The sequence below is a fragment of the Pseudorasbora parva genome, chromosome 5 (assembly GCF_024679245.1).
Source record: "Pseudorasbora parva isolate DD20220531a chromosome 5, ASM2467924v1, whole genome shotgun sequence".
NCBI lineage: Eukaryota > Metazoa > Chordata > Actinopteri > Cypriniformes > Gobionidae > Pseudorasbora > Pseudorasbora parva.
The window spans coordinates 26575920-26864277 of NC_090176.1; the positions used below are offsets into that span (position 1 = coordinate 26575920).

Genomic DNA, 288358 nt, shown 5'->3' on the forward strand with positions numbered 1-288358 from the left:
TATATTCATGGCAAAAATTAAATTACAAAAATCACACAAATACAATAAAACCAAGCAACCACACAGCAGATCATATTATTTATAAGGTATACAGTATATTATTAAGATTTTTCAAATTAGCATATATGATAATAAACTTTTCCGTCATAATCCTTCTAAATAATTCCTTGAGTGGACTAACTTCATAAAAGAGCATTCTACTTTTATGAAACACAGGACAATCCAATAAATATATATATATGTTTGATAGGGGAGTCTTGCAAAACATGGGTCTTCCAAAATTGTGATATATAAACTCAAAATTGCAAGAAAGTCAGAATTTAGATATAAAGTCAGAATTGCAAATTTCAGAATTATGTTAGAATTGCAAGAAAGCCAGAATTGCGATATACTCTTGCAAGAACTAAAGTCAGAATTATGTGATATAAATTCAGAATTGTAATAAAGTCAGAATTGTAAATTATAAACTCAAGTTTGCAACAAATAGGTCCAAACTGAGGCATAATCTTGCAAATGCGAGAGGGAAATTTTTTTATTTTTTTCGATTCCATAGCAAAAATATGTCCAAATGTTTCTGCCATGGAATTTTTTATTTATTTTTTTAATGTAAAAGGTAGATAAAAACATGACTAAAATAATATATATATATATATATATATATATATATATATATATATATATATATATATATATAGGTTGCCTTGTGCAGCTAAACTATAGTTGATAAGAGAGTGTGAAAGCTACTATTCTGAGCTGTCAATTTGACTGCAAGAGAGGCATGCAGAGACATTCTCACTCACATACTGTCTGCACATTTTCTTTCTACTCAATTCACTCATAGCCAACTGCCACTAAAAGCAATAGGGATGATTGAAATAACCCAGAACAAACCAATATACACATTTAATATTGAAAAAATATTAATTATGTATTTGCACATGCTGTCCCTATGCTGGGATTGAATTAATTAAACATCAAAAAGACCAAGATTTATATAAATATAATCAGGAAGAATAGTGAAATAAGCCAAATAAGCAATCCTGTGTTTATGTCAGTGACTAACTATGCTCATGGAATCTTTAAGAGAAAATGCTAATTATGAATTGCATTTGCTGGGTTCACACCAGGTGTACATGCAGAATAAAAGCACTTCTGCGGGTAGACCTCAGATTAGAGTGTGCTGGGAGCAGCAGCTCTATTTTAGGCCTGCGTGCATAGTTAAGTGCAGCTGTCACCAGCCAAACGCTGGTACAGGGAATTCAAAGGCCAACCGAGTAGGAAGCTTAAAGGAATAGTCCGCTTGCGTGAAACTGCTTGGCCTGGTGTCGAGCAGCAGACGATACTTCATCATCAATAATTTAATGTGATAAAATAAGCAAAACAAGCATGCAATACATATCAATTAGACTGAATCATTTAAAACGAGCATGAAACAGAAAGCGTCAGCCCTGTTATAAGAATGTCTGCATATTTTATACAAAAAAAAGGTCAAGATACAAAAAAGGAGAATGGCTTAACATCTTGCATAGAATCTTTATTGACCATAAGCGTATGTAAATCACATATGAAAGAAAGAGAAAGAAAAGACAGACAACATTTCCCTCAGAGGAACAAATTTGCCCCGTATAATCTTCCCTCCAGAGTAAAAATATAAATAAAAGTGCACACCAGGTCCCATTTCACACAGGCTGTCACACACTACAGAGGGAAAGAAAAGACCATTAGGAAACATATCGTAAATCATTCTTTAAATAAACACAAATGTCCTGAAGAACACAAGACAGAAATTAAGATATTGTTTTATATTTAAAGGGGTACTTCAGCGCTGGAAAGATGAATCTGTATTTAAACTGAGTCATTAATGTAGTAGAAATGTGAAATTATTTTTGAATTTGGTGCTTTCTATATTTAGAAAAGACAGAAAATGTATTTTTGTCTCATGGGGATGAAAGACAACAATTCCCAGAATGCTTCGCTGCCCCACGAGACCATTCCCAAAGCCCAAAGAGAACCATGGGCTGTCAAGTTCCAAAAGGCACCATAAAACTATTAAAAATATTATAATAATAATAATAATTAATTAATTTCTTTACGACTTTTGCACTAAATCCAGGGGCTTCTGAAGCCATATAATAGCTTTATATATTTCCTTAGTCTTGCTTGACAGCTGTGGTGACCATTCTTTTTTATTGAATGGAAGAGAGCAGCTTTGACAATATGCTATAAATAATTCCACTAAAGAAAGTCATGTAGAAGACACAAGGGAGCCAAAAAGATAATTTGGGGGTGAACTATCCTGTTCAATTCAACTTGCAGTGCATAGAGATATCTGAAAATTGCATTAACAAGATAGTTTGTGGTGGCAAAAATGAGGAAAATATCTTTCAAGAATTATCACTTCTTTGTAAGAGACTGGTCATTGTCTTTAAAGAGTGAAAAGAAACTTACCATTCACTCAGTAGGAACATGTTGGTGGTATTATATCTTAAAACCAAGTGCCCTCATGCACTCCTTGTGTGCTTCAATGAGCTCTGTGCAGCTTTCTTCTCCCTTTTCAATTATGCTGCAATGAAGACAATATGTCATAGTTGTACAGCATCATGCTAAAATGTACAGGATTAGTTTGCCTAAAATAAAAATTCTGTCAGTAGTATTTCCTCACCCTCATGTTGCACCAAACCGGTTTGATAGGCATACACAAGGAGAAATTCGAAAAATTGCATCTGCCACAATAGAACTCAAGTAGTAGTTGAAGTAGTACTTGAAGTAGTGTGCAAGTAATATTGACTAAATTTATGCAGTTTGCATCCTTTTTTAATTTTAAAATTCTCAGCCCCTATTTTCAGTAATTTATTACAGAGCAGTGCAGTCCTGTTTCTCTCCGTTTGTGCTTCACAAAGTCATGCAGGTTTGGGACAACATGATGGAGCATTTAATTTGTATTGTACAATATCCCTTTAAAGCGGAAGTTTCCTCACCAGGCATCTCGTACTTTCTTGGTCTCAGGACACGCACAGCACGGTTTCAGAGGTTTCTTTTGCTCTGTGCCCTCTATTGCTGGTGAAGCCTCCACACTGGCAGCTGACAGGCTCGACATTTCCACTAGTCTGAGAACAACAAAATAGCAGGGGACACAATGATTTAATCCAGCTCTAAATTTCAGTTTCAACAATTAATATTTTGAACAACCAGCAGCGGGCAGCAAACTAGCCACCATATTACTCGTTACATCATGTCCTCTGCTGTTAACGACCAAAAATACTCAATAACAGCTGATTTACCTCGGTGCTAGAGATGCTGCATCTAATCTGAGATAACAGATATTCAGATCTGTCAGGTAAGATCAAATAAAATGCATTTAACTGAAAAACGTTCACTCACTTATGATGTAGAAGACTGATGTTCTCACGTGCGTCCTTTCTTACACAACCTGCCGCTGTCAAAATAACAGTACAACCCCGTGAACGCGGAAGTGTTCCGTTGCTTCCGGGTTACGGTCTTTAATTAAAAAAAAGAAAAGAAAGAAAGACGGAAAATATAAATAAATGTAACAACTAAGCTACAGCCATGTATAGCCTAAACATAACACACATTAATGTCTAGAGGTAAAAAGAAACGAAACGCGATTTAAAAGCAGAGCATAACAACGCCGAACAATAACGTACTGTACAAAATAAAAGCAATTAAACGTATTAGTTTATTAAAATTATTTATACTATCATAATACAGTTTCACCATTACCTAATATTTCAATTTAATACTTTTATAAAAATAAATAAAATATGTAACTTTAATGTTTTAATTATAAGTAATGGTTTAATTATATCATCTTATATTTATGTCAGATGGTATAGGCTATAATACTTAACCTTTTTAACAACAGGTTAACAGCAATTCAATATTTGCAGGCAAATTCACATAATTCTGTTTAAAATTCTTACAACTTAAACTTATACAGCTTCACGGGTGGCTTCTGATAAAAATTCTGATGATTCTGTCAGATTTGTTGTAATGCAAGGGTGTCAAAAAATCAGTCCTGGAGTGTCCTGCAGTGTTTAGCTCCAACTTGACTCAACACACAAGTCTGAAAGTTCCTAATATGCCTATAAGACCTTATTAACTGGTTATGGTGTGTTTATTTGGTTGGAGATAAACTCCACAGGACAGCCACCCTCCAGGAGCAGGATTGGACACCACTGATGTAGGCCTAAGAGATGAGGCGAGGACCCAAATGCATGGAATGATGGGCTTTATTTATATTGCAAAAACAAGCAAAAAAATATATGAATAAATACTATCCCATAAGGGCTTAACAGGTCATAAGTCAGGTACTCTACAAAAACATGATACCTGACAAGATCGCACAGTGAGGAAATCAACACTAAACCCATGTGCACACCAAAAGACAAAACCTGGAGCATGAATGTCTAGACCCCGACATAGAGCCAAAACCGAATTAGACGGGACACCAAGCTTCGAAAAAACAATGCAGATGAGAGAGTGCACGGCCAAGTACTGTTGAAGCTGCACAATCACAAAAGGACAGGAAAAAAATGGTGTCAGACTTCTATCACCAAATTAAGAATAAGACCAACCAGGGTGACAGCATCCTGAAAGACACGGTGTCAAGGTGCTACTGTGAAAGTGCAAGAGCCATTTTTTTCTCAACTTCATGTCTATTCAGCACAACTGCGTTATATTGACCTATAGGCCTACTGTTTTCAAGAACTGCTCAAAAGTGATTTGACCCTAGAACTGTTTCGGCACATATTTGGCACACAAGCGGAACTACGAGAAAGTCCAACGTGCACATACGGCTTGTTTCTAATGTGTAACAGAGATACATCTCTATAAAGAAAGTAAAGTGATTTCAGGTTCACTACACTGAGTTTTTTTTATCACCTTATTATATATATTTTTTTAAAGTTTATCTGTAATGACAAACTTATTGTCATGAAATCTAATTCACATGAATTGTACCTGCAACGGAACCTAAACTCCAAAGTGTAGCTAAAAACAACATCTGCAACTTCTGTACATCTGTAAGTCTGACAGATACTTTTAAGATGTGTGGTGGGTAACAGCTTATATAGCAAAATATTGTGTTTATAAAACAAAATAAAATGTTTGTATTGCATTTTCTCTGCATTTTCTGCTACGTTCAGCGTGATACGAGAAGCAAAAATAGAACATTTCAATCATGACGTAAATTTGTAGGCCAACAGAGAATGCCAACTCAGCATGGGTTCCCTTAGGAATTTCTGCTGGGTGTTTAGTATATTTTTGTATGTTTGTATGTCATGCTCAATTTATGAGTAAAAAAAGGTGACTTTCCTAGTTTTTTCTACAACATAAATTGAAAAGCCATACTGTACCTCAAACATGACATTTGAAAGTGTTGTACCCGATTTATTACACATCATTTGTCAAGCTTAAAGGTGTATAATTAATACTCAGACAGCATTGCAGTGCTTATGTAGTGAATTACAATTTTAAACAACTTAACAGTTTCAAAACCATAACTATGCATAATTTATATAGTTAAAGGATACATTGTAGTTTCTTTTCAGACATGTTTCCATTATATTCCTTTTTTTTATTATATATTATTATTTAATATATATTAAAGTAATGTGGAATAAGGTTATTAATGATGGTAATATTATATTAAAAGTTACTGTACATATAGTTTTATCATTAATGTAATTGTCTTGTTTTAAATGTTTCACAGATAAAATTGTTAAATGGGTACATGATTTGTTATCTTAAATAGAAAAGGTAATGAAACCAGTGACTGATTTAATGATTTTAGTGATCCACTGGAGAACTGAATGCAATGTGATAGCCTAGAGTACAATAAATTAATGTTAGGTGTTTGTTGCCTTCCCAGAATGTAAGATCAGTTACCAGTTACATTACTTGAATACCAGTTTGAAATTCAACACTGTATTGTGACTCTCATAAACATAGCCGGCCAGTGCAATACAATACTGTATTCAGTTTAATGGAGTGAGCTCCACTATTGCTATGTGGAAAGCTGCATGTGTACGCTATACACATCCACAACAAAAACACAGGCCAGTTGTATCTGAGTTAAATTCTGATCAAATGTAAAAAGGATAAGCATGTGTTCTGTCTCTTTTTGTAATAGCAAAATTATCTGTGCGTCCGTATGTGCTCCTAATTAGAAAGAATGTCTTTGTGATATCAGTAAAGTAATTTACACACAATGAGAGTGTAAGTAATTCTATCACCTCCCATTGTGAGCCTTGGGTCCGGTTCTATCAGAACCATCTGTCTAGTTCAGATGACAATAGTTGTGATATTCAAAACCACCTTGTGTCAAAGAACCGCCCCACAGTCCAGATGAGCCGAGCTGATTGTGAGAGCGAGGCAGAGATACTGAATAGTTGATGAGACAATAGTTAGTTTGACAGGAGGGAAAGAATGGAAAGTCTGGAACTTATCTCCTTCTACATTCTGGATCGAGCCAGAGAACTGTGATGGAAAATTACTCTATGACTGTGCATGTGCGTGTGTGAGAGAGAGGGAAAAGGGGAGCTAGCGTGAAGGCGAAGAAGAAAAGTGGAAATGGTCAGCATAAAAGAAAGTCCAGAAATAAAGTTGTCACAGAGGCTCGGTGAGAGATGTTAGAGGAGCTTCGGTGATCACAGTGCTTAGTCAGGGTATGAAAATGCGGCGTTTCGCACCTGAGAATTACAGACGCTTCCGTTGGAACGGGTGGAAAAACCTACTGCTACCGCAATTGAACAGACGGTCGCTGCATGTCTACGGCAGTGAGGTGGCTGTGGAGAAGGAGTGCATTAGACAGAAAGAGGGAGGCGTAATTGTCATCCATCCCTTCAGTCGTTTAAGGTAATACTCTTACCATTTTTGTTTCCCCAGAGAACACTTCATAAAGGAACTATTTTTTTTTCTTGAAGAACATTTAAATAACCTTTGTCCACTATAAAAACCTTTTGTGGCATGAAAATGTTACATGTATATTTATGCTTCTTCATTTAACCATACAGTGTATAGTGTTTAATGGGCTAATATGTGTTAAAACATAAATAAATAAAATAAATACTAATGCCTTTTGAAAAGGTAAAACCCCATGAAATGACATTCAATTTTTCTTTACAATATGTATCTAAATCTTTTATCTTTATACAGGAGTTACTACATCATGTGTATGGTGGCCATAACATTTCTGAATCTGATTGGGATCCCAATGGAGATAGCTTTTTTAGATGGGAACAGTGGAGTAGGTTGGGAGGGTTTTAACGTGTTCTCAGACACTCTATTCCTGATTGACGTTGGGCTTAACTTTCGCATGGGAATCATTACTGAAGACAGCGAGGTAAGGATTAGCCCTAGACTTTAGAAAATATCACATTACTTAAACATATCCAATGAATGTTTCTGTATGTTACGCAGGGAGCCATAATGGATTTGAAAAGCATTCGACAGCAATATTTAAAGAGCTGGTTTATACCTGATATGGTGGCAGCATTCCCAGTTGGTTATATCCTACTTATTGCGGTAATGTGTCTTTTTCTACAATCCTTTGGCTGTATTGAAATTTCATCTCTTCAAATGAAAAATTTGTGTCTTGTGACCTTTTCATGACAGGACCTACATTATCACAGTGACTCTCCCTCTTCCAGAGCCAGCAAAATGATGCGCATCTTGATGTTTGTGAGAATCCTCAGTCTTGTCCGCCTGCTGCGTGTGTCAAGGCTCGTTAGGTTTTTCAATGAGGTGGAGAGAGTAAGTAATAAATAGCTTGAATATGTGAAAATGATCTCATCTGAGCATCTGAGTGTTTTAATTTCTTTAAATAACTCCTTTGCTTTTTGTATTAAATCTCTGCCCCATAGGTTTCAAATGCCAACTTGGAGGTGATGAGGATATTCCTAAGAATCTTGTCATTATTTATGATGATTTTCCTGTTGTGCCACTGGAATGGCTGTATTCAGTACTTCGTGCCTATGCTTGAGGAATTTCCTTCAGACTGCTGGGTTAGAAGAGAGAATCTAATGGTATGTGATCTGATACAGCATTCACATTAAACATTGTTGAAAATATTGAATTTGAAAATTGTGCTTACAAGGTTTGCAAGTCATGAAATGTTTGTTTAGCTTTGGAGAAATCTCTGACATTTTTTTAAACATGATTGGTAATTGGTATATTATCCTGCATTTTAGATGGCTACTTGCCAAATGCATGTTGATATGAAATATGGATTTGTGTTTAAATTATTTTGGTAACACTTTATAATATACAGTTATAATTTATTTACAAATCAGATGCAAACTGTTAGTTTATAGTTAATTAATAGTTTATAAACTGTAGTTAAAACATTAAAGGTGCACTATGCAACTTTTCCATCCACTAGAGGGTGTTCAAAACAAAGGCGTAGTTTGATGACGCCAAGTTTGAGCGCAGAATCTTGGGACATGTGGTCTTCACCTCACAGCCGGTGAAATATAGCACTCATGTTCATGGATGCGATTATTAATGTTACTGTAGTATGAAGCAGAGCAGGACCGAGTGTTGAGGGAGCTGAGCAAGGCAGTTGGAGCGATTGTGAAGCCCCGTTCACACCGGCATCGACACGCAGCGACAAAGCGGCACGATCCCATTAATTTCAATGGAGCACTGTCGACTTCCAGCGACACAAGCGACAGTGACCGTTGGCAACAGAATGCGGGCGTGTCAAGCGACGTGAGACTCGTGACAAAAGTGCAGAAATTTTTACTTTATGCAAATGAGAAGTGATTTTTGCAAGCGACAACCAAAAAGAGTGAAGTCAGTGGAGTGCACGTAATCTGTCTGCTGTACTGCTACTGTGGTGTCGTGTCAAGATGGAAAAGCTGATTTTAGTTTTAAGCAATTTCCCTGTTCTTTACCAAATGTCTCTGTGTACATTTGAAAAAAAAAAGTTTTTAAATGCATGGAAAAACGTGTCTTGGATTCTGGGGATATCAAGGAAGTTGACTAAACTGCATGCAATATGGTCTACCTATTACAGTACAATGTGTATGTCAGTGTTCTTGGTCTAGCTTTCTCTTGGTTTTGTGACAGAGCCCTGACACTCCTGTATTGTTTGTCTTGTGTGAGCATGCGGCTTTGAGCATGCTCGAGCTGCGTGCTCTTCTGTCCTTGTAGTTTTCTGTGTGGGGGTGGTGTTCGGATCCCAGCACTTTGGTCAAGTTGGGTTTCGGTTTTGTGTTGGGATTTGGACATTCATGCTCCTCGTGTTTGGTCTTCTGTTGTGAGTGCACAGAATGAGCATTCGCTCGTTCTTGTGTGCTTTGTCTTGTCATATGAGTGTGCGCTCTTCTGTCCGTGTGTTTGTCTTGTGTTGTGTAGCATGCAGCTGGTGTTTCACTAGCTCCGTTCTTTCATGTTGTCATGTTTTGTGTGAACATGCAGTTTATGAGTTTTCATTAGCTCCATGTTCATGTCACGTTTGGTGTGAGCACATGTTTCTGTGTTTCTTTGTCCCGAGTGCTCTCATGTTGATTGTCTAACCCCACCCACCTTGTTTTCTGATTATTGGTTAATTTGCCCCACCTGTCTTCCCTCGGTACCCTCTTTTGTTTGTTCCCTATTTAGTCTCCAGTCCTGTGTTTGCAGTCCTGTGCTGGATCATTGTTGAACTTACCTCATGTTTCCCTGTCTGTCTGCATTGTCAAGTCAATAGTCAAGTCTTGGTTTTCCCCCATGGGGTAGTTTTTGTTTACCTTGTTTTATTTTATTTAATAAAGCCCATTCTTCCTGCAAATTGAGTCCTCGCTCCTTTCCCTTCAAGAAACCCTGACAGTGTATGTATTCTAATAACTTGCAGTGTTCTCCTAAATACCAGTAATAAAAACGGTATTATTTAATGACGTTTTTATGCAACTCGTAGTGGGAATGCTCACTAGCGACATAAATCTTTGGCGACATGCAGTGACAAAATGGCTGGCGTTGTGAACGGGATTTTACACAAACACACGCCTCGTGAGCAGCGGGACTTTTATTATGACGGGATGGGACACAGTTGCTGGGCGCTATTTCCCCTGCGCTATTTCCGCTCCTCCGGTCATGAGTATGAGGTAACGCAGCTCTGTTTATCATATTAGATACATTTAAGTGTGTTTAAAATGATGTTATGACGTTACTCTGTGCGCTCGCTCAGCGGCTGCTATGACACTTGCTCACACTGCTAAAGGCTGATTTATACTTCTGCGTTGGACCTACGCCGTATCCTCTACGCTGCAAGTTACACGTTGGTTTTCATTTATACTTTTGCGTTGTTTTCCGTGTCAATGTGCAATTACACATGCAGACCGCTAGTGGCCAGTGTCCACAGGCATGTTGATGGTAACCCCCAGTCTCAAGGCAAACGCTTAAGAAGTGACTTGTACATTGCAAGCATTGGAGACGCACTTGAGTGATGGCGGCAGATAGCGGCTTTTCTTGCACCTTGAGTTGTTGTTTGTAATACAAATGAAGCATCTCTAGTTGATTGGTAGATTAACATAAGGCGGTCTGGCACTGAATGCCTTTATGTGAAATCATGCAGAGTGCTCGTGGCCGCTGTTTTCACCGGCTTATGCACTGACTAGTTTAATTTCATTTAATTGAAATCACTAAATAAAATGCACCCATTGTGATGTGTCCCTGTTCTTGATATACAATCACTAATTAACGTCTTTGGTTTTAATGAGAAAATAAATAAACTATACACAGCGGATCTATGTATTTATAAAGAACATAAAGAATCTCTGCACTACAAAATATTGTGTTATATAGCAGATATAGGATGAAACTATAATTTCTGGACACACGCACTCCTATGGCAGATTTATTTATTTAGACCTGAGGGAGAGGTTCCGGCAGACCAATCACGGCACTTGAAGTTGCGCGTCAGGGTACGGCGAAGGGTAGCGCGTCTATGCGTATGGTACGCCTACATGTTGCGTGCACTTGTCGCAAAAGTATAAATTGGGCTTAAGTGTAAAGCGCTTCTGCAAAATTAAACCAGAAGCCGAGGGTAACGCAGATATGACGCAATTGACAGGTGACTACCTCAGAAACCATGCTCACCCTGCGTCCCAATTCGCATACTATCCATGCTAAATAGTACTCGAAAATAGAATTAGTATGTCCCAAATCATAGTATGTTGAAAAGTGTATTGCAGAGATACCCGGATGGTTTACTATTTCGGGTCCAATTTCGAAGTGCGGATCGATGCGCACTCTAAAGGCTGATATTACCTACAACCCATTGCGAGTTTGACAAAGATTCGATTAGACTTACAAACGCAGATAAAAAGCGTTAAAAACTACAAACATGGCGGATGTGTGCATGTGTGTGATCAACGAGCGACTACATTTCTCTCTGATAAGGTAGGAAATTAAACTGAATATGGAGGATTTGAACTGTGACGATGATTGACAGGGCAGTTTAAACAGTGACGGGATGCACGTAACTAAGCAACAGAGTCCGTTGTAGATGACAAGGTAGTATGTCCCGAAGCTTGCATACTTTTCTGCTACACACTCAAAAATATGTACTTTTTCTTTACAAACAGAGTACATACTTTTAGGACGTACGATAGTATAAGTAGGCGAATTGGGACGCAACATCAGAGTCAGACGTCCCTGGTCCTTGGTTAAAATAGCAATAGCATTTCTCACAATGTACAAATAGTTGGAAACATTTGGGATATTGTAAGTACTCAACTGAACAAAATATGTAACACTGGCCTAGTGTTTTTTTTGATAGTTTACTGCAAAAATACCACATAGTGCACCTTTAATAGACTTTATACAAACACTATTTATTGCCAGTAGGGGGTGCTCACCCTGTGGTCTGTGTTGGTCATAACACCCCAGTATAGTGATGGGGACACTATACTGTCAAAGAGCACCGTCCGTTGGATGAGACGTTAAACCGAGGTCCTGACTCTCTGTGGATTAAAAATCCCAGGATGTCCTTCAGAAAAAGATTAGGGGTGTAATTCCTGTCATCCTAGCCAAATTTGTTCAATGGCCTCTGTCCATCATGGCCTCCTACTATGTTCCATATCTGATTGGCTTCATCACTCTGTCTCCTTTGGTTGTTCTGGCACAATATGGCTGCTGTTGCATCAGGTCACATCATCTATAGTTTATAAACTGTTAATTAACTATAGTTTACAAATTATTTATAAGTGCTTTGCTACTCTAAACATATTATAAAGTGTTAATATTACCTCTTTCAAGCTGAATGTTGCAACAATATTAGAGTAATATTAACTGAGGGAATCTGTGCTTTAATACACTCTTAAAAATAAAGGTTTTCAAAGGAGGGTTTTCACAGCGATGCCATAGAAGAACAATTTTTGGTTCCCTTATTAACCTTTTGATGAACAGTTCTTAAAATAACCTTTTTTTGTATAATGTTAAGAACATGTAAAGAACCCTACCAATTTAAAGACCCTTTTGTGGAATGGAAGGTTTCATGAATTGTAAAGGTTTGTCATTTAACCTAAAGCATATTGACCAATGAGAATTAGGTATTAAATAAAGTCATATTATTTTTTTAATTATTATTTAGAGCTTTTTTGTGGTTTTAGTGGATAGAATGCATTAATGTCAACTTTTTGTTTTGTGTCATTTGTCAGAATGCCACAGTGGGAGAGAAGTACTCCTTTGGTGTCTTTCGGGCCCTCTCTCATATGACTGCAATATCATATGGTTCTTCTGAAACACCCACAAGCAAGGAGTATACTTTTGATCAGCCAATTTAGTTTTATCATTCAACAAGCACAATGCAAAATTGACACTTCTTTTAGTGCCTAATGTTTTGTTTTGTTTTTTAGATGAGGTTGAGCTGTGGATTGTCATGACTAGCATTGTGTCTGGAGCCCTCATGTACACAGTGATGGTTGCCAACACTGCTGCAATGATGGCTGATGTGGACATAACAGCGAGAGCGTACAAGAACAAGGTACAAATACAAATACATTGATAAAGCAACATATTAGATGGTTATTGTGTATGCCATGTTCTTTTTTCTGCTTTCTTTTTTCTTATTTGCTTGTTTTACATAGATAAATCATCTGGAAGATTATATGACTTTCATGAAGCTTCCCAAAGCCCTCCGTATGCGCATCAACAACTACTATCAGGCTCGTTATGGAGGGAAATGGTATGATGAGAAGGATGTCCTGAAGTGGGTGTCCTCATCTCTCAGAGAGGTACTGCTCACTGTTGGAACTGTTAGATAGTCAAGGAAGTGATCACTTTTATTACTATATAAAACAGTGTCTTTATAGTTTAATGACCATTTCAATGGTTTTATTAGGAAATTCTGCTGACCATGTGCTCGGCCCATGTGAGAAAAGTTCCCATTTTTCGGAACCGTGACATAAACTTCATCAATGCCATTCTTCTGGAGCTGCAGTATGAGGTCTTCCAGGCGGGTGACGTCATTATCCAGCAGAACGCTCCTGGCGACCGCATGTTCTTCATCGAGCACGGGCAGGTCCTTGTGGAGAATGAGTTTTTCCAGAAGGAACTGTGTGATGGAGACTACTTTGGAGGTTTGACTCAATATACAATACAATACAAGAAAAATAGCTCTAAACATTACCAAATTGGGGTTCTTGGGCTTGTAACAATAGCAGAACCCTTTTTGGTGCTAAATAGAACCCTTTTTATAAAGCTCCATAAAGAACCGTCCTTTGAAAGTATAATATAGGACCTTAATGGTGTTATAAATAACCTTTTTATTAATAGTTTATTTTTTATTAATTTTAGTGTAAGTATCTTCTTATAATTAATGTTAGTATTATTAATATTATTTTATATATCATTTATTAATAATGTTTTGTTTTTTTAGTCCTCTATCTGCCTGGTCTTATAATATTTTGTTGTCTATATTTGTGTTTTACATAATATAACAGCATGTTGTGTCAATTAGGTACTTTTATTTTTTATTGACATGGCAAATTGTAGGAAAAAGCGCTCTAAAGCTAACAGTTGTTAGCTGAATACATTAATAACTAACAAATGACATTGAACATGATATAACAATCCTCTATTATGTCTTTATGACATCCTTCATCATGTGTGTATTCTGAGAGGCAGTTTCTCTCTGCAGATGATGAGGTTATTGACAGCATTACAGATATACAATTGAGTTTAGACTTTAGAGTTGTTACATTTGAATATATAAACACAATTATGCTTATGAAGGCCAAAATGAGCAAAAATGAACAGTATGTAAGCCCTTACTGTGTTAAAAGGAAAGATTGATTTAAAGTCATGTTGTTTAGGCATAATGTAATAAATAATTTAAAAAAATCTAAAAATATTGATCATACATTCAATATCTCTGTTATTTTGTGGAGAAGAGAAGATTAGTATTCTTAACTGAATAGAGCTGCGCACACTTACATGTTTTGTTAAACTAAAAAGAGAAAAAACACATGATTAGGAAACCAGTTACAATGTTTTAGGTTATAACATTTACAGACATTTTAAGAAAGAAATCATTTATCTGTCAAGAGTGTGTTTACAGTCTGTGCAGATGTATAGCTGAGCTCCAGAAAATCAGTAATAAGGTGGCTTTGACAGTAACAGATTTGAAAAACAAAACGGTGGGAAGAAAGAACCCTAAACTCTAACGCAAAAAAACATTTCAGTATATAGTGTTTTCCAGGACAATTTTTTTTTTTAAATAGAACTGTTACTATCTGTGAAACCATCTTTGCTTTGTCAATGCAATGTTTAGATTACAATGTTACAATTACAATGTCTTGAAACAAACTAAATACTAAGATATGTTAAATAATTTCAATTCTTGCCTTTTCCAGACTCATGTCTCCTAACAAGAGGGAAGCGTTTGGCCACAGTACAAGCTCTGACTATCTGTCAGCTCTTTTCCTTGTCAGTGGACACCTTTTATTGTGTTCTGGAGGACTATCCAGACATCAAGAAAGACATGGAGTCGTCTCAACAGGATAAAGACATTTTGTTATGTTGAGAAAGTAAGTTAGTTAGTTTCAGTGCTACATACTTTAGAGCACAAGTAACTTTTAGCTGATTTAACAGATGATGGTAACATGGGGTAAGATGACCAACCCACCATAATCCTTTCTCCTGACCATAAATGACACAAAATCTCATCTCAGGATTTTTAATGAATGGCTATGCTATTTTTAATTTTGTCATTTCATCTGAATATCCACATTTGTGACATTTAGTCAGCTGAGTTTTGATGTTCATTGATCTAATTGTGTGTCTCTAAAAATAGTGGTCTATGACATTGTATTATGTTGAATATCAAAGTTTTTTTTGTCTATTTGTTATTGAGGGGTTTGTGGACACGTCAATCAATTTGTGGAGAAAAGTTATAGATTTTTATTTTGAAGTAAAACTATAAAATTAGACCCTTGGAATTTAAATTGCCACAGAAGGCATCAAAAGTTGTTACTAGTGTTATTATTCTTACATTTAATAATTATTGTAATTAATGTGTTTATTATTTTATATTTCCATTAATTAGATGTAAATTTTAGACATATTTGCTTTCCTTAAAACCAATTATTATCAACTAATTTGTCAAAATTTAATTTTAAATAGAGTAGTTGATTTAGTATTTTACATTAATGACACTTTATTAAAAATATATAATTATTAATAAGAATTATATCAAAAGTTATATCAGAGCTATACAAATGAATATCAATTAAACTAAAAAGTAGTTTATACATTCTATAAATTTTGACCATCTATATTTTACATTTTGTGCTATAACAACTAAATTAGCTAATATTTCCTATAACAACACATTGACTGATGCATCATGCTAAACATATATCTAAATATGATGCAGTTTAAAAGTTAGTCCATATTGTAAGGGGGAATATTATATATGCATATACTAAGTTTGAGGTCAGGAAGATTTGTTAACATTTATGTAATATTCCACTCTTCAGTGTTAAATGATACTTGATACATGATACCTGCAGCTTCCTCAGCATAGAATGAGCTTTACTTTACTTGGATCCTCTCTCTGTATCAGAATACATTTCTGGATATATTTGTAAATATTCTATTCCAGTTGGAGGATGTGGGGTCAAGAAAGAAAGGTCAAGCTTAAGAAGCAAATAAGGTGTAACTCAGCATCTCGAAACCACACTGAAATGCAATTCCTTTTAGAATACTGATATGATAATAGACTGGTTGTAGGCCTCCTTCTCCAGCTCCTCCCCTCACTCCTGGCTTCTGCTGCCATATTACTTTCCAAGTGTCCACAGGAGGATGCACCAGCATAGCCAGTCACAGTGTCGCTCTAATGTTTCCAGGATCCTTGCCACTTGCTCTTCTAGTAGATTTTTGCCTCTAGGATCTTCCTCTTTATGTCTTCCTCACCCTGTTCTCTGAAGTTGAAGTATCCTGAACAGCGCGCACCGATGACCTTCATTTTCAGTCAGATTAGCTTTCAGCTACACCCAGCTAATTTAAATGTCCCATGATTTCCCCCAAACATCAGTGTAGATAATGCACAACTTTGGGGGGCCAAGAAATAATCCACCATATTTTACACACACACACACACACACACACACACACACACACACACACACACACACACACACACACACACACACACACACACACACACACACACACACACACACACACACACACCTAAAGGATTATTAGGAACACCATACTAATACTGTGTTTGACCCACCTTTCACCTTCAGAACTGCCTTAATTCTACGTGGCATTGATTCAACAAGGTGCTGAAAGCATTCTTTAGAAATGTTGGCCCATATTGATAGGATAGCATCTTGCCGTTGATGGAGATTTGTGGGATCCAAATCCAGGGCCAAAGCTCCCGTTCAACCACATCCCAAAGATGCTCTATTGGGTTGAGATTGGTGACTGTGGGGGCCATTTTAGTAAAGTGAACTCATTGTCATCTTCAAGAAACCAATTTGAAATGATTGGAGCTTTGTGACATGGTGCATTATCCTGCTGGAAGTAGCCATCAGAGGATGGGTACATGGTGGTCATAAAGAGATGGACATGGTCAGAAACAATGCTCAGGTAGGCTGTGACATTTAAAAGATGCCAAATTGGCACTAAGGGGCCTAAAGTGTGCCAAGAAAACATCCCCCACACCATTACACCTCCACCACCAGCCTGCAGAGTGATAACAAGGCATGATGGATCCATGTTCTCATTCTGTTTACGCCAAGTTCTGACTACCATCTGAATGTCTCAACAGAAATCGAGACTCATCAGACCAGGCAATATTTTTCCAGTCTTCAACTGTCCAATTTTGGCGAGCTTGTGCAAATTGTAGCCTCTTTTTCCTATTTGTAGCTGAGATGAGTGGTACCTGGGGGGATCTTCTGCTGTTGTAGCCCATCTGCCTCAAGGTTGTGCATGTCATAAATGTTTTGCTGCATACCTCGGTTGTAACGAGTAGTTATTTCAGTCTATCAGCTTGAATCAGTCGGCCCATTCTCCTCTGACCTCTAGCATTAACAAGGCATTTACGCCCACAGGACTGCCGCATAGGGCCTACTGGATGTTTTTTTTTCTTTTCACTTTTCTCAAAATTCTTTGTAAACCCTAGAAATGGTTGTGCGTGAAAATTCCAGTAATTGAGCAGATTGTGAAATACTCAGACCGGCCCGTCTGGCACCAACAATGCCACGCTCCAAATTGCTTAAATCACCTTTCTTTCCCATTCTGACATTCAGTTTGGAGTTCAGGAGATTGTCTTGACCAGGACTGCACCCCTAAATGCATTGAAGCAACTGCCATGTGATTGGTTGATTAGATAATTGCATTAATGAGAAATTGAACAGTTGTTCCTAATAATCCTTTAGGTGAGTATATATACATATATATATATATATATATATATATATATATATATATATATATATATATATATATATATATATAATTTATATATATTAAAGAGGGAAAGGTGAAAGTTTCATAACATTTTCCAAAAAATTGAAAAATATATCTGTGGTTTCTTTTTTTTAAAGGTCAGATGTTAATAAAGATCATATTTTAAAAAAATGTAAACAGGGATCTCTGTCATTGCATGTTTTTTTTCTTGTCCCCCCCCCCCCCCCCCCTGAATTTGTTTGTGAAGAGCCCATTATATTTCTTACTTCTCTCAATAAAAAAATGCACTGTTCTTTATTTTCAAGGTAGTATGTTACCATGTTTAAATTATGCCTATAAATCAACAGGGATAGCTGTTTGATGTTTCCCTTTAGCCATGAGTTGCAGAAATCTCTGTGGGCCTTCAAAAAGAAAGTTTCATTGGTCACATATGCATTAAATTTACTCACAGAGATTTAGAGTAACAAGTAGACCTATTAAAGTTTAGAAGTCTAGAAAAGCATATAAAACATGAATTATTAATTACAATAAAGACTTTTAAAAACATGATAGTTGTCCCTGAGATTTTTTCTACATCAAAGTGATCAGTCAATACATTTTACATAGGCCTAGTGTGTAGATTTAATTTGATATCTATCTATTAGTGCTTTTTAAATAAATGGAAAGACTCAGTTAATTTATTAAATATAATCTACGGAACAGTAGATGTAATTTAAAAGAAATTTCCATCACAGAAGAATGAGGTGTCCAGAAATTAATCCAAGCATACAGAACACTGAGGAGATATCCTGTCATGACTATTGTGTTAATGTAGAGGGGAATAAAGGTGGCAATAGCCTGTCTGAGGCACATTAAAAGGATTAATTGAAATGGTTTCTGTGTCCAATATTAACCCAGGATCATTGGTCACACAATAAATTCGAAATAATAAATCTGCAGTAAAAAAAAAAAAAAAAAACAGTTATTGTAATTACGCAATTAAAAAATAAACAATGAATGAATTTGTTTGTAGCTATTTGGGAACTTTGTCAGGTTAGGCTATGGTAACATGTGGATAAACATTACGCAGTTAATCATAGGCCTACTGGCAAAAATAAATATGCTGATGAAACCATTTATCCCTTCGCGACCCTATTGGCCATAAATATTAAACTGCCTCGATTTTCACCGTAATTTCTTTCAAGGGCTGGAACCTGGAACCCCTTTGAGGATGAAATCAGCATACGCATGACTCGCAAACCATCACTGGGTGGCAGTAATGAGTCTCATTGTGTTTGGATGTGCGTCAAGTCGAGTCTAACGAGCCAGAGCCAGTAAAAAAAGAACCCGGATGTGCCGGGAAATTTGAAACGGACGTTCAGAGGTATTTTTATATTTATAATATTGCTTTTATTGCTTTCTGAATCTAGTTCATGAAAGTTAATGCTTCTGTTGAAGTATTGTTCCCATGTGTTTCGCAATTGGATATGCTGAATACCTTGCGTGCTTATGCTTTGTTATTGTGATCGCTTGTTATTGTATACTTTCCATATTAGCCGTACAATCCAACACAGTTACAGTTTATGCCGATAGAAAAGGACTACCAGTATTATTATGTTAACATTTTAAGTTACCACTTGTCATTTCAGTTTGCATTCTGTAAACACCGGAGAAATATTGAGCATGAATCCTTCAGAGCGTTTCTTTGCAAAGCTTCGGAAACTGACTATTTATCTGGAGACTGAAAGCAACAATCTCCTGCATACTAGTCAGAACCTCAAAGACGACGATGGTAAATAATTTATAGTTAGTAATAAAATGATCAGTTCATAATTTTACATCTATTGACTGGTGTATGTGGTTGTTCAGAGGATGAAGAAAATGGGGCTCAAGCACTGTACCAGCTGCACTCTGAAGTCAGAGCACTGAAGGTATGAGTATGCTTAGTTATGGTCCATGGTCCAGTTTATTTTTTAAGTATGGGCTACATTTTTGACACAAAATCATATGCAGCGGCAAGTTCAGGATCAGGTTGCTACACATGATGCAACAAGTACTGAGCTGAGGAGCTTCATCAGAAGATGCTTGGTGCTGAAGCAGAGGACCACAGAAGACATAGACAGGCTGAAGAAACACTACGAGAAGTATGGCTACATGCCACGAATAGCAAGACAGGGGTATACAGGTAAATGTTTTTCACATCTGAGAGAATGTTAATGGGGTGTTTCTGTGTTTTTTTTCTTCTTAGTCTGGTTGTGTTTATGGGGTGCAGTATAACATGTCTAATACTTCTTCTTTTTTTACACGTATTCTTCTTATATTTTACCTTTATTCCACACCGCCGTCCCCACTGTCCTTTAAATGGCTCATTTGCTTCCTGCTTCTATGAAGCCAATTCCTCCGAAAATAGCAATGGTCTTAGATTGTTTAGATGGCCAAATGTAGTTTCATGTATTTTTATTGGACTTTCAGTGCTGTAACTTTGCAGATACTGTTTATGCTCAAGCAGCAACATTACACATGCAACCAGGAAATTGCATGCAACCACCCCTTTTTAACATCCCAGTGCTACCTCTACTTGGATTTTATAGCAATTCATTATCTTGATTTGATGATTAAAACAAGTTTGTTTGTTTTAAGTTTAATCTTTGCTACAATTCAAGTATATGTCAATAGATATGTTGTTCAATTTGCTCACTATTCTAGAGATGAACGGTACAAAAGGGACAGAGGAGCAAGCAGAAAAGTCAGATGCAGCACAGGAAGATAGACTGAGACAAGGGGTTTGTGAAGAGGCTCAGCAGTCAGAGACACCTGAAAAGATGCCACAACCCATTGAACAGCTGTTGACACCAAAGCTCTCCGATTTTGGTCTGTCTGCACTTCAGTTTCAAAGAGTGCTTGGTGAAGCAGAGCAGCCTCTCAGTGCTGCTCCTGTTCCAGCTGAGGCTCTGTCTCCACCACCATTTGTCATGAACATCCATCCACCGCAGCCAAAGACACCCAAGTGCTCTCTGCGTATGGAGGAGGATGCTCCGACCCCAAGACTAGAGGACTTTGGCATCTCTGAATATACCATGTGCTGGAACAATGATTTTACAATGGATTTGTTCAACAAGAAACCACCAAAGACCTGCAGGTAGGCTGCTTACTATGTGTGGTTGTGCATGTAAAAACACAAGCATTAAAATCTGCTTTAAATTTCAAAAGTCACAAAATTCAGCCTCATGGGTAGATTTAAAATATGCTGTCTAAGCCTGGGGTTTTCAAACCTGTCCTGGAGGACCACCAGCTCTGCACATTTTGTGTATTTACCTCATCTAACACACCTGATTCAATTCATCAGCTCATTATTAGAGACTGCAAGCCCTGAAGTGGGTGTGTCAAATATGGGAGACATGCAAAATGTGCAAGGCTGGGGGTCCTCCAGGACAGGTTTGAAAACCCCTGGTCTAAGCAACAGCATTGTTAAATTTACATGATTAGGAGTGACAGTTTCTAATATCTTTACAGCTTTACATTTTGCATTTCTCTCAGCACTCATTACAGTGTAACAGATATCTGATTTTGTATTTCTGTGACTGCTGTTATACATAAATTGTATACATATACACAATTTCTTTTTTCTATTTTGAAAGAAGCCTCTGTAACTATTTTAATGTGTCCCTGTTACTGTAATTATATATTTAAGTAGTGAGTAATAAACTACGTGTACTTACTATAAGTAGGGCTGTTTCGAATGCCATTTTTTGAGCTTCGAAGCTTAGGTGGCAATCAATATCGAATATTCGAAGCTTCGGTGGGTGGGGCTAAATATATAATAATAGTGTCGGTTTGCATTTGTATCATCTTTCACGACTTCACGTTTCACTCTTCGGCATCGTAAATGTGTTGCGGCAGACCCAGTGGAGTGCAGTGTTGCATTTGGTGCAATATGATCAGGTGGCACACATTCTTTAAATATTAATAAACATTTAATAATCTTTTAAATAGAACAGTTTCCGGTACGCATTACACGGGCAGGTTTATGCTCCGAAAACGGACAGTGCACAAGTGATACAAAACACAAAGTCAGTTGAGAGCAAGAACTTTAATAAGGTATTAATAACGAACCTTTCTTTAAAACAAATGAATCCCAAAACAGAAAATAAATTAGTAACACACAGTGATTTCAATGAACTGTAATAAATAAAGAACACGGTAGCATGCTTATAAACAGTTGAATAAGAATAAATGAATTGTTTTTAAAATGACACAAAATGTAATATCTATTACAATTAGTTTTATTCTATATAAGGGATTTATTTTGTCTTATTCTGACTTTTTGTTAATTTAAATCTTTAAAATGCGCGATGCTTTTATTGAAAGCATGTTGCGGTGATTTTTAAATGTATTATTATTATTTCAAGCATGAGTGAGAATGAGTCCGCGACGGAAGTCATGTGTTGAAAAAAAAAAAAAACGAATATTCGAATCTCAAAACTGAAAATCGAATGCCACCTCACCGAACGAATATTCGATTATTCTAGTACAGCCCTAACTATAAGGTTAAGTTAGAACTAGGGTATGGTCTAGGGTTAGTTGTGTGTAACTATGGATAATTTACAGTTATAAAAGGGGTAAAAAATAACGGTTACTGAATGCTAAGCTAACCGAGAGAGAGAGAGAGAGAGAGAGAGAGAGAGAGAGAGAGAGAGAGAGAGAGAGAGAGAGAGAGAGAGAGAGAGAGAGAGAAATCCATTTCATTATATTTGAAAATGCAATGTATTCGTGTGATTGCAAAACTGAATGTTCAGCATCATTACTTTTTAGAAAGCATTCTAATATGCTGATTTTGTGCTCAAGAAACATTTATTATTATCAAAAAATAAATTTGCAAATTTGTTGTGTTGCATGCTTAATATTTTTGTGAATTATTTTATGGTTTTTTTTTATGATGATTTAGAAAGTTAAAAAGTACAGCAGTTATTTGAAATATAAATATTTTGTAACATTATAAATATATTTACTGCCTTTTGGTTAATTAAATGTGTTGAAATAAAGTTAGAATTTTTATTTATTTTTAGAATCTTACTGCTGCCCAATTTTGAAATGTAGTGTATATGTAGTACAGTAATATGTGTTGTCTTTCACAGTGAAAAAAAAGAGAATGGTCAGAAACCCCCTCATGTTTTCTCCACTCTGTCCTCTGTGCCTAACAAAAGTGCTGCCAATGGTAATTTAGACTTTAAAAAAATATAGTTAACCTATATTTTGTTTAGTTTTAATAATTGATTCTTAAACTATTAACAATTTATTACAAAATATGGTGGCTCTTTACATTTGTTCTAAAGTTTCTGCTTTTTTTTAATTGTTTGTTTGCTTAAATATTTCAGAGAATCTGGAATCCCCAGAGCCTCCTGTGTTTTGCACCCCAGGATTTAAGATTAAGAAGCACTGCATCCCGTCCTCTCCACTGAAAGAAAAGAATGATCTCGATTCTCCCCCTCGTCCTAATAACTGTCCTTCAACCCCAGAGCTCCCTGCATTTGAGACACCTTTTGTCAGCAAGCTAATAAAAAAGGTGTGATGTACCCATTCACTTAATACTTTTGTCAATTATGTATATCTGCCTCAAGAGACTTTTGTTACACTAAACCATGATCACATACAATACCTGTCAAAATGTGTAATGTTTTCACTCATTCACTGCAATTACCGTTTCACAGGACGATAGGCAGGAAGAAAGCGAGAGGCACAGGGGATCACAGGAGGGCAACTTTCGCCTACCAGATCTCTCAAACTCTAACAGAGCTCCTTCGCTTGATGCTCCAGAGATGCCAAAAGTGCTACGCTATGAGGATGAGGCAATGCCTGAGATGCCAAGCCTGCAGTCCTTTTTTGGGAGTTCTCTTGCTTTTGTAAGCAATCATGTTTTGAATATATTATAATCATGAAATGTTTTTATTATGCCCTAGATTTCATGCTAATAATAATTTATTGAGAATGTTTTCCCTTCCATCAACTCTGAATAGAAAAATGGATCTGGTGAATGTCTTTCTGGGATGAAGACGGAGGCAGGTAATGGGTTAGAGGTGAAGCAGACCTCTGTCTCAATGCCTGAAGGTGGCTTCAGTCAGGATTGGTGCCTTGCAACTCCGAAAGTCAGAGTGAAGTTCCCTACAGAGTCATGCACACCAGAGATGCCAGATATAAGTTCAGTCACTCAGGATATCTTAAAAGTGAGTCACTACAACCATGTAATGCTGAAAATGCTATATTGCAAATTAGACTATTGTCAAAGAAAACATTTCAAATATGGTTGTTAATTTATGTTTAAATATCTCTCCCCTCTAGCTTGTGGCTCAGTACAAATCTTAAGTGCTCACTTCTGGATCTTTGCTGCAGATCTCAAAGCCTGGCTTTCAGAAAGTGGCACCAAGAAGAGCTAACACCATGACTCTATTGACTTGAGTGCAAAACATTTTTTCAAAAATAATAAAGCTTAATAAAGAGATTTAAAGAAAAATGATGGCATTGATGGTTATTCAAATCACAATTATCAGTAAAACTTTAGAATAGGGTTCTGTAATACACTAATATTCTAGTAACGGCTATTAACTAACAAGAAACTGATTAATTAATAAGTAGTTGTGTTTGGTTGAAGATGGTAGTTCACAGTTAAACAACTGCTACTTTTATCACTCCTTCCAGAGGATTACTAAGAACTACCTATCTATATATACACATAGATTCATAAATGTGAACAATGCATAATGTATAATTAATTCTTAAGTAAAGGTCATAGTAACCCACTATTAATGTCTTAAATATTACCTAATTAATTATATATTATGCATTATTCATGTAAATTATGAATCTGTATTCTAAAGTGTTACCCAATTATCCAGGTCCACTAATGCCAGCCTTTCTGGTGAATATGCAGAGTAATGTAGTAAGCAGCTCTTTCAGGAGATAATCTGGTGAAACGGCTATTGCACAAAGCCAAACATTTTGTTCCATAATTAAAGAAAATAATGTAGGTAATTTGTTGAACAGATTAATTCTGAATATGAAACCAAAGTATTTTGTTCACAGTTAGTTTCTATTCATTTAAAAAAAAAACAGTTCAAATGTTTAGACTAGAGACAAGTTACTGGAAAAAAAAAAGTTTATTCAACATTTTATGGGACTCATGGTGACAGGGATAAAACTTAAAAGGTAGACCTGGTATAAAACCCCATGATGAACTTAAAATATGAAAAAGATTTTCTATATAACTATAAACCCCAGTATCTGCCCAATCCTGCTGCTGGAGATGGACCTTCCTACAGAGTTTAGTTTTGACTTCACAAATACTTCAACCATCAAAGTTGAACTAAACTCTACAGGAAGGCAAATTTCCCAAAACTCTCCCTCTGTTTAAATGCAAGCAAGTCTTGTTTCAGAAGGATCAGTAGGGTCTCATGCGTCCCTGGAGAGGTGGTGCGCGGTTAGGCGGAGTAATTGCGATGTCAAGGTAATCTCCAATCTGAAAGCGTTGAGACTGAAGAGTCATGGAGTCATCTGCACCCTTGCGTCCTGAAACCGTATTGCCAATCTCTTTAACCCTACAATGAAAGCCAGACAGGTTACTCTAAATTCAAAATAACAAATTTAAACTGACCAAGCTACACAGTGCCGCCGCTCCACCATGCGCTTTAGGGCACCAAGTGCTGAAGGGGGCACCACGAGAATTCTCTCAGCACCCCCGGTCAACAAATACGTGATCGCGACACCCGCGGTCACCATAAAATAATGATGCATAGGGCATCAAGACTGCCAGCGGCGGTACTGGCTACACATCATACACATCTATACATTACCTGTAGATTTGTCGTTTAGGGTCTGGGTAAACAATGGCAAACCCAAAATGTGTGCCTTTCTTTCTAGCTTCTGGATAGACTTCCTTCACCAGGCTTGTCAGTTCCTTCAAAGTAGCATCCATCCTGTAACCAATGCAGATAAAATTCAGGATCATACGGTTTATTTACATTTGTAAAAGTAGTGTTATATTAAGTGTTATATTAAGGCTTACCAGGTGTAAATCTGAAGCTCACTAGATGGTACATTCCCCCGGGCAAACTCGTCCATGCGATGGTGCCTTCCATTATTGGTGGTGAACACTCTCAGCAGAAGTGGGCATGTCTGTGGGGCAACGGACACATGCAGAATTCAATAACAGTCTACTCCCGAAACACTTAACAGAGTATGTGCTTATTCAATATTGATTAAAACACTTTTGTAATTCAGTGATTGTAGTACAGATGCGTCTGTTGTATATTTGTTGTGTATATATAAAAATATTTATCATATGCTATACACATTATTAAGGTACGATTTGTAGTATAACATGTTGCAACTAGACGTTTTATTATCATAGAATTTAGTATATGCCATATACTTTAGGTTTTACTAGTAAATGTACAAATTAGCTTAGCATGCAAGACGCGTTTTTTGCACACGAATTTTTGCGCATCTTACGAACAGAAGCAATGACTAACAAACCTTTTCTCTGTCCACTGGTTTTTCTGGCTCTTTTTTTATTTCCTCTTGTGTAACCCTCGACTCTACAGCCATTTTTAACCAATTTCTTTGGGAAAAAAACACCGATGAATCGCTGTTCACAACGCCTGTTAGTAATGAGCGATCGCGGCGCGGTGAGATGATATCACCACAGTAGTGACTGGGAACACCAATCACAGCCAACCGATCATACCGATGACGACCACTGAAATGACGACACACTCGCTACCCCCGCCGCCATTTTGGGAGTCAGATTGTAAATATTACTAGTGAAGAAAAGCAAAAACGTCCGCAAATTCGGTGGCCTTATTATGGTTCACACGTGCGTAGTGGCCGGGTGTCGGAACAGGAGGACTCCTGGGACCACATTATCCTTCTACAGATTTCCACGGGACCCAGAGCGAAAGCAGCGCTGGATCGCTGCTGTGAATCGTGAAGGGTGGGTGCCAAACGAGGGCAGTAGACTCTGCAGCACTCACTTCATTTCAGGTATGAAATGTGGTATAGGATATGATGGATTTTGTTTTGTTTTTGTTTTTTGCAGGGATAGTACTTGTTATTTCTGGTAATGGGGGAATATGTGTTTATGTTTCCAACGCCCATGCCTGATGTAGATAACGGAGCATTATGTTATCCTTACCATTTTGATACAATTTGGGTTAAACGTAAATTTCCACTCTTTATTAACCTGTCACTATTTATTTAACCCTCTGACATTCCTCACTTAAGAATCAGAACATAAATGCTCTATTCAATATTTAATGCACTATACTAGGTTTGCATTATGATAAAAATATATTATATAAATGTTGTGTTGTTCCATTGGCAGGAAAGCAAGTGAAAAATCCTCGATCCCCAGACTATGTTCCTTCAGTTTTCACTTCAGCGCCACTGTCGCCAAATATGAAAGAAGCAAGTTCCTGTGAAATGTATGATAAACAAGAGGCACAAGTGGAGGCAGCAAATGCTTTGCTCTTCCTGCAAGGACAAGGGCGTTTCTTGGAGGATCATGGCGACATCAGAAGTCAAGAAGAGCCAGAGAGTTTTTCCTCTTCACTAAGTAGTTGCGATGAAGAGGATGATAAGATTGAAGATGGCATAGAAGAAGACATCTCACTGACAAGTGTAAACCAAAGAGGAAGAGCAGTGCAACGCATTTCCTCTGAATATGAGTCCAGTCTTGAGGCTCTTAAGAAAGAGAATACAGAGCTGAGGGAATCAATAGAAAAGATGTCTCTCACCGAGGCGTCCTTCAAAAATGATCCAGAAAAGGTTCGGTTCTATACAGGATTGCCAAACTATTTTGTGTTTGAGACAGTGATGTTGCTTCTCGTGCCACACATGAAAGGGGACAAAAATGCGAAACTCTCAAAATTCCAGCAACTGCTTTTGACTCTAATGCGACTAAGGCTTGATCTTAGAAACCAAGACTTAGCCTACCGTTTTGGGGTAAAGGTTGCCACAGTGACAAGGACTGTCCATCGGATTATTAATATAATGTTCACCACCCTCGTGCCAACTGCTGTTTTTTGGCCGTCTAGAGTGGAGCTCAGAAAAAACCTACCTGCAGCTTTGCGTTGCACATATCCAGACTGTGCAGTGATTGTTGACTGCTTTAGGGTGTCTCTGGAAAAAGCTTTCAGTGTGGATGTAAATCAAGAGGTTACATCTACATCATTGACTTCACCAGCTCAGTCCACAGTGAATGAGCTTAAATATGTGATAGGTGTTGCTCCTCAGGGTGTGGTCACGTTTGTCTCGAGGGGATCACCAGGTCACGTCAGCGACAAGAATTTAGTTGAGAGCTCTGGTCTACTTTGTAAGCTCCTGCCTGGTGATGTTGTTCTGGCCGAGCATGACTTTGACATTGGGGGCTTGGTGGGGGCTTGCAAAGCCGACCTCAAAATCACTAGTAGCAGTTACACTGAAAATAGTCAGAGTGGAGAAGATATTTCAATGGTTGGTCTCTCAGATCAACTAAATGTTCATAGGCATGTTGGGAAGGTAATAGACATGGTCAAAAGAAGATATTGTATGTTGACTGGACCTGTGGAGAGTCCCTTTACAGTCATAGAACGCACTTCCAGTGTGAGCACTTTTGATAAGATTGTGCAGGTCGCTTGTGCCTTGAATAATCTGTGCATTTCTGCCGCACCCCTGGAATAAATGCTCATATTAGCCAGACTTTTGCAAAAGTGACAGTTACCTGTACAACGGCTGAATGCGCCTTTATTGTTTCCCCATTTTACAGAAGAGAATACGTTTTCTGTTGTTAAAAGAGTGATATGAGCATTTCTAAGAACATTTATGCAACCTAAGGACCAGTTTATACCAAACATATTCATCAGGCACAGGTCTCTGTACAAATATCTTTCTAGTGTTTTTTTTTACATGAGGAACTTCCTTATTCTTTGAGTTGACTTTGTTGATGCTTTGGTTTGATAGAGACATTCCATCCATAATTTGCTATTGTCAAGAGTGAAGCTTGTATGCTGAGAATGTAAAATATTCAAGGCACAGATGAAGGCGTCTCAGTCGGAGACAGTTATAGTTGTGTATTGTGACATCAGCTGCCCTTAGTTCCAGTGCCTTTGTCCATGTGATGCCTATACCATTTTTTGCTTCTGTATAGATATGCACTATATTTTTGCCTTAATCCAGTAGTACTTTGTTCTTTCCTTCTGATGATGCCTTGTCAGTCTACCATGCAATGTGATTGTGTAAGTACCACAAAATTACAGTTTAGCTGTTATATGATCATTATTGTTTTAAATCAACTCTAATAACATTTAGACTTGTATATTCACTATCAAATTCAACCATACAGTACTATACCCTGGCTTTCACTTAACTGTGTCTGTGTGTTACATTTATCTCTGTTATGGTTTGTGAAAACAATTATGCGCAGCGTATGTTGAATTTTTCATTTTACTCGTACGTTCTATGTGTAAAGTTTACCAACACAACTGAATTATTAATTATCAAATGAAGCATCTTGTTGTATAACATGAAAATGTCTTCATGAAATGTTGAGTACTTGTAATTGGCACTGACCCTTTATTCTTAAAGGGATTCAGTTCCCCCAAAAACAAAACAAAAAAGAAGAAAAAAAGATATTTTGAAGAATGTCGGTAACCAAACAGTTGATGGGCCACATTGACTTGCATAGTATTTTTTGCCATAGTTTTTTTTGGGTTAACTATCCCTTTCCTTTTCTTTATTCCCATGAATTTGTACTTTATATAACTCAGAAACAACATGACACAGACCCCCACCCCCATAATTTTGCAGTAGTTTTAAGGTAGTTGACATGAAATAGTCCTGCGTTGTGACATTCCGTACTCAACAGCATTTTGCTTATTTGATCATAATCCATAGATACTTGTTAATTATTTAAATATATATATTTTTGAGAGAATGCATGGCATAATTATACTTTTAATTTATGTCAGCACACAGTATACTTTAAAATAAACAAAGGGGTATGAAAGAAATATTTGCATGTAATAGCACATCAAATATATGTTTTATATTCATTTACATTTTAGCTGAAAATCTTGATATAAAAAAAATGATATGCCGTAATGTGTCAACTATACAGTCCCTGTTTCACAATCATTCATCAGAGCATGTCAAAACTTATAAGCAGAGTGTTTTGTCTGTCTTTTTGTTTGTTGTGCTTGGTTTAATTATGTGTGATTTCCTTTAGGATTTGAGACTAAACTAACTGAAGGACGCCATGCAACAACCTGATCAATGAGGAGCCAGTAAAGAAAGTATGCCTATAGATTATTTTTTATAATAACATCATTAATGATTACCATTATGAGTTCATCCCTGGTACCATATATCAGCCAATAATTTCCCATTCCAATAATTGTATCTGCTAGTGTAACATCAGATCAGAATCTCAGCGTTGTAAATGTAGGAAGCCCCGCCCAGGGTATGTGCAGTGCTGACGTGCATGGCCGCCTCACGTGACTCCTTTGGAATGTTAACAATGCAGTAAGTGTCCAACTTTGTACTGCATTCTAATTCTGCCGTGAGTGGCGAGAAAATGGAGGACAATCCCATGATTTTCACAGTGTGCTTTTTATGAGAGAACATCGAAATACGATCCTTGGGCAACAAAACACCAGACCGATAGTGTACAACTTTTCTGAAGTTTAAATCAGTTCCCTGGAATAAGGTACCAATTATCACATGGTGAGTCGCTTAAAACTTTCTTAATATTTCAAAACGTTGGGCATTGGAAGTTTTTAGGAGTTTCTATATTCGATTAGCGGTCGCAAATCCTTTGTGAGTTAAGGAAGTTGTATTGCTCATTTAAAGTGAGATAGGAGTGTACAGCACATTCTCCCTGTGCTGGAATGCGGACTTGCTCCAGCGGATCTGCGTTCCTCTCGCTCCAGTCTCAGAGCGCTGAAACCTCTAACTTAGGCCCCGTAACTCTATTCCTAGTTAAAACTTACTTTGTGTATATGAACGCATTTTTAAATAATAGTCGCTGTTTGTTAATCTAATGAGAAAATGCGAGATTATGTAGCCTACGTTAAAGCATTTTTACAGCAGGCAGGGATGGGACATTATAAAACCGAATCTTTGTCTAAACTAAACGTAACAATATCTTGGCTTTTACTGATAAAACTCGCTAAATTATAGTTATGTTAAAATCTCATGAAATTCAGTGGTGATAAAAAAGACGCTGCCACGAGCTGCGGGTAATGTTGTATTTTTACTCGTGCGTAACAAACTATCCTCATGCTTTTTTTCCCATTCGTCGCGCGCAGTCAGATGTTTACCCAAAGGTTTTAGCTGTACCAAGATTATGTACTACAGCGGTCCGATTGCGTTACACATTGATTGTTTTGAAATGGTATAATTCACTCCAGCCCCCACCCCCACCCCCAATTATTAATTTTTTCCCCGCATAAACTGTGCTATAATGACGTGATGAGATGTCTTCATATTACACTTCTTGTTTTTGTCTGCTTTGTGTTGTTAGAATATTTTGCTTGTGATTGATACAAATATCAAATTAAACAAAAACAGTGGCAAATGTAAGGCAATTTTTTTTTTTTTTTTTTTTTTGGAAAGAGGACCACTGAGGGGGGCAAAATAAGAGAGGAGCCTGTATCATCAGTATGATTCATACATGAGACTTTATACTTTATAATGTGACGTAACATTAAAAGTTATTTAATTTATTTTATTATTTAATATATTATTTAAAATGTTTAGTTTTTTCATTGACTATTGCTGAAGTGTCCTTAGATTAGTATTTGAATGCAGTAAGTGGTACACATTTTGCTGTTGTAACATGTGGAATGGAGGGCATAAAAATGTTGGATGCTTTGACAATAATGAGAATTAGACTATATAGACTGGGCAATGCATTTCAGTATTGAGCACCAGCATTCCAGAAATACGTTTGTCCTAAAAATCCTTTCTTTTTGTGGTCATAGCCCCCTTTCACCAGAAAACAAGAAATCAGATTTAATGCTGTAAAACGTTTGGAATTTGAACACCCATAATATATCATGACATGATCCATTTTCTCTGCTGTCTATGATCTATTTCCTATAGAAACAGGAAGTTTGAATGGATATTGAAGAGCTTGTTTTATGGTCGCCGTTACAAACCATGATCAGTAGTTTTTTTTTTGTCTGTTTCCCCAAAACAGAACACTGTATTTTTGCAGAAAAATAAATAAGTCTGTCAAATCACATCTAACATAATAGTTTGTATGTATGTTTATATTATTCACAACAGACTTTTATGTTAGATGTGATCAATTGATTTGACAGCTATCAAATCTAGTACTTGCATCTAATATAAAATAAAAATAGCCATTTTATTCCTGTGAGGGCAAAGCTGATTTTCTTTAAAATCATTACTCCAGTCTTCAGTGTTGATCCTTAAATCATTCTAATTTGATGATTTGCTGCTTAATAATTTTTTTTTTATTGTATATTCAATGTTGAAAATGGTTGCTTAATATTTTTGTGGAAACATTCTTTTTAAGGATACTTTGATGAATAGAAAGTTCAAAAGAACAACATTTATTTGAAATGGAAATCTTTTGTAATATTATAAATGTCTTTACTGTCATTTTAATGCATCCTGAATAAAAAAAGTATGCATTTCTTACAAAACAAATCTGACATTTCTTACTCAAACCTTTCAACGGTAGTGTATGTTTCACAAAATATGTTGTAGAAGTTATTTTATTGTTGCGTTGTTTAGTAATTATTTGGTTGTCTCTTTCTAAAGTAAGGTTTTGCCCTTATGACTTGACACATAATTCTGCATACATTGCTTTCCATGTGAATTAAGGAACATGCTGCTCTTCCTCTGGCTGCATATTCTGCTTCAAAAGAGTAAAAGCACAGTTATACCAAGTTAATCTGCATGCACTTAGCGACGTGTTTAAACCTATGTAAGATGTGCTAATGCCCGATCAGACTCAGGTATTTGACATGGAGTAGTGATACAGGGCCTTGGACTTGCCTGGACTGCACCCTGACCCTTCTGTCTAACACTGTCTCCACAGGCAAAGATGCATACCAGACTGGGATGGAACAAGTGCGCAGACGGAATAACCCCTCACATGTCTTGGGAGGAGGGGGAGTGTGAGCCCTGAAAGGGGTGCTGGGATGTGAGTAGGCCTGCATCCAGCACGAGCCAGAGCCAAAGAGGCAGCAGCAACAAAGACGAGCGACAACAGGAATCCTAATCTTAACTTGCATCTTTCCCACTGCAGCCTGTTATCTATTCAGGTCACACTGAGCCTGGGTGTGTACAGTTGTGTGTCTTTTTGTAGGATTGTACTACTGTTTTGTGTTTTCCTGAGAGAGAGTAACTGACTGAATATTTTTGTCTTATCCAAGTGTGAAGAGTTTGTGTGAGAGTACAGGCCACATTCACTCATGAGGCCTAAGACCTTCCCTGCCGCCCCATATGTGGGCAACACGCGCCAGCGGCTGCAGGAGATCAAGGAGGGACTGAAACAACCAGCAAAGCTGGTCAGCCAGGCGCTTCATGGAGGGAGCACTCGAGGGGAGGGGGGCAGAGGTGGCGACTCTAAGGGCAAAGACCAAGCTGGTAGGCAACAACAGCTTCGGCAGCCCCAGAAGTTCAACAACTACCAAAATGCCCTGCGAGAGATCCGCAAGTCTCTGATGCCCTTTGCCAATGAATCGGGTCCAGGATCCAGCTCAGGCCACCCCGGTGAAGTCAACAGACAGATGCTACAGGATCTTGTCAACGCTGGTTGTGATCAGGTAAGGAATGTCTATGTTGGATATACGTGCATGTGGGGTTTAATAATATAAATATAAATAAAAATTCTAATACTAAAATGTAAATATTTGTTTTATATTAATATTAGTTTATATAGTCTGTATTCTTCTGAATAAATAAATATACACCACCCTTCAAATGTTTGAAATGTTTGGGGTTGCTAATAATTTTTGAATATTATAATGTACTTTTTTATGGAGATTTATATATAAATCTCGAGGTATAAACATAGGTTTATATTTATGTATCTTACTTTGTATTGTATCTTGGTCAGCAAATCTTGTTTTTCATGTAATGTTGGTGATGGTGAACAGGGGTTAAAAATGTGAATAATTTACTGAACATAAACTTTATGCATTCAGAAATGATTCTGAAAATAATTTTAGCTTGAGCAATTAACATTGTTGGGGCTTAGCAGATATAGGGCTTTGAACATTGTACAGTGGATATTCAGTGCAGCCTATCCAGTCTTTGCCAAAAAATGAAATTTTTATAATATTGAGTGAAATGTTGGAATGGCAGTTTATTTGGTATTTTAGTTCTTTTTCTTCTTAAAGAGCTTAGTGGAACATCTCTGCCCCAAAGGAAGTGGCAGAATACAAGTCAGCTATTTCTCACCTTTAACATTCAAAAATACAAATATTTATACATGCATAGTTTTCCATTTATGTATTAGCCAATATCATTGTTAGTTGATCATGGTCCAGTTAATGCATAACTACTATACTAGAATATACTACTGTAGTATTTTAAATGGGTTGTTTTATTGTATGTGTGTTGCTGTGCAATAGTGGTTGTTGTGCAATCACTACTAAGTTAAATGTGTTACATGTGTTCTGGTCCCTGTATTCAAATTTAGTGGCTGAATATTAAAAGGATAATTCTTCCTAGAATGTGTATAATAGTTCACACTAAAGAATGTATTTTGAAGAATGTTGACCAAGCAAACAAAAACGAGATATTTAATATTCTTTTATGTTCCACAAAACATTTTTATTTTTATTAAAAAATATTTTAAAGCTAAAATTAAATAAAGCTAAAACTTAAACATAAAATGAAATGTCCACTAACTAAAAATGTCTAAAACTGAAATAAAAATACATTAAAGCTATATAGAAAAGCTGATAAAAATGTCAAAACCACAAAGCAAAATTACTAAACCTTTAACAAAAATTAAAATGAAAACTGAGAATATAAAAGCCCATTCAAAATATGAAAAAATATGACATTTTTTGTATATATATATATATATATATATATATATATATATATATATATATATATATATATATATATATATATATATATATATATATATATATATATATATATATATATATATATATATATATATATATATATAAAATAATATTCCATTGTTGCACTTTGAGATTCTTCGGAATGAAAAGTGTGTTAAAAATCATTATTATATGTAAAATGTTTAGTGTGCTTTGATTTCAGGCTGTCTAATACAGACCCCTTGTCAGATCATTAATGAATATGTGTTGGGGCTTTGCTACTAATATTCAGACACAGCTCTGAGAGCAGCCCTGTGATTGCATTAGGCATGTGAGGAATGCTGTGCTCAAGCCCATGCACAACACCACCGAGAAATCCACCACGGCCCAGTGGAATTACGAGGCCTAGCTGAAGGGAGGCGAGCTGCCTTTATGACATGGCTAAATAGAGACTGGAATGGGGCTTTTTTAGGTTCCTGGAAGCTGAAACATGCTATCAGATGAAGTATAGTATGGAGTCAGACTTGATTTGGATCATGTTGTCTGGATACATTCTTAACGGTTTTATCTTTTGCTGTCGGTCCTGATGATTTGATTTTTATTTTTTTTTGCACATTCAAATACATATAGATATATATGGATGGATCTCATCAGTTCTAGACACTTGGGTTATATATCCTCCTGTAAACAAATTTGGTCTCTTAAAAGATATACTATTTCACAAGCTTTTGTGCTTTTTTTCACAATCAGTAGGTTGATTGTCTTTTCCTTGCATTTATTGAACAGGGCGTACAACATTACAGAGGAAGTGCTCAGTTCAGTTGTAGATGTGTTGTGGTCCAGTTTCCCCTGCAGAAATGAGAGGCAGTAGGCTGGGATGGCACAGAGATTCTGACCATGTCCATTGCATGTTTTTGTCTTTACGTGTGGTTTAGCTTTCTTTTTTAGTGTATACAAAAACATGAAATTTGTGTTTTGTGGTTCAGTGTGTCTGACTTTGTGTCTCCCCTGTATTCAGATTTAGCATAGCTAAGAGTTTGAATCTTGTTCCTGAGACGTACACCACATGCACCTAGACCTCCCATAAGATCTAGACATACATTTCATGTTTTTTTTATTAATAGTAATAGTCATTATTGTGAAATGACTCAGCTGTGGTGTGTGACTTGGTATTTTTAGTCCTCCTCTGACTGGGGCCTGTGTTCCTCTTCTAACCCTCCGTACATTCCAGGAAGGTAAATGGCCGCCGCTGGTCCTTCCTTGGGTTTCTTTAGTTTGATTATTATCATTGGTTTTCGCCTCACAAATTACACAGCAATGCGGCTAACGGTTACATAACCAACTTTGAAGGAGGAATTGTTTTGGTTGGGAAATAAAAGGGGGTGGGAGGGTATAGGAAGAAGATGAGTATGATGTGTGTTGTGGATTTGTGGTTTCGAGCTTAGGATATAAAAAGCTGCCTGCATACATCATGCATGTGATGTTTATGTTTATGAACTTGTGGAATATTCACAACATGATAAAAATGTAGTGCTCTGTTGGCATATAGTGTTTGCACATGATCTAAATGTTTATATTACCCTTCCCTCGCAACCCAGTATTTCCAGGGTCTCAAACGAACCACAACTGGTCAGTGCTGTGCAGCATAGCATTTTTGCATTAAAGTCAGCCTGAAACTCCTTTGGACATACGTTATGTTAAATTTGGAACAGGCTATTTAAAAAGGGCAGAGCTTTATTTTTACTTTTTAGTAATTTATTGGATCATAAAAGCGTTATCATCAAAAATGACCCAAGTGGTTGGAAAGTAATGAAAATTACTTGACAGAAAATGACAGATTGTCATTTATCTGGCTATCACCAGACCAAGCTCAATTTAAGATTGAACATTGGTCTGGGGAGTCTGCTCTGTATTTTCTACTGCACCAGAGGCATGATAAATGAGCATTATTCAAATGACTCTGTACGCAATTAGATAGTCCTTCAACCAATCAGACCACAAGAGGTGTGATCAACGTGCAACAACCCATTGTTTCTCTATCTGTCATCGCGTTAAACCCGCCAATAGTATGCCAGATGGATAAGGCAGTCTGTGATTGGCTCCCGCAAAAGTGTAACAGAAGCAGTAGAAATTAATTTACAGGTTTCCAGACTGAGTTCCCACGCGAAAATCAAAAGCACCGGCAGATCAGGCTGGCTTTACCCAGTCTAGAATGTCATGCCAACCAAAAAGAAGCAAATTGTTGCATTTTTTATAAATCTTTTCTGAAGGATATTTTTTTTTTTTATCAAGTAAGTGCAGACATGAGCATTTCTTTCAATAACAATAAAATATTTTAAATCCCAAACTTTTGAGTATTACTGTATTTTATCAATTTATGCATACCCTAGGAATTGAACTCATGATCTCAGTGTTGCAAGCGCCATGCTTTTCTGTTTTAGCTTCTGTTTGAGCTATTTTATTACAGTATGGATAATATTCCACCTCTCCATCCGCTGATGATGTCCTTCCGGTCCTATATCTCAGAGTTTTCCATATGGCTTTCATTTTCATGTTCATTGGTGGAATGTGTTTCAGAATATGGGTCAAAGTGGAAATCCCTAAAAGGAACAGTGAACAGCATTGGAATATCGCTATGTCACTTTAGTTGAGAAGAATCTATATTGTTTACTTTTTAAAGTTAGAGTTTAGGGTGGGAGGGTTGGGGGGAGAGAAAAAAGTGTGGTATTTCCCAACACCACAGTCAGAAATTGAATGTCTAGCATAGCATTGAGGCTTGTGGTCATGACAGGGGTGTAAATATATTTTGGATCTAACCAAATGAATGCCAAAGGCACATTGGAACCGAATGATCTCAAATAAGGAGTGAAGGAGAAGGGACATTTTAAAGAAACACTGAAGCATAGATTTACACACATCTTGGAATTCTTGCTTCCTGGCTCATGGAATGTCCTGAACATCTGTCGCCATGACAGTGGAGGTCAGGGCTGAAACTCTGACCTGGGGCCAAACCAGACCCAGCCCTTGCTGAAACCAGCCTGAAGTCCATGTTGGATTGTTGTGTTTGCGTGTGTCTTTTAAAAAGAGAGAGTGGCGCCTCTAAATCACTAAGGGGGACAAGACGGCACACCCTTGGAGTGGACAGTGATGGAATGCAACAGAAAGCCCTGGCACTTTTGAGAGCAGCGATCACTCACAGACAGACAGCGCGTGTGTTAGGAGTATTTCCTGTGTTTTGTACAATACTGACCATAGTGCCAGACAATTGTGAATGAGCATTTAGACAATCGGATGGCAATACACAGATTAAATGGATAAACTACTTTGAGGAATGTGTGCAGATGTCGCACTTTGCATAATGAGTGTCCACAATTTGTACGGTTGCTGCTTTATGCCTGTTCCATATTTTTTTATTACTCTTTCTTCTGTCAGTGCCATCTAACTAAAACTCCACAGAATCGATGGAATGATTTGTATTACGCTGACTTTGTCATAGTTAAATTTAATATTTACCTACTTGCTGTTCTTTGAATGCATAGTGGACAAAAAGCACAAGTATGTGCTGAATTAAGCACTTATTCCTTTTTTTCTTTCTCTTTTTTCCATGGCATGTTTCGTGCAGTACCATGTTTAAACACCAGATGCAGTATAACACAGCTTGCTGTGCTGCTGTAGAATTGGTTTGGGCAGAATGTCTTCTGAATGAGGTCATATGCCATTCAAGGGGATTTCCTCATATAGGTGTGGGTCTCTGCTCACAGAAGACTACATGTCTGATTTGTTTAATTTTGGATTGCTGCGGCTTTGCAAAATGTGACAAAGAAAGCGTAAAATTAATTTAAAAAAATTAAAAATAAAATAATGTATTATCATGTATTACCATGAAATACGTGAACCATTGAAAATTTCTTGCAGCACAAATGTTTGGTCAAATGTGCCAATTACCAGTCATAGTGCATATGTGGCCTGGCATAGGAAGGAACTTGTGCATGTTTTGCAGAGGAAGCAGCTGCAGGGAATGCTATTTTAAGCGTTATTTGCTATGCGTGTATGCATGGGTTGGTTTATATTTACATGCATGTTCATCTGTACATATGTACACGTGCTTATCTAAATAATCAAGGTGCATGTATTAGACAGCCTGAAATCAAATCGCACTAAACATTATATAATAATAATAATAATTTTCCATAACTGTATACTGATAGAATGCTAATGTGACTCCCCAAGAATGTAAGCTAAATTAAACATTGCCTTAACATGATGGAAGTCTGACTTTTGACTGAATTAGTAATTGTTTACAAATACTAATACAAAATCAGTCTCTCTAGTCACAAATTTCTCTAGTTTACACTGGTGCATGAAGCAAACAAATATTAAAGTAACAGATGTTAAAGAACATCATATCTGCTCTACATCTGACTGGGGAATATTTGGCTCAAAAAATGTCAGAATTTAGTGGCGGTCATAGCCTTAGCACCTTTTGACTTCTCTTAAAGATAATATTTTATTTTGCTGGTTTATGCTCTTATTCACAAAATTGATCCAAATGAAGTTCTTTGGGAACAACAAAGAGTGCAATGTATATAGGTAGTTGTAATCTCATTTTTAAAAGTTCCAAGTAGTATTGGATCATCTCAAGTATCTATTTAAAATCCTTACATGTACTGTATGTAGAGGTACCTCACTGTTTCATAATGAGAGGAATTGCATTGTGAAAAAAAATGCACGTGTTGCCTATGTTTTGATAGTTCTCTGCTTGAATTTGTAAAACAGGAAATGGCCGTACGTGCCCTGAAACAGACTGGCAGCCGTAACATTGAGGCAGCGTTGGAATACATTAGTAAAATGGGTTACCTGGACCCCCATAATGAACAGATTGTACGTGTCATCAAACAGACTTCCCCAGGTATGTGCACGATTTATATATATGTATATATGTATGTATATATATGTATATGTGTGTGTATATGTGTATGAATATATTTATATTATGAATTATCTTCTGCCTTTAAGTGCAAAGTGAAACATTTCTAATTCGCTACAGGAAAGAGTGGCATGCCAAATATGATGGACCACAGGACAGCAATAGAAGGCACTGGGGATGGTCCAATGCCCCCTTATCACCAAATGGGAGCACCACTGTATGAGGGCGCTAGTTATGGGGCTGAGGGTGAGATGGCTCGTGTGTACATGGGTGGACCACCTGTCATGAACTACATGGCACCACCTGCCAACACTTCACAGGGTCCTACCATGGGAAACCCAATGGGTCGGCCTGCAAGTATGGGTGCCTACTCTACAAGCATGGCTCCTCAAACTAACACAGGGAACCCTATGTACACCCCTGGTCCAGCCCAGCAAAAAGGATACCCTGGTGCAATAGACCAGGCCATGATGGGCTACAGTGTGCCTGGACCACCCATGCAAATCCAACCTCAGCCCTCAGGAGGCCCTGGTCCTCATTATGACTACAGGCCTCATATGATGGAGGCCTCCAGCTATGGGGTCAAACGAAGTGCTTCCTTCCAGAATAAGATGCCCCAACTAACACCTGAGAACTATGTTAATATGCCAAGCAAAGGAGCAATGGGCCAAAACGCTGGTGGCTACGCTCCCAACTTATATCTGCCACCACATCCACATCCACTCCAAGCCAGCCCCAGCTCACACCAGGTTCATTTGATGCAACGCCCCCCTGGTGTTGCCCCTGGAGCTATGGGAGGTGAGTTCTCTGATGTCCCTCAAGGCCTTCTGACCCCTTCCAGGGCCAGTCTGAACCTTGACCTGTATGAGCATCACTGGCCAGGAGCCCAAGGTCCTGAGGGGACTCCTCCAGCCAGGCAGCCACAGGGGCCTTTTAGAGGAGAGGTACGTGTCCCAAGTAGGGCCAATTCTTTTAACAACCACCAAAAGGTGACTGTGAGGCAGGCATTGCCTCCTACAACTAGTGTTCCTGGCAAGCCGGAGTCATCATTGGGTCCACCTAACACAATAACTGCAGTGACCTCTCCACCAATCCAGCCACCTGTTAAGAGTATACGGGTCATGAGGCCTGAGCCGAAGACAGCAGTGGGACCATGCCATCCAGGCTGGCTGAGTGCACAAGCACAGGAAGCACCAGAGTCTCATGGATACATGACAGATGAGACTTTTACCCTGGAGCCCAATCAAGAACATCGCTGCCCACCTCCACCTTACCCCAAAACACTGCTCCTGTCTGGATCAGGAGCTGAGCCTGCATCCCTGGAGACTGGAGCCATGGGGGGACTTCAAGATATCAGTGCAACAAGTAGGACTGTCCAGAGTGCCTCCGTTGGAAAGCAGGAGGAACCTGTCTCCAAAGACAAAGTGAAGACAAGCAAAGGAGAGAAGGCTGTGAAGGATAAGAAGCAGATCCAAACCTCACCTGTGCCTGTGCGAAAGAATGCCCGTGATGAAGAGAAGAGAGAGTCTCGCATTAAGAGTTATTCTCCCTTTGCCTTCAAGTTCTATATGGAGCAGCATGTGGAGAACGTGATGAAGACTTACCAGCAAAAACTCAACCGCAGGATGCAGCTGGAGCAAGAGATGTCCAAGGTAAGCAGTACTGGAACTTCATTAACCACAATAACCACTGTTTGATGATTTCGCACTTCAGCCAATTGTGTTGTTAATTCTGAGTGTTCACTGTTGAGTGTAAATGTTATTGTTGTCAAATAAAAAACATCCTATTCTATATCTTACTATTTTACAGGCTGGCCTTTCAGAGGCAGAGCAGGAACAGATGAGAAAGATGCTTTACCAGAAAGAATCCAATTACAACCGACTACGACGTGCCAAGATGGACAAATCAATGTTTGTCAAAATCAAGACACTTGGCATTGGAGCCTTTGGTGAGGTGTGTCTTACACGTAAAGTGGACACGGGGGCACTGTATGCCATGAAGACTCTAAGAAAGAAAGATGTTCTGAACCGAAACCAAGTAGCCCATGTGAAAGCAGAAAGGGATATCTTGGCAGAGGCTGACAATGAGTGGGTAGTCAGGTTGTACTACTCATTTCAGGACAGAGACAGCTTGTACTTTGTCATGGATTACATTCCTGGAGGAGATATGATGAGCTTGCTGATTCGCATGGGGGTTTTTCCAGAGCCCTTGGCCAGGTTTTATGTGGCAGAACTGACACTGGCCATCGAAAGTGTGCATAAGATGGGCTTCATCCACAGAGATATCAAGCCAGACAACATCCTCATTGACCTGGATGGACACATCAAACTGACTGATTTTGGTCTGTGTACTGGGTTCCGTTGGACACACAACTCAAAGTATTACCAAAAAGGTAAGGGAGATGAAGACAACCTGATGATCATAGCCCTAAATACAGTTGCAGTTTTTAACAAATCATATGAATTGTTTGTCTTCTCTCTCTGTACTGCTTGAATAGGGAACCATATCCGGCAGGATAGTATGGAGCCAAGTGACTTTTGGGATGATGTGTCTAACTGCCGTTGTGGTGACCGGCTGATGACTTTGGAACAGCGGGACACTCGACAACACCAGCGTTGTCTAGCACATTCTCTGGTTGGCACTCCTAACTACATCGCCCCTGAGGTGCTTCTGCGCAAAGGTAATAGCTTGCACATGATCACCCGAAAGTACAAGCACATTAACAGGAAGTGCTTGTGTTGATAGACATCTTCTCTTGTTGTAATATGTTTCAATCCACAGGATACACACAGCTGTGTGACTGGTGGAGTGTGGGAGTAATCCTGTTTGAGATGCTGGTTGGCCAGCCACCCTTCCTTGCTCCAACCCCAACGGAGACACAACTTAAGGTGAGAGCTCTATATGCACCTTCTTAGGTTCCTTTGCTTATATGGTTGATGTAAACCATAGGTTTCCTCCCAATCTTTCTCCTAGAAAACATAATTTTCTGTAGGGTTTATTTCCTACCTGCCCCCAACACACTTGGCAGACATTTCTAGTAAACCTGAAGATTTTAATTAGAGAAGAAGTGTTGCTAATGTTTATGTCATCACTTTCACAGGTGATAAACTGGGAGAACACTTTGCAGGTGCCCCCACAAGTAAAGCTGAGCCCAGAGGCAGTTGACATCATTGGTCGGCTCTGCTGCTCTGCTGAAGAGCGCCTAGGAGGCAATGGAGCTGGTGAGATAAAGGCTCACCCATTCTTTTCAGAGATGGATTTCTCCAGCAATCTTCGCACACAACCTGCTCCATATCGACCGAAGATTGCCCACCCGATGGATACATCCAACTTTGATCCTGTGGAAGAGGAGGGGGGTCCAGGGGCCTGGAGTGACAGCGGAGACAGCACCCGCACATGGGACACTCTCTGTTCTCCTCACGGCAAACACCCTGAGCATGCCTTCTACGAGTTTACTTTTCGCAGGTTTTTTGATGATAATGGTTGTCCATTCCGTTATCCCAAGCCCCCAGAGGCAACACAAGAACTGTCCAACAGTAGTGTGACTGGTAGCCTGATGTTAGAGGAAGAAGAGGTTAATGAAGAGGAAGAGCAAGGGGAAGGGTGTGAGCCGGTTTATGTGTGAGAATGTCGGTTCGGGTGTTCATGCTGCTCCGCCTTTACCCGTAGAGGACCTTGCCAGTTAACACGCTGCATCTCCTACTCTTCCTTTCAACCCTAATTTTTCTTCAGGGTGTTTGTGTACTTGTTAAGTGCAAGGAAGAACATCAGAAATGGAGTGCAGACATTTCCATCTGAAATGTTTATTCCTCTCAAACCATTATGCAGTATCCATTGCCTGTTACAAATGACTGAAACTCTAACCAGGGACCAAGGAAATACACAAGCTATGCAGCTTAATTCATGGGGACGTTGGTGTGACTGATCAATTTGGCTACTCTCCTATGAGAGTACAAAAACAGAGATGTGTAGCTGCTGCTTTGTGGTTTGTCAGTCAAACCACTCTACTCTTATGGTTAGTGTGTTTTGTCTCAACTGTGCCCCATTCCTTTATTCCACTGGGGGAAAATATCCCAGTCTTACATCATGTTAACACTTCCTTCACCTCTCTCAGCCTGGTGATGCTAACATAGCCATTCCGAACACCAGAGAGGTCTTGGGATGGTGGCTCTGTGGTAAGGCTGCGATCAGGAGTTTAGACAGAAATATCACAATTGACCTCTTAGCGCAATCCCACAAAAATATAAATGCAACATGCACATGCTCTGTCACAACTTACTTTTATTTACTCAAAACCAAACTGACTTCAAATTCAGAAATATTTTCTCAAGTATGGAAGCCAGATTTTCAGATGCAGGATCTTGTGATCCCAGTCATTTTCACATAATTTAGAAGATTTTGTGGCGCCACCAAGTGGTTCAAAGTGAGACTAAACAGTCATGCTTAAGATCTAAGTCCTATATTATAGACTGACAGTATTAGGTCACGTCTTCATGCAAAGTCTGTCCAAAAGATCATGCAGTATTTTGCAGTTAATACACTAATTACAGCTTTTTTTTGTAAATATTATACAGTTATCCTTTTTTATGTTTCATGCCTGATCAGGTGAAATGGTGCTCTCAGACGTGACACAATATTGAAACAAAATGTTATGTACAGCCAGCACTTCAAGGACATGCGATCTTAAAAATCCCATTTTTGTAAAAAAGTTTATAGAAACATCTTTTAAATGTTTAAACCTATTTAGAGCTGAATCCTAATGTCATACATAGTGTATGGTAACAATTGCAATATAGAAAATGAAGAGTTAATTTAAATTAACTATTGACTATTAAATTAAGAATGAAAATTAAATCCTAAAGCCTGCTTTTTTGTTTGCTTGCTAGTAATACGCATGGTAACATTCATTCTTTCAAAATAAATGCCGCACAAAACGATGCGGTACTCCCAAATTTTAATTTTGCTTAAGCGTGTTAGTTTAGTTGCCAAAGTATTGTTCTATTTAATTGATATTCAAATTCAACAAACATTTATCTTGCTTGGCTTGATTTTAATTAGCTTGAAAGCTTTCTTACCCTGTTCCAAATAGCTGCTTTACATTCATCTGCTCATATGTATCTAACACATGCGTCACATTGTTCTTAGAGGTGTGTTTTCTCAGCAGCTCACTATCCAGAACAAATTCGTATAACTTAAAAGAACAAAAAAATACAAGTGCTGGGACTCCAGAGGTTACCTTTTCTTGTTATGCAGATGACTTTATATGCTTTTTATCATATAACTATCTGCTTGATCATCTTATTGTTTCCAAGAACATCTTAATTGCATTTAGTTTCATAAGAAGATCTTAAAAGTCAGACGGGTGGTTTTTGTTGTGTTTGTTCATGCTCATCCAGATCCACTGGAAATGATCTTGTCTGTCACCATCAGTGAACTTTTTAACAAATTTAATAGAAAAAGTGTGAAAATGTTTTGTCATCGAGGCTGCTGCACCATTTCAGCGTGATCACACAGCACAGTATTATAACAAGACAGTTTCTGACTGAAATGTATAGAATACTTTGAGGCAGAAACCTTTTAGAAAATGGTGAGGAAGTGGCAAAAGAAAAATGTATCTAGTGGTATGACTATGTGCAATACAGAAAATACATTATATAGTTTTCTAAATACAACAAATAGCCTTTATAACTTTAAAACTGAATTATGCTATCTAAAAGTATATATATTATATTGATTTATATATTTTCAATATAGTTTCATGACCCAATGCTGCTTATTGTTATTATTACACTATAAAGTACATTATCATCATACTTTCATTTATACTTTCTCTTTGTGTATAGAGTGTGGTTTTGATTGTCAGTACGATTGATTTGGTGTAAGACGAACTGTGTGCTTTCTATTGAATGTGTGGGTGTGGGTGTGTGTGCCATGTGCTGATCAGTATTTCAGGAGATGATGGAAATGTCGTCACTTCTTGCTCTCAGGCAGGTCCTGACTGTAAGAAAGGCGGTGTTTTTAGTGGGATAGCTTGAGGAAGACAAAAACGAAAGCAGGAATGAATGATTGTCTTTTTTGAAGGTCAAAAAAGAAGCCTGAATGAATGATTGTCATTGATTGTGATTGAGACTGAAGGAGATGTATATGGATGTCATGGCAGGATGGATATGGAAACGCATTGTATGCATTTGGTCAACAATATGGATCGTTTTGAATTTCTATGATAAGTCCATTTAATTGTCTTTTTGTGCTCTAATTTGTAGTGATGATGGGTCACCGGCACCACAAGAAAAGTTATTTGTAATAATTATCTCTCAAGCAGACTGACAATCATCTGGTTACGTGCTTGCAGTCAATATTGTAAACTACCCCGTATGACCACTGACTGGAAGAGCTATAAAATAAGCTGACGATAAACCATTCATATTTGCTTTATATATTGTGTCAGTACGATCACTCCTTTAAGTTAAGTGAAAAATGTAAATGTATATACCAGTTCAAATTAGTATATACCAGTTCAAATTAGTATCATGCCTTTGGTCCAATCAAACAAGTTGATTGAGCTCAATGGAGTGTGACAAAGTATTTTCCTACCCCATATTCGTGAGAATGGACCACTCAGTGAAAAAGCACGAGCTTTCTACAAATCTCTCACAGAGTCAAGTTTAGGGTTTGAATGTAATTAGTGTGTTGTGCTTAGAATGGATTCCTTTTGAAAATGTTGACTGACAATCTTTGACTGTATTTAGAACAGTGTGATGATGGGACTTTTTCCTCTAATGTATGTTTTTTGTATTTTAATGGATGAATGGGTTGGGACTTTTTGACATTTGTAATCTTTTAACTGTATTATACAATTCTGTTACTATTGAACATATATTTATACAGATATACATATTTTTTGTATCCTCTTATTCTTTATTTTTCTCTTTTTTGAGCTAACTTTTGAACCCCCATGTCTACAGTATTACAGACAGTATGCATTTGGATTTATATCTTCTTTTTTTTTACATGTATGAATTGAGAATGTATAAGAAATGCTTTCGCTGTCCTCATGTGTAAATGTATATGTCTAAATTAAATTAAACAAATCGTCCTCTTGCTTTGGGTATTGTCGGTGTGTGTGTGTGTCTGGGCCAAGATGTTCAGCTCATGTAAAACATCAGAGTGTGAAACTCTTTGTTAACTTGGTGCATATAATATTTAAATAGTCTATTATTAAGGTTCAAGATTTATATGAGAGAGAGAGACCAATGGTTACATAAATCTGAATAGATCTGGTTACATTTCCGATTATGTATGAAAATTCCCCTTTTTCATTTTATATCAAGTTATGGTTACATTAAATAAAAGTACTCATACGTGTATACATAAAACTAAACTTTTTAAAATCTTTTCTAGAAGCCATGTAGTGGTTTCATTGAGCTATCCAAATAGCCTAATAGAAATACACATGTTCACTTAATTGGGATTTATATATATAATGTTATATGTTCACTCAATATGTTAAAGCAGTATTTTTTTTTTTTACATGCGTTGCCTAGGAAGACAAAAACAAAAATGTTCTTTCAGAAATTGATAGTGCTTTCCAGAGGTTCAAGTGTGTCCAGAAAAAATGAAAATCCCTTAAAATGGAAACAACAAACAAACCGTGAATTAATAATACAAAAGTCTTATATTACTTTAGTTACAACAGAATGAAGCGAAAGGTATAACATCCAGTGTCATATAATGTATTACATAACGTTTAAGGGGGCATCAGAACGGTATGCCAAAAAGTGCCCGTAAACTCACTGGCCCGAAGTGCTGCTTAATCCCACAATGCAGTGCATGGCGCGTCACTGAAGAACGACCATGATGGCGGCGGTCGGTGCACCAGAAGTGATTTCACAGCTGGAAAGCGCTGCCAAAGTTTTAATGGTGAGCATTTCGCCGCTGTTTTCACATCTCTGTCAGTGTGCTGTTAGCTCTGTGTGGGGGTTCACTCTGAGGGGGTCTTGCTGTTCGTCAGTTAGCGGGGAAAGTCTCGATAAACGCGGAGCGGTGCGTGGCGCAGTGCTCGACTCACTCCATCCCGCAGAAGCCCAGCGCAGCCACCATCACCTTCATCATCATCTTCATCATTACGATTATAGCACCATTCTGGTGACACAGTCAATGTATATAACGATCGCTGTGAGCTCAGGTGCTGAGTCTCAGAGGCCTAGTTTGGTCCTCCTGCCTTGTAAAAGCGCGCTGAATGAGTCGAAGTGTGTGCTGGAGTTTCTCCATCAGCTGCTGTAGTTACACACGCTGTTGATTCAGCCGCATGTTTGGTCAAGCACATGTTTAGCAAAGCTTCAGGAGACCATAGACAAACTAGAGAAACTTTTAGCTTATTGTGTGTCTCATAACAATACAATATCCTTCAATTTCTGCCGTTAAAAGAGTTGACTATTTACACAGTGAGCTAGCTGAAAGTTGAGAGCAGGACATGTGTAGCTAGATGATGGCCTGTGTAATTCATTAGCAGTGTCTAAAACCTGGTTACCTGTCTAGATGGCATTTCTGGGCATAATAGGGACAGAATAACACCAATTGAGCAGTGTTTGTGGTTGTGTTACCGCGTTGTTAAAATCTCATGGCAGTCTCATTCATAAGTAAAGTACTTGTGAAAATGTGTTTTTTGTTGGATCAGTTTGGTTGTAATAGTCTGTGCAGCTTTTAGTCCATTGTTTTGATCTCAATTTCACATAAAACATTTACACATATAAAAACAATTAATATAAAGAGAGTGCATTATCAATGGACAAGCTTGTGGGTGAATTTTGGAAATGAACACCAGGAACAGCTTTCACTTCTGTTTAAATTAGATAGTTAGCGAGCGAGAATCTCAAACTTCTGTCCTCTTGAATAGTTTTCATACTGTTTTAGTGGCAATGTAAATACTCTGAGGTCTCTGTAGAAAAAAAAAATATTTAAACTTGTTCAAAAGTTTGGGGTGGCAAAACATTTTATTTTATTTTTTTATTTGATCAAAATATAGTAACATTTTTAATATCGTGTATTGTGACATAAATGTATTGTAATTTGGCCCTGTGAAGGTAAATCATTACACCAGTCTTCAATGTTTATGATTTTTCAGAAATCAGTCTAATGCTAATTTGCTGGTAATTTCATATTATTGTCAATGTTTAAACCGTTTTTGTTTAATATTTTTGTGGAAAATATTTACGAATTTCACATCAGTTTTTTATGTGAAATAGGAACAAGAAAAATGGAAACTTTACTGTCAATTATGATCAATTAAATGCATAATTTTTGTATAAAAATATGAATTTATTTAAAAAAAAAATCATACTGACTCCCAACTTTTGAACTGAAAAAAAAAAAATATATATAATATATATATATATTTTTTTTCCTCAAAATCACTAAAATACTTAAAACACATTTTTTTTTACTGCCATCAACTTTAATCTTTAATAAGGGCTGTTATTCAGATCTTTATAGTAGGAATTCCCTAATATCTTAAGTATTATTCATAGTTTAAAAAAAAAAAAGTTTTATAAATCTTTTGATAATTCTCTCCATTCATCTAGCCTGAAGCCTGACCATGTCTACCACTGAACTGAGTTAGATTAGTAGTTTTGAAGCCAGGGTTTGTCATGGTTAGTTTTCATATAGCAGAAAGGTCAGACTGTAACAGTGGACATCAGGTATTGATTTGTTGCTGTAGAGCCCTGATCATCAGTCGGACTCACTGATGTCACTGCAGTCATGCTTATGCAGACTAAAGTGAGCTAGATAGTAGTAGGTATATCAAAGTGTATCACTACACTTTCATCACAGTATTAAATCAATACATTGATGAATTGATTTCAATGCTAATGTGTGAGGATAACTGAGACTGTCAGCAGATCAAATTCAAGATGGCTAGAATTAATTAAAAGTCTTGGGTAAAAACATTCATATAAACATGCTATTTGCAAATCCCTCAGATAAAAATGCTGATTACATCCTGATATAATTAGCTAATGCTATATTTCTTTTGAATTTAGCAGTTGCTTGTTTCATACGTTCATACCAGCCTGCTCAAATAACAAATGCCAACCTGTCGCAGTGTTGAATAATTTTCCATATTCATGACAGGATCCTTTTGCTGCCTGTTTTCTTAAAGGGTTTCATCATTAGATCTTTGTGATCATACTGAACATCACTATGTGATTAAATGACATTGGGATGTGGATGATGTTAAATAAGAGGCTTTGGAATGAGCCACACATGCCTGTCAGAAGTTTTAGGAATGAATGGGCTCATTGGGCTGTTGGTTTTTGTCTACCAGGGTTCAAACAACCTTTAAAAACTCCCTTCAGTATCTGCATGAAGTTGAATGTGTTAAAACCTTAAATGAAATGCAGATGAATGATAATTTTAATAAAATAAAAAACACACACTGACCCATCTTAGCAGCATCTGACTGTGACTTGTGCGTCAGCTTGGTTAAAAGTGAATGTCATTCTGAGAGAGCAAATTAAATAAGTAGATTAGCTTGTTATAGCCTTAATTTGTTGCACAACTTGGTATTTACAGTTAATAAATATGCTGAAAACCTGAAATACACAGTAGGCAGATAGGCTGGTGACCAGAAACATTAAATAAAACAAAAATATAAGGAAAGGAACAGGAACTGCTATGTCTGCCATGTTGAACTAATTTAAAAGGACAATGGACCATGACTTTTTTTACATATGCTTTTTTTTCAAATATGCGAGTTTTTCATGATGGGTTTGGGGTTTCAGTGTTTTTCAGTCCGCACAGATTGGTGGATATTGTGTCAAATTTAGTGTTACATTTTATTCTTACCTTTAATAACATGAGCATAGTACCATGAAATAAATGTAACTATTAAAAACATTTTGGTGACGTTGTGGAAATTTAGCTGATCCTCGATGCGATTGTGTGAGGTTTATTATGCATTAGGGATGCAACAATACAGCTAGTCCACGGTTCAATACATACCTCAGGTTTTTAACCATGGTTTTTCGGTTTGGTTCGTTTTTTTTGCTATTCTATTCTTAGGCAACAGAAAGGTTAAGAAGAAAATGTTTATATTGTAATACTCTATCTTTATTTTACTTAAAGACTTGAAAAAAACTTACTTAAACTTAACTTTAAAAAAAAACCTGTACACATTCCTGTTGTATAATATAAAATAAATATATATATATATGATTTACAGTGGCAGCTCAGAGATGTACAGTAGGCCTAGCATTTAAATAGGCCTATGAAATTGAATTAATAAATGTAGGCTGAAATTAAAACTACACAGTCTTCAATATGCAATATACATTGATTGACAGCTACTGTACATACTCTATTCAAGAGCAGTGAGTGATTTTTCTCTTTTTGTTTAGCTGTTTTATCTACATAATTTTAGAGGTGAGCTCTCCCTTTAAGGACCAGTGTTCGCAATCACCCAAATACAAACGCGCAATTTTACTTTCTCTTTATAACCGACTGTGTTTGTATATGTTAACCTTTTGTGTATTTGACAGTATTAGCGCAGTAAGAGTACTAAATCCAGTTAGCACATGTGTTTGACAGGTGCGGGCGATCAGCGCATGTAAAATGCGAATTAAATGTTTAACCGGCAAGGACTGTCTATGTTTAAAACGTGGCTAATCACCCACTAATTTAGTGCATATGACTGGATATTTGCTCATATCAGCGCGTAGACTCACAGGCACACTCAAAAAGAGGCCAAATAGCCTTTTACCCCATGTATGAGGTGGCAAGGTGGGCCTTTCACCCCACACATTTTATATAATTTTTAAACAAACAAAGTTATTTTATGATTTATTTTCACACAAACTCTGTTGCCCTATCTATGTTCAATAAAACTTATATTTATGCAAATATACAAATATTAATGCATTTATAACCATTATGATGCTTACCTTGAAAATCCAGTAAATAAAAACAAATAAATAAATACATTTTTAATGTAGGAGAGACATTGACACATTTAGTAACATAGTTAAATTTATTTGTTTAATTTTAGGGCTGTGCAATATATCGAAATTATCAAAATATCGCAAATGTACATATCTCAATATGCATATCGCAACGGTATGGAATATCTGAATGATTTTAATAGGCTACTTCAACATTGTGAAAATGTGACTTTCTTGACGTTAAAAATAGTTATTAAACGCAATCATTTGCGAAAAACAATAACTTGCAGTTTTGTGCTGTCTGGCACACACACTGAAACGTGAATTGTGACATAAATGGCTAATTTTTTGAGATAGGAATTTTGGGTTTTCATGAGCTGTATGCCAAAATCATCAGTATTAAAACAATAAAAGACCTGAAATATTTCAGTTGGTGTGCAGTGAATCTAAAATATATGAAAGTTTAATTTGTATCATTACATTATGGAAAATTATTAACTTTTATCTCATATGCTAATTTTTTGAGAAGGACCTGTATAGCAATAGTGTATCGCATATCAAATATCGCATTATTTAACAAGGTATTGCATATCGCATTTTTGTTCAATATCGCGCACCCCTATTTAATTTACATTTGAATTGTTTTTGTTATCAAACAATAGCAAGTGTACTGCAGTACAGCTATAGGCCACCTGTTGTGGACCACTGTTCATGTTAATGTTTCCATGGCATCAGACCGGATTGAGACCGTGGAGCAAATGAAGCCTGCAGGATTCACAAGAGTTGATTGGGTGTAATCACTGTTGTTCTTGTAGCTTAGGCTGATAGTCTTCAACTGGCTGATAGTCATCAAATGGGATTTGATATTTGTGTGTTAGCCATGTGGCTTAGGAAAGTGGCACATTTTTCCAATGCCTTCTGGTTGTACTCAAGACTAGAGGTTTGCATTAGTTGTTGATTCTGACATAATGTCCTGTTGCTCTCTCATGCTGTAAAGGGTTGATCTGTGCATGGAAAATGTTTCTGTTCTGCAGCTTGTTCATTTTATGTGCCTGATGAAGCGCATCAGGGGATCTCTGTGTGCGCATGAATTAAATTATGTCCTCTTCTCTCTAGTCTGGTTACTATGAGGTGGATGACTGCTGTGCTGTAATTAGGAATGGAATGTGATGTTTAATGTTATGACTCAAGTGAGTGATGTGTTCACAGCCCAGACTGGGTGTGTTCATGTGTTTTGTGTGTTGCTTCTTTAATCATCACTGGCAACAGGCTGCTTGTGTTCTGTCATCAATGTTGGAGGCTTTTTTGACCATCTTATCAGTGACCTGTTACGATCGTAATGAAATGCTTATTGTTTAGCCTGGTGTAGTATTTCTCATTTGTTTAACACTAAAGAACTCATACAAAAGTAAATAAATATAATATTCACCATCGTTCAAATGTTTGGGCTCAGTAAGGTTTATTTAATTTATTTAATACTTTATTTACCAAAGATTCATTAAATAGACCAAAAATGACAGTAAAGACATTTAAGATCTTACAAAAGATTTCTTTTTCAAATAAATGTTGTTCTTTTAGGATGAAAACATGTATTAATGTTTGGAACATTGATAATAAGACATGATTTCTGAAGGATCATGTGACAATGAAGACTACAGTTCTGCATACTGTCTTAATATTTTTCACAGTGTCAAGAAACGCAGTCTTGATAAGCATAAATGACTTTGTAATCATTGTATTCAGATATTTTTTAAATACTTGGATCTAAATTTTGTTAAAATACTTGGTTGTGAATGTTTTGACTAAAATCTTACAAGTAATTGTCTATCAAAGTAATGATGCATATCTGCTTTTTCTATACAGGTTTTCTGTGCAGGTTTCTGTACAAATAAACCTGACTTGACTTGACTTGACTTGACCTTTTGGTGTACACTGTTCAAGCACACAAATGTTTAACCCCTCCTATGAATGTGTTCACAGGCACCGCCGTCCATGGTCAGCACAGAACAGAGGCAGCATGCAGAGCACATATTCCTGTCCTTCAGGAAGTCTAAATCCCCCTTTGCCGTCTGCAAACACATCCTCGGTGAGTCTCAGCACTCAGATCTGACAGACACTGCAACTAGTACTGGCTTTACTGTGTTGAGAACTTGTTGAGGTCTAAAACGGTTGAGGTCGTTGGTGGTGGCAGAGAGTTAATGCATAAAAAAACCTTTTATATTAATAATAAATATTAATTTATCATATTTATCCATGAAATAAAATACCCACAGTCAGGAAAGATTATAAAACATAAAAACATTTGACATTTAATTACTATTACTGTACTACATTTTAATTAGGGCTGCAACTAACGATTATTTTGATAATCGATTAGTTGGTCGATTATTTTTTCGAATAATTTTGTATTATTTTTTATTTTATTGACAACACTATTCCACATCCTGTCCAATGCTGTCCTTCAAACAAACACGTCAGCTGAGTGCTATGAGCACACATAGTGAATATATCACCATTACAAAAATGAACCATGGTTTTACAATGAATAAAACAAACAAAAATAATATTAATAAATAAATAAATAACAGGGCTATTGTATTTATCTAATGGTAACCACAAATTAACCATTGTTTTGAGAGTGTAATGCAGCCCTTACAAATGTGTTTGCGGTAGAAGAAAACAGCACATATTATGACAGAGTGCAAACGAACACGATCTGGAAAAGTGTGGGAAAGTTTCACAAAACTACGAACCAAGAGTGTGGTTGTGTGCAATACATGCAAGGGGCAACTAGATTTTAACACTTGAAACATCCCAGCACAAGAGGAGCCGGTGAGAGGAGAGTTCTCCAGCTGAAGCTAACTAATTAGTGGAAAATCTCTTTATTAGTGAAGGCAATACTACTACTAATATTTAAATAATTATTTATTTATTTAATTAATTGTTATTAAATATGAATAATAATGATTAAAGTATAAATAATTATTACAGTAATGTGATTTATTTTGGATAGAATAAAGCTTGATCAAGTTTAGGAGTCCTTATTGTAACACTATTAGGTATTATAGTCTTATCACTTGCCTGTATTTTGTTTCATATGCATGAAGATTTACAAAAGGAGATGGGATCATTCATGTCACTTATGGTTTCATACTGTTAATTAAAAGGTGAATGAGAATCTGTCAGCTCAATTGTCATGTAAAAAAGATTGTAATTTGTATACTTGTAATAATTGTTTGCAAATTAATATTTTACCATTCTTTGTGTCCTGAAGTAAATGTCCCATTTAAGCAGTCAGAGGATTTTTTAATGTTTTATTTTTCAACTGGAAGAGAAGAGAATATTTAAACAATTTGTAGAAAGCATCTGTGTGTGATTTTGAGTTGGACAGAAATCTGAGAACTTAAAGAGAATTAACTGTTTAGTTGGTTCAAAGTTCATTAAAACAACCATTTCTAAAAGCTAAAGTTATTTTTATATATTTTTTATATTATAGTTAGAATATGTATATCTCAATGTTTTAATTGAATAATTGTTCAAAACGTACTGATTAGTCGTCAACGATGATGACAACAATCGACGATAAGTCGATTAATCGTTCTAATAATTGGTAGATTAGTCGAATATCAAAATAATAGTTTGTTGCAGCTCTAGTCAATATAACCAGCGTGACAATCTGCTTGCACAGAGAGCGTGCCTTGTAACCATGGAGATGTTTGTGAGAGACGATTCAGAAGATATTTACTTTGGTGCAGATTCTGAACTGTATCTATTTGAACCGGAATAACAGTTACACTAAAGACAAACTTTTGAAATGTGAAATAGAAAGTGTGGCTGAACAGCCTGGGGCAGAAGGGACAAGGGGAGCAGTTTCAAACTAGTGAGTCAGAGAAGAGTCAAAATTGAAGGAAAAATGGTCCCTAATATGTGAATGAAATATGAAGACAGAGAGAGTGTGACTCTGTCATTCAGTTAACATGCACCCTGTCATCTACATCACTCTACATCATTCTACATTCCAATTGGTTGCCGCCGAACCGCGTCATAGCTCATTACCATAAAGTTGAGCTGATTTCAACTCTCCTCGACCCCCAAATCGTCCAAGACGCGCCACGGCGCTCTTGCCGGAGCTCGCCGCCCGGCTCCCATTGAAAATTAATGGCTTCCGGCCACCTTGCCGCTCTCACCACCGGCGGTGTGAACGCACAGTAAGGGACTTAGAAAATGAGCCTATTTTTTAAAAAGGGGAGTGTTCCTTTAATTCCGTTAGGGTGTATCTGGTGTGTCCTACATTATTTGCAAAAATAAGTTACTTAGCATAAGTAAATCCCTACATTAAAATGATATTACCCACTAGCCTAGGAATCTATACGCACCCTAGTGGCAGCAAATCTAATCTGCCGCGATTTGTCGTCTAGCAACAGTTCTGAGCTGTTAAAAAACAAACTCTGGTCAGGCCAATCACATCATGTATAGAGTCGGTGGGCGGGGCTAATCTGATGACTGGCGAGAACGAGCAGAGCTGAGCGGTGTGCGGAAGCTCAGCTTGCAGACGTGCTTCACTCATATGAGCTGATCAGCGGTAAAACAACATTGTAAATAAACCAAAACTCAGCAGGCTACTTGCCTCACAGACATGATATATCATGTGTAGGCTATAGAAAGCTTGAAATGTCCACTTTTAAACGAAACCATTCTAAATGAAAATAAATAGGCAAGTAAAGCGCCTGCACCGTTCACGCGAGCAGCTCATGATACTCACGGCGGTTCTGTTCAGAATGCTGCGCTCCATCACTGCATGTACTGTGAGTTTAACCTGCATTTCAGACTAATCATTACTAGAGTGACCACCCGTCCTGCTTTGCATGTACCGTAGGCTACAGCATTTTCACCCCTTGTCCCGCACGTTGCATATTGAAAAAATGTCCCACATTTCCATTTAGTTTTTAATTATCATATTAATAAATGCATTTGTACAGAAAACTACTGGATAATTCGGTAAATTGGTTATATTGTTAATAATATAATATAAATGAATATATAAGACTGACAATGAACTAATTTCGTGTTGATTTATATTTTATTTGTTCATTATTTATTTTGTTGGGTTTTAGTTGGACTTGGTCAGAACTCTGTCTAAAATAGTTTATCTGCATGATGCCTGCTGCCTTTGGGCTCAGTGATGTTGAATTTAAATTACATGTAAAATAAAGACATGTTATGTTACATTGTGATGTAATGTGTTTTCTGGTAGGGACTAAAGAACAAAATAGTTTTGACTTGAAAGGCAGAATACTAAAGTTTTTTTATTAACTTATAACAGTTTCAGGTTGTTTTAGTGTGGCTAACATTTCTCACATTGTCCCACATTTGGTTTGTTTGATGGTGGTAAACCTAATCCTGACTCCTGAATATTTAATTTAAGTTGCATAGATTTTATTCTTGCACTGATGTTAAATTTTTAGCCATGTTGCACTTTGACAGTCAGTTGTTCAATCTGCCCCTCGGATTGAGCTCTGTCAATGGTGAGTTTCCAGACCAAACATCTTGATGTGGGTCTAGCTTGTCAGGCTAGTTGACTAGAGCATCTTCGATCAATTTTCCCTCAGGACTTTTGTAAAAGCCAAAATATGACCATACCTCAGGTTTGGTCCTTTTAGAAGGCTGGAAAATCTCCTAGTTCTGTCACTGCCTTCTGTCATTCTTCTTCAAATTTTAAATTATATCGGAAACTAACCGTCAGTACATTTTATCGTGGTTTATCGTTTCTTCAGTGCTGTAATTTAACGTGACTGGTGGAAGATTTGCAAACAGAAAGCGAATGATTAATGAAAATCATTATCGATTATTTTCATTATTGATTAGTTGTTACAGCCCTAATTTTAAAGGTGCCCTAGAATGATTTGAAACAATATGTTACATTGTTCTCTGATATCTACATAGAGGGTATGTGGCTTATTTAAGGGCAAAAATTGTCCAGATACAGTTTTACAGGTCCCTATATATTGTCCCTAGGATGTAATGCTCTGTTTTTGTCTTATTTGGAAGAGTCATGAATATTAATATTGTGCTCTGCTCTGGCTTAATTCAGCAGCTCACAGCAGTTCAGTGAAGCGGCTCGTGAGTCCTGACCATCCTGACACAACACAGACCGACAAAATGAAACTTTAAGCAAAACATCTCAAATGGAGATTGATAAAATGCAGCTTACTTGTTTATTGGTGTTTTAAGATCATCCGTGCGCGAGAAAGGCGCTCGCGTTTGTGCAGTTGCCAGATTTCAGTAATTAAATCCCCCAAATAGAGCTTTTCTGTGAAAAAAACCCTGTATGATATCCAGTGTTTTACCTAAACATGTCCAATCTGGCAACCATATGCACACAAGTTCTTTCTCGTGCACGGATGATCTGAAAACACCAATAAACAAGTAAGCTGCATTTCAGCAATCTCCGTTGACTATCGTTTTAACTTGTATGGTGGAAAAGGTGACGTTTGCTAGAAGGATCGAGTGAGCGGTATCTATGGTTGTATTTAGCACTTTGAGATTTTGTTTAATATAAAGTGCATTATAAATAAAATTTATGTTTTATTATTATTATTATTATTATTATCATTATTATTATTATTATTATTTTTAATACAAAATAATATTAACCTTTGTCATTAGACACACTATTTAGTTTTGTATGGTACTTGGTCTTTCCTATTGTTACTGTACTAGGATCTTGCGTCATCTAATGCGGTCTCTAAGAAAGTTTCAATTTAACAATCAGAAATTGTTTAAACAGCTAGTCAATAAGTGGATAAATTACTTACTGCTTGCAGGAATATAGTTGTAATTGCCCCTTTCTTCAGTTAAAGACGCTGAGTGAAGCTTGCTTGAAATGGGCAGAACAAACAAACGATTTGTTGTGGTATCCGATTATAATAAACCTCAACCATGTGTCATGAGAGCCGTTTTTGCTATCTTCGAGTGTCTTGTTTACCATCAGTAGATTCGGCTTGTTTGGACGGATGCAAATGTTAGGGGCGTGCAAATAAATGATCCCCAACGCTTGTGTCACGGTTGGGTTTATGTTGAGAAACACTTTTTTTCCGATGGATTTTTTGTTTTACGAGATTTACATAAGAAGTAGGAGGCAATGGTGTTTGAGACTCACAGTATGTGATGTCCATGTACTGAACTCATATTATTTCACTATGGCAAGGTTAATTCCATTTTTCATTCTAGGGCACCTTTAAGATCTGTACATTTATATGTAAAAACTCACTATGTGTCAGATTTCTATTACATAGAAAAATGGCAGGTCTTTTATTTTGCATTTACACCTCAAGATTTTATGCCCAGATCATTTTACATACAGTCTCAGATTGTTTTGTTCTGTCCATTGCTTTGGTTATCACTGTCAATCGTGTTAAATCTGATATTTGAATATGAATGTCACACCAGAAACTTTGCATTGCTTTGTTAGCAGCATGAAAAATATATATTATGTACAGAAAGCAAGCAAAAGATCACTGCCGTTATAATCACTGAAGCTGCCATTTACTTCAGATAACTAGAGGTAAACAAAGCTGCACTCTCGCAAAAATCTCTTCTTGACATTGTATATACTTTGTGGTTATAATGAAAGGATTCGCAAGAGTGATAGGACCTTGTACACCACAGACTGAACAAAATGAAGCATTGCTTGGTAATTGGTTGACCTAAATTGGTATTATCTAATTGTGTACTTAAATTTAACAGCTGATTGGGTGATTGAAATCCATTACATACCTTTCTATCAAAGTTATCATATCATCAAGATGAATTTGTTCTGACACAGTTTAACTCGAGTTCTTTTCATATTTTATTACCATTTTCTAAACCATGGCGAACAAGCTGTAATAATGTGAGAAAAGGCTGAAGGTGTCTGAATAAATTTTGGTTTGACTGTATGTGTCTTTGATTGGCTACAAAGCTCAATGCTGCACAAACATGTTTTAAATAGAAACATTTGACACTCTTTGCTTACACAAACACTCATGGGAGCGTTGTTAAGCAGACCTTTATCAGCAGGTACCGGTACTGCAGACTAGTTGGTATCATCTCATTAAATGATAAAATAGTTCTTTGGCAGATGGGAATAAAGATTCAGTTTCGTGTCTGCCAAAATATTTTCAATGACAGAAAAACCTTGTTTTGGGTTCTACATCTTAGAGGTTACCAGTGACATGCCAGTCTTGTCATAAATCACAGACTATACATTTTAAAAGTATATTGGCTAAAGATCCAAATTTGTTAACTTGTAGATGTATGCCAGCATATAAATGTTTTTAAAACTAAAACAAATTGATTAAAAGCTACAAAACTCCAGTTTTGATTACATGTGGTCTTAAAAGTATCTTTACAGCAAATTTATTTTAAGTTGTATATATTTTGAAAACACATTACAAAGATACACAAATAAAACTTGACTTGACTTCTCAGTGAAAATTCTGGTAGAATCTTAACCTTATAAAGTCTGTTTCATATTTGATTCATAAATTTGAAAGGCCTCTAAATTAACATGACCTATTTTTCTGAAGAACCTGTTGATCATAATCTACTGCATGCCTTTTGTTGTCGGATTGATAGTTCATGTTTTTTTTATCATGTAAAAGGCCAGTTAGTGTAAATGCAGTGTTTATTTGCACAACAAATCTACAACTTTCTACAAAAAATCTACAAAATTTTTCATGGACTCGCTCCACTATCACTTTCAACATACATTAAACCAAGACGTGACAGAGGTTATTGTACCAGAGCCTTACTCAGAGGAGATATAGAGATACCGCTTAGAAAAACTACCTTTGGACAAAATGTACTGTCTATCAGAGGAGGTAAATTTTGGAACAGTATTCCAACAAACATTAGAGAATGTCCAACCTATTTGACTTTTAAAACCCATCTTAAACAATTTCTTAAAAGTTCACAGCTCTGTCATCATTTTGACTAGTCTACCTGAAGTAATATAATCTGTGTGAATGTGTGTTAATGTGATTCTTGTTTGCTTATATATTGTTATATTCTGTCGTGATGTACTATTTTGTATGTTGTTGTTTTCCTGCCTTGGGACTACAGGTGAAAATTAGCATTTATGCTATAACCTGGCTCATTTACAGTCTTTACAGTAATGTTAGACTAGCTGCGTTTCCATTACAGATTTGCGAAAAACTTTTGCGATATTTCTTAAATGTCGATAAAAAACTGTTGCGAAATGACAGCGTTTCCATAGCTGCAGTTATGCGACTAAAACATATTACTTTCCTCTCGCGATATGTCATTCCAAAACGATGGCACTTGGTAGGTTTGTATATCCCATCCATCACACTAGCCATTATTTTTATTGGAAGGAGACATATGTTATCCAAGCATTAATGGCAAGGAAAGCCCCTTAGGTTACTTAAGCGGCACGGATATGAGGTGTGTGTGTGTGTGTGTGTGTGTGTGTGTGTGTGTGTGTGTGTGTGTGTGTGTGTGTGTGTGTGTGTGTGTGTGTGTGTGTGTGTGTGTGTGTGTGTGTGTGTGTCAGATCTGCTTTAAGGTCTCCATGATAATGTAGCGTTTCTGTGTTTAGAATCCAGTATTACTGTAATCCTATATTGTCTTTTATGAGTTTAATAAAGAACTCCATCTAGTCTTCTCTCCAAACCGAACCATCATCTGTAAAGAATGATCGACTTTTAAGCGCGGCAGGTTGACGCATATAGAGAAGAGCGAAATGCTTGAATTTGCATGTTAACTCAAATGTTTTATTTTTATTTTTACCACTTTCGTTATTTTGGCTAGATATTTCGTTTGATTGGCATTTGAACTGAATTTAGAAATGCTTTGGAAAAGAAAAAATTGGCATTTAATAAACGAAATAATTTTTTTGAAATGGACACCGCGTTTGGAGTGAGTACATGCAAAATAATTATTTCTCCGAGTCCACAAATAAAAATAGACAGTTTATAGTTTATAATTATGTCTTGAACTCATCTGTAGAGCTAAAAATGACAAGAGTATTGTAAATTGTTTCATCTCTCTTAAAGGAAGAAGGAAAAAATGAGACCGTCAGCGCTTTTATCGGCCGTGGGTTAAAGAAAACAGCCTAACTACGAAACTAAATAGGCTGCGTTTAGGCCTAAACATTAGCCTGTAATATTATTATTTTAATTTATATGTTGATTATGAAAAGTGAGCAGCATGAGTAAGAATCGCAATATGTTTGAGATATGGGGAGTCACATGATTTTGATCACTTCGAGTTTTATTTTCTAGAAAGTCTTTCTTAAAAAATATATTTAGTTTTGTATAAATTGTATTTTTATTTTGATCGATGTTTCATCAATTAATTGCCTGTTTATTAGATAAGAAGCAAACTAAGATCGTCTGGAATGGATTGGCGTGCGTAACTGGCCTGTTTCCTCTGCCTTTGAGTAAGGCTGAAACTATAGGCTGGCTCTTTCTGCTTTAATACATTTCTTGAATATATGTCTTAATTACAGTATATATAGCCTGTAGTCCTTATTAGGAGAAAATATATGTCCTTTTAACTACATTATCTTGTTATTACGACACAATTGAGTGGAAAATAGAATATATAGGCCCTATGTTGCAGCAATGCGTCACCGCAACAGGTGACATGTAAATGCGAAAAAAACGTTTCCATTGCAGTTTTGCGAAAATGTCCTTTTTCGAATCGCCTGAAAAACCACCTCATGAGAGCGTAAAAACTTTTTTGCGATATATGGGAGTTTTTGCGAAATTGCCGCGTTTCCATTGGGCGTATTTTCAATTCGCAATTTCAATTTGCGCAATTTGAAGGGTAATGGAAACGCGCTTACTGTTCATTAATGTGCATTGTCCCGATTAAATAAATAAATAAATAAATAAATAAACTTAATGTCTCTCTTACAAGCTATCAGAATTTCATCTTAAAGGGTTAGTTCACCCAAAAATGAAATCGATGTCATTAATGACTCAACCTAATGTTGTTCCTCACCTGTAAGACCTCCGTTCATCATTGGAACACAGTTTAAGATATTTTAGTCCCAGAGCATAGTCAGTCTATGCCCACTTTCCTGTCCATGTCCAGAAAGCTAAAAAAAACATCATCAAAGTAGTCCACTGATGATCCGAATCATGAATCGATACACTGATTCATAACGTTCAAATCTTTGTTTTGAAATCGGCCCATCACTATATAAGTCGCTATTTCTGGTGAACTAACCCTTTAATCCTACCCAATATCTAAACCTAACAATGACCTTACTAACTATTGATAAGCAGTAATTAAGAGTTTGAGGAAAAAGTCGTAGTTAATAGTTCATTTTAGTGAAAATTGCACCCTAATGTAAAGTGTGACCAAAGATTTTTATGACTCTCATTTTGTATGTCAGGCTTTATCGCTTAACGCTTTTTTAACATCTAAACTCATTTAACCATTATGTGAATTTCAGAAGCATCTTAAACTTTGTTTACAGTGTAAAATAATGTTGAAGAGCAAAAAAAAAAAAGAATGAATAAAGAATAATAATAAGTGAAGGTTGTCTTTTTTTTCTCCTCAGAGACTAGTAAAGTGGACTATGTGTTGTTCCAGGCAGCCACAGCTATCATGGAGGCTGTGGTTAGAGAATGGATCCTTCTGGAGAAGAACAGCATTGAGTCCCTCAGAACATTCCTCCTCACCTACGTCTTACAGAGGCCCAAGTAAGTGTGTGTTTAAACCTGATTCATAAGATTGTACCTCTCAATAGGTTTTGAAACCCATCTCTGGTTCAGCCTGTATTCAGCTTGGCTCAGTAAAAGTGTACATCTCATTCTTGATCTTTTAATTGTGTAAATCTCCCTCTGCTTCACTGCAGTCTGCAGAAGTACGTTCGAGAGCAGATCCTGTTAGCAGTAGCAGTAATAGTGAAGAGAGGCTCTCTCGACAAATCCATCAACTGTAAGAGCATCTTTCATGAGGTCAGCCAGCTCATCAGCAGCGGAAATCCCACAGTGGTAAGACTTGCGTATCATCTGTGAGATTTTACTGTGATATCAAACTGTAATTAATCGATCAGAACAAGTTGTGGACCTAATGTGTTGTATGTGACAACAACAAAAAGACAGACTGCCAGTGTGCCATTAAGAAATAATTTATCTGAGTCCTCCTAAAAAAATGTTAAAAGAAAAAAATTGCGGCCCACTGCTCTGTGTGTGTGTTCTCAATACTCACTACTTTGTGTGTGTGCGTGCGCACGTGCGTGCGTGCTTGACTGGGTGAAATGCAAAGCACCATACTCGGCTGCTACACAGCAATTCACTTCTTTTTTCAAAATAGATTACACACTGTGTCCTGCAGATGGCGCATCAGTTTAATGTTTTACATTTGTTCAGTTATAGGTAATAGTTTCCATCTGTGGTGAATCAAATGCCTATTTATGTTTGCACTTTATACACAAAAATTAAGGCTTTGGAAAATGTTTAGCCTTTATTTAAAATTTTATTTATTTAATGCCAATATTGATTGAAATAAATATTTTACGTTTTGAATAAGTGTGTAGGATACGTTTCCTACAATATTTAACCCATTTTGGCTTGACGGCAAATAATGTTGTGTGTCTGTGCATGTCTGTATCTGTCCTACCAGCAAACACTGGCCTGCTCCATCCTGACAGCCCTGTTGAGTGAGTTCTCCAGCTCCAATAAGACCAGTAACATCGGCCTCAGTATGGAGTTCCACGGAAGCTGCAAACGCATCTTTCAGGTCTGTTCTTCCGTCCCAGTCATTCTGTTTGTGTCCATTTGATATCAGGTCTATGTAGGTGTACCCCAGGCTGGGTGTTACATTTGTATGGTAACCTGCAATACTAAGCAAAAATATAATATGAAAAAGTGACAGCGGCGTTATTAGAATCATTGATGTACTATAGTTTTTGTTAAAGGCACAATATGTATGATTTTGTTGGATTAAACCACTAGAGAAGTGTAATATATTTTGTTGACTTGTGTACTTACATTATCCCAAATGTTTCCAATAATGTTTAAATCCAGAGAAATAGGCCATTTTAACCAGGACACAGACCGTGTCTGCGTCTTCTATCAATGACATCATACCTGCATTACCCTCGATTTTATTTTGTAGAAACCATGGAAACACCAAAGACACTTTAATATGTTTAAGGTTTTATGAGGCAAGGGAACAACTGTTTGGAGATTTTTTATAGACAAAACTAATTGTTATATAGTAATACAGCATTTTCTCCATCATACAATGTTTTAAAATGAATTGCCATTTAGCAATACAAACAATCCAGCATTTATTAATATGATATTCTAATATCGATCTAGCTAGCAACCAGTGTCTTATAGCAGCTGCAGGGCAAACGCACAAAGGAGCTTTATTACATCATTTTCAGCACACTCAAATGTATCTAATAATTAGATAAAACAGCGCTGCGTTACCCCACATGTGCTTGACTGGAAGAAGCAGAAGCAGCGACTGTGGCATAATAAAAGTTTACCTGCTGTCACGCTTGTCTATCACTAGCAATCGTTTCAGTGGCCTTGTTCAGCTCCCACAGCACTCAGCCCTGCTCTGCTTCATACTACAGTAACGTTAATTATCTCATCCATTAACACAATTTCTGCTCACGTCCCATCCTGATTCTGTTCCACCAGCTGTAAGTTGAAGACATTTGAGTTTTCAATAGGCGACCTCTAGCGGTAAAAAAACGACGTAGTGTGCCTTTTAATATTTTGAGTAGATTTATTTTAATTTTTTATTTTTTTCTCTTAATTTTAAAGTTTAAATAACAGTGTGTATTTTTAGCATTTTTATTATTTTGTTTTTCAAATCTTTTAATTCATTTTAATTTATCATTTGTAGTTTATTAGTTATTTTTGTATATTAAGGTAAACTATTATTATAATTATTATTATTATTTATTATTGTTATTATTGCAGTTGATAGTTGTAGTTAAAGTTGAATTTAATCTTACGGGGATTAAATCTGGAAATCTGTACCAATACCTATCATTAATTTGACTGTTGTGTTCTTGACGTGTGCGTGTTGCAGGAGGATGACCTCATGCAGATCTTTATGCTCACTATGGAGGTCCTGCAGGAGTTCAGTCGGAGGGAGAACCTCAACGCTCAGATGTCCTGTGTGTTCCAACGCTACCTTGCACTTGCCAATCAAGTGCTCAGCTGGAACTTTCTTCCACCCAATCATATCCTTTTATGAAGTGACTTTTTATATTTATGTGCTTGTTTGTAGCCATGACGTTTTCACTTTTAATATTGAGGAAAGTTGAGAGGTGATGCAGGCCAGATTTATGTCCCTTGGAGTAGAAGGGAACACTAGACCTGGGCTGAAGCTGACAATGTTTTAGAGGCATATGGGTTAAGGAAAAAAATTAACTTGACTTATTTTTGGATTAATAATAGACAAGCTATAATTTGATCATTCTCAACCTTCATAGCAGTTCAATGCAGGTCAACTTTTTCAGAGCATGAAGGGAAGAAAAGTTCACATGCTGGAAGCCACAAATTTAGACGAATTAGAAAGCATGTCCCATAGTTTAATTCTTTTATTATTCACATACACTTTAGAGGTCTGGTTTTAAGGATCTTGTCTCATCATAGTTTTACTTCTGCCTTCCTATGTCATTTTCTTTTGTTATTTGCATTCTCTAGTGTTAGTCCTAAATCATGAGCTGTGATTGATGGTGTGCGTGCGTCTGTGTGTGTTTTAGCTCTGTGAGGCGTTAATCCCACTCAGGCTGACTTTGTGTCTCTGTGTCTCTTTAAAGAGATCTGAGCTGGCGTCTTTGCCAACCAGGGTCACGTATCACTTACAAAGGAGGCCTGTGCCAAGCCCTTATCGTGCTCAATAAGTGTGCCTTTAAACACACAGCTCATTGAGTGCTGGGCTGGAATGTCGGACGGCCATTTGTGCATTGATGTGTTTGCATAGTTTGAAGTCATATTAATTGCCCACTGAGCGCTGGAGGGGGAGAAAGTTCTTTGATACCAAGAGCACATTTGTTAAGGACACGGAGAGGACAGAATGTGTGAGTTTATTAGTGGATATTTATAATATCGACTAGTCTGTGACTTGTGTGAATGACTAGTAAACTAATGTTCTTTAATGTTTAATGACTTGCTTTCACAGCAGTCTAATTAAAGCACCGCTTTAAAATAAAATAACAATTTAAAATTATATTTTAATATATTTAAAAATGTAATTAATTCCTGGGATGGCAAAGCTGAATTGAGCTCAATCAGCATAATTACTTCAGTTCTCAGTTTCACATGATACTTCATATATCATTTATATGCTGCTAAATAATAATCATGTTATTATAATATTGCTGAAAACAATTGTGCTGCTTGTGATTTTTGTCTGAACATTTTTTTCCCACTTTCATTAATTTCTGATTAGGATTTTTTACATAACATATATTTGAACCTTTTGTTGAACATTTATTTGAACATTATAAATGTCTTTACTTTCTTTTTTGATTAATTGAATGCATCCTTGCTAAATTAAAGTATAAAAAAAATATGTATGTGTGTATATATATATATATATATATATATATATATATATATATATATATATATATATATATATATATATATATATATATATATACATACATGCATACAAACCCCAAATTTTTTAATGCTATTGTATATAAAATATTATATATTAAAATATATTTTTTACTTATTTTATATGTATATATTTTATATAATGTAACTTTACATTTATTATATACATTTTATTTTACATATTCAAGACTAGTCGACCATTCTGACCCATCCATAGTGTGTGTTTTAGTGTGTTCCTGACAGCCGCTTAGACTCTTCTTTCTTCAAAGTGCCGCCATCTCTCAGTAGTCAAGGTCATGGCATGCGTGTCATTTGTCCACGACACACTCCCATTTGACGCATGTACATTTTTCACGTACATGTTTGAGTGAATCTTAAATGTGATTCTCCTCAGTGTCTGAAGTACTGCCTGTCTGTCCCTGGCCCTAGTGACCCTGGCATGAGTTGTGGCCAGGCTTTTGAGTCAATCAGGTGCTCTGAATGGAAGTATGCCAGCCCTCATCTCTGACACACAAACACACATGGACGAGTGAGGAGAACTTTGTAAGACTACAGTCCTGTGCCTGACGATGGTGAGGAGGGTGTTCCTGGGGCTGTGAGTGGAATCTTAAGAGGGAGGATGTGACACTCAGGCTTCCTAATAGCCTTGGATCCCATCTCTGCTCTCTGGCAGCTCCCAGCAATCTCATAATCATTATGTTGAATGCCTCTGACTGATTCAGTCTACACAACATTTTCAACTCGCATTCAGCGACAACTTTACAATGCTCTATATAGTTCTCACACTTCAGCATCCATTTTAGTTTAATTGACCCTTCCAATATATCAGCCAGGCTATCATTAATCTATACAGAGCTGCAAATATACATGTGCCTTTGAGTGCACATGTATTAGAAACTAGAGAGATTTGGGGATAAAAAAGACTATACAGACCAGTTCCTACCAAATTAATCTTATAGTTGGCACAGTTGCCACTTTATTTTCATTTTGTGGAAACTTCATACTTGGTATTGCTTTTCTGTTGTCTTTACATACGTGTTCTTAAGCTAATGCAGTTTTTTTTTTAAATTGCATATCTTTTAAGTGACTGTTTCAGACGATATTATGCAACACAATGCCAAACAATTTGAATATAAAATAATAATAATAATTATCACATAAATGTATTACTGCACCAGTATGCAAGCTGCTCTGTTAGGTAATCCGTTTTTCAAAAGTATAGTATTAATACTTTTTTTAACTAGTAAAAAAAGTTTCTTCACTCGCAAGAGTTTTATTTAATCACCCTCTAGCTTTTATCTTGGCAGAAAACTGCAGGGATACCTTAAAGTTTCTGTGATAGGTTTACAAATGCTTCTCATTACAAATCTAGCGATAAGATGTAACAGGTTCCGTTTAATGTGATCTCAACCACTTTGAGATGCTGAAAACCAGATCATGTGCTGCAAAGGGGTCTATGACACAGTACCACACTTTACTCTGAAAAGCATAGCGCAGTAGATAATAATCATTAAATTTAAAAAAAAGCAGCTTTGTTGCTATTTGAAAATCTCAATAACAATTGTTTTGCTTGTTATCCTGCTAAATTTTTTAAAACTAGAAAGTACTGTTTTAGTTAAAGTATCACATCTAAACTATGCCATCTAAAATATAGTAATACTGCTCTACGAGTGTGTATGGCTCTGTATTCACCCTTCGAACTCATTTGACCCTCCATCCTCTCTCTGTCTCCGTCATAGCACGAGTCTCTCTCTTAAAGCCAACATGTCAGACTTTGTCTTCGTCATGGCTTGTTCTGCTTTCTCTCATATGCGACACACCATAAGTACAGAACAAATAAATGTTAGCATTGTTAATGTCAATTTCCGAACCCCTTTTTTCCCAGGCATTATTACTGTCAGATTTCAAATTGGCTGGCTATAGATATTCCACAAAATACTAAACTTTTCAACATTCATATTATGTAAGAAATGTTTCTTGAGCATCAGATCAGCATAGAATTCAGTGTAAAACTGAAAACTGGAGAAATTATGCTGAGAATCCAGCGTTGCCTTCACAAGAATAAAAATAAAATATTTCACAATATTACTTATATATTTATTTTTATCTATCTATATAGTAGTTAGTTAGTGCTGGATATACACATGCAAATGTTCATCTTTAGCTGTTGCGTCACCTCACACCGTATTTTGTTTTTCTCTGCATCTCATGCCGTGAGTGTTTTTTTCAGTTTTGTCACGTTTAAAATAGTTTAACTTTTAAAAACGGATCTTGAGACTGCTGCTTTTCGTGGTATTTTCTTTAGCTTAGTCTAGCTGTGTTCGAACACTATAACGTGTCCTTTGTAAATGCCCCCTAAGAGACTTGTGGTCATGACCTCTGACTATTTGATTTCTGACATGTAGTTTTGGACATCTCTGGTTGAGGTCGTCATGTGTTTCGTGTCTTCAGCAGCTGGGACGAGGACTGGTGGAAACGAGTCATGTGCGTTTATGAGTAAGCCCGGGTTGGGTTTCAGGAGGTCATATCTTTAGTCACCCTCCCTGTTTTTCATACGCTCGCACACTTTTCCAGCAATAGCTCCAAGTGACATTAAATGACCGGCTGGTTTATCCCCTGCGCCCCGTCAGTGCTCGTTGGCGTCCATCCGTCAGTCTCTCCCTGCTGCGCTCATGTGGCAGGCTGCTATCAGCCCGCTGGTGGTCAGCACACAAGCTCCAACCACTCTCCCTTGAGGCTCGTTCTCTCCTCAATGCGGGTCACACAGAGTTCTGCCGGCCCTTTCTATTTTTAAGAGGCTATAAAGTCAGGTCTGCTCAGGACGGACTCAGGCAGAGGGGATGTAACACACTAGTCAAACACCTGGCACTTCCTTGTGTTTGCAGTTAATTCATAGGTGAGTTGCCATGTATTTGTGTGGTGTAAGATAATTTGCTTTGGTGTGTGTGTGTGTGTGTGTGTGTGTGTGTGTGTGTGTGTGTGTGTGTGTGTGTGTGTGTGTGTGTGTGTGTGTGTGTGTGTGTGTGTGTGTGTGTGTGTGTGTGTGTGTGTGTGTGTGTGTGTGTGTGTGTGTGTGTGTGTGTGTGTGTGTGTGAGAGAGAGAGCACTTGCATTTGTCTGCTGGGAGTGACTGTGGGTCCGGCCCAGAGGAATGCGTGGCCTTTGCCGGTAACTGGCTTTGATCAGACATTCCTGTGGGAGCCTTCTCTCTCTCTCTCTCTCTCTCTCTCGCTCTCTCTCTCCCTCCTTCTCTCCCCTATTGCTCATTTTGTCATTTCTTTTCTCCCCCTCCATCTCTTCCCAATGGGCTACATATGAAAAGGGGGAGATTTTGAGGTAAACATTTAGTGGGAGGGGACGACACGATTGAACAGTAGTAACAGTGCCACTGTAGTAGAGCGATAGAGAAAGAACTGGAGAAAACAGACGCTGGGAATTCACTGCAGCAGTTTTTCCATACCCCTCTTAGTGTAGACCAGGAGGAACAGCCATATAAACGAGTAAGAAATACAGGGGTCTATTCTGTCCTTTCTGCTGTTGTCCTTAACTGAGGTGTCACTGGGGAGGCACTACATTGCCATGTTCGAAGCGACTCAGAATGTCATGCTCAAGCCAACCGACTCCTGGAGGGAAACTCTTCTAGACCACAGAGTCATGGACCTTTTCTTCACTGTGAGTGCCAACTGTTTTTTTTGTGTTGTTTTTTGGAAGAACCTTTTTCCTCTTTCTTATCATGCCATTGCACATTAAATATCTGCATTCTCTTATTGCACGTTCAGTACCTGCATTCTCTCATCCTGTTTATTCCGCATCAGACATTAAATGATTAATATTGAGAAAATGTGCAAATATCTATAAGGCACATTTAAAAGAAATGAGCTACAGTTTTGTTGCGATGAATAAAATGCTCATTATCATGTGTTGTCTTAGAACCAGGGGTCAAAGACAAAGTCCAGTCTGGTCTATGTGAAGATTTGAGGGTAAAAATATGCACACAACAAAGCAAGTATTTATTATATTATATATCTGGGTACGTATTAAAAAATGTCTGTCTGTATATCTAGTATAGGTAAGATGTTTTAATGCTTTTTGAAAGAAGTCTCTTATAGTCTGCAAAAAAAAGAGGTTATATTGGGATATAATATTACAATTAAAAACTATATTTGTGAAAACCATGATAACATTTTTCGGAATTAATTTTTTTAAAACAGCATTCATTGGAAATAGAATATATCTTTTGTAACGTTTTTAACGTCTTTTGCTATAATTTAATGCGTCCGTACTAAAAAAAAAAAAAAAACCTCTATTGATCCCAGACTTTTGAAATAGTAGTATGTATGGTACAGTTTATATGATGACTTTCAGCACATGTGAATTTGCGCTTTTCATTTTAAAACCGAATCTGTAGATGACACAATTGTCCCAGTGCAAACCATTTTCCTACCCATTTTCCTAAGTTTGTGTGAGTTGCTCACGGCAATAATGACAGTATTACAATCTCCATCGAATGTTAATTAGATATGCAATTTTGATACTGATTAAGTTCTGTCAGAATTGTGCTAAGCAAATCTGGTAAGACCAATGTTTACCATATACCATCATTATCCATAGATTCTTTCCATGTTACTGTTCAGTTTTAGAATGCTGAGTAAAATGTTACCAGTCAAAAGCAGTAAAAAAAAAAATTCTTGTCAATATTGTTTGATTGGTTTTTCTAATTGCCCATTTTTATTTTTATTGTTTATTCTAGTAAGGTCCCCTGCTAAATGAAATAATTCCTTTCTTTGTGGTCTGTATTAAAGCAGATCATGTGTTACGCATGCATTCTGCATGGTACAAGTCATTATAAATTCAGTCAAATTTGCATCTCACAGAACTAATGCCTGTGAGGCATGATGTGTGGAACAATTCCGTCAGGTTACCCTCAGCATCAGTGATGCACATGCCAAATAGCGTTCTGCTCTTTCTCCATTACCATTGCACGGTTTCCCTGAGGCATCTGCTGCCAAATAATGCTCTACTTTCCACCATCAGTCTTGGGTGGCTTCTAGGGCCTGATTAGATGTTACTTTCCTTCACTCTGCTGCTCAGGAATGAGTCTACAAGGTGCCAATATGCTGTTCCATCATTCATGCCTTTTCTGAGGAGGCTGCAATCTGTAAACTGGCGACAAACTGTGCACCCGTCTTAACAAGGGTCAGTCTGGTGACCTGAAGGTCAAGGGCTGTTTAAACATAAGTGTCTCATTTGCCTTTTATGGGATTTGCTGTTATGGATTTTAAGCACACTGAAATAGCAGATATATGGTTAGCAAATATATAGCTTGTTGGATTCTAAAGTGTATGCAATTTATTTATTTACTTATATCATTGATTTGTATTTCCTTTTTTAAATGTCAGTATAGTTGATGGTCATCTAAAATATATTTAAAAAAATTGATTATGAATTTAACTGGTTTTACAATGATAAAACCACATGTAGTCCAGTGGTTTAATTTGATAAATATAATATATATACCGTTATCAAGAACTAAGGGAAATGAATCAGTATTCTGCCAATTTTTATTTATATTTCACTTTGACATTAAAGTTTATTACCGTTGTCGAAAAGCAATTTTAAATTGTCTGTGGTTTTGTTTTGTAAAAAATCAAAACATCCAAGATGGTAAAAGCTTATATATACTGTTAAAAAGTTTGGGGTCAGTAAAAAAATGAATTGTGCATAAAATTGACCAACAGTACATTTTTTTTACAATTTTATAAGCGGTTTATATGTCAAATAGAATGCAGAAAGGTATTAAGCATTACGACTATTTTCAACCTTGATAAGAAATGTTTCTTGAGCACCAAATCCTCATCTTAGAATGATTTAATATATCATGACAGAAAACTGGAGTAATAGCTGCTAAAATTCAGCTTTGCCATCTCAGGGATAAATTGCATTTCAAAATATTAAAATAGAAAATATTTATTTTCAATTGTAATAATATTTTACAATATTACTGGTTTTACTGTATTTTTGATCAAGCAAATGCAGCCTTGGTCAGGGTAAGAAACTTTTGAATGATGGCAGTGTAAATATTGGTGTTTTGACACTTTTACATTATAGATTAAATAGGTAAAGATGGAGAGCACAAGCATTAGCGTTTAGACATAAATCTAAATTTATTTAGCAATCTATCAGATTTCAGAGGAGTCTCTTTGGCGCTGAGCATGGTGTTCAGGTTTTGTGCCGGTCTCTTGGGGTGTTGTTTGGGCCATGTGATCTTTAGTGGTATTTACAGTGGGTGGGGGAATGTTTTTGTTAAAGGACGAAGAGTGATCAGCTGTCACACCCTCTGTGTATCTTTACGACTCTCCTTGTAGCTGTGTGTGGTGCGCCCATTGTTTTTCTTCGTCCATTCAGGGGGATCTGTGTGTGTAAGGGTGAGTTATTGAAGGGGATGGCGAGTGTGCGTATGTCGGCCCATCAGCGGTGTCTGTCTGTGTGTGTATGTTGGCCCGTCAGCTGTTGGTCCTCACTTCTCAGCTGTGCCTTGAACAGACGAGGGGGCGTCCAGACACGCGCTACTGGGGTCAGAGGTGACTAGAGATGAGCTGCAGGATTAGACTCTGAACCCTGGATTCAAAGCCCCTGTTAACAGTCTCTAATCCTCCCTCAGGTGGTCCGAGGAGAGGTGTAGCCCTCCTTCAAAAGAGAAGCGGTCTCTCTCTGCCTCTTTGATTGCATTTCAGAAGTTTGGAAACATGCAGAGGAGAGAAAATGCAGCATAACTTTAAAATAAATCTCATTTTCTCTTTGCACCTAATAAAGCCATGGCTGTGCTAAAATTTTCCTACCAGCCCAACCGACTGTAGGGTGTTTTTGTTGGTGGTTTTAGGTTTGTTCTTACACCCTTCATCTTCACATACACTCATTCATTTGGTAACAAACAGCCACATTTTATGCATCCATAAAATGGGTGAAACTCAAGAAAAACATGTCTGGGTCACATTTATTTGAAAAAAAAGAGAGGACCCTTTAGATTTTATTTTTTCATGACAGTTAATCATTATTTTGAAGTATTAAATTTTTTCCCCAAATTAAATTTTTTGTATTTAAAAAAAAAAAAAAAAAATTCCCATTTATCAGATATATGATAAATGGGAAAAAAGGGGATATAATAAATGGGAAATATGAAATATTTCCCATTTATCATATGGGATAACCATATGATATTTACCATATGGGGTAACATACACACATATCTGTATATATGTATGTGTGTGTATATGTATTTATTTATCTGTACATTCTTTCTTTTATTGTTTATTTTGGATCACATTCTTTTTTTTTGGGGGGGGGGGGGGGGGGGGGACAGGTTTCATGAGATTCATCCACATGTGTTTAGCACTAAGCAAAGAGTTTTAGAAGCTGAGATCAGATTCTGACTCAGAGCATGTGCGTGGTTTGTTTATGGTATAAACACAATCAGGGCTTGTTATGGCACTTTGAGTATAACGCTGTCGTAAGGTGATTGATTGTGGCCTCTGATTTTGTAACAGGATCTGAACACGCTGAATGCTGCTGGAGCAGTGAGTGGTGAGAATAGAAAACGGGAGAGGGTCTAATCTTCCCCGTGGACTGACACAAGGCTTTGTCTTTTGTCTATTAATAGGTCTCCCTGCCTCTTTTCTCTCTCGCATTCATTTCGGAGAGCTACCTTGTCTTGTTTTGATTTAGACGCCCCCTGCCAGACTCTAACTATAGTCTGACTCGAGGCGATTGGCATAGTTCACATGGCGTGGATGTTCTTCTGCGCAGCTGTTTTTACAGAGCATGCTGCTCACAAAGCGTTGGCCTTGTACTCTTTTCTTTCTTCTCTTATTCCCTCTTTCCCTATCCCCCCCCCCTCCTCCTCTCTCTCTCTCTCTCTCTCTCTCTCAGCTCAGATGATGATTTCACACTGCTCTAGCAGACAGGGCTGTGCTATGGTGTGTTAGCGTTAGCACTTTGCCCAGTGGCTGATGTTCATCCGTGTATCTGTAGGAGGTGGTATGTGTTGGGGAAATGCCTCTTTAGATTCATCCACATTCTTCCAGATCATTCAGAGGGCTCCATCCGACTCCGTGCACCTCTTCACACAGCATCTCCATCAGAACGTCTGGCGAACAGACGAGCCAGAGTAAGATTCCAGGGATTTAGGAAAGAAAAAGAGCAAAGGAGTGTGCCAAACAACCATATGTGCTGGAGACTTGAGTCAGTCCGCTCAGAAACGTTAGCCGTCTCTTTGACCATGCTGCGCTCGCTTTATGCCGCTCGTCCTCACGAACGCCTCAGACTGGATTGGTGTTTGAGAAGGCGATCTGATTGATTGGCTTGGGTTGAAGCGGCCAGGTGTTTTTGTCTGTGGCAAGAGGCTGTAGATTTGCCGTTGGCGAAGGTATGGGGTATTCTACAATTTTCCTCCGTTCATTATTCCACTGAGTAGAAAATTTCAGAGACTTGCGTGAGATCAGAAATCGAAGACAGACCCGTGTATCTGTGTGTAAGAGAGAGCAAAATAAAAAGAGGGGAGAGAGAGAAAGTATGTTTTTATATGTCAGTGTGAGAAGCTTTTCTATGTGATTCAGGGAGACTGTGTGAGCTCCCCAGCCTGTGTGTTTTGTCAGCTGCCCATGGGCCGGTCTGCAGTTCCTCCTGGACTCTTTGAGGGGGCCTGTCTGGTTTTAACACTGTAGTGTATACCTACGGTCACATGTACATTCTCTCCAATCTCCACTGCTTATATTCTCTCTTTTGATATCTGCGTTGATATCGTTTTGAGAGTTTATCATTTGGTCTGTTGTAGGATGTCTTATTGGTATCAGTTAGTCAATAAAGGACGTGTATTTTGGCATTACAATCTACTCTTGAGTTAATAGGAAAGTCAGTTTTATAAAGATGAAGAGATGATCTGATATCAGGCATGCTCCTTTTATGGGGTTTTTAAAAATATGATAGGTTTAGGATTGGAAATGACCTTCTCTTTCTTCTTGTCTCTGTCTTGTAGGTGCACAGGAAGATCAGAGAGGACTCTGACATGGCGCAGGATTCCCTTCAGTGTCTGGCCCAGCTGGCCTCCATGCATGGTCCCATCTTCCCCGATGAGAATGCTCAGGTGACCTACCTGGCCCACCTTGTGGAGGGATTGCTCAACATGATCAATGGGTGCGTTTCTCTCAGACCTTCAGTCATGTGCTGCATTGTGTGCTTGATATTCACAAATGTATTCTTTTTAATTTTAAGAGAACTTTATATTAGTTGTCCAATGTATAGATGAAACTAATGAAAACATGCCTATGTCACATTTCACAACACAGTCATTGTAATCCATAAAATTAATTATTTGTTGTTATTTTAGGACCATTAATACAATTTCCCAGCAATGCAAGTAATCTTAATGATCTTAAACATATTTTTAATTAATTAAAAAATTAATTATTTTTAAGTAAAATGTAATTTATTTAATTCTTTTGATTTTCAAGTTAAATATGACCCAGATGTGTTCTCTACAGGGAGGTTCTACCATATAGCAGGGTTTGAAAATTACCAGGGCAAGTTACAAAGCTACTAAACCTTATATTTAAAATGTGGGGGCAAAAAGTGCATGGTTTAAGTAAAATACTACTACATATTTATTTATTTCTCCATTTATGTTTTTTAATTAATACTTTTTAATAAATACTATTTACTTTGGTAGTTTATTCAAGAAATATAAATGATACCATAATATGCACATAAGCAAAAATGCTCTTAAGTACTTTTTAAAAAGTATTTTAAAAAGCCTCAAAATGATAAAGTCGTTAAGTCGACACTTTTGGCATTGTTGTGTGTTAGTACTCGCATTGTAAATGCTCTCTAGTGTCTATAAAGATGGAATGATGCCTCTGCAGCTTTAAATAACACATACATTCTCTCATACACTGCTGTTTGGAATTTGAGAACAAGTAGGCGTAGTGAGTCGGGGTCTCTCTCTCCCCACTCCTCCCTCTCTCGGTCTCTGCCATTCTGTAATCACCTATTCCTGGAGCATTTTTCCAGTTGCATCATCGGAAAACCATGCGGCAGGTCCGCCAATCTGCCGTGATTGAACTCTTCTGCTTACAATTTAAATCCATCTGATATGGGTTAGAGCCGCAGTTGGGAGCGTAAAGAAAGGCAGAGCTCGACTGCTCTTTCAGAGGGAAAAAACCCTAGTGTTCCCAGAATCCAGGTAGTGTGCCAGCACAACGACAGGTCGATGTTGTGGTTTAAATCTCAAGTCTCCCTTTACAGCAGCTGAGGTATTTGGGCTTATAGACATTAGTAAAACTAAAAACATTAATGTGGACTTCAAGTGGATAAATATTCAGGCTTTACCAAACGTGCACAGTTTACACTGGACCACTGCAGGCTCCTGCTGTATGCATGCACACTCCCTGATAGACCAAGATAAGAGAACAATGACTGAAGTTGGTTGTAGGAAGACCCTTTAAGGGACAGGCTTGCCACTGAAAGTACATAATTGTTCACTCCTTAACTGTCTTTTTTTACCCTCTGACAGGATTGAGATTGAAGATTCAGAGGCCGTGGGTATCTCCAACATCATCAGTAACCTCATCAGCACATTTCCCCGTAGTGTTTTGACAGCTCTCCCGAACGAGCTCTTCGCCTCTTTCATTAACTGCCTCACCCTGCTCACGTGTTCCTTTGGTCGTAGCGCCGCCCTGGAGGAGGTGGTGAGTATTGCATTTGTGCCACAACAGACTGCAACCACACTTTAGAGAAGCTGAGGTTTGTGAATGTCAAACGTATTATTATTTTTGTTATATAGAGAGAGCTCTGTTGCAGCAGACTTTTTATTGTGTTTAAAGGAAAATAAATCCATTAAACCAGGGGTGCTTTTTCACACCCATATTTAGGGCTGGACACTGATTTCCTGATTTTTTCCCTTTTACTTTTACATGTGCTTTATTAGTTTGGGTTTGGTTAGTTTCTTCATACAATGAATTCATTTGAGTTTGACAAATTCAATTTCCTCATGCTCATTAAAGGCTGCATTGATATGATTCCATGTACAGTAAAACATTAATATTTTAAAATATTATTACAATTTTAAATAAAAAATATTTGAAATATATATATATATAAAAAAAAAAAAAGTAATTCATTCCTGTAATGGCAAAGCTGAATTTCCAGCAGTCATTACTCTTGTCTTCAGTGTCACACAATCCTTTAGAAATCAAGAAGCCAAGAAATCAAGGATGTAACTTTTTTTCTCACCTAGCACTGGTGCTACATAGGTTGAACATTTTGTAGCACAGGTCAGCACAATTAAATCACAAGTATAAAACTTACATCTCATATAGCAACTGCAAATAGCATTTTTAGTTTATTCTTAGCTAAAAACACTTAGTTCTTTCAAAAATATATGTGCTCATTGATGTATATGTACTTCTTTCAAGTAATAAAGTATTCTCGTAAGTTTATAATATGCCATTGAAAATACATACGGGTGAGGGGTTCGAATGCCGGTTGCCATGTTGCTCCTCCATTAAACAAAGAGGGACATACCCATAAATTCAAGCTTCGCGTTTCGCTTTTTAACACTCGATGGCACCATGTCGAATGTGAAGAGGGGGATTGCCATGTTAATCTTGGACTAAATCGGCCACCGTAGGAGTTAAACGAAATCAGAATTGAGAGGAACAGAAACTATTATTCACTGGATGGTCATATAGATTTTCACCACTAGATGGGGGAAAATATCACACAGTGTAGCTTTAACACTCATTTAATTATGTGTCGCTCACAGACTCGCTCTCTTCTTTCATACAAATGATAGATGCTGCTATTTTGTACACTTAGCTTCGGTCACCCTATCTGGGTTTATTGTGCAATAACAACCGGCTGGATGTACATTATCCATTACACAGTATAAAATAAAACATTTGGAATCAATTTTTTTTAGTTTTCTATAAAAGGGGTGAACGGTCTTGGAATTTAGAGCATGGAAAATAGAAAAGGGGGATGTCATGGGACATGATTAAAGTCACATCCGTTTCTTTGTCTGTAGCTGGATAAGGATGACATGGTGTATATGGAGGCATATGATAAGCTACTGGAGTCCTGGCTGACGTTAGTTCAGGAGGACGAGCACTTTCCCCGGGGCTGCTTCGTCCAGCCGGCTGTGCAGGTCTTCAACTCCTACATCCAGTGTCACCTCGCAGCTCCCGATGGCACGAGAAACCTGGTCAGAACAACTGCATTTATTCACCTTCACATCCAAACAGCATTCTCACCATGTTAAATCTCATCTGTTAACATTGCCAAAATGGATTTGGCTTTCCGATTTGTTGGTAATTTGTTGCTTTTCTTGTTTTTTTTGTTTTTTTTTTGTTGACTCTGTGGCTTGCTTTTTCATCTTAATTAAAATGGAAAAGCATGAAGCACAACAAATGTATAAAACTTTTTTCCTTTGAAGAATCCTCTGCCAAAGTAACAGCCGCTCCAGCACATGGCTTCAGTCATATGCTTTGTCTTTTTAGACTGCAAATGGTGTCGCTTCTCATGAAGAGGAAGAAATAAACGAGCTACAGGAGGACGACAGAGAGCTGTTCTCAGATCAGCTGGCCAGTATCGGCATGTTGGGCCGCATCGCTGCAGACCACTGTATACCTCTGCTCACGGGGTACAGACACACAGTCCTTTTCAAAAGAAAACTGTTGTAATAAACAAGCTCTGCGAGACTTACATTTCCCATCTGTCTTCAGTTTGTTGGAAGACAGAGTCACACGGCTTCACGGGCAGCTCCAGAGACACCAACAGCACCTCATGGCCTCTGCAGACCCAGGCACAGTGGACCGGAAAGTTCTAGATGACCTTTACGAAGACATTCATTGGCTCATATTAGTGTCAGGTAGTGTTCCATTCATTCAGGTAATTCTAATGTGTCAGGTTGAACCTCAGTGTTCATTCATAAACAACTGGACATTGTTTTTTGATGATTTAGAGGCATTGCGGTCAGCTTTTTGCCATAGTACTTAAGTCTTATGGTGTTTTAACAGGCTACCTCTTGGCTGATGACCCTCAGGGTGAGACGCCATTGATACCTTCAGAAGTGATGGAGTACTCTATCAAACACTCGACTGAGGTGGATATCAACACTACACTGCAGCTCCTTGGCTCTCCTGGAGAGAAGGCCACCTCCATCCCAGGATGTAACAGGACAGACTCTGTTATCAGGTAAAGAGTCCTCCCAGCATACATGGGGCAGTGTGTCATTACTCTGTAAAGATGATTCAGGTTTGTTGATAGTTCGTAGGTGTGGCAATCATGCTTTGATTACAGGACAATTGTTATTTCCTTTCATTCTAATTTTTCAAGCAATATTATTCAGAAGTTTTCCTTTTTGTCCTTACTCTACGGCACTTTCAAGCTGATTCTGTGCACTCAGGGCACCATACACCCTCACTTCTTGTATGGCATGTCAAATTTAAATTATATGTGACTGGTTTCATTTATAAAAAGGCTTGGCCTTTGACAACCATGAGGGGGATACTTGCCAAATTTAGAGTTTTAACCAGTATTTTTTTCAAAAATCTATTTAGGCAGGAAATCACTGTTCACCGCATATTAAACTTGAATCAGCTTTCTAGATTAGGTTCAAAATGTATTAGTGAAAATGGATGTAAAATTTTATTCTGGAATTTTGAGTGTTTGAGGAACTGACCCCATATTTGATAAAATAACTAATAATGGACCCTATAAATGTGCCAAATTTCATTTATAACTAAAAATTAGCATACAGTAGGTGTGTACAGTGCTTCTAAATATAGATACTTTTGTCATATCATTGAGTGTATGAGGTATAATAATACTACATTTTTTTTGTCAGTTTTTTTTTCTATTCTTTGTTGCATAAATAGGCCCATCTATTTTGCACAGCATGCTCTTCTTTTATATATTTAAACAGTCACAGAGCTTCATAATAGACCAGGGGCCAGAATTAGAACAGCTTGCGCCATATTTAATGCTCTCTTTGCATTAAACTGCTGTCAGGATTTAATTAAGACAGGCAGTGAAAGATTAGCGCTGAAAAGGCATGGACAGTTATTTTTGCGGCTGACCTTATCGCATATGCATTATCCCTTTCAGACGCAAAATTAATGAGCGTAGATTATTTAAATGAAGCATGCCAGGTGATTTACTAAGGTTTGTGCTAGTCAATTCACTGGTATTTGCGCCATTGTTTGACGGCCAAAAAAAGCATGTCTTAAACCAGAAGCTAATTTGTGCTGCTTTTGGTAGATTGTGTTGGTCATTGTGGATATAATCTGGCTGCGTTTGTTATTTAATTTGCTAGTCATCAGTATATCATGCATAGAACTTTCCATTCCCATCGGTACTTTTATGGAATTATGCTCTCATGCTAATTTGTACTGTTTAGTAAATTTGGCCCTAGAGATTTAGCTACACTACCAAAAAGTTTGGGGTTAGTACAGTAGTTTTTTGTTTTTTAAGAAATAAATACTTTTATACAGTAAGGATGCATTCAATTGATCAAAACTAACTGTAAAGGACAGACAATTGGTATTGTTTTTTCATAATTGTAACACATTAATGCTGTTTTTACTGTATTTTCAATTAAATAAATACAGCCTTGGTGAGAATAAGAAACTTCTTTCAAAATCATTAAAAGAGTGAGCATGTTAACCAGCCAACTGTTGGCTGGTTTTGCTGCCTACAGGAACAATGCCTTGGTGATTTAAGCCTCCTCGTGTTTAAAGTTCATCACACAGAAATGCTGCTGGAGAGCGCAGACGTGGTGTAGCTCAGGCCGTTTGATCTGCAGTTCGTTTGCCCAGCGGGGAATGCCCTGGCACGCGCCCAGCGAGGCCTGCCACGCGAACGGCAGTCCTCTAGTGGCCCCAGCCCCGGCGCCAGCCAATCCTGCAACACCACTCCCCACACATTATTCAATTAGAGCCAGGCCAGGTGCCACTCAGAGCCCAGGGTCAGAGGGGAGCGCTAGGGGCCTGCAGTCATTTGTGTTCAGAAGCCGTTTCCTGTTAAATTTTCTCTTTTTTTTTTCCTTCTTCCAAGTTCTATTTGCACCATTGTTGTATTAAAGGAGGGTTTGATGTAAATTTGTGTATTGTTAAATAATAACAACTATATAAAATTATATTCTATAAAATATATTATGCATGTTTGTATTTATTTATGTATGTATTCATTTTAACTTTATATGGAAATACATATAATTTATTATTATTATTAATAATAATAAAGTTTTTTTTGTTAAGGGGAAGGAGCAATGCATGTGTTATGCTTAAAAACACACAGGGTTTTCCCCCCCTGGCATTTCCAAGCCGATATTTGATCTGATTCTAATCTGATTGGAATGGGATACAGACTGTGAATTTAATGAATAGTGTAATTTTAATGATGTAGAAGCTGTTTATGCGGTTACTGGTATGGTCTCATTGAGACCTTGTGGTATTGTCTGTAAAAATCTGCCTGTAATCTGATTTGGTCTTAATGGATGGAGTTATTCCAAAACTGTGGAATGGGATAGAGGTGAGGATTGAAAGATTGGAAGAACGCTGAGTTGATGGGTAGGGGAGGGATGGAGAATTTGAATGGGGGGGTAGAGGTCAAAGGATTTGGAGAGACAGTAGGCTGGTGATGGGTGGGTGAAAGCGAGCAGACTGTAGAGGATTTGGAAAGACAGTGGGCCAAGGGATTGTGTTTCCCAATAACAGGCACCGACCCCGTAGCTCTGAAATGTCAGTGGGGTTTTATCTTTACAAACAATGTGAAACATTTAATGGTTCTGCACTCCGCGGGGAGCACGGGATATCTGTCTTCCAGGATAGTAAGCTGCTATAATCCCTTTCTTGTGTCCTCTTTCTTTACCAGTGGAGGTGTGAAGGAATGATACCGTTTGTTATTGTGGGCCTTTGTTGAGTCTCGGAGCATCTAGACAGAACCGCCATGAACTCTGTTCCATCCCCTCTGCAATTTCTCACACTTGTTTTTCTTCTCCCTTCATTTTACTATAAAGAACATATTGTCAAATTCTATTTCAGATTGTTCTGCTGGCAGAAAAGTGCCTCCTATATGCAGCTAGATTTGCACTTTCATTTTTCCGTCTCTCTTTTTCACAGGCTGTTATCGGCAGTGCTAAGAACTTCAGAGGTGGAATCTCGGGCTACGCGAGCGAGTTTGACTGAGCTCCTAAGTCCTCAGATGGGCAAGGACATTGTCTGGTTTCTTCGGCGCTGGGCCAAGACATACCTGCTGGTGGACGAGAAACTCTACGGCCAAGTGAGTTTCCAAAATGAGGTCGATCAATGAGTGGAAACAGCAGGCACCATGTCTAAATGAAGCCTTTTTGGTTCTCTGTATGGTTCTGTTTAGAAATCACATAAAGATTCCTGGAACACAACCTAGACATTTTTGTGTGACATTTTATGACTTCTGACTCTTTTTCTGTGTGTTTGTCTTTTGTCTTCTCATCCTTAGATCAGTATTCCCCTTAGCACAGCGTTTGGAGCAGACACTGAGGGGGCGCAATGGATTGTGGGATATCTGTTGGAGAAAGTGATCAATAATCTGTCAGTGTGGAGCTCTGAGCCTGAGCTGGCTAATGACACTGTGGAGCTGCTAGTGACTCTGGTGGAGAAGAGAGAGAGGTTTGTGTCTGCCTGCTGGTGTAATGTGTATCAGTGAGGGCTAAATATGTGTCTAATTAGCCAAACGCCCTGCAGGACAGCTGCTCACTGACAGGCTCATGGGAGCCAGTGGTTTGTGCTGATGTCTTCATAAACCTTCAGTTGATACAAGACCACATGTTTTTATTGAGCCCCACCTGCTGGTGGAATTATGGTATTGCATCTAAAAGTCATTTCTAAAACTTAAAGGTGCACTATGTAGGATTTTTGCAGTAAAATATTCAAAAACCACCAGGCCAGTGTTATATATTTTGTTCAGTTGAGTTCTTACAATATCCCAAATGTTTCCAACTATTTGTAAAATCTGAGAAAATTGCTATTTTAACCAAGGAGCCGGGACGTCTAAGGGTTTCGCCGTCATATCTCTGTTACCCTCAGTTTCTGGTTTTATTCTGCAGAAACGCTTTACTCTCACTGCAGTGTGCAACAAGTGTCACAGCAGGTCAGTGTAATGTACAGAGTAACATCATAACAGAGAGTACTAGCCTGATTCTTTTCCTGATTCTTTTGAGGTGGAAAAACGCATGTCCTAAGATTCTGAGCTCAAACTTGGCATTATCAAGCTACGCCTTCGTTTTGAATAGGCGCCCTCTAGCGAACGGAAAAGTTACATAGTGTAGATTTAAAGCCAGCTACATGCTGGCTCTGTGGCGTGAGTGTGGTGTTTCTTTTGCGTGTCAGCTGCATGGCGTTTTCTATGTCTTTGCACACCAGAAACGTGTCTGACGTGGCGCTGCTGCTGCTTGGTGACATAGTGGAAGGCCTATACTTCTTGTTAAGATATAAATATATATCCTACTGATACAGCAAAGACAACGTTGGCTATGTTGATGGCAAAATAGGCTACAGAATATTTTGATCTGTATTGGCAGGTGCAATATTTTTAAATCTATAATTATTAAAAAAATAATAATAATAATTACAATCTGCATTTGTCAAAACCTAGAGACTTTCGACCATCAAAATGTCATAGAGGGTGCCTATTCAAAACAAAGGCCAACTTTGAGCGCAGCATCTTTGGACATGTGGTCATTATCTCATAGCTGGTGGAAAATAGGACTTGGGCAGAAATCATGTTCATGGATGCGGTTATTAACGTCACTGTAGTATGAAGCAGAGCTGTACTGAGTGTTGTGGAGCTGAGCAAGGTGGCTGGAGCGATTGTTAATGAGATGAACAACACACGCCTTGTGAGCAGCGGACTTTTATTATGATGGGATGGGACACAGTCGCCGGCCACCGGCGCTATGTCTACTTTTTCAGTCACGAGTAAGAGGTAACGCAGCTCTGTTTATCATATTCGATTCAGTTTAGTGTGTTGAAAATGATGTTACTCTGTGCATTCGCTCAGTAGCTGCTGTGACACTTGTTGCACACAGCCAAGAGTAAAGTATTTCAGCCAAATAAAATCGGAAACCGAGGGTAGCGCAGATATGACGCAATTATCAGGCAACTCTCAGACGCCATGCTCAGACGTCCTAGGTCCTTAGTTAAAATAGCAATTTTTTTCACACATTTTACAAATAGTTGGAAACATTTGAACAAAATATGTCACACTGGCCTAGTGTTTTTTTGGGATATTTTACTGCAATAATACTACATAGTGCACCTTTAATATGTATTTGTGTCAAAATGACATTAAAAAACCCTGGAAACGCTTCCAACACACTTGTGTGTTGTGTGAAAAATAGACGTCAGTTTTATTTCTAGCATTCACACATTTTCAACTCGAGCCGCGTCTGAGACGTGAACATGGGACCCGAAATAAAAACGGACATGCCACGCAGCCAAGACGCTCACACCACACAGCCAGTATGTAGTCGGCCTAAGATTGCATAATACAATGTTAATAAGTGTACGTTAATGAACTATAAATTGCACTGTGTATTAGTGCAAGTCTTTTTTATGAAACTGCATTAAAGGAATAGTCATTAACTCACACTTACGTCATTTCTAGACACATTTACAAAAGAGACTTTAAGAAGGCAGCTTTTTTACATTAGATGAAAGCATATCAAGCAAGCACAAAAACCATGAATGTAGTACATATTGATCATTTACTATTCTAATTCTTCAGAAGTCCAATGTCTCTATTCTCATTCAATTGCAAGATTTCATGTTTTTGAAAAGTCTTTTCTGATCAAAAATAGAGTAAAACCGTAATATTGTGAAATATTATTACACTTTAAATTACAATTTTATATTTTTATACATTTACATAAATTCTCTAGTCTAGTCTAGTCTTCAGTGTCACGTGATCCTTCAGAAATCAAAATATACTGATTTGCTGCACAAGAAACATTTCTTATAAATGTTAAAACCAGTTGTGTTGCTTAATATTTTTGTGGAAGCTGATACATTTATTTCTGCATTTTTTTGATAAATAGAAAGTTCAGCAGTACGCTACTTATTTGAAATAAAATTATTGCAAAGTTATACATGTCTTGCATCCTTGCTGCATAAAAGTATTTTACTGACCCTAGACTTTTGAATTATAGTGCTTGCGCATAACAGATCTCATTAATAATATTAATGCGGGTCTGGATTTTCATAATTTCTGGGTGAACAATTCCTTAAGATTTTCAGTAAAATCTACTCTCTTAATATAAGGTTTGATCACCTGTGCTTTTCTAATGTCTGAACTCTTTCCTCTCTCACGGGTTCAGGGCGAACATTGTTGTGCAGTGTGAGAACTGGTGGAACTTGGCCAAGCAGTTTGCCAGTCGCAGTCCTCCCTTACATATGCTGTCCAGCACAGTACAGCGGACCCTGATGAAGGCCCTGGTCCTGGGTGGCTTTGCTCACATGGATTCTGATACCAAACAGCAATACTGGGCTGAGGTCAGAAAAAAAAATATTTTGAAGGAAGCCTATTAGCACAAGAGTTATTGCTGATGAGAACACAAAATAAAGCACGAGTTATTGAAATGTTGACTCATTACTCTTGGTCTCTTTCTGTGTCTGTGCTGCAGGTGCTGCATCCACTCCAGCAGCGCTTCCTCAACCTAATTAACCAGGAGAACTTCGCTCAGATCTGTCAAGAGGAGGCTGTGAAGCAGGAGATCGTGGCCACTCTGGAAGCTCTGTGCGGCATTGCTGAAGCAACGCAGATCGACAACGTTGCGTCTCTATTCAGCTTCCTCATGGACTTCCTGTCCAGCTGCATCGGGCTCATGGAGGTCTACAGAAACTCACCAGAGACTGTCAACCTCATCATAGAGGTGTTTGTGGAAGTGGCTCACAAACAAATCTGCTACTTGGGGGAGGTGAGACATTCACGCTTGCACTGGTTCTGGTGTGACCACACATTTCACATTTTAGATTTGTTGTTCCACATGCACTATTTGCAGAGAAACTGTATGTGCACTGCATCCTAAATAGGTTTTTATGAATTTGAACACACCACATCTCTTTCTCTACAGACTAAATCTATGAAACTGTACGAGGTATGCTTGACGCTGCTGCAGGTTTACTCTAAGAACAATCTGGGTCGTAAAAGACTAGATGTGGCTGGAGAGGAGGATCAGTACCAGGATCTTCTGCTCATCATGGAGCTCCTCACCAACCTGCTGTCCAAAGAGTTCATTGACTTTAGCGACACCGGTATGGACGCTCATTTCTGATTCACATTGTGACTTGTAAGCCTGTTTGCGTGAGATGAAGTAACTGTGTTATGTGTGTAGATGAAGTGTTTCGCGGGCAGGAGCAGAGTTCTGGTGCTGGGCGGGCCGTATCTGCTGCTGATGTTGTGCTGTATGGGGTGAATATTGTGCTGCCCCTCATGTCTCAGGACTTACTTAAGGTAAATTCGACTTTGGACCCTTTATTTTGAAGATGATTAACCAACTTAATCAGATGTTCATTGCAAACTCAGATGTTTGAGGTATTTAAGGTGTGCTACTGTTCTGAAATGCTCTCTCCATCTGTCTCTTGGACCCAGTTCCCCTCTCTGTGTAACCAGTATTATAAGCTCATCACCTTCATCTGTGAGATTTTCCCAGAGAAGATCCCTCAGCTGCCTGAGGAACTCTTCAAAAGTCTCATGTGCTCCCTGGAGCTGGGCATGACCTCGTATCCTTGCTGTTTTTGTTTTTGTCACTTATGTTCTCATGTTATTTAATGAAGTAGGTGCCTGCTAAGCATATTGTGTTTGAATGGTCTGACTTCATTGAGAGGTTTTGGTGTTGAATTATTTCGTCTATATACTAGTGTTTTTACTTAACATACACTGCAGGATGAGCTCAGAGATCAGTCAGCTGTGTCTTGAGGCTCTGTCCCCATTGGCTGAGCAGTGTGCCAAGACACAAGAAAAGGACACACCCCTATTTATTGCAACACGACATTTCCTTAAGGTGAGTCACATGATGTCTAAACAAGTGGTCAACTCGTTTTTAATAGGCGAAAAACTGTGTGACTATTGCCATTTGACCCCGGAGAGAGTTTTTTTTTTCCTTGAAAATGCTAGTTAAATGTTATCACATAAGACCCAGAACATAAGTTCTTCCCCAATTTTTTTTGTTACACTTACCAGTCAAAAATGACTGGCCTACAAAAAATTGCTTATAAATCTTGCATTACTCTATGTTATCACCAAATATTTGATTATATCTTTTTGTCAACTTATTTTCAATATGACTTTTTTGTGTCTCTTTTTAGACCTGATTTATTGTAACCCTCCTTTTAACAGCTTATGCACCATTGTTGACCCCCCAAAAAACAAAACATTATTTGTGGGTAATCTGGTCAATATTGAATAAAATGTAAGAAATATTCTGTACAATTCATCATACTAGTGTTTAACCAGGAAGTTAATTTTAAAATGTTTTTATCTTGTACAAAATGGCACAGTCACACGTGTGGTGTTCTCGGTCAAAAATGACTGGCCTGCAAAGAATAGCTTATAAATAATTAGCTTATTAATAATAGCTTATTAAAAATCTTGTTATCACCAAATATTGGATTTGATCTTTTTGACAGCTTCTTCCTTTCAGTTAGGGCAGCTTTTGTATTTGTCTTTTTTAACCTGACCTGAATGGTAGGCCTGCACTGTTTACTGTTTTTAAACAGTGCAAATTTTCCCATATTTTATAAATGTATCCACAAATAATGTTTTTTAATTTTTACTGAAATACTGAGATGCATAAATTGAGATTAATGAAGCCAAAAAGTGAAAACAAAAAAAATTATATTGTGAAATATTACAATACTTTTACAACTATTTTCTACTGTAATATATTTGAAAATGTATTTTCAGCATCATTACTTCAGTCTTCTGTCAGAATTCATTCTAATAGACTGATTTTGCTGCTCAAAAAACATTTCTAATTATCAATTTGGCAAACCGCTGTAATATTTTTTGGAAATTGTGATTTGTTTATTTCAGGATTCTTGAAATGAATCAAAAGTTGGATGAATAGAAATTTCAAAAGAGCCTACTGTAATTTATTGGAAACGGAAACCTTTTGTAAGATTATTAATGTATTTATCACTTCTGATCAATTGGATGTATCCTTGTCAATTAAAAGTATTAATTTCTTTCTTTTTCTTACTGACCCCAAACATTTCAACAGTAGAATACATAATACAACCGCAAAAGAGAACGTTTAACTTAGGTGAAAATGCTTGACACAATATTTACTCAATGCGCAAAGAAATAAGAAAATATTAGTTGAAAATTATTCATTGAGATGTTAGAGATGTTGTTCTCAAAATGGTCAAATCAGATCCAATAAATCCCTAACCTTCACATTGTAATATGTAATAGTCTTCTGTAATTAATATACATGTATAAAATGTCAATTAATAATGCACACTGACTCTCTCTTCCTCCATAGCTGGTGTTTGACATGCTTGTGCTCCAGAAGCACAACACTGAGATGACTGTAGCAGCTGGAGAAGCGCTTTATACGCTAGTGTGCCTTCACCAGGTACACAGCACTGTTTAGCTCCACTTAAAGGTCCCATTGCATGGATTTTGTTTTATTATATTATAATGTTTCCTGAGGTGTACTTATATTGTTAGTATGGTTTTTACATCAAAAAATGTCAGAATTTAGAAAAAAAGGCATTTTTTCTATATTGATATTAGCTCTCATGCTTGAATGTTCTGTTTCAAGGTGCATGTCTGCTGTGAGACGTCAGTAAAAACACCCACTGTTGTGATTGGCTGACATCTGCATTTTAAATTGGATTATTTGGCGGAGGGGGTGTGGTTTAGTCAGGTGCAAGCAGAAGTTGCAGCGCTGCCAGTAAAGAGAGAGACGGAAAGATTGCTGAGAAAGTGTTACTGAACAGAGTTGTTGAGAGCGCAAGTTTATTTTGTCTGTATCTGAGAGCTCTGAATAAACTTGAGTGAAATTTGCAACGTTATTTCTCTCACCAAATGTTTTCACCACAGCTAACAGCAAACTCGACATCGACATGAATACAGTAAAAGCTTCTTTTAACAGCGTCATTCAAACAGCAGTTTGGACAAGTGTGCACTGCAGATATACGCGTGATTTACCGATCCGAACATTATAAAGAGTTTTCTTTGATCGCTCTATGTAGTTTAATCATTTATATAACAGATTTGTTTCATGCTACTAACAAAAATGATGTGAAGTGAAGTTGATCGTTTTAATCACTGGCTTGATTCACTGATCCATCAAGATAGCCAGCAGCGGGATTGACATTATTGAACGATTTAGAAAGAAAGTCTGTGTGAACTTGAATGTTAAGCTACACATCAGAAATCACTGATCCCAGATCAGGCATTAATGAACACTGTTACTCACTTTTTTTGTGGCGGTGCTGTTGAATCCGTATGGTAAAGCCTGTGCTGACATCGCAACTGATAAACTGAATCCATTCTTTACTAATTCTCTGGGCGGGCAGAGAAGAGGAAGGGGCGGAAATCTTTCCTGGTATGACGTCATAACAGGAGAATTCAAGCTCAGCTCGTCTGGGCTCTCATTTTCTCCAAGGCAGAGAAAGACCGCTAGAACTCTGTTTACACCAATCAAAATGTCTAGCCACTTGGGGACAATATTCAGGCTAGGGGAACTCATATTAAAGTTGAAAAACTTTATAAAATGAAAATGTAATGCCATGGGAATAAAATCAGCATCAAATAACTTGGAAGTACATTTGATAAAGTTTTGAGTGAATTCTAATGAAGAAATGCATGACCTTGTGCCATATTGATGTGATTGTGTTCGTCTTAGGTGGAGTACTCAGAGCTGGTGGAGACGCTGCTCTCCAATCAGAGGGATGCCGTGATCTACCAGCGTCTGGCGGACGCGTTCAACAACCTCACTGCCAGCAGCACGCCTCCAACCATGGACCGCAAACAGAAGGTGGCCTTCCTTAAGAGCCTGGAGGAGTTTGTTGCCAATGTGGGGGGGCTTCTGTGTGTCAAATAAACCACTTCCTCCAGGAACTGTCCACAGCAGCTTCCCCTCTCCACCCCCTCTGCCACTCAGAGAAGCTTTTCGCCATGTCAAACCATGGAGATGCTCAGCTCAGCGCAGCACAGGCTGAGATGCCTTTCTGCTCTGCCTATGGGCCTTCAGACACGCATGTCTCCAGAGAGGAGAGAGGCCGGTGAAGGCCGAGAAGGGGCGGCCACCAGTGGGCCATGATCCTCTCAGTCTGATGTGATCGTTGTTTACTTTGCCACTGAGAGGTCCTCAGATGAACATTTATGAAGTGCAGAGGGGTAGTCTTTCTGAAAATTGATCCCTTCATCGCCCTTTCACACACACTCACACACACACAGTCTTTTGCAGACGCTTCTCCTCGAGTGCCTTCGTATTTGGTTTCTCACAGCTCAGATCCAGCTGTGTCTACAGCGACAATAGAACCCTGTCGTACTGCACTCACGGCACCTAGGATTGTGAGCTGTGCTTGCCATGACAACGAAAAAAGCCTTTCCCACTGAAACTTTGTTTGCAGGAAGGCCTTTTGGAAAACCAAATCAAACTTTTGTGTTTAAGGGTGTATATATATTTTTTGAAAAAGACATAATTGAAAGTGTTTAAAAGGACTGAAAAGTTTTTATAAGACTAGTTGACAGAACTTTTTTATTACAACTTCATCTGAATGAAAATCGGGCTAGTATAGGTTTTTCTTTTTGATTGATTTGATTGATTGTAGTTTTACTCTTTGCCTTTATTTCGCCCTGATTACAGCAGTATCACAAAGTGTTTTTCAACAGAATTCATGTCTGATCAATTAAGGACATTTTTCGTATTCTCACTTTATATTCCCATCAAGGTTTTGATTTCCAACAATAACTTAAATAATGTTCCACTTACACTAGCACATACACATACTCAGAATTGTGGAACAGTCAACGTTGCTGTAGCAATAAAATACCAAAAATGATGATCGAGGGATGTCAGCTGTTTTATTCAGGGTGTGTTGATGGTCATTGTTTCCATTGTTCAAAGCACTAATTGTTATTTTGGAATGCCTGAAATTATCTGTAAAGTGTATATAAACTTGCTATAAAAGTAAGTCGTCTTGTTTTGTGTAGATTTTCAATACATTGCCTGTGTGTGGATGTATAATCTGTTATGGAATTGGAATGTGTGTTTCACTTTTCAATCGTTTTGGATATAGCGCGATTGTACTGGTTCGGCCACCGTAGTGTAAACACGTGTGAGGCTGTTTTCTGTTCTGTGCGGTGCGCAACTGCTTCAACATAGCTTTAAACACACTGTAACGGCTTAGTTGGAACACGGTAAGTTTAAAGTCTGGTTAAAACTAAAGTTACTTACATATTCAATATCGTTTACGAATATTTGCAAAAACTATTTGCATCACCATTATTGAATAACCTGTACTGAATGTTTCTTAAGCGTTCCTCGTTTGTGTTCTTTTTGTGTCATTTTCTTATATGAAGGGTCTGTCACAATGAGTGACAGTGACGATGATGTGCCTCAGCTTTCCGCGACCACACTTGCAGCGTTGCAAGAGTTTTATGCCGAGAGTGGAAGGACGGGACTGGAAGAAGACTCGAACCAAACCGACAAATTCAGTGTTGGTGCCGTGGAGGAAGACTGGGTAGAGTTAAATGCTGTATAAGTGCCTTACGTAATGATTTGCTGATTGTTATACTTTTTATTGTGTGTGTGTGTATATATATATATATATATATATATATATATATATATATATATATATATATATATATATATATATATATATATATATATATATACACACACACACACACACACACACACACACACACACACACACACACACACACACACACACAGATAAATACATACATACGTGAAGTGTTTTCGTTCATATGTTTGTGAACAGCGCATGAGTCAGTTCTGGTACAGTGAAGAAACGGCCACACGATTAGCAGAGGAAGTCATGCAGCAGGCTGGGGAACATGGAAGGTTGGTCAAACATGATGCCAAGTTTTGGCATGTATAAAACCATTTATCATACGCCAGTATCTATGGCGACAACTGATCATGCCTGCTTTCTAACGAATCGGTTGAATGGTTGATTTTACTTTTGTATTTGGTTTATTTTACATTATATTTTATAAGATATATTACGTTTTTCTTTTGATTATATTATATTCTCACAGTGGCAGTAAATTATCTTTAAAATATCTCATACCTGTATGAGTTTCTTTCTTTTGCTAAACACAAAAGAAGATAAGGCAACAGCCTTAGTCCTAATGGGTTATCATAGCTATCAAAATCCAGTCTTCGGCACTTTGCGTACGTGAGTTTTTGTTGTAGATGTCTGTCTTTAAAAAAAAAAAAAAAAAAAAAAAAATTGTGTATTGTGCTCATTAAATGAGATTTCTTACAGCTCTTACAGGTTTTTGGCCTTGTCTGCTCCGTTGCTTCTATTACTCTCCCCTTTTTTGTAAGTCGCTTTGGATAAAAGCGTCTGCTAAATGATTAAATGTAAAATGTAAATGTAAAGATATGTTGAAGAATGTTTTTAACAAAGCAGATAGAACAACTATTCACTACCATAGTATTTTTCCCCTACTATGGTAGTGAATGGTTGTTCTATCTGCTTGGTTACAAACATTCTTACACATATCATCATTTGTGTTCAGCAGAAGAAAGAATTCATACAGGTTCAAAACAACATGCGGGTTAGTAAATGATGACAGAATTTTCATTTTTGGGTGAACCATCCCTTTAAGCTAGTCCCAGACTAAAATGCATGTTTGAGCAGTTTTAACTAAAAGCAACTTGCTAACAATGTTTTATATTTTATCTGAAATTGTCATTGCTGTTGTTTTGTCTCAAGTTGTTTTTTTCTTTCTAAGACTTTTTTCTTTTCTTTTTTAAATATACTTAAATGTCCTAAGTGAACTGAATCCTGGTTTAGTCCTAGCTCTGTCTCCGAAATCCGGCCTTAACCCTGTATTTCTGTCTTTGGAAGGCTTTTGTCTTGCAAACACATTAAAATGTGCATATTTACATAATTTCATATGTACATGCAATGCAGGGATGTGTATATATGAATATACATGTATATATAATTTTTTTTAATATATAGTTGAAGTAAGCCCATAGATTTTAATTTAATAAATTAGGTCAATAATATAAATAATAAAATGAAGTTCACAGTACTTTATTATCGGTTAATGGTCGCAGGACATTCAGTAAAAACATAGACCTTTTGAATTTTAGTTTTCATGTAATTTGGAATCAGTAAATGACTACAATTTGTAAGTCATGTGAAATCAGTAGTTCAACCAATTAATAAGAACGCTTGCCAAGTTAACATTTCATTTGTAATTCTTACATTTGTATAAAACATTTTAAGTTGTAAATATATTTTTTTTTATATTACTGCCCTTTCATGTGTCCCCTCTCAGCCAAATGTTGTTCCTGTGTTGTAGGATAGCTTGTATAAGTGCACCGAGTGTCTATCAAAAGCTGAAACAGTTGGAATCCATGAGGTCGGATGGAGTGTCTGCAGTTTTGCTGGAGTTTGACCAACGTTTTGCAGCTTATGGAGAAGAGTTTGTCTTTTATGATTACAATAACCCTCTGTGCCTCCCTGAGGATCTCCTTCCTCAGAGCTTTGACATTGTCATCGCAGACCCTCCATACCTGTCTGAGGAGTGTCTCAGCAAGGTGGCACTCACTGTTAAATACCTCGCTAAGAGCAAAATCCTGCTTTGCACAGGCACGTGGAAATTTACACACACACACACACATGCTGTTTATATATATATAATACAGGTTATATTTCACACTCATGATATGTATAGTAATCTTTGCTTTATTCTTATAGGGGCTATTATGGAGGAGCATGCTGGCAAACTTATGGATCTGAAGATATGCAACTTTTTACCGAAACACAATCACAATCTGGCTAATGAGTTCCGCTGCTATGTTAACTATGAATCAAGCCTCCTCTCATGAAAAAGACTTTCAATCTGACAACATATGAACCTTGTTTTTCCGTCATGCATCAGCGGATGATTATTTGGAACAATAAATATCCAGGATCCAGACATTACAGCTGAGAATCTGGTCCTTGATCAGAGATTCACAATCAGCCTTTGATTATGCTTTGGCTGACTTGTATTGTCAATTGAACACATCTTTTAAAGTTGCAGTCATAGAATTAAAGCAAACAGTTTCAGACAGTTTAACTTTGTTTCTAAGCTTAAAATGGGCCTAGAAGTGAATGTTTGAAATGCATTAGAATATTATATACCATACACTAGGCTTGTGTGTTGCCAGTGTTATTGTTGTTTTTATTAAAGTAATCATAGAAGGACTGACACAAAGTCAAGCTGAATAATTATTGTAAATGATATCCATTGAATGGTTATGACACTTATGCGTAAAATAATTATTGATCTTCTGTATACTTACAAACAGCTGGACTGTGATACTTATTTAACACCATGATGCTGACTGGCTTTTCCCAAGTAGTAAATGTTTGTATTCTGGCATTGAAAGTTTTCCTTTTGCTCGCCCATACAGCTGCAGATTCTAGTCTGCAGTGCCAAGTTCTGTCTTTATTTTTTAGTTGGTGAGAGCAAAACGTAAAGAAGAGAAATTTACAGACAGAAATTTACAGTGCAGTTAATTGCTGCTAAAGGTGCTGGAAACAGCATTTTTAGAAGTGACTGTTTTCACATTTGGTTTGCTCTTCTGAGTTTTTCTGTCTCTTTCCAACAATGGCACACAAGTACATCCCACGGCAATGGACACGTAGCTCTCCGTGTAGGAATGACGACCCCCGACACATGAGCCGGTACGGCGCAGTATGACGGTGGGCATGTACACTGGGGTGCTTCGGAAGCGGTCACTTTCCTCCCCGTTCGGTCCGGTCAAGCATCCCTTACACAAACAATACGCCTCCGGGAGGTATCGAGGGTACCTTGCTGGATCATGCGAGATTCTTGGATCAATAATCATAAAAATAATTATTTATCTTGCAGATAAACAGTCAATACATCAAATACACAACCGAAACCGAATTGTTAAAAGACATTGAATGAATAAACTCAACATGCATTCATACTGCGTCTAAACTCTAAAATAATCTCTAATCTCTGCATCTCTAAAAAATAGGTTAATGCACCTGCAGTTGGGTCTGTTTCAACCCAGAAAAGGTAGGCCTACATGACATTTCTTTAAAAATCCATCGTTTTTAATATGACGATACAACTTTAGGTTAGTTGAGATAGGTAAATACACCTTTTTCCGATTTTGAAGGGGAATTAAATGTATAACCCATTTAAACTTGTTACGCCTTTGCCTTCGGGTCTGTTTTGACAATTTAGTGAAGTTGCCTCACACATGTACAACTGATCATCTTTTTGTGTAGGCCTTGAACTCAATCACTCGACTGATTCATTAGAAAGCATATGAAAAGACTCAAATATTTATAATATGGTAAAATGTACATATAGGGGGCAGCAAGTGATCGTCTTCATAAGTGCGTCATTGAGTCGTTTATTCAAATGATTCATTCAAAACTCTGAATCATTTAGTAACAAAACATGGCGCTGAATGTTGCTTTCCTCTGGAACTATTTTAGTCGGTGAAATCATGGGTGAAATGGAACAAAAAGTGGTGTTTGGATCTAAAATGTAAGTAACTTAATATTAATTAGGCTACTTGTTTATTGAACTAGGCTACATTCATGCTACACAATTCACGATTGCAAAGTCGAATTGTGTTATTAACAATATCATAAATCAAAAATATCAACAACTACAAAAAACTCAGTTTTACCCCAGTATGTTTCTTCTGTGAGTTTATATTGCTGCTCAATTGTTTTGATTTCTCCACGAATGTCTCGATCACAGACAGGCAGTGCCAGGCTCAACGCTACTTGTTAAGTACCAGAGGCAGAGATACACTCATCAATCGCTGTTTACATATAATAAAAACAACCAAAAAAATCTGGATCATTCTCGCGTTTCTGGGTATTTTTATATTTTATTTGTCCCAGACAAAGAATGTCAAGCCTTTGGCTTAGGCTACAGCACTGTATTCTATTACAATTTATTACACGGCTCTGTGAAATCCTTGATTCTGATTGGTCAATCGCGCATTCCAGCGGTACGTTATTTCCAGATAACACCCGCTCATACGGGTACTACGAGTTATCTTGACCGGTACTACTTCTATGCTTAACGCTGGCGCCATCTTGTGGCTTAAGCAGCCGTGGGTTACAATGGAAGACTTCAAGGCAGGTTTCCTTTATAACGTTTTTAATATAGATATTTTTCTTACACAAACGCATCGATTCGAATCAGAAGGCTCTATTAACCCATCGGAGTCGTGTGGAGCGCGTTATTTGACGGACAGCTGCATTTTTTATGGACTTCAAACACCACTACAACAACTGCTTGGATTAACGTTAGCCTGGACTTTTTAAATATAACTCCGATTGTATTTGTCTGAAAGAAGAATGTCATATACACCTACGATAACTTGAGGGTGAGTAAATCATAGGCTTGGTTTCATTTTTGGGTGAACTAACCCTTTCAGCATTCATTTTCAACATTTAGCAATATGGCAAATCTTCAGCAATAGATAAAGGCTTAAAGCAGATTGGAACTGTTTTCCTTCGCGGAAGCTTTGCGTAAGAGCTAATAAAATATTTAATCTCGAGACAATATTTTGTGTCTAATAATTATTTATTTGAGACTAGTAGCCGTGTAATAAGCGGGATAATGTACACCCAGCCGGTTGTTATCGCAGAATAAGCCCCTTCAGAGTGATTCAAGACTCCTGATCACTCTGTCGGGGTTTATTCTGCGATAACAACCGGCTGGGTGTACATTATCCCTTACGTATTCTGTGTTATACAATGGTTTGTCTGGTGAGCAACGGCCTTTCAATATAATAATACACTGCGTTAATGCGCGATAAAATAATTGTCGGCGTTAATTAATAAATGCGTTAACGCGAACGTGTTAACTTGCCCAACCCTAATATATGGATCTGAATAAAACATCTATTACATTTTCTTAAATTACTTCTGTAAAATACATTTCTGTCCTGCACTACAAATCTTTCCTCCCCACTGGAGCATCTTTTTGCAAAATTTATATTGACCAAATTTGATGAAAAGAAAATGTTTCAAACTAAACTATGTTAATTAAATACATTAAAGTCAGTGGAGTTCTTACATCATGTTATGGCCTATATACATTTAATCTGATATATTCAAAAACTTTTTCATAAATATTGAATTTAAAAAAAATGTCTTGCATTACATTGAAGTTGTGCACTGAAGTTCTTGAAATGTCAAATAATTTCTCAATTTAATTAATTTATTAACTTTTTTCCCACCAGCATTTTATTTTTTATTTTTTTCCAAGACTTGGACCCCAGTATATTTTGTTGTATGAATATCTGAACATGCAGTATATCAAAAGAAAGAAGAGCCTTTGAATGTGGGTAAGAATAATTTCAAAATGTTACATTTTTAACAACAAAAAATATAGTAGCCTATACTATTGAATTATCTACACAACATTATAATATTTTCAAATACATTTTTATATTATTATTAATAATAATGATAAAAATGATCATTGCCCCTGGTTCAGTAAGAATCTGGAACTATTGTAATCATGTAGGCTAGCAGTGGCTGGAGCCTGAGACAGATTTTAAGTATCAACTCCGCTTAAAAAGATGCATAATACTGTTTACATGAAATAAACTGTTTATAAACCTGTTGCTATGACAGCAAGTAGCCCTACATGATAAGCGTCGCAAAACCAAACAATCCGAGATCAAATAGTAGGCTAAACAATCAAATCCAGCTGAATGAGTTAGACGTACGAAGAACGGACCCCGTTTTGAACCCGGTGTGAATAGACTTTCAGAAAATGTGTAATAGCGCCCTCTGCCGTATAACAGTGAAAACACGGAAAGCTGGGCAATTCTGCCAATGGCGTGGAAAGAGTTCATAAAAGGGGGGTAAATTAACAGCATGGTAAAAACACGGTCAAATTTAAAACTAGATACAGTATGGTTTTAGTGTAAACCAATATTAAGTTATGGCAGGCTGTTTTATAAGCTTGGGTTCCACTGTGCCCAAACAGACCCTGGAATGCAAAAGGTCATAGTTTTTTAACGTATTAGGACTGTTAATAAAGCGGAGTCGTTAAATTCCATAAGATTCCCACCCTAGTCTTCATAGTTCTAGAGCCCTACCTGTACGCCCACGGCGAGAGGCTGAGGAAGTTTACTGGGGTACGTGGTCTGTCGCGCGCTAGACGAGAAGCTGATTGACAGGTCAGATTTTGGCGCTCTGGAGGCGCGAGCTGCAAGGTGTGGTGAAACGCACTGAGCACCCCGACTGAGAGCCTGCCAAACATCTGCTCTAAAATCTCCTCCGGTAAATCCAGACAGGAGCGAGTCCTCGGTGTTCTCCTGGACACCTTCAATCCCCGTTCACCCGGCGCGCTCCCGCACCACAGCAACACCAGCACAAGCGTCGAAATAACTCGACCGCACATTTCCTGTGTCTGAGCTCGCTTTACTGTCAGCAAGCGATTGTAGGGAAATATTAATACAAACCTTTAGAGAGCTCTTAAACCGAGCGAGACAAACTCCCCAATTGATGCGTAAAGCTGTCCCTCGTCCGTCCTTCCCGTAAATGCGCACATGATACTTGACTCCAGATACTGGGCGGACTGTTTGATACTGAACCGAGCTAATGCAAAAAGTCTTACTGATTTTGAACAACTCTGCAATCCTCTGTATTCCTTTTTACGATAGTTAGTTGATTGAATCATAGATGCCAAAGAAGAGTCTATAAAACTGTGATTTAATAGTTCACACTTGCAAAACATGCACGTCATCAACTTCATGCTATTCAGGTTTTAAGGTGTAGTCATAAATATACAATGCATTGCTATTATATAATATAGCAAAGCATAACGATGTATTTGATGAATTAATTGTAATAAATCTTTATACAGTGCTATTGGTTGAGCTGAAAATGCAAATGCATTTAGTATCTGGACATATATTAGACTTTCTACTGAAGTTATCTTTGTTGCGCACACACACACACACACACACACACACACACACACACACACACACACACACACACACACACACACAAACACACACATCACTCTGGCAGCAAGTCATCTCCTAGCTCTTCATCAGCAAACTCATCTTCCTCTGTGCGTTTCTTTGCTGCTGTTTTTGGTCTCTGCATTTGAGGTCCCAAAGGATCGGCATAAGATGCATCTAAAATGATGAATACGGAACAGTAAGTACAGACCAGACCGATCCCCCCCCCCCCCCATTTTAACTCCAAGCTATTATATAAATCAGGCAGAAAAGGTAATGTTAATTGAATAAAGAAATGTAATAATAATTTGTCATCATACATTTAACGTGTATGCATTTGGCTGATGCTAATATTCCGAACTATTTACATTGCCATTCCCTGAGAATCTAACCCATGACACTTGCATTGTTTTGTCTGAAGAAATGCAATTATAGCCAGTTTGTTCAGTGAAAATGTAATTATTCTATGACACTTTTATGTTTATTTGATTGTGTATTAGAGCCACAATGACAAGAACCTCCATAAAATAACAATCAAAGTTGTTTCTCACCTATTTCCTGATGAGTGCTGGCCTCGTACGGCTCATTGGACCCGGGAAGTGTCTTCAGTTTAATGCTAATCCTCTCACCTTTGGCGCTGGTGCCATGGTTGCTTTGTCCACTGTCTGAGAAAACACATCCACATGTGTTGGACTTGCAAACATTTCTAGAGTGGGTGTTATTTTACACTTACAGCAGTGTCTGAACAGAAGACAAAAAGCATTTGAGTTGCCACCATCGACATAGCAAGCCATGCTGTGTTAGAACACTGGTAAACAAAACAACAACAAAAAGCATGAAAAGCAACCGCTCCAGCTTGCATTTGAAGCAAAGGCTATGTGGCACTACAATCCTAATTCAAGTGAGTTCATATGAATTGGATAATTGAAAGCATTTGTGTTGCTCAAAGACAGCGGCACACAGCTGCATTTCACATCTTGGCTGTGATGACAGGAACAGATCGCTGAGGGGCAGATGTGAGACCGGCGTCTGGGAGCCAGGTAACTTTGAGACTTTTAAACGTCCCAGCGACAAAACTCAAAGGCATTAGCATGACAAGCCTTCTGCTGACATACAGTACTTTTCCCTACCCTGTCCACCTAATTGAGGAATCATGCTAGAATCAGGTTCAAACATTTATCACAAAAACAAAAAGCTAAACTGCTTCAGAGTACTTCTGCTTTTCTTTTCGTATTCTTAAAAAAAACATCACATATCAGTTTATGCATCCAAATTGGCAAGTAATAGTAAGAATAGTACAGTAAGAAACTGTTGATATCAAGTGCACTAATACCGAGAAAGTGTTGTTCTGGAGTATATTTGTGAAATATTTTACGGGTTTATTTGCACTCAGTGCTTTGCAAACAGAAAGGAGGTGCTGGAAACACTTTGTCAGACAGTGAGAGCGGGATATTCCCTGGAAATAGTGGTTTTGGCAGATAACATTCTTAGGCTTTTACAGCACATGTTTGCTTTCTGTTGTGCTGTGATTGAAAATATGTTCTTGGATGGGGAAACTTAAGGCATTAAAACTTCAGGCATCATTTTGATATATGGACTAAGCAAGTTAAAGTTTTCCACGAAGCTATGAGTTTTTCATTTTTAATCATCCAGAGGATTGATCACAGTGAAATACAATACATACCTCTGCCCTGCTGCAGCACAGGACTATACTTAGCTTCAGAGCGAGAGACTGCAAAGAAAAGCAAGGAAAAAGAAGAAGACAGAGACAGTGGAAAGGCTGTGAGAGCTGAGAGGCCTTGCAACAATGAAGTTGTGTACGTGTGTGTGTGTAAAATGGTAAACCTAGCATTATGTGTTGAGTTCAGTTCTGACTGCAGGGCTGAATGTGAGGAATGGATGGTATCTGTAACAAAGCGCAATAACAGGTGCAGTGGCAGCAGTTTATTCCTGAGCACAGTGCTTAATTTTTTAATAAATAATTGCCGGATAAAAAACAGCAATTAAAAGATGGGACAACTATAAGAACATCATTCACAAGTTTCTACACGGCCCTAACTACAGCCTAGTGTATTATTCTGTCACGTATATAGCCAGCCAGTCAGATTATCAGTGATATTTTCTGACACTGTCAATACATTGTCCATTACCATTTCTGGCTGATTACTCCCGCTGCTAATGTCTACTGCTATCCTGATTAGTATTAGCAGAATTTGCCAGGGGTGCAATTTCACCTTCTCACCTTGATCAGAAAAAACATCAGCTTTACTTGGAGGTATGAAAAATATAAATATGCTTGCTGACGGTTTGGCATTTTAGCAATATAATTATTTTTACAATAATTTGTCAGGTAGAAGCGCCATCTCCAAAACGTGGGGTTAGTAGTAACGCATGGTTTAAAACTTTACACACATTTCAGGAAGACGAAACTAGTTGCCATATCAACATTATTTAGAAAAAATCTTTGGAAGATATTACTGAACATTTATTTAACCGTAGCAAAAGTAAATTTCTTACTTAAATTTATTTTTGTGTTTATTACAAATAAGACAAATCTGATATTATCTAAATCTTATATCTGTTTATTAACAGTTGAGATCATTCTTTAATGCTGATCTAACCAGCATAAGACATTAGCTGCGGTTTAAATCCTATTCGTGCAGGTGGGGTGTGTGTTGTAACGTACAATGAGCCCCTATTAGAAATATATTCTATACTTTTATTAATTCTTTTGAGAAACCATGAGAAAAGGGTTAATGATGTTCAGAAATTAGTCATTATTATTATGTTTTGTATACTGTATAGCTGTATTTAGTGATGTTTGTTGTGAAACTTAATGATTAAAAAATGCCATAATAATTGTATTTTATTGACAAAGTATTTGTATCTTGGATATTTTATTGACTATATCAGGTAACATTTTAAGCTTTTGGGCATGTTACAATGTACCCCACCTATGGGGCAAGTTATCACGTTTCACTTCCATCCTTTCGGGGTAAAACAAGAAAAAAGTACACTGTATTAATGAAACAAAATCACATAATTGTACTAGACGTGTGAAATAATGTGGGGGAAAAAAATTTGAACACCAAGGGGATTTATACAAACTGAGAAAGTCAAAAAGTGTTAGGTTGTGCCCCGCTCTCTCCTACAGTATGATGAAGAGGGCCAATAACAAAACATGCCTTCAAAAAAAAACCATGCAATAACGCAGGATTGTTTAAAAAACAAATCACGGAATGCAAAAATCCAAATTCTGTCAATTTCCGGAATAGGACTAATCTCAAATTAAGCACTGCCTAAGCAGAATGCAATGCCATGCTTGTTGTAATGGTTATACAGGTGGAGTGTGTGATCTCTTCCTCTAATGTAATTCTGTCATGAGTGTAGTCATACCACTGGCTCTCAGAGGAGGGGTATTGATGGGGCTTGAGCTGCTCCCTTTCAGGTGCACAGCCATGAACAGAATAACAGAGATAAACAATAAAAGAGAACAGATTACTAACAAAATGAAGATGAAGCTGACAATATAAAGTGAAAGAATGCAGTCAAATAAAATTAAGTTCTATATTATTACTATTTCATGAATGAGATCATATGTTGTCTGACTGGCTGTAAATAAATAACAACCAATCAAAAGTTTTGGGTCAGAAAGATCCTTTTGAGAGAAATTTGAAAAATTGAGAGAATGCGTTAAATTGATCAGAAGTAACAGTAAAGACTTTGATTTCTATGTCAAAGAAATGCTATACTTTTGAACTTTCTATTGATCAAAGAATCCTGGAAAAAGGTTCCTACAAAAACATTAGGCTGCATACTTATTTTTAAATAATAATAATACATTTTTGTTGAGTAGAAAATCAGCATATTAGAGTGATTCTGCTGAAAATTCTGCTTTGCGATCACAGGAATAATAACACATTAAAATATATTAAAATAGAAAAGTTATTTTAAATTGTAATTCAATATTTCACAATATTACTGTTAACTGTATATAAAAATAAAGTAGTCTTGCTGATGGACCAATATTAAACTTTTGAATGATGAATGTATGCCCTTTACCTGGCTCATTTTCCATAGCAATGGGAATTATGACTAAATTAATTTTATGAAGAATCCAAATCAAATCCCTTATAAAACTGACCATAATAATAAAGTAGATTTATAACATGTCTGAATTATTCTACATAGAGCAGGTAGTGATCATACCACTGGACTTTTTGGGGTTTGAGCTGCTTCCTAATGTGTTGGACAACGTGAAAAGAAAGTGTTAGAAGAAGAGAGAGGTCAGATGCAGTAAAATTATGTTAACAATCACTTGTCTGAAAATGAGTGTACTGCATGACCTTTAAACCCAGCACTGCCTGAACCTGATAACTGAACATCACCTGATATGAGATCCACATCTGATGTCCAGAAGAGAAGTTAAGAATGAAAAACATATTATTACTACACTATAAACTTAAAATAAACCATAAACTAAAATCTAATGGCAAACTGTTAGATTTCAATCTCTAAATCATGTGATTTAGTTTAATCCTACGGGAACAAGTGTCTAAGGGACGTGTTCTCATTTTGAAAAATCACATCTAGCAGTCTCCACTAAGTCTGTCCACCTGGAGTCTATATATATAAGGGCAGTTACAGTCATACCGCTGGGTTTTTTAGGGGGAGTATGTGTAAGGTTTGATGTGTTTCCTGTTTACCAAGATAGGCAGATGACAGATTGAGGTTAATGGAAAAAGTCAAGTAAGAAGCATGTATTGAGTTAATAAGCAGTATTTTATTTCAATGTTTGATGAATGAGGTTGAGCTTAAACTGTCCACTCACCACTGCCAGCGCTGCCTTCCCTGCGACCTCGAGCACTGCTCTCCCTCCCAGATCTCACCCTCTGTGTACGGGAATAACAGCATGCTGTTAAATACTGGCCATTCCTCCAGCTCTTTATTTTTTTAACAGAGTAATCTCTCGCTCTCTCTCTCTCTCTCTCGCTCTCTCTCTCTTTTAAATTCTAAAATATGAAACTCCACATCTGATTTAGAGATGGTCTTATATCCTGCTAGTCTAGACAGTTATATGTGTTTTTTTTTGTTCACTCTGCACTTCCAGTCTTCTATTTCCTTCCATTCAAGGAAGCAAAAGAGGCCAGAATATAAACAGCAGCAAGATAAATCAGGGTACCTGCTCTCTGATCTCCTTCATCTTTTCAACTTTCTTCAGTTTGGTGGCATAGTCCTGGACCTCTTTTAGTCCCATATCGGTGCACAGCCTGACCAGGAAGCGTAGACCTGCCCAAAAGATAATGGCATGAGATGCAAAGCTACTAGATAGGCACAGAGAATAAAAGTTTTTTTTTTTTTAAATGTTGCGTTAAGCACATTACATTCAACATTTTCAGGAAATTTCCGATGAATATCCTTGTAGGTCTCAAGTGCCTTCTGATAATTCCCTGAAAAATGAATGAAAAACATAAATCATGACTCTGAAGGCACCAAAATGACAACTTATGGCTAAATTGATTAATTAAATGTATCATTATTATTATTGTCAAGTTCATACCACTTCTCCTGTAACAGCTAGCCACCATCAGCTGCCACTTGACCTGGGTTGGTCTAAAATTCATGATATGTCATTAAATATCTCCACATACATGCAGAATATTTCATGATAAATACATATATTTAGTAACTTACTGAATGAGGGTAGCTCTGTCAAAGTACTGAATAGCTTTCTCACAGAACTGGGTGTCAATGTAATATGCTCCCAACCATTCAATGACACTAATGTTTGAGGGAAAATACCTGTATGACTGAAATAAACAACATTATAGAATGTTACCCCATTTTAAATCTTTTTCTTTAGTGTCACTCAAGTTTTGTAAAAGACAAGCATGATTCATAAAGACAGTAATTCATAAATTATATACAATATTCTGTATAAACATATATATATATAATGTATTCATATTAATTCATATTAATTATAATTATATTAGTCCTGCAATTATTTTATTCAAACCATATCTCTTGAGATGTGACTTATTATGAGCATGTCATGTTAAGTGGCAGTTTTAGGGTAAATCGTTCTTATATTTTATTTACCTCATAATAGTACTGAAAGGCCTGAGATTTGTCTCCTTCATTATCATAGAGGTCTCCCAGTTTGGCCAGCACCTGGGCATCTGTGGGGGTCACACTGGTGAGCTGCATCAGCCACTCAATGGCCTGATGAGGGTCCTCCAACATCTCATATCTAAAGCTGCTTAAGGAATATTACTCTAAACAAGCACTATTCATACTTACGCCATGCTACTTCTTGGCACGCAAAAATGCCACAAATTGTCATAGAAAACACTTTCACTTAATATAAAATTTGAATGCTGCCGTTTTAAGGAAGGATACAGATTAGCCAGCTGGTACATGACCTGAGCACTGTTTCTAAGGATTGCGTGCAGTTTGAGGAAGCAGTCCAGTGCTTCCTCCAGTCTACCCAACCTCTTATAGGTCAAACCTGCATGAGGGTAAAGAGATTTCTGCTTAAAAAAGACTTTAATTTTTCTACATTTAAAATGTTTAAGCCTAAAAGTTAAAAGCATGTATGATGTAAATCTCATGCAGTGTAACCCTTAGGATATCATATTTGTAATGGCAAACCTAAGTTATAGAGAGCTTCAGTGCAGGACGAGTCATTACGAAGAGCCTCCTTGTAAAACTCTGCTGCTTTCTCATAGTCCTCCTTGACAAACACTGTGTTGCCTTTGTTAATGAGGGCAGCAGGGTTGTAGCGGTCGGCGCTCATGGCAAGCTCAGCATAGCGGTCAGCCTGTTCATAATCTTTTTCCTGGAGAAGACACATAAGCAGCAAAACAAGAGCATATCTTTGAGAACTTCATTAACACAATGTGATAAATACGGCAATTTCAGGTTCTTAAATGCCAATGCTCTATAGCTCTTTCCTCACCAAAAAGTAGAGAAAAGATAGATTAGTGGCAGCTGCACTTTTTACCCGGCTGTCCTTCTTCTCAAACATCTTTAGTGTCTCCACTGCCTGAAAACAAAATAAGTGATTAAGCATATTCATAGTGTTTGCAGTGACTTCAAGGAAATTGATGACCTAAATCGATTTAATACATTTCTTTAAATAATACATGTTACAATTTGCTGCTACATTAAATGAGAGAAGCAAGGCAACCCAACACAATATCAGCACACTTATACAGGGCCTACTGCAGAAACACACAGGTTCTCCAAAAACACAAACATACCTCAGCCTCAAGAGTCATGCAGATGGAAATGCAAGAAAACAAAATAAAATGGACCATTGATGTGTGAAAAGTGTTAAAAGACAGAAACAAGGGTTCCACACAGACATAGAGCAAAATGGCTCTCTTCTGTGGTAATGCCAAATGCAATGCAATGTGAGTGTCACAGGATCAGATCTACCTGTTTGAAGTCCCTCTGTCTTAAGTACGTAATAGCTTTATTGATCTCCAAGTCATTTGCAAGCTCCACATATTGTGAACCCTTCACCATGTCCACACACCTAAAAAAGTACCAAATAAAGCTTTAGCACAAACTGTATGGACTGTATGGTTATGTTATTCTGTTATAAATTGTTTTTTGTATTCAAAATAAAAAAAAATGTTAAAGGAATGTCATTCTTGTGATTTAACGCCCTCTTGTAGAATACATACACAAAGATTTCAAATGTTTTTGAAAGAAGCCTCAAGTCTCTTATCTCTTAAAAACACAGTAATTTACAGCAATATCAATTATTGTTATAAATGTTTTCAATTTGAATACTTTAAAATGTAATTTATTCCTGAATTTTCAGCCATCACTCCTGTACACAGTGTCACATGGTGTCATCATTCTAAGAAAACATATTCTTATTATCAATGTTCTTCTGTGATGCATTTTTTATGCAGCTGTAATATATTTTTCAGGATTCATTGAATAAAAAGAGGAGCATTTAATTGAAAAATAAATCTTTTGTAACATTATAAATGTCTTTCAACTTCATTGTTAAATGCATATAAATGCATCCTTTCTGAAAAATCTTAATGACTCCAAACTTTTAAACAATAGTATAAACAACTTGCCAGTCAAAACCAGCTGCAAATGACGACTCAATAGCTGGAGCGATAAGCTTGGCTGAGGTCATAATGTATTTTTCTGCTAGTGCTTTCCTAGAAGGAAAAACAAAACAAAAATATTGATAGAAGACAATGCAGATACAGTGAAATTTAATGTACATGTAAATATGTGTAGATTTATAAATACCAAGCTGTAGCATTATAGATTCAACAGAATGTGTAATACATTATAATACCTCTCTCTTTCCATTTGGTGAAGCTTATCATTCTTTATGGCCTCAATCACCATATTTGCATGAGGGTCATCCTGAAATATAAAAAAGAAACAATGTAATTCAGTTTAAATGTATGACTAGCAAGGATTTTAAGCACACACTCACATTTGCAGGGATGTACTTGTCTTCATCATCAATACCGAGGGGCACACAAATTAGTTTCTGAAAAGCTTTCTTCATTCTCTCACGGTCTCCGATGGCATAGTAGCACAGGATGAGGTTGAAGCCCGTCTTTATGTTGGGACTCTCACCCATGATGTACTCAAAGGATGTGATGGCATCTGAGTACTGGCCCATATGTATGAACACAACTCCAATGTTCTGCATGATCTTGATCCTATACAATAACGGAAAGTTACACATTAAAAATCTCAACAAATTGCTTACAACCTGAATAAATTGAATGGCACAATACAAATAAGCAGTTCACACAACAGATACTGAGCTAAGTACTAACCTCATTGCATTGTGGGCATTTGAGATCTGATCCAAAGCCATGCGGTAAAATTTGATTGCTTTTGTGTAATTCTTTTGCTTGAAATAGATATTTGCCATGTTTACTTTCAATCGTCCTATAATAGGGAAAGTGGTTAAAGAAAACCTAAAATTAGAAGCACTTTTATATCAAAGGAAAATGAATTTGTATTTTAAGATATTTTAAATAATATTTGCTCACCAGCATTATTGAACATTTTGTTTTTCACTATGACCTGGTATGTGTTCAAGGCCTCAGTGTACATGTCATTATTGGCATATTGGTTTGCTAAATTAAACAACACCTGAACAAAGCATAAGTCATGTGAATTTTCTGAGTTTTCAGTCAAGCTATGTATTTTATATGGAATAATGAACTCACAGAGTATGTCAGATCCAGATTGATATGGTCAGAAGTGCCTGTTTGTTCTCTCTGTCTCACCAGAGCCCTTTCCTTCCTGCCCGCCTCTTTGGCTTTCTCTAGAGACTGTAGAAAAAAGATAATTCAGCATCCAAATATTCATCCTTTAAAATCTTTAAAATCAAGTACAGGAGTTATAAAGCTACACCCACCAGCTGAAGATCCCCACGAGCATGAGCGAGACAGCTCTCCTCTATCAAATCATTCACTTTCTTTTCCAGGATCTTTATCTTTTCCTCTGGACTGAACAAGAAAACAATTAGATCAAAAATGTGTGTCCGTCTCCAAGTAAAATTAAAGATGTCAAGGTGGATCTAGAAAACAAAACTTTTGCTTCTTATGGGCTATAAAAACAGATGGACACATACGTGTCTTCGTTCTGTCTTTCTAATGGAGGGGCTGGTCCTTTTGATTGTCCCAGTGGATCAAACACTGAGCCTGAAAATTCAAACAATTGTAATGAAGGAACCTATCATATTTTCCAGCAACTCAGAAGTAAAAATGTATTCAGTCAATATCATTATGAGAAATATAAACGTGGAGTGGACAGCACATGTGCAAGAGGGTTTCAAGTGTGAAAGCACCTCTAGCTATAGATGAAGAATATCCTGCTGCCCGCACTGCAGTCATGGGACGAGCCGCACCATCCTGTACAACATTTAAAAAATAAAAATAAAAATGTAATTAATACAATTTATTTGCATATTAAATGAGGAAAAAATGACCTAGAGTTGTGTCCCACCTGAACAGCTCCAGTCATAGGCCTTCCCATTGCAGTGCCAACAGGTATCCGAGACTGAAATATTAACATCAGAAATATAAAGACATAAGAGGAAATAACACATAGAATCATTACCAACATCTGACAAACTCAGCCTTGCAATCCCTTTTTAAAGCATATAGTCCATTTCTCAATTTAGCCAATTTCTATATAACCATAAATGTGCCATGCCTTAACAGCTTTTTTCCTGATAGTATTACATACCGGTAATATGTTCTAACATGCTGTTATCACAGTAACTTAAAAGGCTCTTTTATTGTGAGTCAGAAAAGTAGTAGTGTAAATCCATATGCTGTACTCACCCCATAAGCTGTTCCAATTGGTCGCCCTCCAATAGCAGTACCAGGATACTTTGCGGTCATCTACAAAAAATATTCAATAAACAAATATAGTGTCTATTATTAATAAAATATGGATGTGTGCTGATGTACTTGTTCTTCCAAACAGCACCTTTAACAGCAGGTGTAATATCACTTACTGGTGGTCTTCTGCCATGGCTCGTCCTGACGGCCTGCTGAAAGCCCACATCGTTCTGTAGATCCTGCAGGGACAGGAAAATGATGATGCATAAAAGCAAGTGATGACATTCAATAAATGCATGCCTAAGGTATTTGTGCACCTCTGAGTCAAAAGTCGGATTGTAATCATTGTAGCCTGTATACAAATCATCCTCCTCTTCCCCTGGGACAAGATGCACGTTCTCCATCTGAAAGCAAAACAAATATATATTTAATTATAAAAGTATAAATAAAGGCATTGTCTGGCTACAATAGAGACACTTTATCTAGATTAAACAGTGGGAACATATAAAACAAGAAAGTAAAGAAGCAATTCTTAGAATTTTAAGAGATTGTTTGGAACAAATATGCGAGTTCCTCAAGGAAAACCATTTCTTGACAAGATTACAAATTCGTTTACGCGGCTAGTGCGTGACCACACCGCTTATCTCGTATACACGTTTATTGCCAACCTCTTTGGTTGTGAATTGTGATAGTTTAACTTACCCGATAAACATACGTTTGCTTACCGTGCAAATGAATGGCTGTATTAAGTTTTAATATTTCGAAACAGTGCCTGTAGCCCAACAGCAGCTAACTTACAGCTCGCTATCTAAGCTGAGCAAAACATCGGTTGCTAGGATACAGAGAGGGGTTGCCATAAGCCGCACACGAGCGAAATTCGTTAATCGTTGTTGCATACGTTGTTCGTGTCTATATATTTTTTTAATATTGTATTTCTAAATAAACATATACACTTTTGGGCTGAAATCCAATGAATTATCCTTCTGTAAAAAAAAAAAATCCTGATGTATTTTGGCACGTGTGACATGCCGTAGCTCCGCCTTTCCTTCGTGCACATGATAACCTGAAGTCTGCTGATATTAGGATCCTGGAAAGTAACGTTAGACGATTGAGTTTTGATTTCTTTAAACGAGACAGAGATGAGTGCATTAAAAGGAAAGATTATTACTGTTGTCGGAAGGTGAGAGTTGACAGTCAGTTACTGTCAGTCTTTCAAATTGAGCAGACATGATTATCTAACAGGTTAACGTTAGCAGAGTGGTCTTTGAACTCTACTATGATGATGTTTATGAATATGATATTTCTCCATATCAGTGCGTCCGAAAAATAAACAGTGCAATAATTTATTATCAAAGTAAAATTAGCATGTGACTCACTGCGCACCTTTGACATATTCTGGTGTATATTTGCCATGTGCAAATAAGGATTTTAGGGTTATCCTGACTATTTTACAGGTTTTTCATGCATGGTAATCAAAGTCATTAAAAATCTGTGAATTCATGTTTGTCATGCACTAAAGTTCATTGCAATATTGAAGTTCCTGTTCAAATAGTATCAGACACGTTCCTCTTTCTGGTATATAGATGCTTTGATTTTCACTAATCTCGATCTTTATTTTTATTTAACTTATTTACAATGCTGTCTGTTTTTCCTCATTTTTGTGTATGTGGCATCACAAAGTGGTCTGATTGGCCGCTCCTGGGCCATGGTGTTCCTGAGTGGAGGATACAAGGTCAAGATCTATGACAACAAACCAGGACAAGCATCAGGGGCCATCACAGAGATCAGGTCAGTGGAAAACAGGAAAGAAAATTTAAATATTGACCTTAGCTAAAATTACCTGTTAACTCATTCTCTCCTATCGTTTCTCAACTTTTGTCAGAGCAGGTTTTTGACCCATTTTGAGGGCACAAACTATAAAAACCAATGCTCAGGGGAGCCAAATAGAATAGATGTCAAATGTACATAATGTAAATTAAATTAAAATATATCCAAATTAGAGTTCTGGGACTGACTCTGTCCATATCTTTTTATGGTTTTTAACAAACCTTCTTCCTTGATTCACCTTTTCTGTCACCAGAGGGAGTTGTAGAGCTTTCTGTCTCTTGATATATGAATCTTGATGCTCTGACTTAAGTGCAGTAATGACAGTTCAGGGCACTCACAAAAATTATCCTCTGTAATGCGTGCAGAGCCGCTTCACTTATTAGGAGTAAATACAAGTCTTTTTAAAAGGCATAATTTACAATAGACAACTTTATCTGCAACATATAGAGTTGTCTTATCAATCATAAACCATGACTGAACACTGTATTTGGACACAGTAGGTATTTTGGAAGATTTTGTATGCATTTTGTTGAATTTTTAGCTGAATATTGTCTTTTGTGTGTGAGCAGGAAACAGCTTGAAGAGCTTCAGCAAGCCAAAATGCTAAGAGGAAATCTCAATGTTACAGAGCAGTTGACTTTACTCAGCAGTCATGATGACCTGCAGCAGGCCCTGGAGGGAGCTTTCTTTGTCCAGGTATAGTTTTCTACTTAAGCGTAGATGACCAACAATCACATGAAATAGTGGATAAACATCATAAAGGATAAAACATTTCACATGATTAGCTCTGTGACAAAACAATTAAATGTGGAATGATGGATTTGAATCAGAGATATCTTTCTTCTCTACACATGCAATACTTTTTTTTTTTTTTTAAACATATCTAGGCATGAATGAAATTAAAGTATCAAATCTTCTCTTGTAGAGAAGTAAGTTACTGCATGATAAATATGAAATCTATCAATCCACATTGAATTGTTTTGTTACCGTGCAAAGCACATGAACCCAGAGGCAGCGTTGTCCGTGATTTTACTTTGGAAACTAAAGCATTCCATGCTGGCTCTCTCACTTGAATGAATGTGATTAACTATTGAAAATGCACCCAGGTTTAACTATTAAAATATATTGAACACTTAGGAGCCAAACCTCATTTTGCTATAAGAAAATGTTTTTTAAATAAATATAATATATTTATATATATGTAAATTAAAGATGGATGAGATATCTGATAATGCATTATTGTCATTAATTGACAGCAAATTCTATTTGTCTCAGTTATGATGACATCAGCATTTAATGATGCCATGTAGTCCTGGTATATGCTGATACTTCTATATTATTTTAGAAGTCATGTATTTTTTTTATGTTTGTTTGGTTTTTACCATTGAGATTTTATTCTTTTCTTTTTATTGCCCTCTAAAATCTTGTTATTTTTAATGTCGAAATGAAAAATCGAATGCATGCCATTTTTTGTTTCTGCTCTTGTATTTCCTCTCTTTTCCTCTCTGTGTTCTTAAGATTTAAACGTATAAATAGGTCTAATTCATTACACACTATACGCTCCATGCATTTGCAAAGAACTGATGTAAGTGCAATTGGGCGAAAGTCATTGAAAATACCTCATGTGAAATCACTCAATGACTTTCGCCCAATTGCACTTACATCAGTTCTTTGCAAATGCATGGAGTGTATAGTGTGTAATGAATTGTTATCCCAAATTGAGACCTCTATTGATCCTCTGCAGTTTGCCTATCAGGCCAACAGGAGCACTATGGAGGCATCTGTTACTCTTTTAAGTAAGGTTCAACAACACCTAGATCATTCAAATACATATGTTCGAATAATTTTTATGGATTTCTCTTCTGCTTTTAATACTTTTCAACCCTATGTCCTTCTAAAGTGCCTTTATGATTTAGGTGTCAGTAATTGGATGTTTTTATGGATTAAAGAATTCTTAAAAAACCGACCTCAGCAAGTCTGTATTAATAATAATGTCATGTCAGACTGCTTGGTTTTAAACACTGGGGTACCGCAGGGATGTGTACTGTCTCCAATACTGTTGTCTGTGTATATCAATGAACTGCAGTGTAATGCCAATAACCTTTATCTTATAAAGTATGCTGATGATATGGCATTGGTTTCCTGTCAAAACTAAATTAATTGCTCTCCGTACTTTGACTTCATTGATAGTATTATCGGTTGGTTTGAAAATAGTTTCTTACATCTTAATATTGAGAAGACAAAAGAGTTATGTCTGAGAAATCAGTCAAAAGTAGATACCGCCTCTACAGGTCCTTCTCAGAAAATTAGCATATTGTGATAAAGTTCATTATTTTCCATAATGTAATGATAAAAATTAAACTTTCATATATTTTAGATTCATTGCACACCAACTGAAATATTTCAGGTCTTTTATAATACTGATGATTTTGGCATACAACTCATGAAAACCCAAAATTCCTATCTCAAAAAATTAGCATATCATGAAAAGGTTATCTTAACAAGCTATTAACCTAATCATCTGAATCAATTGATTAACTCTAAACACCTGCAAAAGATTCCTGAGGCTTTAAAAACTCCCAGCCTGGTTCATTACTCAAAACCGCAATCATGGGTAAGACTGCCGACCCGACCCTGTCCAGAAGGCCATCATTGACACCCTCAAGCGAGAGGGTAAGACACAGAAAGAAATTTCTGAATGAATAGGCTGTTCCCAGAGTGCTGTATCAAGACACCTCAATGGGAAGTCTGTGGGAAGGAAAAAGTGTGGCAAAAAACGCTGCACAACAAGAAGAGGTGACCGGACCCTGAGGAAGATTGTGGAGAATGACAGACCTTGGGGGACCTGCGGAAGCAGTGGACTGAGTCTGGAGTAGAAACATCCAGAGCCACCGTGCAAAGGCGTGTGCATGAAATGGGCTACAGGTGCCCTATTCCCCAGGTCAAGACACTTTTGGGCTACAGAGAAGCAGCACTGGACTGTTGCTCAGTGGTCCAAAGTACTTTTTTCGGATGAATGCACATTTTGCATGTCATTTGGAAATCAAGGTGCCAGAGTATGGAAGAAGACTGGGGAGAAGGAAATGCCAAAATGCCTGAAGTCCAGTGTCAAGTACCCACAGTCAGTGATGGTCTTGGGTGCCATGTCAACTGCTGGTGTTGGTCCACTGTGTTTTATCAAGGGCAGGGTCAATGCAGCTAGCTATCAGGAGATTTTGGAGCACTTCATGCTTCACTCTGCTGAAAAGCTTTATAGAGATGAAGATTTCGTTTTTCAGCACGACCGGGCACCTGCTCACAGTGCCAAAACCACTGGTAAATGGTTTACTGACCATGGTATTACTGTGCTCAATTGGCCTGCCAACTCTCCTGACCTGAACCCCATAGAGAATCTGTGGGATATTGTGAAGAGAAAGTTGAGAGACGCAAGACCCAACACTCTGGATGAGCTTAAGGCCGCTATCGAAGCATCCTGGGCCTCCATAACACCTCAGCAGTGCCACAGGCTGATCGCCTCCATGCCACACCGCATTGAAGCAGTCATTTCTGCAAAAGGATTCCCGACCAAGTATTGAGTGCATAACTGAACATAATTATTTGAAGGTTGACTTTTTTGTATTACAAACACTTTTCTTTTATTGGTCGGATGAAATATGCAAATTTTTTGAGGAATTTTGGGTTTTCATGAGCTGTATGCCAAAATCATCAGTATTAAAACAATAAAAGACCTGAAATATTTCAGTTGGTGTGCAATGAATCTAAAATATATGAAAGTTTTATTTTTATCATTACATTATGGAAAATAATGAACTTCATCACAATATGCTAATTTTTTGAGAAGGACCTGTATATATAAACCAGTTGTCATAAAACGAAAAACTGTAAAGCAAGTCTCGAATTTTAAATATTTGGGTACCATTATTGATTAGAAACTTACCTTTGAAAGTAACATAGATTATATCCATAAGAAGGCAAGACAAAGTCTGAGTCTTCTTAGAAAACTAAGAAGTTTTAAACTTACTGCACACACCTTGTCCATGCTATATCGATCAATGATTGAGAGTATTCTTACATATATTATTGTTACATGGTATGGTAATTTAACATTATAATACAAGAGAAAGCTTTCACAAATAATTAACAAAGCAAATAAGATTACTGGGCACAAACAACAGCCTCTTCAGGGCTTGTTTGACTGTTTTATGGGGAAAAAAAACGCAATTGCGATTTTTAAAGATCATACTCATCCGCTCCATTCTACATTTAAATTGCTTCCATCCGGACGTAGACTAAAAATTCCCAATGGCAGTGATTATTTTAAAATGCAGTTTTTTAAAGTAGTATACTTTTGTTTTTGTTTTTGTTTTCTTCTTTGAAACACTGTCAAATGTTTTTCTGTATTTGTTTTGTAAATATGTGATGTGATTTTGTGTAGTAGTGTGAATTGTATATGTCACCAGTGTCAAAGATAAATTTTGGTTCTGTGACAAACAGAATGGACAATAAAGTCCAATCAATCAGTCAATCAATAGAAGAATTTGTATGAATTCTGACTTTGTTGTTTCCCACCAGTCACTATTGTAATAGAGTATAAAACCTAATATTTCACTAACTTAACCAACATAAAATCAAAGAAGGCATAAAGTTTGTGTGTTAGGGAGGTCTAAGGAGTAAATTGCATGTACACAAATTGCAGGAAAAAAATTGTGATTAAACTGGTTAGTGTAAAAATGTTGCTACAACTTCAGTACTGTACATTTCATAACAGCACCTTTGCTATATTGTTGACAATCAACTGCTCTTGTCCTTTGTGTTTTCTGTGAAAAGGAGTGTGTATTTGAAGACCTGGAAGCAAAGCAGACCGTCTTCCATGAGGTGGAGAATCTAGTCACTGAAAGCGTGATTCTCAGCAGCTCCACTTCCTGCCTGATGCCAAGCAATGTGTTTTCTCGTGTCCAGAACCGAACTCGATGCATCATATCTCATCCGGTTAGTTTTGATTACACTCTGAGACATATACACAAGGTTCAAGCCACATTGAAAATGTGAGAGTCAAATCATAATTAGGCTTTATTATGATATTAATAAATTGTCCAAATGAAAAATACATGATTATTAAATAAGCCGATTATTTTTTAAATAAGCCGATTATTATTTAATAAGCCGAATCATGAATCAATACGCTGAATTATGACCGTTTGAATCTTTATTTGTGGATCGAAAATAAACACAGAAGAGAAGACAATGCTGAATAAAGTAGTAGTTTTTGTGATTTTTGGACCAAAATGTATTTTCGAGGCTTCAAGAGATTCTATCTCTGTCACATATGGACTACTTTGATTATATTATTACTACCTTTCTGAACATGGACAGTATAGTATGCATACACTTGCATAATCTCTCGGACTACATATAAAATATCTTAAACTGTGTTCCAAAGATGAACAGAGGTCTTACGGGTGTGGAACAACATTAGGGTGAGTCATTAATGACATCAATTTCATTTTTGGGTGAACTAACCCTTTAAGATTGAACATTGGTCCGGGGAGTTTGCGCTGTATTTTCTACTGCACAAGAGGCATGATAAACAAGCATTATTCAAATGACTCTAAATGCATTTGATAGTCCTTCAACTAATCAGACCACAAGAGGCGTGATCAATGGGCAACAACTCAGCACTTCTCTATCCATCATCATGTTAAAGCCGTCAATAGCGTGGTAGGTGGATAAGCCAGTCTGTGATTGGTTCCCGCAAAATTGTAACAGAAGCAGTATAAATGAACATACAGGTTTCCAGACTGAGTTGCTGGACAAAATCAAATCGCCAGCTGATCAGACTGGGTTTACCCAGTTAATATGTGTATACTTCAGGCCAGATTTTGTTGGTTCCATTGCACACACTCCAGCTTTAGTTTGAACCGCCAACATCTTGTATTAAGAACTAAACATATGTAGACAAAAATGTCTTAAAGGTCCTGTTCTCCACAATTCCATCTTTCAAACTTTAGTTAGTGTGTAATGTCGCTGTTAGAGCATAAATAATACCTGTAAAATTATAAAGCTCAAAGTTCAATGCCAAGCGAGATATTTTATTTAACAGAAGTTCACTTTCAAAGCCTACAGCGAAAGGCCGGTTTGGACTACACCCCTGCACTTCCTGCAGTAATGACGTCACTAGAACCGTTTGTTGACTAACCCTCCGCCCACAAGAACACGCAAAATAGGGGGCGTGGTTTTGTTGCTCTCCCACGTGGAGAAGAGCGCGCATTCAGCGCTTGCATCTCCCCGTTATGGTAAGAGGCGGGACCTTTCCGGGCAAAGTGCGCTAAGCTGCTGTCCAATCACAACACGGGAAGCGCTGGCCCAATCAGAACATGTTACGTATTTCTGAAGGAGGGACTTTATAGAACAGGGAAATCATCAGGCCGTTTTTAGGACAGAGAAAACAGCGCTGTACAGATTAGTCAATTGTGTGAAAAATACTATTTTTTTACAAGCAAAAAATGAACTCATGTTATATTGCACACTGTAAACATAATCAAAGCTTCGAAAAAAACGCGAAGAACGGGACCTTTAAGGTTGCGTTAATGGCTACAGCTAAAACCCTCCTAAGTTTGAACTTGAAAGATGAAATTGCCCTTAATAACAGAACATTCGAAAACATTTAAAGCATTTTATAGAGCAGTGGTTTTTCTTGTCAGCTCGGAATGTTTTTTTCCGCTGCCTATAGTGAAGAATGGAGTGAAGTATATCAGGCCCACAGGGGCATTACTGCATTTTATTTTGTTCCATGGAAATTCCACTCTGATCTCATCAGCAGAAAGGTCTCGTTGTCCTTGAAAGCAGTGTGGTAAATAGTTTAGTGAATGTTTAATCCGAAATGCTAAGCATTTGTAGTCAGGCATTTTAGTCAGACAGACCTTCATAGTAGGCCCTTATCTCTAGCTCTGGTAAATACATTAGTATAATGTCTTGTCTGTGTCCAGTGGCAGTTAAACTGGTGTCATTTCCTTCTTGTTTTTAACCTCTCAGGTAAACCCGCCCTACTATGTGCGCCTGGTGGAACTGGTGCCACACCCCGAAACGCTGCCTGCTGTAATGGATGTTGCTTATTCACTGATGACGGATGTCGGACAGGCACCTGTGCGCCTCAAGAAGGAGATTGATGGTTTCGCATTGAACCGTGTTCAGTATGCCATCATAGCCGAGTCCTGGAGGCTGGTTCAGGTTGGTCGAGCCATGGAACAAAATCAGATAGCACTTATGTCTATTCTGTATATTGGTTTGACTTCCCCCCTATTTTCTGGCAAAATTCCTAGAATGTTAAAGGGATAGTTTACCCTAAAATTAAAATAACCCCATAATTTACTCACCATTAAGCTATCCTAGGTGTATATGACAGTCTTCTTTCAGGTGTATAGAATCAGAGTTGTATTAAAAAGGCTTTTCCGATCTTTATAAAGGAAGTGAATAGCAGCCCAAAATTTGAAGCCCAAAAAAGTAAAATTTTGGGCTGCCATTTATAATGCTTGGATTAGCTAGGACATTTTTTAATATAACTCTGATTATATTCAGCTGTAAGAAGAATGTCATATACACCTAGGATGACTTGAGGGTGAGTAAATCATTGGGTAATTTAAATTTTTGGGTGAACTATCCCTTTAATTGACTTCTCAATTAAAGAAGTCAATTAAAAAAGCCTTTCAAAGCTCCACTGTCCTATATGCAAAATATAAAATATATATTACACACACACTTACATACACACAGTTTCTTGCTTCAATAAGGTGTCCGTATTACAGGATGAGCTTGTTCATGTGTGGGGAAAATATATTGCTGTCAAATCGCATTAATCATCTCTGAACATGAAAGTCCTAAATGCATTTTGTAAATTTTGATGTATGTCTTGTTACACTCTGTTATTAGAAATATGTGACCCTGTCTGTGAAACACTTTAAATTTAATTATGAGATAATGTTTGTCAAAGTGCCATAGCCATAAAAATGACAAAAATAGGTAATTTGTGTTTATTGCTGTAAATGATACATTATACCAAGGGGTTTGAGATACAATACTCAATTTTTAATTCATAACATTATAAATACTGAAATTAGTGATTTTATTGACACTACACTTTTATTCTTAACACTACACTTTTATACTTATTTTTTACACAAAAAATACCGGATGCGGGCTCCCTAAACATCGATTTTAATCATCATCATCAAAAAAGGGGGTTTTCATTACAACAAGACCAGCTGATTTGTATGTTATTCGGTTCAGGAACTTCCTTTTTTTACCATTAGGAAGAGAAAGACATTAATATCAATCTCAGCTTTAATGTGGTATATGGCTCATATGCAGGATAATTATGCATCACATGTGTTGCAGTTTTAAAAATAAGCTTGTGTTTACATTGGAATTTCTCAAAAACATGATTTTCTGAGCCTCACATTCAGCAAATCTTTAACATAGCCATACTCAGTTAATATTAGGTTATATTTTAACAGAATGTTCTTTACATTATGTAGGATGATTTTATGTAGAAAACAGTGAATCACAAAAAAATGACTTTAGGAGGGCTTTTACAGACAGGGAAGTGCAGTTAGTGAAATGAACAGAGGCTGTTGTATTTAATAAAACAGAGCATTGCAACATTAATAGTATTCTTATTACATTTTGTTTACAAATGATCGATTGAGAGAAGGGGAAAAAACATCTCTTTTCTTTGTTTCTCTTGAGAAACTTTTAGAACAGCTAGCTTATCTTTCCTCACACTGGTGGTTTTGTCCTGCCTGTACAGTACACCTGTATTACAGTGTATCAAATGAACATGGGGTAGAGTGAGGTGATCCACTTAAAAAAAAAAAAAAAAAAACAAGCCCTTTTCAGCTCTGCCCACAAGCAAAAAACCAAAGCAGAGTCAAGAAAACAAACAATGGACATCTTACTTTGAACTTTTTTTTTTTGTGGCTGTTCATTATTCAGTAATTGACATTTAAAGATAAAAGCACAATACTATTCTGTCCAGGGTGTATTATGGATGGAGGCATCATCATTTAAAGATGATTCATGGTGACACTGAAAGAATACCCTGGTGTTTTTGGTGTGTCTAAATTATGTGGAGAACATGTAGTGTAAAAGAGGTGTAGTGAAATTGTTTTAAAATGCGTTTTATTCATAATTGCAAATTTCAAAGGTCAGTTATTAGCAGTTAACTCTCTTGAAATGAATCCTAACCGTAGTTGTATCCAGTATTACTTAATAACGTTAGTTGTTAATGTTTTGTTGAAATCGTAGTTTTGTTGCCATATGGTCTTTGTTGGTTCTGGAGGGCTTTATACGTGTTTTGATAAAGTCCACTTCTCTTCAGTGTCCGCAACAGCAGTTAATGCGCTGACAGATATTAAAAAAATAACATGGCCAAAATCATGTGGACACTCAAACACCACACCCATATGTGCTTGTGAGAATTTATTTAAAAAACTAAGAAGATGCAGTTATTTGCTCTCATTTAGACACAAGCGTGAGTGAGATTGTACTGATGTGTACTGATTGTATTGATGATGGGTGATGGGGTCTGGCTGGTTGCCTGACCAATTAATCCTAAAGTTCTTCCAAACAGCTACTTTCTTAATTTTATCCACCCATTAGTAATGGGTGTAGCTAAAATGACAAAATCTATTGTTTAGAATGCAGTGACCACATACTTCTGTCCAGACAGGGCTTATGAATACGACCCTGTCTGGTCTTGTATAAAAATGATTTTTCTGCATAATGCTGATTAACTAAACGGTTTTATGCACAACACAATTATCTCTCATAATTATCTCTTAGGGAATAATTGTAAGGATTCATCATCTTGATGATCATATCATAATTTACTCCCTCATGTTGTGTCAAACCTGCATGTTTTTCTTTTTTCTGGGATTCTTCTACGTAAGATATTCACAGAATGTTCAGACTGCAATTTTTTATACAACTGTAAGAAAACAGTCAAATGAGTAAATAATGACAGAATGTTTGTTTTTGAGTCAACTTTGCTTTTAGATATAACATCTAAATGACACGGTCTGGATTTTGATTTAAGTTTTGAGATTATGCTTTTGTTTCACAATTTATAATGGCAACACTGAAAATGAAATGCTACGCTAATGGTATGTGTACTTGGCCTTTTTGACTGACTAGAGATAAGGGGACTACAGGTTTTACTGATTTCAGAGATATAAAAAAAATCAAAAAGCGCCTACATTTTTTTTTTGGGGTGGGGGTATTACAGCTTAGACAACATATACTTACATGTTTACAACTTTTAGCAGTGTTGTATGCAACTTTGAAAGGATTTCCTGTAAAATGACAACAACATTTTTAACTTGGACCACTGTACGTGTGTATGAGAAGCTTTTCAATTTGGTTAGGCCAAATCCAGGCAGAAATCCCAAAAATGGTCCTGGAGTTTAAGCAGTTAATTGATAATGAGATAATTTAGTTAGACCGGTCTGGAAACGGTATGCTTGGGCTTATAGTGCTCTGTCTCATTAGTTTTTTTACTTTTTTTGCAGTTTCCTCTGAGATCTGGGGAATTTGGATGCCAAGTCAACACCTCAAAGTTGTCATTGTGTTCCTCAAACCATTCCTGAACCATTTTTCTTTTGTGGCAGGGTGCATTATCCTGCTGAAAGAGCCCAAAGCCTCCAGGGAATATTGTTTCCATGAAAGTGTGTACATGATCTGCAAAAATTAGGTTTGTGGTACATGTCAAAGTAATATCCACATGGATGGCAGGGCCCATAGTTTCCCAGCAGAACATTGCCCAAAGCATCACACTGCCTCCGCCAGCTTGCCTTCTTCCCATAGTACATCCTGGTGCCATGTGATCACCAGGTAAGCGACACACACACACTCGGCCATCCACTTGATGTAAAAGAAAATGTGATTTATCAGACCAGGTCACTTTCATTCATTGCTCTGTACTCCAGTTCTGATGATCACATGCCCACTGTTTGCGCTTTTGGTGGTGGGCAGGGGTCAGCATGGGCACTCTGACTGGTCTGTGGCTATACAGCCCCATACGCAACAAACTGCAATGCGCTTTGTATTCTGACACCTTTCTATCAGAACCAGAATTAACTTCTTGAGTAATTTGAGCTACAGTAGCTTGTCTGTTTGATCGGAACCCACAGCTCCCCACGTGTATCAATGAGCCTTGGCTGCCAATGAACCAGTTCACCACTGTTCCTTCCTTCCTTGGACTACTTTTGATAGATACTGACCATTGCAGTGCAGACTGGAAACACACAAGAGCTGTAATTTTGGAGGTGCTCTAACCCAGTTTTTCAGTTTTTCCCAGTTTTTCTGCTATCACTATTTAGCCCTTGTCAGCCTTGCTCAAATCCTTACGTTTGACCATTTTCCTGCGTCAAACTGGAAAAATTTATTATTTTTTAATAATTATTAAATTATTTATTTTTATGAATAGTGTTATTCACATCATGTTATGCCTGATTGGTGTAATTTTGACATTTTCCAAGTCTCCTTGTAGTCAGAATAAAATGAATGTTAAGAAATAATAACTTTCCCTAAGTATTTCTAAACATTTTGAGCCACAAATCCATGGGTTCAGAACCAAAATACATTACAGACCCTTCCATCACTGTGCCCTCTTGCACAGTTTTACTCACTCTGACAATTGCATGTTTTGGGTCAATTTCTATATGACAAAAATACTTCTCTTCCTTTCTTGTTGCAGGCAAATGCTTTTAAGAATTTCAAAAGAATGTGCTCTCTGAATGGTTAAAGTATTCAACCAAGGGGTGGCCAAGCTTTTAAAAAAGCCATGTTGATGAACCAGTTAAACCAGCAAGCATTATGAATTATGTATAGCGTTACGTTTTTTTCTTTCTGAATAACTATTACATCACAGTTTAAAGGCCAATTCACACTGCTCCGACAGATGGCAACAGACTCTTCATCTGGTTTTTTCTGTGTCTTAGCCCTGTCAGTGTCTATTGGTGTCTGTCCAAGCTTGTTTTCACCAGTTGAACGTATTCAACGTTCAACCCCACACTTGGTACTTGTCCATGTCGTAGAATAGAAGTGACATACAATCTGGTGAATCTGCGTTGGTCACCGTCTGTAGTGTGATGGGCCTTAAGTTAGTTATTGGGGGAAAGAAAAAAACAAACAGTATGCATAAACTATAAGGCATGCTGGTTTAACTGGCTCATCAACATGGCTTTTTTAACAGAGTGGCTGGCCCTTGGGGAAGCTGTAGCCTAATGGTTAGAGTCGGACTTGTAACCTGAAGGTTGTGGGGTTGATTCTCAATTCCAGTGGGACTGAAGTGACCTTGAACATGGCACCTAACCTTGCTCCCCGGGTGCCACTTTGAATGACTGTTCCGTGTGTGTGTCCATGGTTTGCAGTGTGTGTGCGTTCACTACTCGCTGTTCCTAATGTGTGGGCACTCACTTTGATGGGTAAATGCAGAGGACAAATTCCAAGTATGGGTGGCCATACTTGGCCTTTACATCACTTCACTTTAAAACTATGCCAACAGACACTTGAATATTATTTACTAGCTGAGAAAACGGATCTGATCGGATGTTTATACATTTTCCACAATCCTCTCATGTTGTGTGCACACCAAAAGTTATTTTTTTTAAAGGGTTACTTCACCCAAGAATGAAAATTCTTTCATTAATCACTCACCCTGGGGCTGGATTCACAAAAATGTTCTTAAGAAGGAAGAAAATAAATGGTGTTTTTTTATTGAAAGGTATTACTGAATACTCACTGAATGAAAAACACCTTAAAGCCTGTCTTTTTGGGCTTCCTGCAGATTACTGTCGATATAATAAGTGTGCACACTATTTTTGTCATGACTGGCAATCGATTACTCTCAATTTGTAAAAACAAAACCTTTGTTCATCTTCAGTTGCATAAACTTAGCCACTATGTTTGTGTATGTTAAGAATTTGTCTTAAGCACTAATTTGTCCAAATGTAATCAGTCTTGCTTTTCTAATTCAAATTGAACCGATCTACCATTTTATGTAACTGAGTTTAAAAAGTCCAGTCTTAAAGAAAAAAATGAGATGACCTACTTTTAAGACTAGTCTAAGTGGTTTATGCAACCGGCCCCAGAAGCCAGAACAAACTGATGAAATCCAAGAGCTCTCTGACCCCGCCATCGACACCTAATTAATTAAAACTTTCAAGGCCCAGAAAGGTAGTAAAAACATTGTTTAAATAGTCCATATGACTACAGTGGTTCAACCTTAATTTTATAAAGCTACAAGATTATTACCTTTTTTTTGTGCAAAAAACAAACAAAGATAACAAATGTATTCAACAGTTTCTTCTAGTCTGTGTTAGACTCTTACATTGTTTTGATGTGAGTGATGACAAGTAGCTAATTCCGTGAGTAAGAGCAATTAACTTGCCAGGTAGTCCAACTTCCTCGCTTTTTTACTACATTTTATGATAAAACGGACCTGTCAAACCGAACATGTAAATAGGCTCTTTTTTTTGATTGGCTTGCGCAGAAGTGCCTCATGTGAATTTCCCACTCAAGTTGACATTTTTCAACTCGCGCAGAAGACGCGATTGAGGCGACTGTCACAAATTCTTTTTGCTCTGCATTGTTGTTGTATGTAATCTACAAGTATTCACTTTACTTTTGGTGTGCACACACCATTAGTTTTAAAAATGATGTTCTGAAGATTTTAGACTTATAAAATTATGCTTTCATAGACTTGTCTCTTACATTTTTTGTTTGTGTGCACACAGAGGTTTTTGTTTTTTATGAGGAGAAACATTTAAAGTTTGGATGGTACACTACACACAAGATTTGCAGCATAAATCCACTCATGCTTCCTCTCAGAGTTCAGGCGGCCCTTTGAGAGAAAGCCAGCTCTGGAAAGCAGAGCAGCTGGGAAAGCTAATGGCTGCCCCTGGTGATTACCGTATACAGGAAAGGCCTCTTTTCACGGTTTTCCCAGCCAGTCCGCCGCCTGGCGACACCGAGATAACGGCCTCGTTGTTGCACGCAGGGAATGAACAAAGACCAGCCTGTCCCCCTCCTAAACTCGCCCCCCACTTGCCCGTTCTGTATCCAAGCTTTGATTTCAGTACAGTCAGGCAACAGGTATCTATGGCCAAAGGTAATCTGAGTGTAAAGTGGGCCCAAAGCCTGGCACAACAACGATTGCCTCCCTCTGCCATACCATCCCATTGTTCAGAGGACACTGAGTTAAATGATAAGAGAAACCCAATACAGTGGGAGCGGCTTTAGTACTCTTTAGATGGGATGAAGAGAGTCAACCTCCGTTTTCCTCTCAATCAGGTGGACCAAACCTTGTTGGCTGGACAAACTACTAAGCAGGAAGCTGTAATTTTAGGATTAGAACATCAGAACATCAGTAAACCACAGAAAAAGTCTTTCATCCAAGTGTATAATACAGAACAAGCTGCCAAATGAACTTCTCTTTCTTCTCATCCAGGATGGAGTGATCTCAGTGAAGGACATTGATCTGGTGATGTCTGAGGGCCTGGGCATGCGCTACGCTTTTATAGGTCCCATTGAAACCATGCATCTCAACGCACCGGAAGGCAAGCTACCTCTTAACCCATGGATTTCTTTTTAAAAATGGAATAATGAGACTTGTGTAATTGAGCACTAAGAAGTTTTTGTTTTCATCACGCATGGAAAAAACTTTTTTTTTTGGTGCTTGGGGCGGCGAAAAAGCAGTCTGTGAAAAACCTGTTGCTGTTATCAATGATCAACCTCACATGACTTTAATAAGTGTGTGTGTGAGAGAGAGAGTTGGTGAAAGAAACTGAAACAAGCTCAAAAGTGTAAATGTGCATGTGTTTTGAAGAGATCTCATGTTCACTGTGAAAATCAGAAGGCAGTGTGAAATCTGTAGGATGACCCCTACAGCCCCCACCCCTCATGAAACGTGCTTTGCCATGTGACACCAGTACTAAGATTTAATGATGACGGATGAATTGGCATCCTCAGCCCTGCCTGTTTGTACTGTGTGTGAGTAGCTACGATACTCTCACTGTAGTGATAAAGCCCCCTGTATTCAGAGTTTCGCCCTTGTTCCTTCCATCACTGTAATGGCACAGGTTCTTGGAATCTGAAAGGGAAGAACTGTGGCTGAACTTTCACTGGGGTACGTCTTATCTGCTGAGAGCCGTTCTAAAAGCACTCATGCCCTTTAAATGAGGAGCTACTCAATTCATGCTTGAAAACTCTTCTAGAAAACATCTATTTGCTGAGTCATTTTGGACTGTATTCCACATTAAATATACAGACTTTACTTTTAGTTTTGAAGATATTCAGAATGACAAGGCACTAAATAAGATTTTTCTTGCTTGGTTAAAAATATATTTCAAATTAATTAAAATAGATCTAAATACTTTTTGTTATATGTTGTTTTTAGAATTAGAAAATATTAGACTTAAGATCTACTACTGTATTGTAGAAATGCAAATATGCATTTTCATTTAATCCTCACCATGTGTTTTGTCTGTCCAGGTATGAAAGACTATCTCCAGCGCTATAGTGACGGCATGAAGAGGGTTCTTAATACTTTTGGGCCTGTGCCAGACTTTTCTGGAGAGTCAGCAGATAGAATTATTAAAGTATGCAATATCAATAATAGTTTTGTATTAAAAAAACTTTAATGTCAGTTGTTTTAGAATTCTCAAGATTGTTCAAATAGCCAGAAGACAGATGGTTCAAATAGCCTCTTAATTTTATATATATAAACAACCCAATTTTAACCCAATGGTTGAGTTGTTCTTACCCAGCAATTGGGTTGTCTTAAGCAACATTTAACCCAACCACTGGGTTAAAATAACCCAATTGTTGGGTTGGTGCATTTTCAACCCAATTTGGGTTGTTTTTAACCCAGCATTTTTTAAAGTGTATATATATATATATATATATATATACACATATATATACATGTTATCATTATAAACTAAAATAAATATTTTATCACCCCTAGGAGATCTGTGAGCTGATCCCTAGTGAGCAGGAACACCTCACAGCCAGGAGAGAGAGAAGAGATCAGCTGCTGATGGGACTTGCTAAGCTAAAAATGAGGCTGGTCCATTAGGTGGGGTAAATGGAAGTGGTTATAGATCATCTGGGCCATTTATGTCTTTTGTTGCCCTTCTGGGTGATTACAGATGAAAATTACTGAAACAAAAACTAACCTCAGAAGTGTTCATTTAATTATTAATTGAATTTACCAGTCTTTTTTAAAAGTCTTAGATTTGTGACAGACTTGTTATACAGCTAAGGCACTTTCTTGTTCATGGTGTACAATTCACAATTAAAGGGAAAATGAAATCAATCTCCAGTTGACAAGTCTTTTTCCTCGTTCCCACCACAATGAGTGTTTGACTCAGCATTAAAAAATATACTATTGAAAAATGTGCTAAATTCCTTCATTGGACATGAATAATGTGGACACTTACCTTAAGATGTCTTTAGATTACATAACATGTCAAATGCAAATAAATAATGCTTGTCAAAAAGTATGACGTAAATTCACGTAGTTTTACGAGAAAACAGATGTAGTTCATGACATTATGAAAAATGTCCACATTATAAAATAATATAGGCTAATATGATTTTGACTAATTTATTGATGTATCTTTTGAAACCTATTTAACTTATTTGTGAAAGGTTTTTCTTATAGTGCGTTTATTTCTTCACTTTATTATTTAGTTTGATATTTTCTATATTTTATGTAATGCAAACACATTTTAGGAGTGTTCAATACTTTTTGGAACCACTGTAGACGATGGTAAACTTTTGCAGCAAAAGTATCTCTCTCACACTCTCCCTCGAATTGAATTGAAGTATTAGCCTATTAAAAAGTTTAAATTTTTACCCTAAAAGAAACGGTTAAATTATGGCCACTGATGTGTGAAAATTAAATATGTTTTACGTTTCTAAACAGGCCGCGGAACATAATAGCTACCACATCTGCACGCGACGCGACTGCGGCGTCTCTAGTTGAGCCGTGCAAGCGCACGACGCATTCCGTGGACATGGAGAATTCTAGTTTTGTCACTTGCTAGCTGAAGAACCATCCAATGAATGCAGTGGCTCCGCCCGATGTCAGGTGCGCCTTTCCTAGAGAGAGAGGGAGAGAAGGCACTAAATATGCGCTCGCTGTCCTCAGTCAATCACTTCATCTCACTCTAGAGACTAAGAAGAAACTGCAAGTGAATTTACTCATTTTTACTCACCTGGACGGATACATAGATCATGGATTTGATCTGAATCGTCTTGTAAGCTAACAGGTAAACTTTTGCGAAACTTCCATAAATCTCACTGATATTTTAGACGATAAACTCCACCAAATATGAAGAGCCCAAAGCTCGACCGAAGTTACTAAATAAAATAAGTTTGATTTTGAACACAGTGTAGGCCTAGCTTGGGTAAGCTACTTGTAATTCGATTATATTACGTTTTAAAATACTCATTCAGACTACAGTTAGGCTACTTTTTTTATCGATTGCATGATTACATAGTATCGCACTTACAGTCAAATATTCATAATTCATTGATTACCTCCTTACTACTTTTACTTTTTAAAAATGCCTAGGCCTACTGCTTGTAAAAATTCATACGGTCACACACACAGAAAGAGTTTTCTCAACATTTCTAATCAACTCATAATTAACACATTATTTTTTTATTTCTTTGACCTAATATTTTTATTTATTTTTTTGCTTTTGTTTTTTTTTAAAGTATTTTTTTTTTTTTTTTTTAAATCATGAGTTAATTACTGAATAGCTTTTCATTAAGTTTATGAAACCCAGTTCCATCACAAACCCCAGTCTGGGAAACCCTGACATAACTTAATATTTAATGCTAACTTCATATTGTTGACAGCAAATAATGGAATATATTTTCTTTCTCCTATATTTAATTTCTTGTATGGTACAAGATTATTTTACTAAAATCAATGTGATAAACAAGTTAGGTCAAAAGTAATTTAATCATAATCCAAAAGTTGTCTTACCTTAAATATGTAATGCAATGAATGATGTTACTAACTACAGTTTTTGTCATGTAATTTTGGAATCAGTAACCGATTACAATTTGTAAGTAATCTACCCAGCGCCACCTACATTTACACAAAAAAAGTGGAATAAATGGATTAATAAATGGATCAAAATATTTTTATAATTCAAAATGCAATTTCCAGACAAGTTGTCAATAATACTGTGTAAATAATATGTAACATGTTTTTCATGTTTTTATTTTAAAACTATTAAAAACAATTCCAGTTTGCATGCTTATTCAACAAATGTAAAGTTTGCCTTTTTATAGTTGGTAAATCAAATTCCTCTTTTTCTTTTAAATTATAGGAGCTGAGAGCAACAGTAGACAAGATGAGTTGGGGAGCGCTTTATGCCCAACTGGGAGGGGTAAATAAACACTCCACCAGCTTGGGAAAGATCTGGCTATCTGTCCTCTTCATCTTCCGCATTTGCATCCTTGTAATAGCCGCCGAGACGGTCTGGGGAGATGAGCAGTCCGACTTTACCTGTAACACACAACAGCCCGGCTGCAAAAACGTCTGCTACGACCACTTCTTTCCAGTCTCACATATCCGTTTCTGGTGCCTGCAGCTCATCTTTGTGTCTACACCGGCTTTGCTGGTGGCTATGCATGTAGCGTACCGCAAACGCAGCGTAAAGAAAGGCCTACTGGCCAACCGCAGTGGCACTGTCAAAGGGGATGACCTGGAAAGCCTGAAGAAGAGACGTCTTCCCATCACTGGGCCGCTGTGGTGGACCTACACCTCCAGCCTGTTCTTCCGGCTCCTTTTCGAGGCCGGATTCATGTATGCACTGTATTATGTCTACGATGGGTTTCAGATGGCACGTCTTGTGAAGTGTGAGCAGTGGCCCTGTCCCAATAAAGTTGACTGCTTTATCTCACGACCAACGGAGAAGACCGTCTTCACCATTTTCATGGTGGGATCTTCTTCCATCTGCATTGTGCTCAATGTGGCTGAACTGAGCTATTTGATTGTCAAGGCATTGCTGAGGTGCTCAGCCAGAAGAAAGGGGAGGCGCGCCTTTGTACACCAAGACAAAATTTCCACAGAAAAGGCGCTCTTACAGAACGAAAAGAACACAAGGTTGCTGTCCTCCGCTTCGGACTCCTCGACCAATAAGTCTCTTTAAGATTAGCCCTATATCCAGTGACTCAATTCTACTATCATCTTGGATGATAATAGGCACGTAGATGACAGTGTTTTAACAGAATGTTATTTGTAGCTTGTTTTTGACAAGTTGTCCTGAGAATAGAACAAAGCCGCAAACCTGAGAGCAGGTTTCAAGCATGGTTAATATAAAAGGTGACATTCCTCCCCCAAACCAAAAGATGACTATAGGGACTATTACACTAAATCGACTGTAAGAATTTGTGGGGTTGCTGAATTTTTCCCCCAGGTAAAACCTGCTCAGCCTTTTTACTCTTTAATCATTGCATTGGAAAAGCCCAAGAGTGACTCCTAGTGGTCACAGCAACATAAATGAAGTTCAGGGACCTTTGCACAAAAATGTGTCCTGTATTTGAGAGGTCATTTACTATGTTGTATTGTACATAAATGCTTCTCTTTCTTTGGACTTTTACAGTGATTGAGTTTAGCTTTGTTTACTTTTTAAACGCATTTTTTAATCAACCTTTTTTAAGACTGGTAGTAGCCTAGCCTTTAATTTAGAAAGCTGAAGGGGGTTTTGTGTTTTTATTTGTGCTTGGTTTGGTGCGTTATTTAAAAGTCTCAACAAAAATGTTACGTCTGTGTAGTTTTAAGGCGTTTCGCAATATCCTTGCTCTACCGGGGATTTAATATAATCTTACAGCAGTTTCTTATTTCAGAACAAATAAACGTCACGTGAGAATGTTTACTAGTGGCGCGCCGCGTGCTGTATGTCATCTCAGTCAGTCTACCTGTTGACAGGTGAGAGGGCATTAACTGACAAAGCTTAAACGTGGATTCGCGCTTCATCATCTGTCCGTTATCTTCTGTTTAGTTTTTCTCCTCTCTGAGTGGGTCTAAGTCAGCGGTGAACAGTTTTGTTTTTAATGCTGTGATTAAACTGCTGGTATAATTGTTAGCCTACCAAGTTTCCACATGGCATCAATGGAATCTGCTGTTTCCAAACGCGAGACGTGATCATTTTTGATTGTCAGTTAATAATATTTACGTTTCTTTCTAATTATGGATTTTATAACAACTTTTTTATGAATCTTAATAAAAAACTTTTTAAATGTTTGATGTGTTTGTCTGTAGTGTGATTCCTACTGGTGGATTTTTTTTCCATGAAAACCCATGGAGGGCGGTGCCTTTCTTTCTATTTTAGGTCAGGCCTGCTGCATGACTATCCTACTTGCATGCAATAGGCCTTGAAAAAAATCCAGAATTTTTGACTAGAGACTCATTATTATCTTTTTGCCAGTTTACTGCCACAAACAAGCTTTTAGTGATTGCTTTCATTAGGCCTTCTAACTTTACAGCCTAAATACATTTTTGTTTTAAACTTCCACACTGGACCCTGTTGCCTATCACATCTTCAGTGGAAAATAATCAAGCACACGAGGAAGAGTGCAGTTGTAGGCCTACAGTTGCGTTAGCACAACTATAATTCGGCCACTGGTGATTTGATTACATATTAGTGTTTTTAAATAAAAGTAGATTTGTAGGCCTAATATATTGATTATATTTTACTCAGCCAACGAAAAAAGTTCCACAGAAACCAAAGCAGATACGCTTGCAATCAACACATTGAACGCGGAGTGATACAAAAATGAAAACGTCCCATTTTTGTTCTCAAAAGTCTTGATCAATTATATTATTATTATTATTATTATTATTATTATTATTATTATTATTATTATTATTATTATTATTATTAGGCTATTATTTCATATAATATTTTTGTTATACTTATCATTATTATTAGGGCCCAAGCCCTGAAAGGGCGAAGAGCCCTATTGTTCTTCTAAGGATTATTAGGGCCCAAGCCCTGAAAGGGCGCAGAGCCCTATTGTTCTTCTAAGGGTTTTTATTATTATTATTATATATTATTATTTTTTTTACCGACTATTTGGGCATTTTTGGGGCCTTTCCCATGCTCGAAAACTCTTGAAACTTTGCACACGCATCAGAATGCGCGGCCATCAGAGCCGGGCTGAGGCTGGGACCCGGGCGTGGCAGGGGGGCTCGACAGCGCCCCCTAAAGTGGGGTCTGAAAACGGGCTCTATAAATCAAACACACTTGCACGTACATATATGAATCTCGGTACACATATAGAGCTCATCGGGCTGAACAACTTTCGTGCTCTAAGTTATGCGTCAGCCCAACAGGAAGTGAGCTATTATGGGTTGTTCGGAAAACGCATGCTCTGGAATTTGCGATACTCCTCCTAGACGATTCACCCGATCAGCACCAAACTCGGTCAGCATGAAGTCAAGACACTGAGGATGCCAAATTGCGAGCAACTTTTTGATATCTCAAACGGTTTGGCCGTGGCGAAGAGATGAATTTATGGCGAGAAAAGGGAAAGAGGAAGTGTGTTATAACTTCTGCATAGATTAATTCATTTTGATGAAACTTCAGCTGTGTGTTCGTTGTAAGAGGCCGATCACATGGATATGACTTTTGTGAGTCACAGTTATAGCGCCACCAACTGGCAGCAGGAAGTGTGGCTTTTGTCCAAAGTGGGGGGTTAGTTTTATGTACATTCACCAAACTCGGTATATATATTGTACATTTCGAGCCGGACAACTTTCTCATTTACAGTCATTAGCTCTGACCAACAGGAAGTCAGATAATTTGGTTGGAAGATAACAAGAAGTCGAAAACGAGCTCTGAGTTTTTACCTTCTCCTCAAAAGCGATTCATTCAATCTCCTCCAGACTCGGACAACATGAAGTAAATATACAGAAGATGCTAAAATGCGAACGGTTATTGGATATCTCAAACGGTGTTCCCTTAGCAAAAGCCTAAAAAAGACAAAATAAGCACACAAGTGCCTGGTTCATAAATAAGGCTATACTCCCACCTGCTGGTTATTCTATATAGCACACTGTTTTTTTTTTTTTTTTTTTTTCAACACTTATGCTCTAACTTAAATGACCAGTAGAGGGCAATATTGTATAAGTTTTAAAGCAAAAAAACTTGCCTCTGTGTGTGTGTGTGAATGGTTTTCTAGCCTGGTGGGGACTTAAACCTGAATGCACACAGACTCATGGGGACTTCCCAATGGGTACAAAAGCTTATAAATCAGACAGAATTAGTTCTTTTGAAGAAAGTTTTGTGTGATGGGTAGGTTTATGGTAGGCGCAGTGTAGGGGGATAGAATATATGGTTTGTACAGCATAAAAAGCATTACATCTATGCTGAGTCCCCAAAAAGATAGTGAACCAGACGTGTGTGTGTGTGTGTGTGTGTGTGGCTGTGTGTGTGTGTGTGTGTGTGTGTGTGTGTGTGTGTGTGTGTGTGTGTGGAGGGGGGATGGGCTGATTAATACCTGCAGCTTTCTACTGTGTGTGTGTGTGTGTGTGTGTGTGTGTGTGTGTGTGTGTGTGTGTGTGTGTGTGTGTGTGTGTGTGTGTATGTGTATGTGTGTGTGTGTGAGAGAGAGAGAGAGAGAGCGAGAGAGAGAGAGAGAGAGAGAGAAAGAGAGAGAGAGAGAGAGAGAGAGAGAGAGAGACTCTTCTGTCTAAAAAGATTACCTCTCAATACTGTGCTTTGGCCTGCATTAAAGGATTAAACATATTATTCTGGGTTTGAATAAAAAAATTAATGTAAAAAAACGGTTTATTTGTAGGGCATTGACAATATTGTTTTATATAATTAGTTAAATAATTGTGTTAATACAAATAATTATAATTAAAAAAATATAAATATAAAAAAAATTACCCCCCCTCTCCCTCTCTCAGGATCACTCTGTGTGTGTGTGTGTGTGTGTGTGTGTGTGTGTGTGTGTGTGTGTGTGTGTGTGTGTGTGTGTGTGTGTGTGTGTGTGTGTGTGTGTGTGTGTGTGTGTGGAGGGGGTCTCTCACTCTGTGTGTGTGTGTGTGTGTGTGTGTGTGGAGGGGGTCTCTCTCACTCTCTGTGTGTGTGTGTGGAGGGGGTCTCTCTCACTCTGTGAGTGTGTGTGTGGAGGGAGTCTCTCTCACTCTGTGTGTGTCACCTTGTCTCTTGTTTTTTCATAATTTAACCCTTTCATTTCATAGGCTATCACAAATATCTATCACTTTATTGTGAAAAATAAGTAAAACAAAAACATATATTATATCTTTAATTAAATACTGGTCTTCTGAACTTACAAAATTTTGAGCTGCAAAAAATACATTTGCTCATAATTGAAAGTGATATCCTAATACTTTTAATTGTTTTCTATAACATGGGCTTTAAAGAAGGTCATGTGCTGTGTTTGCAAAGATCACGTATGACACCTCTTTAAACTAATTATTTATTGATTAAAATTCAAATGGATAAAAAAATATAATTTCACATGATCTTATAAAAGTGGCTGTTTATAATAAACTTCTATAAATTTTATGCACGCATATTACTCTTACCTGACACTGATATTAAAATCATTGTTGCGGTCTCTGTGATTTGGCTTAATTTATTTTTAAGAGAAGGCTAAGGATAATACAACTTCAGCATTTGGACAGTATTCTGCACTCATTTTGAAATTGACATTTGACATCATCTGACATAAAATTAATGAATAAAATGTAATTGATCTCATAGATGTGAGTGTTGTGGTTCCTGGTCATAGCAGCACCAGTTGCTGCAGTTAATGAGGTGAATTCAAATGACTTTGACATAGTCCCGTTATTTATTTTTTCCCACATTAAATGCCTATTGCCTGCTGTGCACAGTTAAGCTGATGCCACCGGGGTGGCGGTGCCCCCGGCTTGGGCCCGTCATCGCTGCTCGCAGCTTTAATTTGTTATTATTATTATTAGGGCCCAAGCCCTGAAAGGGCGCAGAGCCCTATTGTTCTTCTAAGGATTATTTTTTTTTTTCTTTGTTATTAGGGCCCAAGCCCTGAAAGGGCGCAGAGCCCTATTGTTCTTCTAAGGGTTTTTAGGGCCCAAGCCCTGAAAGGGCGCAGAGCCCTATTGTTCTTCTAAGGATTATTATTATTATTATTATTATTATTTTAACCCGACTATTTGGGCATTTTGGGGGCCCTTCCCATGCTCGAAAACTCTTGAAACTTTGCACACGCATCAGAATGCGCGGCCATCAGGGCCGGGCTGAGGCTGGGACCCGGGCGTGGCAGGGGGGCTCGACAGCGCCCCCTAAAGTGGGGTCTGAAAACGTGGTCTATAAATGAAACACACTTTCACGTACACATATGAAACTCGGTACACATATAGAGTTCATCGGGCCGAACAACTTTCGTGCTCTAAGTTATGTGTCAGCCCAACAGGAAGTGAGCTATTATGGGTTGTTCGGAAAACGCATGCTCTGGAATTTGCGATACTCCTCCTAGACGATTCACCCGATCAGCACCAAACTCGGTCAGCATGAAGTCAAGACACTGAGGATGCTAAATTGCAAGCAACTTTTTGATACCTCGAACGGTTTGGCCGTGGCGAAGAGACAAATTTATGGCGAGAAAAGGGAAACAGGAAGTGTGTTATAACTTTTGCATACATTAATTCATTTTGATGAAACTTCAGCTGTGTGTTCGTTGTAAGAGGCCGATCACATGGATATGACTTTTGTGAGTCACAGTTATAGCGCCACCAACTGGCAGCAGGAAGTGTGTCACTTTTGTCCAAAGTGGGGGGGTTAGTTTTATCTACATTCACCAAACTCGGTATATATATTGTACATTTCGAGCCGGACAACTTTCTAATTTACAGTCATTAGCTCTGACCAACAGGAAGTCAGATAATTTGGTTGGAAGATAACAAGAAGTCGAAAGCGAGCTCTGAGTTTTTACCTTCTCCTCAAAAGCGATTCATTCAATCTTCTCCAAACTCGGACAACATGAAGTAAATATACAGAAGATGCTAAAATGTGAACGGTTATTGGATATCTCAAACGGTGGTCCCGTAGCAAAAGCCTAAAAAACACAAAATAAGAACACAAGTGCCTGGTTCATAAATAAGACTATACTCCCACCTGCTGGTTATTCTCTATATCACACTGTTTTTTTTTTTGTTTGTTTTTTCAACACTTATGCTCTCACTTAAATGACCAGTAGAGGGCAATATTGTATAAGTTTTCAAGCAAAAAAACCTTACCTCTGTGTGTGTGTGTGAATGGTTTTCTAGCCTGGTGGGGACTTAAACCTGAATGCACACAGACTCATGGGGACTTCCCAATGGGAACAAAAGCTTATAAATCAGACAGAATGAGTTCTTTTGAAAAGGTGAAAATGCAGAAAGTTGTGTGATGGGTAGGTTTAGGGGTAGGAGCAGTGTAGGAGGACAGAATATATGGTTTGTACAGCATAAAAACCATTACATCTATGGTGAGTCCCCAGAAAAAGATAGTGAACCAGACATGAGTGTGTGTGTGTGTGTGTGTGTGTGTGTGAGGGGCAGGGGCAGGGGTGGGGGGGTGAAGGGGGGTGTTGTGGATGGGGGGATGTGCTGAGCTGATTTTAGTTGCCTGCAGCATACTTCAGCATTACTACTGTGTGTGTGTGTGTGTGTGTGTGTGTGTGTGTGTGTGTGTGTGTGTGTGTGTGTGTGTGTGTGTGTGTGTGTGTGTGTGTGTGTGTGTGTGTGTGTGTGTGTTGTTCTAGCCTGGTGGGGACTTCAACCTGAATGCACACAGACTCATGGGGACACATGTCACTGTATGGGCCTAAATTGAGGTCCCAATGGGTACAAAAGCTTATAAATCATACAGAATGAGTTCTTTTGAAAATGTAAAAATGCAGAAAGTTTTGTGAAATGGGAAGGTTTAGGGGTAGGGGCAGGAGGACAGAATATATGGTTTGTAAAGCATAAAAACCATTACGTCTATAAGTCCCCAGAAAGATAGTGAACCAGACATGAGTGTGTGTGTGTGTGTGTGTGTGTGTGTGTTCTTTTTAGCCTGGTGGGGACTTCAACCTGAATGCACACAGACTCATGGGGACACGTGTCACTGATTTCTACAGTGTGTGTGTGTGTGTGTGTGTGTGAGCCACTCTTCTGTCTAAAAAGATTACCTCTCAATACTGTGCTTTGGCCTGCATTAAAGGATTAAACATATTATTCTGGGTTTGAATAAAAAAATTAATGTATAAAACCAGTTTATTTGTAGGGCATTGACAATATTGTTTTATATAATTAGTTAAATAATTGTGTTAATACAAATAATTATTAATAAAAATATATAAATATAAAAAAAACATTACTAACAAAAGAAAAAACACATTTTATTGTCTTTAAAAAAATAAAATAAAAATAAGTAGTGTGTGAAACTTAAAAAATGAGAAGATTAATGCCTTTTGTTTAAGGACAAAAATGAGAACCAATGATTTACCGGTATATAGAATAACCAGAAGGTGGAAGTGTAGCCTTATTTAGTAACCAGGTTGGATATGTCCTAGGGAACACTGTTTTGAAGATAAAACTATTGTTGTTTTTGCAAAACAGTGTTTTCAGACAGTGAAATAAAAACAATGTTCGCTCACTGTTTAGATTTTGTGTCTGTCATTCCCCTCCCCCCTCACTCTCCCTCTCTCAGGATCACTCTGTGTGTGTGTGTGTGTGTGTGTGTGTGTGTGTGTGTGTGTGTGTGTGTGTGTGTGTGTGTGTGTGTGTGTCACCTTGTCTCTTGATTGTCATAATTTAACGCTTTTATATCATAGGCTATCACAAATAGCTATCACTTTGATGTGAAAAATAAGTTAAAAAAACCACACAAAATATAACATATCTTTAAAAAATATACAGGCCTTCTGGACTTACAAAATTGTGCATGTATATTACTCTTACCTGACACTGACATTGAAATCATTTTTGTGGTTTCTGTGATTTAGATTTATTTATTTATTTATATTTTTAAAAATATTGAATGCCACACATATTAAAATAAAAACATGCATGCTTTTTACTGCATAAGACTGGTGAACAAACAGAAGCTACGGTAGGTCAAAAACACAAAGAGAAGTGTAAGGATAATACAACTTCAGCATTTGGACAGTGTTCTGCACTCATTTTGAAATTGACATTTGACATCATCTGACATAAAATTAGTGAATAAAATGTAATTGATCTCATAGATGTGACTGTTGTGGTTCCTGGTCATAGCAGCACCAGTTTCTGCAGTTAATGAGGTGAATTCAAATGACTTTGACATAGTCCTTTTATTTTTTCCCATATTAAATGCCTATTGGCCTTCTGCGCACAGTTAAGCTGATGCCACCGGGGTGGCGATGCCCCCGGCTTGGGCCCGTCATCGCTGCTCGCAGCTTTAATTATTATTATTATTATATATTATTATTTTTTTTACCGACTATTTGGGCATTTTTGGGGCCTTTCCCATGCTCGAAAACTCTTGAAACTTTGCACACGCATCAGAATGCGCGGCCATCAGGGCCGGGCTGAGGCTGGGACCCGGGCGTGGCAGGGGGGCTCGACAGCGCCCCCTAAAGTGGGCTCTGAAAACGGGCTCTATAAATCAAACACACTTGCACGTACATATATGAAACTCGGTACACATATAGAGCTCATCGGGCTGAACAACTTTCGTGCTCTAAGTTATGCGTCAGCCCAACAGGAAGTGAGCTATTATGGGTTGTTCGGAAAACGCATGCTCTGGAATTTGCGATACTCCTCCTAGACGATTCACCCGATCAGCACCAAACTCGGTCAGCATGAAGTCAAGACACTGAGGATGCTAAATTGCGAGCAACTTTTTGATATCTCAAACGGTTTGGCCGTGGCAAAGAGATGAATTTATGGCGAGAAAAGGGAAACAGGAAGTGTGTTATAACTTCTGCATACATTAATTCATTTTGATGAAACTTCAGCTGTGTGTTCGTTGTAAGAGGCCGATCACATGGATATGACTTTTGTGAGTCACAGTTATAGCGCCACCAACTGGCAGCAGGAAGTGTGGCTTTTGTCCAAAGTGGGGGGTTAGTTTTATGTACATTCACCAAACTCGGTATATATATATTGTACATTTCGAGCCGGACAACTTTCTAATTTACAGTCATTAGCTCTGACCAACAGGAAGTCAGATAATTTGGTTGGAAGATAACAAGAAGTTGAAAACGAGCTCTGAGTTTTTACCTTCTCCTCAAAAGCGATTCATTCAATCTCCTCCAAACTCGGACAACATGAAGTAAATATACAGAAGATGCTAAAATGCGAACGGTTATTGGATATCTCAAATGGTTTTCCCTTAGCAAAAGCCTAAAAAAGACAAAATAAGCACACAAGTGCCTGGTTCATAAATAAGGCTATACTCCCACCTGCTGGTTATTCTATATATCACACTGTTTTTTTGTGTGGTTTTTTTCAACACTTATGCTCTCCCTTAAATGACCAGTAGAGGGCAATATTGTATAAGTTTTCAAGCAAAAAAACTTGCCTGTGTGTGTGAGAATGGTTTTCTAGGCTGGTGGGGACTAAAACCTGAATGCACACAGACTCATGGGACTTCCCAATGGGTACAAAAGCTTATAAATCATACAGAATGAGTTCTTTTGAAAATGTGAAAATGCAGAAAGTTTTGTGTGATGGGTAGGTTTAGGGGCAGGAGCAGTGTAGGAGGACAGAATATATGGTTTGTACAGCATAAAAACCATTACGTCTATGGTGAGTCCCCAAATAGATAGTGAACCAGACGTGTGTGTGTGTGTGTGTTTGTGTGTGTGTGTGTGTGTGTGTGTGTTCTTTTTTCTAGCCTGGTGGGGACTTCAACCTGAATGCACACAGCCTCATGGGGACATGTGTCATTGATTTCTACAGTGTCTGTGTGTGTGTGTGTGTGTGTGTGGGGGGGGGGGGGGGGGGGGTTTGTTGTGGATGGGGGATGGTGGATGGGCTTAACTGATAAGAGTTGCCTGCAGCATACTTCAGCATTACTACTGTTTAGGGGTAGGAGCAGTGTAGGGGGACAGAATATATGGTTTGTACAGCATAAAAACCATTACGTCTATGGTGAGTCCCCAAAAAGATAGTGAACCAGATATGTGTGTGTGTGTGTGTGTGTGTGTGTGTGTGTGTGTGTGTGTGTGTGTGTGTGTGTGTGTGTGTGTGTGTGTGTGTGTGTGTGTGTGTGTGTCACTTTCTCTCGATGGTAATAATTGAACCCTAACATATCATAGGCTAATACAAATGTAAAAAAAAAATGAGTTTAAAAAAAAAAAAAACTCTACAAATACCTTGAATTAAATACTGTAATAAATACAAAATGTTGCGCTGCAAAAGATAACTTTGCACATATTTGAAAATGACTTATATCCCATTACATTAGAATTCATCTATATTTAAATTACATCATGAGTGTGGCTTGAAACTTTTCCCCACCGTTTAGATTTTACTATTTTTGTTTTGTTGAAAATCATGTTTAATCTCTCTCTCTCTCTCTCTCTCTCTCTCTCTCTCTCTCTCTCTCTCTCTCTCTCTCTCTCTCTCTCTCTCTCTCTCTCTCTCTCTCTCTCTCTCTCTCTCTCTCTCTCTCTCTCTCTCTCTCTCTCTCTCTCAGTGTGTGTGTGTCTGTTTGTAGGGGGATGGTGCCAGCTTCATTTTGATTGTGTGAGTGTGTGTGTGTGTGTGTGTGTGTGTGGAGGGGATCTCTCTCACTCTTTGTGTGTGCCACCTTGTCTCTTGATTGTCATAATTTAAACCTTCATATCAGAGGCTATCACAAATAACTATCACTTTAGTGTGAAAAATATGTAAAAACAACAAAGAAAATACTATATCTTAATTAAACACTGGCCCTCTGAATTTACAAAATTTTGAGCTGCAAAAGATGCATTTGCACATAATTGAGAGTGACCCATTATATCCTAATGCATTAAAAAAAAATCTATATTTAAATTTCATAATAGGTGTGGCTTGTGGTCATAGTGGCACCAGCTGCTGTGATACATGTGGCATATTAGAGCAATTTTCAAATATTCTCCTGTTTATAAAGTTCTATAAATTTTATGCACGCATATTACTCTTACCTGACACTGATATTAAAATCATTGTTGTGGTCTCTGTGATTTGGCTTAATTTATTTTTAAGAGAAGTGTAAGGATAAAACAACTTCAGCATTTGGACAGTATTCTGCACTCATTTTGAAATTGACATTTGATATCATCTGACATAAAATTAATGAATAAAATGTAATTGATCTCATAGATGTGAGTGTTGTGGTTCCTGGTCATAGCAGCACCAGTTGCTGCAGTTAATGAGGTGAATTCAAATGACTTTGACATAGTCCCTTTATTTATTTTTCCCCATATTAAATGCCTATTGCCTGCTGTGCACAGTTAAGCTGATGCCACCGGGGTGGCGGTGCCCCGGCTTGGGCCCGTCATCGCTGCTCGCAGCTTTAATTTGTTATTATTATTTATTATTATTTTTTTACGCGACTATTTGGGCATTTTTGGGGCCCTTCCCGTGCTCGAAAACTCTTGAAACTTTGCACACGCATCAGAATGCGCGGCCATCAGGGCCGGGCTGAGGCTGGGACCCGGGCGTGGCAGGGGGGCTCGACAGCGCCCCCTAAAGTGGGCTCTGAAAACGTGGTCTATAAATCAAACCGACTTGCACGTACATATATGAAACTCGGTACACATATAGAGCTCATCGGGCCAAACAACTTTCGTGCTCTAAGTTATGCGTCAGCCCAACAGGAAGTGAGCTATTAGGGGTTGTTGAACGCATGCTGTGGAACGCATGCTGTGGAATTTGCGATACTCCTCCTAGACGATTCACCCGATCAGCACCAAACTCGGTCAGCGTGAAGTCAACACACTGAGGATGCCAAATTGCGAGCAACTTTTTGATATCTCAAACGGTTTGGCCGTGGCGAAGAGACGAATTTATGGCGAGAAAAGGGAAACAGGAAGTGTGTTATAACTTCTGCATACATTAATTCATTTTGATGAAACTTCAGATGTGTGTTCGTTGTAGGAGGCCGATCACATGGATATGACTTTTGTGAGTCAAAGTTATAGCGCCACCAACTGGCAGCAGGAAGTGTGTCACTTTCAAAATTGCTTTAAATCCCCATCTTATTTTCACCCGATTCACTTCAAACTTCATCAGTATAATGTCAAAACATGGCAGATATAGACATATGAATGGATTCCTGATTCTTGAAATACTGTTGTCATGGCAACGTGTCAAAGTCTAATAATCTTTTTATGTGTTTTTGAGACTCTTAGCATGCTTGAAATTGCATGAAACTCAACACACACATCTGACATGCTGTCCAGAAGATGCAAGCAAAGATTCAGAAACGGGCGTGGTAGAGGGGCTCAATAGCGCCATCTTTTGTCAAAAGTGGGGGGTTAGTTTTATCTACATTCACCAAACTCGGTATATATATTGTACTTTTCGAGCCGGACAACTTTCTAATTTACTGTCATTAGCTCTGACCAACAGGAAGTTAGATAATCTGGTTTGAAAATGAGAAAAAGTTGAAAGCGAGCTCTGAGTTTTTACCTTCTCCTCAAAAGCGATTCATTCAATCTCCTCCAAACTCGGACAACATGAAGTAAATATACAGAAGATGCTAAAATGCGAATGGTTATTGGATATCTCAAACGGTGTTCCCGTAGCAAAAGCCTAAAAAACACAAAATAAGCACACCAGTGCCTGGTTCATAAATAAGGCTATACTCCCACCTGCTGGTTATTCTATATAATCACAGTTTTTTTTTCTTTTTTTTTTCAACACTTATGCTCTCACTTAAATGACCAGTAGAGGGCAATATTGTATAAGTTTTCAAGCAAAAAAACATTACCTCTGTGTGTGTGTGTGAATGGTTTTCTAGCCTGGTGGGGACTTAAACCTGAATGCACACAGACTCATGGGGACTTCCCAATGGGTACAAAAGCTTATAAATCAAACAGAATGAGTTACTTTGAAAATGTGAAAATGCAGAAAGTTTCCTGTGATGGGCAGGGGCAGTGTAGGAGGACAGAATATATGGTTTGTACAGCATAAAAACCATTACATCTATGGTGAGTCCCCAGAAAAAGATAGTGAACCAGACATGAGTGTGTGTGTGTGTGTGTGTGTGTGTGAGGGGCAGGGACGGGGGGGGGGGGGGGGGGGTGAAGGGGGGTGTTGTGGATGGGGGGATGGGCTGAGCTGATTTGAGTTGCCTGCAGCATACTTCAGCATTACTACTGTGTGTGTGTGTGTGTGTGTGTTGTTCTAGCCTGGTGGGGACTTCAACCTGAATGCACACAGACTCATGGGGACACATATGTCACTGTAGGGGCCTAAATTGAGGTCCCAATGGGTACAAAAGCTTATAAATCATACAGAATGAGTTCTTTTGAAAATGTAAAAATGCAGAAAGTTTTGTGAAATGGGTAGGTTTAGGGGTAGGGGCAGGAGGACAGAATATATGGTTTGTAAAGCATAAAAACCATTACGTCTATGAGTCCCCAGAAAGATAGTGAACCAGACATGAGTGTGTGTGTGTGTGTGTGTGTGTGTGTGTGTGTGTGTGTGTGTGTGTGTGTGTGTGTGTGTGCGTGTGCGCTAAAAAGATTACCTCTCAATGCTGTGCTTTGGCCTGCATTAAAGGATTAAACATATTATTCTGGGTTTGAATAAAAAAATAAATGTATAAAACCAGTTTATTTGTAGGGCATTGACAATATTGTTTTATATAATTAGTTAAATAATTGTGTTAATACAAATAATTATTAATAAAACATATAAATATTTAAAAAAAATTACTAACAAAGGAAAAAACACATTTAATTGTCTTTTTCAACAAAAAGTAATTGGTGTGTGTAACTTAAAAATGAGAAGATTAATGTTTAAGGACAAAAATGATAACCAATGAGCTACCGGTATATGGAATAACCAGAAGGTGGAAGTGTAGCCTTATTCAGTAACCAGGTTGGACATGTCCTAGGGAACACTGTTTTGAAGATAAAACTATTGTTGTTATTGCAAAACAGTGTTTTCAGACAGTGAAATAAAAACAATGATCTCTCACTGTTTAGATTTTGTGTCTGTCATTCCCCCTCCCCCCTCCCTCTCCCTCTCTTAGGATCACTATGTGTGTGTGTGTGTGTGTGTGTGTGTGTGTGTGTGTGTGTGTGTGTGTGTGTGTGTGTGTGGAGGGGGTCTCTCTCACTCTGTGTGTGTGTCACCTTTTCTCTTGTGTTTTCATAATTTAACCCTTTCATATCATAGGCTATCACAAATATCTATCACTTTATTGTGAAAAATAAGTAAAAAACAAAAACATATATTATATCTTTAATTAAATACTGGTCTTCTGAACTTACAAAATTTTGAGCTGCAAAAAATACATTTGCACATAATTGAAAGTGATATCCTAATACTTTTAATTGTTTTCTATAACATGGGCTTTAAAGAAGGTCATGTGCTGTGTTTGCAAAGATCACGTATGACACCTCTTTAAACTAATTATTTATTGATAGAATTCAAATGGATAAAAAAAGTTAATTTCACATGATCTTATTAAAGTGCCTGTTTATAATAAACTTCCATAAATGATATGCACGCATATTACTCTTACCTGACACTGATATTAAAATAATTGTTGCGGTCTCTGTGATTTGGCTTAATTTAATTTTTAAGAGAAGTGTAAGGATAATACAACTTCAGCATTTGGACAGTATTCTGCACTTATTTTGAAATTGACATTTGACATCATCTGACATAAAATTAATGAATAAAATGTAATTGATCTCATAGATGTGACTTGTGGTTCCTGGTCATAGCAGCACCAGTTGCTGCAGTTAATGAGGTGAATTCAAATGACTTTGACATAGTCCCTTTATTTATTTTTTCCCATATTAAATGCCTATTGGCCTGCTGTGCACAGGTAAGCTGATGCCACCGGGGTGGCGGTGCCACCGGCTTGGGCCCGTCATCGCTGCTCGCAGCTTTAATTATCATTATTTTATGACAATATTCTGTGGTATAAAGTAAAATAAAGCTTCTGTCTTCATCGTGTGTTCGAGTATATTTAAGTTGGGGCGATGAGTTTACCCCAGTTGACAGGGGCGTGGCGTGCGCGCTGACTGGCCGATGACTTTCTGAACGCAGCACTCTTGCATGACCACTCAAAGTGACAGTAGCGATGGCTGGGAACGGGAGACAGCTGCGCTTGGTGAGACCCCGTCTCCACACTCGATTTGCCATGAAAAACTAGGTGTTCTACGAGAGTTTGGCCTCGGGTCTATTTGTGAAGAACTTTTTTGAATGAATAAGTTGGCCGGCCACTTTCAAAAGAGTTTGGTAAGCTGGCAGTGCTGCCAGGATTTTGGGAACGGGGGGAGCGGGGAGGGCTCCTGCTGCCTTTGGGAGGTCTGTATGCTTTCAACGCACTCAAACTGTGGCACCAGTGGCCGCTGGATATTTCTTTCATTATATAAGTTTGCCTACTTCAGTCAAGGTATGCTTTAAGTTAGGTTCACGGAAAAAAAATATTATCATTTTACATCCCATATTATTGTGACTGGTAGCTGGTAGGCCAATGACACCAGTGTGGATGGTTTCAGTCTACTATCAGCTAACATCATTTAGACACGTTTCAAGAAGTCATCTGTTGTTTTGAGATGACCGCTATGAGCTCATAATCAGTGCAAAAAAATAGAAAATCTGCCTTTCTCTGACAGTCTGACCCTGACAGTATAGTGAGAACATTGGACAATTAGGCTACTATCATCCGTTAATTATATAAACAGCAGCAGTTTGCAATTAAATGCTTAACTGATGGATCAAAGACGATAGATAATAGCGATAATTATAAACTAGGCCTAACCATTTTAATATCTGTAATGAAAATGAGAGCTACCTTAGGAGGGATTTTTTTGGGAGTAGGCGATTTGATAAAAAAAAAAAAAAGAAGAAGCCATATCAGACCATCAATTACTAAAAAATGGCACAAAAAATATTATATGTGAAACTATATAAGGCTTTAAAAAATAAATGTATTTTTTTTTAAATTTTTAACAAATAAAAACTCTTAAAACAAAATTAGCAGTTGTATAAATTTATCTAAAACATTTAAAATTAATAAAATCGTAAAATAAATTAATAAATGTTTATTATTATTATTACTATTATTATTATTATTATTATGTAACTTGCACCTTCTCTTTCAGGGTCATAGACTTGATATAGTACCTTAGTCGATGGATTTGCCGCCCTCAAAACAACATCATTTTAGTAAGTAAAATTTATGTTTTTCTGCCTGTTGTATGTCTTTTTCTATTTGGGGGGTCTTTGTTTACAAGTGGAAATCTGTATAGTCTTTCTGTTTATTTGAGCTTATTATCATAAAGATTAATTTGGATTGATTAAAATCAATTTAGGTTATATCATGAAACCCATTTCTAGATTCATCCATTTTTTAAAACACTTACAGCAACTACATGGTGAAATCATGAATTGCTGGCTATTTTAGCTTTAGCTATAATCATGTAGACATGATATGAGTGTAGATTCACACCAAAAAGGGGCCTGGTTTTGTCTCCATATTTCACTGCCATTTCTCAATTGATGCTCTGAAATTGGCTCTATCAGGGCCTTTCACACACCACTGTCCAGTCAACGCTTTCAAATGTTTTTGAACATTATAATGTCGATCTCAGCACATGCCTACTGGGCAGTGAAGCGAACAGGTGAGAGAGAAAGAGACTGTGTGTTTGAGTGTGGTGAAAAAGTGTGTACGAGTGTATGTGTGTGTGTCAGTGGCTGGAAAGAAAGCGAGCCATAGAGAGTTTGCTTACAGTGTGCATGCCAGGTTCATAGCAGCCAGTTAGAGAGTTAAATAGCGAGGGGTCATGAAATCCTTACGTTTATGTCAAACGTTTTTGTCAATGTGATATTTGCCGTGATAACTGCCTAGGCCGATTTGCTCGATTTTCCTAAACATCATTTGATATATTTGTGTGAGGGGCTGGCGAGTGCTTCATCAGGGCGTACAGTTCGGATCTTATACAGAACCGTGAAATGCTGTGTGAGTTCATGAGAGCTCAGCTTGTTTTTTATAGGTTTATGTAGCTGTGCCTGATTGAACATACACAGGCCTAGACATAGCAAGAGGATCAAGACCATATAATGTACAGTTTAACATGTTATTTTGTTAAGAGTTTGACTAGTTCTGATGAATTCTCTCTGTTCCCCCTCTTAACCCTTTTGCTCACCTGACACCTCTCTCTCTCTCTCTCTCTCTCTCTCTCTCTCTCTCTCTCTCCAGACTGTACTTTCTCTCTAGGCTAGAAATCGTAAAGCATGGGTGACTGGAGCTTTCTTGGGCGGCTCTTGGAGAATGCACAGGAACACTCGACCGTGATCGGCAAAGTCTGGCTGACGGTACTCTTCATTTTTAGGATTCTAGTTTTGGGAGCGGCAGCCGAGGAGGTCTGGGGCGATGAGCAGTCTGACTTCACCTGCAACACGCAGCAGCCCGGCTGCGAGAACGTCTGTTACGACGAGGCCTTCCCCATCTCCCACATCCGCTTCTGGGTGCTCCAAATCATCTTTGTATCAACGCCGACGCTCATCTACCTGGGCCACGTCTTGCACATTGTTCGTATGGAGGAGAAGCGGAAAGAGCGCGAGGAGGAGCTACGAAAGGCCAGCCGGCTCCAGGAGGAGAAAGAACTCCTGTATAGAAACGGAGGGGGAGGGGAGTCAGGTGGACGGGGTGGGGGCGGCGGCGGCAAAAAGGAGAAGCCGCCAATCAGAGACGAGCACGGCAAAATCCGCATTAGAGGTGCCTTGTTGCGCACCTATGTTTTCAACATAATTTTTAAGACCCTGTTTGAAGTGGGGTTTATTTTAGGTCAGTATTTCCTCTATGGTTTCCAGTTGCGGCCCCTGTATAAGTGTGCACGGTGGCCCTGCCCCAACACGGTGGACTGCTTCATTTCCCGGCCCACGGAAAAGACCATCTTCATCATATTTATGCTTGTGGTGGCTTGCGTGTCCCTTTTGCTGAATTTGTTAGAAATCTATCACCTTGGATGGAAGAAGGTCAAACAGGGCATGACCAACGAGTTCGCCCCCGAGCGTGAGTCGCTGCCCGACGCGAACGAAGCGGAGCCTGAGTCTCCTAGAACTGTGCCTCCCACCCTCAGCTACCCACCAGACTACACGGAGGTGGCTGTGGGTGGCGGCGTGTTCCTCCAGCCCGTGTCGGCACCCTCCACGGCTGAGTTCAAGATGGACCCTCTGCGCGAGGAGCTTGAGGAGTCCTCACCTTTTTACATCAGCAACAACAACCACAGGCTGGCTGCCGAGCAGAACTGGGCCAACCTGGCCACCGAGCAGCAGACTCGGGAGATGAACGCCGCCTCCCCCTCCCCTTCTTCATCCTCCTCCTCCTCGTCTCGCTCTTCCAATAATGGGCAGCAAGCCAAAGACGCTGCTCAGCTCGCTGACACCCCTGCTTCTGCTGCCGGTGGTTTGAGCGCTGGGCCGGAGGAAGGGCACGTCACCACAACAGTAGAGATGCACGAGCCGCCCGTTATTTTCACTGACGCTCGACGACTGAGCAGAGCTAGTAAAGCCAGCAGCGTGAGAGCGAGGCCTAACGATCTGGCGGTGTAGTGGCTCTCCACCCCAAAACGCAGGTTTTTGTGGACAAAAACACAAAGAAATACAGCAAAAAACAAGAGGAAGTGAGAGGCAGATTGCTGGAATGGAAAAGTTAATTCCATTCATACAGTGAGCGATGTAAAATCGCAAAGAATTCATTCATCTCTTATGGGAATATGAAAGATGGCTGCTGAATGCTGGTTAGTGTAATGCAGTAGTTGAATGGAGCAGCCCACCTGATGCAGGTTGTTATAACAGAATCTGGAGTGATTTACTGAAAAAAATGTCACTTGAATTAGTCTGACCTTAAAGTAAAAATCAAAAGACTGCCATTTAGTGAAGTTTCTAAACATAATTTAGGGAGGAGTGAGCCATCTAATCTTCCAATCAACAGTTAGAGTATATAAACAGCTGCTTACCTCTTCTCAGTCTCGGCTGTTCCAGCATCCCACCACCTCCCCAAACTCCACCTTTATCTTAGGTACCTTGCCTTACATTATCATTTAGTCACTGTGGGGGTATATCACAGCTCGAGTTGAAGCTGCTTCATCGAGCCCCTCATCAGTGGACAGCAAGCCAAAAAAGTTTAACCTAATATCTTAAGATTATATGGCCAAATTAACTCGTTAGTAAGTATATTGTATCCAAGTCTCATGATGTAACAAAAGCACCAAACATTAAATGTTTGCAGTGTAATAAAACAAGTTACAAACAAACAAAACTAGATTTTAAATACAACATAAATACCAGCCATGGTTTAATTGAGTAAACAACGACACGTGACTCTTGTGTATTAACATGTGCTTTATTTTATTTGAATTACTTCTGAAGCCTGGGATAGAAAAAAAATCGTCAGAAATTGAAGAGAGTAGTTGAAGTTTGTTGTTCCAGCATCTGTCTCTACATTTCCTCACTCTAAAGAGAAATCATAGTGTTGGGGAAGAAAAAAAAGTAAAAAAGCACATTGCCTGATGAGTGGCAAACTTCAATGCATAACAGACAAAGGTCATCCATATATGAAAAAATGAACATATACTGAGGCAAGTGACATATATAAATAACTGTTGTACTACTGAATAGTGCAGTTTTAATTCCTATAGCTTGTGTATTCTCTGGACCATGTTACTTTTTTCTTTTTTTCAATCCCATGATCTGAAGTTCACATCCTGCTCCTCTGTTGGATTTGAGAGTTTTGCTATATCTTGCCATCAGGAATACATGATCACTTTTTGAAGTAGTTAATCTGAGGAGGGGAGTACTAACTCTCATTACATGTGACATTTGAAATCCTTATTGGTTTTTATATTGAAACGTTTGAGCATTTTTTATTTCTAAAAATGTAAGCAATTGGTTGAGAATGAGTACAAAAGAAAAATGTCATCAAAAGCATTGCTTTTCTGTAGTCAGTTCGTGGTTGCTAAAAAAGAAGTTACTTCAAAATGGACATAAAAAGATGCTGCAAGTGTCTTCTGCTAATATGAAGTTTTATTTTTATTTTTTGTTGGTCCAGTTTCAGGTTACTGTGAGGCCCTCATTTTCACTGACTACTGCTGTTGAACATGCCTTCGGTACACATACTGGAACAACATGACAGCACAACAGGATTTATTATTTTCTTGAGACCCATTTAAACACAATGTACAATGTTTTTATTATCAGGTATATTCTTTGGCAATCCATTTAAAGAGACAGACAGCCCTGAAATAGAAAGAGGTACATTGCTTCATCACACAGAGACTGTGCAGGTTTGTCCTTAGGACAGTATTACTTTAGCTTTAATCAGATCACAGTATTTACAGATGTATGTTATTTATTTTCTGCTGTTTTAATGTATCCAAAAACCAAAGTGTGTTATTTTGTCGTTTTTTGGTTCTTAAAGTTTACATTTTAGTAAATAGTTGAAGATTTGCACATTTAGGCAAAAGACACTGTTCAATAATTCTTACATCGATAGAAAGGAGGAAATATTTTTGATCCTTAAAGGAAAATGTCTTAATGGTAAAAGTCGTTGTGTTGATGGCAGTATTATTCCACTTAAATAACATCAAATGTAATTTATAAAACAGCACTTGTAGAGTATAAGAAATATACACGTTTCCCATGTTTTATTTTAGGACTGTTGTGGTGGCCTGAAAGGGCTGCAGGAAATTTGAACATTGTGGATTATAGCATTTCATCGATTCTGAATTTGAATTGGCCAGCCAGCCAGCTCTTTCCTATCTCGATCCGTTTGTAGTGTACTTAGTTGCAGCCCATTATTCTCAGATAACGCTCATTTCTTGAACTGATTTCTCAAGCAGAGCTGATTATTCTGACCAATCAGGGAAATGAACCACCTACATATGCTCAGAACAGCAGCCTGTTTCGATGCTGTCTTAAGAGAAGAAGTGCCTTGTGTATTCAATTTTATAAGAACAAGTTGATGTAAATGTTCATTTACCTCAAATGTTTACAAAGCTGTTACTAAATAAACTTTTTGTACCATAAATGTAGGCTACTCTGACCTTTTCATTCATTTTCAAAAGTCATGTTTAATGTTACTGATGTTGAGTGCTCTAAAGTGCAGGGCTGCTTGCTAAGTCATTGGCTATTAAAAAGATCAAGGCAGAAACTTTCACAGAACTATGAGATCTTTCTTAAAGGTTAGCATGTAATTATGTTTCTTTTGTCATTTTGCACCAACCCTGGATTTAATTTGACAGTTTAAAAATGATTGTCAAGGCATTAAAGGCTTTTTTTGCAATCCAGGTCAAAATCATCAAGTGCAAACTATATTGAGAAATGAATATGCAGGAAGCCTGAGCACATCTCAGCTGAAAACTTGCACACGTTGACCTCTGACCTTTATTCTTATCGGTCCTCCACTCCAGATTCCTAGAGTGGAAGTAAGAATGAGACTGAATGATGAGGGACACTAAAATGGCACATCATCCCCACGATCCGTGCTGTCTTCCCTCTTGAGGGAACGACAAAACCATGCAGGCCGTATTTGTTTATCACTCAGAATGTTCCTAGAAATCCACACATGCCACACGTTACAAAATAAATGTTTAGTTAAATTGACCCTTCGACGAGACTCGCATTGTTGGGCTAAGAGAGTTCATTACTGGTGCTATGTCCGACAAGTTATGGCACTTTCACGCAGTTAAAAATACATCTTGTAGCAAAGAGGACACTGACAGCGCACCGACAGTCAAGACACATCATGTTACTTTTGGTATGAAACAAAGTCTCACCTTTCAAATGTTAAGAAATTCAATCAATAAACTATTTTGTAGCTCTTAATGTATCGTGACAGATCGTTGTCAGTTCAAGCTGCATGCGAACCGATCATCTCTCCCTACTAGTTTTAGCACAAATAAAACATGAACAAACACCAGTAGGTATGTTGTTTCAAAGTGGGATGACGTCAATACACCATTTTTCAAGTTCAAGTCCACCGGCATTAATCTACCAACTTGTTTGTTGGACAAAATGGCAAATTCACCATTATGAATGGTCAGATCGCCTGTCAATCAAATTCCCAGCAAAGGGTGAATTGTAATTGTGTTCCCATTTGATCCTGTCACCCTAACTGAGATCCTTATTCTGTTTGTGTCAGATAAACATCTTATTTATTAGCAAGCTCTTTATAATCTGAAAGTAAAATGTAAATGAAAGTAAATGTGATCTCAAAAATTCAATAAATGGACCCCCTTTTAAAGAATAACAATAACATGCAGAAAATCGTAATCCTAATTGAGACATAATTCCCTGTTTTACTTTAGTCAGAATTGCAATAATTATGAGCTAAAAGCTATAGCTTTGACAGGCTTCTGGATCATTAAACATTTCATACTACAAAAAAAAAAAAAAGGCAGGATTGCTCAAAAATATGGTTTTGGCTTGGATTGAAAGAAATGGATCAGAGGTACCTTGTCTGTAAAAAGATTGAAGACTTTCGAAAATGTATAAAGAATAAGTCAAACTTTACAGTAATTTACATTTATCAACTATAAATATCAAATTAAATATTTTTTCACTTTCAATCATAAATCAGCAATTTAAAGGAAGTATTTTCTTTCATACTATAATGCATATCCAAGTGAAACTTGATTTGATTGAAGGAATTTGTGGTTTGCTATTGCTGTGATGTCATGTGAGTGACAGGTTGTCCCGCCCTCGCCAGTAAACATGTCATCTGAGAAGAGATATCGCTGCAAGTGGGAGGGGAAGTTATTTTAATTAAAGATTAAGAGGGCACATGAATAATAAAAAAGATTTGCACAGAAAAATAATTTACAATAAATACTGCAATATTCCATAAAAAATAGTTTTTGCCAATTTTGATTTCATGGTTACTTTAAAGAGAGTCCTGAATCCATTTCATGAGAGGCTACAGTGAATGCCTGAGGGATGTTAAGGAAAGGCAGATCTCAACACTATTTTAAAAATGTCAGATCTGAGAACTTTAATTCTTACCGCACTTATAGCATTTAGTCAGCACATGCTGTGTGTTGTGGGAACACACTGAGAGAGAGAGAGAGAGAGAGAGAGAGAGAGAGAGAGAGAGAGAGAGAGAGAGAGAGAGAGAGAGAGAGAGAGAGAGAGAGAGAGAGAGAGAGAGAGAGAGAGAGAGAGAGAGAGAGAGAGAGAGAGAGAGAGAGAGAGAGAGAGAGAGAGAGAGAGAGAGAGAGAGAGAGAGAGAGAGGTTGAAGCTTGACTGGCTGTTTCATGAGCTCTGTGTCTAGATATCTATGAGAGGACAAGTGTGTTGGGTTATTTTAGGGCCAAAGGATTAGAGAGACAATGCAAATTTGAAACTGGCAAACCTCCTGTTAAGGTTTCAATACAGCACAGAGTACAGCTAATTTGAATAGAACTCATTGGGAGTATCGGTATTATGATAAGAATAAGGGCAGTGATCAATTACAATGATTGTAAGAAGACTAAAACAATGAGAGACACCAAATGAAGGGATAGTATTGGTACAGGATTGTGGGAAGAAGAGCATGGAGCCAGGCATTGAAGAGGTGATAGGCAGTAGGTGTGAAGTCCAGTGTTTGAGGGGTGTCATTCGATTGGTTGTCTGCGGGTTGAAGGTTGCAGTGCTATCTATGAAGGGCAGGGTCTATGTGTAGCACTTGGCTTCACCATCCCAGAACTAAAAACACAGGCAGTTATTTATAGCCTTTAATCACCTTGGAAATTCATGCAGCCTCTCTGCCTAAATACCACCATGCCGTGTTGTTTATATCAGGAAAGCCACTCAATATGTTTGGGGCCCAGTCAGGACGGTGTGCATGTGCAGTTAATGACGGTCGAAGTTGTGATGTTATATTTGAACATTAGGCTATAACAAATTCTTTCAACATTAATAATCATATTCCTGTCAATCATAGTCCTGTATTTTGAAGAAAGGTTACCCATCAGTCCTAAAAATGACTATCATCTCATTTAATTTAAGGTCACACTAAATAATTGTAAAACGACAAATATAATTTAAAAATCATTGTCATTGACTCCCATGCTGTTTTTTCCTTACCTATTTTGTTGTTATGTCTTATTAATTGTAACGGTTAGAGATATTTCACCTAAAAGGGGGAAAAGCTTTCTCCTTCGAAGGTATCTTAAGGAAAACGAAATTTAGCAACATTCAAAAGACCTGGGGGGCCGTTCTTCTTCATACCTTGTTTAATACATCTGAGATTATTTGAGATGGTGCCAGATCTTCTAATCGTGATAATTGCTTCTTCAAACGAATTTGCAGATTGGACTAAAATAGCTGGATTAAGTTGTCTGAGATTACTGTTGTCATGTTCACTGAAGAGGGACAAGACATCTATACTCGAAACCAATGATCAGTAATGATCAGCAATGCAGCGATTGGCTGGCGGCAAGATAGCAACCTAATGACATCATAGAATAAAAAGACACCTGGTGTAAAACTTGACAAATTAAAAAAAGGAAAAACACGATTTCTGGATCTTTATGAGGTAACAGCCAAATGACCAAACAAACATAAAAGTTATAATAGATTATATATATATATATATATATATATATATATATATATATATATATATATATATATATATATATATATATATATATATATATATATATTTTAAACATGATTCCCAGTTATTTATATTTAGGATTTTATAGTATTTGTACACCCTTTACATTTTTATTTTAATGTTGTAATTAGAAATTCATTTAATTTTTAAGTAAATTTGAAGCAGATTTGTTATATGACAGCATTAAAGTGTTAGTGCACCCAAAAATGAAATTGATGTCATTAATGACTCACCCTGTCATTCCACACCCGTAAGACCTCTGTTCGTCTTTGGGACACAGTTTAAGATATTTTATATTTAGTCTGACAGTGTATCTAAGTGTAGGCACACTATACTGTCCATGTCCAGAAAGGTAAAAAAAAACATCATCAAAGTAGTCCATATGTGACATCATTTAGTTAGTTAGAATCTCTTGAATCATCGAAAATACATTTTGGTCCAAAAATAACAAAAACTACGACTTTATTCAGCATTGTCTTCTCTTCCGGGTTTGTTTTCAATCCTCAAATAAAGATTCAAACGGTCATGAATCAGTGGATCACGAATCAATGATGTCACCACTCAAATGAATGCACTTCTCAGATTGACGTTACAGCATGTGTGTGAAGACCGTAAGACTCCAGTTTCCCAATTTCTCAATCAAGTGTATAGTATTATACAAAACATTATAATATTATTTTTAAAAACATTTTTATATCATTATTGTTTTTTATTTAAAATCATTATTGCCCCTGGTTCAGTAAGGAACTCATGTAATAAAGTAGGAGTGATTGGGACAAATTTTAAGTATCAACGCCGATTAAAAAGATGCACTTATTCTTTTTACATGAAATAAGCTGTTCATTTCAATAAGCATACATTTTAATATTACATTGATAAGAACATGTTGTATTCCAAAAACAATTATTTTTTTAAGATTGTTCTTCAGATCAAATTTAAGAAGTATTCATATTCTTGCAAATAATAATCTTAAAAATTAAAATTTATGATGAAAATCATTATCAGTTTTTGTGGTGATATTAATGCCTTGTAACTCTTCATATATGGAAACAGCAGAGTGTTTGCGACAGCACTCAGTGACCCTACTCTGTGACTTTAGTCTTCTGCTTTAGCTGAGTTGCTGTTATTCTAAATGAATTCACTGAGCTCTTCAAAATGACTTTATAGCTAGGTGATTATAAATAAGATTTACTACAAAAAAAGACCTGTGTCAGTGGATATGCATTGAAACACCTTAATTTAATAATTAAGGGGTGTATCTAAATGCTTTTCTCCATGTGGCTGAAATTTAAAAAAATGCTGCCTTCGGAGGATGCATTCCAAGGTAAGAAGGCATCAAGGCACATCTAAATACAGTGTTAGCTTTACTTCCTGTCTCCTGAGATATTTTCAGATAATTTTTGAAGGCAGATGTGTCTTTTGCTTCCTTTGATATCCCACAATCCTGTGCGTTCCATTCCGTTCCATTTTTTTTAACTAATTTTTTACTTTAATTTATATCAAAACGCAATATACACATTTAGATTGGACCCCTATTTTATTACAGTTTAATTGGCCTACCTTTTGCAGCTATAACAGCTTCAACTCTTCTGTGAAGGCTGTCCACTGACTGAAGTGTGTTTATGAGATTTTCTGACCATTCTTCAAGAAGTGGATTTGTGAGATCAGGCAGTGATGTTTGATGAGAAGGCCTGGCAGGCAGTCTCGGCTCTAATTTATCCCAAAGGTGTTCTAATGGGTTGAAGTCAGGACTCTGTGCAGGCAAGTCAAGTTCCTCCACACCAAACTCGCTCATCCATGTCTTTATGGACCTTGCTTTGTGCACTGGTGTGCAGCCATATTGGAACTGGAAGGAGCCATCCCCAAACCGTTCCCACAAAGGTGGGAGAATGAAATTGTCCAAAATGTATTGGTATGATGAATTAAGAGTTCCTTGCACTGAAACTAAGTGGCCAAGCCCAACCCCTGAAAAACAACCCCACACCATAACCCCCCTCCACCAAACTTTACACTTGGCATAATGCAGTCAGGCAAGTATCATTTTCCTGACAACTGCCAAACCCAGACTTGTCCATCAAATTCGTCAGACAGAGAAGGTTGATTTGTCACTCCAGAGAACACATCTCCACTACTTAGGGGCGGAATGCTTTACACCACTGCATCTGACGCTTTGCATTGGACTTGGTGATATAAGGCCTGGATGCAGCTGCTCGGCCATGGAAACCCATTCATTGAAGCTCTCTACACACTGTTCTTGAGCTAATCTAAAGGCCACACACATTCTGTGGCTATTGACTCTGTAGAAATTTGGCGACTTCTGCACACTTTGTGCCTCAGCATGCACTGACCTCCCTCTGTGATTTTACGTGGCCAACCACTTTGTGGCTGAGTCGCTGTTGTTCCCAAATGCTTCCACTTTGTTATAATACCACTAATAGTTGACTTTGGAATATTTAGTAGTGAGGAAATTTCACAAATAGGCTGATTACACAGGTGGCAACCTATCATGGTATGACGCTTGAATTCACTGAGCTCCTGATAGCGAACCATTCTTTCACAAATGTAGAAGCAGTCTGCATGCATATGCTTGTTTTTATACACCTTTGGCCATGAAAGTGATAGGAACACCTGAATACAATGATTTTTGATTGAACCACATGGGCCAGCTTTCGTTCCCCATATGCATCAATGAGCCTTGGCCACCCATGACCCTGTTTGTGGTCCACCACTGTTCCACTTTTGATAGATACTGACCACTGCAGACTGAGAACACCCCAAAAAAGCTGCAGTTTTGGAGATGTTATGACCCAGTTGTCTAGCCATCACAATTTGGCCCTTGCAAAACTTGCTCAAATCCTTAAGCTTGCACATTTTTCCTGCTTCTAAAACATCAGTTTTGAGAACAAAATGTTCACTTGCTGCCTAATATATCCCACCCACTAACAGGTGCCGTGATGAAGAGAACATCAGTGTTACTTCACCTGTCATAATGTTATGCCTGATCGATATATATATATATATATATATATATATATATATATATATATATATATATATATATATATATATATATATATATATATATATATATATATATATATATGCATATACTCAGCTAAAGGATTATGAGGAACATCTGTTCAATTTCTCATTAATGCAATTATCTAATCAACCAATCAAATGGCAGTTGCTTCAATGCATTTAGGGGTGCAGTCCTGGTCAAGACAATCTCCTGAACTCCTAACTGAATGTCAGAATGGGAAAGAAAGGTGATTTAAGCAATTTTGAGCGTGGCATGGTTGTTGGTGCCAGACGGGCCGGTCTGAGTATTTCACAATCCGCTCAGTTACTGGGATTTTCACGCACAACCTTTTCTAGGGTTTACAAAGAATGGTGTGAAAAGGGGAAAACATCCAGTATATATATATATATATATATATATATATATATATATATATATATATATATATATATATATATATATATATATATATATATATATCCAGTATGTACAGTCCCTGACAAAAGTCTTGTCGCTTATCTATTTTCTAGAAATACCTGATATTAACCTGAATTTTAATTAATTAATTGGTGTTAGAAATAGCTCATATGAAAAACTAAAACCCTCCCAAATGATGTTTAATGCACTGAAATAAATAATTTTCACAGAAAAAAATATTTATAATTTAATCAAGACAGAAAGGTCAAATTTTGGCAAGACAAAAGTTTTGTCGCCTATTCAGAAATTAAACAAATTTACTGCAAATACAAAAATATGTCAGCAAATTAAGTTGTGGTGCTGTGAGATTCAAATTTAATATCTTGTATGACTTCCATGAGCTTGAAGGACTGCATCCATGCGGTTTGGCAAGGATTCATACAATTTATTGATGAAGTCATCAGGAATAGCTAAGAAAGCAGTCTTGCATGCCTCCTCCCAGAGTTCATCAATATTCTTTGGTTTCGTCTTCCATGCGTCCTCTTTCATCCTACCCCACATATGCTCAATGATGTTCATGTCTGGTGACTGGGCTGGCCAATCCTGGAGCATCTTGATCTTCTTCGCCTTGAGGAACTTTGATGTGGAGCGATGGAGCACCGTCCTTCTGCAGAATTTGGCCTCTTTTATGGTTGGGAATATAAGAGGTAGCTAAGATTTCTTGGTATTTTAGACTATTGATCTTGCCTTCCACCCTGCAGATCTCTCGCACACCCCCATACTGGATGTAACCCCAGACCATGATTTTTCCGCCACCAAACTTCACTGTTTTCTGGGTGAATCTCGGATCCATTCTGGCTCCAGTAGGTCTCCTGCAATATTTGCGGCGACTGTGGTGTAATTCAACAGAAGATTCATCTGAAAAATCTACCTTCTGCCACTTTTCCAGCGTCCATCCTTTTAGCAGGCTGTGGGCCTTGGCAAATGCCACACGGTTTTTCAATTGTCTTTTGTTTAGTGCTGGCTTCTGGGCACTGATTCGACCATGGAGGCCATTTCGAGACAGAATACGACAAACTGTTCTGGTTGACACAGGGACTTCAGGTGACCAGGTCTCGTGGAGCTCTGCTGCAGTGGAAAATGGGCTGGCCTTGGATTTTCGAGCCAACAAACGGTCCTCTCGAGCAGTTGTCTTGCGGGGTCTTGGGGGATTTTTTTATCCTCTGTACTTGACGCTGAGACACATTGAAGGTGTCTGCCACATCAGCAGTGGATCTGGTCTTCAGCCTCTTGATAATCAAAACTTTAGTCTCAGGGTGAATCTTAGGCATGTTTGCAGAGGTCTCGTTGCAGTTGATGTGAAGGTCTAGCATACTGGGGTTCTTTTTAAACTAACTTGAGACCTAATTGATCCATTATTAGTCACAGATGAAGCTCATATGACAAGGTGACAACACATATGTCTTTGCAAAAATTGACTCAATGGGCTTTACCAAGCTGTGAATATTAGAATACTTTTTGAAAGTTTAGTTTTTCACTGAAACATTATCACAAAAGCTGGTGGGATTAAAATGAGCCAGTTCTTGTAAAAAAATCTTAATTAGAAATATATTTCAGCAGCACTTTAGGTCAATTTGTACACAAGCGACAAGACTTTTGTCAGGGACTGTATATATACACACACGTGTTTATATATACAGTCTTGTTCAAAATAATAGCAGTACAATGTGACTAACCAGAATAATCAAGGTTTTTCGTATATTTTTTTATTGCTACGTGGCAAACAAGTTACCAGTAGGTTCAGTAGATTCTCAGAAAACAAATGAGACCCAGCATTCATGATATGCACGCTCTTAAGGCTGTGCAATTGGGCAATTAGTTGAATTAGTTGAAAGGGGTGTGTTCAAAAAAATAGCAGTGTGGCATTCAATCACTGAGATCATCAATTTTGTGAAGAAACAGGTGTGAATCAGGTGGCCCCTATTTAAGGATGAAGCCAACACTTGTTGAACATGCATTTGAAAGCTGAGGAAAATGAGTCGTTCAAGACATTGTTCAGAAGAACAGCGGACTTTGATTAAAAAGTTGATTAGAGAGGGGAAAACCTATAAAGAGGTGCAAAAAATGATAGGCTGTTCAGCTAAAATGATCTCCAATGCCTTAAAATGGAGAGCAAAACCAGAGAGACGTGGAAGAAAACGGAAGACAACCATCAAAATGGATAGAAGAATAACCAGAATGGCAAAGGCTCAGCCAATGATCACCTCCAGGATGATCAAAGACAGTCTGGAGTTACCTGTAAGTACTGTGACAGTTAGAAGACGTCTGTGTGAAGCTAATCTATTTTCAAGAATCCCCCGCAAAGTCCCTCTGTTAAAAAAAAGGCATGTGCAGAAGAGGTTACAATTTGCCAAAGAACACATCAACTGGCCTAAAGAGAAATGGAGGAACATTTTGTGGACTGATGAGAGTAAAATTGTTCTTTTTGGGTCCAAGGGCCACAGGCAGTTTGTGAGACGACCCCTAAACTCTGAATTCAAGCCACAGTACACAGTGAAGACAGTGAAGCATGGAGGTGCAAGCATCATGATATGGGCATGTTTCTCCTACTATGGTGTTGGGCCTATTTATCGCATACCAGGGATCATGGATCAGTTTGCATATGTTAAAATACTTGAAGAGGTCATGTTGCCCTATGCTGAAGAGGACATGCCCTTGAAACGGTTGTTTCAACAAGACAATGACCCAAAACACACTAGTAAACGGGCAAAGTCTTGGTTTCAAACCAACAAAATTAATGTTATGGAGTGGCCAGCCCAATCTCCAGACCTTAATCCAATTGAGAACTTGTGGGGTGATATCAAAAATGCTGTTTCTGAAGCAAAACCAAGAAATGTGAATGAATTGTGGAATGTTGTTAAAGAATCATGGAGTGGAATAACAGCTGAGAGGTGCCACAAGTTGGTTGACTCCATGCCACACAGATGTCAAGCAGTTTTAAAAAACTGTGGTCATACAACTAAATATTAGTTTAGTGATTCACAGGATTGCTAAATCCCAGAAAAAAAAAAATGTTTGTACAAAATAGTTTTGAGTTTGTACAGTCAAAGGTAGACACTGCTATTTTTTTGAACACACCCCTTTCAACTAATTGCCCAATTGCACAGCCTTAAGAGCGTGCATATCATGAATGTTGGGTCTTGTTTGTTTTCTGACAATCTACTGAACCTACTGGTAACTTGTTTGGCACGTAGCAATAAAAAATATACTAAAAACCTTGATTATTCTGGTTAGTCACATTGTACTGCTATTATTTTGAACAAGACTGTATATATATATATATATATATATATATATATAGAGAGAGAGAGAGAGAGAGAGAGAGAGAGAGAGAGAGAGAGAGAGAGAGAGAGAGAGAGAGAGAGAGAGAGAGGTAACGTTATCATAGTCTAAGACTTTAAAAATTAGACTCATAACAAATTAAACAACTGTACAAATTATTTATAAGATTGTACATATGCTGTACGTTAAAGTTCAGATGTGTATGGTATTGTATAGTGATAGTGTGCATTGCAGTTTGACCTTTTGCCAGCTGAAAGTGAGTAACCGCATCTGTCACTGTGATTGTAGAATCACCCAGAAGACAATGACAGGGCACACAGATCTCTCTGTGAACACACTCGCACACTATTCTAGTTCAGTACAGAGAATGTCTGGACTTGTGGTTGTACTAAACAAGGGTCCATACCTAAAGGCAAAATGGCAGTGACAGTGACTCTGAGTGAACTTACACAGGTCATGTTCATTCACAATGTGCGCATGGACAGAGATCTGTTGTTCTGTTTAAAATGGGCTGTATCGCATTGTCATGCTGCTTTCTAAATACAGAAAGTCCATCTTAAATTGAATGACATTACAATTAAGCCATTCAAATTGAGCATGATGGGATCATGACAACAGCTGTCCAGGAGAGTAATTCCTACTGAATTTAATTTTAACAGTTTTAAAGCTCATGTGGAAATGAAAATGTGAGACCTGTGGTGGTCATCCATACTGTGGTGCTTCTCACTTTAGTACAGCTGGTTGCTGTGTTCCCTCTCCAACATAAACTGCTCCTCCCTCAGCTCACTCTCTGTTGTTTTATAATTAAATGGTGACATTAGTTCATATCATGTGATTGTAAAAGGATTCATCACACATTAGAGGGCCTAATCGCCACCTATAGTCTGCCTCTCGCCTCTGCCGCGGCTCTATCCCACATGACCCTGCTGATGGCAGCACTTTCTTTATGTCCCCTGAAAGGACTGGGGATTGAGCCCAAACAAAAAAACCCACGAGGGTGAAAAAATGTTTTTACATCCGCCTGCCCTCTCGCCCGGCCGGCTGTGTGTGCGCTCAGGGTCGTTTTCGCTTTAGATCAATGGGACAAGTTATTGGAGTCTGGCCAACTCTAACTGATGGAAAAGAAAGAAAAAAGCTGCCTCTTCAAAAAAAGAGGGTTTGTCATACCTGCACGTGCCTTCACAAAACAGCATGTTCTTCTTGTTCTAGCCTCTGATTTATCTCTCTTGTACATAATTTGGATTTTTGAACTGAAATGTTAAGCAGATTTGTGCCCTGTGCAGTACAGAGAAAACATCCACACACACGACACTCACAAACGCAGAGGTGCCAAAGTTCACAAGCACACTCAAATAGGTGGGGTAACCTCGGCGTGCTTTGCGTCACTCAAACAGAGACCCCATTCCAGTGTTCCCGAAGCAATCAGACGTCGTACCCGCATGGAGAGCGATGGCCATTTATCTGGAAACAAAACTCACGCCCAAATGTGAAAGAATTTAATGTCTCCATTCTGCCCCGGCCCATCCTGGTTTAATTTTGGCTCCAACACACGTGCCCAATGTAGGACGCCCCCAACTGGAGGCACAGCGAGGGACACGTGCTGAATAACACCAACTGTGGTTTTAAAAGGGCTCAAACATTTGAACAAAACATTTCCAAAAAAGTCTCACTCTGAGATTCTAAATCTAATTTAAACCTGGAAACTTTCAGTCAATGAAATGTTATAATGTAGAATTAATAAGCAATATTTCTGGGTCAACATCAAATATTGTGACATTAACAATATGCGTTTTTTTTTTTTTTTTTTTTAGAATTTATCCACCGCTGGATTTGATTGTTGACGATTTGCATGATCTGATCTTGGATTTGTTTAATTCTTTGTCGCGCATGCGGCACATCTAGACTTGCTTTCATAGCAACAGGTCCATAAACTTAAACCTGGCTGCTCGGGACAGTTTATTTAATGTAAACAGGATTAGATTGCATCTTGAGGTGATATTACTTAAAATCTGTCCCAGCCACTGCTACTTTATTACAAGAGTTCATTACTGAACCAGGGGCAATAATCCTTTCAAATTATAGTAATAAAAATGTATTTGAAAATAATATTGTAATGTTATATATACTAATAGACACAGCTACTTGATTGAGAGATTTATTTGTGATTGAATAATTACTTTATAATGTTATTGCAGTCTTTAAACGTTAATATGAGTCGTGCATTTTGAGTGATGACGAATATTAGGGAGTGGCTTGATAATGCACTATACTAGACCTGACCCTTAAAGGGTCAGTTGGCTCAAAAAGGAAAATGATGTTATTAATGACTCTAATGTCGTTCCACACCTGTAAGACCTCTGTTCATTTTTGGAACACAGTTTAAGATATTTTATATTTAGTCTGAGAGCTTTTTGTCTGTCGATTGAAAACGTATGCACAGTAGACATTCCCCATCAACAAAGTAGTCCATATGTGACATCTGTGGGTTAGTTAGAATCTGCCAATTTTGATCCCAAAATAACAAAAAACGGCGACTTTATTCAGTGTCGTCTTCTCTTCCGTGTTTGATTTCAATCCGTGTTCGCAACTGCGCCGTTGCTTTAAGAGAGTTTAATTAAAAATGTCAAGTTACGAATGTTTCAAATTGACCTAAAAATTAAATGAATTGCTAATTACAACATTGAAATAAACACAGGAAAGGTGTACAAATATTATAAAATCGTAAATATAAATAATTGGGAATCACGTTAAAATGAAACTGTGCACATATAATTTATCTAATAACTTTTAGGTTGTTTCCTTATAAAGGTCCAGAAATTTGTGTTATTTATATTTTTCATCAAGTTTTTCACCTGGGGTCTGTACCATGAAGCTGGTTTAGCTGGCTAGCCAGATTTGTTTAAGCTTAGTTTGTGCCAATCCCAGGTTTTAGGTACCATTAAAGTAGTTTGGCTTTTAGCTGTGTTCATCACCATAGTAACTTAGGCTAACCTGCCCTGGGGCAGGTTATGTTCTGGATAAGAGATCTCAAACTGAAATTGGACCAATCAGCTGTGAGTAAAGTGACACACTTCTAATGTAATAAAGTCACTCCCCATTTCTACTCCAATTTAAGGTCACTACATAGCAAATGTAACCAATAAACCGTGACGTGTGGTATGAAGGAGTCGCCTGTCAATTGCAGTCACCTGTCTGATTTTTTGCAGAAACGCTTAACTCTTACTGCAGTGTGCAACAAGTGTCATAGCAGCTGCCAAACGCACATTTGTCACAATTTTCAACACACTGAAATGTATCTAATAGCACTGTTACACCTCATACCCATGACCCGGAAAGCGAAATGGCGCCACGACTGTGGCATAATAAAAGTCCCGCTGTTGCATTCATCTTATTAACAATCTTGCTCAGCGGCCTTGTTTCCACAACACTCTGCCCTGCTCTGCTTCATAATGCATTATCGTTAATAATTGAATCCATGAACTTGATTTCTGCCCCTCAAAATTGGTGTCATCAAATTACGCCTTTGTTTTGAATTAATAGGCGACCTCTTTGGAAAAATTACATAGTGCACCTTTAATTATAGTTTAATATTGATTTGTTTACATCCCTTGAACCTACTTATGAGCAAAAGTTCACAAGCATTTTCCATTGTTCTGCAATTTTTGCAGGCGAAGCAGTCATTTCAAAATTAATCCACAGGATTGGGAATTTTGTGAGGGCAAAATATTTCCCCATTCAAATTTCACAACAGGTTCAAGTTGATAACACGGATTGTCTGTGTTTAATAACAGAAAGCTGGTTGGTTTGAAAGTGACTTCTGTGTGAGCTGTGCTTCATACATCGCTACCACTGACAATGGATCTTTACGCCTGTGAAAATTCGCTAATATGACCAATACATTATTGAGAGTTGGCACAAGACTGCCACAGATTTTACAGATTTCCTTCTTCCACTTCTACATCAATATTTCCACTGCCCTATAAATAGATCAGAGTGCAGAATAACTCCTATTTATACTGAAGAGGGGAGTGCTGTACTGCCTATGATAACACGACTGCCTGTCAATCATAACTTAGGCAACCTCTAGTGTAAATAGGACATCATGTATCCTCCTGGCAGCCATTTCCTGTCACATGACCATTCAATGCAATGACCTTGTCCTTCCAAGTGTAGTCATTGACATAAGACACCTGCTGGAATAAAATCCACCGAGGGGCTTGGTCTGGGAGCCATGTGTTTGTTTGGGAGGAGATGACACCAACCATTGGTTCCAAGTGAGCTCATATCACTCATCTGGCAAAGAGAGCTCCTGCCGTACGACCCAGATGAATATAGTCCAACTTTACATCACAACAGCACACAACAGCCAAAAAAAAAACCCATTTCATCTCTGGTATTAAACCATAATATGGTATTAAAAACACATGTTGGCCATGTGACTTCTTTAGAGGGGCCTTCTACTATTAGTATAATGCAAAATGTAATGGTGCACCTACATTTGCCGTCTTGAAAATTATTTTACTCAGTATACACCAATCAGGCATAACATTATGACCACTGAAGTTAACAACTGATTATTTTTTCATCATGGCACCTGTTAGTGGGTGGGATATATTAGGCAGCAAGTGAACATTTTATCCGCAAAGTTGATGTGTTAGATGCAGTAAAAAAATGGGCAAGCATAATGATTTGAGCGAGTTTGGCAAGGGCCAAATTGTGATGGCTAGACAACTGGGTCAGAGCATATCTTGTGGAGTGTTGCTGGTTGGCAGTGGTAGGTATCTGTCAAAAGTGGTCAAAGGAAGGAACAGTGGTGAACCGGCGATAGGGTCATGGGCAGCCAAGGCTTATTAATGCATGTAGGGATGGGGAGCGAAGGCTGGCCTGTGCTTGGCAAGCACAAAAAAAAAAAAAAAATCTCAACTCGAAGGCTACTCACTTCTACACCTTTCAAGCCAACAGAAGAAAAGGGCTGTAAACAACATAAAACTGAACATTCACATTTCACAGTCCTGCTTAACAGCTATATTATATATATATAAAACAAGAAATATGATCTTTAAAAGGGTGTTAAGGTAAACCATTATGAGACCAAGAAATTAGCTTGTAATTTATTGGTAGAAAAGGTCAAGGAAAATAATCGTAAAAGCCATGAAAACATAAACCCCACTGACTTTCACCTTATAAATAAATCACCTTTACTCTTGCATAAGCTAAGTGTTTTGAACGTAACGTTTAATTATCTTTGTGCACACGCACATCCTTCAAATTACTCAAGACTCCAGGAAGGGTATAGAGCAAATCCTATGACAATGTTTAAACTGACAACATGTCTCTGCTTATCTGTGTAAACAGGATATGCTGCAGATGAAATTCAATGTCAAATTTCATACACTTGATTGTTCAAAGGAATAGATTCACACTTAAAGTAACATATTGGCTGTGCAGGACCAACTCCTATGATCCAATCCACTCCAAAACAACACAAGAAAGGGGAGGGAAAGATACACGCACAGTCACAAACACACTCATTCCACTCGCACAAAGAAGGGGTCCAGGGCTGCAGCAGGTTTTAATGCTATTATGGAAGGCCAGAGAATTTGCACACATGGCACAGCGTCCAACACACACACCCTGCCTTGCTATTACAAAATCTTGGACTCTCTCTTTAACAGATGTCAATCAACAGTAATAAATAAATGTAATCTTTAGAAGGCTTTGTTGGGCAGGAAGAAAAAAACATCCTTTTCAACTCCATTACTTTTCTTATAGGACCAAAGTTCCTGTGTCTTTTGTCTGCTAACAGACTACACTCAGAAATATTTTCAGACCACAATGGCCTCACAAGTAATGCTACATGAACAAAAGTTTTCAACAAATTGAAAAGAAGGGAGAAAAAAAAATAAAGAAAGCAGCATCCTGTAGGTCTCGTTTTTAGAGAAAACTCCTCAGGGACTTTGGGAAGACTGATCTGAATCAGCAAATCCCACCAAAATCCATCCTGACATCATCTCTTAGCTGTATTGTATCAGTGTGTTTAAAGGGAGAGTGACAGGGTGACATGGTAAGCAGCTCGTAGTGATGCACAGGGTGTCACGACAGCATAGTAAGAAGTCTTCAGTGCATCGGCCTTTAGACTCCCTCCTCCCCGTGCTGGTTGTCTTTATAGATATCTCTGACCAGTAGCACTCGAGTCAGGAGCCTAGCCAGCGCGCTCTTCTCTAGAGGTGTCGAGCTGAACCACAACGGACTGTCTGAGGAAGCGGAGACCTCTGGCTTCATGTAAAATAAATCTGTCCTCTGTCTCACAGACTCTGGGCTGAGGAGAGAGGAAAAGAGGGGACAGGTAAAAAAAAAAACTAAACAAAACAACAACAACAAAAACAGCAGTCAGATCCCACAGAGCCCATTTAACAGAACTAGACATTCAGAGATGGGGAAAAAAATCTGGTTGATACAACAACAAAAAAATGCTACAAGTATTTTATGTAATCACGGTTTGAAAAATGGATCATCATTTTGAGATTTCCTAAATATTGCAGTCAAATTTAACAAATTATTAATTATAATATCCATTGAATAATTAGCTCTACACCAGGGTTTCTCAACCTTTTGCCTACTGCGACCCACTTTTTTTTTGTATGCCAGTCATACGACCCACTAAGGCTGGAAATAAATAACATACATTTTAGACTTAGGCTAGTTTATAAAAATTCAGCTGTTCATGGTTTGTTCATGTTAGTCCACAGTGCATTAACTAATTTTAACAAGATTTTAATAATGCATTAGTAAATATTGAAAGTGCACTAGTGGGTCGCGACCCACTGGTTGAGAAACACTGCTCTACACTACCATTCAAACATTTGTGGTTGGTAAGATTTTTTTAAATGTTATCCAGTCTTCAGTGTCACATGATCCTTCAGAAATCATTATAAAATGTTGATTTTTGGTGCTCAAGAAACAGTTCTTAGGCTGCATGTACACTGCAGGTCTTGATGCACAATTCCGATTTGGTGACTATATCTGATTTTTTTGACGACCCGCATTTAAAAACGACCCGTATATGATATTTACATTCACACTGTACACTGGCGAAACCATAGACATAATATACGTAGACGCCCCATAGACTTACGCTGCCTATTAGAGCGGACGTATCAGTGTGGCGCCATCTTGGATGGGTCCCCAATTTTTATGAGTTTTATATTTTAATAAAAAAACAAGTTTGTTTTGTCACTTGAATTTATTTCTCACCTTCTGTAACACGTATACATACAAGCTCCCATATATACTGTACCAGCTCAGAATTTTTTTTTTTTTAAAGGCCTAAAGTAAACGTTATACTTCCAGGTCATTCCAGCATCTTACATTACCCTGTCAGACTTGCAACTGGGACTGGAGAGCTAAAATCCTTTAAAAAGAACTGTTTTGCAAAGCTTCTTGCGTATGCTTGCACTCTGTAACTCCAGGGTAGTTAATTTTGCGATGTCGTGCAGCCTTACTTTGTGAAATACAGACACCAAGTGTTGTCAAAAATATCGATATTTTGATATATATCGATACTGGAATATCTGAAACGATACGATTCTCAGTTTTTACAGTATCGATATCAGCTGCGCTCTCCTCTCTGACCGTCACACACACCGGCATATTCTCACTCAGCCCGGTTAACCTCTGAGCACGGCGACGGCGCGTTCTGCTGGACTTTTTCCTCATGACAGTGTGTTAGTGTTAGTGTGTGATCGGTCTGAATCAAGGTTATTATAGTTTTGCTTTTTTAAATTAGTTTTTATTTTAGTATCGTTTTCAATTTTGCTACAAATTTCAGTTTAGTTTTAGTTAGTTTTACAAATGGTTTTGCTAGTTTTAGTTTAGTTTTTATTTTGCAAATACATTTCTATTTAGTTTTTATTTATTTAGTTTCAGTTTTAGTTTTAGTAATTATAGTTTAGCAGAGTTACCATAATGAAGTGTAGAGACCAAATCAAGGTTTTTAATTTCAGCAAAGTTTAATGTTTGCACAGATTAGAGTTTAATCTTACTAAACATCCTTCAGTGAAATAACTTGATAAACGAGCATTATTGTTTAAACCCAGGAAGGTCTTACAAAACATGCATAAAGTTGGGTCTTCACCTTTGAGCAAAAAAGCTTGAGTCAAACTATGACCTATACAAACAACGATCTGGAGATTAAAAATGAAATAAATTATATTTTGATATTAAAAAATTATATTTGATATTTTTGACATAGATCCTCTGAGTATTAGCCTATCTTAAAGAACAAAATAAATGCAACGTAAAATATAAAAGTAAAAATTATAAATTCCAGACAAACTCATTCATAACAAAGATAAAATATTGTTAAACAATTTCTTAGTTAAGTTAATTTCTTCAGTAGTACAATGTAGGCTAGCAGCGTAAGACCACAGCTAAAGTCATCTGAATACAGCCAACACACACTGTTGTGCTGTGTGTGTGTGTGTGTGTGTGTGTGTGTGTGTGTGTGTGTGTGTGTGTGTGTGTGTGTGTGTGTGTGTGTGTGTGTGTGTGTGTGTGTGTGTGTGTGTGTGTGTGTGTGTGTGTGTGTGAGAGAGAGAGAGAGAGAGAGTGTGTGTGTGTGTGTGTGTGTGTGTGTGTGTGTGTGTGTGTGTGTGTATTGTGTTATAATTGTAAAGGGGACCAATGTCCTCACTTATCTAGTAAAATATTATGATAACTGACTAGTGAGGGCATTTGACTGGTCCTCACTGGTTAAAAAGGCTTATAAATCGGCCAAAACATGTTTTTATTTAAATCTATTGTTTTGCAAGTTCTTGGGATGGGTAGGTTTAGGGATAGGGATTGGGTTAGGGGATAGAAAATATCATTAACCTGATATAAAATCAATGGAAGTCCATGTCCTCACTTATATAGTGAAACAAACCTGTGTGTGTGTGTGTGTCCTGGCATTCCCTACTTTGTGGGGAAATGTCTCCACACAGATAATAACATTATTAGTAGTGAATGATTATGATAACACCTTTGAGCCTGTCAATATTACGCAAACATGAAATCTCAAACGCACAGTAGGCTAGTAACGTTACTTTCTAGTTGCTGACTTTTGCGCCTGCGTCTCTCGTCGCGTAAGAAACGGCATTCTAAAACAGTGAGCTTAAGTTAAAAGAAGTTCAACGTGCATCTCATTACCTTGTGTTATTTCCCATTTCACTGCCACGGACGCATCGATTCTTTGTGAACTGCCGTTTAGGACTGGCGATGTGTTGCCTGTCTGCACGCGTCCGTCACAGGACAGCGGTTAATCTCCTCCTCATATCGCTTCACGCGCACTAGCGCAATATACAGACACTCGCTCAACCGCCACAGTCAGATGTCAGATTTTCCACCACATTAAATAGGGCTTATTAATAACGAAAACGAATATTTATTTTTGCTAATTATTATTTTATTTCAGTTAGTTTTTTAGTACGAGTAGTTAGTTTCGTTTAGTTTTAGTTTTTTATTTATTCAGATTTTTTAATTTTATTTCAGTTTACGAAAATGTTTTTTGACCAATAGTTTTAGTCTTAGTTTCAGTTTTCGTTTACGAAAATAACCTTGGTCTGAATTTCGCGCGGGATTGCACATAAATTAATTCTACTAATCCCCGCAGATTTCGTGCTCCACATCTGAAGCGCACACACACATAGCCTACCGTAATAAAGCCGCCTCTGACATGATACAAGTCCAAACATTTGCTTCCTTTTCCAGCATATTATTGGTCAAATACACTCAAAGAACTATCAGTGCACATCTGGAAGAGTATTAACGTAAACACAGTCGCAAACAGTTCAGGAAGAACGAGTAACAGGAACAGTGTGGATCCATGCGTCCGTTAGTCTTAAAGGGGCCGCAGTCATTTGCTATTCAAACTACAAAAAGACAAACGATCAATCTGCTCTCTTATTTTTTTACGGTCTATGCTCTTGACTGATCAACTTGTGTAACTTTAACAGTTTCATCTGTACGCTATTGAATTTTTTTTACAAAGAAAATTATCCAATGTTGTTTTAAATGTAATTACTATGCATTTTTTTTAATTCAGTTTCTTATCTGAATTATAGACTTACCTGAAAAAATAAAGCAGTCTGTTTAATTTGTATCTTCTATTCTATTGCATTTATTTGTGCTATTGTTTGTAATCTGTTTATTTGTTCTTATTTTATTACTGTTTACTCGTCTTTTTAAATTCAATTTACCATTCGAAATCAAGCTTTCTTGTGCTGTGTGTAAGCTATTGCAAAACAATTACCCCATTGTAAAAAATACATTGAGATAATTTTAATAGTAATTGATCAATAATTGTTCAAATCAAAACGATGCCCAACCCTAAGGAACATGCTGGCCACATGAATTTTTAGTAAAAAATAACAATGAATAATAAGTTCTGTTGTCATATTAAAGGGGGGGTGAAACACTCAGTTTCAGTCAGTGTCATGTCAATCTTGAGTACCTATAGAGTAGCATTGCATCCTGCATATCTCCGAAAAGTCTTTATTTTTTTAATAATTATATAAGAAAGATGCGCTGTTCCGAGTCTTTCCGAAAAAAGCCGAGCGGGTGGGGGCGTGTCGTGTGAGCGGAGCTAAATAATGACGTGTGCAGCAGCGCGCTGTGTGTTGAGTCGAGCGTCATCCCTAACAGCGGTAAAAAAACTTTATTCAAAAAAAAAATATGGCTTTTAATCAGATACAGCCATTCATCTATGATCCGGAATCAGACCCAGAGGCTGCAGTTGAACAGGAGCAGCAGCAAAAACGACTAGAGCAGGACGTCTGTATGTGGTAAGTTACAAGTTATACACTAACTATATAATATGCTTAGCGGCTTGTGTTATTTACATATTTATACTTGAATTATATCGTCGTATTTTTGTCTTTGAAGGTGTACATGTGGGAAGTGCAGTTGTGCACGTGTGTTTGTGTGTTTACGCGTGGTTTGTGTAGACAATTGTAACGTTAGTAAGCGGACTGGTTTTGCACCGCAGGCTAGTGTTTACATAGATAGACACGGAATAGTAGCGCATTTGAATGAAGAAGCGCGCTTATTTAGTTCAACATATTTCCCCACTCTTTGTGTATTGTTGTTTGGAGTGCTTTTACAATACACAAACATAAAGTTACACATATAGTGGCCAGCTAAACAAATGTACACGCACTACACATCGCATGCTCCATTGATCAATTAACTATACGTGATCATGTTTGGGCTACTTGATGAGCATAGGCAAAGACACAGACATTTGAAGCACTCTTACTCACAGCCTGCGGTTCTAACGTTAGGACCTTTATCGTTGGGACTGCTCCATCCTTCAGCATTAGGCGATTGGAAAAGCCGGCGTCAAGCTGGGCCTTGTTTATGAAACAGTCGGCACCGAAATGCAGCGAACAGATATAAACATTCGCCCAACTCAGTTGCTGATCCGGAAAAGCAAATTACATCCACTGTTGCCTTAACGCGGGGTTTTTGGCGAATCTGTGCAGGACTGTCTTGGTCTGGCAACCAAAAACCCACTTTTTTGGTGACATTGTTATGTGCTATGTGTAATTGTCACCTGTCCAGCATCCTACAAACCAGCGTTTTGATGGGCATAGCCTGTTGCTTTCGCTCTCTCCCTCGCTCTCTCCCTCGCTCTCTCTCACGCGCTTCCGGTAGAATTGTCCGTAAGGCCCATACAAGGAAATTCCGCCCCCACTAACGTCAATGGGGGCGCATGATCTCAAAAAACTTGCCGAAACTTATGACTAACCGGAAGTAGTATTTTTGACAAAGAAATACTCCCATCAAACGTCCACCTTAACTTTTGAAACTTTGTCTATGTTTAGTATGGGATTCCAAGTCTTTAACAGTGTAAAAAGATCAGTATGCATGAAACAGCATTTCACCCCCCCTTTAAGCATCTTATTTATTTATTTATTTATTTTTTACTGTGGTATCGATTTAGTATCGATATATCGATATTTTAGTCTGATATCGTATCGAAGTTATAATTTTGGTATCGTGACAACACTAGACACCACAAATGACAAGCATGAAATGATAATGATGTATAAATTGTAAAATTACCTAAATTATTGTTCAATCTTATTTGTGAAATGTAATCCCATGCAAACTGGTTTCAATATTGCGTTTTTGCAACCGTAAGCTGCACAAAATACGGGCAAAATTGCTCGCTCTCCGTTGACTCCGAATGCTAGCGTTGAGTGGAGAGACCCAACCAATATGGCGGCGACGCTGGATCACGTTGCAGCACCTCATAAGGCGTCTATGTATATTATGTCTATGGGCGAAACCGCCCAAGTCGTAAATCTTAACCGGAAAAGGAAGTAATAGGGCGCAATATGCAATGGATGCAGACAAAATGATTATACAATGTTTTGCTTTCCGCACATCTTTAAAAGTCAGCAAAACATTTCTCTCCTAAGGCAGAGAAAAAGAGGAGAGCCCTCCCTTGATTGCAGTTGACGTCATTCGCCTCCATCCCTTTTTTCAATGATGTATAACTCACATTTACTGGGGAATATCTGATTTGACGCAAATGCTCGTGTCCGATACAAATCGGATTTATTACCACATAGGACTGAGGCCTGAATCCGGTCTGAGCATATCGGAATCCATGCGTCATATCATACCATGTCATATCCGATTTGTGCCACATAAGAGGAAAAAAAAAAATCAGAATTGGGTCACTTGAACCATGCAGTGTAAATGGAGCCTTATTCTTATAAATATTGAATGGTTAAAACAGTTATGCTGCTTAATATTTTTGTGAAAACATTCTACAATTTCTTCAGGATCACTGAAAAAAATACAACAAACTTTAATGTTTGATAACACACAATGATCAATCAATTTTATGTGTCCTTGTGTAAGCCTTAATGTCATTTTTGTTTGTCCAGTCTGTTTCAAGTTTTCAAACTGTTCACATTAATACTTCAACCAAACAGGAATTCTGACTGCACTGCTGCATCACCGCAGGCTCTCTTAACAGAGTACGTGTCCTCATACTACAAGTGTCAACACCATGTTTCAGGATGTGAACAGCAAATGTTATAATCACTGGACACTGCTTGGCTCAAAACTATTTGAAAAGTAATATAACTATTTTGATAAGTAGCTAATCATGGTCTTGGGTTGACCTTTCATCGAAAAAGTTCTGATCCCCGGCCAGATGATCTGCACACTTCTTCTAGATACAGTTCTTAAAGGTGCTCTAGAATGAGTTGAAACAAGAAGTTAAATTCTTCTCTGATATCTACATAGAGGGTATGTGGCTTATTTAAGGGCAACAATTGTCCAGATACAGTTTTACAGGTCAATTTACAACCCTAGAAATTGTCCCTAGGATGTAATGCTGTTTTTGCCTTATTTGGAAGGGTCATGAATATTAATGTTGAGCTCTGCTCGGCTTATTTCAGCAGCTCACAGCACACAGCATTTCAGTTGTTCAGCGAAGCAGCTCTTGAGTCCTGACAGAATACAGACCGACTGAATGACACAAAACAGAACATCTCAAATGGAGATTGATAAAAATGCAGCCTACTTGTTTATTGTTTTCAGATCATCCGCACATGAGAGAGCTCGCATGCATATGGTTGCCAGATTGTACATGTTTAGGTAAAACACTGGGTAGTATACATGTTCTTTTCACAGAAAAGCTCTGTTTGGCGGATTTAAATTACTGAAATCTGGCAACCGCAAACACGAACGCTCTTCCTTCCCTCAGACAAAACCAAAACCAGTGAATTTAGACTTTTCATCAACGATATTGCATGTTTATATGTTAGTCACAATGTGACTGTTAAGTACTCAAATACAAGCATGCAAAAACATCATACTGAAGTTCTCAAAAATATAAATGTATATATTTTTACAAAATGAATAGCCTTGTCAAATGTCTGTCGTTTTAACTTATATGGTGGAAAAGGTGACGTTTGCTAGAAGGATTGAGTGAACGATCTGTAAGCAAAGTATATGGTTGTATTTTGTAATACAACAAAATAATATTACCCTTTGTCATTAGACACACTAGTTTTGTATGGTACTTGGTGTTTCCTATTGTTACTGTACTAGCATCTTGCGTTATCTAGACAATGCTGTCTCTCCAAGAAACTTTCAATTTAATCAGAATCAATAAGTGGATAAAATCGCTACTTACTGCTTGCAGAAATACAGTTGTAATTGACACTTTCTTCAGTTTAAGATGCTGAGAGAAGCTTGCTTGAAATGGGCCGAACAAACAAACGATCTTGAATTAAATCGTTGTGGTATCCGATTGTAAACATCAACCATGACTGTTGACATTTTTTATCTGTGGGAAGGGTAAAGTCCTCACGTCCCCTGCACAGCCTGGAACATGACGCGTGTCCGAGAGCTGCTGTTTTTGCTATCCTCGAGTGTCATTTGTTTACCTGCAGTCCCAGTTACCGTCAGTTCCGGCTGACAATGCACATGTTGGGGGCATACATATAAATGATCCTCAACGATTGCGTCACGGTTGGGTTTATGTTGTGAATTACTTATTTTTCCGTGGTGTTTTTCATGCACGAGATTTACATAAGAAGTAGGAGGCAATGATGCTTGAGACTCACAGTATGTGATGTCCATGTACTGAACTCTTATTATTTCACTATGGCAAGGTTAATTCAATTTTTTATTCTAGGGCACCTTTAAAATGTTTAACATAAGTAAATGTTATGACTCACCACTTCGAAAGGTAAAGCTCATAGAGTCGGCACTCGTGTTTCTTAACAGGACAGGGAGCAGATCCTCCTGAACCACTGTCCGCCTCAAAGTTTGAGTCACAGTCATCTTTACGCCTCCTCTTACTCCCTGATTGCTCTAGGGAAAAAGGAAACACCTTCAGCATCAGGTACACAACAGACAAAATCATTTTCTGAGAATAAACATCTGTTGCAGAATAACAGTAATACTGATAACAAAAAAATATAGAACTACATTACTTTTTAAAGTGTACACTGAGGTTCAAATGTTTCTGATCGGTATGATTTTTTAAATGTCTTTAGAAGAAGTCTCTTATGCTCAACCAAGGCTGCATTTATTTTATTAAAATTACAAAAACGCAATACAATTGTTCAATATTATTAATGTAAAATAACAGTTTTATATTTGAATATATTTTAAAATGTAATTTATTTCTGAGATGCAAAGCTGAATTTCCCAGTCTTCAATTTCACATGATCCTTCAGAAATCCTTCTAACATGCTGCTTCTCTGCTCAAGAAACATTTCTTATTATCAGTGTTGAAAACGGATGTGTAAAACACTTTTTTTTTAAGGATTCTTTGATTAACAAAAAGTTAAACAGCATTTATTTTAAATAGAATCTTTTGTAACATTATACAGTGGTGGTCAAAATTGTTGGCACCCCGGTAAATATCATCAAATATGTCTGTAAAAATATTAATCTGCATTGTTTATCCTTTTGATCTTTTATTTAAAAAATTCACAAAAATCTAACCTTTCATTTGTAGTGGACTTTAAACACTTTAAAGACTTCTTAGTACAGTATGCAAACGAGTTCCAAAGGAAAAAAAGTATTTTTCTCCTCTGCCCACCAGAGGGGGCACAAACTGTGTGCCTCCTCTGGTGCCAGCAGCCAATCGCAACAGTGGAATGGAGACGCGCCAAATTGAAATCTCCTCCTCATCGGAAAATGATCAAAAGTACCCTTTCAAAAGACACTCCTTGTTTTAAATCTCCCCACGTGAGAGAGACAAACAGTTCACCTAGTTCGGAGTCTGTCCGGCAAGGATTAGACTGACAGAGCAACCAAGTTCAGAGCCTCTGGTTTAATCAGAGACAACAAGAACCGAGGATCTGAGTCTACAGCTTGTGAAGGAGCAACATATACGACAACGTTCTGAGCCTCCAGCCTGTGAGGAAAGAGACATTAACCAACAATTTTTTATCCGAGCAAGACAACTACAGCATTTCCTGAGTCTCCATGCAAGAGAGACCAGAGCAGATTGACCAACTTCTGAGTGTCTGGCCCAGTGAGGCAGAAGACACACAGAGACATTTGCAAAATGGTTAACCTCGGAGAGTAAACCTACCTTTTAAGGTTCCTTCATCTGAGTGTTCCAGATTAAGGACCTTCTGCACCTACTTCAGGGCCTAATCTGCATGTTCCAGATTTTAGGACCCCAGGAGCAGTGTTGTAGTAGAGACCAGCTCATTCGAGTACAAGTCGAGACCGAGTTCAAAAAGGGTCAAGTCCGAGTCAAGGCCGAGTTTAGAGAGGGTCGATTCTGAGTCGAGACCAGAGAGCCGGTGCGATATATTTAGATATATTTACAGATGCCTCATTCAACCGATCCACGCAGGCACTAATGATGAATCTATACAGTTCTGGAAAAAATTAACAGACCACCTAACATTGATTTCTCAATGTTAAGTGGTCTCTTAATTTATATTTATATGATATAACCGAAGGGCGGCCTTCTGTTAGACATTCTTTGGTGGAGATGCTCATTTTATTATTAATTAAACAAGGTTTGGATTTCTTTTTTAGTGACACTTTTGTCCTACTTTGTAAATATATTAAAATAATAGTTGAGACACAATGCAGCTGCAATGTGAATTTCTGGAAAATGCGATCACTGGGCGGATGCCAGGTGGACACAGCGCAAAAGAGAAGCGAGAGCATGAGCGCAGGCCTAAAAAGTCACTTGCAGACTTCTACAACGAACAAACAACTAAGCATTAGCTGTCAAAATGCATATACAGAAATGATTAGTTTCTAATCTTTGTGCTTTCGCTCCACATGTCGATGATAATTGGAAGTTGTTCCCTTTGCTTCTGTAACTGATGTACCGCAGAATTTGCACATTGGAGAATTTTTTTTTTTGTCTTACTACATATGAACTTTTACTACTGTGGATCTTATATGCAAACTGAATAACAGATGTAGCAGACATTTTCACACAGTTATGAGCTAGAGGCTCGCTCCACATGACATCCTTCCTGACCGGAGTCCTGCTACCTTCACACTAAAGTTATTCATGCGCAGTTACGCTTAAGAAAATCACACATCATTGGACATGTCAAACATCCATTTAAAGAAATATTAGCATAGAGTAATAATCATGAATATTTTGAATGGGACTTGAGTGGACTCGGAAATAATTCCGAGTCCTAATATGTTAGAGTACGTGTCAAGACTGAGTCCAAATGCACCCGAGTCCATGACGAGACAGAGACCATTAAAATATGGTCTCGAGACCAGGTCTGAGTCTCTAGTACAAATCACTGCCCAGCAGATCAGCATCCCACAGATCTTCGTGTTCAAGGCTGTTGAAACGGATTCCAGCTTCTTTCCCCACTTGCATCGTCGCCCAGCAAAACCAGTGGAAGAAGTCATTACCATCGGACTGCTTACTCAACCACCTTAACCAAACCTCTTTTGAGAGACCTTGGCATTGTTGTATATTGTCAGCATATGATTTTCTAATTTACATTAGATGTAATATAACTGGTGCTAGTTGATAAATAATCTTTTGTTTATTTGTTTGATACATAATAAAGTTCTTTACCTTAGTTTCAGAAAAAAAAACGTTCCATAAGATAACGTAACACTTCCATAGTCACTAGGGCTGTCCTATTTTTGCCCCCGAGTAAAATATCTAAATGTTAAAGTAAAATATTATAAGTAAAATATTGAGTAAAATATCTAAATGTTAAAGTAAAATATTAAGTAAAATATTAAAGGAAGTCAATTTCCTTTAATATTTTTTTTAGCACACCAGGGTGACAAGGGAACACGAAATTGTTCAGCTATGATGTCTTGTTTCACATTAGTACAAATATGTGGAAGCACAAAGGCCAAATTCCCTTAATCATTCATCACAATGCGTTAAACCAAAGAATATACAGTAGTTCTGATGTGCAGCAAAAGATTGTTGAGCTTCACAAAATAGAAAGTGGCTGTAGGCATTTCCACCATCAGGGCAATAATTAAGAATTTCAATCAACTAAAGATGTTAGGAATTTGCATGGAAGAGGACAAGTGTCTATATATCATCCTAATGCATCGTGAGGAGGAACGTTTGAGTGAGTTGAGCTTTTTGGCAGCAAATCCACCAGATGGTTCTGGTGCAAAGAGGGATTAAAAAGTACCCCATGCCCAAGGTTAAAAATACAGCGGTTTCTTTAATGTTGTGCAGGCCTTTTTTTTTTTGCTGGAGGTCTGGAACATCTTGTTCAGATACATGGTATAATGGATTCTAGCAAATACCAGCAGGTCAAAAAATAAAATAAATAAATAAATAAAAATCGCAACCTGATGGCCTCTGCAAGAAATCTTATAATGGATCGTGGGTGGATCTACCATCAGGACAACAATCCAAAACATCAAAATCAACATACAAATGTGTCACTGAACACAAAATGAAACTTCTGCCCTGGTTGTCCCAGTTCCCTAAACTGAAGCCTATAGAAAATTAATGGGATGAACTGAAGAGAAGAAGCATCAACATGGATATGGGAATCTGAAGGATCTGGAGAGATTCAGTATGGAGTGGTCTGATCTCTTGTAAAGTGTTCTCCTAACTCATCAGGCAGATATTTTAGGAGAAGACCCAGAGCCGTTATCTTGGCAAAAGGAGTTTGGAAAAAGTATTTAATAAAATGGTACCAATAATCGTGGCCAACATGTTTTGGAGAAAAGCATTTATCATAATGTGATTAACCTCCCATTTTCAGTTCTTTTACTTCAACGAAAGGTTAGATTTTTGTACATTTTTTAATAAAAGATCAAAAAGGATAAACAATGCAGATTTTTTTATAGCTGTATTTTATCATATTTACCAGGGGTGCCAACAATTTGACCACCATTGTAAATGTTTTTACGGTCACTTTTGTTCAATTTAATGCCTCATTGCTAGGGGTGCCACAAGATCTCACAAGACTAAAATGATTTCTCGTCAAGGTGAAAGTTAGGATAATGTGTCACCACTATATTTACGTTACATCTCCACTTTAGTTTTGCCATTTATAGAAATAAAAACTATTTAAAGGGGTCATGAACTAGCTCTTTATTATACTGTTGTCTGAGGTCAAATTATGACGTTTGTGGGGTTTTTTTACATTCAAAAACATCATAATGAACAAGTAATGGGCTACTTTCTACCTACTTTCTATGGTTTTGAGCCTTTCTCAAGGAATGCTCAGTTTTTATGGGCACGCGGCACGCCACCCTGAAGATTTGGAAGTTAACACCCACTGTTATGATTGGATAAGCTGTGCATATTACAATGAGCCTCAGATCCCCAGTGAGTACACATGAGGAATTGTTTTGAAAGCGTGTGGGAAAACGGCAACTGGAGTGGTTAAGTATTTATCAAACAAACCATGATTAATCTCTAATCCACCTGAAATTAATTGGAATGATATTTTTTTATTACTTGGCCTGCCTGATCGGTGGATATAACCATTAACCATGCATCACTAACACACACACACACAAATCAGCATGATCAAAACTTCTGCGATTCTCCTTCAAATATAAAGTCAAGAGAATAAACAATGCAAACCAGGAAAGGAATGTTATTTCACCATCTAAGATAGCCTGTCAGCAGATGAAGGTTTGACCAGGTGAAGGTTTCACAAAGTCAAATTTAAGATTTTGAAGACCTTTTTAAGACTATTATGAATTCCATTTAAGACCTATATCACACAACCAAAAAAAAAAAAAAAAAAAGGTGAGCTAGCTCGCCTTCCAATACTTACAGAGGTGCCAAACTTTTTTTACTCAGGACATAAACCACAAACATAGACTGTCCTTCTCTCTCACCTTTTTGGACCAAGCTCTAAAAGGACTTATCACATCTATGGGGCACTGATATATGCCTGACCCCATGCAACTTCTTTTTAAATGATTTAAAAAAAACTTTAAATGGCAAGTGTATAAATTTTGCATACCGTGCTGCTCCTGTGAGATGGAGGGGATGCGTATACAGACGGTGGTCTCATGGCTGTGCTGTTTGGAACTGCTAGGGCCGTAGACGTTTCCAAATGAGAGGCGTAAGTGCTGTTCAGAGGTGCGAAGACCAAAGTATTTGGTGTTGAGATATAGGAGGGATCCCAGTAGGACTGAGGGGGTCTGCTCCCCCAGCTGGCCGCTGCTCCACAGATACTGTTCTTCAACACGACCCCACCGAGTACCTTAACAAAACCACTCATACTTAACACTGATCATAACAGTTCATGCAAAATATGTTACTTTATTTCTAATAAACAATCAAATTAGACAACATTCAAAATCAGGTTAAAGGTAGGGTAGGCACATTTAATTTTATATAGTCTCAGGAACAAAATGTTCGTCCAATTATTGCATTTGATCCACATGCAATGATAAGATATCCAACCTGCCTGTCAACATATGCATTTCCATACCTCCATACACCCTGCTCACGCAGACATCACACGTAATCAGCATGTTCTAGAAGTCTTTGCTGAGTTAAAAACACCATAAATAAACAGCAGCTGCCTTTTACAGTTCCACCTGAACCAAAACAACAAGCTTATGCTGCGTTCACACCATGTCGCAACTAATAACGAGATGGCAACCCGGAGCAGTTCTTGTCCTCAGACCATTTCAACACCGAAATGAATCTGCAGCACTCAGGTGGTATAAGTTTGAGCTCTGCAAGTGGTTTCCGTTCATTGTTACTGAACTTTTATTTGCTTTGATACATGAGAAAATGTAATGGCGTCTTTCGTGTCGCTTTGCAGACTCTGCTATGCGCGTTCATATTTTTTTGAACGAGGTGTGGTTTTGGAGGTGAAAAGGGATAGTGAGATCTCATGCTTTCAAAGTTAGCCTCTCTGAAATTGCCTACCCTACCTTTAAAGAAAGACTACATATACAAAGCACTTTTTGTGTGTGAAATGTCCTCATAGTTGGATTGCGTCAACAGCACTTTTCAGAATGTGAACAGCAAGTTATAATCACTGGACATTTCTAAATTTTCAATCTTCACAGTTTCTATAAATGTATTAGTGCTTTTACCATCAGGAAGGACACAGGGCTGCCAGTCTTTGAGGAGCTTGTTAAGTTCTTCACCAAACATGTGGTACTGTGGGTCACTGAAGAGGTCATCTGTCCTTCCCTTGTCCTGCAAATACTACAAAGCACCGACAAAAATGTGATAAACATGACAGCAAATCACATGCGTAAAAAAAAAAAAGTGACTGGATCAGTCTCCAATGAGTAGTGTGATGTGTCCTCATAGCAAAAGCATCAACATCATGTTTCTGGATGTGAACAGCAAATGTTATAATCACTGGACACCACTTAACCCAGGAGTGCTCAAGTCTAGACCTAGTTTAGTTTCAAACACAACTTTACTACTTAATCATGGTCTCTTTATTTCTCCTTTTCAATTGATGGGAACTGATTGGGAAATTTAAATTTAATTTTATTCAGGATTGTCTCATCACAATACGGCTTTGATTTTTGACATTCAAATAATTTGTAACAACTTTTTTCTTTTTTAAACACGTTATACTTCATTATTATTGTATGTGTTCACTCCATCATGGACGTGTTGTGTAGTCACCCTTTCCTTTTCGCTTTTGACAAATTATTAAAATCTCTCCTAGAATTCTATGGGTACATTTTAGAGGTGGATGTGCGTGTATGTGATCGTTCCGCATTGTGGAGGTCTTGGTGTTGATACTTCATTTCTGTGTATTTGTGTTCTGGCTGATTTAGTGATTTAATTTAGTTTTTTCCCCATTAATTTCTAATGTGAGGTCTGGGAAAACCCTAAACATACTGAGGGGGACTGTTTCACACTAATATACAACCAGATATTCCACACAAAAAAAACATTGTTTTTTAGAGCTAGCAAGTGTCGACAAAGTCATTAAAGGAGTACTTCAGCGCTGGGAAGATGAATCTGTATTTAAACTGGGTCCTCAATGTAGTAGAAATGTGAAATTATTTTTTAATTTGGTACCTTCTAGACTGAAAAAAGACAAAAAAATTATTTTTGTATCATGGGGATGAAAGACTACAATTCCCAGAATGCTTCGCTGCCCTGTGAGGCCATTCCCAAAGCCACCAACTTGATTACAGTGACTGAGTTAGAGAAGACACTACAATTAAAAACTGAGCGTGTCTATTCAATATAATGAGTGAGTCACAGCGCGAGTATCACAGCACTGAGCACTAACTGCACGAGTGAAAAAAATGAGCTGATGAGGTCTCGTGATGAGAGCTGAGGTAATAATCGCGACTACACTCGCGGCATACATTCACAACGCGAGTTCAGTCTGGCACGCGTTTCAGTTCATGCCTTTGCAAGCTTAACTTTCATAGAAATTAATTTAAGAAGTTAGAAGACTTACATTGCTCACCATAGCTACGTTTAAATGAGTGCCTGTAGCTGTGAGCTGAGCTCTCCCTGCGCTGAGTGTAATCTCCCATCCCCCATGCGCAGATTCAAAACATGCGGAAATAGCTCCCTCTGCTGGCTGTAGTCTTTAGCCTTTGGCCAAACGTTCCTCCTATGATGCAAATATCGTCAATTTGCGTCATAGGAGGAATTTTTCCAGAAATAAAATGCATAAATCTCTTGTCTCAGGGGGATATGAGGGGGGGAAAGCACAATCATTTGAATATACTCCAGGGTTTCTACTGATACAAAGCCATATGCTAATCGCTGAAGTAACCCTTTAAGACTCATGCCATTTAGATGATGCTAACTTTATCAAACGTCATTTGAAAAAAATATTTTCAAAATAGTACAAATAGCATTTTTTTGTATATTTGAAAAACAGTTAAGCTAATAGTTTGATGATTGTCAGTAATTTGTAAATGAGTTTAGTCATCTTCACTCTAGCTTGCTAAAAAAAAACTATGTATCATAAAAATGTAATTACAATGCCTATTAATCTGTTGAGTTACATATGGTCAATAAGGCAATAGATAACTATTTGTATGTCTATCCACCTTATTTTTCAATGCGGAAGTAAGGCGTTTTGTACAAGAATGTGAGAGACGTATGATTTATTAGCTGCTACAGGGAAATAATAATATATGAATGTGAAACTGTAAAACTGTTTGCACTATGAACAAGTGTGATTATAATTAAGACAATATGTTAAAAATAATATAGTGAGAAACAGCTCGTTATGCTGCTTGATATTGCAAACTGGTGTTTTGTACAGCTAAAAATAACTGAAAACGAAAGCAACATTAGAAATACAAAGTGTAGTTGAAAAGTAAGGTGAGTAATACTTGTGCATGCTTATTTCCCTTATTTTTACATTTAGATTACCTTTATTGTCAGCTAATGCTCACTGAAATGTAACCTTTAAAATCACTAATAATCTAATACTTTTAAATCACACGAAAACTTTAGCAAATCTCAAAATTAATATAATTTTTTATACTGTACATTATAATGTTGTGATGATACTTGTTGAATTCAGACGTATATCTGCAAATTAAATTGCAATGGCCATTAAAAAAAAAAATTGTCTTCACAATTTCCCTCCCCTGATTCAAGACTTGAATTGTGTGTGTGTGAGGAGAAAGACAAAATTTGCAGTGGTGGGGGTGCCTAGGACATATTTGAGAAGCACTAGTCTAATGATCTTCACAGCTTTAATGGGCAACTAGTGTTTATTTTGTCACCTATTTTTAATTTAGTCTTAGTCTTGTGCTAAATGTCCTTGCTAGTTTTCACATATCTTTTTTAGTTAGTCAAGTTTTAGTTGACTAAACGTCTAATCATTTTAGTCAAAAGAAAACTCAATATCTTAGTCAAGTTAAAACATTTTAGTCTTTTTTTTACATAAATTATTTCTGAGATTATTTCTAATACCATTTCAGTCAAATAGTGCTTCACACATCTCAAATATTGGTTAAATGTTATAATTACCAGACAAACTACACTTGATGAATGATTTTTGTTGAATGCAAAATGCAACTTTGTTAAATGTATTGATTTCGATCCGTATCAATTCATATATATAGCCTACTGTACATATAAGGGAAAATAAGTTTGCCTTTTTAAGTACTATTTTAAACTTTTCTTGGGTTAAATTATGTTTGCTCGCAATCATTAAAATTAATTTGTGTGTGCTTACATAAGCATAATAAAAGAAAAATATTAGGATGCAAGGTATTAATGTTTTAGAATGTCACATTTAAAGCAATCTAGTCTAGATACATGTATATTTATTTAATTAAAGAGCCATACAGGCACCAAGTGGGTAAACCATGGAATTACAAATGAAAATTGTTATTTTCCAGCCACAAAATGACTCAATTTGCCTCTTTGCATCGGAATTCTCTATTTCAACCTTAATCACTACACTAATAGTAATATAAATAATAAATATATTAGAAAAGAAAAATATTTTAAGTGATCATTAATGGACCATAAATAGTTTTTACTACCAAGAGATCAAAATGTTCATTACTGTACTGTTTACCTGTAGTGAAGCTGTTCAAATGTATTGACAACGCTGGCTTGAGCTGCAGAGAGATGAACGCAAGTCACCACTCTGTTATTCAATGGCTTTCTGGCTTTACTGTTTTGCCACATTAAGTGCGCCAAAACGCTATTTGTTGTTTGAATTAAAACTTTACAAATTTGGCATGAGATTTATTTGGCCAGAGTGAGAGCGTGAGACAGAGCCTGAAAGCGTGTGCCTCACGCAAAATGCTGTAAGACTGAGACCTGTACTTGAGCAACAACAGCGCAAACTCGCTTCGGAATATTTTGAAGGCATATCGGATGAATATTCTACTCTCTCTCGTGATGAAAAAGTAGAGATGATTGTTGATGAAAATGAAGCAAGATTTTATCTTAGTTTTTATTTTATGCAAAAGTATAAAATTTTAGTCTCTTCCTTTTTTGTCAACAATAATGCATGTTAATTTAGTCTTAGTCAGCGTTTTTGGACATTGGTGCAGTCTCGTCTTAGTCATGAAAAAAAAGGTTGTTGATGAACATATTCTCGTCTGACGAAATTAACACTATGGGCAACAGAAGTGCAAGACTCAGGATGTGGACAGTCTCACCTTCTGGATGCTGAGACAGAGGTAAAGGAGGCTGTCTGGTGTATAGTGCTCCCCGTTGGGTCGACGCACCTCTTTAACGAAGCAAGATAAAGACTGATTCAGCTCTGCTGGGCTCAGGGACAGGAGACTGCCTATGAGAGAAATAAATGTACCTTGAACAACATCAGTACAGCATTAAGAGACTTTAAGATTATTTTGAGGACTTTTTTTTTTTTACACAAACATGGAATAAGGCATGTTTTACAAGTGATTATATGATCAATTCAGATGGGAAAAAGTGCCCTCATAATTCAAAGTGATCAACAAAACTTTCAGAATGTGAACAGCAGTGAAGTTATAATCATTGAGCACATATAAACAACAAAAGTCTCAAACAACCCAAGCTTGAAAAATGTCCCTGGGACCATCTGGCATTACAATCTACAAATCAAGCATCAAGCAAAATATGCATGAATGAACCAAGTTTAATTTTGAGGAGGATCAATCATGATGAATACCTTGATTCTGGCTCTCCTTTCCTTTGGACTGACTGGACGGTGAGGCTTCAGATGTGGCCCATCTCCTCCATGCGTTTATGCCGTATCTGGAGCTCAAGGGGAAAGTGCTGTCTGTTGCTGAGGGCTCTACTGTTGGTGATGAGGATAAGGAGGATGAAGACTCGTCCTCTACTGCCCGTCTCTTCTGACCCTGCAGCAAAAGTAGGTCAGAAACGTTAGCAAACACACACTCATTGTTAACAATCTCCTTCTGTGACTATGAGCCTCATATAAAACTCAAGCAATCACGAAACATCAGCATGTGAACAGCAAATGGTTTTCTAATCACAGGATCGCACTGAATGTGATGTTATTTTGGGTGGATTCGTTCATTACCCTCCTCCTGGTTCTGGGCCGAGGTGTCTTCTCTTTCTCCTCGGCCAGGACTGGAGGCAACGAAAAAAGCATGTCTGTATCAAGACTCTCAACCAGGACGGGCTCTGATGCTGGAACAGATCAAAGCAACATGTCTTCACAACGTATAATTTTGCATCTTGGAAACAGTGAATACATATTCAGAGAGATTACTAGAGGAAATTGGTTGATTTAAGGTAGACATTACGATTTGTAGCATCTTTTCCAATAACAATTGTGTTCATTTGGTGGTAGTGTACCTAGGGGCAGGTCCTTCTCTAGGTCCAAATCTGGCTCATACTTGTCTTCCTCATCCTCTTCTGAGCTACCACTGCCATTTTCATGTTTTACACTTTCCAGCTTCACTTCTCTATTGATCTTTTCACATTTGATGTCTACACAACAAAACACAAAAAACAGATAAAAAGACAAGAGGTTTTGGTTGTAGGATTTCATCTAATGTTGTATTGATTCAAGATGATGGGATTTTTGACAATTTGTTGTAAACAAACTCAAGAAAAAAGGCTGCAGTGACGTCTTGAGTCTGTTTATAACAAATAAACTGACTCAATACCTCATACAGATTATCTGAAAAATAAGAATCTGTGTAAAGCGAAGGCAGTGACTCAAAAAGTCTTGCTTCCATCGGTCAAAGGTGGATGGCTCCTAACAGGTTCTTACTTGAGAATTTGGGTTTCTCATCTTCTTCATGTGCAATCACTTCAGCCATCGCTATTAGATCAGCTTCCAGAGGGTCAGAGGGAACTTTGGCTTTAAGCTCATTGATGGTCTTCACAATCTGCTCAGCGTTCTGTAACGTGGTTGGTAGAAACACTGGCACAGGCACCTGAAAGCACCAAAATGAGCCAGAGCAATGAAGGTCATCTCCATGAAGGCGTGTTGTTTTAATATATTGCAGACTACTCACATTTTAATAAAAGAAAAAGTACATGAATAGAATAAATATTTTAAAATACAATTAAAACATTTATAAAACAAATGTTTTATTATAATATATAAAATACATATATTATAATAAAACATTTTTGTTTTATAAATGTTTTAATTTAAATGTAATAAATAAAATAATGTTATAAGCACACCATTAAGCAGGGGTTTTCAAACTTTATGATGCCAAGGACCCCCCAAATATGATGAACCCCCTTCCTAAAACCCATATTTATATATATATATATATATATATATATATATATATATATATATATATATATATATATATATATATATATATATATATATATATATATATATATATTTTATTTTTTTTGTGTGTGTGTGCAAGTTCTCCCACTTGGAAATCACGGAGGGGTCTGAAATTGCATTCATAGGTGCATGTCCACTATGAGAGACATAATAAAAAAAAAGAAATCCAGAAATTACATTGTATGATTTTTTAACTATTTATTTGTATTATACAGCTGCAAATAAATATTTGAACACCTGAGAAAATCAATGTTAACATTTGGTACAGTAGCCTTTGTTTGCAATTACAGAGGTCAAACATTTCCTGTAGTTTTTTACCAGGTTTGCACACATTGCAGGAGGGATTTTGGCCCACTCCTCCACACAGATCTTCTCTATATCAGTCAGGTTTCTGGCTTGGAGAGAAACACAGAGTTTGAGCTCCCTCCAAATATTCCCTATTGGGTTTATTTATGAGACTGGCTAGGCCATGCCAAAACCTTGATATGCTTCTTACAGAGCCACTCCTTGGTTGTCCTAGCTGTGTGCTTCGGGTCAATGTCATGTTGAAAGACCCAGCCTCGACCTATCTTCAATGCTCTAACTGAGGGAAGGAGGTTGTTCCCCAAAGTCTCGCAATATATGGCCCCGGTCATCCTCTCCTTAATACCTGCACTGCACTAGTCGCCCTGTCCCATATGCAGAAAAACACCTCCAAAGTGTGACGCTACCACCTCCATGCTTCACAGTAGGGATGGTGTTCTTGGGATTGTACTCATCATTCTTCTTCCTCCAAACACATTTAGTGGAATTATGAACAAAAAGTTCTATTTTGGTCTCATATGACCACATGACTTACTTCCATTAATCCTCTGGATCTTCCAAATGGTCATTGGCAAACTTAAGACGGGCCTGAACATGTGCTGGTTTATGCAGGGGAACCTTCCGTGCCATTCATGATTTCAAACCATGACGTAAAAGTAACTTTGGAAACGGTGGTCCCAGCTCTTTTCAGGTCATTGACCAGCTCCTCCCGTGTAGGTCTGGGTTGATTTCGCACCTTTCTTAGGATCATTGAGACCCCACAAGGTGAGATCTTGCATGGAGCCCCAGTCCGAGGGAGATTGACAGTCATGTTTAGCTTCTTCCATTTTCTAATGATTGCTCCAACAGTGGACCTTTTTTCACCAAGCTGCTTGGCAATTTCCCCATAGCCCTTTCCAGCCTTGTGGAGGTATACAATCTCTAGTGTCTTTGGACAGCTCTTTGGTCTTGGCCATGTTAGTAGTTGGATTCTTACTGATTGTATGGGGTGGAAAGGGGTCTTTATGCAGCTAACGACCTCAAACAGGTGCATCTAATTTAGGATAGTAAATGGAGTGGAGGTTAACATTTTAAATGCAGACTAACATGTCTTTGATGTTCAGAATTCTAGCTGATAGAGAGGTGTTCAAATACTTATTTGCAGCTGTATCATACAAAAAAGAATTGTAATTTCTGGATTTTTTGTAAACTATGATGTCTCTCTCAGTGGACATGTACCTACGATGACAATTTCAGTTGGGGGTTAATAAAGGTCTTCTGAAGCAAATTGATGCATTTGAGTAAGAAAAATATCCATATTTAAAACTTTATAGGCATAAATTAAATTATTTAGCTTCCAGCCAATCACCTTTCGACTTACGGAAAAAGTGTAACTCCTCACGCAGTTCAAAATCTTACGCTACATTTAACGACTTTGCACACCAGTTACTCTCGTCAGACGTAGCTTAAGCATTTTTAACTGCAAGAGATGTTACACTTTTTCCATAATTTGAATAATAATTAGATAATTTACTTTAGGCCTATAAAGTTTTAAATATGGATATTTTTCTTACACAAACGCATCAATTGCAAACTTGGCAGGGCCAGGACATTTTTTTTATAGAACTCTGTGTTCCTCTGAAAGAAAAATGTCATGCACAGCCACACCTAGGACGACTTGAGAGTGAGTAAATCATGGGCTAATTTTCTTTTTTGGGAGAACTAACCCTTTAAGAATGCTGCCTTACAACCCCAGTGAGCAAGATTAAGGGGACTATAGTGAGAAAAACTCACTAGAAAGATACAAAACAAACATACAATTCTGGAAAGTATACAGCAAGAAAGGAAAGAAACATTTAGAAATTAAACCGTTAGAAAGTTTGGTAGACTTCAAACATTTTTGCTTTGACTTTTTATTCTCTGACGTTTTCTGGGGACCCCTTAGAACCTTCTGGAGGACCCCTAGGCATAAAGCATTTACACAAATGGACTTTGAATTCTACTGCATTTTCAACTGGTAGAGGAGCCTGACTCACACAGACATATACAGACTCATATACATACATACTAAAACAACATATACATACATGTCAAGAATAATTGTTGAATTATTAAAAACAATGTACTCCCTAAGGGGGCAATGTGTTTTGTGTTTTTACTATGTGAAAGTGTGGATGTATAGTGTTGCCAGCGTCAAAGATTTAAGTAAAATAAACTAAGGCGGCCATGCGCATTATTTTTTGTAATAATTTAAAATCTCAGTTTCAATTATTCTGCTTATACTATGGTTAACAAACCTCAAATTAATTTGTTCAGATGTTTTATTTCAAGACATTTGTCAGGTTTTTGTCCATAAAATGCTATTCTGTGTAGGACTAATTTCTAATGCTAGTCTAATGCAGTTATTAGAGAGACTCATTAAAGGGTTAATTCACCCAAAAATTAAATAGATGTCATTAATGACTCACCCTAATGTCGTTCCACACCCGCAAGACCTCCGTTCATCTTCGGAACAGGGTGTTTTCACACATGAAAGTCTGCACCAAGGTCCAAACCAAAGTTTGTGTTTTGATACATTGTATCCATTTGGTTAGTTTTGGTTTGCTTTCACATTGCAGTTATGCAGGCGCACTAAAGAACTTTACATGACGCACTTGCGTCCTGTCGTCATCATCTACGTAGGCTGCATCTTAACATTTATTGGTTTGTTAGCGGACGTGCGTCTGACGACTCAAGTGTGTTGTCAATTCAGCGGGTAACTTTGACAAGAATAAATTAACAGACGCATATTGTTGACAATACTATTAATATTATGTCATTACTATCTCCAGCACCAACTATACTCGAGGCTAGTTCAAATTCACCAAATGAACATCCTTGTTCTGCAAACATTTTATCGGCGCCAACAGGAAAGGAGGAGAAGACTAGGCTACATTTTAGCCATTAAAGGGTTACTTCAGCGATTAGCATATGGCTTTGTATCAGTAGAAACCCTGGAGTATATTCGAATGATTGTGCTCCCCCTCCTCATATCCCCCTGAGACAAGAGATTTATGCATTTTATTTCTGGAAAAATTCCTCCGATGAAACAAATATTGTCAATTTGTGTCATGGGAGGAATTTTTGGCCGGGGGCTAAAGACTACAGCCAGCAGAGGGAGCCATTTCTACATGTTTTCAACTCATATGGGGGATGGGAGATCGCACTCACAGCTCAGCTCGCAGCTACAGGCACTCATGGAAACTTCTTGAAAATTCTCAAATTCATTCCTATGAAAGTTAAGCTTCCAAACGCATGAACTGAACACGCACTGAGAATCTATGCTGCGAGCGTATTCGTGTTTTTCTCTGCTCTCATCACGAGAGCTCATTCAGCTCATCATGAATGTATGTAATTTGACTCCTGCAGCGTTTGCACTGTGTGACACTCCCTCAGCGGCTAAATCACATATTGAACAGACACTTTCAGTTTTTAATTGTAGTGCCTGTTCTCTAACTGAACTGATTTTATGAAAAGGAATGCGGTCGTGGTGGGAAAGTGATCCAGTAATCTAGTAGCGGTGGCTTTGGGAGTGGCCTTGTAGGGCAATGAAGAATTGAAGCATAGAAAATTCATTTTGGTCCAAAAATAACAAAAACTACGATTTTATTCAGCATTGTCTTCTGTTCCCTGTTTTTTTTTTTTTTTTTAAATCCTCAAAAAAAGATTCAAACGATTGTGAATTAGTGTACGTGATTTCAGGAGTTTGACACGCAATCCGAAGCATGAATCAATACGCTAATTCATAACTGTTTGAGGACTGAACACAAACAGAGAAGAGAAAACAATGCTGAATAAAGTCGTAGTTGTTGTTATTTTTCAACCAAAATGTATTTGAGATGCTTCAAAAGATTCTAATTAACTAACTGATGTCACATATGGACTACTATGATGATGTTTTTATTACCTTTCTGGACATGGACAGTATAATGAGCTTCCATACACTCTCGGACTAAATATAAAAAATATCTTAAACTGTGTTCCGAAGATGAATGGGTGTGGAACGACATTAGGGTTAGTCATTAATGACATCAATTAAATTTTTGAGTGAACTAACCCTTTAAGGCAGCAGAGTCTCTACTAATAGCAAAGCTAAGTTTAACTGTTTCAAGAACAGCAAAATCACCACATTGCTACTGACAAATGCGTTTGAATCTTACTATAGATGTATGCATGGGAGAGAGAACAAGAGAAAAAGTGTGTGCTTTACATAGTTAATAAAACAACTTCATGAAAATATTGTCATTTTTATCCTATTGTTTGTTAGAATTATTTGTTTTATCAATGTCTTTGTGTTTTTTTGTTTTTTTGCTGTTGTAGGCTGGAAACCCTTTGAAATGACAGAAATAATTAAGGTGGACTATAACTACCTGGAACTACTTTAGTTGTGTGTTTACTGCTAAATAATGGAACAGCTTAAAACATTCATCAACCAATCAGAATCAGGCATTTAATAGCCCATAGTGTATAAAACACAATTCAAAATAACTAATTTACTTACCGGTATAGGTATTGCAATAGGAGTGGGTGTAGCCTGAGCATAGAGGTTCATGGGTACTGGGATGTAAACAGGAATAGGGATTGGAACAGGAACATACTCCTTTCCTGAGCCTTCCAGGCCTGCCTCATCTGATGAGAAGCAGAGACAGAAGCACATAACCCTCTTTTCCAGAAAGTTTATGCATTTGTATTGTCACAGAACAGAAGGTGCTCACCTGTCTGCAGAGGTTTGCTCTGCATGTGGGGTTTGCAATAGGTGGCCTTGGTCATGGTAAGGGGCTTACAGAGGACAGCTTTATTCTTCACATCTTTTAGGACCCCTCCCCCGGCATACGATACAGACCCCTGAGTAAACGACTGCAAGTCACAATAAGAATGGATTAAATGTAATCAAAACGCATGCTCTATCTGTGCCAATCTGTGGATTGTGTTTAAGAATTATATTCAGTCAAAACTGACAGCCTCCTCACCATCTTAGATGCTTGGGTTGGTCCTCCAAACCCTGTAAATGGACCAAAGGATTTTAGTTTAAACATGACTGCATACAGAATATGCATATTTCCAGATGTGGGGTTTTATATAGTACCTAAAGCTGTGTTTTCCGGGCCTTTCTGTGTGGCCATGTCGGGTTCGTTCTGCTGGCAGTAGAAGCGCAGGAGACACTGTTGGTCACAGAAATGCTTCATCTCTGCACGCCACTGCACAGACTCTGTCAGGTTCCCCTGTACCTTACAGCAGTCGCAGCGCGCCGCCTAGTGGACACATCACAAAAATACAGTGATTTCAAATTACTGCTGCACAGATTTGGGTCAAAGATTATAACCGGTAATTTACAAGAGAAATTATTTAAAGTATGAAGGATCTCATATCAGCAGTTTCCCTAAAAATGTAATCCCTAATAGATTTACATTTACATTTTTTTCAAACGTCAGTTCAATGCAACAAGTCAGTCTCATACAAACCTGATTCCAAAAAAAGTTGGGAGACTGTACAAATTTTTAATTTAAAAAATAATGCAATAATTTACCAAATCTAATAAACTTATATTTTACTCACAATAGATAGATAACATATCAAATGTTGAAAGCAAGATATTTTGAAATATGCCAAATATTGGCTCATTTTGGATTTTGAGAGCTATACATTCCAAAAAAGTTGGCACAGGTAGCAATAAGAGGCCGGAAAAGTTAAATGTACATATAAAGAACAGCTAGAGGACCAATCTGCAACTTATTGGGTCAACTGGCAACATGACTGTGTATAAAAAAAGAGCCCCTCAGAGATGGGCAGAGGAGGGCACCAATCCCCCAATGCTGCGGAGAAAAATACTGGAGCAATATCAAAAAGGAGTTTCTGAGAGAAAAATTGCCAAGAGTTTCAAGTTATCATCATTTACAGTGCAAAATATCATCCAAGAGTCAGAGAATCTGGAACAATCTCTGTGCGTAAGGCTCAAGGCCGGAAAACCATACTGGATGTCCATGATCTTCTGGCCCTTAGACGGCACTGCATCACATACAGGAATGCTACTGTAATGTAAATAACACCATGGGCTCAGGAATAAATCCTGAAAACATTGTCGGTGAACACAATCCACCGTGCCATTCGCTGTTGCTGGCTAAAACTCTATAGGTCAAAATAGAAGGCACACATCTAAAAATGAACCAAAAGCACAGGCATTTTCTCTGGGTGAAGGCTCATTTAAAATGGACTGTGGCAAAGTGGAAAACTGTTCTGTGGTCAGACGAATCAAAAGATTATTTGTAGAAAACTGGGAAGCCATGTCAATGTCAACCGGACTAAAGGGGACCAGGACAACCCAGATTGATATTAGCGCTCAGTTCAGAAGCCTGTATCTTTGATGGTATGGGGTTGCATGAGTGCATGTGACATGAGCATGTTACACATCTGGAAAGCTACCATCATTGCTGAAAGGTATATCCAAGTTCTATAACAACATATGCTCCCATCCAGACGTAATCTCTGTAAGGGAAGACCTTGCATTTTCCAACATTAGTAGACAAGTAGACATTGCCAGACCACATACTGCATCAATTACAACATCATGGCTGCATAGAAGAAGGATCCAGGTACTGAAATGACCAGCCTGCAGTCCAGATCGTTCACCCATAGAAAACATTTGGCGCATCATAAAGAGGAAGATGCGACAAAGAAGACCTAAGACAGTCGAGCAACTAGAAGCCTGTATTAGACATGAATGGGACAATATTCCTCTTCCTAAACTTGAGCAACTTGTCTCCTCAGTCCCAAGACAGTGTATGAATGAGAGAGTAAATGGTGATGTGAGGCCAACATGTAAAGCATTTTGGATGTCCATGGGTCTGTTAAAAGTGCTATATAAAAATGTGGTCCATTTACCATTTGTCCCAAATTTTTGGAGATGTGTTGATGCCATGAAATTAAAAATCAACTTATCTTTACCTTAAAATTATAAATTTTCTCAATTTAAACATTTCATGTGTCATCAATGTTGTAGTCTGAAAAAAAATATTGAAATTTGAAACGTCCACATCATTGCATCGTGTTTTTATTCACAATTTGTACAGCGTCCAAACTTTTTCGGGTTTGTACAATATCGTGTTCAGCAAATTAGCAGAATTATCAGGGCTTTAACACATGATCTTAAAATTAGGAATCAATTCAGTGTACCTTGTAGTACCAGTCGTGAAACTTTGCAGCACACGTCTCGCTGCAGAAGTCCCTGCTGACTCCGTCTATCTGTTTTGTGACAGATTTCTTACACATCTGGGTGCAGTGGTTGCAAGTGACACACTTCAGGCCAAGACGTCTGGCAAAATCCTGCTTAAACAGCAACTTACAGCCTGCAGACGGAATAAAAAGACACGTGAAATATCACACCCGTCATTATAACTAAATGTATTAATTTAAACATAAAATTCATTAGAGCATTGTCCTCATACCTTAAAGATAAAATCACAGCATGTCATGATGTGAACAGCAGTAGTTTAAATCACAGGACAATGTACATATGCGCCAAACAATTCTACTGTAAACAGAAATAATGACCTTCACTACAAAAGGGCCTCTTCACCCCAGAGAACTTGACAGTCTCATGCAGAGTCTTCTCTTCCTGACAGTATTCGCAGAACGTCACTATGCAGTGGAGCTTCTTGTAGTCATCACAACAGGACTTACTGCAGAACTGATGCACTTTATCCTGAGGAGAAAAGATATTCAGGCAAACTAAAATCTAAATTGTCATTAATTTCTTGCCCTCATGTTATTCTAAACTTGTATGTTGCATAGTGGTTCGACCGACATATTGGTACGTTTTTATTTTCGGCCAATGTGTTTGAAGCAGGACTTTTATTTTGGTGTTGCTGAGAATGCTGGATCTAAGAACGGCAGCGACCGAAAACACAATGCTTCTATAATCCATCTTCATTAGTTAATGCTCTCTGTTTAACCGCTTTGTCTAATAAATTACTAAAATGAACTGTTACACAAAGAAAGTAAACTGTGAACAATCCAGAGTTTGCTTTTATATTATTAATAACAGAAAGACACATTTCTACTATAAGCATTCAGCAAGTAAGCATTTACATAATTTTAACAAATCTTTGAATATCTAATGAATATTTAAGTTCACAAACCTTGCAGACTTGCTCAAATCTAGCTGTCAAAAGTGTGCATTTGTAGCCTGCATGGATGTGTTCCTCTGTGCGTAATGGTCAGTTATGCTTTACTGGAAACGCACGATTGACAAACTTTAAACCCTTGATTTTAAACTATGCTGCACACTATTCAATTGCTGACTATGCCATATTCATGTCATTTCACTGCGCTGCGTGTAAAATCAGTGTTACCATGTCTTTATTTGACAAACAAACATGATTCCCAGTGGGCACAAACTTACCAGATTAAGAAGCGCCCTGTTGGTTATAGTGTTTACTTCCTTTTTACTCATTTTTTCAAACTATTTTTGAAATACTGTAATACGATTACAGAATAAAGAAGTTGCAATCTGTAATTTATTCTGTTTAACTTTGAGATTTCTTTTTAATTAATTTTCAAATTAGACTACTTTTTTTTTTTTAACGATTTTATTAAATATAAATTCAAGTAAAGATATTGGTCGACCACTTATTTTAAACAAACAAAAAAATCTAAATAACAAAAAAGAGAAAATAACAAAAACAAGAAAAATAACTCTGCTCCATGGAAAAATACCAGTATATGGGTTTGAAACAATGTGAGTAAATAATGGCAGAATATTAATTTGGAAGAATAAAAGACTTAAATCTTAATAAATGAATAGAGTAATTGAAAATGTTATCACCTCCCACTCCAGAATCTCTGGCTTCAGGTTGAAGGAACCACGACAGTAATTGCATTTCAGCTGAATGTTCTCTGAAGCTGAAGTAGGAAGTTGCCCATTGGCTGAAGTTTGGATGGTGGCATTCTGCAGGGGGCATTTGGATAATAAAGCCACCAGTAGAACATTACTACGGTGTACTTAGACATGGACATTCCTAACATTTAATGAGGCATGTACTAGCTTGAGTTCTTCTATTCCGGGTTCTACAGAAATGCCAGATATAACAGCTTTAATGGCATCTGAAGTACCTGGAACTTGGTGACACATTGTGAACTGCAGAAGCTCAAAACCTTTCCTTCAGGCAGAGTTGCCTGATATTGAGGTAATGCATTTCTCTTACAGAAGTGGCATGAAGGCTCAGAATCTACAAATACAAACAAGATCAAACATGAGCTGACATTTATAACATATGCAGTTCTTACAACCTCAAATCTTTGACTCATGAAATGTGGTAAAAACTACATTATATGTACTGCAGAACAACATTTTGCATATTCAACACATGACTATCACATGAAAACCATATCAAACTTAGGCATTAAGGGAACACAAATGTAGGTGTTTGGCACTCATGGAGTGGGAGTCACAATACCAGCTCTAGGTTGTGATTATCTACTCACTCTGTGCAGAAGTTGTGAATTTGCTCTTGGTCATACATGCTGTGGTGCAGTAAGACTCCATGGCTCCATTTGACCCAATACACTGAGTGGCATCAAATGATCTACACATCACCTTACAGCCACTACACTGCACAATCTTCCCATGAGTCTGTGGAAAGAGAAGAGAGAGAAAATATTAAAAACTTCAGAACTTGGGCTGCACAGTAAATAAAAGCCGAAATCACAAAATGGCTTGATGTGATTATCAAATTATAAAGGCTGATTAAATTCAATATGTGCTGCATATTTCAGAGTGAAGCAAGGCACTGTGTTCTTTTACATGTGTGCAGCATGATCAGGTGTTTTCAGTGTCTTAGAGTGGCTTGGTTCACAGTACATGCTGCTCCACACAAATTAATCTCTGCATCTTCTGAGTTTGGGTCACATATCATGTGTTTGTGAATAAATGTAAAAAAAAAAAAAAATTGCAGAAATAAGTGTGCAACAAGATATTCAAAGAACTGTGGCATGTGAACCTTACAGTTTGACTTTGTAGTGTTGACCTACAAACACCAACCTGTTTATAGTCCCTGATGCAATTTTGACAGCAAAAGCGTTTCTGCTGACCGTCGATGAGTAAAAAGTGGTTCGCGGTGGCACGACTTGGTAGGTAGTTCCCGCACTGTTCGCAGCAGTTCATAATGAGCCCGTTAGCCATACGGTAACGATTAAAGCACGCGTCACTGCAGATCTTGTGGGTCACGTTCTTGAAGCTCACCTCGTGTCGAATCTGGGGAAGATTTTAAAAAAAGACATAAAAATTATGCATTGTATTTATTGCTCGATTAATGTTATAAATCAACAAATAGACTACTAAATTGGTGTAATGGTCTTTACTTCTGTTACCAAGGTGATAGCTATGGATACACCACAAATACAGTCAAGGATGGCAGTAACCATGGCTACACGGCTGAAGGGGCTTGAGACTAAAAGTGCTTGAAAATTATATTCTATAACGCACAACAATAAAAGGTGGGTGAAAGTGACACCACTTGGGTTTTCCATCCAATTTCAATGAACCTGTATTACAGATACAATAAGTGTGTCAGCTGATTGTGACCATCCTTCATAATTTGGAGCACTTTCAAAGGCAGGATTCCAGAGCTCTACTGCAAGTGAAAATTATTTGACCGCACAAGTCTTGATGCAGTAAAAATTCACAAATTTATGTATACAATACAATCATAATAAAACCTCCCAAAAGCACATTGCATCACTTGCAGTGTATATAGCCTTGGTGAATGTAATGGGAATAATCTGGCTCTAATGTGTCACCATTCATCATTACCTAATATTTATAATCTAAGCCTTTACCATAGTAGGATTCATTTATTCACCAGCATCATCAGTTCGCAAAGGCTGCCTTTCAGCCATTATCACTGCAGCTTTTATTAGTTAGGCCCACTAAGCCCCAGTTATGACATTTTTGTTAAGCAGGGTCAAAACATTTATATGAAATATATGAATGGATTAACTGTTCAAAACTAAATCTATAACATGCATTTATAAAATCGTTCTAATAACCACCATTTTATAACTTAACGGATACATTAAAATAGTTGGATTCTAGAATTTGATCCATACATTTCGCTTGAAAAAGTTTGGGGTCAGTATGATTTTATATTTTTTGAAAGAAGTCTCTATTCTCTGAAGTCAAATTCATCTTCTCAAAAATACAGTAAAAGTGTGATATTGTGAAAAACTACTACAATTTAAAATCACCTTACTTTTTAAAAAGCAATGTACTACTCCAGTCTTCAGTGTCAAATGATACTTCAGAAAGCCTTCTAATATGCTGATACGCTGCTCAAAAAATATTTCTAATTATCATCAATACTGAAAATGGACATGTTGCTTAACATTGTGGAAACATTTCACGACTCTTGAAACCATTTATTTAACAGAAAAATCTTTTGAAGCATTATAAAAATGTCTTTATTGTCAACGCATACTGTTGAAATAGTTCATAATTAGAGATGAACCAATTGATCGGCCAGGGATCGGAAATGGCCGATTTTCTGCATGATCAGTACCATATATATATATATATATATATATATATATATATATATATATATATATATATATATATATATATATATATATATATATATATATATATATTTTTTTTTTTTTTTAATGGTTAAATAAAAAAATATATTAAAAAAGCATTTAGCTGTGGTACTGAAATTGTTATGTAAAAATGTTATGGTATTAGTACCGACTACTGGAATTTTGGTTCTGTGACATCCCTAGCTGGCAATATTTATTACCCAATTACTGAACTATTACTTGGAGGAGTATTGTACACTTCAGGTTTGTTCATTCATAGGATTTTTTTGACTTTTTTAAGATAAGTAAAAAAAGAGAAAAAGGTCAATTTATAATATTTTGTTTCATAAACAAACTGATTTTCAGTTATTCTTTCCTGGCACAGAACACTTATATATTTTAATGTTTACTAATTTATTTTATAATAAAAATAAAATTTTGCTTTGAAGAAAATGTGGATTTTTGTTTGTATATACTGTCAATTATAGTTCTTAGAAAGAAAATGTGCAAAAATTTGTTTCGGCCGATCTCATTAAAAATAATAAAAAAAAAAAAACAGAAATCGGTGCATCTCTATTCATAATTAAAAAGATCTAATGCGCTTTATGCGTCAAGTAAATATAATAACTGATTTTCGCCTGTGCCTCTAGGTGTTTGTCTGTGCATCATAAAGCACAGAGCCCTGCCTCCAGAATTCACATTGAGTAACATGATAGAAGCGATGTGTTTGTAAACACTGAATATGAAAAAAGTTCACAGCAAATAATATGCAGACATGGTCATGGCTGCAGCTGGTTACAGCAGTGTGAGAGATGTATAGCAGAATGTAAATTGTCTGACCTCAGTGAGCTTTCCACAGACAGTACACTTCGTTTTGAGTTGATTCTTCTGAGGATTCTGTTTGTTTTCATAAGCTGCCAGGCAGCCTGTGCTACAGAACTCCTGAAATGACTCACTGGAGTCCACCTGGGCCACTATGGTGCCTCCTTTCATATTGGTAATATCTCTGATTTGGAAAAAAGCACAAAACAGAGAATGACACTAAATGAAAAAATAATCAAACCAATGTCCTTATTTAAAAGCCTGATGGTGTGTACAAGCAATAGTGGTTAGTGTCATTTTAACCTGCAGGTAACACTTTCAGAAATATGTTCCCTCTCTGAAACCCATTTAAAAAAAATGTCGTACTTCTTGCACATGGTGCAGCTCTTCTTGGGAGCGGGCTTATGGGAGAAGGCAGACAGGCAGGTTGTTGAGCAGAACAGGTGGGATGATCCTTTGCGCTGGTACGCAGTCTGGCCTTTCTTCAAAGGCTTCTTACAGTTGGCGCATGTGACTTTCATGGTGCGCTGTGGCTGCTGAGATCCTGAGGAGGACTGGCAGGTAGGTTTGGGGAGAGGAGCTGCAGGAGACGGTGAGTCCACTCCAGGCTGCTTCTGGTTACGGGGAAAAGAGGCCGACTGTGAGATCCATGAATCTGGAGGAGGACAAAAAACAAAACAAAAAAAACCTCATGCCATGACAGTCTCTATTAGGACCTCTGCAAACCTTTGTGTTTTTGAAACAATAAATACTACCCCATCTCCATTCACAATATATATTTTCTACATTTATGTTACAAATAATCTTTGCATGCTTTTCATAATTTTTAATAAGGTTCTGTCCTTATATTTAACCAAATAGACTGTAATATTTAATCAAATCATAACTTGACCTTCCTGTGAAAACAACAGACTTCTTTCTGGTAACATATCCCAGACTCAGAATCAATACAATCATTTAGTCCTCTTAAACTTCACCCCTGCAAGCTTGGGTTCATCTACATAAACCTTTGAAAGCAACACTCATCTCAAATTCCAAACAACAATCAATGCATCGAACAAGTTTCACTTAAAAGTAGGTCACAAAGAAAATATCTGTTTCTTCTTCTGTTTCATTGCAACTAATATAATCTTAGATAGATAGATAGATAGATAGATAAGATAGATAGATGAAAAATCCAAAAATCACAATATATGATTTAACTATTTATTTGTATGATAGAGCTGCAAATAAGTATTTGATTTTGAACACCTCTCTATCAGCTAGAATTCTGACCCTCAAATACCTGTTAGTCTGCCTTTAAAATATCCACTGCATAAAGACACCTGTCCACACCATACAATCAGTAATAATTCAACTACTAACATGGCCAAGACCAATGTCAAGGCTGAAAAGGGCTACAGGGAAAAAGCTAAACATGACTGTCAATCTCCCTCGGACTGGGGCTCCATGCAAGATCTCACCTTGTGGGGTCTCAATGATCCTAAGAAAGGTGAGAAATCAGCTCAGAACTACACAGGAGGAGCTGGTCAATGACCTGAAAAGAGCCAGGACCACCGTTTCCAAGGTTACTGTTGGTAATACACCAAGACATCATGCTTTGAAATCATGCATGACACGGAAGGTTCCCCTGCTTAAACCAGCACATGTCCAGGTCCGTCTTAAGTTTGCCAATGACCATTTGGATGATCCAGAGGAGTCATGGGAGAAAGTCATATGGTCAGATGAGACCAAAATAGAACTTTTTAGTCATAAGAGTACCATCCCAAAAACAACATCCCTACTGTGAAGCATGGGGGTGGTAAGATCATGCTTTGGGGGTATTTTTCTGCACACGGGACAGGGCGACTGCACTGTATTAAGGAGAGGATGATTTGGGGAACAACCTCCTTCCCACAGTTAGAGTATTGTAGATAGGTCGAGGCTGGGTCTTTCAACATGACAATGACCCGAAGCACACAGCTAGGACAACCAAGGAGTGGCTCTGTAAGAAGCATATCAAGGTTCTGGCGTGAGCTAGCCAGTATCCAGACCTAAACCCAATAGAGAATCTTTGGAGGGAGCTCAAACTCCGTGTTTCTCAGTGACAGGCCAGAAACCTGACTGATCTAGAGAAGATCTATGGGTGCTTCTCAATATCCCTCCTCGTTTCCTCGCTCCTCCGTCCTCCATCCTATGACCCGGAAACCGATTGAGCTCAGCCATCTTGTAGGACATCTCAATTCTCTAATTGCACCACAAGGCGGCGAGGATCGAGGAGTGAAGAGGCTTCCTGAGGAGTCGTGAGCGAGGATATACAGGTGTCTCCTTTGTGGACCCCCTTCACATCATGCCACAGTTTATTCATTATTATGTTTACATGTACAAGACACAAATGTTTGTCAAATAACAACACCTGACAGTTCCAGAATTATATCAATACACAAGAAAATGAAAGAAACAAATATAAACTAATACTATACAACGAATAAAAAACAGTTCATAACTGGAATTCGTTGTTAATAATAACTGGTAATATTAATTAAAATATGGACAAAATGGTATTTTGTGGAGGCTTGAAGCTCACAATATATAGTGATCTCTAATGTTCAAGAATCCCGACTAAGTGTGTGCAAACCTGGTGAAAAACTACAGGAAACGTTTGACCTCTGTAAATGCAAACAAAGGCTACTGTACCAAATATTAACATTGATTTTCTCAGGTGTTCAAATACTTATTTGCAGCTGTATAATACAAATAAATAGTTAAAACAGCAAAAATATTTTTTTTTTAGATTATGTCTCTCACAGTGGACATGCACCTACGATGACAATTTCAGAACCCTCTATGATTTGTAAGGGGGAGAACTTGCAAAATAGCAGGGTTTTCAAATATTTATTTTTCCTCTCGATAAAGAGAGAATGTCTATCAGTGCCGTCTTTCCTAGTGGTATAAACATCTTTGCACAACATGCACTACGGCTAACGGTGCACTGCTTTTGGAGATTGAAACCTCCAATACAGATATAATATATATATATATATATATATATATATATATATATATATATATATATATATATATATATATATATACATACATATATATATCTGTTTTGTTAGCACTAGAGAAGCATGTCAGTGCAAGCCTTATGTACATCATGTTCTGTATAAAAGATGACACAGCAACTACATGTGGATAAATTACCAGATCTCTGGTGGGTCCCCGTTTCTCCATTCTGCACAGGCTGGCTTGCAGTGTTAATGCGTCCTGGGTTGAACGTGGGAGAGGGTCTGCCGGCTGTAGCCTGGTTCTGTTGGGCCTCTGGGTTCAGGCTGAATGCACTGCTGATCTGCAGTCCATTCTCAGCCCCCTCCAAATCTTCCAACTGGCCTGCTGATGGACCACCCTCGCCTTTCAGCGACGTGACATTCGTGATCATGAGGTTTATATCCTCTTGTGCGCACAGCGCCAGTGGCGTTGCTGTTGACATTGCCATGGCAACTGCAGAAGAGTCCATTCCCAGCGTGGTAACGCTAGCAATTTTAATTTCAGAGTCAGGCTCTGTGCTGCTCAGGGCATCCTTAGCCTCAGGGGGCGACAGGGAGGAAGAGGCGCCACCCTTGAGTTCTGAATCCTCCTCATCATCTATAACGATTGGCTCACTTTGGCTTTTGGCCGTTGTGGATGCGGTTGTGCTAGTGGTAGCTGCAGAGGAGGGAGGACTGGGCGCCTTGGAGGAAGCTGTTGCCGTGGTAGCCGACTCTGCACAGTCATTGGCAGCAGCAAGGGTCTCGACAGGTGTGGGGCTAGGGGACTGTACTCTCCCCTGAGAATGAACAGGAGGCCCTTCTACCAATACAACATCGTCATCATTGTCTTCTGAGGCCTTGGGCAGGTCTGGTGCTGTCTGTGACTCTTCTGCAGATGGAGACTGCTCTGTTCTGGGTGTTTCCATATGACTGTCCTCCTCCTCCTCCTCCTCCTCATCCCCTGTGACTGTACCTGCCTCCTCAACATCTGCCCTGACTTCCAAATCTCCATCCATCGCTTAGGCAACCACCTGTAGACAAACACAATGAGCTGAACAATTACCTGAGGAAGCAACAAAGCCATGTAGAACTAAGCATAGAAAACTAAATTTGCTTCATCAATAATCCTTGTATTACAGAAAGACAAACTGATGAAGAAAATATGACAAATCCGCCCACAGATGGCCAAAAAATTAAAAATGTGCTCAGTTTAATGTTAATAAATGACAGATGTCATTAAAAAGAGTTTACCATTGGATAAAAATAAAATTACATAAAGGGGTCTCTGGAAAAACTAAATAACTGGTGAACCCCAACAAAATTATTGAGTCACCAAGTAAGCATCCATGACATCATTGTCAAGAAACAGTGATCACTAAGCAACCAAAATAATTCACTCAAGCAAAAGGCAAATAAATTAATACAAACTCTTACGTCATCAACATGTGAAACATTTAGACTTATTACAGGACTCAAACACCATTTGCCCAACTGTTTTCTATCAAAATTAAATCAATGCTTGCTTTTATGTATATTTAAAAAATAAATAAAGACATTTTGGTTTGTAGAATAGGTGATGATAAAAATGTAGATTGCATCAATTTACTCTCAAAACCATGTGCAATGGTACACAAAAATGTGTGCAATACAACTTTACAATGAATTTCTTTTATCATAGACTTTGGTTGAACTTTAATACATCTGAACTGCAATGCAGAGCTTGGAGTCTGTCTCGGTCCATTCCCAGGATTTGACACAGAAAGCCCCATTTCAGCTGAGATCTTGTGTTTATGCAATACCAGCACAGACTCCATATGAAGCCAACGCCAAACAGCAAATATAAAAACCCTGCTCAAATAGATGTGACACAAACAAGTTAACATTTGGAATCTGTGGGCTTTCCTTGGAGGGTGATGCCACGACCAGGATGCTGGAGAGAGGAAAGTATATGCAGTGGTACTGATTCACCTCTCAGACGTGATATAATCACATGCGCCATGCGCGTGCCAAGTCTGCATTCTGAGCAACAACGCAAATGTTTTCCAAAGGTCCCCACTAAAATGCATCACAGTTTCATGGCCCCATAAAAAAAGCACTTTTCGAGCACCAATTGTGTTAATTAGCAAAATAATGAAGTAATTTAGGGACGATTCATACCATTCACCCCTGGGCCGTGCCCTTGACTCCGGACCCTTCGTATCCACACACACATACACACCCGACCGCGATCCGCGCGCTGTCACGGCAACCGGATGACGACGTCAGCACGCTGTGCTTCATTGGCTTTCATTATTTTCTGGAAACTCAAGGGCCAACGGGTCCGCAAACTTGCCACGCGAGACCCCTAGGCGGGAGGAGCCTCCCCAATATACCCCAACTGCCCCTCTTCACGCAAAAGCCCCGGCCCATGTGTCGATTGTGCTCCCACCCCTGGCCTCTCTGGCGCATGCAGCCATTGGATTAGCGGCGAACTGGAGGGAGGAGAGCCTCCGAGACTGCGCCATTGTTATTGTAGCGAAAACAATTAGTCAGAAGTAGTTATCGGAGAATAATCCCCGCGACAAAATTGCAGGGAAATTGAAGTGTATATAATGTCTCCGAATATATGCATAACGGCACTCTAAAATATGTAATATTTGCATAACAACCCAGATATAGCACTGCGTCCAAATTTGAATCTGGCTATAAACACACTTCTAACATACATTTAGAAAACACGTCTGCTTTTGGCTATACTTATAATCCCCTTTAGGACTCCTACGAGAAATAAGTTTTCTTTCCGGTATTAACACTTGAGTGAAGGTTTAATTGAAGTTACCCCAGAGCGTTTACCCCTGGCAATCAAAAGGCAATTCACGTGGTGCCCCGTGGGGGCGCTGCACAGTTAAGAAACACCAACTATAAGCCTATAGACGACCAGCCACAAATATTTTACTAAATATTCAAAGATTGTCAATTTAACTAGTGTCTAAAAGCACATCTATTAATTAGCTACAAAAACAAGAGATATTTACAAATTGGTAAATCATCTTGCCCCCTTCAGTCAGCGGGTAGCACTGCTTCATGTCCGCCATTAGAGAGCGAGCGAAACAATGCGCGAGAGCATAGGCAATAGCACCCTGCCACGGCGGAGGGGGGAAATCTCAGGCGGGGTAAATTTGCACGTTAAATTACCCTCGCGTAAAAACACAGGTGACCCCGATAGTTTCCTCGGCTCAAGCTCCGCAGCGGGCATAGTTGTAAAAACTTTGGCCAATTACGCACAGTTCAGCATCAAAACGCCAGAGAAATTCTTACCGGAGTAGAGCTGGAGATGATAGAGCGCCACTTTTGTGCCTTGACATAAATCCTGGCGCGCATGCGTGAAAACGTACGGACGTTCCAGGCGCGTGGGAGGAGAATACAGCCAGCGAGATCTTCGCGCTACTCACGTTGGATCGTGCGCGCGCTGGTTATGGGAAGTCCGATTTGTTTACGGGAATCGGTTCTTTTGAACAGATCATCTCAAAGATCCGGTTAAAACCTATGAAAAACCAAAAACACGATTTCGTGATTCTTTTACGCCATGACGTATTAACGCCACCACGTGGTCCTTTGGCGTCCCAGCGTGGCACATTTTGATTATTAAATAAATTTAATTGAATACATTAAATGTTCATAAACGTTCCATGTGTATGCACCTTGTGATATTGCTATTCTCTCGAAATGCTATCATCTCACTCAACTTTTCTTGGCTCAGTATGAATCAGCCATTTTCAGAAGATACGGTTCTCGGTTCAACAAGTCTGTGAGTTGTTGACTCGAAAACATATCTGACCGAGTCATGAACGAACCTTGTGTGAAATGGTTCAACTGATTCATTAAAAAAAGATTTGACTCAAAAGAACTATTCGTTTACGAACCAGACATCGCGAGCTTGTGCCACGTGCGGCAGTTTGAGATAACAGGAACTTAATGACAACACTTTAAATATGTTTCGTCGTGTTTAAGTTTTTATCCAGTGAAGTCAGATTTGTAAATCAAATCTTAGGTTGTTGTGGGCGATTTAATCCTAATGGGACATAAATTAACGCTTTAACGAATACGTATATGTATAGGTTATTGTGTAATTAGAAAAGAAAAAAAACTGCAGTAATAGTTAAAAAGAAAAAGCTAATTTTTTTGCGCTGAATGCCACGTAATTTCATAGAGATTTTTTTAAATCATAAATTAGACTTTAGTTACTTGCACACTTCTGTAATTATAAACACGAGCGTTTACGCAACAATCTGCGAGTTTGTCGTTGTAAACAATTAACTTTACTGACTGTGACACTCAGTACTATTGGTCAAAATGTAAAACATATAAAATTACATGTGTGCTCTACAATCGCCTACAAACATTTATTTTGACAAAGTACAGAGAGGCCTAATATTTGAAATTTTAAGGGGTGAATAGGCAGCAATTAAACATCATACATATTTGTATAACAGATACAAACAAGCGCACACAAAAAAATTAAATATTTTTGAGCAATTACGCTTAAAACTCATTCTTTTGATTTGGTCGCATCAGTCTGTTCTGGCTTGGCTTTTAAAAAAACCACTTTAAAGGCCAATGAAAATATCCATGTGGCCACAGCAAAAATAATTTCATGATGTTCATATTATTGTGCATGTGACAGAAAGATAGTCCACCAATGCCAACTGAAAAACCCCACTTGTCTTGGTGTTGAGATGTTTTTTTATGTTTCCCATATAAGTGTCATACAATTACCTTTTTAGCGGTTGACTGTTAATCCAACGTTTGATGTCATTAGACATTTAATGAACTTGGGACTATACCATAAAGTATTGGACAAACAATATATTACCAAGGATGCTTTAATCATCCAATATTTGGCATTTTTTAAATAATGTTTTTCTGTTTGGCCAATGTGTCGAAATTGGGTAGGCATATTCTAATTTTGACAGCGCAATTTTAATATTTAATATGAACCATTTGATTTTAATGAATGCATACAGATAATCAATAGATCTAGTTAAAAAATAAAATTCTACACCTATATAAACCAACTTCACATCGTTCACTAATATAGCTAGATGTTTTCTCTTAGTTGTCCTCTTTTATGGACAATTCTTTTCTTCATGCTGTGTAAATGTTTAAATCCCTAATATTTTTCAATCTTCAGCAGAAGAGAGAAGTGAATCGCAGTTTCCATAGGCGTGATTGACTTGAGGTGGTGCAACTTGATTGGTGTACAACATCAAAGTACTGTAGGAGTGGTTCAAAAGCATATCAGCTCTAAAATTGCTCTTACAGTACTTCATGTCATAGACTGATCGTTCTGTTTTAAGGCATGTGACGATGTTAGCTAAGTATGTCACATTTTTATGCACAAACACTCTAGTTGGTTGACGAATAGCATTAAAGGTACCTGTGAAGCCTGATTGGATTTGTTTGGTTTTGTCAACTTGAAACTGATCCTGTAACCCTGAATTTGTTCAACTACCATCATGGTACAGACCTCTGGACTTATTTCCATGTTTTTTTCTCACTGCCCTTATAGAATATATAGTAAAGACATTTCCATCACAACAAATCTCTAATGTATTGGTTAAGGATCATCTTTCACATCTGAACACATTCTAACATGCATTTGTTCTGAAATACAGTCTTCCTTGTTAGAATGAATGTGTATATTAAATTAAACTACATGGATGAAAAACTCTAATGCTGCGCCAGGTAAGAGAACCCCTGTTCATTCATTTTTAATTTTAAGGTCGCTATTTTAAAGAGGAATGAAGACAAAATATTGATTGTTATGGAAATATATGTACAGTTTATTTACTGTAGTCAAAAGAGGAAGTGAATCAATGAGCAGTCTTTCACTTACTAATAGTACAATGACGGGACAAAGAGAGGTAGGCCATGAACAACAGAATAAAATAACTCCTCACTGCACTTCTAAAACTCTTTCAGGATGAGCCCATCTGTAAATTCCCAATATGACTTCAGTCATAAACGATTTTATGAAAACTACTTACGTTACTTGTATGATCAGTACGAGAAGAGAACCTGAACTCATGTGCTGCCATTTTAACAGTTATAAAACTAAAGTAAAATGCAAAATCTAATAAGAAATTAAACTGAGCTGATGTACAACCTGCCTGACGACACATAGGTTCAAACACAAAGAGGGTCATGTTCCCTACTAATCAGCATTAAAAAGAACCTGTTCTACTAATCACTCCTACTTAGATGACTTTAAACTGTGTGGATCCTCCTCTCAATGAAAACACAAATTAGCCCTTAAAATACCTCACAAACCAAACATATACATTCATACAACTATAAATGGCATAATTTTGTCCAATTCAGGATTCACACCATTAGTTCATGCTTTTTAAAAACCATCACATTCTCAGGAAACAAAAAGCACCCACTCTGGTGTTCAAAGTCACACTTGGGTCCAGTCTTGTCACAGTTCCACGAGCACAAAGCAACAGGGAGACAAGAACTGCTCATTCATTCTGTCATTCACTCTGCAGAAACAATGCAGACAGAAACGCATCAGACTAGTGTGTGGTCGGGTTAAACACAGAACATAAAACCGTGGGTGAATTTGAAGTGATAAATTATTCTATTTAAAAGGAAAAATAAAATAAAAAGGAACACTTTACAAACAAGATTTACAAATGACAAGATACACGCTCGCTCAATGTGTCAAACTTCATGCTGCCCTCATGTGTGATGCAGTTGCCATTCAAAAAACAGATCTCCGGAAACTCTTAACACTTAACCAAGCAGGAATTTAAAGTCACACTTAAGATTTATGACTCTTGTTTTTGACCTGTTAGTACTTCAGTCTTTCCCCAAAATAAAACAAAACCATTTTTAAACAGTGTCCTGCTCAGCACGTGTCATGGGTGGGAAAAGTCTCAGTTCTTGGAGAGTTCCTGCAATGACTTTTGACCTGGAAGAGGACTGTGTCATCACTGTAGCTGGACTCTGTATGCACAAATGAGGAGTTTAACCTGTGGAAAGGGAGAAAAACATTCCTTGATTAATACATTTAAATGATCATAAAGCTTGCTTAGCTCAGAATTCCCACTTTTCCATGATGAGGATTTTTAAAAGTCAAATGAACAAATCATTCAGACTGATTTGTAAATGGATTCAAATGAATTACAATCAATAAAAATTCTATGAAATGTAATTTATTCAATGAAAACCCAGAAGCTATTTTTATATAATACTTTGGCCACACTTTAATTTAGGGTCAAATTCTCACTATTAACTACGACTTTTGCTGCAAACTCCTAATTACTGTTTGTTGTTAATAGTTAATAAGGTAGTTGTTAAGTTTAGGTATTGGGTAGGATTAAGGGATGTAGAATATGGTTACGCAGAAAAATAAAATAGAATCTAATATGTGCTTTTAGAAGCACTAATAAACAGCCAATATCCTAGTAATATGTATGCTAATAAGCAACTTGTTAATACTGAGAATTGAACCCTAAAATTGTTTATATTTTATACGGAAGAAAATGTCTTTTGCTAATTTTATTACACTGCTCTCAGAAATTATGCTTTTCACACACTCGCATACAAATGCTCTTTCTCACATTATTTAACAAACCTAGACTTTAGTAATTAATATGAGAATATTGTCAGCAGCAGGTCAGGTCAGTATGAGTGTAATAAATCAGAATGTAAAATACTGTGGAGCAAATGCATGTCTCAGCTTGAGTATTTTTAACATAATCTGCAAGGTATAAATGCCTGTGTATTTTTCTGGTCATGGAGTTGCTCTGCTGTGTCTGGAGTGACTTCAGGTTGGCCACTAATGAGCCTTTTTACTGCAAAGAGTAACTTGGGAGTGGTGTCTTAATGCTGAGTAAATAAGGAAGCACTAAAGTATCTAGCACACACTTAAGTGGTAATGCAGTGATAGAGCTTCTTGGATGGGACGCCGTCCACTAGGTGCTTAGGGTCCACCATAAGACAAGGTGGTAAGAATTATTAATTGCACAGATTAATTGTTTATTGTTACAATAATTTTAATACCTTTTTTCAAAAAACAGACATGGCCGACTTTAACGTTGCCTGATCTTTCCAAAGAACAATGGTAACCAAGTTAGCTACAAGTTTGATTATTTTACAGATGTCATATCCCAAGTGTTGCTTTGGTGCATGTTCAGAAACTTATACAGTAGTATCTAAACTCTCATATAAATATTAATGTGGAACAGTCCCAATTACCTTAGCTGTGGGGGATTCTGCCAGACGAATGAATAGTTTGTTGGCTCCTTGAACAGGACTGAAAGAGTATATGAAATGGCTGTCCTGCAGGGGGAGCAGCATGTACATTGTGAGAGACCGCAGACATTCAATAGAATAAAGAAATTGTACATTTGAATAAGGATCATTCATGACATCAGCGTCTTACCAAGAAGATGGGCAGCTGAAACTTGTCATTCAGGACAACAGCATGGACACTACAGGGTCCGCAAAGTCTAGCGGTAATCTCATTAAGGAAGTTTGCATGGAAGATGAAAAGCAGGATGCCAGATCCTGAGACAGAAAACCCAATAATGATTAACTAATTTGGTCAATAAAATGGCAGTTACTGAGAACAGACAAATTTGAAGCAAGTATCTCACCTTCTCCGGGTGTATGTTGAGGTGGTTTGTAGTTGAACTCCAGTGAAAAGTCTGGTCCCTCGCACAGTCTGTGGCAAGCCAGAGGAAATACAGGTTCCAGCAGGGCCAGCCGCGTTTCAAAATAAGCTCTGATTGTCTCCTCCGCCACTGTTGATAACCTGTGAGATAAGATATAAATATACACATACATTTAATATATATTATATATATATATATATATATATATATACACACACATAAATGTTTGTTATAGATAAAAATGCAGCGATAAAACACTCACGTTTGCATATGGTCTTTGATTAGATCATATACCATCACATTGTTGCTAACTTTGGCACAGTACAAGGCAGTGTTCTTGTGTTTAGACAGGATGCTGCAGTCAGCCCCATATTCCAGCAGGAGGCGAACCACATCTGCATTGCCCCTCTTACAAGCCTTAAAAAGAGAAATACAACAATCTGGAATTAGTACATAAAGGTTATTCCTTAAAATTGCAAAATTTCTAACAGCTAAAGTACAAATAAATATATATATATATATATATATATATATATATATATATATATATATATATATATATATATATATATATATATATATATATATATATATATTTTTTTTTTTTTGTTTGTTTTTTTTTTTTTTTTTTTTCTTCTTTTTTTTCAAACAACAGCACAAGAGTATAATTTTATTTTTTGAAAGAAACTAATAATTCTTATATTAAAGATAGGATACATGATTAAATTGATCAAAAGTCATTAACAGCATTTACATTGTTACATAGAAAGTTCAACAGAATTATTTGAAATATTTGAAATAAATGAAAATTAAATCAATTAAAATTCAAATCAGAATATTTCAAATTAAATCACTGTGATACCTTCGGAGGGCACTGAAGGGTTTATAAATCAACAAATTTATTTAAAAATATTCTCTACAAGAATTCTATAAAGAATATCCAAATGACAATTATTTTTGAGGCCTGCACAACTCTAAAGAGTAAAGATGAAAAGAATAGGATAATCATTTCTGAATGGAATGCACCCCCAACCCCCTCGCTCTCTCTCTCCTTAGAATTTTCTGACATCCCTCAGTCACAAGTACAGAGCTTACATCCATTCTATTCTAAATAACTTTGGACGGCGATTTGCAGGGAGGGTGGAATTGTATGCTAGCAGGCTAAAGTTAGCATTTCTCAGATCACCTATTGCACCTTCAATCGAATGGAATGGTAAAGGGGGAATGGTGGTTTTATAGGGGGAATGGCTAATGTCAATTTTTTTTAACAAGGAGATGCCAACCCCCCTCAAATCGAGCCCTGAATCTTAAAAACTTCTCACCTTCATGAGAGCCGTTTCTCCACCCAGAGTTTGGGCATTTACAGATGCTCCTGCCTCCAAAAGAATGGCCACTGTCGTCAAGAAGTTCTGCACCAAACAGGATGAGTTATAAGAGAGACAGTATATAAATACTCTTGTATTTAGTGGTTGAAGTGAAACAGCCATTCTGAAGGTTCTTGAATAGAGTAGTGTTGTTCTGCACCTTTTCAGCAGCATGCATCAGGGCAGTGGTGCCATTCTTCTGTCTGGCATTGACCTTCACTCCTTTCTTAATAAGCAGCCGGAGGACATCATCCTGACCACCTGCAGCAGCCAGCAGCGTTAAGGACATTCCACTAGAGTCCTGCAGGTGGCAGCAAAAAAAAAAAAAAAAAAAAAGTGAAAATGTTTACACATCTCAAATCTCAAAGCGGGAATGTTAACAACACTGCCGGTATTATAGAGAAGTATATTAATTTGAGTGAAAACACCCATTTCTGCTTAGTGAGTGGTCAGCCTAGGGACTGAATGATGAACTATACCATGAACCAGTTTCTCTGACAAGTCATAATAACAGATTTTAAGACAGATACCGTCAGAGATAGAAAAATAAGAGTGGAAGAGAGAAAGAGAAACAAGCAGCATACCTCCTGATCCAGATTGTAATCCTCTTTGGAACTAAGTGCACGTTTTACTGCCAGGTAATTCCCATTTTTCACAGCTTCTCGCAGCTCAGCTGAGAGTTAGATGGCAAATAAAGAGCAAAGGAGAAAAGTAGAGGGAAAACATGTGAAGAAAAAATTGAGACTGAAAACTCAAGGTTACAATAAATGAAAGATGGTCCAATTGTTTTTCTGTTTGTATCACTCACTGGGGGTTAAGGCTAGCGGAGAGAGATTCTCATCCTCTCCATTCAAGTGTTTCTGAAAGTCCTCCAGTGTCATCCAGTCCAGCTTAAGCTCAAGCCCAAGATTAAGAGACGGCAGTCCCCTATCTGTCAGAGACACATGGTTACTAGTGTGCAGGGGTGATCTGGGACTCAACAACTGCTTGGGTTTCCCACTATATTAGTGATCACATGCATAGCCTATAATACATGCAGTATACAATAGGCAAATGCCTATTATATTGAGCTGTTTTTGAGTGGAACAGCACATTGTGTGGACCCAATGTGCTGTTCCACTCAAAAACAGCTCAATGAAGTCCAAATAAGGGCTGCATGATTTGAAATTTATTTTAATAAATAAATGGTATTGAATTTTCTTCTGATAAAAAGTGTTATTGTGATTTTTAAAAAGCACCGGGTTTAATGCGCTGCTTTGCAGATTTGTACAGTTTGATTATACATCAATACCTCTATAAAATACCAACAATAATAATAATTATTATTTTCATTATGATTATGATTATTATTACTAAAAAATATTATACAAAACAAGAAATAGTACTATTGTAATATTTTATTTGTAAAATAAATGAGTATTTAAGAAAATACAAAATGTATTTACAGTACAAGTTTAAGATTACAATAAAATCTTTTTTTTCATGGTTTCATTTTCAAGTGTTAAACCATAAAGGTTTTATTTTGAAACATGTTGCTTTTTCAAATGCACGTTATAAGTGACCCAACCTCAACAGATGCAGATGAGTTTGTGTGGATCATTTATGCGATCCAAGCTAATCTGAAACACGATTTGATAAATCGCACACTGCGATTACATATCACGATTTTTTGTTTAATTTCAATTAATCATGCAGCCCTAGTGCAATTGAACAGAATTTCAAGACATTTTTAAAAGTTGAACATCTTCAAGTACAAACCAGGAGTTTTGTCTGAGCGCTCCATGGTCTCCTGAGAGTCCTGATTGTCATCGCAGGTGGTGAATACCCGTGATTCACTTCTCCTCCTTTTGTCTTTCCATCTGGAGTCTTCTGTAGAGTCAGGAGACGCTATCGACTCCGTCATGGACTTCCTTTCCAGCCTCTCTTGCCGGGCTTCTTCTGCCAGTCTCTGTGCCTCTTCCATGCGTGCTTTTCTCTCCCGTTGGGCTTCCTCGATTCTTTCTTTCTTCTTTCTTTCCTCTTCTTCAATCCTTTCTTTCCTCCTCCTCTCTTCTTCTTCCATCTTTTCTTTCCTCTTCCTTTGCTCTTCCTCTCTTTGCTCCCTTTGTAATTCCTCCTTGGTCTTTGGGGCTGGCTCATCTGATTTATCACCTTTCTCCGTCTCGGATGCTCCCTTCTCCTGTTTCTCGTCTATCTCCATGGAGACAGGACTCTGACCTGATCGTGGCACTGTGAGGAGAAGAATGTATTTGTTAATATCAGGTGATCAAACAAAAAGCACAAAACCAATGAAAATGAAAGTCAGATAGAAATGTATTTTACCATCTTTTGCCTTCTCTGTCTTATCTGAATCAGGTTTCCGTGCAGGAGACTGCTTTGACAATTTTGTTTTCTTGTCACTTTTCCCTGTACCCTGTAGAACAAGTATAAAAACATAATAAATAAATAAATAAAAAACCCATTCAAATCACACTAGATTTTTAACATTTTCTAAAAACATTTCTAAGCATTCTTGGTGGTTGCCAATATTTAATATTTAACCTACCCCTAAAAAGTCTGTAGTCAGAAAGATGTTTTAAAAAAAAGAAATTAACATTTCTATTCAGCCAGAATGCATTAAATTGATCAAAAGCGAAAGGAAAAACCATTACATAATTACAAAAAATTTCTATTTCAGAAATAAATGCTGTTCTTTTGAATTATGGTTACCGTTATATGGTTGTATTACAGTTTCCGAGAGAGAATTTTTGCCTTGTGAAAAAAAAGCCAAACCAAGGAAAAGAAAGAAACTGGGTTCCATCAGAGCTTTATAGACCTATACCTTTGGAGTTGCATTTTTGTTCTGGTCCGCTTGTCTCCTTGGTACACGATCTTTCGCCTCACAGTTCAGCAAGAACTTCTCAAACAGATTAGAGGCACCACTCTTCTCACTACCTTCTTCTTTCGGCTCGTCCTCTTTGGGTTTAACTGGGGCTGTTGATGCTGTGGAGGATGAGGAGGAGGAGGATGCAGATGATAGCCGCTGAGAAGTAAGGGCTGCTTCTTGGCCTTTGCTTTTGACCTTTGACTTGGGTGCGGGTGTGGCTGCCCCCGTGTCACTGGAATCAGGCTCTTCCTCACTGCGAGAAGACTTGCTAGTGCTCTTGCTACTAGTAAGGTTCTTGAGCTTGTTTGAACCACTTTCTTTGAGCAAAGCCGATGAAACCTCTACCTTTTTAGGCTTCTTCTCTTGAATCAGGTCTTTGAAACCTTGCAGTTTCAGGTCAGACTTGGCCTTCTTCTGTTTGGCCTGCTTTAGGTCGCCTCCACTCTCACTTCGCACAGACTTGTCTGTGGATTTTGCTGTCGTAGTTTTGGAGGAATCATTCGTTTCTGTGTTTGTCGTATCATCCGTTTGTGTCTCAGAGGGCACGTCGCTCTTATCATCCTCTTCGTCAGAGGAATCAATCTCTCTTTTTGACTTGATTTTCTTTTTCTTGCGGTCTTCTCCACTTTCTTTCTTCTGTTTTCCTCCATCTTTAGGCTTGTCAAGCTTCTTTTGTTTCTTAGGAGTAACTGGGGCATCGTCATCATCTGATTCAATGAGCCTCTTCTTTGTTTCTTTTTTAGAAGGTGTAGGGGAAGGATCCCTGCTCTCCTCCTCCTCTTCCTCCTCTTCCTCATCAGATTCAGGTGCAGGCAGAGGCTTGTCCTCCCGCCATTTATCCTTCTTTTTCTTCTTCTTCTTTTCCTTCACAGGCATCTCATCGTCTGATTCCTCCACTTTCTTCTTTTTCTTTTTCTTCTTCTTTATAGGGGATTCTTTGGGTTTCTCTTTATCACTTTCACTCTCTGAGTCGGCATCAAACAGATCACTCTTCATGGGCAGCTTCTAGGCACAATGGAATACAAATCAGTATTCATAAAGACTTTAGCAAGTAAACCAGATATTGATTGCAATATCGGTACAAGTTCTTATAAAAACTACAATCATGTGAACACAAGAGTCTCACCATGCCAGTTTCTTTCTTTGGCTTCATCTCGGCCAGGGCCTTCTTGTAGGCCAGCAGCACCTCCCTGCAGTCATCCAAGTGCGCCTCAGGCTCCCAGGTGTCTTCCTCCGATGAATAGTTCTTCCATCGCACCCGATACAGCACCACTCCCTACAAAGACGTTAGATCATTGGGTTATCTACAATCTCCAAACAGCAATAAGGAAAACATACAGGTTTAAACAATCATTAAATATTCATGAACGCCCCTATTTCAGCATTGGTTAGATCTCACCACAGTTTTGAATTTATGGAGTGAAGTGGAGGGAAAGACAGACAACAGATCCATTCAGTTTTATTCCATTCTCATTGTTGAAGCATCAAAGGTTGCCACAAATGCACATCACAATTAACCATTGCAGGAATTAAAACAAACACATATTTCACATGGTTTTGTAAGCTAACAGTAAACAAACACATAAATTCTGGGTAGTCTAAAGACAAAAAACGGCACAAATTTAACCAGTTTTAATCTCAAACACTGTTAAAATCACAGAAAAAGAGTTAAGTGTTTTATGACCCTTTTTAGGTAGCGATGTTGGACAGCTGCCAGTTGTAAGAATGAAAATGTTCCTTCTGTTGAAGTACTAAAATTACTAAGACTAAAATAAAAATAAGTTCAAGAATTGAAATGACAAAAATAACAAATAGAATGAAAATATAAAAATAAAAGCTAATTCAAACCTAATAAGTATAGATAAGTGAACTTCTAAAAACAGTGAACTTTTATTTTAAGGGTATGAAGACATTGCTTAGGCAGTAGCATCAGATGTCTACCTCACACTATCACTAGTGTCATGTGCTAAATGAAAGAATGATGAGAAGGGTGATGTTTATAGGAGGCATCAAGACAGTAATTAGCAGACACATCCCAAGCGTCACAGGTTAGTTTCAAAGGGAAGTTCATTATCCGCTGTGTTGCTAAGTAACAAACACAGCTGATTCCCGGCTCCTCTTATTTCTGGTGACTCTAGCTGGAGGGTTAATAATAGTTGAAGATCAAAGCCAAATAATATCTCTCCTTTTCTCCATCAACTGGTTTTACAAAACTGGAAAGCAACTCAATTTACTTTCGTGGATGTTGTACGTAAACCCACATCTATCTGTGTCTTAAAGCACAAGGCACTACATATATTCAAGAGCCATTGCTTAGATTAGACTGCTAGTTTCCTGTATGCCTGCTGCGGTTAATCACTGTATTTATGTAAACAAGCAAGTTAAAGACATAATTGTCTGTGTGTCTGCCAAAGCACAGTAGTCTATGAAGCACAGGTTGTCAGTCGATCTGAGAGTTGTTCTTACTGGCTTAAGGCCATTGCTGACTGACTCATATTGCAATCGGAATGAATAGACAACTCTTGGGGAAAATTGTTATGAACGCTGAGACTGACACAGAGAGAGACAGAAATATTTCTCATAAACAAAAATTTAAAAAAAGACTCATTATTATTACTACATAGGTTTCTTGCAGAGTAAAACATTAATACAGTATTAAATGCCACAGAAGTAAAATGCATCAGATATATAAAAGCATTTAATATCTATGTGCCTATCTAGTTATGGGTTTAATGCCTCTGCAGTCAAGATAGTGACAGAAATTAGTATTTGTTGACTTTTTAAAAATGTTTTCTACTGCTCAAATTTTGAAAGGTAAAATTTGTATCTGAAAAATGTTTTACAGAAGTCTCTTATGTTCCTTAAGGCTCCATTTATTTTATCCAAAAAAAATGTAAAACAGTAATATTGCGAAATATTAACACATTTTAAAATAACCATTTTCTATTTTAATATATTTTAAAATGTGATTTATTTCTGTGATTCTTCAGTGTCAAATGATCCTTCAGAAATCACTCTAATATGCTGATTTGAGGCTAACGAAACATTTCTTATTACAAAAATGTTGTGTTGCTTAATATTTTGCTGGAAACAATGATACATTTTTTAAAGTCTTCTTTGATGAATAGAAATATTTTGTATCATTACAAATGTCAAAAAAACTTTCTGATCCAAACGGTTGAACAGTATTTTTGTATATTTAATGTCAGTTGCTTTAATATAACATTGATAAACCAGTTATTTTAACTGTAGTCAAGGATAGCCTTTAATGATTTATGACATCTTATGCATTATTTACAGATTTAATTTGTGTGTTTTTTACATTTACAGATGTTAATTTGATTTTATGAGTAAGGCATAACTGTTGAGAATTGCATGTAATTTATTTTAACTTAGGTTTGAGACATAAATGGATGCTACGTTTAGTTCTAAAAATGCCCTCATAAGAAATAAAAAAATAATAAACTAATTTCAGACTACAAATGTTTATGGTAAATAAATCAGCTGAGAAAGCAGTGAAATTGAACAATAATCTGACCGAGACAGATGCGAGTTCTGAGTTCCTTGATTGATTAATTTGTATTTATTTATTAGCACAAATAAGCTTAAAATATCATATTGGGTCCCATGTATCTAAATGGCTTTAAAAAAGCAGAATTACACACATTTATACACTAAGACACAGTGAGGAAGAGCCTCTCACATACACTTTACTTCACACATTACAGATACATAAATGACTGCAGTAGAACTGACTCCAGTTCAAAGGGCGCGGATCGAGCGGTACAAAATTGGATTTTACATGCTGTGCGTTATCTGTTCTCTAATCACTGACCTTTCTCAACACACTTTACCAAGGATTTATTGATCTTAACCAACAGGCTTTCATCTGCAACAAAGTAGTTTTTAATGTTCTTTTATCACTATACATTTTCAAATGCACTTTTTTTCTGCTCACTCCACTCTATTATCTGTCATCTCTTCATCTTTAAGCTACTAAAAAACAAACCTTCCATTGTCACATAACCCTTGTCCTTTGAATACTAATGATACACAGTTTCACAAACACACACACACACACCCTTGTGATATTTCTAGATTAGGCACTGCTGAATCTAGCCTCACCAAAATAAACTGAGGCAGTCTGGCACGAAGCGATCAGCTATTCTTGCATTTTAAACATTCAGTAAAAAAGTCTCCAAATAATGAATCATTCAGTCAGCATTCCACATATGCTGAGGCAACCCGGCATCTTCCGTAATAATGTGACGAAAATGGTCTGTGCAATATGATATTCTCGCCTTTTTTATGAGGACCCAGGAGGCCTTCCAGTCAAGCACCTAAACACAGTCTAAACAGATCCCAACCCCACATCTCCAAACACCTCCAGGACAAATACATGTCAAAAATGACTGCCATAGTACAGTAACAATATTCAGGTTACTACATCTAAACATGACCTAAACTACTAAATCGCTATATTTTAATGAAATAAACGACTTCCAAGGGAAAATGCTGACTCGTTGTTATGCATTCCCCTAAGATCATGCATGAAGGTCTAACAAGGCAAGCAAAAAATCTTCCACGCATTAAGTGTAAGATGTGTTTGTTATTTGTGCGTGTACACTGTGAAACTGGTCATGCTTCATTTATTTTGTCTGTGCCAATATTTAGTCCCTCTATTGTCTATGCATTTGGGCAAAGCGACTAATAATGTGCCGTTTTTTAATAAGATATAATAGCATAAACAACCCGAGAATAACAAACCGGTGAATGACTATCCCTGATGTCAACAATAGTAAATAATCATCCGTATAAAACACCACTGTTCGTGTTTATTTTGGCCGTAAGTAGATTTAGCCCGGTGTTTAAAGTAGTAATTTGGCTAGATTTTAAGCAGTTGTGATGTAAACAACAGTAGCTCAACGCCTTTGGAACTCGATTTGTCTCCGCCTCTGCTCATGGCTCAAAGCGGGCGGCCATCAAAAAGTTACAACGAGTGCAACAGCCTTTCTGCGCTGCGGAAAGTTTGTGTTTTAAGGCGAACACGCCGTAAAATTACCCGTTCATCCATGTCTTTGGCTTTATCCTACTAAGTATACACGTATGTGTAGTATTTACTAGGAGAGTAATAGCTTCATGCTAAGTCGCTAGCAATATGGCACCCGAAGCGCTGCAACACACTCCCTTCGGTGCAAGAAGTTTGTGTTTTAAGGTGAACAGGCCGTAAAATGTCCGTTTCAGCTATTTCTTTGGCGTCATCCTACTTATTATACCAGTATCCGTAGTATTTACTAAGGACAGTAATAGCTACATGCTAAGTCGCTAGCAATATGGCATCCGAAGCGCTGGCACACACTCTCTCACCTCCTCCATTCGCATGTCAATAATCCTCTCCACTTCGTATACATCTTCTTCTTCCTGTTCGCTGTCTCCAGGCTCCGTTCTCTCGGCTCCGGAGGCCATTTATGCTTTAACCAAACAAAATATTGACGCTACCTGTCGTATATGTGCTATACGCCGCACGTCAGTCGAACTAATGCATATAACGTTACACAGACACAGCAGCAGCGCACTGTGGCTGATAGTACTGGGTGTTGCCAGATCGCGCAAAAAACGCGAAGTTGTGTCCTGTAAAAAACACACCAATCGAACACGTGTATATAACACGGACATGGCAACACGGGTAGTTCTACAACAGAAGGAGGATCCGTGTGTGTAAACGATCATGTAAACGGTGACACACGATTGAGGTTACCCACCATTGCTAAATATATAACAGGCGACAAAGACGACAAATAGAAAAACGTGTAACTTCCACTAAATAAATAGCACATTTTTGGTATGACTTTTTTTTAATGAGATTAAAATAAGAATGAAACTATTTGTAATGTAGGTGATATAAGGTAAAATGGGCCATCAGGTAAAATGGGCAATTTAAGGTTTGGGGGTCCTAGCCCCTCTGGAATTTGAAGCCAATGACTGGAAATTTCAAACTTTTGTCATAACTGTACTTGACAAGTAACAGGTGATTTGATTGGTTTATGGTTGCTATGGTCGACGGGGCAATGATTCAAATCAAGACTGCACCAGAAAGGGTCATAAGTAGCCTGGCATACCAAATCTAACTAATCTTAGATTATAACTCTATAATAATAAAAAACATGCACATAAAAAAACTATGTACAATATCTGTCTTGATTGCATCCATCAGATGTAATGTTAGTTTAGTATATTAACATATTTTTTTTGGAAAAGTGATGTTTTTCTTGGTGGCCCAATTTACCTTAACCTACTGAGATAAAATGGGCCACATGGTTTCAGCTAAAATGGGCTATCCTCTGTGTCACTCACAAACACACATACACATACACGTGTTTTTGGCCTGGTAAACCCTACGTTATGGGGACAAAATGTCCCCACGAAGATGGCAATATCTGAAATCCTTGTCCTTGTGGGGACATATGGTCCCCATGAGGAAAACATATATGAATCACACTAAGTGGTGCTTTTTTAAAATGTAAAAATGCAGAATGTTTCCTATGATGGGTAGGTTTAGGGGTAGGGGCAGTGTAGGGGGATATAATATACTATGGAGAGTCCCCATAAAACTTGAAAACACAATGTGTGTGTGTGTGTGTGTGTGCGCACACCCATGCACCCACACACTCGCACACCGACCACCACAAACATGCACAGGACAGACACACACACATTGACATTGATTCACTGATCTGCTGTTCCAAAATTGACTTTTTTTTTAATTGCACAATTGAATATGTGGTTTTGCACCCAAAATGCGTTTTTTTTAATGGCACACATAAATATGTTTGTTTAATGCAGTTTAAATGTCATGTGGCTGTATAAGCAATTGTGTTTTAAAATTAAAATTTATGATGAATTACTATTTCCCTTTGCAGATTGACTGGCCCATTTTACCTGAAAGTGTTCATGCAAAAAAAGTTGGCAGGGCTGATGTTTCAATAACTGTAGGGCCTAAATAATTATATTTAAAGTACATAATTTCAACACAAAAGTATCAGAAACAGTCATTATTAATCATAAAAACACATGGAAAAGGCCAATTTTGTATTGTATTATTGTCCCAAGCGATTTACCAAAAAGCGGCCCAATTTACCTCATATCACCCTATGGTATAAATCATTTTATATTTATATTTCAATAATAAGAAATTACACATTCATAAATAAAAAAGCTAATTCTCTGCGTCACTTACAGTATAGCCTTAAAGATGATAAATGTTAAAATGTGTTAACATAACCGTTAACTTGAACTAACAATGAGCAGTAGGCCTACTTTTACAACATTAACAGTTAAAATATATTTGCATAATTAGTTACTGTGTTCATTAAAAGATGCATATCGATCCACACAAAAAGTGACACTGAAACATGTTTCTGCATAGATGAAATTGTCTTTGTACTGCAGTAACAGTAATTGTAGTTTAGTATTTTGAAAGTGGGAACAAGTTCTCTTTCAAAGGTAAAGTTACAATGTAAGGATATTCCTGCTTTTTATTTTATTAGGTGTTTATAAAATAGTACCTACTGTATCTTAGAGACTAGAATGTGCAAAATCTATGATTATTTTAGGTGTGTTCTTTCAAAATATAATCTTGATTTTCATTAGAGATCTAATGCTAAGTTTTGCTGAATGACAATATCACTAATGGATTGCTGTGGTATGTGGTTTGCAATTCATTATCATCATCACCATCATTATTAACATATGACCAATACTACTACAATCTACTGTAAAACACTTTAATTACAAAAGTCCTGATTATGTTTTTTTCCTTTTTACAGTTTAAACTTTACAAGAACTTCACAATGTCATAAATAGTCTTGCATAGACCGACAATGACTATATGCTGGCTATTCAAAAACAGCACCAAAACATTTACATGACACATATGTAAAAAGTTTGACTTATTGCACAAATAACTTCATTTAAAAAATGAATCACATCCACAGATCTTAAAGACTTTGTGCATGCATTGATTTTGAAGAAGTTATGGAAGGCTCATGTAAAAAACAAACAAACAAAAACTTTTAAATGAACGTTGGATTGATGCAACACCCTATCATTTAAAAAAAAAACATTTGAATCCAGTAAAGAGTTATCATAATTACATACAGAAAATAAAAAAATTGTGATTATTTCTGATATAAAAATGTGGCACATTTTGGAAAAGCAGCATTTGATGAATTAGCTGACATTGGTTCCTTTTCAAAACTTTCAGTAAGAGTAGCATTTCTAAAGAAGTGCTAAAATTGAATGAAATCAATTTGACCTGCAAGTCTTGATTGCATAAAAGAAAACAAGATTATCTCTGACACAGTATCCTCATATATTATGAGATTTAATGCTCATAGGATGAAGTAACATAGGTATGTCTGCTTCTAAATACCATATGATAACATGATGCCACATGACTTGTCATGAAAAGCACTGTCTGAGCTAACAATAGTTCAGGCCCAAAATCAGATACCTTGGTCACAGAGTGCAGGAACTGTAAAATCTTTTGCTGATTTGGCTTTAGAACATTGTTTCCACACGTGATTCTGAGAATGTCTGTACATGGTACTATGATAGATTAGCACTGATCCGGATCCACTGCAGCCCTTGCCTGGTGTACTGGACGATATGGGCCATACTGCTATGCAGAGTCAAGGGTCCAGTCAGTGTGTTCAGATAGTTGAAAAATTCTGGTGTGCGTGTGAGAGAGAATAGTTGAATTGCCATTGATCAAAAAAGTAAACAAACAAACACACACACTGTAAAATTATATATATATAGCTATTCAAACGGGAATTGCATAGTTTCTTTCCAAACATCCCTGTGCCAAAAACTTACCCTTATTTTCCTTGGCTAGGGTATCAGCCACCTCCCAGTACTCATAACTATACAGGACACTGTTGGTAATGTTTAGGTGATTTGCTGCCATCTGGTGGATACGATGGGGAATGCTGATGACACTGCTTGGTGAGCTGCCTGGGTGAGATCCCATTATATTGACAGAACAAATAGAGGCAGTTGGTAAGGTTCCCCTGTTGAAGCACAAATACAGTTGTACTGACACTCAAATACAACCTCAAGGTTTCTCACAATGGCTGAGCATATGAATTACAGGCCCAGCTATAATTAGCCCTTACTTTCCAGCATCGTTCCAAGGGGGTTTGTGAGGTCCTTTTGGCGAACTCTAATAAAAGCATAAACAGTTATAAGTATGGGTAAATCTGTCAACAACAGTTGTTTACCAGCAGTTATGGGTAAATCGGTTTTAACAAACTGTATGTATGATAAATGTCAACAGCCTACCTTGAAATAATCCAGCAGGACTTTAGAGTATTTCAGAGCATGGTCCTTTTTAAGTCTGAACATTTGCCAATAAAGTAGAGCAAGACAGCGGAAACTACAACCCAGACACAAAATGTATGTTTTATCAATAGACTACAGCGTAATCAATACAGATAGTTGCAGATCTTTGTAGTGTTATATTTACCACAGTACAGCTAGCTGTTTGTCTTCTTGGCTGGCTCCAGGGCCTGCATGACTCTTAAGTCTCATAGCGTATCTAATCAAAACAGAGAACATGTCAAATCAATACAGAGCTTCTCACAAACATAGGGCCTTTTATGGCCATTTCTATTTTACCATCTGTCATAAATGGCGGGCATATAATTTACAGTGTATTGACATTTAAGGGTTAGTTCACCCAAAAGTGAAAATTCTATCATTTATTACTCACCGTCATGTTGTTCCAAACCCGAAAGACCTTTGACAGAACACAAACGCAGACAAACTATGCAGTTTACATTGTAAATAGTGCAGTGCTTTCAAGTTCTACGGCAGCCGATGCTGTTCACATGATGATACGGGAGCTGCACTGCATTTACAATGAGTGAGCGTAGAGTACGGTACTGGCAGAGGCTAAAACAAAATAGTTGAATAAAGTCAATTTTGCTGGTTTTTGCGCATAAAAGTATAATCGTCACTTTATAAAATGAAGGTTGAACCACTGGAGTCACATGGACTATTTTAATATGTTTTAACTATGTTTTTACTACCTTTCTGGGACTTGAAAGTGTTAATTAATTTGCGGTTTATGGAGAGGTCAGAGAACTCTTGGATTTCATCAAAAATATCTTAATTTGTGTTCTGAAGATGAATGAAGATGTTACGAGTTTGAAACAACATGAGGACAAGTAATTAATGACAATTTTAATTTTTGAGTGAACTAACCCTTTAACAAATATGTTTGCATTCGTTGTGGTTTGTTGATCTGTACGCACTAAATGTCACCCACATCTGGTGTAGGTAAAATAGTCAAAGCAACAAGGAGCTTCCCCTGTTTTCCATTTATAGATTATAAAAATAATCTTGTGATATATGGCCTAGTCAAAATGCTTTCCATGCTGAACTAAATAATGCAGAAGAAGAAAAATAATAGAGAGGGTGAAGGAGAAACACCTTATGAGCTCCACAGTTTCAGCATACATGGTGTAGGGGGACTTGGACTCAAGTGGACCCTCTTCCATGGCTTTACCACACTCCATGAAGGACAAAGCGGCATCCACATAATTCACAGCTTTTCCTAATTTATCCACCTGTAAACAGAGATAAAGAAGCAAAAGCATAAATGCAGTGGATTAATCAGATAGATAGGATGCTCACATGAGCCAGGGATTCTCAAACTTGTTTTGGAATGAGACCAATTTTATATTCTACAATACTTGAGACAGCTATTTAGAAAAACACTTCCTAGACCCTGGGTTAACGTTTGTATTTGCATATTTGCGGTCTCTATGTCATTGGTAATATTCTGACACTGCTTCATTGCACACATTTGGCACCGAAATGCAGGGTTAACACAGCAAAAGCACTGCAAAAGCACTGTTAACCCCGCTTCTAAATGACATATGTGAAAAGTTCCTTTAGGGTTCCTCGGGGTTAAAAGCGGTGTTTAGAGCAACAATAACCAGTGGTTATGCACAATGTGAAAGACTCATCATTTTCACAATGCTGTCATACCATTGCGTCTGCTCGATGTTTCAACCTCTTGGCCTCATGCATGTAGTACTCAGCATGATGAGAGCTGACATGAGGGGAAGAAAAAAACATTAGGTGAAAACTATGGGAAGCTTTTCGACATTATACGCTGCAGCATTGTTAAATTAAAGCATTATCATCCACCACATTAACAGGCATGAACTCACACATCACTGATAGGTACAGTTCCTCTGTAGTGAAGAGGAAGGTTTGGAGGAGGAACCCGAGATCCAGAGAGGTGTCCCGACACCCCGACACACTCCAACTCTACCTTGGGCTGCGTCTTCTGGACCTGTTGAGACAAAGGTCCTGTGCCATTAGTGTATAATACATTAGAACAGTCTAAATTCCAGTAAAGAACCCTCTTCTATTATTATTATTGGTCTATATAAGGTTATTGATATGGCAAATGGCTCTTGAAGATTAAAAAGGTTATGTTGCATTACACATTCTTCAGATAAGAGTATTGGATTCTGAGTTCTTTAAAACATTAGTTCTTCTAAAAAAAAGAGTTCTTAGCTTGTCAAACTTTAAAATGTCCTACTTTAAAAACAGGCTGTGAAATTCTTTTTGGAACTGATAATGTAAGTGTTAAAAAAATCGATAGAAATATTTTTGTAAAGCAGTTGTAAAATCTAAGAAATCCTTTATGAATAAGCCTTTGACTGCAAGAAAGAAAGAAAGAAAGAAAGAAAAAAAGAAAGAAAGAAAGAAAGAAAGAAAGAAAGAAAGAAAGCTTTTTTTGTGCTGTGTGAATGTTATTTTAAGAACCTGTGTTTTCTGTGCTGTCGAATCATTGTCTTTTTCTGGAGGTGTGTGGTACTTCTCTGGATGCTGAGCTTTCACAGGGGGCTTTGAGAGCTCTAGTATGTCAGATGGAGGAGACAATGGGGACACTGGCCTCTTGGAGTAAAAGTATTCGTCCTGACATCTGCATGCACAGCAATAAAGAGGATGCATGAGCCATACAGTAAACAACAGATAACGCTAACATGCCCCAGTTGGCAAGAATAACAGCAATAAATTGACCTTTTCATCCATGTTTGTATTTTGTTATATGGGGCTTTCCATTATGTCCTTAAATGTGCAATTGCTTGAAAATATCCCATTATACTATAGATATGCAATAGCACATGTTCTAAATATCTGAATAAACAAAACAACACTGGAATTTTTTTTGACCTAAACAAAGACAAACTGATTTATAAAAGGAAAAAAAGTTCAAATAAAGTAATTATGTCTAAATATACCCGTTTTGTTTGTTGTCAGCGCAGGTTTCCTCAGTCTCATTATGGACTGACGGTGGGAGTTTATCTGCACGAGAGTGATTTCTTTTATTTTCTCTTTGAGCATCTCCATTCTCAGCCTACGGCATACGGCAAAACATGCAAAAACTTTCATGTAGATGAGAAGACACCTCTCCATATTCAACAGAAGATAAATTCAAAATAACTGAATTGTTTGCATTAATTGAATGTAAAGATGTTTTTTTCTTCCTCACTTTTCTTTTACTTCTGCCATCTCCAGGCAGTTGGTCAGAGTGGTGCAGTTGCTTCATCGATGTCTTTTCTTTTGCCTTTCGCGATGACAAAGATGAAGATGAGGACTGTCTTTCTGTAATCTCATCTGCACTAGGGACTCTACCCAGAAGCGAGAGGTCTATCCTCACAACAAGTTTTCTCAGGCCTCGATGTGCGACGTTGGGGGACTTCTCAGATCGGCCAAAAGGAACCAGTGTGTAGAGTTTGTGCCTGCCCCGGACTTGTTTATCTGTCTCAGGGGTGCTTAAGCTTGAGCCGTGGAGGTGAGCACCAGTGCCTGATCCCTGTTTGTCGTCTCTCCTCTTTGGAACAGTTTTTTGGTTTGACGTTGAATCTGCAGGGACTTTGGCAATGTTCCGAGGTGGACTGGACTCTGATTCAGAGTCTGATTCAGAGGAAGATGATGAGGACGATGAGGAGGACGAGGACGAGGAAAACGATGGACGAGTGGGCTTGACGACAGGAGTAGGAGAAGGTGGAGAGAGTGGAGGAGAAGGGCTAGAGTCTATCACATGAGTAGGTGAGGAAATGTCCTCGTTGCTCCACCTTTTCTTCTTCCTCCTTTGCTCTTCAAGGTTGAGTCTGTTGCTTTCTTGTTGAGCGTGATTTTGGCTGTTGGTGTGAGGTCTTTGCTTGGGCTGCACTGCCTTCCATTCAGATTCCTGCTCCGTCCTCCTTCTCCGCTTTCTCTCTCTTTCCCCTTCCTCAGTTCTCCTATCTTCCTCGTCTCCCTCTTCCTCAGAACTTCGAACCCAGCGGCGTCTTATTACCTGCTCTTCCGCCAGTATTCTTTGTCTCTGCTCCTTGCCAGTCGGCACCAGGGTCACTCCCTGGGCCGTCCCTCGGCTGTCCACCTCCCGCTCTCTCGCTCTAGGTTTTGGATCCTTTTGGGAGTGCCCAGTTCTAGTCACTGGGGTTTCCCCTAGTTTGACCCTGGGCTTTGGACTGGAATGTGGTTGGGAAGTCTGTTTAGAGCTGGATTGTTTGGTATCTGGGAAAGATTTAGTCTTAGAGCTGTGACTAGAATGACTGTTGACTTCTCTTTGGGATGAGTGCCTGGACTTTGATGAAGGACCCCGATCTGAGCTCTTTAAAGTATTGAAATGAGATGAATTACCCAATTTGGAGGTTGAATTGTGGTTTGATGCTCCTGTAGGGTCATTGCTTCTGTGATTATTATCAATACTATGGTCAGTTGTAGAGGAGTGCCTGGCTTGTGGTTTTGGGCTACCACGGTTTCTTTGCTTCAACGAATGCTTCGTAATTGGGTTCAAAGGAGAGTTCAACCTTTGCTTGCTTGTAGATTCAGAGTTTTTGGATTCAGGCTTGTGTGAGTGATCTTTGTGTGACTTTTCTGTTAAGCTGTGTTTGGACTGATGGGGTTGTTGGGGAGGACCAAGTTTGGAGTCTTTGGATCGTGAATTTATGGATCTAGAGTCTTTGGGTCTAAATTCCTTTCTCTGGTTGGAGCTATGGTCCGGAGGCACCCATGGCCTGACCTTGGGACGATGTGCTGGATTGGAGGCAACTGTTGGATGTGCAAAATGCCTGGGAGTTTCCCGTTGAGGTGACTGTACCTGAGGATATGTTCCTTGGATAGGTACTGTGGTTGATGAAAAATTTGGACTGGGGCTTCTGGGAGGGTGTGGAAATAAAGGGCTTGGACTTCGACTACCTCTAAAACTGTCTCCTGGACTTGGGCACACACTTGGCACTGGGCTTGGCACAAGGCTAATTCCTGGACTGGGGCATGGACTGTATTCCGGGCTGGGATGAGGACTGTTTCTGGGGCTGTAGTCAAATTTTGGACTTGGGACCGGACTTTCACAAGGACTATAATCTCGTCTTGACTCAGAGTCTCTTCCCCAGTATCTGCCAGGTGATGGTCCTCGACCACAGTCTGTTTTTACACTCCGTCGCTGTTCTCCTCCTGGGTCGTGGTCAGTTGACTGATGCTTTTTAGGGACTTTCTCAAGCCACCTGTCCAGTTGCCACTGTGTGGATGGTGGACTCTCCGTCTGAATAGAGAAAGGACAAGTTCAAGACAGAAGATAACAATGATAAAACTAGTAAAAATAGTTTGTGTTGTAAATATTACTTTAAAATATGAATTTGATCAAATGTGACAAGAGTCACCTAGATTACAACATGCCTGACAAGATTATGATTGTCAGTGAATCCACTCTTTACCATAAACTCTTGAGGTTGACAACACTATAAATGTTAAAATTTTGCAGAACTTTTTTGAAAACAATTGATGTATGTGGCTGACAATTATAACAGTGAATATAACATTCATAATAATAGTGATGATGCACAGTCAATCTTGGCAATTATAGACATATATTACAACACTTCTAGCTAATTATCATCTCTACTGTGGAAAGTATACATGGTTTGTATGCAGAAGATTGCATAAACCCATATCTGAAACCCATTCCTATTTATTTACTCAACAATGTGGTTGTGAGAAATCATGTTGGCCAGAATATAAAAAATGTAAATTAAAAATTCTTAATCCTATTGTTACAACAAATGAATAAGAAACATGAGTTTTTATGTAAACAAGCCGGTGTGTCAGTGGAAGAGAGGAAAAGATAAACAGCGGGTGAGAGAGTGAGCGAGAGAAAAAGAGAGCAGAAACACTGTGGAGATTCCTTAAACCCTAACAAACCTTTCTTTCAATTTCGCACCATTTTCATCATAACAATGCCTCTTCAGTTCACTGCTTCAAATTATTACAATCCAGAAAGCTAAAGAAAAAATTCTGCTTTAAAAAGATAAATACTGTTTGACAACAGAATCACACTTTATAGAGTAAAAAATTGAGCTACACCAACTATTGAATTTACAAAACATTTGAATGAATGCCACACAAAAAAGGAAATACTCACTTGATAGCACACTTAAGCTCCAGGGCAAACTGTGCTTTCCTTGCTTGCCTCCAGTAGCTGACCAGAGTTAATTTAAACTTTTGCTCCTCCACTCAAACATTCCCCCTTCCCCTCTCTCTCTCTTTCCAGCAAAGACACTGCATCTCTTGTGCCCTTTTCCCACTGCCCCTCCCCTCAACCCCCCTCTACCTGGAACCGCATGGCGTTTCCAAGCCGTCCTCCTCAGAGACACTACATTACTACACGTAGATGAAAAACACATGCTGTTCCCTCCTCCCTTCTCCACAGGTTCCAAATAGATGGCATGTTCAGTAATAAAGCCAGCTGTGTCACACAGACACCTTCATTCATATAGTGGTGTAGCCCTATGCTACTGGAGCTTTTAATCCCTCTTTCTGATGAACAAAATCATAGCGGTGTGCCGCTATAGCCAAACGTCATATAAAAACAATACCACAGAATATATTTTTTTCAATTGTAGCCGTTATAAACTCAGATTTAAAAAAAAAAAGGGATAGTTAAACCAAAAACAAATAATCTGACATTATTTACTCTCTCTCATGTTGTTCCAAACATGTATGACTTTCTTTCTTCTGTGGACCATATATTTATATTTATTTTAAATATCAAATTGTATTTATTTATTTATTTTTTATTTTATTTTTGTTTTTTCACACAATGAAAGTCAGTGGGGTTCAGTTCAGGTTTAAAACAACATGAGGGTGAGTAAATGATGACAGCATTTTCAGGGGTATGTGGGATAATCCCTTTAAGTTCTGCTTTATGTGATGAAATCAAGGCTGACATGTACTACTTCATATCTAGTTAGTCATCTAGGGCACCACATGTTGACATGACACCCAGATTCTAAAGTCTCAGTGGCCGCCCCTCCACATTCCTTTCTCCACCCCCACCATCCCTTTTTTCTTCATCCGCTAAAAACAACTACTGGAAAACAGAGAGCAAGGCAATGAAAAATAGTAGATTGCATGGGAAAAAACATTTTTGTGTACCTCTGTGCTGCAGTTTAGGGTCCGGTGTTGGGTCGGTGTCCCGCACCGAGCGTGTGATCCTGGACTTGGGCTGCGTGATCGCTGGCTGCTGCTTTCCCACTCGCTGGAGGGGTCTAATCCTGAAGACCCTGAGCTAGAATGTCTCACCCTTCCAGCATGTGTGTGTGTATGGTGCTGCTGCTGCCCTGACAAGCTGTCAGTCAATACATGCACACAATGGATGGGGAATTGTGTGTGAGAAGTGTACACACAATTCTTATGCCACACATTCAAAGCATTTACATGTATACAACAAGCTTGACAATCAAGTTCAGAGAAATTCCAAAATCCCAACAAGTATGTGGAATAAATCCTGACAAAATGCTTGGCCTGCAAGTGATGTGTGTGTTTGGAGGTTGAACATGTTGAAAGGCCAAAAGAAACAGAGGCTGGTCTATCATCCAGCTGTCACATTCCACATATTCTGACCTCTTCAATATGTAATACACACATACAGAGACAAACACTGGCCCATAATGAGACGTGGTACAGCTAAAAACATATAAAGCAGATACAAACAAAACATCAAAAGCATACACTTACCGGTCCTTATTGGCCCAGGAAGTTGTTTGCTCACTTTCCTGTTTAACAGTTAAGAATAAATAAGAGAGCTTTTTAGCTTAGAATCTTTAACTTCATGGTCACTACTAGCATCCTGACCAAAGCAAAAGCCACAGTCCTGCATTAATGCCAGAAAGGTCACAAGTCTGGTGTATTTTATGACTCAGACTGTTATGACTCATAAACCTGGGGTTCTGGGTAGAGATAGAGAATGAGATACACTCACATACAAGGAGCAGGTGTTATAGGTTAAATGAGTCAAATATCGAACTCGCTACATTCTTAATTTCAGCGAACCATGTCAAGTTCAGCAGGACAGAAATTGAGCGGTGGCATTTTTCTCAAGGAGACAAGAAGGCAGTGCCTCCAAAAAAATTCTGTAACATGAGGTCATCATTTGATTTAATAGAACTCCTATCTGTGGGGGTTATGCACAACAAACTTCCTTATTCTGTAAAACAGGTTGCATGACTTCTGGTTCAGGCCCTTTGTATGTGCTCAGTTAAATATAAAGCTATTTTACTGAAGATGCCTTCAAAGGAGGCACCAAAGATGAGTATAACGGACCCACTTAATATTAGGGGACCTTAACTACAATGTACAAACATTTTAATTAATCATTTGATACAATGCACTTATTGTGTACACACGTTTTTACATTGTACTTCAATTTAAATTATTTATTAAATTAAACTTATTTTTGATGTAACTACATAGTACTTAAGGCCACCTAATATAAAGTGGGGCAAGTATAACTAATTTCAATTGCGTATGCATAGTGATATATATAAAAAAAGTTCTCTAAATTTTTCTTTTTCTAAGTAGCATTCAGAAATTTTAATTAAATAAAACGGCAACAATACAAATAACTAACTAGTTTATCTGATTTCCTTTAAAATTCCATAGTTATTGCCATCAGTTCATGCTGCTGTTAGCACTTCTCTGACAAGCGTATGCGATGAGACCTGTTTTCCTGTTTTTTCATGTGACATTCGACATAAAGCCTATTGGAGTAAATGTAAAGGATGAGCAGCTAGCTATGCATTCAACGTTGTTAATAAGAAATGTTTCTTGAGCAAATAAATCAGCATATTAGAGTGATTTCTAAAGGATCACTAAGGACTAGAGTAATAATGCAGAAAATGTAGCATTGCCATCACAGGAATATTTTACATTTTAAAATGTATTAAAATACAAATTTAATTTGTAATACTATTTCACAATAGTATTTAATCAAACAAATGATTATCGAACAACCTTAAATTTGTATAATAAATTGTAGTGTGTTAATAAAAATATAAAAAAGTATTCTAGTATTAGGTACTTTTTAAAAGGAGACACCACAGAGGACATTGCCTCCACAGATTAAGTGAATGGTGACTGTGTGTGAATGCCTTTCATAATGAATGAACAAATGAGCTAGACTGTGTTCAAATCTAACAGTTACCACAAGCAGTGCAAGAATCATTGCTAATAATAGATGATATCTGCTTTTTAAGCCGATTCTTTGAACAATCTTAACAGGTGCCCTACCTCGTCCTTGTCATCTTCATCACTGCTGAGCTTCAGGTCATCAGCGAGCATGCTGGGACGGCAAAGGGAGAGTCAAACATGAGAGAATGTCACACTCACTTGACAGAGAGATTTATTTGTTCTGCCAATCTGTAGAACATCTCTGTGTGTGTGTGTGTGTGTGTGTGTGTGTGTGTGTGTGTGTGTGTGTGTGTGTGTGTGTGTGTGTGTACTAAATGTGTGAGTTTGCCTTAAACAGTTTAACCATATGAGATTGTATCACATTACAAGTTTCAAAGAAAGTAGTCATAAACACTGTACTCTAATGTTGAACAGTGATGTTATTTGACGATAGTTTGCTTGAGGGCTCTCCCGACTGTGTTAACCTGTGCTGTAATTAGATACTAACTCATTAAAGTTTATGAGGTCAGTGCAGTTGGTATGGTGGTTAGAGACAGCAGAGATATAACATGGGCCTAACACTCCACATGAAGCGGGTTTTAAACAGCAGTTGGTCCGAAGTAGTTAAATTCCAGGAAGCCCAAAACAATTTTTTTACACACTATGTACAGACATTCAACACTGAATTTAGTAAAGTCAATGGTTTATGACGTAATAAAGTTCAAAGACAGAAGCAGTTTAGGCACAACCTGGTGCTTGGTTATAGAGGCTGAATCGGGTGTTGTGCGCTGCACTTACGATTTATGAGGGGCCACGAGTGGACGTGAGGGCATCCTCATAGAGACACCATCCCTCACTGAGAGAGCCACAGGGAGAGAAATACATCAGCGTTATGGAGCAGAATGTAAAAACACTACTATATTAGTACATGTACAGCTGTGAACCATATATTTTTTAATTGTAAATGATAAGCAAACTTCATATTGCACACACACACACATTAGAAATGCACAAAATGGTTTGGTATTAATCGTTAATTAATAAATATTTTGTAAATATTGGACATTTAACTGTACATTACAAAAGTTGAAATAAAATTACTTTTATTCAGCAAGGACACATTACACTCATCAAAATTGACATTTATAATGCTACAAATGATTTGTATTTCAAATAAATGCTGTTCTTTTGAATAATTTTTATTAATCAAAGAATCCTGAAAAAATGTATCATGATTTTCCACAAAAACACAATTTTACTGTTTTTTAAAAAAAATCAAACAATACCCTTGGTAAGCATAAGAGACTTACACTGTTAAATGTAATCTTTAGTAAATCTCAAAATTAAAAGGCACAATATGTAGTTCTCACTGCTAGATGTTGCTTATTCAAAACAAAGGCATAGCTTGATGACGCAGTGAATGAGCGTGGACTCATGGGAGTTGTTGTCATCACCTCCACAACGATGGAAAGCAATCCGATGGACTCGGTATAGAAATCATGTTTATGGACGAGCTAATGTGTTAGGGCGGGCAGAGAGCTGCGGGAGTCCAGCGGAGCTTTTATTATGCGTATGCTACAGTCGCAAATGCAGTGCTGTTTACATGGTCGAAACAATCATACTAATTACATTTCAGTGTGTTGAAAGTTATGTTTATGTGTAAGATAATTCTGTGCATTCATCGGAGGCTAGTATAAGAGACTTGTTGCACTTTGCAGTAATCTAGATGAATATTACGATGTCATATTAATAAAGAACTGGATAACTTGGAATTTATTAAAAAAATATTATATGATGGAGAAAGCTTTCTCTGATTATGCCATGTTAGCCACTTGACACAATAGTGTTGTCTCTGAGTCTGAGGCATGGTACAAACACAGTACTCATAGTAAATCGAGAAAACAAGTGATTCAAACAATACAATTAACTGCGTTGAGTTATATAACAATGATTCGTTTTCTGTTGATAAATATCCAAACAGTTGCTCACCAGTCAAATAAAACACATAATATATTACTTTGGTGTTTCCATGTTTTGTATGGAAATCGAGGGTGAATGCTGATTGACAGGTGATGCACGGACACAGTCTGTGTCCTAAATAAAATAGCTGATTTCTCTGGATTTAAAAATTGTTGGAAATGTTTGGGATTCAAATCAACAAAATATCGTTCTAGTGTTTTTTGGATACTTTAAAAATCTTGCATATTGTGCCTTTAACATCCTTTTTATTTATTTATTTATTTATTTATTTATTTATTTATTTATTTATTTATTTATTTTACAAATGTTGTGATGCCTAAATTCCCTTGAATCATTCAAAATGACTGACTTTAGTTTTTAGGATTTGTATTTATTTATTTATACAAAACATTTATTTATACAAAAACAGTTATCGGCCATAACATGAAAACAGCTTACTGCATCAATCCGAATTTTAATAGCGTCACATCCCCGATCCTAATAAAGACACATATTTAAGACAGAGCTCCAAAAATAAGTTTTGCACATCAGTGCAGTATGTTTACCGTGTCTGTGCCGTGAACCGGGCTGTTTTCCCTCCTGAGACAGATCAACAGAAAAAAAAACGAATCAGTCAAATCAACTCAGATAAACAGCATTAGGACAAAGTACAGAGGGGGTGAATTCACAAAACAGTTACTAAACTCAAAAAAACATTCTTTAACATTTGGCAAATACATTTTCAAAAAAAAAAAAAAAGTACAAAGTTATACCTTTTAAGGTACAAGTGGCCGTCACTGGGGTGGTACCCTTAAGGGTACATTTTTGTACCTCTAAATCAGGGATAGGCAAGTTCAGTCCTAGAGATTTGATGTCCTCCAAAGTTTCTTTCCAACCCTTCTAAGCCACCACAGTATAAAACTTGTGACTCCCAGCATGCATTGCAGCATTAAGTATATCACCATTGTTAAGATTCATATGCTGATTCTTGATATGTGCGTCTATACTCATAATAGTATAGCAGGTTTTTCCAGAATATTATTTATAATTTTTATTCAGTGATGAGTTTAGTCAAACATTATTCTTCTTGAATCAGTTTGTTTTGCTTCTTTTGTTTTGAGCAATTATGTGTTTTGTTTATGCTATAACAAACTTACTTAAAATTCTAAGTCAAACTGCCCAACTAAAGGAAACACTAATCACCATAATGGTGACCAAACTTTTTCAATAAAACATCAAAATCTAAACCTGTTAATTCTCAATAAGAGCTTAGATGTCTTTCAGGGTTGGAACCGAACTCTGCAGGACAGCGGCTCACTAGGACCGAACTGAGGAAAACAATGGTATAATAGTACCCTAAGGACCAATTGTGTAACTTTAAAGGTACAGTTATATGTTTTGTTCCCCAAGGAACAAAATTGTACCTCCACTGTACCTTTTTTTTCTGAGAGTGTACCTTATTCAATATTCGACTTCCAGTTTAAATTATGTTCAGTTGCACTTTTTGCATTTTAAACAAGTTGACTCTGGGTTGTAGTGTTAAAGAGAAGCTGCACAGTCCCTAGAACTGGCCTGCATTGTGCTTGGAGCATTGCTAGCTGATTTGCATAATTTCTTTAGTGACTGGTACTAAAACAACACAGATTTATGAGTTTATGAGTGTGTGCAAATAAACAATGCAAGTGTAATACCCTGCAGGGAAAGGATGAGAGAAAAAGAGATAAACCTACAGAGACAGTCAGAGCAGAGGTTATGCTTTATATTGGTGAATTTATCACACTTGTCTGCAGTCTGTAATAAACCATGCGCATACCTTTGAGTGCGAGTACAGAAAATGCTGATTGCTCCCTTCCCCTGCGGGCTGCTGGTAAGGCCAGGACTGGGTCATGTCCTACGGAGAGATGAGAGGACAGAGGCTAAAAGTCAAAATGACTTACAGATTTGGAAAATTAGCATTTAGAGTGAGGTGTCTCAGGATTATTATATGTAACGGACTCAAATGTCCTTAGATATAGTTGGCCTCCTGAAATGTGCCTTTATCCACTGACTAAGTTTTAGCCAGTCAAGGCCATTATATCAAAGGCGATTTCCAGTTGTGATAGTGTTGATGGGTTTTTGCATCTTTAGGAACTTTAGGGAATTTTTTGCCACTTACTCCAAATACTTCTAAATCACTATGATTTTCTTTCTACTGTGGAACACAAAATATATTTTGTGTTTTTATACATACAATGAAAGTCAATGGTCAAAACTGATGTTAAATATAAAACATTTTTTTTCCAGAATGGCTTAAATAATTAACATTTTAAAAATGCATACATTAAAAACACACCAAACATATTAACATATCACAAAATGAAGCTAATCGAACCATCACTCTTTGAGCATTAAAGTTTCTGCTGCGCTTCTCACTACCATCAGCTCAAATATGCCAATGTCTTTTTAGCTGATGTTTTTCATTTAAAACTATTACATTGCATTAAAGGGTTAGTTGTCATAATGTTGTTCGACACCCGTAAGACCTTTGTTTATCTTCTGAACACAAATTAAGATTTTTTTGTTAAAATCCGATGGCTCAGAAAGGCCTCCATTGGCAGCAATAACATTTCCTCTCTCAAGACCCATAAAAGGCACTAAAGACGTCGATAAAAAAAGCCCATCTCACTAGAGTGGTTCTACAATAATTTAACGAAGTGACGAAGAGGACAGTTTTTGTGCGTAAAAAAGTAAATAAAAAAATAAAGATAAAATCTAGATAATGACAAACCTTTAAGTGCCAACTAAGTGTAATTGTCTCTATGTTACTCATAATAGTAGCAGGTTTTTCCAGAAATAAGGTTTCATTTCAATCCTTTATTACTAAAGAAGAACAATTAATTCAGCTTTCTGATTAAAAACTTGCAGGATTTGTGGGCGTTTCTGGCATTTCTCATAATACGTGTGTTTAAATGAATTACTCAGTAAAAAGTTTATTGTGTAATCTGTGCCTGTGGTTGTTTTGTTTAGAGAGAGAGAGAGAGAGTTGTTACAAATCACTTTATGTTGTCTTAATGCTTTGGCAATACAAAATGTATGTTTTTGTCATGCCAATAAAGCTTCTTGAATTGAAGAGAGAGAGAGAGAGAGAGAGAGAGAGAGAGAGAGAGAGAGAGAGAGAGAGAGAGAGAGAGAGAGAGAGAGAGAGAGAGAGAGAGAGAGAGAGAGAGAGAGAGAGAGAGAGAGAGAGAGAGAGAGAGAGAGAGAGAGAGAGAGAGAGAGAGAGAGAGAGAGGGGTGTGTGTGTGTGTGTGTGTGTTACAGAACAGAACAGGAAGCCGTCTGCAAAAAGGGTCATGCATTTTCAACTCTATACAGCGTCTGATTGATTACAAGCTTAAATGAAATACTCATGGAGTGATGTTCATTTATCCGAGTGCAAAACATTCAGTCAGAACTATATTACTAAAATTGCACAAAAAATTCTAGAGATTTGATGTCCTCCAAAGTTTCTTTCCAACTAAGCCACCACAGTATAAAACTAAATCTCTAAATTATACATGGCTGACTGTTAATAGCAAATTTAGACAATAGTACACATTATTGTTTTACATGGTTCTGCATACATTTAACATGACTGCTATTTGAGCCAGTGCAACAGAAGCACAAAAAATAAATAATAATAAAACATTTAAAAATACTGTTAACCCTCCCTCTTTGGTCGCTCTGTGACCATTAAAAAAAGTATGTTCTAGTCTACAGTATATGAATATGGGTAGAATATATCCACGATGTTGTTACTGTCAGACCTATCAGTGTCACACTTGGTACTTGGTAGGTAGTTGGTAGGTTGGTTGGTACTTCACTGCCATGCACAAATCCTCTCGTGGCTACATGGGAGAGTAAAGTGTCCATCGAATGCGCACTTCAGAATCCCGGAGGGAGTAATAGGTCATTCGGGTACTTCACCTACACTTTTTGGATGAATATTTTGCACAATCTTCCACAGTTAGTATTCATTTCATTTTCAACGACTTTTGTTTAGTTTCTCTTCAGTTTCCTTTGTTCTAGTTTCCTGCCATGATCAGTTGTTATGGGTAATCATTTAAAAAGCAGACCTGTTTGTTCTTCAGCTTAGTTCTTCAACTTAGATAAGTGTGTCCAAGTTCCTCTGTTTCTTATGGTCCAGTATACACATCAGCTGTTCACGTGAGCACCAAGACGCATGCGTGTGATGATGACGCAGGAGCTGCACTGTTTTTATAACATGCATAGTTCTGAGCTACAGCTTACCTTTAGGTTAACACAGATATAGAGCTACTGTAATTACAGGAAAATGGATTTAAAAAAAGTACATTCTACACACGTAAACTATACTGGATAATATAATATCCATTGACTTAATATGTTTGCTGACATTACCAGACTTTGTAATCTTTACAGGGCACATATAATGCCCTTTTTTTAACCAGATTTAAAATAAGTCTCTGGTCTCCAGTGTGAAGTTTTAGCTCAAAATACACCAAAGATAATGTTTTTACAGCATGTTTAAATTGCCATTTTTGGGGGGTGAACCAAAATGTGCCGTTTGTGTGTATACCTTTAATTGCAAATGTGCCTTCTTCCTTTTAAGAAGAGGGCAGAGCTTCAAGAGCTCGTGTCAAGTGTCAGGACAACCTCATCTAATGGAATAAAATGTCAGAACAGAAACTCTGAGTAGTGGTGTTGAGTTTAAACCAGTGTTAGACAATAATGCCTATAGAGCAAGAGAATAAATGCTCCATGGAAATATCAGGTACAGTTTTGTTTAATTACAGATATAACTTATTTGTCATCTTGCTTTTATCCTCTACAAAAATAAAATATTTTTGTTACAACTGCATCTGTCTGGGGTGAAAAATTACGGACTTTATTGTTATTTTTGCTCAAAATTATGTTGTTTCCAAACAAAGGGGAAAAGGCATCGGCCAAAATTAGTAAAAAAAAAAAAAAATATTGCCATATTGCATATAGGCAAAAATCGAATATCGTGCATACCTAGTGGGGATTAGTAAAAAAAACACTGGGTGGATTTTTATCATAGGGTGGTTGTTTACACACACTGCCAACACACATTTATGTTGAAACATGAGGTAAAAGTTAATTTTGCATAATAGGTGGCCTTTAAAACCAGCATTAAAAGGATAACTATTTCACTCATTTACTTTCCCTCAAATTGTTCCAAACCAGAATGAGTTTCTTTCATTCTTCTTCATGATATTTTGAAGAATGTCTGTAGCCAAACAGTTGATGGGCCACATTGACTTCCATAGTTGCTAGGCAACATGGGGAGAGGACGCTGGCGTCGTCTGTTTGCCGCTTCTCCACCCACAAATCATGTTAACTGTACAGTTAGATTTAGATTTTATTTTATTTTATTATGTTTGTGACTAGTCTAACAGTCAGAGCTACAATTGGGACTGTTGCTGATTGCTGGCAGCCACTGAGTGAACGTTGTTACCCGTTCGCTGTTTTCCACCACTTCTCTGTTGTTTATGTTTGAATAGTTGCGGTTGGTTCTGGTTTGAAAGACATTTCACATCTCTTCTGGGTGTCGGCTGCTCACTGGTAGTCTCGGTGGTCTCCCTCGGGCTTGAGCTACATGGTGGCTGAAGTTTGCACCGGGCTAGCGTCATCAGCGTCCGGCATGATGTTGGGATGTGTTGCTTCTCGGCTGCTGAGTTTCGGCTGCGCTGCTGTTCCACATTGCGGCCATGGAATGGCTTGGACTTCTGCGACTGCGCCGACCCCGGTGTGTCCACAGAAGTGCCCGGTAAACTTTGTTTGCCTCCTGCGTGGTGCTGCGGCGATCCCCATCATCTGAATCATCATGAAGACCCATCATCTAGTCTCTTCAGCTGTCATGCCTCAACTACGTCATCGGGACACTGCCGAATTGGAAATATGTGGCAATAGAGCCTCTAGTGCTGGGAGAAATGTAATACATTGAGTGGACCACAGTGTACTGGAGCTTACAGAGACTTCCACCATCAGCTCTGTTTTCTGTTCACCATCAGCTCTGTTTCTGTTCAGTTGTCTGTGTTGGTTGATTTGTGTTATTCTATATTTTCACTTTTTAATCTTTTTTTTATTTTTTTATTTTTTGCACTGAGATTCTTCGGAATGAAAAGTGCATTATAAATAAAATCTATTATTCTAATTATTATTATTATTATTAATATAATTATTATTATTATTATTATTATTATTATTATTATTATTATTATTATTATTATAGTATTTTTTCCATACATGAAACTCAATGTGGCCCATCAACTGTTTAATTACCAATATTCTTCAAAATGTCTTCTTTTGTGTTCAGTAGGGGAAAAAAACTCATACAGGTTTGGAAAAACTTGAGGGAAAGTAAATTATGACAGGATTGTATTTTTGGGTGAACTATCCCTTTAAGAGTTGAACGTGCACTATGTAGTATTTTTGCAGTAAAATATCCAAAAACCACTAGGCCTGTGTTATATATTTTGTTCAGTTGAGTACTTACAATATCCCAAATGTTTCCAACTATTTGTAAATTGTGAAAAAATTGCTAGGACGTCTGAGCAGCGTCTGAGGGAGTCGCCTGTCAATTGCGTCATATCTGCGTTACCCTCGGTTTCCGGTTTTATTTGGCTGAAACACTTTTCTCTTAGCAGTGTGCAACAAGTGTCACAGCAGCTGCAAACGAATGCACAGAGTAACGTCATAACATCATAACATCATTTTCAACACACTCAACTAATATGATAAACAGAGCTACGTTACCTCATTCTCATGACCAGGAAAGCGGAAATAGTGCAGTGCCCGGCGACCTGGCGACCCGGATAAACTCTGCCATATCTTTAACATAGACAGCTAAACTACTTTTAGTAAAACTGTAGAATATCATCATATTGTAAATCATCTACTGAACAAGATCTTTTAGAAAGCATACATTATACACATCAATAATTCTTCCTAGCCTGTAGCAATATTTAAAAAGCACACTCCTCCCTCCAGAGCATAACTCGTCCCCCTTTCCACTCGTTCACCTGCTTCATTATCTCTCTCGCCACCTTCAGTCACTAAGGACTCATCTCTATCTTCCAACAACAAGGCTTCCCAGGTGAACCAGTTACTGCTTCTCTCCCTCTCTACACGCATGTCCCTCTCACTCTTCTCTGTCTATTTAGATGCTTTGAAACAACCAGAAACAATGTGTCTACAACATATTGAAATAAAACAATTCACACTTTTTTTCACATTAACTTTTTGTCTTCATTAAAAATATTAAAAATAAATAAATAATTAGTACTTTTTAGAGAAAATAAAATCAGTTTGATTAGACATCAGTAACTTAATAATAGCTATTATATATGACAATTGAGCTGGGAGGCCTCATGGCTGCAACCACATTAAAAGACCATATATTATTTACATTATTTCAGGAACTCCCATGTTATCGGCAATTTTCTGTTGTTCAATATTTAAATCACAGCAGACTGTGAATTTTACATTTTTACAATTGAAACAGTAAGAAAAAAGACTTGGATACATACAAACTCTTACTTGCAAAGACACCTGAAGTGCTCTTTCTAAAAATACCTTTGACCACAATACAGGGACGACTTGCACATCTATATGCACAGGCTCGTTCACCTACACAGAAATCAGACTAATGATAAGAGACTGATATGAGCAATACAGCAGATAATCTCACACGTACAGTTCAACACATGTACAAGGCTACTGCTTATCAAAACTTTGATGCTGAAGAGCTCATTTACATTTACTAAAATATCAACCCATGCAAATCTGGGGCAAAGGGTGAAGTGGACACACTAACAGCAATATACTTAACAATTGATCATGAAACAAGACATCAATATGAAAATGAAGCATGTAGTAACTCTGCCCTTGGAAATTTCAAAATGTGTGCTCTTTCTCTCGATAAAAACCTGGTAAACAAACGAATATAAATGCATTGTATATAAGGCAAATCCAATTACTTGAATATAATTACATTGCATCTTGATCTTAATAAGGAACTGTTTTTTTACATAACAATCAGTTGTCTGTTGAACCACTGACTCAAACCACAGATTTGAATCTGCACGATCTGCATAAGTATTTTCCCTCCCCAAAAAACTAACATTTACTGCTGCATTTTATATCTGTCCTTTTAGGTTAAGTTGTCAGTACTCATACCTATAAATGTTATAGTAATTCAATATTATAATGCTCTTCAACACTAACTCAGTAAATGATCAAGCAGTGTAAATTATATATGACAACCAGAAGAGCTAAACTGACAAATATTTTGTAGACATACAATTCAGCTGAATTACACTCAATGTTGCTAATGCCACCAACCCTTTTTTTTTTTTTTTTTTTTTTAAAAGATGACCATATGATCTTCCCTTACTAATGTCGGCTGCAGATTAAGTGTCAGAGTAAGTGTCTCGTGTAGTAGTTTTGCAGAGAAGATAAACTATGGTTCTTTTAACCAATACTTAAGTGCAGTTATGAACTACCTGGTACAGAGCTGCTGTGATTATTTCATTTAAATATTCGGTGTATTTTGAATGGGGCATTTGTTGCAAAATCGATGTGTTGGACAAACAGTCAGTTGATTTACAAGCTACACATAATGTGAGAGCTGGTGTATCTGAAGGTTTTTACCCTGGAGGGGTTTATTTTATGGTCATGACTGTATTTTCATACTTATTATGAAAATAATCCTTCTAGTACTTCTATTATGAAAATCGTACTTCTCCTTGTGAACACATTACACTGGTTCTTTCACAATTGGACTGGCTTACCATAAATGTGAGAATTGATTTTAAAATTCTTATTTTAACATACAAGGCACTTCATGGGACTGCACCTGAGTATCTTTGAGTCCTTATACTTCATCACGCTCTCTTCGCTCTGCTAGCTCTCTTTCACTTCATCAGCATCCATGTAAGCTAAAGACCATGTGGGAAAGAGCCTTATCATACAAAGCCCCCATGGAATGTGCTTCATCTGCCCATCAAATGCACCAATGTTGGTCGTGTTGATGTTTTTCTTTAATTATTTTTTGGATTGCTATTGTTGTTTTGTTTTTATTTTACTGCAGAGCTTTGGGTTTAAGAAAAGTGCATTATAAATCAAATGTATTATTATTATTATTATTATTATTATTATTATTACATCATATATTGATTCAAAATTATTTTATTATGTGGTTACAGGTTATCGTCTATACACAAAACATTCTAATAAAGATTTTTGTCAGAATCAAGCATTCCAGAAAGATAGTGTAATAATGAATTATTATTTTGTATAGCATACACCTTCTGACTTTATGCCTTAAAGGCTATAGAAAGACTGTGTCACAGATATCTATAAGAAAAAGAATATGTGATCAATTATTACGAAATACATCGCAGCTAAATAAATGCTGCACAGCTGACCTCTGCATGTATCTGCAGATGTTTCGGGTGCCATTGTGGTTGTCTGCACATATGCACTTGTCTGAACTGAAGTGTCCTCAAAAGCTCTCAGTGTAGGGGCTGACTAACACACAGCTGTAGGAAATTATTATTATGTATTTTTTTTGTTTTGATAATCCATTACATTTTGTTTTATGAGCCTTCTCCACAGCACTGTTTCATTACTCTGAATGACTGAGAATGAGTCATCTGTGAAACCTCTGTGTTTCCATGAGTGCAGTAGTGTGTGTGTGTGTGTGTGTGTGTGTGTGTGTGTGTGTGTGTGTGTGTGTGTGTGTGTAAGAAAGAGAGAGAGAGAGTTATTCACAAAGTTTCGCAGCTTAACTGAGTGTATTTTACCTTACTCACTTAGTAGGCTACTGGTCCTCTTTGCGTTCTCGGCTGTTCAGACTGATCTTCAACACTCTCCTCCCAGGTTGTTTGTTTTTTAATTTCTAACATATGCGTCAATAAATATTAGTACAAGCGAGCCCTAGTAAGGCAGCAGGCAAAATCCCCTTGATGCCACATGGTCTCTGTGGAGAAGTCCAAACTGAGATACTAAGGCGAAGAGATAAACATGATGTAGCCTAACAGCAGGAGAGGCAGCTGATGGTTTCCTTGATAGAGTGAAGAAGGTCTCCGAAGTGACAGAAGAGGAAGTAGTTTTTTAAATTTTTGAATTTGAATGTTTCGGCTCACCTAATCAACGCTGAGCTCGCCACACAGCAAAACCGAAAACACTAAGTTGCGCTCAAAGGTATTCACACCGGAAAGCAGTTTAACTGACAAAACCGAGAAGCATCACATCTCAGAAGTTCATGACAGCGCATGATTTTTCAGACAACAGCGTTTCAAACGTTTTCATTGTTCCTTAATGAACACTGCACTTCATATATTTAAACATTTCGACGACCATAAAAGTTAGTGAGCGCGCCTATTTTTACGCAACCTTCAAAAGACGCTCGCGACGAGAAATCGTGTCCGCCTGAGGAGGTAACCATAGTAACAGTATACGCGGCTCGTGCAGGCTACTTTTCGCGAGGAGCAACATTGACAAACATAAACACAGCCTTATTTACCATTTGACTAGGATATATAACGTTATTTCTATATAGGCCTATGTGTGTTTTGTTTCAAAAGTTTAAAGATAGTTGACATTTGGAAGTAGCCTATGGGGCGCAATAAAAAAAAAAGATTACGCGAAAATATATATGTTCTATAGGATAATAATAATAATAATAATAATAATAATAATAATAATAATAATAATAAACTACATTAAATATAGAAGATGACACCACCAAAAATTATTCATCAAATTAGCTAGTTGTGTTTTTGCTTCTGCCTGAAACACAAAGGAACTAAAAAGCATTTGACACTAACCTGGGATGGGTGTTGAAGCATGAAACAAACACTTGCAAGTTTTCCCCTACTTCCATAAATGGTAGGCATGTTGAGGTCGATTGTTTAGTTGTCCATTTTGGCAGCTCCAGAGGCGCAGCACTGCGCACCGCACGAGAACGAGCGTCAACAGGTCACGCATCAGAGGCACGGTCGGTTCTGTGGAAGCACGCGATGGGCGGAGGCTGATGTGCAGACGGCTCGGCGTTGTCACCTAAACATCGCGTCAGAGCTCTATGACGGAGATGAACGAAGATGCTCGTATAGAGACACTCCTGCGTAAGCAAGAAGGGAGGAGGGAAACAGTCACCAGAAGCTGAAGCATGAAATTCCTCTGGGATGGGAATACAAATAAAAAATATCTATCTATCTATCTATCTATCTATCTATCTATCTATCTATCTATCTATCTATCTATCTATCTATCTATCTATCTATCTATCTATCTATCTATCTATCTATCTATCTATCTATCTATCTATCTATCTATCTATCCTTATTTTCACAATGCAAACACTTAAAAATGAGCTTTTATCTCTTATGATGGAGATCAGAATGTACCCTGATATATATATATATATATATATATATATATATATATATATATATATATATATATATATATATATATATATATATATATATATATATATATATATATATATATATATATATATATCCACAGAAAATTATTAGATATGAAATGATTTCCCCTGAATTTCCAGATGTGTCTGAATCTGTGCTGATACTAAAGATGACTTTAGACTTGTGTGTTACTCACCTTGTAGGCTACTCTGCACACTCCCAGATCTAGTTGTAGCCTACATCTCCCCCACATTGCTTCATTTTTCACTGAAATGAAAGAATAATAATAATTTTTAAAAAAATCAAATACAGCCTAACCACATCGGACTCAAGACAACCCTGTCCAACACTAGTAACATTAGGAGACTAAGAATCCCAAAATTATCCTTACCTTCAAGGCATCTTGATTTGTTGTTTTCCCCCAAAACTATGCATTGGATGTGTTTGAGGTTTGTTAATCATAGTCTCCTTGATATCATATTTAACCCAACCATTTCCATTTTTCTTTAACATATGCACACAATGATCAAAAACATTTGGTTAAATTCATATACATTTTTACTATTTTTTTGTTAGACATCTCAAAACAATAAATGGCCTTCATAATTAAAACCATTTAATAAATAATATTTTATATGAAAATGTGAGTGCTGCTTGTGTACAAATCCACCGCCACAATGCCACGGGGTTGCAGGTATAGTCATTTCTGTTTTACTGCAATCTATTGTGGCTTTGATATGAGATAGCGTCATTTTAAGTGTATGGAATACTTTTCATCCATGTTATCACCTTAAAAATATGCCTAATTGCTAAGAAAAAAGTATATCTTACCAATTAAGCTGCATGATTTGCGGTGGTTTGCAACTTTTATTGTTTTCACAATAAGTGAAATTGTTAGTCTTCGTCCACATGTTTGTGACAGGAATGCCCCAGATGTGCTGCTCATCTTTCTTTTGCACAGTCGTGGTTTCATTACTCAAACAGAGCGCTCTTCCTATGACCTCTCAGTCATTACTCACCCTTATAAAAAGAGAGCCACACCTGGAGGAAGAAAATAATCAAAAATAGATTGAAACTGAGAAAAAGCAAGGAGTGTGTGAGAGAAAGAAACCTATTACAGCATGCAGTATTAAAAACACAAATCACACAGAACAGAAGAAATTGAACCAAAATGAATCTAAGCCCTTTAGAAATGTACCTTACAATATTTTTTGAGTAAGTTATTATCACTCCTACACAAAAGGGAGCAGTTGAATGAGACACTGTCAAAAAACATAAAACCATAAAACCATAAAACTGATACAAAATCATACAATTGTAACGGTAGTACCATTGATGGGTAATAATAACATATAGGCTGCTCTAATTAGCTTATTGCTTTACAAGGCTATTGGCGCAGATGGTGTAAAATGGTGAAATTAAGGTATTTTAAAAAGACAGTGATTTAATTTTACTTTAAATAGGCAAATAAAAAGAACAACCAGAGTGAGTAACTAAGAAATTAAAAAGGGGAGAGGGTCCACATAGAGAGTGCTCTGGGAGGATATGATAGCAGGGGCATCCTTGGTTACTGCTACTTGAGATGGTGGGTCTGGGGGATTGTGGGTAGTCCCATGGCAGGCCTGTTAAGACATGATGTTTTGCCCTCCCAGCCACAAAGGGCTTGCTTCTCCTCTCTTCTAACTCTTGAGATGAGCCCTAAACCTCTACTTGTATCCATGGTGACCCACTGGGAACTCAGATTCCTCTAGGTAGCTGTAGCCAGATGATTCAGGAGGGAGCAAGAGTGAGTGGTAAACTGGAAAAGAAAAAGTGATGGTTTATGCTGTCAATCCAGTATGAACGTTTTGCTGAGATGTGATGTTTCAGTTCCACCATTCACATTCAAGCTGATTTAGATTGTATTGAGTTACTCTGACATAATTAAACATGTATCTATATTTTTGTTTTATAAAATAAGTAGGCTATGGAAGTATGTAATGCAATTTTTTTCTGAACATACCAATATTAAGAGATGCATGTGCAATATATTTCAGTAGCCTATTAAAGTGCTTTTAATTACAATACTTGTAGTTGTCAAGTATTATGTGCAATGTCTATGCTGGTCCACAGGAGGATGGCCTTTGAATAGGAAGCTATCACAGTGTTTAGTGGAGGAGCGGTGATGGGTGAGTCATTTATAAGGCTTGGCAGCTTATGGGAAATTCCCATTTTAGAGTTATTACAGTCACAAATGGAAATAAGCTACATTGCTGTTTCAAAAAATGGGGTCAGACATAATAATAATAGTAATAATAATAAAATAAATAATGCATTAATACATTAATTGTTAAAGTCGTTATTAATTGTTAATTGATCAAAAGTAACACTAAAAATAATGTTTCAACATTGATAATAATAAGAAATGTTTCCGGAGCAAAAATGTTTCCAACCAAATCAGCATATTAGAGTGATTTCTGAAGGATCCTGTGACACTGAAGACCGGAGTAATGATGCTGAAAATTCAGCTTTATCAGAGGAATAAATTCAACTTTATTCAAATATATTAAAATCGAAAACAGTTATTTTATATTGTAATAATATTTCACAATATTAGAGCCTACTGTTTTACCTATTTTACTCAAATAAATGCAGCCTCTGTGACCACTTTTTTCAAAACCATAAAACAATTATCTTACCAACCCTGCCTTAAAATAGACACTTTTCAGCTGGTTAACTCAGGAGAACAGATCATAAACCAGGTTGTATTATGATGATTTTCAGCAGGCCAAGTAAACCATTTTCAAATGACGCCACCCTGCGGATCACCAAAGAAATGCACTCGTCTGATAAAACAACAGCAGCATATAACCTGTCTAAAAACGGAAGGGTTGCATATTTAACATCTCTTGGGCTATATATAGGCTACATTCCCATGCTTTTACACTCCCACAGTGTAACCAATTTACAATATCCTTTCATTAAGGTCGTTATCCAAACGCCCCTCTATCTAATCTTTCTTAATAGGCCTCCTAACAAATGCACACACGATCTTTGTGCTATGATACATTTGTCACGCAAAGAGCAGGTGAATCTATGCAGTCCACATGCAAAGCAGGGTGAGAAGCCGACTGGTCACAAACGGCTGTCTATGCTGTGATGTCATCTGCCGGAAGATGCAGGTTTCGTGCTCTGACTGTATTCCAGTGAAAGGCGTTTGACAGCTTGTCGTAATAAAGGAAATGGGAGCGAAGCGATAGCATTACTCATCTCCATGGAGCGCCATATAATGCGCCACCCCAAAAATAACACCTTTTAGAGAAAATGGTTCCCAGTTCAACGACTGGTTGATAACAGACAGCCTATTTCCCCCCATTACAATCACAATACGGAGAGCATCGACCTTGCTGGTGTGGCCATGAATCCGGCGGAACAAACGGTTACTTGGCTCATTACGCTCGGGGTTTTGGAATCACCAAAAAAGACAATTTCGGACCCCGATGGATTTCTGCAGTCTTCGCTAAAGGATGGGGTTGTCCTGTGCAGGCTGCTGGAGCGGCTGCGTCCAGGCACTACTGATAAAGTAAGCGCGCATCCTCCCTTTGGCGCACCGTGTTTCAGTGTTAATTTTTCTGTAATCTTCACACTACGAAAGCGTTTATATGTATTATTACACAAGTGGCAAATATTGTGTATATTTTGTTGGTCATAACAGATGTTTAACCCTCAATACACGTATAAAGGCAGCCCATGCAGTAGCAGGTCGGTTGAGGCGTTCAGCGCGCGCTAGGGCTGCTGTTGCTCCAGGCAACAACATTGGCAGTCGTCGATTTTATTGTGCGATTTATACTAACTAAATATTTGTTTTTGATTGTCATATTTCACAGAAAACCGGTATAGATATTAACCGACTGTAGCCTACGATGTAAATAATAACCTAGTTTGTACTATACGTTATGGAAACCTGAGGATAAGCGCTTGCAAATCGCATTATGGCTGTGTATGAATAAATAGCATTAATCTATTAGGTATTATCATGGTTAGCAATGAATCCCTGTTGATATTGCTTGTTTCATGGGAAACGAGCCGCAATAGACAGTAAATAGACAAAAAGCAGTAGATTTAGAAACAGTGTTTTAATTCTATAAGCCCCATGGTTCATTTCAATGCAATGCAATTCTGAAAATCATAACAAATTACATCCAACTGTAGTTCAACACAAGTTTTTTTTCTTATCTTCACTAAACTGCACATAAGCAATCAGAATGCAATAAAATTAAATCACACAATAAATTAAAGTAAAAACAGTTTAATAAAAACAGTATATTCCACTAAGCAAAATGCCTGGGGCAATGCAAATCTATGAAAGACAGTGATTTAATATGCCTAGGGACAGAATTCAAATATATTATTTCTTATAATTAAAGGCAGCACACAAGCACTCAAGTATAATTATATCTAGCGTATTTTCTAAAGCAGTTCCTATTATCCATAAATAATGCACGGAGTCTGTCCTTCTTGGTTTGGTGATACAGAGGGGGTGAGTTAAGAAATCAGTCATATTCAGGGTGAGCTCCGACAATAACTAACAGTCTATGACAGCAATAACCTATTTTGAAGCTCCATCTGGTTTGCTTACCAAATTTCACACTCTTACTGTGAGCATAACAATAGGATGTTTATAGCAAGTATATATCATGGCAAGAGGGCTATGAGGAAATGAAGAAGAAAAAAAATCTAAAGTTTGCATATATTTAAAGTGGAAAAGGAAATATTAGTGCACCTGACCTTTTTCTAGATGGTGAGGGCAGCAGCATCATGTTTCTTTCAGGACTGTCCATGTGGCCACTAACCTATACTAACCTTATAAATGCAGCATGTAAAAAATGTTATTATTATTATTTTTAAATATTTACTTGTGTTATTCATGTCACTTTCATTGTCAGTAGATAATGACCCAAATAACTATCGCAGTATTTGTGACTATCAAAATATAATGAAACTGAACAAAATTATCTTTGGCTTTCCCGGTCCATTCTCTGTGCAATAATGAGAACAAGTCTGTTTAACTTTTTGGGCAGAATAGTCTCAAAATCAGACTCAGACGTTACTGTCACTTCTTGATTCGTTACCCCATTTTGTATCTCTAAAAGAACAGAAACCATTTAAAAGAAAACATGAAGGTGTTCAAAGTACATACGGTGTCCTGACAATTCACTACAAAATGTAAATATATAGCTTCAGCCGTTAAACCCACTGACCTAAAAGGAAGTATCCATTTCCTATAGTACCGTCTAAGGTATCTTTTGCAGCTCTTAATAGGATGACACTGCAAAGAAGGAAAGGTTTATTGACATTACAATTTGATTTGCTGATACTTTTATTCTTGAAACATCTTTCAGCTAATTATCTTGCAATCTAGCTGGTTGCCAGAACAATAACTTAAAGCTCTTTCTGTTGCTTCATGCCATCTATGGCCCTGTTTGTGTTTTAGTCGATCAGATCGCAAGTTGACGAGGGAGACACATACCCGATGGTGTTTTAACCTGGTCTCTTTTGTCCACTTCTGTCCTGATTTCTTCGAGAAGGGTCTATGGGCGGATACATGTATGGGTTTAACGTTTTTCACGGAAACGTATGTTTTTTGATTCATGTGCTACTGTTGCGGAACATGTTGCAGTATGTAGTGACTGACAGATGGGTTGATTTTAATTGTGACACAAAAGGGGTTTGTTATCTAAATAAATTAAATTATTTACAAAGTCATATTTTTCAAACGTAGTCAGTTTGTGGCAAATATTTGAGTGGCACATACGTGGTGCTGAATTTTATACAATACCCCAGTGCAGCTGTATGTTGTTGATCATGCAATCTGCCCATTCTAGGAAACACACAGAATAAATCTATCATGATTCATGGGTCACTATCATAGTCACATCTGTTACCTTTATTTTTGCATTATGCTTTATGCATGCCAGTAGGTGTCAGTACAAGTGAATGTAATATTAGCCACACAAGATAAACCAAAACTTTAAACTCCAAAACCATTTGCCTACCCAAATTGAAAAGCTTCACATACACACAGAGTGGTCTAAGTTCAAAATGTTGGTGTCATTTTACAGGAAACCCTTTGAAGTTACATAAAACAAAAGTCATAAACATGTATGTATATGTTGTAAGCAGTAATACCCCCCCCCCCCCCCAAAAAAAAGTAGGCGCTTTTTGATTTTTTTTTAATATAAATTTATTTTTGAAAGTGTGTAACTCAGGCCCTGTGTGCTCTAGGACCCTGCAGACAGTTTGGGCTGTTTCCACTAAATTCCAGAAAATAGTGGAAAAAATAAGTTTGTCTGTGTCATGTTGTATGTCAGATTTATTCAAATGTGTCTGAAGAGATGACCTTTCCCCTCCTCCCCTTGCCCTGCTACCCGCCTCTAGCACCCCTCCCCCCACCATATACAGTGGTATAAATGCAATATCACAGTGTCATTAAAATAATTATATATGCATGAAACAGCCCAAACTGTCTGCCCAAACACTTTCAAAAATGAATAAAAAATAATAATAATCAAAAAGCACCTAATTTTTTGGTGGGGTTATTGCAGCTTATACAACATATACTTACATGTTTATCACTTTTAGCAGTGTTTTATGTAACTTCAAAGGGTTTCCTGTAAAATTACACCAACATTTTGAACATAGACCACTGTATGTGTGTATGGGAAGCTTTTCAATTTGGGTAGGCCAAATCCAATAGGAAATGGTATTAGTAATTTAGCGTAAATACATTACTACGTGTAAAACAATTGCCAAAAAGTGATGCATAGTCTCTACTATAGAAAGTAGAGACTTCTACTAAGCTTTCAAATGGTACCACATATGACATCATAGCTCCTCCACAGACATTTAACATTGAAAGTATATGACGATGTCATTCCGGACCCTGTACCAGGCCCATGGAGTTTATCCAGGGTGCTGTATTTGTGATTTAGATGGTAGCAAAAACAAAAACATATAATCAGAGTCTGACACTGATCTAAATAAATGTAGATAAGCCTATAATTTAATATGTGCTTAGTGGTTCTCATCTAAATATATTTTATAATTCCAAATGACACAGCTGAACTGTCAATCATATGCAAACAGAAAAAAAAGTTGAGTTATCAAAAACAATATGTATTTAAATACATTGCACAAATTATAAAAAAAATACATAAACTCATAATAATAAATATGATTATAACAGGCAATGAGGCAGATATTAAACATATGGAGAAGCCTAATGTTTGTTGAAAAAAATTAACTCCAGCATGTAATAATGCTTGACAGGGGCATGTGTCACGACATACGGCAACATACATACGGCAACATATTCCGCAACAATATCAGTGGCACATGCTAATGAAAACCGGATGAGCCAACGGTTTCTCTGCGTAAGATGTCATGCCACTTGATGTTAATACCACCTCTATTGGCCTACAACCTGGAAGTCTTCTGTCCCTCTATTGAAAGTCCAAGCAACAAAAACGTTGAGGCTTCAAAGTGGATTATTTTCCCAGCAGACTTTGATTAAATACTTGAGTAATATGGATTTTATTTACAATGTATTTATGAAATTTTTCGAGGGTTTTGGGGTGAATGGACTTTCAATTGAGGGACAGAAATGTGATTGGTTTTATAAAAATATCTTAATTTATGTTGAACAAAAGTAGTACAGGTTTAGAATGACATGAGGGTGAGTAAATTAAGGACTTATCATTTTTTGGGTGAGCTATCCATTTTCAAATTATTTGATGAAACGTGTTTACCTGCAAGTGTTCACTGTAGAATCACATATATGTGTACACACACACTTATATATATATATATATATATATTTATTAGGGCTCAATATATCAAAATTATCAAAATAATCGCAAATGTGCATATCGCAATATGCATATCACAACGCATTCAACATCTTAATGATTTGAATAGGCTACTTCAACATTGTGAAAAGTGCAAGTTTTAGGTCAACGCATAGATCAAAGAATAGACTGGGCACACGACTGCTGCTTATGGGACTTGCTTGATGTTAATAAAAGTTATTAAACGCAATAATTGGCGAAAAACAATGACTTACAGTCTCGCACTGTCTGACACACACACATACCGAAACGTGAACGATTTGTGACAGAAATGTTTGCTAAAACACTTCTGGTCACTTTCAGAAGTTGTTAGCGATGCTGTCTTTTCCCAGAAAGAATGTGAAACACAAACAGTTTCATTCTCAGTTTTTAAATAATTTTAGAATTTAAATAGATTTTAAACACTATGAGAAATATCGTATCGAGATATTGCATATTTTCTTCAAAATCGCACAGCCCTAATATATACATATATTCAGAATAAATTAGTTATGAACAAATACATTTATGTTATTTGCATCCCATTTGATTTAGGGAAACAAAATACCCTTAAAAGAGGGTTGAGCCAAAGACTTAACTAAAGCTATTGCATTGAATTCTTTTGTACTGTTATTATTTCACATAAGCATGGGTGGTTTGGCAGACACTTGTAATTAAAATAAATGCTGATATTATTGCACTGAAAAATGAAAAGAAACAGATTGCCACACTTGTGAAACCCTCTGGAGAACCTCTAGGCACAAGGTCTCCAGGGAACTTACAAAATGGAGCCCACTGCAGTTCCTGAAATAACTCTAAAATCAGTAACCCCATTAAGGAAAAAATCTTTTGAGGTACACAATAAGACAGTCAATGTATTTTCAAAAGGGTAACGTTACCTAGTGCAGTTCATATAGGCTATTTTATTTACAGAATATATTGACTTCATTGGTTCCACCCAGGGCCCAGACACATTTCTGTGGCAATCCACCACGTGTTCCCCGATTTGTGGCTTATGCCTGTCTGGTAAGCTCACAACATCCAATATGAGCCTTCTTGCTGCAGTAGCCTAGAAACAACAATCCGAAGAGCATTTTTTTCTTAAAAGAAAACGCTTCATAGAGCAGCAAATACACTGCCAAAACCCAAAATGTTATGTTTGAAGGGAAGTAATGTTTTGGTTTACATATCCCCCTTTACCTCCGGGATCTGAATGACTGGTCCGTTTTGATTTCCCCCGCCAGAGCAGGGGTGTTTTGTTCACGTCCCGTTCGTCCCATTGTGTTAGGCGTCCATCTGGAAACGTCACTTCCTCCTCCTGCTGTCCACTTCCACGGTGCTGTTTAACTAACGATGTGTGTGTGGATGTGTTTATAGACATTCAGTCAGTCAGTCAGCCAGCCCGTGGATTCTCGTGCAGTGCAGGATACTTGAGCCAGTCCTTCACCTCCAAAGCTTACACACTTTCCAACTGCTCTTCCCGTTTTCCTCAGATCTTTCAAGATCCCAAGAACGACAACGAGTGCTTGAGCAACATCACGGAGTTTCTGAAGGGCTGCGCGGTGTTTCGCGTCGAGGTAAGTTGGTGTTGGTGTTGGTGTCTAGACTGGACTGTACTGTACTGTATGTTGCTGCATTGGCGCCACAATGAAAACAATCAACAAAAGAGACGTGCAGTAGACAGAGGGGACGCAACTCTGTACCGATGTGAGTGAGATCATGACCTGTACATCGATTCATTGGCATAGTCTGGCGAGACAAAAGCTTTGTAATGTTCTGGAAATGCTTCTAGGGTTTACTTGTTGTACGTATCGTCAGCAAAATATCTAGATTTTAGTGGGGATTTTGTGCACTGCATCGATATTGTGCGCTGTGTCAGATATGAATGGCGTTGTTGCTTTGTCCATTCATGTACAGTTTGTCTGTTTCACTTACGTCTGCATGAATTGGAGTTATTTGTATAGATTGTTTGATAGAAGCTTTGTTTTCTTCTTGGTTAAGTTCGTCAGGAGTAACTTTAATAATGTGCTTTAAACTTTTTTTAATGCCCAACATGTGAAGACAAATATTAATGTAACTTATACAGACATTTTTAGGCCTATGCTATATTCAGTTAAATTAAATGATTTAGTTTTATTTGCTGTTATATAATGCTATATTATATAACAACAATAATGCAATATTATATTATGCTATTGTAGTTTAAAACCAATTGTGATATTCAGTTACTACTATTTAGTATTAATTTACTTTTAATGAATAATTTTAAATAAAAATATATTATATAAAATATTCTAAAAAAAAATGATTTCCACTATTAGACAATTTATTAGTTAAAATAGTTATTAACATGTCAGTTTGGACACAAATATGCCCAGAAAGACATACAAAGGGCTAGTAGGATTTTGATCTATGCGCATTTATTAAGGAACAGATGGTTCAGGGCAACGCTAATGTATTGTCAAGTGTATCTAGATGTGGTGAGGTTGAGGCCCACGTCACATATGGAGATCTTGGGAGCCGTCAAAAGCGTTATCTAAACATTTACTGACAATATCTTGTGCCCACAAGTTCAGTTTGCATCATTGCTCCATCTTTGTGATTAATGCTGTCTCTGATGCGTGTGTAAATCTAAGATTGCTTCTGCACCATGATCTAGGTTTGTATATGTCTAGAGATGCAAATGTTCTGCCAGTGACTGTGTTAATGAATTCATCTCAGGGTTTGTTTGCATACACTTTCAGGTCTGGCTTTTGCTACACTCTTAAAAATTATAGTACAATTTTGAAAAAGAACCTTTAACATCCATGGAATATTTCTGTTTGCACAAAAGGTTCTTTGTAGTGGAAAAAGGTGGTTATTAAAAATGGTTATTTTAAGAACTGTTCAGAGTTTAGCTCCAAATTATAAAAACTCCCCTGCCTGTAGCTTTCAAGTAATCCTGAAAACATTGTAATGTACATAGTACATTTTGAATCACTTTGTGCTTAATTGAGTTCTCATTTAGCGTTCTTGCTTTTGTGTTTTCTGTTACACCTTTTTCAATGTAATTTGCTTCTATCTGACCTGTTAAAGGGTGTCCGGTTGACCTTGCAATGCCCAAGGCTCCATTTGGGATCAACCCTGTCACCACTAGCAAGACCACAGTGTGCTAAATTTTGGAGTAGCAATGAGCTGTTAGTAAACACTTATTTTTAGGCTTGTGTGTGAAACGTTACAGCTGTGAGCGCTTGTCACAGAAATTGCATGGCTGTTGCAATGATTATTGCAAGGTTTATTGTCGTTAACTTATGTCTCAGGTGTGACTGCCGCTCAGCCTATGATTTGTGTGCATTCCCTCATCCCATGATTAACATCACAAGTTATTTGATACAACTATAGGCCTGGTTGAAAGAAAGCTTTAGTTTTAAATCTTTGAGAGCTTGATTTGCACTTTTTTTGTATTAAAGTAAGACTTTCTGATCTCAAGGGATAAGAGCTTATACCCTTGGTCTACATTTGTTGTTTACAGATTACAGTTTTTACTAATCTGCTCAGTGTCCAGTTTACTTGTGAGCATCCTCTTCTGAAGCTCCTTCACCATGAAGCACTGAGGCCATTCAGCTGTGATGATGTGATCTCAAGCTTAACTACATGATGGCATTTTCAGATCTACAGTCTGGCTAAATTTCCTTCAGATTCCATCTCGCAATCCCCATTGTTTTTAATATTTGATTTCTCTCTAAATAGGATCACACCACAATATGGCAAAAAAACAATACATCATTCTGTAATCTAGTTACTTAAGTATTTTATATATGAAAGATTTTAATTAATTTTCATTTATTTCTTTGTTTTGTGATGTGATGTGATGGAAGGAAACCAAAAGATATGATAATGTGACAATCGTACAGTCTGGCATTAGCACGGCATGACACTCTTAAAATAGTAATATACATATGACAGTAAATAATGTTTTAAAAAGAAATGTTTATTGAGCACCAAATCAGCATATCAGAAATCATTCTAATATGCTGATTTGTTGCTCAATAAACATTTCTTTTTAGTAGGGCTGTGCGATATTGAAGAAAAATGCAATATGCGATACCTTGTTAAATAATGCGATATGCGATACGATATTGCAATTAGTGTGTAATATCTATTTAAATAAAAAAATTAAAAAACTGAGAATGATAGCCTACCATTTATGTGTTTAACTTTCTTTCAAGGAAAAGAATGCATCGCTACAGCTTCTGAAAGTGACCAGCACCTTTTTAGCAAAAAATTATGTCACGAATCTGACAATATAATTTTAACATCAATGTAAACAAACAAAAAATGTAATTGCAAATGTAATGCAGACACGAAACTGAACTGAAGGAATCACACGCTTTCAGAGAGGCAACTTGTGCACGTTTCGGTGTGTGTGTGTGTCAGACAGCTAGCCTGACAAGCCAGACCCACATCAAAATTTTTGGTCTGAAAACTCACCATTGAGAGGGCTCAATCCGAGGGCAGGGATAAATGGTTGTCTTTAAAACTCCCTCTGCACAGTCTGCACGCAATTGGATATCGCTACAACCTACCAGAGCTAGTTGAAAGATTAAACTTTCGCCGCATCCAGGCGGGGAAACTCATAACACATCTTCCCTTTTTAAAGGCGCCTTAGAATTATTTGAAACAATATGTTCAATTGTTCTCTGATATGTACATTGAGGGTATGTGGCTTATTTAAGGGCAAAAATTGTCCAGATACAGTTTTACAGGTCCTAGGATATAATGCTCTGTTTTTGCCTTATTTGGAAGGGTCATGAATATTAATATTGAGCTCTGCTCTGATTGGCTTATTTCAGCAGCTCACAGCAGTTTAGTTGTTCAGCTCGTGAGTCCTGACCTTCCTGACAGAACACAGACAGACGTTTTTGGCGTTTTTAGATCATCCGCGCACAAGAAAGAGCTTGCGTTTGTGTGGTTGCCAGATTTCAGTAATTAAATCCCCCAAACAGAGCTTTTCTGTGAAAAAACCCTGTATGATATCCAGTATTATACCTTGTCCAATCTGGCAAGCATATGTGCGCGAGCTATCTCTCTTGCGCGCCGGTGGACTGAAAATACCAATAAACAAGGAAGCTGCAGTGAGAGTGAACGATTTAAGCAAAGTATCTACGGTTGTATTTTGTAATACAAAATAATATTACCCTTTGTCATTAGACACACTATTTAGTTTTGTATGGTACTTAATGTTTCCTATTGTTACTGTACTAGCATCTTGCGTTATCTAGACAATGCTGTCTCCATAAGAAACTTTCAATTTAATCAGAAATTGTTTAAACAGTCAATAAGTGGATAAATCGCTACTTACTGCTTGCAGGAATATAGTTGCACCTTTCTTCAGTTTAAGATGCAGAGAGAAGCTTGCTTGAAATGGGCCGAACAAACGAACGATCTTGAATTAAATTGTTGTGGTATCGGATTATAAACATCAACCATGACTGTTAACATTTTTTTTATCTGCGGGAAGGGTAGGGAAATCTCCTGCACAGCCTGGAACATTAAGTGTGTCCATGTGAGCAGCTTGTTTTGATGATTCGCTCCCATTTGCGCCTGACAATGCACATGTTTGGACAGATGCAAATGTTGGGGGCGTGCATATAAATGATCCCCAACGCTTGCGTCACTGTTGGGTTTATGTTGAGAAGCACTTTTTTTCCCCTTGTGTCATGGATTCATGAGATTTACATTGTACTGAACTCTTATTATTTCACTATGGCAAGGTTAATTCAATTTTTCATTCTAGGGCACCTTTAAGAATGACTTTAGTGCCGTTCTTTGTTCTTTTCTCAGAGAAAAGCTTAACTCCAAGTCTTCCAGAGTCGTGGTCAAAGCTGATTTGAAAGACCGCCGTTCGCCAGTTCCTGTGTTTACTAGAAGCACGCAAGCGCAACTCTGCCGTCATTATGTTAAGCCCTGCCCACCGACTCGTGATTGCCCCGACCAGAGTTTGGCATTTACAGCTCAGAACTGTATTGAGAGTTGCTAGACGACACTCGCAGGCAGATTAGATTTGCTGCCACTTGGGTGCGTCTAGATTTCTAGGCTATCAGACAGCGTGAGCGAGTTGTTGTTTTTCTCAAGTTGTTGCGTTTAATAACTCTTTTTAACATCAAACAAGTCACATAAGTCGTGTGCCCAGTCTATTCTCTGCTATATGCAGACCTAAAACGCACACTTTTTTACAATGTTAAAGTAGCCTATTAAAATCATTCAGATATTGTGTGCTGTTGCAATATGCATATTGCGATATATACATTTGCGATATTTGGATAATTTCGATATATTGCGCAGCCCTATTTTTTAGTATCAAAAAGGATGTGCTGCTTGATATTTTTTTAAATATCAAAGAACAGCATTTATTTGAAAAAAATATATATTTTGTAACATTATAAATGCCACTTTTGATCTTTGCTCAATAGAATTATTAGTTTCTCTTTTTTCAATCTTGTTGTCCCCAAACTAGCATAGCAAACTTGTTTCTGAAACTGCTTTTTAAGTGTGGTTAAGGTGTTGCTTTTTAATTTAATTCTAAAATGCATGTTTTTCATGGAATTATTGTGGTAGGAGAACATAAAAGGATGGATATTCTTGTATTTTAGCTGTGGAAGTTTTTCAAACATATACATCCCTTACAGTGATGTAGTAAATCATTGAAGGAGCAGCATTACTTTGAGAGGCAGTGCTCTCAAGATGATGCATTGTCCACTTATACACATCCACACACACTTGTTTTTTCTTCTCTCAGGGCATAAACTGTAATCAGAGCGGAAAGTAAAGCTGATATTTTACTCTCACTGAAGTTCACATGCACACAGCCACTGTCCATTCACAGAAGTACACATAACTGTCAATCAAACAGTTCTATTAAGGCAAAAGAGCAGCACAGGACAGACCATCTAGAGCTGAACAAATCAGATTTCTCACTTCATGAGCAAAGAGACATCAGTGACCCCTAACTAACCACACCACCTGCTCAGAGGCCCAACAGCACACAAATGTCAGATGATTTTCTGCATAGATGCTGAATGTGGACAGTATGTATGTACTTGATCTGGATGGTCTATGAAATAGTCACCATATATTATAGATATTTTCTGGGATTTTATTGATAACAATAATTAGATGATATTTTTTATTTAGTGTGTTTGTGTTGGTACCTTGGCAGGTTTAGGACTGCCGTGGACTGCTGACTCTTAAGTTTTTGATATTCTTCATATTCTGTGTGGTGTTTAGTTTGCAGCAGTGACAGAAATAACCTTTTCCAAGAAGTTTACATTGATTGTTACATTTTATGCACATTTTTACCTTTATGAAGTCCTTTTTTAAAAACAAATAAATCTATACATCATATTTAGTGAGAAATTCTGAGTGTGTTGCTCAGAGAGGCAAAACAATCATGTGGGGTTTTTTGTAACTATTTATGTTGGCGAAAAAGAGCAAAAACAGGCAATATTGTGTCTAAAATGACACTTTATGGTAACTGTTTATTGAACTGTTATATAAAATCAATATCACATTTGTAATCATGCTGATATTTTGAGAAAAAAATTGCACTCTTTGTGTGATATTGATTATATTAAATATAAGGCATACAGATGCATTTTAATGGACTAAATCACGCAGTTCACTCAAAAGCGTCCACTACCACTAGTCTAACTAGACTACATTACGTTGTGTATGCGTGCTGTGCACTGACTCTCTAGGTGTGTTTTTGAAAAATTAGTGAAATACTTGATAATGTCAGATTGATCACTATATTATCATAGGTGATATAGAGTATCACACACCCCAGTCCTATATGGTTCTCTCACTGTTTTAATGAACATGCAGTTGGTCTAGATTAATGATGTTATGTAATGTTCTTTCTCTATAGCCATTTGAGGCTGGTGACCTGCTTCAGGGCCACAACTTCAGCAGAGTCCTCACTACACTGGTTGCCCTCAATAAAGTGACTGCAGGTAAGTCTATCTAGAATTATCCCATTTAGCTTTTCACAATATGAATTCATTCATTTTTAAAAACATTGTTTTTTTAAAGGTACTCTATCTAGCGGTTAAAAAAACATTGTGTTGTGGTTCGGCTCTGCGTGGCTTTGTGTTTGTGGATAAATATATGGTTATCCTACTCCTACTGCTCATAAAAAAATAACTATTGGGCTTAAGAGATATACAGTGCTATTTTGCAAGTTATCCCACTTAGAAATCATGGGGGGGGGGTCTGAAATTATCACCGTAGATGCATGTCCACTGTGAGAGACATAATCTAAAAAAATAATAATCCAGAAATCACAATGTATGTTTTTTTTTCTTTCTATTTATTTGTATGATACAACTGCAAATAAGTATTTGAACACCTGAGAAAACCAATGTTAATATTTGGTACAGTAGCCTTTGTATGGAATTACAGAGGTCAAACATTTCCTGTAGTTTTGCACACACTGCAGGGGGGATTTTGGCCCACTCCTCCACACAGATCTTCTCTTGATCAGTCAGGTTTGGTCGTTGAGAAACACAGAGTTTGAGCTCCCTCCAAAGATTCTCTATTGGGTTTAGGTCTGGATACTGGCTAGGCCATGCCAGAACCTTGATATGCTTCTTACAGAGCCACTCCTTGGTTGTCCTAGCTGTGTGCTTCGAGTCATTGTCATGTTGGAAGACCCAGCCTCGACCCATCTTCAGTGCTTTAACTGAGGGAAGGAGGTTGTTCCCCAAAATCTCACAATACATGGCCCCGGTCATCCTCTCCTTAATACAGTGCAGTCGCCCTGTCCCATGTGAAGAAAAACACCTCCAAAGCATGATGCTACCACCTCCATGCTTCACAGTAGGGATGGTGTTCTTGGGATGGTACTCATCATTCTTCTTCTTCCAAACACATTTAGTGGAATTATGACCAAAAAGTTCTATTTTGGTCTCATATGACCACATGACTTACTTCCATGACTCCTCTGGATCATCCAAATGGTCACTAGCAAATTTATGATGGGCCAGGACATGTGCTGGTTTAAGCAGGGGAACCTTCCGTGCCATGCATGATTTCAAACCATGACGTCTTAAGCCCCTTTCACACTGCGATTCCGGCAAATACACGGATAATGCGACCCGGCATTTGTTCCCGGGCCGCTAGATTTGGCCCATTCACACTGCCAGCGAAATACCGTAATATGTTCACTTTCATGCACAACGCTTAACGGTCCCGGGTTGAGTTGCCGGATGTGACGTATAATGGCGAGCGATCTCAGCTTCAGCACGTATAGTAAGGAGCTCCGTGGTCTCGACTTGTGTCCAGTTTGCGCACATTTCTGCTTGTTTAATTTGAGTTTCTTTTGTATACGAACACTCTCTGCGTTTAAAACACCGACTAGCTCTTCTGGCACTGCAGGGTTGTATTATTGAAAAAAAACTCGTAAGAGTCGCACGATAACTACGTACACATTGCGGCATTAGTTTCGGCTTTTGTTCATACAGCGCTCGTCCCAGGTCGAATCCCACAATATTAGTAGGTCCCCGACCCGGGTCGAATTCGGTAATCAATCCCGGGACGTGGTTCCTTTCACACAGAAGGCGACCCGGCAATGTTCCGGGAATATTGTGGGTCCGACGTGCAGTGTGAAAGGGGCTTTAGTGAATTACCAACAGTAACCTTGGAAACGGTGGTCCCAACTTTTTCAGGTCATTGACCAGCTCCTCCCGTGTAGTTCTGGGCTGATTTTGCACCTTTCTTAGGATCATTGAGACTTTTTTCACCAAGCTGCTTGGCAATTTCCCTGTAGCCTTTTCCAGCCTTGTGGAGGTGTACAATTTTGTCTCTAGTGTCTTTGGACAGCTCTTTGGTCTTAGCCATGTTAGTAGTTGGATTCTTACTGATTGTATGGGGTGGAAAGGTGTCTTTATGCAGCTAACGACCTCAAACAGGTGCATCTAATTTAGGGAAAAAAAATGGAGTGGAGGTGGAAATTTGAAAGGAAGACTAAAGCCGGGCATACACTGTGCGATTTTCGTCCGATTTCGAGCCGAATTCTGACTCGTGCGACTCTTTTTTGGGTCGGGCCGATTTTCAGGTTTATAGTGCGTCGTTTGTCGCGAGGTGTTCGTGCTGTGTACAGGGGGAAACGAGAGGCGACAAACCTCTCACGATCGGGAATCGGATGGTCGGATGAATTTCTGGCGTGTCAGAAATTCTGCTCGCCCCTCGTGAGGTTATCGCACAGTTGAAGCAAAGCCACGAACTGACTGCCCTATTTCCCCTCACTGCGCCTGCGCGAAAGCAGAAGTTCAACCATTTAATTTTTTAAAGCATTAAGGAAAAAACGAAAAGGGGGAGATCTTTAATTATGTAGGCAGCTATCAAATAGCAGAAATTAAGTAAACTGTTGTGCCTCCAGTTTGTGTTGTATATATCCAGTGCATATTATTCATTTAGCTAGTTGAACATTAATTTAGCTAGGCTACTTGTTTTACTTTCACATTTTATTTTTATTTTTTAATATAAATTAATATTTAACCTTCTCCATCTTGACACAATGTCATGTTGCAATGTGTTCTTTTTCTTCATGAACGCGAGTCAGTGGATATCACGCAATGCGCAGTTTAAACGCAGTCAATTATTCACTACAGAAAGTGAAAGTAAAATCTGACAAGCTTTCGGAGCATATTCTCAGACAACGAGAGATAAATGTAATTCAACATACTGATAACGCATAGCCTATTGCCTTATTTTTTTTCTTATTTATTTTCTTAATATTTCTATTTTGGTCCATATTGTGAGAAAAAAAATAGAAGAGAAGTAGGCCCATTTTGTATTAAACAAGTTGTTTTTAGATAAATCTGCCTTTTCATTGAGACGGACATTATTATTGCAGTGTTCTGACATTATAATCATATAATTAGACCTATAATTCCTTGTTTAATCGGGCTAAATGTTTTTAAATAGTGAGGAGTAATCTATTATTTTAGTATGCAGTGTGTCGATTATGCATTATTGTTGGGGGGAGGGGGCAAATTAATGTAATATCGATTTAATAATAAAAGTAGGCCTACTCTAATAATAATAATAATTTTATACATAAATTCTAAATACTCTTGATATCAATAGCTGATGCATTTGATAGGCTACCTCTCTTTAATACACCATGGTCTATCGTCGCCACGGGGGTTTTATTGCACATTTTTCACCCGTACAGTGTGCGCAGTCAAGACGCGCTCGACGGTCGGACCGCACAGTGAGAGCACATCAATCGTGCGCTCTGGCTTTACATCGCATGCGATCTACTCGTACAGTGTGAGTAGGTAACCTTGCTGAAATCCCATAGAAATCGCACAGTGTATGCCCAGCTTAACAGGTCTTTGAGGGTCAGAATTCTAGCTGATAGACAGGTGTTCAAATACTTATTTGCAGCTGTGTCATACAAATAAATAGTTAAAAAATCATGTGTTAGCGTGTGTGTGATTTCTGGATTTTCTTTTTAGATTATGTCTTTCACAGTGAACATGCACCTACAATGACAATTTCAGACCCCTCCATGATTTACAAGTGGAAGAACTTGCAAAATAGCAGTGTGTTCAAATACTTATTTTCCTCACTGTATAACCAGTTTAGATGGAAAGGATCTTAAGCTGACAAGAAGACTATGGAGCTATTTGAGTATTAATAAAGATAAATACACACACTATATTCACATATGCACACACATGATTCATAAATGCACACACAGGATACACAAAAGCACAAAAAATTCACAAATGCACACACACAATTTAAAAAGCACAGAAGATTCACAAATCCATACAAAATTCATAAATGCACACAAAATTCATAATTACACACAAAATTCATAAATGCAAAGAAAATTTAAAAATGCGCTCAAGATTCAGAAATACACAGGGCAAGATTCAGAAATGTATTTCTGATGCACACACAAATATACCTTGATTTATAACCTGCTTGCGGTCTGTGAACTTCACTGCATTTGTGTGTGAATTTTGAGACTCCCCTGGCTTGGCTCAACACACAAATGCCCTTTTTAAACAGGGAATGATCAGCAACCAATCAGATAGCGCCCTTGTTTTAGCCAATCACAAGAACGCACCCCATGTGGGGCATGATTGTTAACTTATAAGCCAATCACATGAACGCGTCCACACTTAGCGATATAGCCTACAGGTGGTGCAGGAGAGCGCGAACACAAGCGCGGTGGAGGACTTCTTCTGGCAGATGCATGTATTTTCTTTCTCGGAGTTTGTCGCTGTTTGTCAGCTGCCAATGGCAATAGTAACTCATGCGCGCAGTTAATAACTATTTGCTTGTATATCACTATATTAGCTTTTTATTAGAACTCATAAAGCACATAACGACTTATTATGAGTGACCATATTCTGCATCTTTATATACCTGAACAGTAATTAGAAGTACAATAATAAAATAATAAAATTAATAATTACCTGAACATATAGGCCTAAACTCTCTGATATAATTACCAGGAAGACAAATATGATGTTGAATGTCATTAACGTTTCTGCTTTACAGATATTTCCATATAGTGTGCAGTTCAGTATCGCCGCACAACACTGTTGACTTGACTTTTTAAGATAATAAACAAAAGAAAATGCATGTTGTCCTGATTTAATTTGTCTACTGTAGGGAAAAACAATTAAACTTCAGCAGAGAACCAATGTTTGTAAGGAATGAGGGGTTTCTTTATTGTATATTTGAGTGCATTTATGGTTCGCGCCGTGCTCCCCAGCGCTAGTAAACACGTCCGCGCTGCGCTGACGAATCTATTGAACCGCGCAGATGACATGTCCGCGCAAGCTCTGTAACATCCCGATGTCTCGTCCCACTTTCGGATTTTTTTGGCTTCCCATAAGCGTCATTAGCGTCCGCCGTGATGTTGGGATGTTCCGCTTCTCGGCTGCTGAGTCTTGCATTGCAGCCGTGGAGCGGCTTGGACTTCTGCGCCGACCCTGGTGTGTCCACAGAAGTGCCTGGAAAACTGTCCTGCACTATGCTGCAGCGATCCCTCCATCTGGTCTTCAGCTGTCATGCCTCGACGACGACATCAGGACACTGACAAATTGGGAATATGTGGCAATAGAGCCTCTAGCGCTGGGATAAATAATACATACATAAATACATACATATATATATATTACTTGTTGGTCTAATTCTCTCTATTAACTATTGACTTTTGCCTCAAACTTCTAATTACTGTTGAGGTATTTAAAGATGTAGAATATGGTCACTCATAATAAGCTGTTATGTGCTTTATGAGTTCTAATAACAGCTAATATAGTGTAGATTATGTGCCGATATCAATTTTTCATGTTAATTGATGAAGCTTTTATCACGTTATACGATATTATCACAATATTGAAATAATTTGCAAAAAAAAGTGGTCATAGCATAACAGCTTTAAGAACTATTTTTGTAATAACAAAAATAACTGAATGTTGAAATACAATGCACCAAAAATATATACAGCTCTGGAAAAAATTAAGAGAAATCAATGTTATGTGGTCTCTTAATTTTTTCCAGAGCTGTAAAGGTACAATTTTCAAACAGATTTAAGTGCAAAAGAATTAGGCTATAAAGAACAACAGGTAACAAATTAATATAAGGTCTCATTATTTAATGCATTAACTATGATTGAGCAATAGCTACATATGTTACAGAAAGTATAATGTTTTTGGTAATGTTAGTTAAGAAATACTGATCATTGTTAGTTTTATCTTAGGTCCATTAAAAAAGTTATTTAGTTATTAAACAGTAACTAACAAAATTAACATTATTTAGAATAATTAATTCTTTATAAGTATTTTTCATTGGCAGTTTGGTAATAATAAATAAACATTTTAACTAATGAAGTCGTATGTCTTTTGGACAAATAATAAAAAAAAATCTAATCATTAGGGCATTGTAGTACAGATTAAAACATACTGTTTAAGTTTGAAAATAAATAGCCTATTAAGTCTTTAAGTATTAAGTATTTGGTGCTTTGATGAACAACATTGAGATTACAAAAACCGAAGGGCGTTTTAAATGTTTTAAAAACGTCACTAGTGCTGAGTGCGGTTGCTTTTGTTTACGGGGTTTCCAGGGTAATCGCTGCATTCTGCAGTTCATCAACGCCCTCTGCTGTCACTGAGCGCACGCTTCATTCAGAGTCTCCTTCACTCGTTAATGTGCTTCTCATTTACATCTGAGTGTGCGTCCCTTTGATGCAGAATATAGCGGTGCTGAGCATTTATAGGATTGATGGACAATGTATTCTTGAGTGCATTATAAAAATTTTTTTGAAGTGCCCACGATAACAATATTTTGCATATTCATTATCATGATATAACGAATTACCGAAAATTGGCACATGCCTAATATAGTTATATACAAGCAAATAGTTATTAACTGTGTTTTGCGCGCGTGAGTTACTATTGCCATTGGCAGCTGACAAACAACGACAAACTCCGAGAAAGAAAATACATGCATCTGCCAGAAGAAGTCCTCCACCGCGCTTGTGTTCGCGCTCTCCTGCACCACCTGTAGGCTATATCGCGATGTGTGGACGCGTTCATGTGATTGGCTTATAAGTTAACAATCAGGCCCCACATGGGGTGCGTTCTTGTGATTGGCTAAAACAAGGGCGCTATCTGATTGGTTGCTGATCATTCCCTGTTTAAAAAGGGCATTTGTGTGTCGAGCCATGTCAGGGGAGTCTCAAAATTCACACACAAATGCAGTGAAGTTCACAGACCGCAAGCAGGTTATAAATCAAGGTATATTTGTGTGTGCATCAGAAATACATTTCTGAATCTTGCCCTGTGTATTTCTGAATCTTGCCCTGTGCATTTCTGAATCTTGAGCGCATTTTTTAATTTTCTTTACATTTATGAATTTTGTGTGCATTCATGAATTTTGTATGCATTTGTGAATCTTCTGTGCTTTTTAAATTTTGTGTGTGCATTTGTGAATTTTTTGTGCATTTGTGTATCCTGTGTGTGCATTTATGAATAATGTGTGTGCATATGTGAATGTAGTGTGTATATTTCTTTATTGATACTGATTTAGCTTCATAGAAGACGCTACTCTAGTTAGCTATACTCGTAGACACAGTACTTTCTTGAAAATAAATTCCAGCACAGCGCTCCAACCCATAATTAACTGACCCTTCACAACAGATAATATTTTACAATAAACTTGTTAGAGAGCTGCATATGGCATATCTGTTCAATAAAATATGCTTTTACAATTTTTGAAAGCCCTCAGTTCTCACCATCTCTGAGAAGCCAATCTTGATTCCTCAATGGGTGATTCTTCAGAAGTTGGAGATTTAGTGTGCTCCATGTAAACCTTTCTTGCTTTTTGTGACAACTATGCTATGCTGGAGCAACTTTTCTGTATTTACATAAAATATCTTTTACATAGTGTACCTTTAAAGGGATACTTCACTGCCTTTTCATATTAAACTATGTTATTCCCTTAACTTAAACGAGTTGATACATACCTCTCTCGTCTCAGTGCGTGCACTTAATCGCTCTGACACGCAGTGACGATCTGATAGCATTTAGCTTAGCCCACTAAGCCCAGTTCATTCACTATGGAACCAAACAGAGATCAAGTTAGAAGTACCAAACACCTCCACGTTTCCCCTATTTAAATACAGTTACATGAGTAGTTGAACGATTAAGTATGGTAACAAAAAATAAAACGTGGCGCGTTTCTTATCGAATTAAAAAGGAGAACTATAATGTATGGCGGAATAGCACTTCTGAGAGTACTTTGGCGGGGCGCAGTAAAAAGTCCCGGCCGAAACATCTTCCCTCACATCTCCCTATTGACAGAAATGAGAGAGTGAGGGGGAGGTGTGAGGAAAGTGTTTCGAAGCTTGTTGGTGAAAAATGTTTCGGCCGGGACTTTTTACTGCGCCCAGCCAAAGTACTCTCAGAAGTGCTAATCCGCCATACATTATAGTTCTCCTTTTTAATACGATTAGAGAAGTACCACGTTTTATTTTGTCACCATACTTGATCGTTCAAGTTCAACTATTCATGTAACTGTATTTAAATAGGGAAAAGATGGAGGTGTTTGGTACTTCTAACTTGATCTCTGTTTGGTACCATAGTGAATGAACTGGGCTTAGTGGGCTTAGCTAAATGCTATCAGATCATCACCACGCGTCAGAGAGATTAAGTGCACGCACTGAGACGAGAGAGGTATGTAACAACTCGTTTTAGTTAAGGGAATAACATAGTTTAATATGAAAAAGTAATGTAAATGTAAATAAATTAATGCATGCTCTTCTAAAAGAGTGTGACCCTGTAACAGATGTACGCATTGATTGTTATTCTCTTTTGTGTTCTCTCTATTGGTGTAGATATTGGCATAGGCAGTGACTCTGTATGTTCACGTCACTCTTCCGCCCACCGGATCAAATCCTTCGAATCGCTGGCCTCCCAGTCCTCACTGGGTCGATCTTCTAAATTGCTCCAAAACCAGTTCCGCAGCCTTGTGAGTAACTTTGGGGTGAGACCTCTGAACCAACCTTACCAGATTGCAATGAAAATATATTTACATGTGCATAACATCTAAAATTTAAGATATCTAGCTTCCGCCAGACTGCTTTCCGTATAAAACTTATGAAGAAAGTGTAACGTCTCTTGCTGTTCAAAACACTTGTGTCATACGTCGCACCAGTTAAAGGGTTAGTTCACCCCAAAATAAAAATTCTTTCATTAATTACTTGCCCTCATGTCGTTCGATACCGGTAAGACCTCCATTCATCTTCGGAACACAAATGAAGATATTTTTGTTGAAATCCAATGGCTCAGACAGGCCTCCATTGACACATTGTCATTTCCTCTCTCAAGACCCATAAAAAGCACTAAAGACGTCATTACAAAGCCCATCTCACTACAGTGGCTCTACAATAATTTTAATGAAGCGATGAGAATAGTTTGCAAAAAAAAAACTAAATAACGGCTTATATAGTGATGGGCCCAATTGAAAACAGTTTTGAACGGTTATGAATCAGCGTATTGATTCAGATTACATGTCAAACTGCCAAAATGCTAAAATCACATGACATTGGCGATCCGGTGGCAGAAAATTCGGTGTATCCCTATGCTAATTGTTATTAAAGGTGCCCTAGAATGAAAAATGTAATAAAATTTTCCATGGTGAAATAATAAGAGTATAGTACATTGACATCACATACTGTGAGACTCAAACATCATTGCCTTCCTACTTCTTATGTAAATCTCATGAATCCAAAACTCCATGGGAAAAAAAGTGCTTCTCAACATAAACCCAACCGTGACGCAAGCGTTGGGGATCATTTATATGCACGCCCTCAACATTTGCATCTGTCCAAACATGTTCATTGTTAGGCGCAAATGGGAGCGACTCATCAGTACAAGGTACAAGTTGTTCGCATGGACACACTTAATGTTCCAGGCTGTGCAGGAGACCTGAGGACTTTACATATCCTTTCCACAGATAAAAAATGGCAACAGTCATTGTTGATGTTTATAATCCGATACCATAACAATTTAATTCAAGATCGTTCTGTTGTTCGGCCCATTTCAAGCAAGCTTCGCTCTGCGTTTTAAACTGAAGAAAGGTGCAACTATATTCCTGCAAGCAGTAAGTAGCGATTTATCCACTTATTGACTGTTTAAACAATTTCTGATTAAATTTAAAGTTTCTTATGGAGACAGCATTGTCTAGATAACGCAAAAGGCTAGTACAGTAACAATAGAAAACGCCAAGTACCATACAAAACTAAATAGTGTGTCTAATGACAAAGGGTAATATTATTTTGTATTACAAAATAAAACCGTAGATAGTTTGCTTAGATCGTTTACTTGATCCTTCTAGCAAACGTCACCTTTTCCACCATATAAGTTAAAACGACAGTCATTTGACAAGGCTATTAATTTTGTAAAAATATAAGTTATATATTATATTTTTGAGAACTGAAGTATGATGTTTTTGCCTATTTGTATTTCAGATTAGGCTACATCACAGTCACTGCGTAACGTTACCCTACATTGTGACTAATGTTATATAAATTTGCAATATCGTTTACGAAAAAAGACAAGTCTAAAATGTAGGCTGAATGACACACTTTAAGCAGAACATCTCAAATGGAGATTGATAAAATGGAGCTCATTTATTTATTGTTGTTTTCAGATCGTCCGCGTATGGCAAAATCTGCTGTTGATGAATAGTAAATATGTTGTATAATTTGTTACCTATAAACTTGCATTTTGGACAGAAAAGTTTTTAATGCCATTTTCTTCATATTACCAATATACAATGCCTATAATAATGTAGTGCAGTGTTTCCCAACCACTGTGCCGCAGCATATGTAACAAATAAATGCATATCATATCATTGCTCTCGGGCCAAACTCATGTAAACCCTTATAAAATTAATGCTATTTACAAATATTTCTCCAATAAAAAGCATTTAAAAAAGGTTATTACTAAACCTTGTAAATCCATTGGCTCCTCAAACTGTCAGTCAAACCTCATAACTCCACCCTGCCTGCATTTAGAATAAGCCATGCAGTTTGGAGATCTGCTTGTTTGCATGCAAGGTTCAATAAAGAGCTGATATTTGAGTACAGCGTTTTCTTTACTCAAGAAACTCTGTCCATTAAGGTTTTTGCTAGTCTGCTATTTGCTGTCTAGTTGAAGCAAATTTTATAACGGTAAATCAGTTTCCTGAAACTCTGTCTTTTGTAAACATATACTTGATTTAAATGGGTCAGTTTAGATTTTTCACTTTTAAAGCTGTATGTAAACATAAGGACTTTCTTTCTCTTATAGGACATGACGGAGAACAGTAACGCTCAGTTAGTGGTTAAAGCTCGCTTCAATTTCCAGCAGACCAATGAGGATGAACTTTCTTTCAGCAAGGGTGACATCATCAATGTTACTCGCACAGAAGAAGGGGGCTGGTGGGAAGGATCCCTCAACGGCAGGACAGGCTGGTTTCCAAGCAATTACGTCAGAGAGGTAAAAGGGTCAGGTATGTGTCAGTTTGCTCTATACCATTATAACTGTATAAACACTGTCTTCTCTTGATCCACAGTGCACATTTATTAAAACAATCTATGTGGCCTTACAGACAAACCAGTGTCCCCTAAATCTGGAACTCTTAAAAGCCCCCCCAAAGGTTTTGATACCACATCCATCAGTAAAACCTACTACAACCTGGTAAGCACATTCAGATGTCCTTTTAAAGTGTCACCAGGTTGATTTGCTTAATTTTGGAAGTTTTGTTTATTAACCGTTATGAGTTCATTTGTGAAGGAGCGCAGCTGATTAGAAATCATCATGTTAAAAATGTACTGTCTAAAAATAGCTGCTGTTTTTTGTCTTCAGGTGCTACAGAACATTTTAGAAACTGAAACTGAGTATTCGAAGGAGCTACAGAACCTTTTGACCAACTACCTGAGACCTCTACAGATGACAGAAAAGTAAACATCCTCAAAACAAAACACAAATGCACAAGAATGAAATGCACAATTTAGTTTTAAATTGAACATTCTATCTACATTCTCTGACTAGGGCAGACAGGGCTTAGATTAAAGTGCCCCTATTATGCTATTTTAAAGTTTCCCAATTTAGTTTTGGAGGTCTCCAACAACAGGTTTACATGCATCAAAGGTCATTCTCAAATGACTCGATTGGATGAATCAGTCTCTCTAAATCCCTCCTTTCCTCTAGCCTACTGTGCTCTGATTGGTCTGATGACCAAGTCTTTTGCGATTGTTCTACCGTGTACAGCGCGTATTTTGGAAACAAACGCCCATTACCAGACTACTGAACTCCAGCTCTGTCCTGCATCCAGAGGCTTCCTAAAGCTCAGTGATTGTACACACTGTAAAGACAGTAACGATGATGTTGATTTTACGTCATTCCCAACGCGAGTCCGAATTGATGAAACATTGGAAGAGCTACTTAATTAACCCGAACCTTGAGCAGGACATTTCTAAGTGATGCTATTCAGTTGGAGGTACATTATTACAGTGATGTTTTAACTGTAATTCCTCACCATCAGCATTAATTGTGAGTGTGTTTCTAATTTATTGCGGTGCACATTTGGGAACTGTATCAATAACGTTAAAGTGTTTGAGGTGGTTCAAGGTTTCCTAAGTGTCTGCGCACGCAATGAGTGAATAGGCAGTATGCTAATGTTTTGTCTTGATGTCACACCGAAACGGCTTGCGATTTGTTTGAAAAACGATTTCTTACTCATGAGAGTCAATAACTTCATATACTGTGCACTTTCAGATTTAAAACTTTGCTGGATGTTTTCTTTCACTTGTTAGACACTACATGAAATGTAAATAAAACAAAAAACATAATTGGGGCACTTTAAGGCAGGAGAAGCTTTTATAAACATGCCTTAGAAAAAAACAGTACTGATATATAACAATGGAACTGACTACTGATAAATGAGATATAAGACATGTCAGTGAAAGTTGCTTTCTGTTAAGACATATGGATTTTAATCTGGGACTAGGTTTAAGGCTTGTTGGTGAAACTTGTCATTAGTATGTTAATTTAGTGTGATTGAGACAATATTGTGATAAAAAAGTGCAACCCTTCCCCTGAAGTTTCTCATCATTTAAGTGAAGAACGTGAAGTATAGCCTTAAAGTCCCAGTGAACTAGCCTAGAAATCTAGACGCACCCTAGCGGCAGCAAATCTAATCTGCCGCAAGTATCGTCTAACAACTCTCACTACAGTTCTGAGCTGTAAAAACCAAACTCTGGTCAGGCCAATCACATTGTGTATAATGTGTCGGTGGGCGGGTCTTAACATAGTGACGGCAGAGTTGTGGTTGCGTGCTTCTTGTAAACACAGAAGCTGGCGAATGGCGGTCTTTCGAATCAGCTTTGACCGTGACTCTGGAAGACTTGGAGTTAAGCTTTTCTCTGAGAAAAGAACAAAGAACGGCACTGAAGTCTTAAAAAGGAAAGATGTGTTCGGAGTTTTGCCGACCGGATACAGTGAATGTTTAATCCGTCAACGAGTTCCACTTCACGTTGCTCTGGTTGGCTGTAGCGCTATCCTATTGGGTGCAGAGGGAGTTTGAAAGACAATCGTTCATCCTGCCCCTCGGATTGAGCCCTGTCAATGGTGAGTTTCCAGACCAAACATCTTGATGTGGGTCTGGCTTGTCAGGCTACCAGTGACCTGTAAGTTACACCTGATTTTATTTCAGTGCTGTGACATATTTCCAACTGAAACCGACTATTAATTAGAGGGCAGGGTTTTACTTCAGCGAACCTCTTCTCCATCTCCCGCTCATAGCAGACTAACGGTTGGAGGCGAGTGGTAAGGAACATTCAAACCCAAGCCATCAAACTGCCGTCTTCTGAAAAGAAACACCATTCCAGACCGGAAGTTACTTTTCAGATTCTGATTAAAGATTAACATGGCAAACATTTTTTTTTCTGTGTATGGTATTAACTTGAATGCATTAATTGTTCACCCTAAGACCTGTAATGTTTGCTAACAAAGTAAATAGGAACCGATTTTGATTTCATGAGGACTTTAATGTTGAGCATTGACTTTTCTGAACAGTTCTCATTGTTTCTCATAGACTGAGCACCTCAGATGTAAGCGTCATTCTCGGGAACCTGGAGGAAATCAGCACTTTCCAGCAGACCCTGGTCCAGTCACTGGAGGACTGCACCAAGTGAGTTTCATTCTAACCATAAGCAGCCGTGTGATTCCTGGGCTGTTTCTTAATAGCCTCTGAGTAATTTAGGGACAAGCACTTAGTGAAACTGAGACTCCATCAAATGTATCAAGTTTCGACTTCTAGATGATGAAAATAGACCTGGGCAGTAACATAAACCTGAGGTCCATTAAGAGGATTTGAGTATCACTAGAGTTTTTTAATGTTTACGCTGACCCCTAGTGGTAAATCCTTTAATAAGTTTGGAAAGTTTTAGCAAAAAGGTCATAGAAAGTATGCACCTTCGGGTAAGTTTTTTTGTATTTTTTCTTAAAGAAAAAAACTTAGAAATTTATAAACATCTTATCTGGTATCTAAAAATAAAAACATATTGTATAAAATGTTTAATACCAAAAAATATACACACACACACACTCACCTAAAGGATTAGGAACACCGTACTATTCCTGTGTTTGACCCCCTTTCACCTTCAGAACTGCCTTAATTCTACGTGGCATTTATTCAAAAAGGTTGAAAGCATTCTTTAGAAATGTTGGCCCATATTTATAGGATAGCATCTTGCAGTTAATGGAGATTTGTGGGATGCACATCCAGGGCACAACGCTCCCGTTCCACCACATCCCAAAGATGCTCCATTGGGTTGAGATCTGGTGACTGTGGGGGCCATTTTAATACAGTTGAACTCATTGTCATGTTCAAGAAACCAATTTGAAATGATTCAAGCTTTGTGACTTGTTGCATTATCCTGCTGAAAATACCCATCAGAGGAAAGGTACATAAAGGGATGGACATGGTCAGAAACAATGCTCAGGTAGGCCATGGCATTTAAACCATGCCCAATTGGAACTAAGGGGCCTAAAGTGTGCCAAGAAAAGATCCCCACACCATTACACCACCACCACCAGCCTGCACAGTGGTAAAAAGGCATGATGGATCCATGTTCTCATTCAGTTTACGTCATATTCTGACTCTACCATCTGAATGTCTCAAAAGAAATTGAGACTCATCAGACCAGGCAACATTTTTCCAGTCTTCAACTGTCTATTTTTTGTGTGAGCTCATGCAAATTGTAGCCTCTTTTTCCTGTTTGTAGTGGAGATGAGTGGTACCTGGTGAAGTCTTCTGCTGTTGTAGCCCTTTTCGTCTCAAGGTTGTGCATGTTGTGGCTTCACAAATGATTTGCTGCATACCTCGGTTGTAACGAGTGGTTATTTTAGTCAAAATTGCTCTTCTATCAGCTTGAATAAGTTGGCCCATTCTCCTCTGACCTTTAGCATCAATAACTAAGGCATTTTGTATAATGATTTGATATATATATAGTACTATATAATAGTTATAGATTGTTTTGCGTACATGTCTAACAGAACATACCTTTAGCATGCTGGACTCAAACACATATGGGCCAGGGCTTGCAAAGCCCAACGTAAAAACCAAAACGGAAGCCTGTTGGCAGGCCGATGAATCTCATAATATTTCTTTCTTGATCTGTTGTTCTCTCTCTCTCTTGACTTGACATTTGAAGTGCGAGCGAGCACGTGTGTGCGCACGGTTTGCGCTTATATTGACAGATCGTGTGGGCCATGTAATACAAAAGTAATAGTCTAATCAATCGCAGGTGGATGAGAAATAAATCATTGTGTTTGTTTGATAAAGACGTTTATTCCGGTTGCCGCCTTCAAAACAATCCCTCCCTTATGTGAACTGAATTGAACAGGGGAGCTGAGACACATTAAATATGCAAATCTTATCCAATCCTAGCAGTGGGCGTTTATTTCCAAGTCTCCAGCCCATCAAAACCCTGCGTTCAGGAGAGCCTCAAAACCAGTGTAGAAAATAGCCTATTACTTATTAGTTATGATGTTTTTGATTGTAAAAACCACACAAACATCATTAGTTGACCTCAGACAACAGTATATAAAATATTAAAAAGGCAGTTTATGACACCTTTAAATTACTTTTTTCATATCAATCTACTCTCTATACATCATGACGAAGCAAAAAACAGATCTGTGACAAATTTGCTCATTTATTAACAAGAAAAAACTGAAATCAGTCACTGCAAAAGTATTTAAACCCTTAACTCAGTACTTAAAGCATCTTTACAGCCTTAAGTCTTTTCATGTATGATGTGACACGCTTTTGACATCTTCATTTGGTTATTTTTTTGCCATTCTTCCCAGATTCTTCCTCTCAAGCCCTGTCAGGTTGTATGAGGACTATCGGTAAACAGGTTTCTCCAGAGATGTTCGATTGGGTTCAAGCCCAGGGTCTGGTTGAGCCACTCAAGGACATTAATAGAGTTGCCCATAAGCCAATCTTGCATTGCCTTAGCTGTATGCCTGAGGTTTGGTGTCCTGTTGGAAGGTGAACCTTCTGTCCAGTCTGAGGTTCAGAACGCCCTGTACTAGGTTTTCATTACTGTTGGGATAGTATTTTACAAGTGATGAGTAGTGCATAGTTTCCTCCATAGTCCATATGATGTTTGCAACTGAGCAATATTGGTTCTCAGCCTAATAGAGTCCTTTAGGTGTTTTTTTTGTAAATTTCAAGTGGATTTTCATTTGTCTTCACTGAGGATAGGTTTGAGTCTGGCCGCACTTCCATAAAGCCCAGATTGGTGGAGTGTTGTAGTGATGTTTGTCCTTCTGGTAATTTCTCCCTTTTCCATATATATGATAATGGAGCTCAACCAGAGTGACCATTAGCCTCTCAGTCAACACTCTAACCAAGGCCCTTCTCTATTGATTGCTCAGTTTGACAATGAGGCCAGCTTTAAGAAGAGTCCTGGTTGTTTCATACTTCTTCCATTAAGGATTATAGATGCTACATGCTTTTGTGAACCTTCAATTTTTTTTAGTCTTCCCCAAATCTGTCTTGATTCAGTTCTCTACAGAGCTCTACAGGCAGTTCTTTTGACCTTATTGCTTACTTTTTTTATTGAATTATTGCTTGCTTTTTTATTGAATCATTTTCCTATTTTAATGCACTTTGCTGAGGCAACTACCTTCCGCTTCTCGTCAGGCGGTTCTTTGCCTCCATGTCGTGCATTAAAATTGTTTAATGCACAGCTAGCCGTGGATTATCCCTTACTTCCCATACAATACAGATGGTTTCAAAGCAGCTTTACAGTGATAACAGGAAAATGATTTAATTATGCAAGCAGAGTTCTTTTTGGCTGTACAGCAGCTTTAAAATAAAATTGTGTCATTGTTCAGCTAAAGTTAGGTCATTGTTGATTCAGTCCCATTGTAATGATCATACATTTTTTAATTTGATAAAAAGTTTATTAATTTTTTAATTAGTTTTTAATTAGTTAATTTATTCTAAAGCAGTTCTGTAGATAATGGAAATGTCAATGTCCAGCTCATTTTAGTTCTGATCCAGTAGTGTCAGTGTCTAGTAAGAACTCTTGCTGCTGTGTTTTGAAAAAGCTGGAGTTTGTTTATTAAAGGGGTGGTTGCATGCGATTTTCACTTTTTTAACTTAGTTAGTGTGTAATGTTGCTGCTTGAGCATAAACAGTATCTGCAAAGTTAGAGTGCTGAAAGTTCAATACAAACGGAGATATTGTCTTTTAAAGTTATGGCAGTTTATTGCCTACAAAAATGGCCGGTTTGGACAACTTCCCAGGTTGGTGACATCATAAACCCTTTCTATAGTCACTGCAGATTTGACTTCTGCCCGTCATTACGGGGCATGGCGTTTCCGGAAAACCTGTGCTTGGCACTTCAGCCAATAAAAATACATGAAACTACATTTGGCCATCTAACCAATCTAAGACCCTTGCGTTTTTCGAAGGGATGGGCTTCATAGAAGCAGAAACCAAACAAGCCGTTCAAAGCACAGTGGAGACAGCGGTGTGGAATAAAGGTAAAATATAAGAAAAATCAGGCATTTAAAAAAAAGAAGTATTAAAACATGTTATACTGCGCCGCATAAACACAGCCAAGCCTAGAAAAAAAACACGGAACCACCCCTTTAAGTATGTAGTCCAACAACCTAGAACAGCATTACAGTATCTAGCCTTGAGGTCATGAATTCATGAACTAATTTTTTAGCATTTGTCATTGAGAGCATATGTCATCATTTAGATATATTTTTAAGTTAAAAACAATAGTTTTTACAGATGCTAGAAACAAGGCTTTCAAATGTAAGTTTGCTATCAATACGCACAGCAAGGTTCCTAACTGACGACGTAGACTTAACAGAGCAGCCATCAAGTGTTAGACAGTATTTTAGGTTATTACGTGCTGAGGTTTTTAGTCCGATAATCAAAACCTCAGATTATCGGTTATCTGAGATTTTTAGAATTAATTAGTAAGAAAGTACTAGTCATCCTATTTTTTTATATAAACTATGCATACTTTTAATGTGTCCTTGCTGAATAAAAGTATTAATTTCTTTCTTAAAAAAACATCTTGCTTTATCCAAACTTTTGAACTGTAGTGTATCTGTCTACAAAACAAGGTTTAAATTAAATCTGAATTGAAATGGTTTGGGTTGAATTATTTGCAGAATGTGGTGTTAATATTGCAAATATAAATGTATGTCCTATACTTAGGATCATAGACATATGATCCTATATGATATCACAGAATATCTGAGGAACACCAGTACATTGTTTGTAATAATTCTCCTCAATGTTTTGTGATTTAAGGCTTCCAGAGCTACAGCAGAAGGTGGGAGGGTTCTTCCTCAATCTCATGCCCCAGACGAGGTCTCTTTATGTGTCTTACTGCTCCAACCACCCGTCGGCAGTCAGTATTCTCACTGATCACAGGTACGCCACCATACTGTGTCCTGATTTCATTGGTGAAAACTGGTGATAACTTCTCGTTTCTGTGCCTGCAGTGAGGAACTTGGAGAGTTCATGGAGGGAAGGGGTGCATCCATACCAGGTATTCTCACACTGACCTCTGGTCTCAGCAAACCCTTCATGAGACTGGACAAATATCCCACATTACTGAAGGAGCTGGAGAGACACATGGAGGTAGAAGATTGAGAGAAGAACAGAAACCACACATTTTTATCATTATTAAATATTTCAGTGTGACACTGTCTTCTTTTCCCTTTCAGGAGGGTCATCCAGACCGGACAGAAATTCAGAAATGTATGACAGCTTTCAAGAATCTCTCTGTGAGTGTTAACTGCCTAGTTAGCATGCTAAAGTGGACTGGTGTCCTGTGGTTTTGCAGTTAGGTGTGGATCATTCCCATGACAACCAGCCTTCTTAATGTGTTGTGTTGGCATGGTTACAGGCACAGTGTCAGGAGGTGCGGAAGCGTAAGGAGCTCGAGCTTCAGATCCTGACTGAGGCGATTCGTCTCTGGGAAGGGGAGGACATCAAGACCCTGGGTTCAGTACTGTATATGAGCCAGGCCATGGTCCAGAACTATGGCTGTGAGGTGGGACAGCACAAATATCTCAATAGCTGACAGACCTGATGAACATTTTCTCCTTGTATAGTGTGAATTTGGGACAGGGCTATCTGCTTATTTGAAGCGGGGGTGGGGGGATTGGGAGCCACAAGCCAGGATTCGAACTTGGTATTTCAAAAAGATGCCTACTATAGGCATCTTTACACAGCCGAGTTAAGGCGGCGTGTCTGATCAAAATTCTGTGTAAAGACGCAATGCCGCATAAAAGCAGACTTAAAATATTTCGGGTCTGACTCACCTCGGCCCCTAGTATCAAAGGCGACACTGAAACGGTTTTGATTCAGTGTAAATGAACGTGATCTTGTACCGCCTTAAACTACGTCATTGTCATGACAACCGCCTGTCAGCCAGCTCACTAGGCGTGAGAATCAAAAAGCAGCTAGGAGACAAACCATCTAGGAATTAAAGTAAAAGATTCCTGTATTCACATTGTCAAGCTAACCACTGTCGTGTTCGCCGTTTGTTCTCTTCCTTTGAAGAGACTGGCAGATCAACGCACTGCAACATTTGCCCTCAGAAATGGTAAATGCTTAACCCAGTCGGCGTCACTGTGATTGTGCATTTTGATTATATTCCAAAAATAATCTCTTAGAGAGAACAATATTTGATATTAGATTTGATATTTTCTGATAAATTCTATCGGCTGTCCTAGATGTTATGTCGTTAAAATAGACTGAAGTTTGGATTTTTCCCTTAGGCATAGTGCAGCCTAACAACTTAAATTATAGCCTACCCAATCATTTATAGTATTGTAGTTTGTCTATAAGCAACGTGTTGTAGAATATTTGAGTTTATTTAAAGTTGTGTATTTGTTTATTACCATTATTATTAGGCTATGTGCATATTTATTTAGAACATTAATTACCGTTCCACAGGGTTGTAGTCACTGTGAGAGAAGGGCAAAATGTTTAATTGCATGGAAAGGTTTTTTTTTTTTTTACCACTTCGTTATTTTGGCTCGAACCAAAATTACCACTTCGTTTGTTGGAAATATGAACTGAATTTAGAATTTTTTAGATTTTTTTTTTTAAATGAAGACAGCATTTAAATATTAGCCTATAACATTATTTTTTAATTAAATAATTGTCTGTATAGCCTATTTGATAAATAAGAGGGAAACCAAAATCGTTGTAATTGATTGACGTGTGTACCGTTTTTCTGTTTACTTAACATAATTAAACAGAATTGTCGAATATTCAGGCTCATGTTATACGAGCAGAACTAAACTTTGTTTGGGGAAATATTACATTCCTGACCATTTTTAGGCTATAGACAAACTATAGGCCTAGATAGATACGCTATGCAGCCTGGTGCCTATAATGGATATTCCAAAGCACTCTTCTTTGGTCAGAACCACGGACAACGATCGGGGACAGGTTTTTCCTATGGACCGAAACTTTTCACAATGCAACAAAATATTTAAAGAGCATCAAGCTATAAAAATCTCTATTATGTAAAGGGAGGGGAGGCAGCCACAGCGAGTGCCAACACAGAGCGGCCAGAGAAACGGAGGAGCAACTGTATACCGTTTGTGCAAAACTGTGGAAAAACTGCAGAAAAAGAGCGGGTGTTGAACCCTGTCACCGGGAAAAGTGTGAGTGTATCCCTCACGGTTGTGACGCCCCTGAGGGACTGCTCCAAAGTGACTTTCTGTTTCTTTGAAAAAACTTTCGACCACTTTTAATCCTGCGGTGATCTACCCGTAATAATAGGCTATATAATTTATTTATAGCATTTGTTTAATCAGGCACAATTTGTTTTAAGAAATATAAAATAGCCTACAATAGAAGAATTACAGTGGGCCTAGGCCTACAGAATTATGACAAACATCAAAAGCACTACGCAGAGCAAAATTAGTTACAAATATGTAGGCTATTTTTATTTTAAAAGGCTATTACATATTATTTTATTATTTGTTTTAAATTAATTTATAACACTTTGTTAAAACTGTAGTTTTAAATTAGTAATGTTCAAAGCATTG

At 37.7% G+C, this 288358-nt stretch overlaps 16 protein-coding genes across 31 annotated transcripts in view; 9 read left to right on the forward strand and 7 right to left on the reverse strand.

The window, feature by feature from the left end:
• Positions 1 to 1513: 1513 nt before the first annotated feature.
• Positions 1514 to 3520, reverse strand: cox17 (cytochrome c oxidase copper chaperone COX17). The gene is made up of 4 exons (XM_067443633.1): positions 3382 to 3520; positions 2979 to 3107; positions 2449 to 2563; positions 1514 to 1698 (listed from the first exon to the last, which is right to left on the reverse strand). Exons 2-3 carry the CDS (start codon positions 3095 to 3097, stop codon positions 2479 to 2481), a joined length of 204 nt encoding a protein of 67 aa, XP_067299734.1. The 5' UTR covers positions 3098 to 3107; positions 3382 to 3520; the 3' UTR covers positions 1514 to 1698; positions 2449 to 2478.
• Positions 3521 to 5932: 2412 nt separating this feature from the next.
• On the forward strand, positions 5933 to 16630 carry hcn5 (hyperpolarization activated cyclic nucleotide-gated potassium channel 5). Its single transcript, XM_067443632.1, has 10 exons — positions 5933 to 6876; positions 7177 to 7363; positions 7441 to 7545; positions 7636 to 7773; positions 7884 to 8045; positions 12663 to 12756; positions 12861 to 12988; positions 13092 to 13238; positions 13346 to 13583; positions 14859 to 16630. Exons 1-10 carry the CDS (start codon positions 6689 to 6691, stop codon positions 15026 to 15028), a joined length of 1557 nt encoding a protein of 518 aa, XP_067299733.1. The 5' UTR covers positions 5933 to 6688; the 3' UTR covers positions 15029 to 16630.
• A 2511-nt stretch (positions 16631 to 19141) lies between these two features.
• On the forward strand, positions 19142 to 24410 carry ska3 (spindle and kinetochore associated complex subunit 3). Its single transcript, XM_067444990.1, has 10 exons — positions 19142 to 19288; positions 19554 to 19696; positions 19774 to 19835; positions 19918 to 20089; positions 20611 to 21043; positions 23040 to 23119; positions 23280 to 23467; positions 23613 to 23804; positions 23919 to 24125; positions 24241 to 24410. The coding sequence occupies exons 2-10, from the start codon at positions 19588 to 19590 to the stop codon at positions 24262 to 24264; spliced, it is 1467 nt and encodes a 488-aa protein (XP_067301091.1). The 5' UTR covers positions 19142 to 19288; positions 19554 to 19587; the 3' UTR covers positions 24265 to 24410.
• Positions 24411 to 25036: 626 nt separating this feature from the next.
• sap18 (Sin3A-associated protein) lies at positions 25037 to 26597 on the reverse strand. The gene is made up of 4 exons (XM_067443637.1): positions 26431 to 26597; positions 25961 to 26070; positions 25749 to 25871; positions 25037 to 25493 (listed from the first exon to the last, which is right to left on the reverse strand). Exons 1-4 carry the CDS (start codon positions 26500 to 26502, stop codon positions 25337 to 25339), a joined length of 462 nt encoding a protein of 153 aa, XP_067299738.1. The 5' UTR covers positions 26503 to 26597; the 3' UTR covers positions 25037 to 25336.
• Positions 26598 to 26692: 95 nt separating this feature from the next.
• On the forward strand, positions 26693 to 47018 carry lats2 (large tumor suppressor kinase 2). 2 transcript variants are annotated; one of them, XM_067443636.1, is made up of 11 exons: positions 26693 to 26937; positions 27278 to 29168; positions 30158 to 30224; positions 33002 to 33243; positions 33339 to 33731; positions 39765 to 39897; positions 40036 to 41567; positions 41725 to 42307; positions 42413 to 42595; positions 42697 to 42803; positions 43016 to 47018. In XM_067443636.1, exons 5-11 carry the CDS (start codon positions 33378 to 33380, stop codon positions 43538 to 43540), a joined length of 3417 nt encoding a protein of 1138 aa, XP_067299737.1. In that variant the 5' UTR covers positions 26693 to 26937; positions 27278 to 29168; positions 30158 to 30224; positions 33002 to 33243; positions 33339 to 33377; the 3' UTR covers positions 43541 to 47018. The 2 variants fall into 2 exon arrangements, with proteins under 2 accessions (XP_067299737.1, XP_067299735.1); XM_067443634.1 differs by lacking the exons at positions 26693 to 26937; positions 27278 to 29168; positions 30158 to 30224 and adding an exon at positions 30239 to 30654.
• A 670-nt stretch (positions 47019 to 47688) lies between these two features.
• On the forward strand, positions 47689 to 92697 carry xpo4 (exportin 4). Its single transcript, XM_067443638.1, has 23 exons — positions 47689 to 47835; positions 53832 to 53937; positions 63424 to 63565; positions 63721 to 63859; positions 64491 to 64607; positions 65919 to 66071; positions 71018 to 71131; positions 76491 to 76648; positions 78024 to 78198; positions 79536 to 79712; positions 80008 to 80150; positions 80233 to 80378; positions 80527 to 80704; positions 83632 to 83791; positions 83990 to 84159; positions 86865 to 87039; positions 87171 to 87464; positions 87621 to 87801; positions 87882 to 88000; positions 88139 to 88269; positions 88433 to 88550; positions 90033 to 90125; positions 91404 to 92697. The coding sequence occupies exons 1-23, from the start codon at positions 47770 to 47772 to the stop codon at positions 91599 to 91601; spliced, it is 3453 nt and encodes a 1150-aa protein (XP_067299739.1). The 5' UTR covers positions 47689 to 47769; the 3' UTR covers positions 91602 to 92697.
• Positions 92698 to 92841: 144 nt separating this feature from the next.
• eef1akmt1 (EEF1A lysine methyltransferase 1) lies at positions 92842 to 96139 on the forward strand. Its single transcript, XM_067443643.1, has 5 exons — positions 92842 to 92923; positions 93086 to 93246; positions 93514 to 93596; positions 95075 to 95364; positions 95473 to 96139. The coding sequence occupies exons 2-5, from the start codon at positions 93097 to 93099 to the stop codon at positions 95601 to 95603; spliced, it is 654 nt and encodes a 217-aa protein (XP_067299744.1). The 5' UTR covers positions 92842 to 92923; positions 93086 to 93096; the 3' UTR covers positions 95604 to 96139.
• Positions 96140 to 96275: 136 nt separating this feature from the next.
• il17d (interleukin 17d) lies at positions 96276 to 100232 on the reverse strand. Its single transcript, XM_067443644.1, has 2 exons — positions 99873 to 100232; positions 96276 to 96594 (listed from the first exon to the last, which is right to left on the reverse strand). Exons 1-2 carry the CDS (start codon positions 100175 to 100177, stop codon positions 96276 to 96278), a joined length of 624 nt encoding a protein of 207 aa, XP_067299745.1. The 5' UTR covers positions 100178 to 100232.
• Positions 100233 to 100472: 240 nt separating this feature from the next.
• Positions 100473 to 111993, reverse strand: ift88 (intraflagellar transport 88 homolog). 2 transcript variants are annotated; one of them, XM_067443639.1, is made up of 28 exons: positions 111820 to 111993; positions 111412 to 111498; positions 111271 to 111333; positions 111095 to 111154; positions 110754 to 110807; positions 110596 to 110659; positions 110380 to 110449; positions 110164 to 110254; positions 109973 to 110077; positions 109793 to 109895; positions 109574 to 109688; positions 109222 to 109453; positions 109078 to 109148; positions 108848 to 108934; positions 108189 to 108288; positions 107707 to 107793; positions 107400 to 107586; positions 107148 to 107256; positions 106848 to 106998; positions 106440 to 106555; positions 106306 to 106358; positions 106130 to 106195; positions 105928 to 106034; positions 105577 to 105637; positions 104142 to 104186; positions 102430 to 102477; positions 101297 to 101410; positions 100473 to 100922 (listed from the first exon to the last, which is right to left on the reverse strand). In XM_067443639.1, exons 2-28 carry the CDS (start codon positions 111496 to 111498, stop codon positions 100801 to 100803), a joined length of 2568 nt encoding a protein of 855 aa, XP_067299740.1. In that variant the 5' UTR covers positions 111820 to 111993; the 3' UTR covers positions 100473 to 100800. The 2 variants fall into 2 exon arrangements, with proteins under 2 accessions (XP_067299740.1, XP_067299741.1); XM_067443640.1 differs by lacking the exons at positions 102430 to 102477; positions 104142 to 104186.
• Positions 111994 to 112125: 132 nt separating this feature from the next.
• Positions 112126 to 129293, forward strand: cryl1 (crystallin, lambda 1). The gene is made up of 8 exons (XM_067443641.1): positions 112126 to 112274; positions 112775 to 112882; positions 113491 to 113617; positions 117749 to 117910; positions 119954 to 120148; positions 127425 to 127533; positions 128468 to 128574; positions 128943 to 129293. Exons 1-8 carry the CDS (start codon positions 112234 to 112236, stop codon positions 129051 to 129053), a joined length of 960 nt encoding a protein of 319 aa, XP_067299742.1. The 5' UTR covers positions 112126 to 112233; the 3' UTR covers positions 129054 to 129293.
• Positions 129294 to 129720: 427 nt separating this feature from the next.
• On the forward strand, positions 129721 to 133244 carry gjb8 (gap junction protein beta 8). Its single transcript, XM_067443642.1, has 2 exons — positions 129721 to 130251; positions 131326 to 133244. The coding sequence occupies exon 2, from the start codon at positions 131350 to 131352 to the stop codon at positions 132148 to 132150; it is 801 nt and encodes a 266-aa protein (XP_067299743.1). The 5' UTR covers positions 129721 to 130251; positions 131326 to 131349; the 3' UTR covers positions 132151 to 133244.
• Positions 133245 to 147107: 13863 nt separating this feature from the next.
• gja3 (gap junction protein, alpha 3) lies at positions 147108 to 153189 on the forward strand. 5 transcript variants are annotated; one of them, XM_067443645.1, is made up of 3 exons: positions 147112 to 147564; positions 148277 to 148340; positions 149374 to 153189. In XM_067443645.1, exon 3 carries the CDS (start codon positions 149409 to 149411, stop codon positions 150726 to 150728), a length of 1320 nt encoding a protein of 439 aa, XP_067299746.1. In that variant the 5' UTR covers positions 147112 to 147564; positions 148277 to 148340; positions 149374 to 149408; the 3' UTR covers positions 150729 to 153189. The 5 variants fall into 5 exon arrangements, with proteins under 5 accessions (XP_067299749.1, XP_067299746.1, XP_067299747.1 ...); XM_067443646.1 differs by having other exon boundaries at positions 147112 to 147279; XM_067443648.1 differs by lacking the exon at positions 148277 to 148340 and having other exon boundaries at positions 147108 to 147564; positions 149392 to 153189.
• A 15463-nt stretch (positions 153190 to 168652) lies between these two features.
• On the reverse strand, positions 168653 to 209933 carry zmym2 (zinc finger, MYM-type 2). Its single transcript, XM_067443651.1, has 23 exons — positions 209788 to 209933; positions 206666 to 207521; positions 203846 to 204134; positions 203498 to 203663; positions 201123 to 201335; positions 200567 to 200714; positions 200195 to 200310; positions 199908 to 200030; positions 198635 to 198785; positions 198257 to 198429; positions 196173 to 196338; positions 196057 to 196088; positions 195802 to 195943; positions 195588 to 195715; positions 190223 to 190388; positions 189802 to 189936; positions 189524 to 189633; positions 189149 to 189338; positions 188652 to 188782; positions 184623 to 184737; positions 183533 to 183775; positions 178298 to 178433; positions 168653 to 169875 (listed from the first exon to the last, which is right to left on the reverse strand). Exons 2-23 carry the CDS (start codon positions 207504 to 207506, stop codon positions 169689 to 169691), a joined length of 4101 nt encoding a protein of 1366 aa, XP_067299752.1. The 5' UTR covers positions 207507 to 207521; positions 209788 to 209933; the 3' UTR covers positions 168653 to 169688.
• Positions 209934 to 212284: 2351 nt separating this feature from the next.
• Positions 212285 to 224989, reverse strand: mphosph8 (M-phase phosphoprotein 8). Of its 2 annotated transcripts, none has more exons than XM_067443652.1 (14): positions 224751 to 224989; positions 220510 to 220659; positions 219339 to 220388; positions 218840 to 218930; positions 218276 to 218746; positions 217326 to 217448; positions 217102 to 217190; positions 216678 to 216818; positions 216476 to 216562; positions 215416 to 215570; positions 215136 to 215293; positions 214922 to 215046; positions 214735 to 214818; positions 212285 to 213506 (listed from the first exon to the last, which is right to left on the reverse strand). In XM_067443652.1, the coding sequence occupies exons 1-14, from the start codon at positions 224847 to 224849 to the stop codon at positions 213465 to 213467; spliced, it is 2865 nt and encodes a 954-aa protein (XP_067299753.1). In that variant the 5' UTR covers positions 224850 to 224989; the 3' UTR covers positions 212285 to 213464. The 2 variants fall into 2 exon arrangements, with proteins under 2 accessions (XP_067299753.1, XP_067299754.1); XM_067443653.1 differs by having other exon boundaries at positions 219339 to 220385; positions 224751 to 224988.
• A 2164-nt stretch (positions 224990 to 227153) lies between these two features.
• aff3 (AF4/FMR2 family, member 3) lies at positions 227154 to 260525 on the reverse strand. Of its 3 annotated transcripts, XM_067443655.1 has the most exons (24): positions 260397 to 260525; positions 260096 to 260265; positions 256572 to 256639; positions 252163 to 253129; positions 251723 to 251835; positions 251528 to 251598; positions 250729 to 251021; positions 241690 to 241767; positions 240443 to 240476; positions 238716 to 238773; positions 238038 to 238089; positions 236487 to 236524; positions 235905 to 236097; positions 231958 to 234015; positions 231707 to 231822; positions 231228 to 231387; positions 230624 to 230748; positions 230439 to 230502; positions 229878 to 230014; positions 228910 to 228981; positions 228726 to 228819; positions 228560 to 228606; positions 228261 to 228454; positions 227154 to 228112 (listed from the first exon to the last, which is right to left on the reverse strand). In XM_067443655.1, exons 7-24 carry the CDS (start codon positions 250795 to 250797, stop codon positions 227991 to 227993), a joined length of 3711 nt encoding a protein of 1236 aa, XP_067299756.1. In that variant the 5' UTR covers positions 250798 to 251021; positions 251528 to 251598; positions 251723 to 251835; positions 252163 to 253129; positions 256572 to 256639; positions 260096 to 260265; positions 260397 to 260525; the 3' UTR covers positions 227154 to 227990. The 3 variants fall into 3 exon arrangements, with proteins under 3 accessions (XP_067299756.1, XP_067299755.1, XP_067299758.1); XM_067443654.1 differs by lacking the exons at positions 260096 to 260265; positions 260397 to 260525 and having other exon boundaries at positions 251723 to 253129; positions 256572 to 257168; XM_067443657.1 differs by lacking the exons at positions 250729 to 251021; positions 251528 to 251598; positions 251723 to 251835; ... (2 more) ...; positions 260096 to 260265; positions 260397 to 260525 and adding an exon at positions 249712 to 250211.
• The window catches only part of arhgef7a (Rho guanine nucleotide exchange factor (GEF) 7a), a 41353-nt gene continuing 6606 nt past the window's right edge, over positions 253612 to 288358 (forward strand). Inside the window, exons 1-12 of one of the 7 annotated variants that reach the window (XM_067443658.1) lie at positions 253612 to 254893; positions 260690 to 260773; positions 267103 to 267187; positions 275596 to 275744; positions 278054 to 278255; positions 278355 to 278443; positions 278612 to 278706; positions 280842 to 280937; positions 285597 to 285719; positions 285791 to 285929; positions 286016 to 286075; positions 286198 to 286344. In XM_067443658.1, the coding sequence (XP_067299759.1) occupies positions 254729 to 254893; positions 260690 to 260773; positions 267103 to 267187; positions 275596 to 275744; positions 278054 to 278255; positions 278355 to 278443; positions 278612 to 278706; positions 280842 to 280937; positions 285597 to 285719; positions 285791 to 285929; positions 286016 to 286075; positions 286198 to 286344 (1434 nt within the window). In that variant the 5' untranslated portion in view covers positions 253612 to 254728. The remainder of the gene's footprint in view (positions 254894 to 260689; positions 260774 to 267102; positions 267188 to 275595; positions 275745 to 278053; positions 278256 to 278354; positions 278444 to 278611; positions 278707 to 280841; positions 280938 to 285596; positions 285720 to 285790; positions 285930 to 286015; positions 286076 to 286197; positions 286345 to 288358) is intronic. The other 6 variants (XM_067443659.1, XM_067443662.1, XM_067443663.1 and 3 more) reach the window with 6 other exon arrangements.

Bases quoted from the DNA above. Each gene is read 5' to 3' on its own strand.
- eef1akmt1 (XM_067443643.1), top strand. From the start codon at position 93,097: ATGAGTGACAGTGACGATGATGTGCCTCAGCTTTCCGCGACCACACTT. The intron at 93,247-93,513 runs GTAGAGTTAAAT...GTTTGTGAACAG, and splicing joins GTGCCGTGGAGGAAGACTGG to CGCATGAGTCAGTTCTGGTA. The intron at 95,365-95,472 runs GCACGTGGAAAT...TTATTCTTATAG, and splicing joins CAAAATCCTGCTTTGCACAG to GGGCTATTATGGAGGAGCAT.
- gjb8 (XM_067443642.1), top strand. From the start codon at position 131,350: ATGAGTTGGGGAGCGCTTTATGCCCAACTGGGAGGGGTAAATAAACAC.
- sap18 (XM_067443637.1), bottom strand. From the start codon at position 26,502: ATGGCTGTAGAGTCGAGGGTTACACAAGAGGAAATAAAAAAAGAGCCA. The intron at 26,071-26,430 runs GTTTGTTAGTCA...GTTGCCCCACAG, and splicing joins AACCAGTGGACAGAGAAAAG to ACATGCCCACTTCTGCTGAG. The intron at 25,872-25,960 runs GTAAGCCTTAAT...CATTGGTTACAG, and splicing joins GAGCTTCAGATTTACACCTG to GATGGATGCTACTTTGAAGG.
- ift88 (XM_067443639.1), bottom strand. From the start codon at position 111,498: ATGGAGAACGTGCATCTTGTCCCAGGGGAAGAGGAGGATGATTTGTAT. The intron at 110,660-110,753 runs GTGGGACACAAC...AATGTTGTACAG, and splicing joins CTATGACTGGAGCTGTTCAG to GATGGTGCGGCTCGTCCCAT. The intron at 104,187-105,576 runs GTGAGTGGACAG...TGCACCTGAAAG, and splicing joins GGAAGGCAGCGCTGGCAGTG to GGAGCAGCTCAAGCCCCATC.
- lats2 (XM_067443636.1), top strand. From the start codon at position 33,378: ATGAGGCCTAAGACCTTCCCTGCCGCCCCATATGTGGGCAACACGCGC. The intron at 39,898-40,035 runs GTATGTGCACGA...AATTCGCTACAG, and splicing joins CATCAAACAGACTTCCCCAG to GAAAGAGTGGCATGCCAAAT. The intron at 42,596-42,696 runs GTAATAGCTTGC...TTCAATCCACAG, and splicing joins TGAGGTGCTTCTGCGCAAAG to GATACACACAGCTGTGTGAC.
- xpo4 (XM_067443638.1), top strand. From the start codon at position 47,770: ATGATGGCGGCGGTCGGTGCACCAGAAGTGATTTCACAGCTGGAAAGC. The intron at 80,151-80,232 runs GTACAGACACAC...ATCTGTCTTCAG, and splicing joins TGTATACCTCTGCTCACGGG to TTTGTTGGAAGACAGAGTCA. The intron at 83,792-83,989 runs GTGAGTTTCCAA...TCTCATCCTTAG, and splicing joins ACGAGAAACTCTACGGCCAA to ATCAGTATTCCCCTTAGCAC.
- gja3 (XM_067443648.1), top strand. From the start codon at position 149,409: ATGGGTGACTGGAGCTTTCTTGGGCGGCTCTTGGAGAATGCACAGGAA.
- cox17 (XM_067443633.1), bottom strand. From the start codon at position 3,097: ATGTCGAGCCTGTCAGCTGCCAGTGTGGAGGCTTCACCAGCAATAGAG. The intron at 2,564-2,978 runs GTGAGGAAACTT...TCTTCATTGCAG, and splicing joins AAGAAAGTACGAGATGCCTG to CATAATTGAAAAGGGAGAAG.
- cryl1 (XM_067443641.1), top strand. From the start codon at position 112,234: ATGAGTGCATTAAAAGGAAAGATTATTACTGTTGTCGGAAG. The intron at 112,275-112,774 runs GTGAGAGTTGAC...GGCATCACAAAG, and splicing joins ATTATTACTGTTGTCGGAAG to TGGTCTGATTGGCCGCTCCT. The intron at 120,149-127,424 runs GTTGGTCGAGCC...CTTCTCATCCAG, and splicing joins AGTCCTGGAGGCTGGTTCAG to GATGGAGTGATCTCAGTGAA.
- mphosph8 (XM_067443652.1), bottom strand. From the start codon at position 224,849: ATGGCCTCCGGAGCCGAGAGAACGGAGCCTGGAGACAGCGAACAGGAA. The intron at 215,294-215,415 runs GTGAGTGTTTTA...CTTATCTCACAG, and splicing joins ATCAAAGACCATATGCAAAC to GTTATCAACAGTGGCGGAGG. The intron at 213,507-214,734 runs GTAATTGGGACT...CCCTTTCCACAG, and splicing joins CAGAATCCCCCACAGCTAAG to GTTAAACTCCTCATTTGTGC.
- aff3 (XM_067443655.1), bottom strand. From the start codon at position 250,797: ATGCCTACCATTTATGGAAGTAGGGGAAAACTTGCAAGTGTTTGTTTC. The intron at 238,090-238,715 runs GTAAGTGCAGCG...TTGCCGTCCCAG, and splicing joins CTCGTGGCCCCTCATAAATC to CATGCTCGCTGATGACCTGA. The intron at 230,503-230,623 runs GTGAGTTCATGC...CCCTCATGTCAG, and splicing joins ACTGTACCTATCAGTGATGT to CTCTCATCATGCTGAGTACT.
- zmym2 (XM_067443651.1), bottom strand. From the start codon at position 207,506: ATGGATGGAGATTTGGAAGTCAGGGCAGATGTTGAGGAGGCAGGTACA. The intron at 201,336-203,497 runs GTCAGACAATTT...AATCTTCCCCAG, and splicing joins TCTGTGGAAAGCTCACTGAG to ATTCGACACGAGGTGAGCTT. The intron at 198,786-199,907 runs GTGATAACATTT...TTTTCTCCTCAG, and splicing joins CAGAGATTCTGGAGTGGGAG to GATAAAGTGCATCAGTTCTG.
- il17d (XM_067443644.1), bottom strand. From the start codon at position 100,177: ATGTGCGGTCGAGTTATTTCGACGCTTGTGCTGGTGTTGCTGTGGTGC. The intron at 96,595-99,872 runs GTAGGGCTCTAG...TATTGATCCAAG, and splicing joins CTCTCGCCGTGGGCGTACAG to AATCTCGCATGATCCAGCAA.
- ska3 (XM_067444990.1), top strand. From the start codon at position 19,588: ATGAATCCTTCAGAGCGTTTCTTTGCAAAGCTTCGGAAACTGACTATT. The intron at 23,468-23,612 runs GTGTGATGTACC...ACCGTTTCACAG, and splicing joins TCAGCAAGCTAATAAAAAAG to GACGATAGGCAGGAAGAAAG. The intron at 23,805-23,918 runs GTAAGCAATCAT...AACTCTGAATAG, and splicing joins TTGGGAGTTCTCTTGCTTTT to AAAAATGGATCTGGTGAATG.
- hcn5 (XM_067443632.1), top strand. From the start codon at position 6,689: ATGAAAATGCGGCGTTTCGCACCTGAGAATTACAGACGCTTCCGTTGG. The intron at 6,877-7,176 runs GTAATACTCTTA...ATCTTTATACAG, and splicing joins CATCCCTTCAGTCGTTTAAG to GAGTTACTACATCATGTGTA. The intron at 13,239-13,345 runs GTACTGCTCACT...TGGTTTTATTAG, and splicing joins TGTCCTCATCTCTCAGAGAG to GAAATTCTGCTGACCATGTG.